Genomic DNA, 288,358 nt, shown 5'->3' on the forward strand with positions numbered 1-288,358 from the left:
AAGTATTGAAACTCTCTATGTTCATTTTTCTCACCTGTAAAATGTAGATAAAAATATCATCTACTTTATAGGATTGTTATGAGAGTTAACACATATAAAGTATCCAGAACAAACGCCAGTTCATTCTCAATAAATGTTACCTGTCATTTAATGATACTGAAGCTATTTCCATTCAAGTCAGTTTTAAAAAATTAATCAGTTAATTCAGAGCCTTTAATCATAGTAATTGTTATATTACTTTCTTAATGATTTGTGTGTCTTACTGGTACAGTTAAGGAGCCTGTAAACAAAGTTTGAGGATGGCCTGGACCAGTTTTATAAATATTAACATTGACATAACACATGATTTTCCAGACAGATTTGCAAGTAGCATCATTAGTCCATATCTATTTTGGTCTACCTCCAAACACTGTCCAGGCTCAAGGTAAAAAATAGGTCATTTCATTCAACTTTGGAAGCCATGTATTTTAATCTATACAGAGTCATAGGTTAAAGGGACCTAAGGAAAATACTTATCTGTGTCACCTACATCTGTCACAACATGTATGTTATGATTAAAATATATATGTTTTGATTATAATACATATTGTTATAACTAGCATATGATAAAATAGACCTAAATATACTTAATAATTACCTTTTTTCAGGTATTTTTTAACTAGAAAAAGTCATCAATGTGTTAGAAATGTTAGAACTATTTATTTGTATTTTTTTTTTTTTTTGAGACGGAGTTTCGCTCTTGTTAACCAGGCTGGAGTGCAATGGCGCAATCTCGGCTCACCGCAACCTCCGCCTCCTGGGTTCAGGCAATTCCCCTGCCTCAGCCTCCTGAGTAGCTGGGATTACAGGCACGTGCCACCATGCCCAGCTAATTTTTTGTATTTTTAGTAGAGACGGGGTTTCACCATGTTGACCAGGATGGTCTCGATCTCTTGACCTTGTGATCCACCCGCCTCGGCCTCCCAAAGTGCTGTCATTACAGGCTTGAGCCACCGCGCCCAGCCTGTATTTTTATCTTTTAAAAATTATAACTTCATACTAAAAGCAAAGAAAAGTATGAATTATGTCTCAATGTTATATGTCTAGAAAAAGTCCAGAAGTCATAATGGGAAAAGAGAAGAGTAAATGGTTCTGATAATTATATATGAATTACAATAAAAAGATGACTTTACAATTTTAGCTGGCCATAGTAGAGCATACCTGTAGTTCCAACTACTCAGGAGGCCAAGGCAGAAGGATCATTTGCGCCCAGGAGTTCAAGGTTGTAGTGCATTATGATCATGCCTGCTAATTGTACTCCAGGTTGGGCAACATAGCAAGACATCATTTCTGAAAAAACAAAAATTGAAGAGGACCTTACAACTTTATAATGTACCATGATACAAAGATTTTTTATATTTTGTAAGCATGGAGCTTAATTATACTTAACAATTGGAAATTTAACCTGTACATACAAATACATGCATAGCTCAATTTTTAAAAATCCCGCTAAGGTAAAAACTGGCAGTTGAAAAGCTATATAAAGTGGTTTTGTTATATAGTGCTTGTAGGAGAGCAAAATAGATAGGGACTAATGATGCTACTTGCAAATCTGTTTGGGACCTGTGTTGTGTCAACGTTGGGCAGCATCTATAAAACGGGTCCAGTTTGTTTCTCCAGGCTTTATTTGAAGACATGGGCAGAGAAGACAATTATTGAGGTTATAGCATGGACATTGCTTGTTTTTAATTATTAGAAATACAATTCTTATAATTATAGAAATTAAGCTTCAAACACCTTCAATATAATAGTCACAGACTATATTGTAAGGAAGTTATATTAACTAACCAATTTTAATTAGTTAAAAATTAAAATTGATGCTACAATAACCATTCAAAATCAACAAGAGCTGAAACAACATTCAGAAGCCCAGATTTTCAAACAATAACACTGCCAGACCAACCTGATTCTTATATCTACATAAAATAAGAAAGACTGATTTTTAGTCTTTAAAATAGTATGGAAGTATTTATAATACATACATGTGCTTGCATTATATTAAATGAAATCAAAGTTACCTGGTCTCGTATTCATTATTGCTAAATGGCCATTACATATAGAGTGCTCATCCTACTTGCCCATTGAAAGAACCTAATCCTTGTCTAATATATCCACATAAAAAGGGAAAAAAAAGTATTTTTAGGGGCAAGATGAATGCTGTTGTGGATCCCTCTACAGATTAAAATGGTTTACTCAGCAGCACGTTCAGTACAACATAGAGCCTAGAAAGGCAACTTGATGACACTCTAGTTTATTAGACTTAGAGCGCTCAGAACAAGTGTTTTATTCACATAAATTTCCTTTAGCTGAAATTAAGTTCACCGTTTTTAGTGCTTGCACGGCACATGCTTTCTATCTCTCCTACAGCATTTGCTACATTTGCCTTATTCTAAGCTTTTTGTGAAAAAAGGTGAAACATCAATATTTACGAATATCTTGATAAAAATTTTTATGTTTTTGTATTTATTTCTCTCCTTCCCATTCACTCTCTCCTCTAAATCAATACTCTAACGCACATGCTTACTACATAGAATGCCAAGTTTAGCTCAATTGGTACCAGTATAAAACAAACCAAAAACATGGAAAATAGAAGAGTGAACTAGGATAAAGGAACAATGCCATATTTTATATATTTTCTTGTCTAGATACTAGGCCATAAAATTGTCAATGTCTTTCTTTCCACCAAAAAAGGTTTGGAGTGTGTACTATATCATAAAAAGCTGAGGTTGATATCCCCTCAATGGCAGTAGAGTGTTATCCTTCCACGGGTAAATTCACTATCAGAAGAAAGTCTTATATTTTTTTGGGTGTCCTAGTACTTAATGACTTACACATAACAACCATTAATCTTTGTTAGATTGCATTAATCAAACCAATAGAGTTTTATATTTGTTCATTCTAGTCTTAAAATCAATAATATTGTATAACAAAATGCAGACTATTCATGGGCCACAACTAACAAAGTAAAGAAAAAGTTTTCCATGGATTTAGCTTTAACTGTTTTCTTTGTGGCCTGGAGAGTTGAGGGAGAGCAGATATATTTGGTCAAGGGGCATACGGTGAAACTGAAAGCTCTAAATTACCTTATAATTCAGACATACAAACAATTCCACAAGTTTAGCCTTTCAAATCACGTGGGAGCCATTATCTTTTAAAATTTTAGATTTGGGGATACATGTGCCTGTTTGTTACAAGGCTATTACATGTATAACAGTGCAGTTTGGGCTTCCAGTGAACCCATCACCCAAATATTGAACATTGCACCCAGTAGGTAATTTTTCAACCTTCATTCCACCTTCTTTGGAGTCCGCAGAGTCTATTTTGTCCATCTTTATGTTCGTGTGTACCATTTGTTTAGCTTCCACTAGTAAGTGAGACCATGTGATATTTTATTTTCTGCCTCTATGTTAGTTCACTTAGGACAATGGCCTCCAGCTCCAACCATGTTGCTGCAGAGGACATGATTTCAATCTTTTTTATGACTGTGTATTATTCCATGGCGTATATACCACATTATCTTTTCCCAAACAACCATTGCTTAACATTGAGGTTGGCTCCATGACTTTACTAATGTAAATAGTGCTGCAATAAATATGTGAGTGCAGGTGTATTTTTTACATGATTTCTTTTCCTTTGCATGGATACCCAGTAGTGGGATTGCTGGGTTGATTGGTGATTCACTTTTTAGTTGTTTGAGATATCTCCATACTGTTTTCCATAGAGGCTGAACTAATTTACATTCCTACAAACAATACGTGAGCATGCTCTTTTCTCTTCATCCATGTCAACATGTCTGCTTTTGCTTTTTAATAAATGCCATTTTGACTAATTTGAGATGATATCTGTGTGGTTTTCATGAGCATTTTTCTGATAGTGATATTGAGCATTTTTTCATGTGTTGGCTGCTTGTATTTCTTCTTTTGAGAAACGTCCATTCATATACGTGGCCCAGTTTTTAATGGAGTTATTTTTTTTTCTTGAGTTGTTTGAATTTCTTGTAGATTTTGGATATTAATATTTTGTTGGGGGCATAATTTGTAAATATTTTCTCCCATCCTGTAGGTTGTCTGTTTATTCTGTTATTTATTTTACCGTGGAGAACCTTTTTAGTTCAATTAGATCCTATTTGTCTATTTTTATTTTTTGTTGTATTTGCTTTTGGGGTCTTTGTCATAAACACTTTGCCTAGGCTGATGTCCAGAAGAGTTTTCTCAAGTTTTCTTCTGGGACTTTTATAGCTCCAGGTCTTACACTTAGGTCTTAATGCATCTTGAGTTAATTTTTGTATACAGTGAAAAACAGGGGTTTACTTTCATTTTTTTGCCTATGGCTAGCCAGTTTTCCCAGTACCATTTATTAAATATGGCGTCTTTTCTCCATTGTTTACTTTTGTCAATTTTATTGAAGTTCAATTGGTTGTAGATATGTGGTGGGAGACATTATTTTGACAAAGGTGCTGAAGCTTTAGGAGTAAGAAGGAAAAGAGTCTTGAAATAAAAACTTATCATCTGTGAAACTTGTCTATCTGTGAGGTGACAGAAAAAAAAAAATCAATGACAGATTTTGGCTTGTTTGGATTTTGCTGCTCATCTATAAGAAGGTGAGACCAGTGTCAGTTATATCATCTACTACGGTAGATTCACAGCCTCTTACGATGTGGGACAAAGTCATAAAGAGTGGTGAATTGGGAAACTAGTGTGACTTCAACAAGACACTTAAAAGTATTTTTAAAGTATAAAACAAGATGTTCTATTGGTTTATGTGACACCAGACAAATTGGTTTGACTGAATGCATACTGATATATTTTCTAAAGTAAACATGTGTTTGGGGTTCTATATACAAAGACACCCTTAAGAGACATGAATAATATGATTAATGAGGGCCTATAATGGTTCTAATGAGTATCATATTTATTTTGTTTTATTCTCTTTTCCTGCCTCCATCCACCCACAAAGGCATTTGGCTATATTATGAGACAAGAGATAGAAAAGAAAAAGAACTAGAAAGAGTGATTGATCTATGAATGTAAGACAGTAAAATAATATGGAACAAAAACCAGGGCAATGGAATATAATATGTAGCAAGAATGAACTAAATGTGCATGGTCTAGCTCTAAAGCTCAATTTTTCCAGGTAATGGCTTAGAATTCAATTTTGAATCAGTCTGGTTCCTTACAGTATTAGGACATTTTCTCTAGGCTCAGTGTCCATGTAGTATATCTGTAGACTTAGTTTCTTTGTCTATGTACAGTTAAGGCCCCTTTATTCCTCAGTTTAATATCTTAAATCACTACTTTTAGCTGCACAACATTTTTTTGAAGGAAAAATTAAATGCAATATAGAAATGTTTTGTACTAAGAGAACTACCAAAGGTGTGACCAAAGAAATAATCTCCCTTATCACTACTGCAGCATCAACTAAATCCATGCAAGGTCTTCAGTTTTGCTCTGTGAACATCGGAAATATGGCTTATTTGTTGCGTTTTACAGAATGTCAATATCTTCCACATCATGGAAGATTAGCCCAGGATCTTTCTCACAAAATGTATAAATTCATAGATACTGTGTGGATATATGAAACTGACCATAAATAGAAAATCTTATTATCAAGCTTCATGACAATTCCTGATTTAAATTTCTAAGGAATCATAGAGTAACCAAGAGACTATATAAAATGTAACTACAATGCAGCAGTTATTTCATTTGCAGTGTTATGCGTAATTAGCTTTAATATCATTCATAATTTGTAAAAACAAGACCTGTAGGCATTTTTTTCAGCTAGGAGTACAAAACTTCAAGAAGGCTGCTATGAAGAATAACAAATAAAAGTTACTATGAAAAAAATTATGATATGAATATCCAGATACTCAATTATAATCAAATATCATTTTTGAATGTGAATAAACTGGTAATTTATTGATAAGTATTTATTTGCAATCAAAGAGTTCAGATGGCTGTAGAACTGCTCTATTGTGATCAGACCTCCCCAGTTATAATGCGTTTAGTTCTGGACATATTTCAGGAAGCAAATGTATAATTTTAGAGAAAATTTAGAAGACGACAAAGACACAATACCCTTGAGACAGAGCTGCAGCGTTTGGAAAGTTTTAATCTGGAGAAAAGAAGAATCAGAAAGATATGTTCTGAACCACATACATATATATCTCTATATATGTACAGAGCTGTCATGTGACGAAGAATTAACTGTTCTGTGTTTTCAAGATAAGGAAACATTGACAGTGGGAAGAAGTTTTTGATTCCATATAATGAGACTACTAGAGTTCACTGTAGATAGAACATGCTACCTCAAGAGGAAATACTTTTCTAGTTGCTAGACATACTAACATACAACTTGGCCTAGCTGTTGTGGAGAAGTTTCATGCACATGGATGACAGTGGTAAAAGAAATCTTCCACTCTTTAGAGCATTTGACAGTTTTATGAATATTAGATGTGACTATAAACACAGATTGGAACCATGAAGTCTCATTTGTGTGTCTTAATAATGGGAACGTTTATTAAGAATAGAAGAAGGTGATGCTGTTGTCCCTTGGAATCCATAGGAAATTGATTTCAGGACCCCCTGAGGATATCAAAATCCACAAATGATCAAGTCCCTGATGTAACATAGTGTAATACTTGTATCTAATCTATTGCACAGCCTCCCATGTATTTTAAATTATCTGTAGATTACTTATAATACCAGGATAGAAAAAAAGTCTGTATATATTCAGTACAGATGAAACCATCTATTTTTAAAAATATTTTTCATCTATGGTTGCTTGAATCCACTAATGTAGAACCCACAGTTACAAGGGCCAACTGTAGTATTCTGTCTCTGTGGCCCTCACTATTGCTATATTTTAGTTGAAAATCCCTCCCATGAATAGCTAGTGAGCTAATGTTTATAATGCTGTCTCCCCTTGCTAAGAATAGTTAACCATAAACAACTCCATTTACATGCATTCTAAGAAAACGGCAGTCATTTGGAGAAGAGTAAGATGATGGCAAAAACAGTGTTTCTCATTGTATCATAACAAGAAACCCAATGGCTACTCAATAACATACATCAACTTCATACATACATACACATATATATCCACGAACACATAGTATTGAATCACCCATCATTCCGTAGATGTTACTGGCTGACTAATCTCTTTAATAAGCTTCTACTCACTCTGAAGTTTTTCTCATCATGGATCTTGGATAGGCCTACTTTGGATGAAATCTGGACAGTTAATCTTCAGTTGAATGCAGTGTGGTAGTTTTGTTTACACAAATAATACAGAGAAAGTCTCCAGGCAAGACGTGGCTGTTAAATTAGCCTTTCTTATCAAACTAATGAGCATATAGCAGATGTGAGCTATATAACATCACCGCTGTTACAGTACAAATTAAGAGGGGGTTAGGGAATGTTCAGAAAAATGAAAAGGCTTTTAGAAATCCTATAGACATTCGCTTTAGCTTAGAAAGAACTCTGGGAAACTAAAATGTGTTCATCATTATAAAAGTCATAACTTTAATTCTGCTGAGATAAAAATCCTTGAGAAAAATCCATCAGGAAATTTCTGTGGTTATATTTAAGAAGACACTAACTAAATTAGGATTTCAAAAGAGCAGTTTTGAATTTCATGCTAGAGAAATAGACTAGAGGTCCTGTTTGTCAGTAATGTAAAGAGCTAGGAGCATTAATTTTAGCCTGGTGAAAAACTCTAAACTAGAAAGATATATCTGTGAAAGTAAGAACAACCTGGAACATGGAGCAAACTAATTGTGTCTATATCCTTATAACTGTGCTCATTGTATACATTTTATTTTCAAGATTCCCTGACAAGGAACATAGGGAGGGCTGTGCGCTTGAACACAGTCTGAGAATGCTATACTTCAATTATAGTGAATAGGAGGGGCAGGACCAGCGAGGAGAAGAAAAGAAAAACTCCCAGAGTGGTTGACTTAGAGAGGTTCTCTCTTCTCCATCTGTCGCAAGATTTCTTTCCCCCAGCCCCCTCGACGTTAATCCTTTCAAAGTGTGACTACTGTCAGCAGAGATATTCCCAGGCCGGTTACTTTGAGAGCCATTTTTCATTTAGCTTTGTTTATTTACAAACACAAAACAGCTACAACTAAAGTTGTTGCTTTCTTTCTTAAGGATAATCTGTGTAAAACTGGAAACTAACAATTGGGTTTTAAACACTGGGAAAGTCTACACAATATGTTTTTCTTCATGTGCCACATGATGCTGTACTATATTAATATTTACAGTATATAAATGTCAGCATTATGACCACTTAATCTTTTAAAATATCAAAAAAATAGAAGGACCTCTAATGTTTGTGATTTCTTTTTTTAAAATCTCAGAAACACAATAGCATACCATCATGCTCTCAAATCCATTGTTTTCTTTCCATACCTTATTATATTGTCCTGGTCTACAATCTTATAGTTTCTTGCTGGAATGATAATCATCTCCCTTAAACTCCAGTCTTATTTCAATTATACTCACTCTATGAGACACATAGACAGATTAATCTTCATATAACTGTAATTGTCACATACCTGCCTTAAAAGCTTCAGTAGCTCAGCATTAACTATGGAATACAAATAGAGAGCTATTGTAGCTTATTAAGCAAGTTTTGATTAACAAGGTGTTTTAGTGGGTTGGTCTTAGGAACAGCATAAAGAGAGGAAGACTATCTACATGGCAGTTTCAATAATGTGGTCAAAATGATGAGAATATGGCAGTAGTACTAATAATTCAGAAAAAGGCACATGCCCAAGAAATATTACAAAATTGCAATGATTTTGATATAGTTTGATTTAAAGAGAACAAGAGAAACTCAGAAAGTTGAGTAATATAAGGTGACTAAGAAGATACTGCTTCTAGTAACTATAATGCAGAAAATTAGAAAAAGAAATTAGTTTGAGGGAGTAACTGATTAATTGGAAATGATTATGGGAATGTAAATAAAAATTTTCATTAGACAGAAATAGGGCAATGACTTTTGTTTAGAGTTAGGGACTAAAGAGAGGAATCCAACAGTAAAGGTGAAAATTTAAACATTAAGGAGATTAAAATTCATGAGATTGCATGAATTCTCAGAGGAAATAGTTTTAAACAGAAAAGAACATAATGTCAAAGGTTGAACTTTAAAGAACACCTACACTCAAGGGGGTAGCATAGAAGGTAGAGTTGATAAACAGTAAACACACATCAGAAGAGATCCAGTAGAGTTCAGCACCACAGAAGTTCAGCAGAAATAAGCTGCTAAAATATCAAAGAGGGGGCTGATGATAAAAGGCCTTTTCATTTGCTGATATGAAAATCTTAACAAATCCAAATGGCATTTGAAGAGTAATCAGAGTGCTGAAAATTGGTGAAAAGTTGTAGGAGGATAAGTAAATGGAAGCAAGGAACCATACATTTATTGCACTTCACATTTTATAATGGGCCCCTTCCACACATTAGAATATTAAGAAGTTGGACAATAACTGTTTGGTTCAAGTAAGATAGTTTTTAAAATCAAGGAGATTTGTCAATGTGTAAAGACAAAAGAGAGTCCGGAGGAAGAGAAAGACTCAAGCTAGAGGGGAGAAAAATAGGAAGCAAAGTCTATCCTACAGCCCACAGGCACGGAATGGGGAGCACAGATGAGGGAAAAGTTGCAAGTTTTACTGGAACCTACTGAGCTAAAGGTAAGAACGAATGAGAGACTTCATGCTGCTTTCATTTTTTTCCCCAGGAAAGTGAGGGTGGGATCATTTTAAATTTTTAAAAATATTTTATGACTGATAAAAATTACATATATTTAGGATATAACTTTGAGTATATACACAACAGAGGAATTACCGGATCTTATGGTAGTTCTATTTTTAATTTTTGGAGGAACCTTCATACTATTTTCTATAACAACCATACTAATTCACCTTCCCACCAACAATGTGCAAGGATTATCTTTGTTCCATATCCTCTCCAACACTCGTTATTTTTTGTCTTGTTAATTAATAGCTCTTTTAACAGGTGTGAGGGAATATTTTATTATGGTTTTAATTTAGATTTCTGAGAATTTGTGATTTTGAGCACTTTTTCATATACCTGTTGATCATGTGTACGTCTTCTTTTGACAAATTGGGCTGTTTCCCTAAATCAGGGCTGTTTCCAACTGAGTTGCTTGTGTTTGTTACATATTTTGGATATTAGCCCCTATGAGATGTATGGTCTGCAAAGAATTTTTCCCCACTCCATAGGTTGTCTCTTCATTCTGTTGATTGTTTTCTTGGCTCTACAGAAGCTTTTTAGTTTGATGTAATTCCATTTGTCTATGTTTGCTTTTGCTGCTTGTGCCTTTGGGTTTATGTCCCCTCCAATCCCAAATTATTAATGTCATCTTTCCAGTTTCCTCCTATTAGTTTTATAGTTTCAGTATTTAAGCATTTAATCCATTTTAGTTGGTTTTTATATGGTGTGAAATGAAGGTCTAATTTCATTTTCCTATATGTGGATATCCAGTTACCCCATCACCATTTATTGAAGAAACTGTCCTTTCCTCATTGTGTGTTCTTGGCACCTTTGTCAAAAATCAGTTGACTAAATACATGGATTTATTTTTTGGGCTATTTTGTTCATTGGTCTATGTCTCTATTTAATGCTAGTAACATGCTGCTTTAATTACTATAACTTTGTAATATAGTTTGAAATCAGGAAGTGTGATGCCTGTGGCATTGTTTTTGCCCGACTGCTTTAGCTCTTCAGTTTTTATTTTGTAGTTTCTTATAAATTTTAGGATTTTTTTTTCTATTTCTGTGAAATGCCCTTGGAATTTTGACAGAGATTGCACTGAGTCTATAGGTTGCTTTGGGCAGTGTGGATATTTTAACACTATTAATCTTTCTAATCTATCAAGTTGGGATATCTTTCCATTTACTTGTGTATTCTACAATTTCATCAATGTTTTATAGTTTTCATTGTACAGATCTTTCATATCATTGGTTTTAGGTATTATATTCTTTTGATGCTATTGTAAATGGAATTGTTTTCTTCATTTCAAATAGTTTGTTGTTTTGTTGCTGCTGTATTAAAATACACTGATTTTTGTATGCTAATATTGTATCCTGCAACTTAACAATCTGTTAGTTCTGAGAGTTTTTCTGGTGGTAACTTTAGGATCTTTCTAAGATCATGTCATCTGTAAACAGAGATAATTTTTCTTCCTTTCCTATTTGAATGCCTTTTTTCATTTTCTTGCCTAAATGTTCTGGCTAGGATTTCCAGTAATATGTTGAATACAAATGGTGAGAATCGGCATTGTTATTTTGTCCCTGATCTTAGAGGAGAAGCTTTCAATTTTTCACCATTAAGCATGATATTAGCTATGGGCTTGCCATATATGGTCTTTATTGTGTTGAGGTGCATTCCTTCAATGCCTAATTTGTTGACAGTTTTTATCAGGAAAGGACATTAAATAACTGTTGAATTCTTTTTCTGCATTTACTAATATGATCATAAGGTTTTTGTCCTATAGTCTGTTAATATGGTATATCACATTTACTGATTTGTGTATGTTAACAATCCTTGTGTTTTAAAAGCCTCAACATATTAAACCATAGATACTCTAAATACAAAAGTTCTCAGTTTTGAAAAAGTTATGAAAAATATTTCCATAAATTTGTACTGCAAAGCTGACCAACTATCCTTTCTTAATGGCGTTTTGGTGTCCTATAGTAACAATATCCTGACTTTTTGGGGTGTTTTACAGTCCATAATAATACTTTTATATGCATTATGTCACTTGATCATCACAAGTCTCAATACTACTTGAGTCAAGACAAACAATTTAGAATATTTGAATTGCTTTCAAATGTGTTTCTGTCAATTATGAGGTTTCCTTTGCCCTGCCATTTATAATAGGGCTTAGGAAAACTTTCCATAGTGTTATGAGAGGAAATAAGCACTCATTTATTATGCATTTTGTGGAGTTTGTTTCTATCTGGTTTTGATTCTTGGCACCCTCTGCTTAGTCATAAAATATTTGGTTGTGCTTGGAGTTCTGGGCCATTTATATGAATAAGATGGACCTATACACTAGTTTACCAAAAGGACTATGTAGCCTACTTTGATAAAATCCTAGGCCAGCTGAAGCAATATAACTAACAATATAACTAAATACATTCAAAGTATTGAAGTTCACTAAAATAATTCAGCAAATTTTCCTAAGCATCTTCTCTTTGCAAATACTGTAATATGTGCTTAAAGTTTACAATATCACAGAGAAATAAGAAATGTTTATGGAAGAGGTATAGGATTTTCATGTGTTTGCAAGCTCAGAATGTGTGAGCAGAGCGATATTACTGTCAAAAAAAAACTAATGTGCTCCTGGGCTGCATTACAAGATGTCTGGCACATACAACAAAGATGGTGTTAGTCCGCTGTGTTTTCTTTTATATTCTTATTATATTTCCACACCTCGTGTATCTATGGACTCAGAAAAATTGGAGCTATCTAGAAGAGAGTGTGCAGAGTGACAAAGGGACTCAAAACAATGGGATATCACAAACGTTTGCAAGAACTAAGAGTATTTAGGCAGATAATTGAATATATATGGATAATAGGAAGGATTATTATTTTGTATTATGAACAAATTAAGGGCTTTGTAGTGCTCTTATAGGAGACATGCTTGGGCTCAAAATGAGGAAGACTTTGGATTTCTTCATGAGGCTTTTAATTTAATATTTATTAGGAGATAATTAACTTCTCATCAAGGGCTTTGCCACTGGATAAGGTATTAGATTAGATATATTTAAGGTCCTAAAATATGAGTCTGATTCATCATGTACATTAATAATTTATAAATCATAACGTGATGTCTGTAAGAGAAGTATAAATAAAGCCTCATAGAAATACAACATAAAGGTTTTTGACAGAGGGAATCATTTCAAGAGAATGTAACATATGAGCTGGGGCTTCAATGACTTATAGGATTTTGATGGTAATAGCAGGCATCTCAAGCTAATGATTAGGTATCAAAAACAGTAGAATTTTCATTTTGTTTTAACTGATTTGGTCATCTTCATGAAATCTCAGTCACTGACAGATTAGGAGAGGGGAAATAATGTATTTTTATTCTAACCCAGACACCTGAATTCATTCAGTATTTTAAGCAGTTCCTTAAAATTCAGGTCCATTAGGTTAAGACCCTCAAAGTCTCTAACATTTCTATGTTTTCCCCTACATCCTATTTTAGGTAGTATCTGGGAATATCAGATAGCCCCAGATACCATTACTTTCAGGCATTGGAACAAAGGGTCATTAGGTTTGAACAGTTCCTTCTGCCTCCTCTGGTCTCTGAGGTGACATTCCTGGTATGTCTAGTTGCTTCTGGTCTTTTACTTGAAGTTGGTAGCTAGAGAAACGCATGGTCTGTCCTTTCTTAGTTTGGTCAGGGCCTAGTGGCCATCTCTGACTAATGTGTCTCATCTCTTTGGTACTTTAGACATCCCTGGTCTAGAAAGTCTACTCCATAGTCTTTGCTAAACTAAAAGGGTACCTTATTCTTTTAACACAAAATTTCAGGTAAGATTGGATAGCTGTCAACTCACCCACCTTCTGAGTACTGCTGGAGCCAAGGGAACACTTCCCCTTAGCCCTCTGAAGGTTAGCTAAAAATCACTGAAACAGGCAGATTAACAGGAGAAAAGGCATACAAATTTCTTTGATCATAGTTTTATGTGAAATTTGAACACCACATTTTCAACATAGGGGAGTCTTCAGAATGAAGACCCAAAGATACAGGGAAAGTTGTCCATTTAATACTTAGGTTCAACAAAGTATGAATAGCCATGAAGAAATATGACTGGACAAAAGAGATATGATCTCATACTAATAGATTGAGTGGGGAAACCCAGAAAGGCCTGCCTGTCTATATTCTTCTTGACCTCTCTGAGCATGCACTTCTTCCTTTTTGCTATGTGTGGCAGGGACCTCTCTGGAATGGGGATCTTATGACCTTCGGTTAAACAAGGTAGGTAAGATAATTTCTTTATGGCCAGTTTTTACACAGAAAAGCAGAAGAAAAGTTAGAGTAATATTTTTGTATTTTCCGGCTGGCTTTGAAGAAAAGGAGTCATGGTTTCTATAACCCACCTTGGGGAATAGGGATTCTAGTTTCTTATAGCTAGCCTCAGGGGAAAATGAGACTGAGAAGCTGGAGGTCAGAAGGTGAGAGGAAAAACTTTTACTTCTGAGGCCTTTTTTGTGAGGAGCGGGTATTGTTTTCTGAATTTCAATAGTACATAGGAACTTAGAGCACTCTGAAAAGTCAACACTTACCCTGTCTCTGCCCTGTTCAAAGTTACTGGAATGTGGTTTCTGCTCAGTCTGACACCTTCCCAGATATCTGAGAACTGGGAAAGTAATTTCTCTGTCCTTGAGTTTTCCCACACCAATCTGGGTATTTCTAAAGCCACAACCTCTTACTCTATATCTTCAGAGTGGGAATGAGTAAAAATGTTTCTGGTTGCCTTTCTTGAGCTCTTCTACCCCTTTCCCATAATTCTCTGAGCCAAAGAGAATAGGATTTTCTTCGACTTGACTTTACTTCATAGCCACCACCTTCCTTCTATCAATCTCTGGCCAAACCCTTTACAGTGGACTAAGATATCTTGTCTTCACTATGGGAGAAACTCTATCATTTGGTCCACCAGGCCTAGCCTTGATATGTTGAACCATAACCAAATTTGCGTTTTACTTCTTGACAATGCCCGGATTTGAAGCCTAACAACTTGATTAAAAAATCCTATATTGAATATTGAAAGTTAAATGGTAAATATTTCTTTTGTATTTTTTTCTACAAGAATCCAAATACTCAAAAGAAAGGTGCTTTGGATTGAATAGGTTGTATACCCAGAAAGTGACATTAATACTTCTCAAAACATTACCCTTTGATTACACAAATATTCTAGCTGACAAATCTGATCATGCTAATTTCCTAAAGTCTTTTAATAATTTCTCATTCCCTGAAGATAAAATCATTTTAGAGGTCTTCCTGACCATTGAGTCTAAGTTATAAACCCTGTGAGTGTTTCTACAAGCTTGCATACTTCCTCTTTCTTAACTCCTATCCTACTTTTACTTTTCAATATCTATCTTTCTTGATAAATTTGAACTCCAAATTTCCAACACAGAGCACAGTGTCCTGGATATAGGTACTTAATAAATATTTGTATGAGTTTTAATTAAATGCATATTTCTTACTTTTAAATCAGTAAATTGTTGTTCTAGTTTACACAGTTTCTTTTTTGATATTTAGAAATTTGAGACTACTCTGAAAGATGAACGCACTGTTGGGCTTACAATATCAATTTCTAGTCCTATATAGAGCCGGACTTTCGAACACAGAAAATTCACAAGCAATGTCTTGTCATATCCCTTGACAGGTAATAATTTACCCTCTCCTTGGGGACACCCTTACCTTTAAACAAGAATTCTTTCAAATTTCAAAAACATCCATCTTCATTAATACCTAAGTTCATAATGAAGACTTTTCACTTTAGGATACCTAATTATCTTTCACCAAATTATGAAACTTCAGTTATGTCAAAATTTTTCACAGCCTTATTTTACTTTAGGCTGGTCCTTTCATTTATTGAAGCCTCAATTAACCAGGCCTCATCATGTTATGGCTAAATGGATGCAACTAGAAAGGTTAGCATACAGCCATGTAAGTGTAAGCTGTTACTTCTTGATTAACATTTATGTTTGAAACTGGAAAATCAATAAAAGGGAACTTACATTAATTTACAAGCACATTGAGAAAAGGGGAACACTATTTTTTGATCCCGAGATAGCAACAAAACTAAAAACTATTCCAAAGAAGCAAATGGGAACAGAGGTCAATAGGCTGTGACCTCTATTTTATTTTTAAAACGTCTGCACATCCACTAAGCGCACTGCAAAATCTTAAATGCACTTAAAAGCAGTGGGGATACAAGTTTAGGGTAACTGAGGAAGCACAAGTCAATCTTCATTATCTATTGTAGCAAAGATTCCTTCCAAATCCATGGGAGTTGGTGCTGTTTATCCTCCCTTCATTAGCGCCCAGAACAATGGCACAGGGTGAGCACTGAATACTTATTTGCTTAAACGCATGAATGAATGAAGCTACAGGGTGAAGGCAGCTACGTAGCTATTGGTCCCGTGGCTGTTGGCCCCGCAGCATGTCTGCCGCCTTTTCAGCAGGCTTGCTGCACCTCCTCATTCCCTCACCTTTCTGGCAGTAAGGAGTTCCCACGTTTGCCCCGCTTCAGGGTCGAGGGACGGCAAAAGGCTGTCTCTAAACCCCTCCACGCCTCAGGTAATCCGCTGATTTCTCCCACAGATGCAGCTGTTTCCGAGTAATGTCTGGCAGAGCCCACAGGGTGCGGGCAGCAAGTATCCCAGGATTATCAGGGGAGAAGGTGGGTCCCACACCCCAATACCATACAAAGAGTCCAAAGAGTCTGGGCCCTTATTTTCCTGTTCTTGAAAAACAACTAACCTGCTCGCCCTCGCCTCCTCTTGCAGGCCCCTCAGGGCCAACTCGGGCTTTGCCAAACACCGAGAACAGACAGAAGACGTTAAGTCGCCACCACCAGGAAAGAGGGCGAGGCAGCCGCGCTGCGTACAGCTCCCGCAGTTCTCACGCGCTCGGTCGCCCGACACGTCACGCGCGAGGTTGCCTCGGCCGTGGCTCGAGGGCAGGTGGGGGCGCGTGCGCGCAGAAGGGCGGGGGAGGGACCGCCGCGCGCCAGCAGGTGGGCGCGTCCTCCCGCGCGCGTGCGCGCGTCGTGCTCTCTTCCTCACGTTCCCCGCGCGCTGCGTCCCCTCCCCGCCGGGAGCGCGCGCCTCCAGTCCTCTCGCCGTTTCCTGCTCGGTCTCTCAGAGCTGCACACTCCTCGGAGCTCCTGCCACAGCCGTCGCCTTTGCGGCGGCTCTCCATACCGGTGCCTCAGCCCCGGCGCTGCATCACCGCGTCCCAGGCCTCCTTCCCTCCCTCTGCCACTCCCCCTCCCTTTCCCGCCCTTCTTGCCCACCGGGCCGGCAAAGAGAGCCTGGATACGAAGCAGGCGGGCTTGAGAAGGGGGTTGGAAAAATGGAGGTACCGCGCCTGGATCATGCCCTCAACAGCCCCACCAGCCCCTGTGAGGAGGTGATCAAAAACCTCAGCCTGGAGGCCATTCAGCTGTGCGACCGGGACGGTAAGAGCGGCCGGGACCGCAAGGGAAGGGACCGAGTCCGCTTCGAGGCGCCGGGGCTACTCTGGCTCCGCAGACGCCACTTGCCAGGGCGAAAGGGTCTTTTGTTGTCCCCTCTGTGCAAATAAATGCAGATGTTGGTTACCCTCCGCCCACCGCCCTCCCTTCACCCGAGAAACAAAAGGACCCCAGGGCTCGCGCCTTGGCGCGGAAAGTAGCTGTCCACAACCGTGGCGCCCTTCCCCCCCCTGGACCGGGCTAGGACGACATTCCCGTCGCGGCTCCTGCCCCGACTAGGCATTTCCGATCTTTGCCGCAGTCCGGATTTCCTGGGTCTCCGGGCACTGAAGGGGAAATGCCCTCGGGATGTTTCTAGCAACCCCCTTCCCCCAACACACACACACACATAAGTTACTATTCTCCTCCAGAAACTTATCATTTTCTTTCTTAAACCTCCCATCGTCAGACTCCCCAAATTAACTAGTCTTTTTAGCCTCTCAGATTGGGATTAGGATGACAGTTTTTCATTGAGGGCGCAGAAAAACTGCATTTCAGCACCAAGGACAGACACAACCTTCGTGGTTTCTGGGCTCTGATTCAGACTGTCGAAAACCTGTTTGACCTAATGTATGTGCTGTGATTCAGACTACGTGGCGAGTATGTACCATTGCGTGTTGATATTGTTATTCTGTTGTTAAAGTTGGCAGGCTCCTGAAGGAGGAAATTGATTGAAAACGGGTCTGAGCGTTGAAGACATAAGCTCTTGCTCTGTGCAGTGTGGTTAAAGTGCTGGGTTAGTTGGACTAGTTAGAATCTGCTATATCAGTAATGTGAAATAAAACTTCATTTGTAAAGATATCTTCTGATTAGTAATTGGTTGGCTGAATAATTGTAAAATTCTACATCTGACAAAGGAAACACAGTGAACGCGTTGCCAAGAGGGCCCCGAATACTTTTTCACTGTAAATGAAATTAACTGTATATGGAGGTAATGACTGCAAAACATTTTTTAACCAAAGTTATGTACAGATACTAATACATTCACAATAAGGTCATAAAATTTATTAGGGTAATCCAAATAGGGAGCAGAGGTCTTGTTTCCAAAATAATTTAAATGGTAATAACGTGGGTAGACATTGCTATTCAGCACGTTTATATCAAGTGAGCACCGAATTTATTTTTATATTTATTAATATAAATTTGTATTTAATAATTCTGAAACCAGAATTCAAACTTTTTGAAACCAGAGCCACTTTAATTTCCGAAACCAGAATTCAAACTTTTTGAAACCAGAGCCACTTTAATTTCTGAAACAGGTGTAGTATGTGAATAAATATACACACTTGCAAAGGCAGCTTGTATTTCCTTTATTCTTAGACTGTTTTAGTCATCATGGTAGTAAGTGCACATATTTGTGGTATCTAAAAAAATTTATCCTTTTGGTATTTCATATATAAGCTTGCATTAGATTATAAAGATTTTTAATAACAGAAAATCATTTGGATTTTAGTTTGTACTTTTATGAAATGGCTTTTTATAATGTAACCATTGTAAAATGTAAATATTTTTATTTTCTTAGATTGATTTGAGAGAAAAACAAGACTAATAAAAGTAGACTTCATTTTTATTTATTGCAATGATATATCAAAAGCTCATTCTTGTCCTAATTGGAGCTAGGCATTAATTGTTGCTCTCAGAACTTGGTAATCTGAATGCTTAAAACTGCATTTACCACGTGTTTCAAAAATATTAGGAAAAATTATAACTTTTTTATGAAGTTCACAGAGTTAATAGAGCGTGAAAATTAATGCTATGTTTACCGTGATCTCCTAGAGGAGTAGCTATTTTATTCTGATAATATTTTTTAGTTGTTTCTTTTCACATTAGGAATCCCACAAAATGAACAAATTATGTAACATTTAATTTTGGGGAGGGTGCTGGCACTAATATCTATGAAAATTTCCATTTGCAGACTTCCAAGTTATTTAACAGACTAATTAAATAGGGTTTTATTTTATAAAACAGAATATACCAACAAATACAAAGAGCTAACTTCTACTAGAAGATGTATAAAATTTGGAAATACTTTTTTTTTTAAGAGATGTTGTTAAATGCTTATTTTGTTTTCCTATCTTACATGTCAATTCCAAAAATATTAACTTGGCTTCATAGGAATAATTTAGGGGAGATAATGCTGTTTGTTTTTGATAGAACAGTGTATACAATGTTGCGTTAAATTTGTTAATCAGACCTTACTTATTCTCATTTTATATTGAGAAATTTTCAGCTAGATGCTTTTTACTCCCTTTGCTTCCCTTCTTTCACTTCCTTTCACTTTCTTTCCTCTCAAGTGTCATTATTTTACTTCTATAAACATGTAACATAGAAAAGGATGTGGCAGAATATGGGACAGATGATCTATTTAAGTACCTAATAAGAGCTATATTTCATAATTTATGATAGACTATATTTGTTTGGTTTGCTCTTTTCTCACTTTATTTTAATCTACTGTTAATTTGGTGATGAAAAAATGAGAAAAACATTAATTCTCTGGAAGTGGAATAAAATAGAGGAAAGTATAGTATGGTTGTTAAATGTACATTTTCTTTTACCTTCTTCACTCAGATATTTTTAATTTTATAATGTTTTCATACTGTATCAACCAAGAGCTATGCCTGCTGCTGAACATAATTGTATATCTCTTATGTTTCCTTGGGTCTTTTTGTTTGTTTTTGTGTGTTACTTGCCTATTTTCCTATGAACTGATGATTACATTATCAGCAGTAATTCATTTTTTTCATAGTTTCTAAAAATAAATAGTTTCTGAGGAATATGGATTAGATTCCACATGGTCATACAATTGGATTTTTAATTAAGCAAGACAGTTATTACACAAACACACCCTCTCTCTCTACCTCATGGATAGTCTTTCCTAGGCATGTGTACTTTGGTTGTCAGTACCTGGTCCTTGCCCAGGTGTTACTCTGAAAATATACTGTAGATCTAGGGGTTTCTATTCCTATTGCAAGTAGAGTATTTCTGTTTCTCCATTTCTGCTGTGTTGAAGTATACTCAAGTTGCATACATGATGTACTTTTATTATGACTTTTCAAAAAAATGGAGAAAAACAATTTGTTTTGAAGCATTAATAATATGGGAGCCCATTTACAGTTCGATAGATACTTCAGACATTCACTGACCTGTGACGAGACAAAGCAGCCCTCACCGCACACACAGAATTTTACATTACTTGTGCTTTTCATGTTTTAATCAGACACACACACATATGTTTTTTCTTCCTTGTTGAACATGAAAGATCTATCTACATGTTGCCTTACATATATCTAAGCTCCCTCCAGCTTTGTTATAGTAAGGAAGAAAATACAAAATCAATTTGTTTTAAAGCATTTAAATATACCCTCAAGTCTTCATAGCTTTAACAAACATTATTTCTATGAGTAGGGCACTTTATGACTGCCCAAATATGGTATAAACCATAGGGTTTATGATGTAGTCAGCAAGGAAACACATTGGAAAGAAATTACACAGAAGCTGATGGATTTCCCTTTGTTTCTAACAATATGTGGAAAAAAATAGGGGAATAAAAGATTTTATATATTTTACATATTTAAAAAGATAAACTCCTTTGAATGTTGAGTTAAATATTTCTTTAAATTATAAATCAATTAAGGTCTTATTTTTGCTATTGACATGTGAATTCAACAAATTTTAACTTTGGAAATATAAAGTGACAGGAATGCTTAGTAGCACAGTGATTTTAGATAATCCTTAATGACGTCTTCTGAAGCAGACATCTAAGAGGAATACCCATCACTGTAACCTTTAATAGACTTTATTACAAGAATGTAAGGTAGTCATTAGTCAATCTCACTGACATGCGATGTAGCATAGTGATATTACCATTTTAGATTAGAACAGCCTTGTTAGAATATTGACTCTTGAAAGCCATGTAACCTTAAACAAATTACCTAACTTGTTTTAGCCTCAAACTTTGTTATGTAAAGTGGGTATAATAATATCAATCCTGTGGGATTGTTGAAATAAGTATTACATAGAATTTATTACCAGTCTTTATATTAATGCAAAATATAGAGTAATAGTTATTATTGTGAATGGAACATTATCCACATAACTTCTTGAGTTGAACCACTGCTTTTTAAAATTTCTTTTTTTGCTAGTGTCTAGGTCGTTGTTATTTTTCATAATTCCAGTTACATGTTATTTAGTTAGGAAATCACTTCAAATTCATGAATCATTAATGGAATCTATAAATTCAGAATTTTAAAGAATAGTAAATTTTGAAATCAGTTATAATACTATTATCTTTTATTTCTCTTTTACCATCCTATCAGTAATATCTTTATCACCTTAGACCTAAAAATTGTTTTAAGTTTCTCGTTCAAATCTGCTGTTTGCTATTTTTCATGTGCTTTGTAACCTTGATGCTTGTTTTGTGTAGGTATTTGCCTTAGAGCCCTTCTTTGTTCTTAATTTACAATGTTTTTCTTTATTAACTTTTTCCAAGGATAGACATGTACTAGGACATGTAGCGTGGGGATTAATTTCTTTGACCCAAATATGACTATAGAGATATTAGTGAATAGGAAACAAAATAAAAATAAAATAAAAACTAAAACAAAAAATTTGAAAACCATCAGATTGTGTTAAATCAATTCACATACTTGTTTGGGTTCTAATTCATTCCCAGGGAAGACCAGGAAGTTACTAGAGTGAAAGTTACATCAAAGGATATGTGACCAGACTCCCTCCAGTGGTAGAATGACTGATGTGTTATAAGTTTAACAGTGGCAACTTACTTTGTTGCCTAGGTAGGCAGGTCAGAAATTCACTCTCTATAGAACACTATTTAGGCAATTTTCAAGTTACTTGGTTTTATCTCCACTGATATTTCTCCTTCATTTAGGCCCAGTCTTGCCTTTTCCTCTAACATATGTGAGTACACTTTCTTGATTGCTTTTATATTTTATCCTGGGCATCGATAATAACAGCAGCTAAGTCACTCATTGCAGCAAGCATAAACCCTTCTACTTTCTGGTTTTCCTTCTCCACCTTCTTTAGTAGCTAATGCAAAACTTAAGTTTTGCCTTGTAGAAGGTACCTCTTTCTTGGATTTATTTTCCATTTGTTAAATTTCTGTATGTGAGTCTTTTTCATTGTTTAAATTCTATTTTTACTATAAAACTTGTACCTCCTTTTTTAACCTTAAAATATTTTATTCTTTTGAGACAGAGTTTCTTTTCATCACGTAGGCCTGAGTGCAGTGGCACGATCTCAGCTCACTGCAACCTCTGCCTTCCTGTTTTAAGCAATTTTCTTGCCTCAGCCATAGCTAGGATTATAGGCACCCGCCACCATGCCTGAGTAATTTTTGTGTTTTTAGTAGAGATGGGGTTTCACCATGTTGACCAGGTTGGTCACAAATTCCTGACCTCATGATTCGCCCGCCTTGGCCTCCCAAAGTTTTGGGACAATAGTTAAACTGTCCTTTGAGCAGACTATATTTTATATAACGACATTTGATAAGTAAAATCAGTGTTTGGAGGAGACTTAAATGTATAGAAGGACAGTCTGAGCAGAAAAAATAAGTAGAAAGCTTCAGTATAGCCTGTGTATGTTAAGGGTAGTGACTGGAAATGGTATATAAGGAACCAAAAAAGAATTATGAGGTATTCATGACTGAATTTTCAAGCAACATGGAAAGTGATCAGGAGTAACTTTGGGTTTTTAAGTTTGGGAAATCAGAAGAATCATTGGAATGATTCTTTCCAGGAAAGGAAAAAGAAAGAAAATAATATTTAAACATCCTGATGACATTAATTTTTTCACATCTCAAATTTTAGGAGTCAGTGAATGTCAAAATATGTCCTAAGCACTTTTCTAGGGGCATATCTCTCTCATATATATTGTATTACCAGAATAATATTATATTACTGCTTTCTCATTATTGTTTCAGTGTGGTTCCCCACAGGATTAGCCACTCATATTCTTTTTAGGCTTTTTTTCTTCCTTTATTCTTGTTCCTCAAAGGCAGTAGGAGCTCCTCCAGGTCTGCTGCTAATACTCTGAAAATCATTACAGTATAAAACCAACCAATTAATAGTTTAGAGAGGATTGTGAAATAGTGATTTTTGAGCCATCTCCAAAAAGATATTGTTGGAATCTTAGGAGACATTTTAGAAAGATTAATGTAAAGCAAAAAAAAAATTTTGAGTTATATTAAGATGTTTCAAATCTAACATTAAGAGAGCCCTTAGAAACTTAATAGAAAAGCACTTTTTGTGTTCTAGGGAATAGAGTTCTAGAATGGGGAGAACTGTTGCTCATGGAAACATATATTCCACCAGGGAGACTGGGAAATTAAGTGAAAAGGGAAAGGTTATGATTTAACTTCAGTTTTAGAGTGACCTTTAATGTGCTTTATATCTCACCCTTTGAGGGAAAGAAGTGATTGCATCCAATTTTAAACTCCAAAGATGAAATTAATCTACAATTCAGGTTTGTTATAAATGCAAATAAGAGCCCTGTATTTTGAAGATGCTCAACAGATGTGAGTTGAACAGACATCATACATGGAATTTTCGTTAGTTTTGTTATATTATGACTATTTGAGCCATGTTGTGGCTCATTTAAAAGGGGCTGCTCTGTGGTGATTTGCATATACTCCATTTGTTGTAGTGGTTGTGGCAACTAGTGTAAATAGACATGTATTTTTGTTTTCTATAGCCTGTGGGAATGTTGCTGTCTAATAATAGTATGAAAGGCTTATAGTTTCCCTAGACATGCCAACAAAGACAAGGCATAAAAGGTTTTTGATTATACTGATTTTCTTGAAAAATAGATGAATCTGAATATTGGTGAATCTCCCAGTCTTTAACATTTTAAAAGCTGATGACAAATGCCAACAAGAATTATATAGCTTTTGATCATCTGCTATGCAGTAGGTCCAATAGGTCCTTAATGGCTGCATTTTAGAGTTATATCTGTGAAGTAGAACAGGGGTGCACATGTTATGGTCCCTGGGAAAAATCCATAAGCCTGCTACCTGTTTTTATAAGTAAAATTTTATTGGAAAACAGCCATACTCATTTGTTTACATACTGCCTATGGCTACTTTGCTACAACAATAGGGTTGAGTAGCTGTAAGAGATCAGATAGCCCACAAACCTTAAGATACTTATTGTCTAGCCCTTTATAGAAAAAGTTTGCCAACACCTAATACAAAAGATTGAGAACATAAGTTAATCTGTCTTGATAGGAATAAAAAATATTATCAGAAGAGTTGAGAAAAAAATGTGTACTCATCTTGCTTTTATATATTTCCAGGATTTTGCGATTGGGCAGTTCAGGCAGAAAGATGTAGAGAGCTAAGTAATGTTATCAAGCAGTAAGGTAGCACTGTATGGAGTCAGTCAAAGATGGGTGGCCCCCTATACCATTGTGTCTGATAGGCAGTGACAGAAACAGGCCCTAGTTTTAACTTGAAATCTAGCCTTCATATAAATAAGTTTAGAAAGAAATGCTATGTATGCACATGTGTTTTCAGGTACACTTATAATTCTATCAAAAGATATGTTTTAAAAAGTGTCAAAGATAGTGTGAACTTTGAGAAATATGTATAGTTATATTGATACATATTACACAAATTTATGTAAATATATTCTTCCTTTGAAACCAAGCTCATTAAAAAAAGATTAAGATCATACTGATCTTTCTGTCTTCCATCTATCTCAACCTGTCTCTAAAGGACCCTCTTATTTTTCTTTTTTAAATTTCCAATGTGTTACAGTTTGAAATTTATTAAGACTATTAAAGAATTTATGGAAAAATGAAATTAAAATGATATAAATGAATTTTACAGAAGTACAATTCACTGTTAAATTCCTTTAAAAGTTTCTAAATGCTTAATCCTAGTTTTTATATTTAGTCTCACAGATTGATAATTTGTAGACTATTGCCCGTGGCTAGATCACATTTTTAAGTAGCACTAGCTAGAGGACAGCTAGTGCCATTCTGTTCTTGTTTAATGATTAATTTATGGAAACTTCCCTTAGCCAGTTAAGATTCTCACTTTTATTTTGTTCTTCTACTTACTATTTTTACTATTTATTTGTACATGCATTCCAACTTTAGGTTTAAAGGATTTAGGAAGACTATTTTGAGAGTCAATATATATAAGTAGATAATTATAATAATTTTTGATAAATATTTTAATAGAGTGTAGAAGAGAAAGTGGTTAATTATATCTTGAGTCTGAGGAGCAACATTTTGTTGAGGGTTAAAAGTAACATAAAAATTTGCCAGAAGTAGAAGAGGGGCATTTCTGGCTGAGATAAAAGGCACAAAATCATATATTCTGGGAATGCATAGCATTTAGTATTGCTGGAGGAGAGAAGTGTGCCTGGTGGAAAATGAAGCTGAAAGCTAGTTACAGCTAGCTGGATTATGCCATGATTAGGATTTTGGATTTATTATTTTAGATTTCAAACTTTCTAATTTGTAGAGAATGTTTGTTTTAAAATATAACATTGTGTAATAAATAAAAGTAACATTATTGTAAAATTATCCTATAGTTTTATACTTACAGCATTTTTCAAATAAAGTCAATCAGTGGTATAGTGGAAATTTAAATTAGTAGCTATGCTTGAAAGTCACTATTTTATATCAGCTTCAGCATTCACTATATTTCTGTATCTTATTTTTATTGCATTATATGAAGAAAATTTTGTTTAATACAAATAAATAGTGGCAAATTATAATTTTTTAAGTCATTTGGCCTTCTCAAGATACTCTTCAAATAAACTGATCTAGACCAAAAAGAGAAATATTAAGTTTTTTTTAAGTTGAATCATGAAAGAATAAATGTTTCATTTGAGGGTGACAGAATAAATTCGTCAGTTCATTTTTTCATTGTTTGATGATAAAATTCTGTATCTTATATCATTCTGAGATATTTGTTGATAACATTTTAAAAACTCATACTTTTCTGATCTCTTAAAATTTCCAAACAGTTGATTTATTTTCCTTGCATGATGAATCTTAACTGTATGAATCAGTTTTATTTCTGAAAATTTATTTGCATTATAAGCTTGGTAATATTGTGACTGTATTGTCAAATTAAATTTCTTCAGCTTCTTAAAAATGAGCTAATCAAATTGGTTTTTCAAAGTTATTTATATTTGAAAGATATTTATCAAAGTTTTTAAAAATTACATTTAGAAAGTATTTGTTTTTTTGAAGAATATTTATATCTTGACTCAGGACACCCAGCTAAATGAAAAACGAATTTTGAAATTTTCTGTTCATAATGTTACAATTAGCCCAGAAAAAATCCCCAACAACTTCAGTCTAAAGGATAGTTTAAATGTGATTATCCAAAACTATTTTTTAAATATCTTAATATCTAATCATTATTAGTATATACTTACTACTTGATGAAATCTGACAACTTTTACAGGAGCTACCACTCCTGTGATTTTTTTTTTAATGTTTTCTATTTTCCTCAATATAGTTGTCTCAACATTTTTGAACAGTTTAGTTAATGGTGTGGTAAAAATTGATTTAGACATTAACATTCTCTTCTCCATTGTGTATTACTGTTTTTGAATTTATCTAGTTAAAAAACTTGTGCAAAAGCAAACGTAGAGATCTGACTTGTATATATTCTTATTGAGTTAAATTGGAAAGATATTAGGTGATCTCAACATTTGAATTAGCTAGGTATATTTTTGTATTATCTACATTTTCAGATATGTACCAATGTTTTCAGTTTGACAACAGCTCACTCATTTAACATTTGTTACAGTATCAATAATGCAAAATTTAAACTGCTTTTCTCCAGTTTTGTATGCTTCTGTTCATAGGTGATAACTTTGTTCCAATTATATTTTAATTGTTAGATTTGCAGTAATTTCAGTCACTATGTTTTACAGCAAAATTATGGAACTTGTCAGAGACCATGTCACTATTTTGCCAAACTTTGTTATAAAAACCCATTGAAAACTTGCCAACTTTTATCACTACAATGTAACAATTACAGATGACTATCATTGTATTTTAGCCATAAGTAACTATTCCTGAGAGCTTCCAGCATATTTATTTCATTTTGAACATAGTTGCCACTGTGGTCAATATATGCTGAAAAACTCAACAGATATCAATTAATAGTAAGACCTAAAATATCTTGAGTCAAATAAGTAACAATATATCCATTTTAAATTTCTCTGTTATTTCCTGTTTTTAGCCAGTTTGATTTCTAGTTTTAGAGATAATTATTTCATTTCCTATACTGGAAAAAGTAAAACTTTATCCCAAACAAGAATAACTTTATCACAAATACAACTAAATAAGAAATATGCAAAATTCATAGTAAATTCTTAATATACGTAAGAGAAGAAAGGCCAAACAGATGAATCAGAGCCTTACCTCCAACTAATTGAACTCTGCATTCAAGTACATAATGTCTTTGTAAAACTTTACTTGAGCATGTACTTGTTGGCTTGAGTTTAAACAAACACACATGAGACAGAGCTACATGTTTTATTAGTACATGGTGCCATTTTGTGCACTGAGGTAGCAGGAAAGTCTTCTTTTGATGTTTATCCAAATAAATGAGAGGACAATTTAATATTTGCTATTTGTATTGAATTTTAATATAGTTTTTAAAAAATTACAAAGAAAGTTAAATGATAATGTTTGATAAGCTTCTCAGCTACCTCTTTATTAAAAAATATTTAAGTCAATGGTCAGTCTCAAAATTTATTACCTAGATGGCTTATTAAAACAGATTGCTGGGACCCATCCCCTGAGTTTCTGATTCCTTAGAAACTGGATGGAATTCCTTAGAATTCCTTAGAAAATGGATGGAGACCAAGAATTGGCATTTTCCAACAAATTTCTAGGGGATGCTGATGTTGGTGATCCAGCATCCAGGCTTGGAGAAACAATCCTTTTGGTAGCATGGCCAAAGAAGTTCTTAGGTGGGGAAGAGATATTAGATATTTACTGTTCAGATACAGTATTCTGGCATCTATTGGACAAATGAACTGGGACGTTGAGCTCAAAGAGTTTAACCATCTACATGGCAATTATAGATAATAAGTAGGATTGTTAAGATAAATAAAAATTAGGAGTGGAATTAAACAACATTTCTGAGATAAAAATCTGTCAACTTTGTGATCAAACTGGAAGTGTGGCATATGAAAAAGTTGTTGTTGAGGTTGGCTAAATTTGCTAGATTGGGAGGTGGGGTACATTTTGACACCAGCAAATAAATTAGGAATTGTTAGTTGGGGAGAATATTAAAGAGTAGGCTTGAAGATAAGCTATTACAGTCCTTTCTGCACAAGTTAGATTTCAATATCTGTGGAATATCTAGATGGAAATTTTCAGAAGGCCATTAGAAATATTCATCTGTGTCTCATAGGGAGAGAGTTTGAGAATAAAGATGAAAATTTGGTAGTACTCTCTAAGCTGTTTTTTCTTGCCACATTTTTGCTTTATCAAGTGTTCCCCCTTCATCTTCTAGTCAGTCTTTGAGACCCGTGTCAGGTTGTTGGACTGCACAAGAGTGAGTAAATTAGTATGCTTCTGCCTTTTGTGTATGTGTGTGGTATCTGAAAGGATCATTTTAAAATTAATTTAGATGTAATTATATTTGGTAGGTTGTGGTTATTTGGGGGAGTTAACATAGAATAAATACAATTAACCTAAGCTCTGTGCTTGATAGATTTCTCCCCCTTATTTTGACTGATAAGAGAACTAAGTGTATTATCTGTGCTTACTGTAGAAATATACTGGATTAATTTTTCCCCCTTAAGCAACATAATATGTGTTGCATAAAATAAATTCAGTGCCTAAAATAAATGAACCGTTGGAACTCAAATTAGCAGAAAAATAATGACAATGAAGCCTAAAGAAAGACTGAAATCTTCACCAAATCTGTGCCTAAGCCTTCCAAATTGAACATAGATGTCCAAGATTTTCTTTTTGACCTTGAACCTACTAATTTTAATGTTTACTAGGGTATTTGTTGAATGCTAGGCTAGATAACAGGTACTTTTTTATAAACTTTTTTAATGCAGTCTTTTGTTTAAGCTTTGATAAACCTTCCATTTTAATAAATATGGTTTTTTAGTTTTTGTATAACACTTTCAAAACAGCCAGCTAGCATCAAAATGGCAGGATCAAATGCACACATAACACTATTAACCCTAAATGTAAATGGGCTAAATGCCCCAATCAAAAGACACAGACTGGCAAATTGGATAAAAAGCCAAAATCCATCAGTGTGCTGTATCCAGGAAACCCATCTCACATGCAAGGATACACAAAGGCTCAAAATAAAGGGATGGAGGAAGATTTACCAAGCAAATGGAGAGAAAAAAAAAAAAAAAAAAGCAGTTGCAATTCTTGTCTCTGATAAAATAGACTTTAAAGCAACAAAGATCAAAAGAGACAAAGAAGGACATTACATAATGGTAAAAGGACCAATGCAACAAGAAGAGCTAACGATCATAAATATATATGCACTCAATACAGGAGCACCCAGATACATAAGGCCAGTTCTTAATGACTTACAAGAGACTTAGACTCCCACACAATAATAGTGGGAGACTTTAACACCTCATTGTCAATATCGGACAGATCAATGAGACAGAAAATTAACAAGGATATCCAGGACTTGAACTCAGACCTGGATCAAGCAAACTTAATAGATATTTACAGAACTCTCCACCCCAAATCCACAGGATATACATTCTTCTCAGCACCACATTTCACCTACTCTAAAATTGACCACATAATTGGAAGTAAATCACTCCTCAGCAAATGCAAAAGAACAGAAATCATAACAAACAGTCTCTCAGACCACAGTGCAATCAAGTTAGAACTCATAATGGAGAAACTAACTCAGAACCGCACAGCTTCATGGAAACTGAACAACTTGCTCTTGAATGTTGACTGGATAAACAATGAAATGAAGGCAGAAATAAAGATGTTCTTCAAAACCAACGAGAACGAAGACACAGCATACCAGAATCTCTGGGACACATTTAAAGCAGTGTCTAGAGGAAAATATATAGCAATAAATGACCACATGAGAAGCAAGGAGAGATCTAAAATTGACACCCTATTGTCAAAATTGAAAGAGCTAGAGGAGCAAGATCAAAAAACTCAAAACCTAGCAGGAGACAAGAAATAACTTTAAGATCAGAGCAGAACTGAAGGAGATAGAGACCCAAAACACCCTTCAAAAAAATCAATAAATCCAGGAGCTGGTTTTTCAAAAAGATCAACAAAATAGACAGACCACTAGCCAGATTAATAAAAAAGAAAAGAGAGAATAACCAAATTGATGCAATAAAAAAAATGGTAAAGGGGATATCACCACAGATTCCACAGAAATTCAAACCATCATCAGAGATTATTTCAAACAACTCTATGCACATAAACTAGTAAACCTGGAAGAAATGGTTAAATTCCTGACACTTGCATCCTTCCAAGCCTAAACCAGGAACAAGGCAAAACCCTGAATAGACCAATAACAAGGTCTGAAGTTGAGGCAGCAATTAAGAGCCTACCACCCAAAAAAAGCCCATGTCCAGATGAGTTCACAAATTCTATCACACATACAAAGAGGAGCTGGTACCATTCCTTCTGAAACTATTCCAAATAATCCAAAAAGAGGGAATCCTTCCCAAATCATTTTATGAGACCAACATCATCCTGATACCAAAACCCGGCAGAGACTCAGCAAGAAAAGAAAACTTCAGGCCAATATCCATGATGAACATAGATGCAAAAATCTTCAATAAAATATTGGCAAGCCAATTGCAACAGCACATCAAAAAGCTTATCCACCATGATCAAGTAGGATTCATCCCGGGGATGCAAGGCTGGTTCAACATACGCAAGTCTATAAACATAATTCACCACATAAGCAGAACCAAAGACAAAACCACATGATTATCTCAATTGATGCAGAGAAGGCCTTTGACAAAATTCAACAGCGCTTTATGCTAAAAACCCTCAATAAACTAGGTATTGATGGAACGTATCTCAAAATAATAAAAGCTATTTACGACAAACTAACAGCCAATATCATACTGAATGGGCAAAAACTGGAAGCATTCCCTTTGAAATCTGGCACCAGACAAGGATGCCCTCTCTCACCACTCCTATAGAAAAACAAAACAAAAAACAAACAAACAAACAAAAAAACATTTTTAAGCTGTGCTTGGGCTGGATATTTGAGCCTATTTTTACATATATTCTTCTGTTATAATTCAGTATATCCAGTATTAATATGTGTGGTGCTTGATAGCTTGATACAGCTTTTTTGGCTGTTATTTTTGGTATTTAAAAAAGGAAGCCCTAATGACTAAAAAAGCAGTGCTCTGGAAATTTCTGCTTATACTACTTGTTTTGCTAAATGCTTTACATATTTAAATTCTACTAAAATTTACAGTATTGAAATTAAACTTAAAATAATGCTAAACATTCCAAATTCCAAATACAATTTAGCTACTTCTGCTGGAACTTTTGTTTACACTATGTATTGTAGAAACATTTCTTTACCTTTTTTTTTTTTTTTGAGACAGAGTCTTGCTCTGTTGCCCAGGCTAGAGTGCAGTGGTACAGTCTCGGCTCACTGCAACCTCTGCCTCCCAGGTTCAAGTGATTCTCCTGTCTCAGCCTCTCCAGTAGCTAGGACTACAGCCACACACTACCATGCCTGGCTAATTTTTTTGTATTTTTAAGATATTTTTATTGTCTAAGAGCTTCATAAGGATCCACCATTGAATATTTTCCTTTGCTACCCTCATTATAGTTTCAAGAATGTTTTCCAATTTGTTTTCCTTTAGTGTTAATACTTTATTATTTTAATTTTCTAACAAACAGTTCTTTCACTATATTTCAATGAAAATTTTAAATTTATTTCCATGAATGCATGCATAGTGCCATTTAGTGCAGACAATGTGTGTATTTACTTATTTTCATTGCACTGTGAAAGCTGATGTGCTATATTTTAAGAAAATTTGAAATGATATCTAAACTTACAAAACACATTAATCAGGGAATAATTCTTTTCTTCTCTATCAGTTCTGCAGCATTCTTCATTGTTTCCTTCAGAAGAATTTGACAGAAAGGCAAAATGGCAGTGAAATGTGATATCAACTAATTTGTCTTAAACAATGGTTTCTTAAGTAATCTGAAATTTTTATGAGAGAAAGTATATACTAGATATTGCAAATTCAAAGATGTAGCATTTTTAGCATCACGTATTTATAGGCCATGTCAAAGGTAGCTAAATTAGACAGTTATTGACAATTTTAATAACACTCTAGATGGCTGAATTTGTGGCATTTGAGTGTAGAAACCTTGTGGCCCAGCATTTCTGTCAACATTTCTTTATATTTCCTTTGAGCACACAAAACTCTTGTGAAATGTCAAAAACATTATTTCTAAGCAAAAAATGACCCCAGAGAAAGAAAAGGGGAATTATGTGAGAAAACAGAAAGGGGAAAAGGAGTTGTTAAAAAGTATTTTACAATAGTTTTTGCATTGACTAAGGTCATCATATTAATTATATAATTTAAGGTATTGTTTATTTTGGTGCTAGAATTTAATTGCTTTTAAAATGACTTATCTCGCATTATCATTAAGAGTCTGTGAATGCCCTGTGTAGGGGATGAAAATGTCTTTCCTTCTCATCTTTGGTTCATGACTAAGGCCACATAACAAAAGAGAAAAGCATAGAAAATTTAATATAAGCTTTATATGACATGGGAGCCTTTATAAGGAAATGAAGACTTAAAAGGATAAACTTTTGTATTTTTTATGTTAGGTTTGATGAGTGGACAGTCACGGAGAAATATAATTGGAAGATAAAAGCATATGATTTCATGGTAATAAACTGGTGGGAACTTCACAAGGTTTGCTTCTTGAGATTCATCTCTGTGTCCTTATGTCTTCAGAGATAAGGATGTTCTTTTTCTCCAGATATAGAGAGGACATCTCTCCAGTGAAGGTCTTATAACCTGCCTCAGGGGAGAAGGGTAGGAAAAGGAGTGACCTTCCTTCTTCTATTGTTTTCTCAAATTCCTTCAGCTTAAAGTATTTTATGGTACCATGTCCTGAAACTCATTGCTTTCTAACATTTTTCTTTTACATTCTATTATTTGGTAAGTTGTATGCTTTAATTGCTTTTACAAATGTAAAGACTTTCAAAAGCATCTTTTGTAAATGCCATGTTTATATTGTAATGATCTTCAAGTGACATTTATGAACTCCAGAGGGTAAATTAGGTAATCAATTGTGCCATGGAATAAAGTAATAGAATTTGTGTTAATGTTTATTTTTATATAACCTAGAATAAAGAAAGGTTTTATTCATGTTAGCTATAGAGATTAATATTTGATATCAAACTATCACATATACTGTATATGCATGAGGTACATTTGTATAATTGCTGTCTGCTTAGTGTTTTATAAGTACAGATAGAGATGTACTTTCCCAGTCTGATGTATCCATTCTTGTTTGATATCTTTTCCAACTGTGATAGCCCTTAAAACAAAGTATCTAAATAAACTGAATTTAGAATTGGTCATTGAGTTGGTCATTTAACATCACAAAATGTTAAACCAAGTTTATCAAAATAAGACTACATATTAATATATTATTAGTAAAATGTGTTTATTCTGAAGTTAATGTAAAATACTTAAAATTATATGTTTTATAATTTTAAATTCCTATTTTGTCCAGTCTGTAATGTTCATATTAGTATATGTGTGTATACTTTATAAAGAAATGGCTGCATTTATGAGTACACTCTCAACGTTTGTTTATATAGGGATATGAGTTGAAAAAAGTTTTAAGAATTGATTTGTATTGTATATATTCTATTTTTGAACATCTTACTTTACATAGCAAGGCATATCTGTAATAAATCCACCACATGTATTCAAAGATGGGTATTATGATTTCATTACACAATTATATACTCTTTATTGTCAAAAAGATTTCTTAAATGTGTTTTTTAACATAATGCTGTATATAGCAATTTAGATGAATTCCCTGGAGTCTAGAGGTAAACAATTTAAGATAATTTTTAGTTATGTGTATGAAATCTCAACCTAGGTGAGATTTAGATGAATTCCCTGGAATTTAGATGAATTCCCTGGAGTCTAGAGGTAAACAATTTAAGATAATTTTTAGTTATGTGTATGAAATCTCAACCTAGGTGCTCATCAAGAAGCCAAAATACCACCACAAATTTAGAAGCATCTTACTATTCACTGCTACCTATGATAGTCCTCTTTTCCAAGAGATGGTTCTTATTATCCTCCCCAATTTCTCAGGCATTGACCTTGGGGGCATTCTTCACATAAAATATTAAGATAAAATTCCCTTGAATTCTGTCTCTTCAGTGGTCTGATCTGATTTTCTCTCTTATAACTTTATAACTGAGTAACAGAATTCCTTTATGATCTGGCCATCACCCATCATCTCCTGTTCCTCCAGTCCCATCTTATTCTTTCTCTGAAAACAACATTTTGACAATAAGTTTTCAGTACCTGTCTTCCTGTTAGGAAATCTTAATTAAAATGCAATAAATATATGGACTTTCATGAACTTTATTTCAGCCTTTCCTCTTTTTAGGGTCATTTGGTTTTGGCGTCTGTCAACCTGTTGTTCACCAACCTCACCTGGTGACTAGTCAGCTGTACTTTTTTTCCCCTACATTTTATGAGTTTTCCTTCCAAAATTTCACTAAGTTTAAAGAGAACTGCTATTCCATGTATAATGCAAGTATTTGTACCTTTGTGCCAGTAAAAGCATTCCCTGCTTTTACTCTTCTTTCACATTTATAATGCTCTTCTTTTATTCTGGCTGTGCTACCATATTTATTGTCTGAGTCAACACTTATTTACTTATGATTGTATATGTTGGCTCCACCAACAATTCCATGGCCTACTTTCTTTTACATTTGGTCTTAAAACAGTTACTACCTGTTTTAATTAACATCTACTCTATCTCCAAACTATTTTATGATCCTCTTACATATTATTTATATTCATTACTTTTTCTTTTAACCTAGGTCAAATAGTAGAGTTTCATTTGTGTGTTTTTATTGCCAGTTACTCAGGATTGTGCTTGGGGCTTGATTTGCATTTATGTCCTCTTGGATATGGAGCACAGAGAAAGAATGGGCATAGGAAGATAAACTTAGATTTCTTTAATATTTGCTTTCTCATTTAGTTAGGTGCTGGCACTTCTTGAACCAATCCTACTGTGGTATAATGATTTTGAGGAATCAAAATGTAGCGAATCCTTCCTATTTCTAGTTTCAGCCATTGACTAATGAAATTTGGAATCAAACTAAAAATCTTACTAATGATTTATCACAACTGGGAATTGAAATATTAAAAGTGAATCTGAGCCTTGATGTTTTTAAAGTTATACATATATTTGAAACCTTACTTGAAGATTTGAGGCGTATCATTTATTTTTAATTCATCTATCAGATAAATATATAGGAAGTTCTCCTAACTGGCTTGTGGGCGGGATAGGGGTCATGAAAGTAAAGCAAAAGAATTTAAAGGATAAATAGAAGTTAGGAAGGAAAAGTAGGAAAAATAGATGAGCTACCAAGAGAAAGTAGTAAACAGTGAGTGAAAGATTACATAGGAAGTAATAGACAAGGTATAAGGAATCACTCCAACAAAGGTTTAGTAGTGACTAGGGTTAGGGTGAGATTGAGAGTCAGATGAGATTAGGTCAGAGAGGAAAATATGTCAGGTCTTTAAGGACTATTTTAAAATATTATCCCAAGGGAGTGGGGGTTGAAAAATTACCCACTGGATACAATGTCTAATATTTCAGTACTAGGGTACACTAGAGGCCCATCCCCCATGTTATGCACGTATTACCAATGTAACAAACACATGTACCCCAGAATCTAAAATAAAAAAAAATTTTAATGCAATTTAAAATTATAAAAAGTTATTCCATGTCAACATTTTTTTTTTACATTATTAGCCAGAGAAAGATTTGAAACATGAGAGTAACATTGTCTTCACAAGAATGGTTAGGAAAAGATTTCAACAATTATTGTTCAGATAATTAAACCTCAAATAACTTTTCCTAAATGACTTGGGTAATTTAGATGTGTGTGTCTGTGATTCCTTGTTCTGAATGATACCACTTTTACACCATTTTGGTGTGCTTATACAGCTCCAAGTGCTTAAATAGTATTACATTTTATAACCAGAATTAAGGAAACAGCTTAGTGGTGACAAACATGGACTTTGGAATCAGACAACCTGGGTGGGAATCCCATCTGCTCTTCTTACCAAGTGCCCTCAAACAACTTAATTTCCCATAATAGTAGCTCCGATTTTATAGGACTTAATGAAGATTAAATGTGTTAAAACATGCAAAACACTTAAAACAGTTCCTTGACATGTAAGTACAATGTAACTGTGACTATTGTTTTTCCTAGGCTAGTCACATTGCGCAGCAGTAGATAATCAGTGTTGTGTTAATCTATCCACTCAACAAAAATACTATCTTTTAGTGAGCAGCTACTATGTTTGAGGCAATGTTCTAGGTACCATTTAAGTACTCTCTGTAATCCTAACAACTATTTTATCAAGATGATATTTATTTATTTGTTTAAAAAAAAAAAAGGCCTAGGAATTGCATTCAAAACTATTTAACTCAAACTTCCTGTTTTTCAATTGTGAACGTAAAGCCTTATTGAGGTTAAATAACCTACTTGCACATAGCTATTAAACAGCAGAGTCATAAGACCTAGCACCGTAAAAACCCTAGAAGAAAACCTAGGCAATACCATTCAGTGCATGGGTACAGGCAAGGACTTCATGACTAAAATGCCAAAAGCAATGGCAACAAAAGCCAAAATAGACAAATGAGATCTACTTAAACTTGAGAATTTCTTTTGCTGTGCAGAAGCTCTTATTAGAGTGAACCAGCAACCAACAGAATGGGAAAAAAATTTTACAATGTACTCACCTGACAAAGGGCTAATGTCCAGAATCTACAAATAACTTAAATTTACAAGAAAAAAAAAAACCATCAAAAAGTGGGTGAAGGATGTGAACACTTTTCAAAAGAAGACATTTATGCAGCCAACAAACATAGGAAGAAAAGCTCATCATCACTGATCATTAGAGAAATACAAATCAAAACCACATTGAGATAACATCTTATACCAATTAGAATGGCGATCATTAAAAATCAGGAGACAACAGATGCTGGAGAGGACATGGAGAAATAGGAGTTTGTTGGTGGGAGTGTAAATTAGTTCAACCATTGTGGAAGGCAGTGTAGTGATTCCTCAAGGATCTAGAACTAGAAATACCATTTTACCCAGCAATCCTACTACTTGGTATACATCCAAAGGATTATAAATCATTCTATTATAAAGACACATGCACACATATGTGTATCGGCACTTTTCACAATAGCAAAGACTTGGAACCAACCCAAATGCCCATCAATGATAGACTGAATAAAGGAAATGTGGCACATATGCACCATGGAATACTATGCCATGGAAAAGGATGGGTTCATGTCCTTTGCTGGGACATGGATGAAGCTGGAAACCATTATTCTCAGCAAACTGACACAAGAACAGAAAACCAAACACCCCATGTTCTCCCTCATAAGCGGATGTTGAACAGTGATGACACACGGACACAGGGAGGGAAATATCACACACCAGTGCCTGGGGGATGGGGGACTAGGGAAGGAATAGCAGGGGGTAGGGGGATTGGGGAGGGATAGCATTAGGAGAAATACTAATGTAGATGACGGGGGGATGGATGCAGCAAACCACCATGGCACGTGTATACCTGTGTAACAAACCTGCACGTTCTGCACAGAAAAGTATAATTTAAAAAATTTAAAATAAACAGTGGAGTCAGGATTTGAACCAGTTTGACTATTTCCAAAGTTCATGCTCTTAATAGCATTCTACAAAATAAAATCAATAAGCACCTTAGACAAGATTTTCAAGTATCTTATTTACATATTTTTATTTAGGGATTAAAACCTACTTTGTAGACATAATAATTTACAAGGTCATAAACTGCAGCACCCATAACTTCTACAGAATATAGTGATTACTATAAAGGATGCACATATAAGGATTATTTTCCACTGACTAGAAAGGGTAAAAGAAGGCTAAATGATTATATATTGTTATGGGAATCTACATCAGATCAAATTCCATGGAAAGTCTTTATGTAGATGTAGAATATAAAGGATTTATAGAATGTATATAGGGTTTAGGCCAATAAACCAAGTTTCTGAAAACTTAATATAAAGAACTATTATAAGTAAAACTAAGCACAAGATACGTTTTCAGGATGTAGAAATACCAAGTTTAAAATGTTCTATCCTGTTAGGAGACTAGACCTTAAATTAACAGTAAAATACGAAAATTGATGACTACTGCCATTTAAATTCTATGTTACTATTAGGTAGATGGTATAATTTAAGGTGACAGTTCATAACCATTCTAAATAGTCTAAGTGGTTACAAGTTAAATAAAGTTACATTTTATCATGTAATAAGTCTATGTACAATGACTTTTAACAGAACCCTTTTTTGTGGGAGCTTTAAATTTCTCCTGTCAGTCAAATTAGAATCATTTTAAAAAGAAGGACAAGGAGAGTTTCAAAGTCCTGGATTAGTGCAAATTTAATTTGGTTTCATTCTCATGTCAACTGGGAGAACTCAAGGACCAAATTCTCAGTTTATGTTGATTTTGTTCCCTTTTGTGTATGTGTCCTTTTTATGTGTGATCTTTTAACATTGGCTTTAATCTGAGATTTTTTTTTTCTTAACATATTACATATTGCCAACATTGGTAGGGAGTGCCATCTCCACAATGCTTTAAGTCATATATTTATATTTTTATGCTTCCATGTTTTAGTTCATTCATGTATTTATCATTCACTCAACAAATATTTATTAGGACCAGATGCTCATTTAGACAGGGTTAGTAGAAAGGAGTCTCAAAGTTTTTTTGTTTCCCCACCCCAACCCCCGAGATAGAACTTCATTCTTGTTGCCCAGTTGGGAGTGCAGTGGCACAATCTTGGCACACTGCAACCTCTGCCTCCCGGGTTCAAGTGATTCTGTCTGCCTCAGCCTTCCAAGTAGCTGTGATTACAGGTACTGACCAGCATGCCTGGCTAATTTTGTATTTTTTACTAGAGATTGGTTTCGCCATGCTGGCCAGGCTGGTCTCAAACTTCTGACCTCAGGTGATCTACCTGCCTCAGCCTCCCAAAGTGCTGGAATTAAAAGTGTGAGCCACCATGCCTGGCCTCAAAGTTTTTAAAAGAATATCAAATTAATATAGTTACACTAAAATAAGATAAAATTATCCCAGTTCCTTGTGGACATTTTATTCATGTTATCCTGATATAACAGCTTTTTCCCATGTAACATTCTAGATCATGAATGTGAGATTATGTGTGGGTTGGCCATGGGACAAAGGGAAGTAGTTGATTCATCTGTTTTCCACAGCATTTTCTCTTAAAAAAAAATTACAACCATGTTTTTATTTCATCAACCATGAGATTTCCTAATTGTTCACATTATTAATAATTGTTTTTATTCTTTAAAGTTCTTAATGTAGTAACCTATTTTGTGAATTCATCATAGAAAGCATATTTTTGAGTCTTCTTCAGTATTTATCTTCACATGTCCTGTTAAAAGAATGATATAGCATGCTACTTACCAATATGCTGGAGTATTACAGAGTTTTATGTGTAACCTATGTCCATAATTCTACTTAAGCTAATATTTTTTCAGGCAGAAAGAGCAGTCATATTTAAAGCTTGACTTCTGGAGTGGCAGAAACAACAACAGGGTTTGAATTAGTATTAAGCTGTAAGTCCTAGACTGATAATTCTTCTAGTTTTCATAACATAAGTTCCTTAATACTACTTGTAAGTTTTGCCTGTCCTCAGTCACTGGGAATAATTCTGCATCTCAGGACAGACTGTAAAAAACTTAAGGTCAGGATTTTATGACCTTAGCACCAAGTAATTCTTGGCATTACTTTGTCCTAGTACATTGATTCTAGAGATTAAGCTCTTATTTTAACTTCTTTGATCAAGCCCCTTCTTATATCTGTTTCTAGCAGCTGAATCCTTGTGTTTTTATCTATAAATTAATCTGTCCTTTATTTTCTTGCCCAAATGCTAGTCACTTCAACCTAAGGTGCTATTTTGAATACCAGGATTTTGCCTTTCATGGTTTCTCATGGGTAGAACTGTACAACTTACTGGTAAGCCTCCTTGATGCAAACAATAACCTTATAGCCTGATCTCCTTTCCATGGCCTTTCATTAGACTATTTACACTCCATGTTATACTTTGTCTATTGAATGGGACTTCTGCCATTTGTAATCTGTTAGATCTCTATCTTGATTATCTCTCCCTTCTTGTTATTTGGAGTTCTTGTGATTGGCATCTCTACTTCAAAGCTCTGTCTAATCTCCGAGTCTCTAAACTGACTCTTAACAGTGTAACCTATTCTTAGTCTGGGTCTCTGTTTTTATAGTAGCCAGTTAGAAATTCTGTATAAAGTTTGCCTAGTTCTGGAGATCCAGCAAACCAAGCAAACTCAGTGAATGCAATTCAAGTTGTGTTTTGGTTTAAAAACATTTAGTAGAAGCATGTTTATTGAATTCAAATGTGTACACTTGTACAAAAGGGAGACAGAAAATTATAAAAGTACATAACTAAAACCTGTTCTGCATTTGTTTTTGTTTTTTTATTTTTAGTAGTTTTTGAAGAACTTAAATCCAAATAGACAAGAAAAGGATAAAAGCACCATTGGTTCATGGCAAGTTAGTACGTTTTAAGTGATTAACTGTAAGTGCAGTTTATCTCTTGTACTAATCATGTTTCTGATTTCTCCAAATTATGGAAAGTGTGACATGCTTCATTAACATAGTATTTAACATGGAGGGCAAACAGAAGCAGGGTGGGGTGTTACTTCATCCAGGAAATGCAAGGGGTTGGGGAACTCCCTCCACTAGCCAAGGGAAGCCGTGAGGGACTGTGTCATGAGAAGTGGTGCACTCTGGCCCATATACTGTGCTTTTCCCATGGTCTTTGCAACCTGCTGACCAGGAGATTCTCTCAGGTGCCTATGCTACCAGAGCCCTGGGTTTCAAGCACAAAACTGGATGGCTGTTTGGGCAGACACCAAGCTACCTGCAGAAGCTTTTTTTTCATGCCCCCGTGGTGCCTGGAATGCCAGCAAGAAAGAACTGTTTACTCCCCTGGAAAGGGAGCTGAAGCCAGGGAACCAAGTGGTCTAGCTCAGTGGATCCCACTCCCACAGAGCCCAGCAAGCTAAGATCTACTGGCTTGAAATTCTCGCTTCTAGCACAGCAGTCTGAAGAAGACCTGGGACTCTTGAGCTTGTAGAGTGTGGGGTGGGGAGGATTCACCATTACTGAGGCTTAAGTAGGAGGTTTTCCACTCACAGTGTAAACAAAGCTGACAGGAAGTTTGAACTGGGTGGAGCCCACCGAAGTGCAGCAAAGCTGCTATAGCCAGATTGCCTCTCTAGATTCCTCCCTTCTGGGTAGGGCATCTCTGAAAGAAAGGCAGCAGCCCCAGGCAGGAGCTTATAGGTAAAACTCCCATCTCCCTGTGACAGAGCACCTCGGAGAAAGGGCAGCTGTGCATGAAGCTTCAGCAGATTTAAATGTCCTTGCCTGCCAGCTCTGAAGAGAGCAGCTGATCTCCCAGCTTTGTGATGAAGCTTTCAGAGGAAGGAACAGGCAGCAAAATCTTTGCTGTTCTGCAGCCTACGCTGGTGGTACCCAGGCAAACAGGGTCTGGAGTGGACCTCCAGCAAACTCCAGCAGAGGGGCCTGTTAGAAGGAAAAGTAACGACAGAAAGGAATACCGGCAACATAAGCAAAAAGGATGTCCACATAGAAACCACGTCTGATGGTCACAAACATCAAAGACCAAAGGTAGATAAATCCACAAAGATGAAGAAAATCCAGTGCAAAATGGCTGAAAATTCCAAAAACCAGAACACTTCTTTTTCTCCAAAGGATCACAACTCCTCGCTAGCAAGGGAACAAAAATGGACAGAGAATGAGTTTGATTAATTGACAGAAGAAGGCCTCTGAACGTGAGTAATAAACTCCTCCAAGCTAAAGGAGCATATTCTAACCCAATACAATGAACCTTGAAATAGGGTTTCAAAGAACCTTGAAATAGGGTTAGAGGAATTGCTAACTAGAATAACCAGTTTGGAGAAGAACATAATTACCCAATGGAGCTGAAAAACATAGCATGAGAACTTCATGAAGCATACACAAGTATCAATAGCTGAGTCTATCAAGCAGAAGAAAGGATATCAGAGATTGTAGATCAATATAATGAAATAAAGCAAGAAGGCAAGATTAGAGAAAAAAATGAAAAGGAACAAACAAAGCCTCCAAAAAATATGAGACTATGTGCAAAGACCAAACTTATGTTTGATCGGTGTACCTGAAAGTGACAGGGAGAATGGAACCAAGCTGGAAAACACTCTTTAGGATATAATCCAAAAGAACTTCCTCAACATAGCAAGACAGGCCAACATTCAAATTCAGGAAATACAGAGACCATCACAAAAATACTCCTTGAGAAGAGGAATTCCAAAACACACAGTCATCAGATTCGCCAAGGTTGAAATGAAGGAAAATATGTTAAGGGCAGCCAGAGAGAAAGGTCAGGTTACCCACAAAGGGGAGCCCATCAGACTAACAGTGGATCTCTCAGCAGAAACCCTACAAGCCAGAAGAGAGTGGAGGCCAATAATCAACATCTTAAAGAATTTTCAACCCAAAATTTCATATCCAGCCAAATTAAGCTTCATAAGCAAAGGAGAAATAAAATCCTTTACAGAAAAGCAAATGCTGAGAGATTTTGTCACCACCAGGCCCGCCTTACAAGAACTCCTGAAGGAAAAACTAAACATATAAAGGAAAAAACAATACCAGCCACTGCAAAAACATACCAAATTGTAAAGTCCATCGACACTGTGAAGAAATTGCATCAACTAACAGCAAAGTAGCCAGCTAGCATCATAATGACAGTATCAAAATTCACACATAATATTAACCTTAAATGTAATTGGGCTAAATGCTCCAAATAAAATACACAGACAGGCAAATTGGTTAGAGAGTCAAGACCCATCAGTGTGCTGTGTTTAGGAGACCCATGTCACATGCAAAGACACACATAAGGTCAAAATAAAGGGACGGAGGAATATTTACCAAACAAATGGAAAGAAAAAAAGAAGGGGTTGGAATCCTAGTCTCTGATAAAACAGACCTTAAACCAACAAAGATGAAAAAACAAGAAAGGCATTACATAATGGTAAAGGGATCAATGCTGCAAGAAGAGCTAACTATCCTAAGTATATATACACCCAATACAAGAGCACCCAGATTCATAAAGCAAATTCTTAGAGACCTACAAAGAGACTTCAACTCCCACACAGTAATAGTGGGAGATGTTAACACACCACTGTCAGTATTAGACATCAAGACAGAAAATTAACAAGCATATTCAGGACTTGAACTCAGCTCTGGACCAAGCAGACCTAATAGACACTACACAACTCTCCACCCCAAATCAACAGAATATACATTCTTCTCAGCACCACATAGCACTTATTCTAAAATTGACCATATAATTGGAAGTAAAACACTCTTTAGCAAATGCAAAAGAATGGAAATCATAACAAGTCTCTCAGACCACAGTGCAGTCCAATCAGAACTCAGGATTAAGAAACTTACTCAAAACCACACAACTACATGGAAACTGAACAACATGCTCCTGAATGACTACTGGAATGAAATTAGGGCAGAAATAAATAAACCAATGAGAACAAAGACACAACATAACAGAATCTTTGAAACTAATGATAACAAAGACACAAAATAACAATCTCTGGGACCCAGCTAAAGCAGTGTTTACAGGGAAATTTATAGCACTAAATGCTCACAGGAGAAAGAAGGAAAGATCTAAAATCGACACACTAACATCACAATTAAAAGAACTAGAGAAGCAAGAGCAAACAAATTCAAAACCGAGCAGAAGACAAGAAATAACTAAGATCAGAGTAGAACTGAAGGGGAGAGAGAGACAGGAAAAACTCTTCAAAAAAAAAAAAATCAATGAATTCAGGAGCTGGTTTTTTGAAAAGATTAACAATATAGATAGACTGCTATCCAGAATAGCAAAGAAGAAAAGAGAAGAATCCAATAGACACAATAAAAAATGTAAAGGGGAGATCACCACTGATCCCACAGAAATACAAACTACCATCAGAGAATACTATAAACCCCTCGACACGAATGAACTAGAAAATCTAGAAGAAATGGATAAATTCCTGTATACATACACCATCCCAATACCAAACCATGAAGAAGTTAAATCCCTGAAGAGACTAATAACAAGTTCTGAAATTGAGGCAGTAATTAATAGACTACCAACAACAACAACAAAAAAAGCCCAGGGCCAGACGGATTCATAGTCCAATTCTACCAGAGGTACAAAGAGGAGCTGGTATCATTCCTTCTGAAACTGCTCCAAACAATAGAAAAAGAGAGACTCCTCCCTAACTCATTTTGAGGCCAATATCATCCTGATACTGAAACCTGGCAGACACACACACACACACACACACACACACACACACACACAAAATTTCAGGCCAATATCCCTGATGAATATCGATGAGAAAATCCTCAATAAAATACTGGAAAACTGAATCCAGCAGCACATGAAAAAGCTTATTGACCATGATCAAGTTGGCTTCATCCCTGAGATGCAAGCCTGGTTCAGCATATGCAAATCAATAAACATAATCCATCACATAAACAGAACCAATGACAAAAACCACATGATTATCTCAACAGATTCAGAAAAGGCCTTTGGCAAAATTCAACACCCACTTCATGCTAAAAACTCTCAGTAAGCTAGGTATTGTTGGAACGTAACTCAGAATAATAAGAGCTACGTATGATAAACCCACAGCCAATACCATACTGAATGGGCAAAAGTTGGAAGGATTCCCTTTGAAAACCAGCACAAGATAAGGATGCCCACTCTCACTAATCCTATTCAACAAAGTATTGGAAGTTCTGGTCAGGGCATTTAGGCAAGAGAAAGAAATAAATAGTATTCAGATAGGAAGAGAAGAAGTCAAATTGTCTCTGCAGATGAAATGATTGTATATTTAAAGAAACCCATCATCTCAGCCCCAAATCTTTTTAAGCTGATAAGCAATTTCAGCAAAGTCTCAGGATACAAAAATCAGTGTGCAAAAATCACAAGCATTCCTGTACACCAATAAATAGACAAAAAGAAAGATGAACTCTCATTCACAATTGCTACAAAGAGAATAAAATACCTGGGAATACAACTTACAAAGAATATGAAGGACCTCTTCAGGGAGAACTACAAACCACTGCCCAAGGAAATAAGAGAGGACACAAACAAATAGAAAAACATTCCATGCTCATGGATGGGAAAAATCAATATTATGGCCATTTTCACATTGCCCCAAGTAATTTATAGATTCAGTGCTATCCCTATCAAACTACCATTGACTTTCTTTACAGAATGAGAAAATTCTACTTTAAATTTCATATGGAACCAAAAAAAGAGTCCATATAGCCAAGACAATCCTAAGCAAAAGGAACAAAGCTGGAGGCATCATGCTAACTGACTTCAAACTATACTACAAGGCTACAGTAACCAAAACAGCATGGTACTGGTACCAAAATAGATATGTAGACCAATGGAACAGAACAGAGGCCTCAGAAATAATGCCACACATCTAAAACCACCTGATCTTTGACAACCTGACAAAAAACAAGCAAGGGGGAAAGGATTCCCTATTTAATAAATGGTTTTTGGGAAAACTGGGTAGCCATATGCAGAAAAAAACTGGACACCTTCCTTACTCCTTATACAAAAATTAACTCAAGGTGGATTAAAGACTTAAACATAAGACCTAAAACCATAAAAACCCTAAAAGAAAACCTAGGCAATACTATTTCAGACGTAGGCATGGGCAAAGAATTCATGACGAAAACACCAAAAACAATGTCAATTAAAGCCAAAATTGACAAGTGGGATCTAATTAAACTAAAGAGCTTCTGCACAGAAAAAAAAAAAAAAAAAAAAACTATCATCAGAGTGAACAGGCAACCTAGAGAATGGGAGAAAAATTTTGTAATCTATCCATCTGACAAAGGGCTAATATTCAGAATCTACAAAGAACTTAAATTTACAGAAAAAAACATCAAAAATTGTCTGAAGGACATGAACACACTTCTCAAAAGAAGACATTTTATGCAGCCAACACACATATGAAATGAAGCTCATCATCACTGGTCATTACAGAAATTCAATTCAAAACCACAATGAGATAACATCTCATACCAGATAGAATGTCAATCATTAAAAAGACAGAAAACAGATACTGGAGAGGATGTGGAGAAATAGGAATGCTTTTACACTGTTGGTGGGAGTGTAAATTAGTTCAACCATTGTGGAAGGCAGTGTGGTGTTTCCTCAAGGATCTAGAACCAGAAATACCATTTGACCCAGCAATCCATTATTGGGCATATATTCAAAGGATTATAAATCATTTTACTATAAAGACACATGCACGTGTATGTTTGTTGCAGCACTCTTCACAATAGCAAAGACTTGGAACCAACCCAAATGTCCATCAATTATAGACTGGATAAAGAAAATGTGGCACATATACACCATGAAATACTATGCAGCATAAAAAAGGATGGGTTCATGTCCCTTGCTGGGACACGGATGAAGCCAGAAACCATTATTCTCAGCAACCCAACACAAGAACAGAAAACCAAACACCCCATGTTCTCGCTCATAAGTGGGTGTTGAACGATGGTAACAGACACAGGGAGGGTAACATCAAACACCGGGGCTTGTTGGCAAGTGGGGGGCTAGAGGAGGAATAACATTAGGAGAAATATCTAATATAGATTATGGGTCGATGGGTGCAGCAAACCACCATGGCATGTGTATACCTATGTGAAAAACCACCTTCTGTACATGTATCCCAGAACTTAAAGTATAATAAAAAATAATACCACAAATAAGGCCTGGTGTGGTGTCTCATGCCTGCTTGTAATCCCTGTGCTTTGGGAGGCAAAGGTGGAAGGATCACTTGAGGCCAGGAATTTGAGACCAGCCTGGGCAGCATAATGAGACTCCTATGTCTAAAAAAAATTATTGTGAATTAGCTGAGCATGATGACATCCACACCTGTAGTTCTAGACTCTCAGGAGATGAGATAGGAGGATCACCTGAGCCCAAGACTTCAAGGCTAGAGTTAGCTATGATCAGGCCATTGTACTCCAACCTGAGTGACAGAACAAAACTCTTAAAAAAAAAAAAAAAAACACTATTACAAATATGTCCTTAAGTTCATTAAACAAAAATTTAACTGCCTTGCAGCACAGCCTCTGAATAAACCAAAGTACTTTTTAGGTCAAATGATTTTGTTTCTAATTTGGCTTCAGTGATAGCTAATGAAAGGAATTTGTTTCTTAAAGTGAAACTCGTATTTCTGATTTTTACATTCCTTCTCAGAGAAGGAATACAATAGTTTGAATGTTTATCCCCTCTAAAACTCATGTTGGAACTTTATCCCCAATGTGGCGGTATTGAGAGGAGGGGCTTTTAAGAGGTGATTAGGTCATGAGAGCTTTGCCGTCATGTATGGATTAATCCATTTGTTGATTAATGGATTAATGGATTATTTTGGGAATGGGACTGTTAGCTTTATAGGAAGACAACTTGAGCTAGCAAGCTTTGTCCCACACCATGTGATGCCTTGCTGTGGTGCAGGGCTTTGCAGAAAGTCCCTACCAGCAAGAAGGTCCTCAGCAGATGCTGTCTTCAACCTTGTTCTTGTTAGCCTCCATAACTGTAAGAAATAAACTTTCTTTCTGTATAATTTACCCTGTGTCAGCTATTCTGTTATAAGCAACAGAAAACAGATGAAGGGCTTATTTTGTTTCTGTTAAGTTTAGCTTAGAATTGCTTTCTTACATATTTTTAAATTTGGCCTAAAGGTTTCTCCATTCATAATGAACTGTAATCTCACTGCCTGTATAAACAGACTATAACCCACTTGTACAACAAGTAGCCAAGTCTCAGCCAATCACCACAGCCATACTTCAACCACTCATAAGTTGCCAAGTATTCAGACTGTGTTCAAATAAGGCAAATGGCCAAGCGTTAATCAATCCAGCTGTCTCTAACTCATTTTTATTTTCTGCATGTCACTTTCCTTTTCCTCTCCATAAATTCTCTTCAACAACTTAGCAGCACCAGAGTTACTCTGAACCTATTCTGATTTGGGAGAGAGAGTGGTGGGAGTCTACCCAATTTGTGAATCGTTCTTAGCTCAGTTATACTCTTAAAGGTAATTTGTCTAAAGTTTTTGATTTATCATTTCCATACAGGTAAAACCAAACTGTAATTGAAGTATATCCCCAGGAAGCTACGGGCCCTCTAATAATTAATGATAGTCACCCCAGTGTAGCACTTAAGATTATATGATATTCCAAATGGTACAGTAATTTTCTAAGTGCAAGATTTTATCAACTTACCAATTTGTAAAACATAGATAATAAATTAATGCTAAAGTATAACTCATTTAATGATTCTATTTTACTTCACTAGAAACCATATTTGCCAATTTATTTTCAACATGGCAGGTTAGTTATATTCATATTGTCTGTCAGCTCATAACTATAAATTTTATAAATTAATTAGCAGGCATACTCTGTATATGGTTCCAAACTATGGCTTTTGGTCAATAATTTGTAAAAGACTGTTTAGAATGTATAAGAAGCCCCTAAATATATTTGGACGAAAGGGTTTTCTTTAAAAAAAAAAAAAAAAGAAACCTCTAATTTCCTCTAGTGCACTTTCTTCAATGATGCCAGAGTGATCTTCTAATGTAGAAATCCAACTATGCCATTTAATGATTATCTCTTATCTGTTATTATTTACTCTCTAACATAAACAAAAATTTGATTTTTGCCCCATCTTATACTCTAGCTTTATTTCCTACCATTTTTCCTACCTTTTCCTAACCATTCTGCTACATTGCCTTAAACACCCTGCTGTCTTTGAAAGCTTGAGAATATTTATAGAAAAATATTTAAAAGATAGCTTTGTATGTTAGGATAACCAACTGTGGGTATATTTAGTCTCTGAAATGAAAAATGTAAAAATGAGGTGATATGAACTCATGTCTAGTGATATGTAATGGGAGTCAGTTACTAGGGACAGTAGCCAAAACTTTGGTAATTGTAATCAGGGACATGAGTTCCAGCCACAGAATGTATAGCAGAGAGCCAAGGGCTGAGATTTTGGGAATGCCCACTACTCAACTGTAGAAGAAAAATCATGTTACGAAAGTTAGAGTTCTTGGCTGAAAATAGCCAAGACTACCTTGATTTAAAACAAAAAAAAAACGCCCACTACAACGTATTGGAAAGATTTCAATTGACAATCAGTGTTAAAGCTTGAGGACCTAGATTGGGCAGAAAACAAGGGATGAAGCATAGCTACAACTCTGCACAGGAATAGTCTACTATGGGTACTACCACTAGTGGTATTGTCAGTGGATACTCAGCCTTTGTCATTGACCTTTCTGCCACTAGAAACTCCTTCTATGCCTCTAGACTCTTATTAAAATGATGGGGTGATATTTCTGATCCATGTAGGGGGAAAGATGGATTATTCAATAAGTGATGTTGGGATTACTGGATAGCCATCTAGATTTAAAAAATTTTAATTGAAATGGATAAATGAATTTCTGTTCCATATTATAAATTCCTTACAGTTTCAAACATTTAGTGAAATCATATAAGCACAAGAAAAACATGAATGAAAATCTAAATATATATGTGCTTAGAATGCAGAAGATACACAGTTATTATACAAAACCCTAAAGTCATAATAAGAAAGATTGGTCACCTCAATTGCAGTAAAATAATTAAAGCACAAAAAGAAAAGATCCCTAAAATTAAAATAAAAACAGTATTATCCATTTGGTTACATTACACAAAAAAGAAGTACTCCAAGCGATTTGAAAACACAGCAATTATACTGTACATCCCTAGTGACATATACCCAACAGAAAAAGAGCTGAAAAAGGAAACTTTGAAAACTGTTTACAGTAATCATTGTTGGGGTTGTTTGGTGATATTTTGAGACTGTTATGCTTGTATTGTGGGATATTTAAAAATAAGCAAATAAATAGTATCCTAATTCTCTCATTCCTGCTCCCCTTGAGAACCAGTCATGGGAGAAAGGAAATATGAATACAAGAAGGTGTTAAATTAAAATCCTATAGTACTGAATTTGAAGTATTAGGGGAACTCATGATGAGTTTTCTCCTTAAAAATAAAACAATAAAATGCTTACCTCTATCAAATGAAATGGCTTAGAGACAAAGATCAACCCAATAGGAATTAGTATCCTTATGGCCCAGATGATGGTCTTGAAATGCTATTTTCCACCAAAAACAACCAGTAATTTCTTAAGAATGGGTTGATTCCAGGTCTAGACAGGGCAGATAACAAGAGTATGTACATAGAATATTCTGGATGGATACAGATAAGCTGATTATGATGAATGTTTGTGGAGAGGAGAATTGAGTGGCTGGGTATTGAGGTAAGTGGTACAGTTTTCACATTATACTCCTTTGCCTTTTTTAATATTATACATTATTTGTCTTCAGAATAAAACAAAATCATTAAAAATTATGTGGAAAGATAAATTCTTGCTCATTGTTATAGTCTGTGCCTGAAAGAGCATGTTACTTGGGGGTGGAGTTGACAGGATTCACCCATATAATATGATGGCAAAACATTATACTGTTATGTGTATTTTTAAAATTATAGTTATTAACTTCTGCATGGAATCTACAGAAAAGATCACTGCCTTCTAACTAGGTTATCACCTGAGTAGTTCAAGAAAAACATGGTAGTTCAGAGTCAATTGACACATTTGGATAATTTATTAGGAGACTGAAGGAATCAAATGAATAATAACTAAAATTCATTTAACCAAATCAAGTGGTAATTTTAGAAGCATAAAAGTAATGTCCTATTTCTAAAGTCAGTGAATAGACTGGTTCCTCTACTTAAGCATTCATTTATTCAGTAAATATTTACTATTTTTGGACACTATGTAAATATTGGTGACAAGATGGCCATGACCCTGTATTAATGTATCTTATGGTGTAGTGGAAAAAAAAAAACAAATTATGGAACTACTGTAAATAAAATAAATAGGGAACTTATGGAGAATTTCAGTACTAATGGGACAAATTTACTAGAATATGTGGATATTCTAGAAGGCTTCTCTGAGTGGTAATAGTTGAGCTGAGGCTAAAGGGTGGAAGTAGCTTTTTAAAAACTAGAGGTAAAGCATTATTAGACAGGCAAGCAGCCTTCATAAAGAAAAAAACAGATTTTTGAAGGATTTTTAAAAGATCAGTTAATCTGTATTAGTTGGTGAAGTCCAGAATTTATGCTTGTAGCATCTGGGCATTACGTTGATGCCATTTACTGAAGCACAGAAATACTAGGCTAGAGGAAAAGTTTGGAAAGGAAAATCAAGAGTACTGTTTTAGATATTTTTAATTTGAAATATCTATGAGACATCCAAGTGGAGGTGAACACATTTCAAATTATGAAATATAAAATTGGAAGCTGTCAGCAAAAAAGTTGATAGATTACTTATAGGGAAGAGAGGAATTTACAATACATTAGCTACAAGGATCATATGGCTATTTAATTAGAATTACATAAAGTTTAAAATTTAGTTCTTCAGTCAGACTACCTATATATCAAGTGCTCAGTAGATTCGTGTGACTAGTGGCACTCATACTGAACGGCACATGTGAAAAACATTGTACAAAGTTCAGTGCTCTTCAGAAAGACAGCCCTGGGCAAGAAAGAGGTTATTAATCTAGATCCTGTTCAGATTCTTTTCTGTAACCCTTGACTTCAGAGATAACAGCATTCTTTTCTTTTGGCTATAGGAAGGACCCCTCTGAAATGAGAGTTTATGACCTATTTCAGAGGAAAATTAGAGAATTCTTTCATTGACTGCTTCAGGAGAGTAAGGTGGGAGATGATCAGTGTGACATTCTTACTTCTGCTATTTCTTCCAGTGTCAAGGTGCCATACTTTAGGTAGCATGTTCTAAACCTCATCAGGTAAAGGCAGAGAACAGCTGGGAAGTATCCATTGGATTTGCTACTATGCACCATATTGGTGACCCGATGAGGACTTTTGATGGAGTGCTGGAGGTAGAAACTAGGTTTAACTAGGTTTACGAGTGAGTAGTAAGTGAAGAAATGGCAATAACATTTGGCAGGTGTTTGGAGAAGCTTGGTTATGAAGGGAAGCAAAGAAATGGATTTTCTAATGGGATATAGAAGTAAGGGTTTTACAAATTCACATATGTATGTATGCATGCATATATATTTTATTAAATTGTAATGTAAGCTTGAAAGCGTAAACTCTAGATTCATTGATTAATCTTTGAATCTTCTTGCACTTAGGCATTCAACAATAATGCCTGTCTGTTGAACGGGTCAGACTTCTAACTATCTGAGAAAATAGTTATTTTACTATTTTTGGAGATTCTAATCCCCCAAACTTAGATTTTCACATGTAGAGATAACTGCTTTTACCTTTTGATAGCCTTGAGATGGTAAGTGTTAGTATATACTAGACTACCTTTTACAAAAACATGTTATTTCCTGTATTTATTTTGCAGCAGAAACACTTTTTAGTCTTCAAAGTGTGATGGGAATTTGAAGTGGAGAAAAATTGTCTAATCTTTATATTTAAGAAGCTAGACTTCAATGTGCTGATCAATTTTTTAAGCAGTGCTATGAATACAAATAGAACCTCAATTTTAGAGAAAGCATATTACTGGCTGGGCGCGGTGGCCCACGTCTGTAATCCCAGCACTTAGGGAGGCCGAGGCGGGTGGATCACGAGGTCAAGAGATCGAGACCATCCTGGTCAACAGGGTGAAACCCCGTCTCTATTAAAAATAAAAAAAATCAGCTGGGCATGGTGGCGTGTGCCTGTAATCCCAGCTACTCAGGAGGCTGAGGCAGGAGAATTGCCTGAACCCAGGAGGCGGAGGTTGCGGTGAGCCGAGATCGTGCCATTGCACTCCAGCCTGGGTAACGAGAGCGAAACTCCTACAAAAAAAAAGAAAAAAAAAAAAAAAGAGAGAAAGCATATTACTATGCAATGGATCCTCTAGTGTTTAAAAGCATGTTTGGTAAAAATGGGTATAAAATAAAATGATGAAGTAATTTGTCAATAACTATTATGTATATATTTTAAGATACAAATTTTTGAATTTCTAGTGCAGAAAAAATATACCTCTTTCTCATTTTTCTCTGTAATATACAATTATAGTATTGTATTTCAAATAAAGATTTGCACTGGAAATGTTTTAGCTGCTTCTCTGTATTCTGATTATCTCATATTCATATATTACCACTGTATATTAAATTTTTATATTTTTACATTAATTTATTGTGTTTCCCGCATGTTCTCACTCATAGGCGGGTGAACAATGAGAACACATGGACACAGGGAGGGGAGCACTACACACTGGGGTCTGTTGGGGGGAAATAGGGGAGGGTCAGTGGGGGATGGGGAGTTGGGGTGAGATTGCATGGGGAGAAATGCCAGATATAGGTGATGGGGAGAAAGGTAGCAAATCACACTGCCACGTGTGTACCTATGCAACAATCTTGCATGTTCTTCACATGTACCCCAAAACCTAAAATGCAATAAATTTTTAAAAATTGATAAAATAATCATAATTTTTGGTGACAATTTAGGTCTGCCAGTTTTGGCTCAAGAAAAGTTGATTTGATTAAAAAGACAAAATAGCAGGAATCTTAATTGGCAAAGTTAGATATGAACAAAAAATAGGCTGGTAGAGTACATATAGAGAAGTTCTTAATGAAGCTTCAGAAACTAGTAACTTCTGAGAAACATACAGGAATATGTATTCTATTCTCTTAGACACTCCTAAAAGACATAACAACTGACTTCTCTTCATGAGAGGCCAATAAAATGATGAAAGGTAATACAGTGTAGTGTTCACATCATGCCCCAGGTTCCTGAGAGTAGTCTAATATTATGAAGGAGGAAAGGGCTGTATGGTATTTGTATCTTGGAGAATGGGTAACCACATATTGTACTGCCTTCTTCTTAAAGGGTCTTTTGTTGTTGTTTTTTAATTGAATATGTTTAGCTAAATTCTGGTTTAATAAGCATGTCCTACTACTCATGAATGTATAATCAATAGCATATATTTTCAATAAAATTATTTCGACAATAAATGCATAAAAAAATTTATTGTGTTTCACAATGAAAGGGCAAATGTAGAGAAAATATCTAAAATGTAGTCCATAAATTATTTTCAATTCTAAAACTAAAATTTGGATAAATTTAATGTGTTTATGATGATTCATAACCAAATGTAAGGAAAACTGAATGTAATCACTTCATACTAAGTAGATGTAATAGTATTCTGTCATTCTTACCTTATTTTTTAAGAAACAGTGCTTTTTAAGAATGCTCACCAGAACACTTTGTCCTTCATATCAAGAGATTCAGGTGTGCTGCCATTGTGCACCTTGAACTAAGTTCAGACTTGTATACTCTATTCATTGCTACTTTTCAGTTGACCATCCAAAGAAAAATGTATAACATTAATATACGTATACTTGACATCAGACCCAAAGGGGCCAGTGGCATTGCTCTGAGTCATCCAAACCCCTGAGCTAAAGATTTGGGGGTTCTAACTAGCTGTTTTTGTTTTTGAACATTTTGGGCCTGGATGATTATATTTTCTTGTTATAGACAGGGTTGGATCCAGGCTTTATGGTACCTGAAGTTTATATAATTTTAGGTGCTATATTTGGGAAAAAGAATACAAACTTATGGAGACAAAAATCAAATACTAGGAACAAGTACAAGTGATGGGCCCTTGAAGCTTTATTATCTTCTGGTAAATTTACTCCTCCTATTGTAGAAGGTATCATTCTCCTCATTTATAAGGTGAATTACTTGAATACAAATAAATTTTACTAATTTAATCTCCTTAGACCATAGAACTCCAAAACTGGCAGAGATATTTGATCGCGAAACCCTGTCAGATTCTAAAGTCTGTACAATGTAGAATAATAGGGTAGAATAGAAGAATCTGTGGCCTACACATGTACTAATAGAGTGCCATAAGAGTTCTAAGAGCGGAGCTATCTGTAGACCCTGTAGTCATCAGGAAAGGCTTTTGGGAGGTGAGACTTGAGATTAAAGAATAGGTTAAAAACAGGGCTGGATTCATATATTCATTTTAAAAACATTTTTTGTGTCATCTTGGTCTGATATAGTTTAAAGGACTCTTTAGAAAAAACAATACATAATTATAAATTAAAAAATTGTGTATGAGGCCCTGAATAAGCTTTATTAATCTTATATCTCTTATTACAATGTAATAGATTTTATGTTCACAATTTATTCATTTTTATTTTTTTGAGACAGTCTCTCGTTCTGTTACCCAGGCTGGGGAGCAGTGGTGTGATTTTGGCTCACTGTAACTTCTGCCTCCTGGGTTTAAGCATACAAAATTTATTCTTTTAGGGGAGATGCGGAATCTGTCCTCAGCATATTATATGTGTGCTTTAAAATTAGCTGTTGTTGGCCACACACAGAAAACAAATATTCTAAGGATTTTGAGAGACTTTTTGATGCCTCATAAGCATATTTGGACTGTCCCGCATATATTCATAAAAATAAGTGCTATTTAATTGATGACAAGTAGGAAGCCAAAGAAGTAGAGTTAGGAATAAATTACTATAGTATTAATAGTTTATTATCTTGTACATGGAAAGTATCCTTTAGTTTGATATTTATATTCTGTAATATGGTAGATAGAAATGAAGTACCCATCAGTAAGGTTTCCTATAATCAAAGTGTCTGTAGTTACTCAGGAATAAAGAAATTAAAATGAGGTTCACTGACTAGCCTCTGTTTTATGAAGCTGGTTTCTTACTCAAAATTGTTTTATCCATAATTGCGTTTGTAAGTCACATTATGCTAATTGGATATATTTGTTGATAAAGAATTTATCTTAATTTTATTATTAATAGTGGTCACATTTTGCAGAAAGAACTTTTAGACTTGATAATTGATATTTCATTATTTTATTTTATGCAAGGACCTTTATATATGTCAATGAAATGAATTTGCTTGTAGATGTATAAATTTTCAAGATTATTCAGTACACTTGGTGAAGCATTAGTATCAGAGAAAGAGGAAACAACTGGTCGGGCACGGTGGCTCACGCCTGTAATCCCAGCACTTTGGGAGGCCGAGGTGGGTGGATCACGAGGTCAAGAGATCGAGACCATCCTGGTCAACATGGTGAAACCCTGTCTCTACTAAAAATACAAAAAAATTAGCCGGGCATGGTGGCGTGCGCCTGTAATCCCAGCTACTCAGGAGGCTGAGGTAGGAGAATTGCTTGAACCCAGGAGGCGGAGGTTGCGGTGAGCCGAGATCGTGCCATTGCACTCCAGCCTGGGTAACAAGAGCGAAACTCTGTTTCCAAAAAAAAGGAAGAGGAAACAACTTTGAGCTGATATCAGTAAGGATAGATACGATTTTCCCTAAGGCAGTTTTAGAATCATGTAGTAATTTCACTTCAAATATGTATCTTCCTCAGAGTTTCTAGTTAACTACATGATATTAAACACAAAATACAGGTCCTCACTGAAGTTACGCAAAAATTAAAAAAGGACAAGTACATGAAAAAGCAGACAAATAGGATTATGCAAACAACTTGTATTTGTTCTATAATAGTAGAGAAAAGGAATAGCAAAAGCAGTTCAGACCCTAAGTTTAATGTAGCTTCTATCTTCTTTCACATAATTTATTGTGCTGAATTGCTAATAACAAAGTGAATAGGTAGGCCTCTTTTTCTATCTTATTATTATTTACTCCTGGGTGTCTTTGTTGATGATTTAATTCTATAAAATGACAAAAAGATAGGCATAAATAGTCAACTATTAAATAACTTAAAGTTCTATTTTTTATCATTTTTTTCAAATCAACAACAAACCACCACCAAAAAGCATGGGAGGTATTGACAAGTTCCCTCGATTTAAAGAGCTCGAAGTTGAGTTAAGGAGAAGCTAAGTGACTCAGGCAAGCCTGTGTAACATGTAAGTGAGACGTGTTGGACCAGAAACTAAGCTTCTCTATTCCTACTCCACTAAACCATGGTGTCTCAATTGTCTTCTTGCAGGGAAAATATTGCCAGAAAGTGGTTTTTGAATGCAAGTATATATGTAATTTAATCATGAGGTGATGGAAATATACTACTAATAATAAATTCAAGAAGTTTAAGAAAATTGCACTTGAGAAAAAAGGTGGTAACCTTAAGTTTTCTTACTTTTGGAATTGAAAGTGACTTTAGGGAAAATCTAATACAGAGCAGTTCTGTTATTTTTTAACTACAGAATAATGAAGATTAGTTAAGTGATTTGCCCCAAACAATACAAATAGTTTTAGAGCAACTATGGTAAGGCAGGTATAGTACAACAGTGGTTAGGGACCTATACTTGAATGCCAGACCTCTTGGAATAAAATCTCATACATCAGTTATTTGACATAGGGCAAGTCATGTAACCTCTTTGTAACTCATTTCCTTATCTATTAAAATGGGGATGATAGTGTTTGATAAGTTTGAGAATTAAAAAATTAATAATTATTGTAAAACACTCAAATTACTGTCTAGCTGGTATAAGTAAGTGCTTAATAAATTTTCCTGTTACTAAAAGGCCTTGATCCAATGCTGTATTTAAATAAATATTGTCTATTTTGGTTAACTGAGAAACATTTTGTGCCTCCATTTGCCCAGACTAGACTAGACTCTGTCTAAATTACCATCTAGTCTTTTTAATCATATAAAATTGTTTGATTTGTTACATATTTGTTTTAGAAAAACTATCTTTTATTGTGTCACCATCTGCCAAAGGCTTTTTAAACTTGATTTGCTGAATACTTTCAATATTATTTGAATAGTGAGGCAAGTAAAAAAACAAATTTACCTCATCTTTAAAACACGTTTAACAAAATGGATGTATTTTGTCATTGCCATTGTTTTGGCTTTTATAAAGAGCAATCACAAAAAATAACATTTACTATTTTTTAGCCCATGTACATGTATTTTGAATAATTTAATTGTATAGTAGATACTCAGTGAGTTTCACTTTTTCATTTGCTACTTGTTTACTAGTGCTTCAGTTCACCTTTAGCAGCAATGATCACATCCATTTCAAATTGATTAAACAATTTAACTTGGAATTTAACATTAGATATGGCTAAGAGAGATAAGCTTTTAAATAGGAGTATGGAGCCTTAATCTTGTGCTGCTTCTTGTATCAGTGGAACCAGAATTTTGTGTTTCTTCTGTGAACTGCGAAAATCTAGTGCTGTATGCGAAGGATTAGCACCACAGAGATAAATGAGTTTTCCTGGCTTCTCATAAAAGCTCAAAACTGTAAAACCCTCGAGAATTGTGAATTCACTGCATTTAGATTCTTTCAAATATTAGCATCTTGGGCTTCAGATTCTGAAGTTCCAGGATGGTCATATTCCCTGCTATTGACCACATAGGTTGTCAGAGAGTTTTCATTAATATTTATTGTCAGATAATTCCATATAGAACTACTTTGCTAATGTTATGACAGTTAAATTTTCATGTGCTCTATTTGTAACTCCTAACCCTTTGAGTACTGAGAAGCCATGAGAAAGGGTTAGTATCAGAAGTTTCAGTAGCCCAGCAGCTGGTTCAATAAAAGTAGTTTCTTCATTGGTAAAGAATAAAATAGTGCCTCATAAAACTTTCTTGAAAAACGAATTGGAATTCCCTTAATAAAGAAGTACTGTTATATGGATTTCAAACAGGCCCAGGAACTACAATCACAGAATAATTCGAGATTTTAAGATACAAAATTGAATTGAAATGCCATTTGAATACTATGGTTATAGGGGAACTGTGCTTTTTTAACCATCATTATTAATGATATGAAAAAACAAAAAAAAATGCAGATAATTAGAAGGTGGTGTAAGTATAAATGTAAGAAATAATTCAGAAAGAGGGGCTTAAGGATTAGATGCATAGAGAACAGGCAATAAAAGTGAAATATTCTATAAAATTAAAATGAGAGACCTGTGGAAATAAATAAAGCACCAAGTACGGTGGCAAGCTATAAGGTTAAAAGAGACTTTAAAGAAAGGAAATTAGATGTGATCTGCAAAGTGATTTGGTTAAAAGAAAAATCAAAACAAAAAGGAGAACATATTAGAGAAACATGAGGTGATCTAGAGATTGTTTATACTCAAATGTCATCACATCAAAATTAGGACATCATAGCCTTTTTCAGTATGTATGGATTTACTCAAAATAATTGAATATAAATGAACACTAATGAATGTCAGAAAAGTGGGGGGATTTCAAAAGAAAAATTTCATTGAAGATTATTAGAGGCACTGATGCTCTGGAGTGAGTTACAAAAGTTACACATTAATTAGACCAAGCAATAGAGTGAATAATTGCATTTCATATTAGTGCATTGTCATATCATATAACATTTATTATCTACTACATGCTAGATGTATTAGATGATTTATATGTTTGCATAACCCCATTTCCTACTCATTTACCTTCTGAGGAAACAGCCTTACAAGATTGTTAACATTTATTCAAAGTCAAACAACTTTATGTAGCAGAGCTAGAATTCCAACCCATGTCTGACTAGTAGGCACACTCTTAGCCACTCTGTAACTAATCATTGTGTGCTTATTTATGTGGGATATAGCTAGCAACATAGGAAATTCCCTGGGATATTAGCGTAATGGAGGTATGTAATTTGTGATCAATGTTGAGAGGTTTCCAAACAAATGCAGCTTACCTTATTGTAAATGAACTTAAAAATTTGCATTGGCCTTTGGCTTAATTCAGAGATCTGCCCATAAGGTTCTATTACTTTGCTCCATTCTTCTTGCGTCAGTCTTGCATTCAGACTTGTCTTTTCCTGAATAATGTTATCTTTTGTCCTCTTTTGAGTGCTACCTCAATGCTGAGCAAGCCTGTTTCTAACTTTCTTGTGCAGGGTAGCATAATCTTTACTTTCCATTATGCCCTAGTCCCACAACTTGTTGACTATTTCAATACCTAAGATATTTATCCTCAGTTCCTAGCTTACTTAAGTTCTGTAAGTTGGATATCCATAATTGTGGTCGTCTTAAATCTGTAAAACACCACACCTTGTTTTGTGTTTATCTCAATACCTAAGATACTTATCCTCAGTTCCTAGCTTTAGTTCTGAAAGTTGGGTATCCATAATTGTAGTCATCTTAAATCTGTAAAATACCTATGGATGGGAAACCACTGAATGTACAGAAATATTAACAATGACAAAATAAAAATAACTGAGTTCAATGATGTCAAAAACATCAGTCAGTTTAATTTACTATTTTTAAGACAGGGTCTCCTTCACTAAGGCTGGAGTTCAGTGGCATGATCATGGCTCACTGTAGCCTTAACCTCCCCAGGCTGAGGTCATCCTCTCACCTCAGCCTCCCAAGTAGCTGAAAATAGGGGTGCATGCCATCACACCCAGCTAATTTTTGGCTTTTTTGTAAAGACAGGGTCTCATTTTGTTGACTAGGCTGGTCTTGAACTCCTGATCTCAGTTGATCCTCCCACATCAGCCTCCCAGTGCTGGGATTACAGGCATGACCCACTACACCCAGCTCAGTTGCCCTTTTTTATAGATAAGTAAACTAGGACTCGGGCTAAATGATGTGACTAAAGGAGTAGGTGATTAAAAGAAACATGCAAGTCTTTATTCTTCCAAGTCCATGGACCTTTCCATTACTATATATCATGCTCTCTCCCAGTTTAGTTTGTTTGGTTTCTAGTTTGACTGTTGTGTTACATGGGTGAGTATTATGTCATATGGATAATACTCAGCATATAATTTCACATGGTACTGGGTCTTAGACTTGTTTAATTCATTAATTTCTGAAGTCTACAATTAAGTTGAATGACCTTCTAAGAAAAATGTATGTTAATCTGCACCTTTGCCGATTTTGATGCCCACAGAGAATAGTCTTACCCAGCCACAAGGGAGGCTGATGTGGGAGAATCACCTGAGCCTGGAGGTTGAGGCTCAGTGAGCCATGATTGTGCCTCTGCACTCCAGCCTGAGCAACAGAGTGAGATCCTGTCTCAAGAAAAAACAGAGGGAAAAAAAAAAAAAAAACCAGAAGAGCAATTGATCAAATGGGTTTAAAGTATCAGTTCTTGGAACTAGTGGCAAGTCAGAGAAGCTTTCATCGGCCTTCTCTTAAGTTAAACAAATACAGAAAATTTAGTGAGTTCTTCATAAAGTTGAATTTATTCACTTTAAAGGAGTGTCTTATCCTGAAATTAAATATTTCTACATTTGATGTTAAAATAAATTACATTGTAGTTATAATAGAATATTGTTTTCTTTTTGCTCTTCACAAAATCAAAACAATTCTTATTTTGTTGAAATGTTGCTAGTCTATTAAATGAAAGATTGAGAAATATTGACTAGACTTCTAAAGTCATACTCAGGAGTATATAAATCTATAATGTATAAATAGTAACTCTGGTATTTATTCTTATCTAATATTATAGTAAGCTGCATAAGAATAATCTGGTGAATGCTGCCAGAAATGTCAAGTTAAAAAAACCAAGAAGCATGAAAAGTTTAAAAGTCTGATAAAAACTTACTGTTCTTAATGTGTTAAAGAATTTCCAAGTAAGATGATACTTTTGGGCATAAGCATCAAAGTACCCCCTTCATAAGACCTGGGCCAAAATGAGTAAGAAATGAAAATAGAGGAAAACTCTTATTAATAAAAATGATGTAAGGGTTCCATCAGCATCTGAGGAATCTGTCACATAATTTATCCATGGAATCCCATTGTGAAAGTTTTTATTCCTCCTCCTCGTCCTCAGAAAACCACACAGTATTGCAGGAAAAATAGTAGAAAAGCTCTTGGAAGATCTGTTTTATCACCCTGTGATTGGGTGGAGTGAAGGATGGACAGCTAGCAACTTCACTTGGAATTTTCCTTGTTGCATTGATCAATAATTATTGAAAGTAGATATGCTAGGGACCTCAGAAAGTGAAACTCTATCTCCTGGTTTGAGGCTGGCTTCTAAAATGGTAATACACTTCTCTGTGAGAATCAGCAATTCATGGGAAGAATTCAGACCTAATTACAAATTGTGACTGGAGGAGAAAGTCAGACCAGGCAGAATACTAGTAGAAAGCCACCCCAATTAGTAGATTAACCAAACCAAGAGAATAAACTAATATGAAGTTTTTTTGCTGGGATTGTCCACATTGCTATTTTTTTTCTCTTCAGACTTTAGTCTCTTAACTAGAAAAATGAAACTTATATAACTACCCCTTCAGATTAAAATCTAAGGAAAATTTTAGTATCATCTCCTAGGAAATTAGGAGATTTAAGCAGGATCCGTCGATCCTGTGCTAGACCTAAAAACAAGAAGTTTCTAGGACTTCCATAGGATAAAAAACCAAAATCAGACCTACCTATGAAAAAACAAAATGAGATCTCTCTATGAAAAGATTCTACAGAGAAATAGGTAGAGGAAAATTTAGTAATAAGAAGCAGAAAAATAACAATTCTGTGATATTTATAGTAAAACTAAATTTTATGGATTCCAATTTGTGTTCTCAATAAAATTCAAGAATTGGTTTAATGAAACAAAGATGAAAGATTAGTTAAGATAAAAAACTAATATATAAAGAGACCTAATTGAGAACAGGAGAGAACATTAGAAAATAATGTTATACTAACTTTAAAATTCCATTAGTAGCAAAGAGTGGAAGCCACACAGGAAAAAAATCAGAGCGGGGGGAACACTTAGAATTTTTCTTTCAGAACGTTAAGGAAAAGATACAGATGAAAATAAATGATGATAGACATGGAGGACAGAAACAGATCTAGTATACAGACACTGGTGGTTCCCATACAACCAAAGTGAATTATCAAGCCTTTATTCATTTATGGGAACAATACAAGCTAGAGGCAAAAAGAAGGCCCCAGTATGTTATTTCCACACAGCTACACCAGGCAAGAGCCAGGTGGATGTAATGAAGATGGTGGTGGTGGTGGTGGTGGTGGAATCATTGCCAAGGAGGAGTTAGAGTGGAGAAAAGTGCCTCAGCCAATCCGCCCTATTCCCCTTTAAGAAAGTGTTGGCGGAGGTGTCCTATAAGAGGTACCTAGGCTAGGGAATGCAGATATGCATATGAACATGGCACCAAGTCTGGTGTGAAGAGAGGGGAGCTAGCACCATGAGGTTGGTCAAGCAAAGCTTTGTAAATGCCTATGATGGGGTATGAAAGATAAATGAAGTTATAAAAAATGGAATGAAAACTTCATAAATAATTATCTCGAGCAGACGCGGACCCAAGTATTCTCTGAACAGATGATTATTAACAAGCAGGTGTTCTGTTTTCTCATGGAACAAAGATAAACTAGGCAGGCAGCTGGTGCCTGCTTACCAATAATCGAAGACAAACTAGAAAGCATTCTGCAGGATGGAGCTCACAAAAAAAAAAAAAAATCAAAATATTGCTCTAAAATATTAAAGGGTGCCATTAGAAAATAAAAGTAAAAATATTTCAGTTTTCTTCATTTTACATACGGAAGGTTTAATAAATATGTTTCACTCTTGGTATTAAAGAAAAATAACTTCTAGTAAAAGATGGGATTTATAACTTCCAAATTATGGTAGAAAAGAGATTTCGAAGAAAATACAGCCCATATAGTGAAAGATAGAAACTAAGGGAAAGCAAGGAATGTAAAATAAGATCTCATAGGCAAAACGAAACAAATGTAGGTCTCAGTCTATTTTCTGTTGATATAACTGAATATCCAACACTGGGTAATTTATAAAGAAAAGAAATTTATATTAAATTATAGTTCAAGACGCTGAAAGTCCAAGATTGAGGGCCTACCTAGCTGGCTTCTGGTGATGGTCCTGTTCTGTTTCACAGCCTGGTAGAGAAGCAGCAAGGCAAGCAGGCATCCAGAGAAACACGCACTAGAGGCTGGGCTTGCTTTACAACAACCCACTTTCTCTGAAACTAGTCTTCTTTCTGTTAGGGTGAGAACTCACTCCCATGAGATGGTACCAGAGACCAACTTGGTTGTGGAGACCCCAACCCAGCAGCGCTGAAGGAATTAAGAAACAAAGATAAAGTGCCAAGTAGGATAGACGGCTAACAGCATTTCCAGCTGAGAGCCTCCAGCAGTCACTGACCCACGTATTTATTTTCTCTGAACAGGTGATTATTATTTACAAGCAGGTGTTCTGTGTTTTCTCATAGAACCAAGATAAACTAGGCAGGCAGCTGGTGCTTGCTTACCACTAATCGAAGACAAACTAGAAAGCGTTCTCCAGGAGGGAGCAATGGGGGCAGAGTCACATATCCCATATTTAAAGAATTGGTTTAACTAGTGTATGATATGCATACATTGCCTACTATTTTAGAATGCCCTGAGCAGTTTTCATCTCAGGGCCAGCTTGGTTTCCCTTACCGTTGTTCTCAGTAACAATAAAATCCATCACACATGTTAGGACTTGCTCTCAGCAAGATGGCATTAATCTATTAATGACAGCAAAGCGCCCATGATTCAAACACTTCCAACTAAGGCCTCACTTCCCAATGCTGCTACCTTGGGGACCAAGCCTCAACCTGAGTTTTGATGGGGACAAACCATATTCAAATCTTAGCAATATATTATACTTACTCAGTATGATAAGCTGGTCATTTTTAATTTAAAAAAAAACTATAATCCCTAATGAAGACAAAACTCTCAAGTACATATATACTTCACACTGTGGCATCAAGATATATAAAGAAAACCTTTTAGACACATAAGGATAAGCTAGCTGAAACACAATGGTAGAAGAAAACCTCAAGAAGGCAAAAACAAAATAAGGGTGGGGAGTATCTGAATAGTTTTCCTTTTGAGGATCATGCTTTTAAGTCTGAGAACTCTTTGCTTAATCCTAGGTCCCAGTGATTTTCTCCTATTTTCCCTCAAACTTTTATTGCTTCATGTTTTAAAGGATTTGATCTATTTTGAGCTAACTTTTGCATAAAATGGGAGTTTTAGGTCAAGATTCAATTTTTGCTTTTTAAGATAAAATAAGATTTTAATTTTTGCCTATATATATAAAATAATAGCAGATAGAATTGGTAAGGGTGCAAAAATAGGCACTCTAAAACTGTAATTGGGAATACAAATAGGTAAAAACCAATATGATTTAACATTTGCACTTCTTGGGATTTCTTCCAAGATAAAAAAATTGATATGCCCCAAAACATACTTAGAATAGTGTTGATTAAAGTCTTATTCCAGAAAAACACTGGAAATAACGTAACTGTTCAGTATTAGGATGACTGAATAATAGAATAGAATACCTAAAGATTAAAATTATGTATAGCCATGTGAAAATGTGCACAATATATTGTTACATAAAAAAGTTACAAAATAATATGTAAATGCTATATAGAGAGATGTTTTTTCCTAAAAGTTCCAATAATGTTCAATGTTACCACTAAGAGTACTTTTATTTTAAAAACTTTATTATAAAGCAGAGAATAGTTTCAGTGTTTTGTTGCAGTTACTATTTTGAGTTTTATTACTATCTTAATTAGTTTCCCTTTCATTGAATTTTAAAGTATTACAGTATTTCAAAGTTGTTTTTAATGAAGAGGAAAGCAGTTTTCCCCAGCATACTGCATCTGTGACTTTGTAATGGAAGTTATTAAAACATATATTTATTTAAACACACATATACATGTAATTACAATTATAAAATAGTTGTATCTATTCTTTGTTAGAGGTTTTTTAAGCACTAAAACTTTAGGAAGGAAATAAAATATGAGAAATTTGCTCTTGACTGCTACTTTTAAGAGAGACTAACCTAACACCTACAATTCGTTTCTTAGAAAGATGGCTCAAGGCTTATTATTTAAACTATCATCATTACCTTTGCAAACACTCTCTTTATTTAAATGGAGTCATTTAGGCCCTCTTAGTTACTGTAACTAAGATTTTAGGTTGGCTTTTATTGTAGCACTTAAAGAAAGATATGTAGAAGAAAAATTATTCATTGTGTTCAAGGCAAAACTGGTGGTGCTAAGGAGCAATGGTGCCCAAAATATGATGAAAACAGGAAGACTTCAATAAATTAGATATGTTCTATTGCAGTATTTGCCAGAGCACATCTAGTTTATTGAAATACTCTTTTAATTATTTCAGATAAAACTCCTTTTTCAGATTAAGCAAATTGAGGTGTTCACGTAATGCAGTAATCTTGAAAACCAAGTAACTTTTTTTCACTGATTTATATTTCTTAGAGGTGTAAATACTTTACAAATCTCAGATTCTAAGGAATTCAGTTAAAATAAGAACTTTCAGAGTTAGTTCGTCTTAGTGTGAAGCTATTCAAAGAGAAATATTGTGTGGTTATATGTGTGCATTGTATATTCACCAGGTTAATGCACATATATACATCTATAAATAACAAGACAAAACTTATTACATTGAATGATTTCCATTGTGTAACATGTCTCTAATATTATTCTATTTTAATTATAATTGGTGGTATGTGTTTAAAATCAACTTTTTAATTCTTAAGACAAAGAAAAAATATGGAAGTTTGAATAATCTCTATTTCTTACAGAATAGGTAATTTATAGAATATATATATTTTTGTTTTTATTATTTATTTCTTTACTTATTATATATATATTTTATTGCATTTTAGGTTCTGGGGTACATGTAAAGAACATGAAGGATTTTTGCATAGGTACATACATGGCAATGTGGTTTGCTGCCTCCATCCCCATCATCTATATCTGGCATTTCTCCCCATGTTATCCCTCCCCAACTCCCTACCCCCAACTGTTCCTCCTCTAGTCCCCCCTCACAGACCTCAGTGTGTGATGCTCCCCTCCCTGTGTCCATGTGTTCTTATTGTTCAACACCCACCTATCAGTGAGAACATGCGGTGCTTGATTCTCTGTTCCTGTGTCAGTTTGCTGAGAATGATGGCTTCCAGGTTCATCCATGTCCCTACAAAGGACATGAATTCATCGTTTCTTATGGCTGTATAGTATTCCATGGTGTATATGTGCCACATTTTCCCTGTCCAATCTATCATCGATGGGCATTTGGGTTGGTTCCAAGTCTTTGCTACTGTAAACAGTGCTGCAATGAACATTTGTGTGCATGTGTCAGAATATATTTTTTAAAGAAAAACTTCAGCCAAATTAAAGTTTTATTGATCAATGAATGATTCATGAATCAGGCAGCCCCTAGAATCACAGCAGATTCAGAGAGTCCCCAGGGGTACTATGTAGTCAGAACAAATTTATAGACAAAAAAAAAATGGTAAGTGACATACAGAAATCAGAAGTGAGGTACAGAAACAACTGGATTGGTTACTGCTCGGCATTTGAACAGTTTGAACATTCAGCAGTGTGTGAATGATTTAAATACAGCTGCTGGGATTGGCCAAGACTCAGTCACTGTTACAGGTACATACTCCTAGTTAGGTTTTCAGTCCTGTCTACCTATTAAGTTAGGTTTCAATTCATTCACAAGAACTCAAATATAGAAGCGTAGAGTTTTTCTCAGGCCATATTTAGTTTGCTTTAATAATATTGACAATAATTTACTGATACATAGAAATTCATAACACCACAACAACACTGGTTTTTTTATGCATAGATTGAGGTATGTGATTTCGAAGGTAGATGTAAAATGGGTCTATCCTTTTGTACACTTAAAATGTTTTAGTGAGTATAGATCCTTTCAAGTTCCTTTTAATACAGAACTTATGCTATATACTCATGTATCTTCCTAAATACATGGATTTATACTGGACACTGACCAATATTTAAAAATTGCTTTTTCTTTTTTTTTTTTGAGACAAGGTCTTACTCTATCCCCCAGGCTTGAATGCAATGGCACAATCACAGCTCACTGTAGCCTTGACCTCCTAGACTCAGGTGATTCTCCCACCTCAGCCTACCAGGTAGCTGGGACTACCAGCATGTGCCACAACACCTAGCTAACTTTTTGCATTTATTGTAGAAACAGTGTTTCCCCATGTTGCTTAGGCTGGTCTTGAACTCCTGGGCTCAAGCAATCAGCCTTCCTCCGTCTCTCAAATTCCTGAGAATTTGGTGTGAGGCACTGAGCCCGGCCAAAAATTGCTTTCTCGAAATGTTTAAAAGTCACATTTGAACTGAGAGTAAGAGGATACATTTTGATGAAATTGTATCTTAAACTTGTACCTGTGAACCCAAAAGGTAAAGATCTTGAAGTCAGAAAGTTTATTTTGCCAAGGTTAAGGATGCCCTGGTGACCTCAGGAGGTCCTGACAACATGTGCCCAAGGTGGTTGGGATACAGCTCGCTTTTATACATTTTACAGATACATAATTTATCAATCAATACCTGTAATATTTACATTGGTTTGATCTGGAAAGGCAGGACAATTCAAAGGGAGGGGGGCTTCCCAGTCCTTCCAAAAAATTTTCTGATTGGCAATTGATTGAAAGAGTTATCAGTAGACGGAAATATCAGGGTTACTAAGGGGTTGTGGAGACCAAAGTTTTATTGTGCAGATGAAACCATCAAGTAACAGGCTTCAGAGAAAAGAGATTATAAATGTTTCTTATCAGGTCTATCTTGATGTTAATGTTGGAAGGGTATAATGAGGCATGTTCCACCCTGTCTTCCATTATGGCCTTAACTAGATTTTCAGGTTAACTCTGGAATGCCCTTGTCTGAGAGGAGGGGTCTATTCAGATGCCTGGCTAGGCCTTAGAATTTTATTTTTGATTTACATAACTATTGAACTCCATCTAAATCAAACACTAGTTTTTTTTCTCTTAAAAATAATTTCTCAAGTTTCTTGATACATTTCTAGTCTTTTTTTTTTAAAGCATTCTCACTTGGTGCTTTCTCCCTATGCAATGTGCCAAATGAGCTAAACTGAAGATGCACTGTTCCTTAATGCTTTTTCTCTTGCCTCCATTTAGAGTGTCATGTCCTCAACTTTCCCACTAGTCTTCACCTGTTGAAATTTTACTTCTCCTACAAGGAAGAATGTCACTTGTTTTCTGAAGTATTTCTTGATTTCCTTAATATTCCTTAATAACCTAGTCTTTCAGTTAGGTTTTGTGATTACTTTTATTATGGCATCTTCTGCATTCTTTACTATTTTATATCCTTGAGGCATGAGCTACTTCATACATGCTTGCACCTCTTCTATTGTCTACTTTTGATATGTAAATAATTGGTACCTAATAAAACTTTTGTAATAATTGATAAAAGTAAATTTGAAAATATACACATAAGCTAATTAGAGTGATAAACATCCTCCACCAGCTTTATAAATCTGAACTGTTTGTCATAGTGTAGGAAGCCACCTATTTCAAACACGTGCTTCAAGTAGCAAACAACAAATCATCCAAGGTAGATATTTTATTTAAAAATCTTCTAAGAAGAGAGAGTGTACATTGTACTTTACTATCCTGGGGAAGGTTTCCTAAATTTAACATATAAATCCCAACAGGTTGTCTTCAGGAAATCTTACTCAAGTCAAAAATACAAAAAAAATGCCTTGCAACAATGATTAAACTTGGCCCAGTGTAAAAACTGTTTTAACAGTGAATGAATTTGATTTCTGAGTACCTGAGGTAATAACAGCCTCCTACATCCAAGCCATGCAACCCATCATCCAGATGTTACAGAGATTAACAAAAACCAGTCACTTAGATTCTATACCTTTAATATAAGACTAAGACTATCAACTTTAAAATTACCTATACGTTAAAAAAGTGTTTTAACTATTTCTTGAACCTCTAACCAAAGTTCATTCCTAGAGCAAATGGAAAGAGAGAGGAGGATCCAGAGAAACTTCAGGGCCAAAAAATATGAGGAGAATGCAAAGTCTAAGAGTGAATTAAAGTCCTCTTCAGAAAAAGAAAATTTACCCAAAGCACTGACTATAAGGAAGAGACTTAAAAGCACACACAGGATTCATTCTTGCTGTGCTTCTGGGCTAAAGAGTGTGAAAAGAAAGGGGGAGATGCAATTTGGAAACTTTGATAATGAGTCAGGGAAGCAAGAGGAGAGAATGTAAGGTTTCTCAAGACAAAAGAAAATTAAAATTGAACACATGATCCCTTTTCTACCTCCTTAAAAAACACCATCCATTGAAAAACAAAAAAAACAAACTATACTACACGGACAGATGAGGGCAATCTTGAACTAGTAATCTCATAAACTACTTTTATGCCAGCAGTCTTTTATGTAAGTGAAGAAGAAAGCAGAAAAAAGTAAACAAGATATTATAATACTCTGAATATCCTTAAACACCTATGAATATGAAAAAACACTGTTATTCAAACTTGGAAAATAAAATCAGAAATTAAAGAGAAAAGGAAGAAATGAAACAAAGATTGATTGAACTCAGGCCGGAAATACAGATGAAAAAATTATATTAGAAATTACAAAGATTCTAAGGAAAAATAGACTTGAATGAAAACATAATAGAGGCATTAAAGAAAAGTGGGAAAACAACCAAGCAAATGAAAATGGGATAATGAAAGAAGTAAAAAAGGCTGGAAAGAAAGTGGTTTAAATGAGAGGCAAATAAGATCCAACATATATTTAATTGTAATCTCTTTTACAAAAAGAAAAATATAAAAGATCACAAATATTTACAACTAATCCAATAAAACTTTACAGAATAATCCACTCCAAGGCATATACATTTAAAATTGTTAGATTTTAATGATAAAGAAAAAAATGATTACAGCTTCCTAACTAAAGGAGCAAAAAAAAAACTTATAAGAGCAAAAGAATTAGATTGATAAAATATTATTCAAAATAAACACGCAAAAGCAAAATAACAAAGGTGAAGCATTTTCAAGAAACTCAAGGAAAGAAAGTATATATTGACCCATTATGTACTTCAAGTATCAAAGCTATAGAGAGACCTAAAGAAATAAGAACTCAAGGAATTCTGCAGCCATGAGCTCCTTTTTTGCAGTCTACCAAGGAGTGAGTTGTATATATTTAATTGAGCACTTAATATTTCTAATTTTAGATACAATACTAAAAAAGGTGGAGATGATGAAGGAGGAAGAATAATATATAAAAGTATATTCTGGCAAAGATGAAATAATATAAGAAATGGGAGAAAAGGGGAAAAAGAGAAAACTGAAATATGCTCATTCATTAATATATAAACAATCGATGGAAGCCAAAGGTTATCATTATCAGCTGAAAAAACAAGCAGTAAAGGGTTAAAAAAGAAAGCAGGAGATTAAGCACATTTAAAAAATATATAAATACAATGGTAAACATTAGAAGAAAAACACATTTTTTTCCTAAATACTAAAAGAAATTAGGAGAAAAATAAACTAAAGAAAGCCCATGTAGAGAAGACACACAAGCATAACGTAATGCATACAGTAATTGAAACATAAAGTAATATGCTACATTTGAGATCAAACATATCAGTAGGTTTAGTAAATGTTAACAGGCCAAATTCACCTGTTATAAGTAGAAAAATTATTTTTAAATTTGGCTCTCAAGGACAAAAATCCAACTATTTGCTCTATAAAAGATACCTAAAATGTAGTGATTCAGAAGGCTAAAAATAAGGGGAGAAGCTATGCAAGAGAAATAGAAATAATAAGAAAGTAGGAGTTGCCATCCTTATAACCAGACAAGAATTCCCGCCAGAAACACAAAGAAGGACACTTTTAAATGATAAAAGCCATAATTCACAGTGGAAGTATAGCACTTAATATTTATGAGCCAAGTTATAAAGCACTCACATTTAAAAGCAGAAGCAGTAAGAGATGGAAGGACACATGATATTAAAGTACCATGGTGATAAAAGATTTAACATACCACTTTCAGCCTGAGACAGATAAAATGGACAAAACTAAGGAAAACATACTAAAGAACATAATTGATAGATCTTATAAATCTATCTACATCTATATCTACATTTATACCTATATCTTTAATCCCTGATAGTAGAGAATGTACCACATATGGAACATTCACAAAAATAAATATTAATTCACAAAGCATCAGTAAATTTCGTAAAGTAGAACAATTACAGACAATACTTTGATAATATGCAATAAGTAAAGCTAGAAATTGATAACAAAATAAAAAAATTAAAATATATTTCCACCTTGGAAAAAGTTAAATTAATAAACTCTTGAGTATAAGAGGAAACAAAACTGAAATTACAGAAATTCTTAAAAAGTTATGAAAACCCTACATATCAGAAGCTAAGTTATGCTTAAAGTACTGGTCAGAGAAAGAGGATAGGTTTAAACATTTATTACCAATGGGGGGCAAAAACAGTAGAAACACATGAAATAAATTTTTATTATAAATCCTAGGGAAAACAACTATATAATTTCCAAAGTAATACACCAGAATGGAAATAATAAAGATCAAAAAAGAAATTAAAGCAGTAGAAAATAGAAAAAAATACTAAACCTAACTACTAACATAACAGATTCTGACAGTCTTTAAAAAAAACAAAAAAAGGAATGGAAACAAACGAAGGCCAGAAACTATGGGATTTGTTACTGGTTATACTGGTTAAACTCTCAGGCTAAAGACAAAAAGAACTGTAAGTAAATGCTGAAATAGTTAATAGGTTTTCCATAGTGGAATGAATCAGCAATTCAGAAACTGCTTCAGTGTATGCTATATTGAGTGAATAAGTAAATATAAATAATGAGAGTCGGTTTCTCACTGTTGAGAGTATCTCTAATTTGAAAATTAAAAATCTGAAATACTCCAAAATCCAAAACTTTCGAATGCTCACATGACACTCAAAGGCAATATTCACTGGAGACTTTCAGGTTTCAGATTTCAGATTAGCATTTCTAAAACTGCAAATTTTCCAAAATCTGAACAAAAATTGAAATTTGTTAACAGTTCTGGTCCCAAGCATTTTGGATAAGGTATACTTAACATGTATGTAGTTATACAGATGGTAAAGGGGAAAACTGGAATGAACACTGTGATGTTGGATTAGAATTGGATGTATCATTATAAACCTGTGGTGTTGTTATATGTAAATGTAGAAATATAGATATAAATATGCACACATATGCATGTATTTCCTATCTCTTATAGCCATTGAGAGGGTCGCTAGAAGCAATGACACTCTTAACAGTAATGAGCACGCCTAGTACTCAGATCTTAGTCTCTAAATGCCATCCTCTGCTAAAATTAGGGCTTAGCTCCTGAGAGAAATGGCTGATTCCAAGGCTGGGATATGAAACTATAAAATAAGCCTTAAACACCTGGTTAATGGAAGAAAGTAAGCAAGTGCTCAAATAAGACAGGGACATGCCAAAAGGAACCAGCTTGAAGGGCTTATATTGGCCAAATGTGAAACAAGTTGAGCAACACAATAAATAATAGTAACAGATTATCTTAGTTCATTTGTGCAGCCATAAAAATATACGTGAAGCTGAATAATTTACAAATAATAGGCATTTATTTCTAAGACTTCCAATCCAGGGTCAAAATGTGAGCAGATTTTTATATGGGGCTGCTCTCTGCTTCAAGATGTCACCTTGCTGGATGGTAGAAGGTGGTCTGGGCAAAAAGGACTAACCTGTGTGTAAAGATCCTTTTATAAAGAACTTAATCCCTTTCACTAAAGAGGAGACCTCATGATCAATCACTACCTAAAGACCCCACTTCTTAATGCTATTGCATTGGGGATTAAGTTTCAACATGAATTTTGGAGGGGACACAAACATTCAAACCCACATTATAACCCATTTAATAATAGAAGACCTGAACCTCTAGTGTTATAAAAAATGGAGAAGTTCTTCCTTATAGGGGACCACAAGTAATAAATCTAGATAGTATGGTAGAATATCACCATTTGGCAAGTTTATAATTGATTCAAGGAAGAATCATCAGTATATACTATAATTAGTGGAGTAAAGTTTGATGTGAAACCGGACATTTACAGTCTCAAAATATCTCCCCACAAAATGCTGATTAATTACAAAGGGAAAAATAGAGGAACCTTGTAGACACTAGCTTAGCCAAGTGATGAACATTAACTTCACCAGTAATGGAACAAACCAGTTAACACATACACAACATTATGTCAATGGTATTTCTGCCAAAAAAAGAAAAATCCCAATGATGAGGTAACATCAGACAAATTCAAATGGAGGAACATTCTACAAAATCATTTTCAAAGACAGAAGACAAACACAGACTGAGGAAACTATTCCAGATCAAACAAGACATGATGGCTAAATTACACCCTGTGACGACAAAGTTTTGGGACTTCGTTTTTGCTGCTATACAGATTTTTTTTTAAAACAAATAGTGAAGTATGAGGTCCATAGATTAAATGATAGGGTGATAGTAATTTTCTGATTTTGATCATTGTACTTTGGTTGTGTAAGAGAATATCTTTCTAATAAAATACACATTTTACTGTTTAATAATAAAGGAACATCCTCTTGGCAGTTTACTCTCAAATGGCTCCGAAGCAAATTGTATATGTGTATGCGTGGAGAGAAAGAAAGAAAGAGGTGGCAGGGGGAGAGACAGAGAAGGTAACAGAAAATTTGATAAAACGTTACCAACTAGAGAAGCTGGGTAAAGGGTATATGGGAGCTCTTAGTACTAGTCTTACAACTTTTTGTAAGTCTGAAATTCTATCACAATAAAATTTATCTAAGAAAAGGAGAATGAATTCAAAACCAGATAGCAAATAAATGAAACAAAAGTGGCAAAGTGATGTTTTTTAAAGTTGGGTGATAGATGGGGATTGATTGTATTATTTTGTCTACTTGATGTATGCTTGTAAACTTCCACAATAGAAAGACATTTAAAAGGGAATTAATCTACAGTGATCTCTTCATTGATAATGTGAATTTGCTTCCTTAAACACTCTTGTTTATTTAGGGCATTTATTTATAGGTTCAACTCAAACCCTAGCAAAATTCCATCTAACTTCTTTGCAGAAACTGACAAGCTGATTCTAAAATTCATATGGAAATTCAAGGGACCCAGAATAGCCAAAATGTTATTTTCTTGAAAAGAAGAACATAGTTCCAGGACTCACCCTTCTTGATTTCAGAACTTACTACAATGGTCCAGTAATCAAGATGGTGCAGTACTGGAATTAGGGATAGAGATCAGTGGAACAGAATTGCAAGTGTAGAAATAAACCATATATTTATGGCCAGTTGACTTTGGCAAGGGTGCCAAAGCAATTAAATAAGAAAAGAATATTATCTTTTCAACAATGCTGAAATAGCAACATAGTCATATGAAAAACAATGAAATTGGACCCCTACCTCACACCATATACAAAAATTAACTCAGAATGGATTAAAAACTTAAATGTAACAATTAAAACTATAAGACTCTTAGAAGAAAATAAATCTTCATGACCTTGGGTTAGGCAGTGTTTTCTTAAAATATAAGCCCAAAAGTATGAGGAACAAAAGAAAAATAGATAAATTGGACTGGTCAAAATAATTTTTTGTGCTTTAAAAAAGCAAAAAAAAACCAAACCACAGAATGAGAGAACATTTTTGCAAAGCATATATCTGATAATAGACTTGTATCTAGATGATAAAAGACCATTACAACTTAGTCATAAAAAGACAACTCAGTTTTTAAAAAGGGGCAATGGATCTGAATAAACATTTCTCCAAAGAAGATATACAAATAGCCAATAAACACATGAAAAGATTTCCAGCACCATTAGCTATCAGAGGAATGCAAATTAAAACCACAATGAGATACCACTACACAACCACTATGATACCTTTTTAATAAAAAATGATAGATAATAGTTCCTAAGTTCAACATAGAAATTATTATATGACACAGCAGTTCCACTCTTAGGTATATACCTAAAAGAAATGGAAATACATGTTGGCACAAAAATTGATTCACAAATGTTCATAGTAGCATTATTTAGAATAGCCCCAAAGTGGACATAACCCAATGTTTATCAGCTGACGAATGGTGTATGCATACAGTGGAATATTGTGGTGTAATAAAAAGAAGTGAAGTACTGGTACAACATGAATAAAGCTTAAAAACATTATGCTATATGAAGAAGCTAGTCACAAAGGGCCACATATTGTATGATATCATTTAATATGAAATGTACAAAATAGACAAATCTATGGAGACAGAAAATAAATTTTTGATTTGTCTAGGACTGAAGGGAGGGGTCAAGTGTGTATGTGGGCAAAGTGGGAGGGATGATGGCTTAGGTGCATGAGGTTTTATTTTGGGGTAAAGAAAATGTTCTTAACTTCTTGTGAGTGTGGATGCGCAAGTTTGAATCCACCAAAAACCATTGAATCGTATACTTTGAATGAGTGAATTATATAGTATATGAATTATATCTCAATAAAGCTGTTTTTTTAACAAAAATTTGATCATTCTTTTGTAAGATAAGTTTAATGAGAAGAGAGCTATATATAAAAAGTATTAGTGTAATTTGGCATTGTTTTCAGCTTGCATTTCAATAGTTGCTGTCATTAGAAACTGCTTTTGAAATGTTTGTTCTCAAAAGCAACTTTCATGTTTTGGATAAACAAAAGTATATGAAACCATTTATTCATTCTGCATTTAATTTAGCCAATCCACAGTGTAACCACAGATGTTAGAATCAATTGGCATGTAGAGAAACATAGCTAGAATTGGCTGTAAGATGAAGTCTTACTAAGGAAAGGAAGCTACTTGTGGAAGTATGCTTGACAGGACTGAGATAGTACTGGCTGGTTACTGATATTATTAGTGTCATGTGGATAACTGTTATTCATCAGTTTTTAGAAACAGAATCATTGTCTTCCATCACTTATCTCAAAATCTCAGTCAGTTAAAAATTGATTCACAGAGAGTGAAGAAAAAGAAAGTTACCTGTGAACTTGTAAGATTTATGTAAATTAAATTTTTACCTGGCCTACCTAGGTAAGAAAGTCACATAGAAGTTAATCTAGTGGTTTGTTAAGAACTAGTTAATCTAGTAGTTTTGTGATGAGTAGCTTGAAAATGAAGATTTTTAATATAACTCATTCTTTTCTAGGCTTGAGCTTTATGTCGTTCTGCATAGGAAAAATATAATTTGAGCAAAGTTTTTCGCTTACAATAAAAGTAACATTTTTTTCTCTCAAATTGTAACAATTGGAAAAAATTTTTAAAAAGGAATTATGTTCTGTGAAATAATAATTTGTGACTTTAAGGTTGAAGAAGATAACAATAGTGGAAGTTTAAATGCAAAAAATATTAATAGTATCTTAGTGTTGCTATATTGAAGTTGTGTTTTTATTAAATTGAATCAAATGCAAAATAGCTTTATTTTTGTCTACATGATCCTAAATAACAATTGTAAATATGTTTTCACTCAGTTGTGAATTTATATGGACATAGTTACAATGCAGATGAGTTCTACAAAACTTTCTACTATTGGAGTTCAGAAAGTTTTTCATTAATATTACTGATGTTTTAAAGACAAGTGGAACAGACTAATGGGTTGAAATGTGAACTTTTCAAAATAGTACAAAATTACTAATTGCTAATGTTTGAGTGTTTTTTGCCTTTTCCTTTCCCAAGGCCATTATAAGGATTTCACTTGATTTCTTCCCTGCTCTTAACATTTGAAAAGCTTTAGGCTAGAAGTAATTTGGGGATTCTATGCAGTGTGATGGGGAGGAAAGTAAAGGTGGAGAAGTAATTTTTCTGAGAGTTTTGTAGAGAGGGAATGTGGAGAAACTGGACTGTGAAGAAAGTACATAGGAGAAGAAAGAAGAATTTTTAAAAGTATTGCTCAAGAAGTACTCAAATAACAAAGAACTCAAGTTATTTTGAAATTAGTTTTCGATTGCCTTTGGGTTCCTCTGGCTATAGCGCAGCTTGAAATGAGACAACATGGGTCAAAGATTTAATGAAGTTGGGAACTGTCAAAAGGTTTATATCAATGACTGTCATGGAAATGTGGGGGAGGAGAGAACAATCTAATCTGGAAATGGAAAGTATTGCCACAAGGTGACATTCTTCGTTGTTTTTTTGTTGATCAACATTTTGTTATTTAAGGAACAAGTTAAGTAATTGATTTATGGCCTACCATTTTTTTCTTACTTGAATAACAATTGTTTTTCTCTTTTGAGGCATTGAACATTATATTGGCCTGGGGAAGGGGAACATATTAAAAAATGGAGTAAAATTTGATTCTAGTATGTCTTTTTTATATATAAAATAAACTTGGCAGATCTTTTTCTTTTTGTCGTATGTTCCATCAAATCCTGCTTGATACTGTTAGCCAAATTGTTAGCATTCTCTCTAAGTAGAATTATAGAGATAATCTTTAAAGTAACCAGGTGTCATATCAATTCTTCAAGATTTTAATATCAATCACTATGGCAATCATCTTTTTTCTTTTAGCCTTATTTGTTGTTTCAGCTCTTAAATTCATCAAGATTCCATAGATAAAAGATTTCTAGAGTTATCCTTGACATAGTAACTTGTAAGTGAATGGTCTTCAGTATTATTTGTATATGTAATATAACCATTACATGCTATTTCTTTATATAATGCTTCTAAAATGCAAGAGGAGGGGTAATTTTTATAGACTGTCACTGCTGGTTATGGACTTTTAAAGAAATGCTTCCTTCATTTGGATGGACCCTTTCATTATCAACATTTCTATGAAATTATCTGGCTTAAAACCGTTGATATTACTTTAGAGAAAAGTTGATTGGTCATGTAGAAAAAATAGGCTCTTGAGGATTTTTAGAGGGAACCTAACTAGTTTAGTGGATCGTGTTTTCGTTTTCACTCTGAAAACAATTGGAAAAGTAAATGGGAAATGTAAAGACGATAAGGACTAAGTCCTCTCTGCTTTTTATTAGTAATATGACCTTATAAACATTCTTTACTACCACTGATACTCAAATTACTTCATGAACAAAATGAAATCTCAGATTCACTAATGATTTCAGAAATAGGTACTCAGCTAACGACCTTGCAAACTGGAAAATCCATTAATTGGAAATTAACTTCCTGTACATTGTTTTCTTGCAGGGAATAAATCACAAGACAGTGGCATTGCAGAGATGGAAGAACTGCCTGTACCACATAACATCAAAATAAGCAATATTACCTGTGATTCATTCAAGATTTCATGGGAAATGGATTCAAAATCAAAGGATCGCATTACACACTATTTCATTGACCTCAATAAGAAAGAGAACAAGAACTCCAATAAATTTAAACACAAGGTAAAATTTAACAAATACTCATGCTCATTTGCATCTTAAAACTTTCTAAGTATGAGGACATTTTAAAAGAATGAATAATATTCTACTAATGGCTTATGTGATGTACTTGACTTTGAAAAAAATAAAAATTATATGTAATTTTAAAACCCCGTCATTCTAAGAAGTTTTGTAAGAAAGGAAATACCATGTTTATTGTTAAAAGATAATTTTCAAAAAAGGTAAAATCATGACTATCATCTAGATATAAATTATTTTACGTTAAAGATTTTATTTAACTCATTAATGAGAAAACTGATGAGGTGTTATAACCAGTTCAAAGAGTAATCCAAAGAAAAGACTTATTTGTAGATCCAGTATAAACCGGTATGAAAGTTCTCATGGGAGGGGTGAAAAAGAGGGCTGTCCTCCACTGAACATAATTTATTTGTGTATATTTAGACAAGAAGAACTGAATTGTTATCAGTTTCTACAAAGTACAGAATTGTAAAATGGCTTCCATAACAGAAACAGATAGCCAAAAGAGGGTGCTACAGGCAGTGCATAGTTTTCCAATGAAGCATACATTTTTTTCTATAACTGCCAAACAAGGAATCTGATGCAGCTTATAAACTTCAGGATATTTTAAAAACACTTTAGAGCTGAAAATTGCTTTAGGTAGTCAGCTGTTTTTTGCTTTCAGGTTTTTGTTTTGATAATGAATTTTTTTGTCTTTTGCTTTTTAGTTTTGAGAATGAAAATTATTAACATTTAGATGTTTTTAGGCATATAATTCTGATACTTATTCACATGCCATATATTTTTTCTGATATATCTCCTTCTCCAGAAGTATCTATAAAGAAGATAAGTTAACTGCTTTAAGCATTCTTTCTTAAGTTGCAGTGTTTTCACTGATGATGAAAATCTCATCTATTTTTTTAATATTGATATCAGATTTTAAATTGGTAGATACTTTGGAACTGTCTTATCTTGCCTAGAAATTTTGTTTTTATTAGATGTGCAATTATACATACTAAAGATAACTGAGGATCATACATACTACAGATAAATGTGAAAGAGAGAACCAGATTAAACAGTTATTATTTTTCCTGAGTTCCTGATTCTGATTGTGCTTTCTAGTGATGGATATTCTGTTTGCTGACATTTGCCTTGTTAATATATCTCCGAAATCTCTTAAATTTTAAACATTAAATGATGAATTTTTCAAGATTTGATACCTTTTTTTCACTCTTCATTTGGAATTCCATATCCTTGGAAATGTAGTGAATATTCAACTAGCAGGTTTAATTTATCACCTTACTAATCATTGTTTAGAAATGCCTAAACTTTTCTGTGACACATAAACTCTATATTTGAATGAAGGTGAAGCAAAAATCCATATTTTTAGTGTTTTCTCCTTTAAGATATAAAATATCAAGTAATGGGACGCATTACTAAAATATTGGGTAGTATAAATTAAGCAAATATTTAATAATATTGAATTATTTATATTTATATTAATAAAATATTTAATTATTGAAATATTTAATACTATTGAAAATTTTTAATACTATTAAATTTTATCTGTTATGTCTCTGTTTTTTAAAGTTTTGTCATTATGAGAATGTTGCATTTTGAGGAGCTTATAGTGTACAGAAAATAACACCATACTAGAAATCAAGAAAACTGGAATCCAAGTACATTTATGTTACTAATAAGCTATATGACCTCAAGCATGTCTCTTAATAAAGTTGGGCCTTAGTTTTTGCATATGGCAAATAAGAGATTTATATATAATGATTGTTAAGTATTTTTAAGCAGAAAAATTATATTTTCAGGAATTTAATAAGCTCTTCTCTATTGTCTACAGTTGATTAAAGTTATACTGCTAAATTAACTTCTTCCTCTCCTCTCCTTCCCTTTTTCCTTCCTTCTCCCTTCCCTCTTTCCTCCCTTCTCCCTTTCCTTCCTTCTTTCCTTTCTTTCTCCCTATCTCCCCTCATTTTTCTCTTTCTCTTCCTTCTTTCCTTCCTAGGATGTTCCCACAAAATTGGTGGCAAAAGCTGTTCCCTTGCCTATGACTGTCCGTGGACACTGGTTTTTAAGCCCAAGAACTGAATATACAGTGGCAGTTCAGACTGCCTCAAAACAAGTCGATGGTGATTATGTTGTGTCTGAATGGAGTGAAATTATAGAATTTTGCACTGCAGGTAAGAGAACTAGGTACAAATATAGAAAAAAACTTTAATTGTTCTGGGGAAGTTAATTACAGAAAAATATTTCTCTTTTGTAATTATAAGGTGACATATATGACATTGATCATTTTTTGTGTTGTCAGTAGCATTGTGTAACAGAATAAACAATGTTGTATTGATTGAAGGAAGCTGAAGTTCTCAGTAGAAAAATCTGAGTAATGGCTTCAAGTCACTTTTTTTTTTCTATATCCATAGTTTGATTTTTTCAAGATTAAAGCTATGCAAATAAAAATGGATGCAGTTTGAACATATACTCAGCATATTTTTTTAGCTTCATTTTGAGAGAGACAGAGCTTTCTTTTTTTTTTATTTTTTGTTTTCACCAATATGAAAAGGCAGAAGCTAAGAAAATCCTTCTCTAATTTAGGTAAATGGAGTAGATCTCAATGACTGTCCCTAGCAGAAATGTTACTAGATTTTTCACTAGCATAATAGAAGATTTTAAGAAAATCTGTATCTAAACTAGGGTCCTGTATGTGTGTGTATGTCTTTGCTTCACTAGAAAATACCTCGAAGCCATTGTTTGGGGAGGTTTTATATGGAACAGAACCTTAATAATCTATCAGATTGGAAATATTACCATTCATCTCGCTAATGTATCTATTGTTTACTTATTCATTAAAGAAATAGTCATTTATTGAGCAGTGTTAATGGGATACAAAGCTATCGCTACCTGAGTACTCCTGTCATCTTTTCCTTTTGTCTTTTAGAAAGGAGCTTTGTTTCCTCCTTTTTCTCTAGATGACTGTTTCCTATGAAAAATAATAGAGGCTAAATCTACAAGGAACTTAAGCTGTTCAAAGTTCTTGTTTATCAGAATAATTTACAGACTGTTTCACATAAGCTTTATCAATAACCCTGACTCTAAATTTTGATGAAGCTATTTTGTATAAGTTGACTTTTAATCTGAACATCTAATTCATTCAACATTAATTAAACCCATGCTGTGAGCTAGGCACTGTACAATGTATTGGAAAGAAAATAAAATAGAATGCCACTGGCTAATCTACTTCTTTTCTAGTCTATGACAGGGATTAAAACCCTGTGCTTATCTCAATCTTAAAATGTTAATACTTACCATAATAAATCATTATTGTCCATATATTTATCTGTTCTTTTAGATTGTCAGTTCTTTGCAAGGAATAATAACATTTTTATCTTTTAACTTGATCATCTAATTTTGCATAGTACCTTGTACATTGTATGTTCTAATCTCAGTAACTGTTTGTTGAGCCAATGAAGCAGTGAGTAAACAAACTATGTAGCCATGAGCAATTTAACTAGGATGCCTCTGTTTGGAAATTCTTACTAATATTTATTGGCCATAATATTTCCCTAGTTTCTGGTATAGGAGTTAGACAGCAATTCTAAAACAACTTTCAAAACAAAAGGTGGTAAACAAAAAAAAAAATCAGATTATTTCACAGAAGCTTTAGAGTTTCAAGCATCTTGTATATCCAAGTCTAATGTACTCACTATTATTTTTGCTAGATTATAAGCTTCTTTTATTCAGTTTATTAATCAGTTGAAGGAAAGCTAGTATGGTGCTAATGGCTATTACTTGGGTTATGAAAAGTTTTTTTTTTTTTTTTTTTGAGACGGAGTTTCGCTCTTGTTACCAAGGCTGGAGTGCGATGGCGCGATCTCGACTCACCACAACCTCCGCCTCCTGGGTTCAGGCAATTCTCCTGCCTCAGCCTCCTGAGTAGCTGGGACTACAGGCACGCGCCACCATGCCCAGCTAATTTTTTGTAGTTTTAGTAGAGACGGGGTTTCACCATATTGACCAGGATGGTCTCGATCTCTTGACCTCGTGATCCACCCGCCTCGGCCTCCCAAAGTGCTGGGATTACAGGCTTGAGCCACCGCGCCCGCCGAAAAGTTATTTAACTTAATTTTTGTTTCAGTATCTCTGATTTCAAAAAATGGAAAAATGCAAGCACTGGTAGTCTAAGAAACAATCAGAAACCATAACAAAAGTATTTTTGTAGAAAGAAAAATGTGCCACACATAGACAATGAATATTTTCTTTTTTAAATGGAATTTCCTATTTACTAAGTTGAATTTCCTAAAGGTGAATTTTAATAATCTTCAATTTATTAAGTATATAGTTGGTACTTTTGGTGCCATATTATTAATAACAGACTTTTTTGGATTTTTTTCAGACTATTCAAAAGTTCATCTAACACAGTTGCTGGAGAAGGCTGAAGTGATTGCAGGACGTATGCTTAAGTTTTCTGTTTTTTATCGTAATCAGCACAAAGAATATTTTGACTATGTTCGGTAAGATTCAAAAATATATAGTGATTTGTTTTACTAAATATAGTTTAAAATTCTAGGCTCAGGTTTCCCTCGACTCTAGTTCTGTCAAATAGCAATTCTAGCTTTTTCAAAATAATTACATGGATTTTTATTTTTCAGAAAAATTAAGTAGAAAAAGATGATGAGATTTTTTTTTCTACTTCACTTAGATTCTTTTCCATAATCATTTCTGATACCACTTCCTGCCCAATTGACTAGAGGATCTTAAACCTATAATATTTAGATTGATGAGCATTTCATTTTCACGCTTGTCCTGCCATCTACATCATACTTACTACTATTTTTTTCCTCTTTTTGTGGGTCTTTTTAAGACATTGAAAATGACAGGATAAAAGAATGACTGTTTCATGAAATATTATGGTGAATCAGGTGGGATTCACAGACTTCTACCTAAATAGAAGTCTTTTCGCTGTTGTATTAGTGTGTTTTTCAGCCTGCTGACAAAGAGATACCGGAGATTGAGCAATTTACAAAAGAAAGAAGTTTATTGGACTTACAGTTCCATATGGCTGGGGAGGCCTCACACTCTTGGCAGAAGGCAAGGAGAAGCAAGTCACATCTTACATTGATGGCAGCAGGCAAAAAGAGAGCTTGTGTAGGGAAGAAATCCCCTTTTTAAAATCATCAGATCTCGTGAGACTCATTCACTATCACGAGAACACCCAGTGCAGGAAAGACACGCCCGCATAATTTAATCAATTCCCACCAGGTTCTTCCCATGATGTGGGAATTGTTGGAGTTACAATTCAAGATGAGATTTCAGTGGGGAAACAGCCAGACCATATCAGCTGTTATCAATTATTATGAGGCTAATCGCTTTTGTTTCCTTTTGAATTCTAGTGATTTTACTAGAATTTCCAAGATAGCCTATGTTTATCCCTGGAAGCAGTTCCCAAGATGTTAAAAAAACTCTATCATGAGGTAGTTTTTATACTTACAGCACTTTCATATTTGTAGAAGAACATTTGAAGAGAATAAATAGCCAGATGTATATTTTGAAGTAAGACTAAGGCTTTTAAAATGGCAAATGCTATATAAGATGTAAAACTTCTACACAGCAATCTCTATAATTTGTCATTTTAAAAGCCTCAATTCAGACTCTAAAGGATCCTTGACAGGACTGTATATGAAAAATATTTAAGAAACTTTTCTGTTCTTTGTGTTTCTTTCATTCTTCTCTAGTTTCTGTTAAATGAAGACCATGGTTCCAGATTTAAATCAGCTTCAAGCTGTGGAAAATGCAATGGGAATCAGAGAAGAACACATGTAGTCATTTGTGTTCTTCAAATTAAGTACTTAGCAAGAGAACATATTTTTATGCATTTTGATGGTGAAAAATATTCCTGCCATTTGTTTGAATATCTTATAAATACAAAGTTTAGTCCTTCATTTTCTCAATTGGTACATACCCTAGAGTCCATATAATTTCTGGTAGATACCTACGTTCACCTAATTTAGAGACTAGAGATTGATAGACACAACATAAATTATTGTGCTTGTCAATTTTGGATTGGCAATGACCATATAGACTCAGCAAGGGAGATGTTTATGCAGATGCTCCTTGACTTCCCAATAAACTCACTGTAAGCTGAAAATACCAAGTTGAAAATGCATTTAATACACCTAATCTATAAAACATCATAGCTTAGCCTAGCCTCCTTAAACATTTTCAGACCACTTATATTAGCCTGCTATTGGACAAAATCATCTAACAGAAAGCCTATTTTATAAAAAAAAGTGTTGAAAAGATCAACATTCAAAGTACAGTTTCTACTGAATATTCATCACTTTCACACCATCATAAAGTCAAACAATTGTAAACCAATCCATCATAAGTCAGGAACTGTCTGTATATGCATACAACTAAAAAAAAAAACTCCCTATTGCTGTTGTCTTTAGTAAGAAATACATCAAAAGAATAAATAATTGCATCTTTTATTCTAGGTTTATATTCCTGGAACATTGCCACTATCTATTTTAGGTGGCCACTGGAGGGCAGTATTTCTTTATGATTTTTCTCTGTCCCTTCGATGGGAACTGGCCTTTGTTTTTAGGTCCTTTAGTAATCTAAAGTTTGGTTCATGTGTTTTCAAAAATGCTTCCAAGAATAAACAAAGATAAAGACAGAGTGCCTAGAAAATGGATAATTATTGTGTATATTGCCTGATTTTACTCCCAGCTATCAGTATGAAAGCTGTGTTTACTCTCTAGAAAAGTTACCTTTGTTAAGTTTTCCATAATGATAGTTATAAAATCCATGTAAACTATGTCTTAATGCAGTACGTATAAATAAATATACTTTCCACAGTGCGGTATAATTTTTGAACATTGCTTTTTAAAGAAGCCTTATTAAAAAGTAGTAGACATTAATTCCATGGATGTTGATTTACTTTTTGTCATTAACTCTAATTAGGACACATTTCCTTGATTGAAATCCATTTTAAATATCATCTTGTTATTCAGAATGCTTGAATAGAAAGGAAACTTTCGATTACTGGATAAACTTTCCAACATTTATAATCCATTTTAAATTATGAAAAACTGGATAAATTCTTAGTTCATAAGGAATGAACTCATTTTGACCTCTTCCTATAAAAATGAATTCCTAAATGGGCATTGCTTTCCCATACTCCAAACAAAAATACTACTTTCTCTCTTACCCCTTGTTCAGATTCACTAGGTAGTCTAATTGTCCTTGAAACTCCTTTTATATCTGAAAGATTTCAGGAATTCACTGAGATTGGTAGACATGTGTAGGAATGTCTCTAATTCTGGTGTCAGATTGTATATTCCCAAAGTGCAGGTTCTAGTACACATTTTCTGTTTATATATTTGTTGCTGTTATTATTTCATGTAATTGCACTAATAGATCCATGTAAGACACATATAATATAGATATTTGTGTTTTGTTAATCAGAATGTAACAAGGGCAAGAAATTTTGAACAGGGACAAGATGGAGTAGACACTCTTTTCCCTATTTCTCCCACTAAATACAACTAAAAGCACTGGACATTATATATAAAATAAATATCAGAAGACTAAGGGGGAAAGAATATGTATCAGTTAGGGACCTTTGGGATTCAACAGCACAGTGGTGAGTTCCTTGGGTTTTCTTTTAACCTCTTATATTCTGGACTAGGTGCTGGAGTAGCTGGCAACACAGACATGCCAGTGGGCACAAACAAAAAAAAAAAAGAACACCAGAAAGTATGTTTGTTTACCCACAGGATCAGGAAAGAAACTGAGATGTCTTCAAATGCAGAAACCTTTTGGACAATAACTGCCATACTCCAGGCAAACACTGTAGGAAAAAACAAACAAACAAACAAACAAAAACCTGTAGTCCCCCATCTACCAGCCAAGGCTAAGCAGGGAACCTAGACCTCTACCCTCTCACATATATAAGGGGACACCCTTCTCCCTCCACCGTCTGCTAGAGTGGTATCAGAGAAGCCTGAATAGGGAGACTGGATTTTCCACCATTGCCTGGAGACAATGAGGGTTGCCTTCATAGTTTGTGAAACCTACATGACAAGTAGTAATGAGACACCCCTTCTCTCTCTGGCCTGTAGTATGTAAGCACAGGCCTAGTGGGAGTCTAAACTCCTACCTTCTCCAAGTAGTAACTGACCCCCCTACCCTGTGTCACTGGAGACTGAGTAAGTAGGAAACCTGGACTTTTATCCCCATCAACATCAATTAAGTGACTACCCTATACTTTCCACCCATTGGTAGATAGCCAAGAAGAGGACTGCTAAAATACTAAATTTAAATAAGATCCAGAATAAAATAACATAATATATCCAGGATACAAATGGAACTCATGCATCACACCAAGACCCAGGAAAATCTTAACCTGAATGAGAAAAGATGATCAAAGATACCAAAACCAAAATAATGCAGATCTTAGAATTATCTGATAAAGATATTTAAGCAGCCACCATAAAAATGGTTCAACAAGCACATACTAAAACATTTGAAAGAGATAAAAATAGAAGCAGCAAAGAAATAGAAGGTATAAAGAACTAAATGAAAAATTTGGAACATAAACACACAGTAAGTGAAGTAAAAAGCTGGATAGAGTCCATGGATTCCACAGCAGATTCAAGAGGACAAAGGAAAAAAAAATCAGTAAACTTCTTGAAGATAGAATAGAAATTACCCAAATTGAACAACAGAGATAAAACTCACTGAAAAAACGTATATCAGTCTTATGGATATGGGAGACTAATAAGGAAAGGAGAAAGAGGGTGGGACTGAAAAAGTATTCATAGAAATAATAGCCAAAATGTTCCCAAATTTGGCAAACAACATAAACATACAGATTCAATTTGAGAAAACACTAAGTAGGATAAACCCAAAGAAATCCATGCCAAGATACATCACAAACTGAAAACTGAAGACAAAAACAAAAAAAACCACCTTGAAAGTGCTGAAAGAAAAGATACCATACGTGTAAGGAAAAATAAAAACAATCTGAAGGACATCATCATCAGAAACTGTCTAGACCAAAAGAAAGTGGTATCATATTTTCAAATGCTGAAAGAGCACTGTCAACTGAGAATCCTATATCCAGTGAAAATATTCTTCAAGAATAAAAGGGAATTAAGATATCCTCAGATAAAGGAAAACTAAGGGGATTTGTCAACAGCATATCTATCTTAAAGGAAGTTTCTGAAACAGGAAGGAAGGAAATAATAAAAGAATGAATACTGGAACATCAGAAGGAAAAAAGAACAGTCCAAGTAAAAGTATGGAGTCACATCCAGAATATCACACTGCATTTATTTGTACATTTCCTTATTCTCTTAACTGTGACAATTTTTTGGTCTTTCCTTGAATTTGCATAAAATAAGCTCCCTAGCTGGTTTTTAGGTGGTAAATTTAAGATCCATTGCTGCTAAATTCAGAGGCAGATCGAGAGCACATCTCAGTGACCCATAAACTCTTTAAGAAGCACGTTGACTCAGGGAACTTTCTCTTGCTTGAGTAATAGCTTGAACTTTGCTTCCCAAGTCATACTGGTTAGGGAGCCAGCAAAAAAAAAAAAAAAAAAAAAAAAAAACACCAAGCCACATTTGAGGGATTCTGGAGAGAATTTAACAAAACTACCTATTATAGAGGTGTAGTCAGGGTTAAGATACCAAATAAGGGATGCTAATGTAACCAAGAACTAGCAGGAATTGAAAAGTTTTACTCTTCTTGGGAATGAAAGGGAGTAGGAATTCATCCAGCAGTAGCAGTAGCAGTAGTCAGGTATACATAGTTATGAAGAACTCAGCCCTGACAGAAACAGAAGGCCCTGAAGCATGGAGGAAGTATAGGAAGACACACCAAAGGCTTTACCTCCTCCAACTCTATATATGTTGGTGCCTTACATTGGTAGAACTGAAATGGAAGAGTCCAAGAGATAAGGAGCTGAATAAGAGTTCCAGGCCACAGTGGAAGACTGGTGGAGAATGAATGGATCTGAGGGTTAGGTAAAGGGTGAATAACCAGCACTGTTCTAAGCAAAATGCCAGAGAAATAATCTGATTAGTAAACTGTCCTTGTGTTAAAAAGCCAAAACAAAACACAACTTTTGTGCCAGTATAATTGGACAGCACTCATTTAAAAAACATTCAGTATATTTAACTAACCAACATCTTTAGTTCAGTTTTCTCTTCAAAAAGCCACTTCTGAAACCTAGTTGGCAGTTAATGTATGTATGATTTTACCTGTAAGGTTTCTAAGTCCAGTTTGAATTTTCTGGTGAGGAAATTTACATAATTATGTTAATTTAATGCAAAGTCTCCAAGGTTTGTAGCAGATCATCCTTACCTTAAGGTCAAGGCTAGAATTCAGCCATCTATAGGCAATATCAAAAGATGTTGTCCCCTTAATCTGATAGGAGAGGTATTCAGGCCTTTAACAGTAGATGTTTGACATTTGGGCCATTCAAATATATAAATCAGTGGGTTTACCACAATTGTATCAAGCAGTGACCACTTGTTTTCTCTTGCAGAGAACATCATGGGAATGCTATGCAGCCGTCTGTCAAGGATAACAGTGGTAGCCATGGCTCTCCTATTAGTGGAAAATTAGAAGGCATCTTCTTCAGCTGCAGCACTGAATTCAATACTGGAAAGCCACCCCAGGATTCACCTTATGGAAGATACAGGTTTGAGATTGCAGCAGAAAAACTTTTTAACCCCAATACTAACTTATACTTTGGGGACTTCTACTGTATGTACACTGCTTATCATTATGTGATTCTTGTTATTGCTCCTGTGGGATCACCAGGAGATGAATTTTGTAAGCAGCGCCTTCCTCAACTAAATTCTAAGGATAATAAATTTTTGACCTGTACAGAAGAAGATGGGGTGCTGGTTTACCACCATGCCCAGGATGTCATTTTAGAAGTCATTTACACTGACCCTGTGGATCTTTCTCTGGGCACCGTGGCAGAAATCACTGGTCATCAGCTCATGAGTTTGTCTACTGCAAATGCAAAGAAAGATCCCAGCTGCAAAACCTGTAATATCAGTGTTGGACGTTAATGCCCACTCTTCTTATTCTTACTCAACCCCTTTTCCTCCCTTAGTAGCATTGGTCCTCTGTTGTCCATTTTCATCACCAGATGTTTTCCACTGAAGCATGCACATGCCACTGTCGCCAAAAACGAACTACCACTTTCCAAATTTCATTCAGAGCCATTTTAGTGTTTTCCTATTCCCTACCCCTCCCACTACTTTCAATGGTGAAATACCCTAATTTCTCCTTCTGACACTTTATTGCCTAGATGCTGCAATGTTTTTATGTTTCCTTTATGCCAAACATAACAAAACAGTTATATAGACCGCTTTAGCAAAGTACAAAATAATGGCTTATAAATGGTGTTTAAATATACGTTCATTTTAATCTACTGAATAAATATTGGAATAACTCCAAACCGCATGAAAGGGTGTAATTGCAGCATGAGTTAAATCTTGAAGCCTAGAATTGTCAGCATTTCCAACTCCTTGTTTGACAGTGTTATTTATGTTATTTATATTAGCTAACAGGAAACAACTACTGTGTTATCAACATAATAAATATAATAGAAAAATATTTTATTTGTATTGTTGTATAAAATATTTACAATCATATAGAATATATAGAGTTACATTTTAATAGCAATTGTATACATGTCATGAAACCATTTCCCTTATCAAAGATGTAATTTGTAAACCTCAAATAGTTGTGTATCTGTCCTGTTACAAGTAGATGACTTCAATTAAACAAATTTATGAAGGACATTATTCTGATTCATAAAGTTATAAAATATTAGGTAAATACAGAGAAAACAATAAGCCTCTGAAATAGTCTGTTTCTGAAATAGTCAATAGTCTTCCCATTCAAACTATAAGAAAATGTGAATTTCTTCAACATCATACTTAAACATTACAGAAAAAAGAAATACAAACAAGGTTGGTACATGAGAGAAAATGTTGCCCTTTTACTTCCTTTTACAAAAATGAAAATAATAAACAGGCCTTAATATAAAATAACACAAAATGATATGCACTAAAATTGATGAAGCAAATAAATATTCTGGCTTCTTTTCCAAGGTGTCAGGGCAAACAGTTTCTAAATCTTTCATTTTGTACAGAAGGAAGAATAACTTCAGCTCATGAGAAATTTTTTGACTTTACAAAGTATATACCTTGCAACATTAAGAAAAATGTATACTCCCAATGAAAAAATAGTTATATATAATCTTATAGTAAACAAAAGAATTAGCAGTAATACTGTGGTCACATTAGATTATATACTGCAGACACATATCTATCCAAAATACCTATTTTAAATTTTTAATACAATATTTTATTTTAATATAAACATCTGTCAGTTATAGACAAAGAAAATAATTCACAAAGTACATGCTATCAGAATGAACTTTGGTAACCAGAAATGTAAAATTTCAAATAACAGATAAAATAATATGTTATTTTTATAGAGAAATAAAAAAAATAGAAGTGACACAATCTAGTTTGTTTTAGGGTACTGAGAGCCTCACAGATTTAAGGGACAAGATAGTAAATGTTTTATCACTCAAAATCCATCAGAAGTTCAAATAAATTACTTTCTTGCTAGCTGTATTCTTTCCTACTTGAGAAGTAGAATTTGTTTTCTTCCTCTTATTGATTTTTTAAAATCATGCTCTTTTCCATACATCATGAACAATCTTTGGATACTAAAACTTCCCCTAACAAGTGTCCCAGCTATGTTATTTAGATTTGATAAACTATTAGAAGTTTTTTAAAATACTTATATTGACTGTGAGTTTTCTGCTTGGCATGGAGGACACTGAATTGTTTCCCAATTATATGGCTACCTATTGTATCCTTCCTTCCATTTAAATCCCTTCTCCTTGTATGTAATTAAACTTGCTATTCCTTCTTAAAAACAGCTAATGCTACCACTAAAGTGCTTCCATTATCATTGTGTCAGAACTACTTAGCAAGGGTGGCAGAGGAAAATAAACTTGACTTTATATCATGGGTGAAAGTGATCATAACATTTCCTGAACCTCAAATAGTTTTGGCCACATCTTGCTTGCTGATGAGGACCTCTAATAGTCTCAGTTTGGCTTTTATGTGCTTATATTCATAATACTCATCTGCCATTGGTATCCTGTCTTCCTTTTGTGGACTTCTGCAAGACAAAAATACGTTTATTACTTCACAATGAATCCAGTCATTAAATATTCTTTTATAATTCATATATGAAAAAGCATACTGTAACAGCTTCTACTTGGTTTTTGCATCATATCTTCTTTTACTTCCCTTTCACCTTCATTCACTCCCTCTTCCATGTGTTACTAAGTTTCTAAATAACAGTAACCTTTGAAAACTTGAATGACATAAGTGTTTTGAAAATCTGTGGTCCGGTGCGTAGACTTACAACAATGGGGTAAGTGAAAAGATCTAAGGAGAAATAAACAAACAAAAACCAGAACTTTCAAGGCATTCTTTGTCCAGTCATTCTCCCATTATCTGCCACAGCCCTACACCTGTACAAAATGTTCAGCCCTAATAGAGTGGTTAAAAATATTAACCTGAAAACACTACATAAATTACATTTTTAAAATAATTTAATAACTTATGGTAACAAGAAAAGCATTCAGGGTCTGTCTTACAAATCTGAAACATTTCCAGACTTTCTTGTAATTATAATACCTGTGTCTGCTAATATATAGTAGAACCACTGAGCGAGCTGTTCCTTAACTGAAGTAATTTATGAGAATCTACATTGCAGTGGTTCTCTTCTGTACACTAATTCTACTAAGGCTAGACATGTAACAATGCATAGATTTTTATACAGTATGCAGTATGCTCTTGCAGTTTACTTGGAAGAATAACTTGGTAACATCAGGAGTTAAAATCATTTGCCTTCCCACAAAAATATGTTGTCAGGATATGTTTTCTAAAGGAAATAATTGCGACAGGGTCTCAAAAGTCTCTGGTTTTCTTGGTAATAAGATAGCTAATTGTTTTGAAAATATTTCCACCCATGACTTTGAAATTTAAGAGGTAGAGGACACGGATATAGTCACTACAGTTACAACTGAATATAACTACAAATACTGTCTAATATTACTGTGGCTGAAACCAGGTAAATAGCTTATATTTAATGTTTTATCTTTACCCCTTTCTATTTTTCCAATAGTGATAGAGATATTTCTATCTCTTACCAAATAAAAAACAAGCTAATCTGTAAAGATTGTCTATGAATGTAGTATCTACTTGTATTTCATAACTATTTATTGCCCTGCAATTTCTAGTACAGAACTCAGAACAGTATACAAATCCACAGAGCGCATTCTTCTTAACTATTGTCTAAATTATATAACATAAATCCTTTGCCTCCATTCTGTGTTCTGAGTCAAACTTACCATAACTGGGTGTCTGAATACCACCTTAATTTCTATAAATAAATCTAAGTAAAGAAATTTCCTAATTATTACAGAGAAACATTAATAATGCATTATGTAATTTTCCCTAGTTTTGCATATTCCATTTTGGTTAATAAGAGTGCTTTGACAAGAATGAAAAGTTTTGCTAAGTCTTTCCTGAAGCAGTTTCCCCATTATATAAAACATACTAATGTGCTTACCACAGTTCCAGGCTCATAATTATTAATAATAATGTAATATCTATATGATTCTCATGCCTCTTGTATGGCAAATATTACCAAGAACATTTACAGTGTCTTAAACATTTTAATTCATTTGCATGGTTATTTTACCTTATGGATAGCTAGGCCTTCCCAATGAAATGTCTTAGATAAAGAAAATTAAGGTCCATAATTCCTAGCCATTCAATGGTTTGATTTTAGTTGTAAAAGATCATCATTTGTGCATTTAGTTGAAATATATCACCAAAAGGGGCATAAACTTCAAAGCCAAATATAGGCTTATCTGACTTGGGTTTAGGACTCATAGTTGCAGTGTTAGTTATGTTCTATACTATGCATAGAACATAACTAACTTCCCTTTATGACCAAAAGCATACCAAGTGACACTGCAGATCCACCAGGCAGGACTAGTAGCACACTGAGAAGTTCTCAAACCCCTTAAGATAGATTCCTGGGTTCAAATTGGTAAAAATATAAATTTATTCAAAGAACTCAAATTTATGAAAATAATGTATACACATCTTAAAGTATCATTTATCATATGTAATGACTGTTTGATTTACAATATTTGATAACATCTCCACAAATATTTCCCTGAATGAAAAATTCCCATAGCATACCATTAATCCAAAAGAGGCAGATATCAGGAACTTTATAGTGCAAGTCACATATTTACCCAGATATAGCAGACAGTCCAGAAAAAATTATTACTCCAAGGAATGTTTTGCAAGGAAAGTTACATGAACATTTTATAAAAGAAAAAAGTATGAAAAAAGAAAATTAGTAACAAATGCTTTATATTCTAAATTTATGAGCCACATACCATTTCTCACTAGATTAGTTAACATCACCAAAAAGGTAAGTTGGATTTGTAGCAATCAACTTCAAGATTACAGATAGAAAATAGGTTGTTAGATCTGTATTTGCTGAATGCAAAAAGCTTTTCACTCAATAGGTCCAGTCCTAAAGAATATCCCTGGTAGGCTAACATGGAAAACCTGCCAGGGACAAAGAGGTGAGTAGACCAATCATGAGAGTTTCAAGGTGCTTTGGAAAATAGTCCCTTTCCATCAGGACAACCCTCAGCCTGCTGAACTGAAAGGTCAAATACAATACCTAAATGGAGAGGAATACAGAGAAGCCAGTGTAGCACTGATAAGTTTATGACTTGAATGATGAGTTTAATGTCATCTCATCTACTTAGTAACTTGTGGCTGTGAGAAAGTTACACTCTAGATTTATTTATTTTTTTAAAGATTGTTATCTCACATGACTGCTGTAGCTTCCCAAAGTATCCCAGGAGTCCAGTCATTTCAGCTTATAAAGTGGGAACTGAGGCTCAAGATAACTAAGCAATTTATCTCTCTTCCAAAAGTGGATCAATAACCCTTATCACTCAATTATGTATGTAATTTTGTTGTTGAGACACCAAAAATTAGAGGAAACTAATAGAGTGTATAATGAGACTTGGGTTGACACAGAAAAGTAGAGGACAGATGATAAAGCTAACCATATATTTAAGGGATGGAAAGAATGACTATGAATTTTTTATCAAGTCTTGAAATAAAATAATTAGGGACAGATCCTGACTTCTAAGGAAGGCATTTAAAGCAAATAAGGAATTATTATTTAATAAAGTAGGGAGTAACTTGCAGAACTGAGAAACCAACAACGAAGCAGTTATGTGGGCTAAAAAAAAATCAAATAGATTCTTTAAAGGTTTAAATAAATCCATTTATTTATGATGAGATTTATTGTCCAAACAGAGATTTTTAGAGTTTATCCTTTATTTTTTACAGATTGACGTCACGCTTGACAGCTAACATGTCCCATAAAACATCACTAATATTGGCACTATTAGAATGTTGGATTGGACAAATCCTGAGTCTAAGCTAGTGTGGAAATTACAGATATTTTGTAAAAAGTCACTGCTGCTGCCAAAAAATTGCAGTTCATTATTAACAATAATTCTCTAGGAAGTTAGCTTTAAAAATCTCTCTGCCCACACATACCTTCCTGTTTGTTTAAAAAACTGTTCTTCAAATTCTCTTAAGGCTTTCCGCAGCCTCTTCTTGTCAGCCCTGGTTTCTCGGAGATGGTCAAGAAGTACAGGCCTGAAGGGGAAATAGAGGCAGCAAACCACTGGGTTATGTATGCAACTATGCAACAACCCTGCATGACTTGCATATGTACCCCAGAACCTAAAGTAAAATTAAAAAAAAAAAAAGGAAAAGAAGAAGTACAGGCCTATAGAAGGTAAAATATTTGCCATTACTGAGCACTGGCATAATTCAGAGATCAACATGAGCAGATTTCTCTGTTGAGCCAAAAAAGCATACTATGATTAAAAGGTGTTCCGATCATAACAGTGTTTTTTAAGTAAATATGACACACATAAAGCATGACCATAGGCAAGCACACAAGCAGGGAAAATTACCTGATGGAAAACATATCATAGGATAGGGGAAAGGACAGACAAGAGGCAAGCACATTGAGTCCACTGAAAGAAGTTGTAAGGGTAACAGCAATATAATTGGATGAGGGAAGGGGTGTTTTGAAGGAAAACTCAGCAGCATTTGGTGATAGACTAGATGTAAGAGATATAGAGGAACAGCTTTTAAAGAAAATTATATCCTTAATCTAGAGAAATAAGTGTGGGAATGTGGGGACCATGGCAAAATCCTTGTGAATGAAAATAAGACCCAGAAGAAAGTTATAGTTACATCCTACCAAGATGAGAGAAAAGTCATACACTCTAGAGCAGGAGTTTGGTATACACAAGCATACAAAATTCATGTTTCAGAGATTCTGTGAACTTGAAATTATATATGGGCATTTTCTTAAAATGATTCTATTGGTTTCAGAAAAGTCCAACACCCCTTGAAAAAGTTAGGAATAACTGCTTTATAACTACCACCAAAAAAAGAAGGATTTTCTGCTTGCTTTCTCTGACAGGTCACATTTCTTTCCATTTAAATCAAATTAAATCTCATAATCAGGGCTGTAAGATACAAACCAAAGAAGGCCAAATTATGAGGAATGCCAGCTTCTGAATAATAATAATGATAATATTAATGAAAATCCAAATGGCTTCTGTCAGAAGGGCCATTTAAGAGACAAAGGGCAAATCATTTGCTTCAGACCAACGGGATTTCTAGTTAAGAAACTATCTCATCTAAATGTAAGAGATTAAGATAAAGGCCCTGAGAACTGTTGACCCACCCCTTTAAGTCCAGCATTTCCAAAGGCCACCTCTGCTTCATACACTGGTATCAGACCAGAAGAGTTAAGAAGAGACTCCACACTTAGGATTCATACTCACATGGTAGCCTCATGTAAATTAGACATGGAGAGAGCTGGTGGTTTTACTTCTTTCTTTTCATCCAGTAGAAGGGCCCTAACAGGCTCAGTCTCATTAGGGTAGATGAGGTGTTCACCAACAGGAAGGTGAGATGCTGGATCCGGCAAAGAAAGTTGTTGGCTTCCCTGTGGATGGTCTTCATCAGAGTCCTCTTCCTCCTGCTTATCACAGACAGAGTTAAAGAAAGAAAGTTACATAATGCCCAGTGCCTCTTGAGGAAACAAAACAGGAAGAGGAACAATAAATCAATGCCATGAAAACCAGTAGGTGACCCATGTGCCTACTGAGAACTGGGATGGAAGCAACCAAAAGGAGCCCTTCCTCAGTTTGATTAAAAACTTGCAGAAGTTAATGAGCAAAAATGCAGCAGCCATTCTGGGCTAAAACACTCACCAAGTTAATCTGTGTCTTCTGGGCCAATGAAGGCACAGACCATTAGGATATGCTCCAGTCCAGACTATACTACCAAGTGGTTCCTCCCTTTCACTAGACCTTCTGGGCTCCAGCTTAATACTTGTGATATGAGTTAATATTAGATGGGCTACAGACAACTTTTATCCTCCAGAAATACCCCAAGTCAGGTCCCGATAGGGACCAACATTCAAATACAGAGGATACTCAGAAAATTAACAAGTTCAGGGGAGAGCTCTTTGAAAGCCAAAGCAAAATGGGGTTGCTCCTCAACCTGTTCTGATAATTTTTATCACAACTAGAAGATTCTTTTGCAAGGAATATAAGAACCCTGCTACATTTTAAATTATGCTTCCATAATGGGAAAAATCCAAAGACTATGAATTATTATTCTCTTAATGTCTTTAAAATACAGAAGTATAAATGTACCAAGTATACTTACATTTATATTTGTTAATATTTACTCCTTTTCATATTGATGTCTTGAACAGGTAACTGTTTTGATATTGATGGAGTAGGATTTGTGATGCTTTTCTAGTTCTGTATTCCCATAAATCATTCTTTATTAAAGGTAGTCTAACTCAATTTCAGTACTCCTATTTTCTATTGAAACAAATCTTCTCATATCTTGTACAATATGGTCAAATAGTACCAAAAACAAATGTTGCAATATATCAAGAATATATTGTGAATTTTCTGATTAAAGGAATAAATTAACCAACACAGAGAACAGAAAGGCTCTGTTTTGTCTAGTTGTGCTACAAATTAGATAATGCCAAACTGAAATCTATCATTTCTTTTCACCCAAGGTAATCAAGGCAAATGTTAAAATTGGCTCTAGACATACAAGTACTATATGCTCTGATTTTACAGTAGTTCTAATATCTGCCACTGTTAAGTATAGTAGCAGGGTTAGAGAAGACCAAATTTTCACTTTTTGAAATGACGACTGGCCTTGTTAGCAGTATATACTGCCATGAAGGGTCTTTTATAACTCTTGTAGTACTATGTGACATCAGGTTAACTACACATCAGTACAAAATACCAGCATGCAAGTATCCTGACTTACAATTGTTGGAATAAGGGAAGGCGTTGACAAGATTTGTTTGATAATTCTGTACCGGTCATAAAGCGGCTTTATGAGGTTCTTGTCTTGCTTAGTTGCCTGAAAAACATGAAATTCATTATTATTCCTCTCTCAGACAAGAATGAAAAGTCAATATTTTTAGCAGACAAAAAGCGTCAAAGTAAAGGATTATAATACTATAATGTAACAGTTATCATAAAAAGAAAAGTCATTTTTATTTTATTTTTTTTTTGAGACAAAGTCTCACTCTGTCACCCAGGATGGAGTCCAATGGCATGATCTCGGCTCACTGCAACCTCCAACTCCCAAGTTCAAGCAATTATCTTCCTGCAGCCTCCCAAGTAGCTGGGACTACAGGCATGTGCCACTGTGCCTGGCTTTTTTTTTTTTTTTTTTTTTTTTGTATTTTTAGTAGTTTCAGGGTTTTACCATGTTGGCTAGACCAGTCTCAAACTCCTGACCTCAAGTTTCAGCCTCCCAAAGTGCCAGGATAACAGGCATGAGCCACAGTGCCCAGCTGGAAAGTCATTTATAAAATACTGCATGTAGCACATGCCAGTTTTTTTCTTGGAAAAGTTTCTTAAAGGATACGTCCAAGTTTAGGAATGTGATTTTTGGAGGAGTCTGCAATGCATAAGTGTTAAGGAACCTCTTCCTTAATTAATTCTTCATTCTTAAAAAAACAATTCAGACATTGATTTTTCTACTGACGCATGTATTTTACCTAGACTTTCCTGATTATATGTAGTCACAAACACCAATCTTGTACAGGTCTTCATCACTACATGCTTGAATTATATCCTAGGTTACTGTCTAGCTGTGATACAAACTAAATTATTTTGGACAAAACATCCAACTTCTCTGAATCCTCAATTTCCTACCTATATAAGAAGGAGGTTGGAGTTACCAGTATCCTTCCATATAAAAAATGTATAACCTCTTGATCCACGAATATATTCTATACCCCTCTACCATAAGCACCCCATCCCTAAGCACTATTTTCAACAGATCACATTGCGCATAAAAATTTAAATAACTTCCTATCTATCAATCTGTCTATCTATGTATCTGCCGATTTATCCAAAGTGACCTAACTCCTCTGCTTATATTTATTTTTCTTCCTGTTTTATTCTGCATTAATTTTCTGCATGTCTAGTACACATAGCCTCCCTTTTACTCTAGTCCAGTGATATATACACTTGACAAGTAGTGGGAGGGGAATAGTAGAAATGACTCATGGAATAATCACCCAGTCATCTTTTATCAAACTACACACATCCAAGCATGCCAGACAGATCTGCCATCCAGATCTGTCTCCCTTGAAAGAAAAGAAAATGTTTCAAACGTGTGTTACACTTCCCAGTTATCCTCATGCTCCCAACTCTCATCCCAGTTGCAAACCATTCTGTCCCATATTGATCTAAACTTTTCTCTGAACTTCTTGTCTCATTATCTGTGCCTTAACTGTTTTCTTTGTTTCAGCTTTGTCTGCCCAAATGAAGGGTTCTTGAGGACAGAGATTATATCACACATTTCTTTAAATTCTCACAGGACCCAACACATTCCCATCCCTACTACCAAGCTATCAACACAGGTTTATGTGCAGAAGGGACTCTAATTTTTAACAATTTTCTTGTAAGTTCCATACACTAAGACTCACCTCCCTCTGTAGAACCCTTTTAAGTATTGTTTAAATAACCTCAAGATCTTTTCATTTGCTAACCCAATCATTTTTTTTTTAAATTTAGGTTCTGGGGTACATGTGCAGGTCATGCAGGGTTGTTGCATAGGTGCATATGCACCTATGGTGGTTTGCTGCCTCTATTCCCCCTTCATCTATATCCGGCATTTCTCCCCATGTTATCCCTCCCCACCCTCTCCTCCTCTGCTGTCCCTCCCCTAGTCCCCCTTCCACTGCCCCCAGTGTGTGATGCTCCTCTCCCTGAGTCCACGTGTTCTCATTGTTCAGCACCCGCCTATAGTGAGAACATGTGGTGTTTGGTTTTCTGTTCTTGTGTCAGTTTGCTGAGAATGATGGTTTTTAGATGCATCCATGTCCCTACAAAGGACATGAACTCATCATTTTTTATGGCTGTGTAGTATTCCATGGAGTATATATGCCACATTTTCTTTGTCCAGTCTATCATTGATGTAACCAAATCATTCTTTAAACACTTTCTTATTCATAACACATCTTTGCATGAAAAAAAATCCAACAAGTTCCTATCAAAATCTGTTCTATGGGATTTTAATAGATGATAGAAGAAAAAATCTCAGTCTAAGTTCAGAAAACATTGAAATAGTGATTTTTATGTAATATCTTACTAGGACTTATAGTCCATAGAAAGTATTTCAGAAAATGATGCATTCAGCTATTATTGGTGTCTTTCCATTGCAATTTGATTTTTGTGATTTTAGCATATTTTCCAGATTCTAGAAAAGCTAAATTTAATCCTAAAAAAAAAGTGAGCAAAACACACATTAGAATGATGAATGCCATTGCAGAAAAGTATCTTCCACAGATGCTAGATTAAAGTTCAGGAACCTGTACAATGTATGCACTCCTTTTTCACTTTGATTTCATTGTCTTACTCTTAAGATCATTATCACACCAATCCCCGAAGAGACGTGAGGGTTCCACACCCTATCACATAGTAAGTACAAAACACTGTGAAACATCTAAGTCTACAAGTGCTCATCCTCAGATAAAGGACAGGAAAGCAGACTGCCTGAGAAGGGATAGTAGTGGGATTGTGTGCCAGGAACTGTTTTCTCCTCACAAAGAAGCAATAGGCCTGCAAAGTGATCTTTATAAAGGAAACTGAATCAAGGTAAGCTCTGCAGGATACCCCACATCTAAGAGGGCAGAAACACATTAGACTGCTGTTATTCTTCAGCCACTTTCTGCTAAGAATCAGATAATTTTCTCTGAATTCAATGGCTCTCTCTTTCTGAATGCATCCTTCTTCCTCCCTAAATCTATAGTTGCTGCTGGCTGTAGTTTGCAAGATATATATATATTTTAAAATTTTGTTATATGAATGAAGAAAACAAGGTTTCCTTTATATTTTTGGTTACATGTTGAATAACCTAAAACAGGCAAAGAGAGCTATGAATCAACTGTCATAATTTAAAGATGAATATGAGGAGCTATCCTTTAAAAGATGATTATTCTTCCAGTTTCTCCATTTTTATAGTAGCAGGAGTAAAACTAAGAGGAGGATGAGCAAGAGAGCATCATGTAGAGGACACAATTTGATATGATTTTTTTTTATAGCTTGGCAACTTTGCCATATGAAAACTCCTAGCTCGCTATCAAATAGGTGATTTGAATCACCAAGGTCTAGAAATAAACTGGCTTTCTGAGAGACATAAATGCTACTGAGGGGTCAGCCCAAATTAGTTTCTTTCTGGGCCCTGGTCAGAAAGTTGTTTGGAAAAAAGCTGCCATAGCTTCAGCACCTTTATCACCTTGTTTTCCTTTCCCCCATGGGACTGGTGCCATGTATTCTTGCACAGTAAGCCACAGAAATTTATAATAAAATTTTGTAAATAAAATCATTCTGATTATCCCCATAAATGAGCTCTCTCTTAAAGAGAACAGTAAAACTGACATTCTCTTTTCTGGACAGTGAGCAGTAGGAAACATGCTTCTTAGCTTTAGTGACTCAAGTCTTGCCAAGCTTTTCCTAAATATCCCAACCCCTTATTTAGGGAGACATTATATGTAAGCAAGTCTAGCCATTTAAACAATCAAACAAGATGGAAAGTCGGTAATGGATATTATCATAGAAAGCAACTGCCAAAGAGAAAGTTTTGGTCAATTTAGATGTCCAACCAGGGAATTGAAGACTAATATTCATCTTAAAACCAGAGGACATGAGTTCAGATAACCAGCTTCAAAATTTATAAACTGTTTTTAACATTACAAATATGTAACATTTGAACCTTAGCTTTCTAATATGCAGAATGAGGACGACTTTTAATAAGTCATATAAATGTTTCTGGATTAATATTAATAATAGGCATACTAAATGTTATTTGAGCTATCAAACTAGTTGACTCGATGTTAATGTCAATGCTATCCATTAATAAAAAAGAATGCCACAGTGCTATTGAATAATAAATTTTTAAAAGTAAAAGAGAATGAATGATAAGATCTCTATGTCTTGATATAAAAAGCTATCCAGAATATATAAAGTAAAAAAAGATGCATAATTGTATAGACTGCTCCCTTTTGTCTAACAGAGGCAAGTTAAGACTATATATTGAGGCTAGGCATCCTGGCTCACTCCTGTAATCCCAGCACTTTGGGAGGCTCAGGTGGGAGCATGACTTAAGGCCAATAATTCTAGACCAGCCTAGGCAAAAGTGAGAGCTCACCTCTACAGAAAATTAAAATAATCAACCAGGCATAGTGGTGCACACCTGTAGTCCCAGCTACTTGAGAGGCTGAGGTAGGAAGATCGCTTGAGCCCAGGAGTTCATGGCTGCAGTGAACTATAATTGTACCACTGCACTCCAGCCTGAATGATAAAGTGAGACCCTGTCTCTAAAAAAATAAAAATAAAAATGAATGTGTATTGATAATTTCTTATATATGCTTTACATAGAAACTCTAAAAGAACACATAAAACATTAATAACAATGGTTATCTGCTTGGGGTGGGAGATCTCAGAGCTGGAAATGGCAGTTGGGGTTGGAAGGAGGTTTTTTAAAATTTATTTTTATTTTTATTTTTTATTTTTGCCATTTTCTTTTATATATTTTCTTTTTAAACTATATGAGGAAGTATTACCTATTCAGCATGTTACTTTTTAGAAGAAGGATAAATAGGAAAGCAGAAAAGTTTGATGGCATCTTTCTTTGCATGCTCTTTATCTCTAAGTCTACTGTCTTTCCAACCAACAACCTGCTAATAAGTTATTAAACTTTTAATGATTTTTTAAGATAAAATGTATACTTTCTAAAAATCTGCTTTCACCCTCAAAGAGGCTACAGTTGACAAGAGGCCAGAAGAAGTAACTGCCATTACTTATCCCCTTGATCATTTGTGCTGTGCACCTGACCCACCCTCAGTTCTTAGAAAGGTCAATATTGATATATGTGCCAGCACCAATTCAGTATTTCCAAAAGAAAATGACATAAAAAACAGAAATAGGCACTACAGTTCAGCTCAGGGGATGATTAATTCATTTCCAGTTCACAGCCATGCCCTGTAACCCAGAAGTGATTTTCTCCAAAAATTATCCAGAGATAAAAGAGGAAGAAAATTACTCATTGGTAGTATCTGAACGAGCAAGGCAAATCTATAGGATTTATCACCCTTAGTATAGGCTCTGACTAAATATCAAATGCAGAAATTATAGAAAGAGTCATAATAAAGTCTCTCTAGAAAAGATGTCATTCTTTATCTTGAAATTTTAATATTTAATGCATTTTCAGCAGTAAGGCAAGGACCCCAGATGAAAGTCATATGTCATTTCGAGTTTAAAGAAATGGGACCTAATGAGATGATCTGAGATGCTACTGAGCTCATTAGGAGTTAGAAATAACACTAGCTGCTATGGGAATACACAGTTTTCTCTTTGGTTATGCTGTGGCCTCTACAAACGGACTGTAGTGGTCGACTAGCTACTACATGGTTTACTACGTTAAGCTTTCTCAGGACTAATACTCAGCTTTATGTATTTACATTTTCTATTACAGATGCTCTCCGTTTAAAGGACCTAATTTTAGTCTCTGAGGAGCTACATTATAAGTATATTTGAGGGGGCTTCGGACACATAATAAACAAATCAATAGATACTTCATTAAAAATAATAGAATTAACTGGCATTTATACAGGGTGACCTCCATGCATAAGGAGATTTTTCTCTGATCTCCCGACTCTCATTTGCATGTGTCTATTTGACTTACGTGCCTCAGTAGAATGACCAACCATCCCAATTTTCTCAGGACTCAGGCATTTCCCAGGCCATGGGATTTTCAGTGCTAAAAGCAAAAATGTCTTGGGCAAACTAAGATGATTGATCACACTATTCCTGAAAGATCTTAAATGTAATATATCCCAAACTGACCTTTTACATTTTCATTTACAACCCCCAGTGTGCTCCTCTAGTTTTCTCTGTGTCAGTAAATGGACCATCGCCATCATGGATTCTTCATTGCCTTCATTTCCTCCCATCTAATGCTTTCACATGTCCTTTTGATTCTACCTTCAAAATATACTTTGAATGTATCACTTCTTTCCCTCTCCAAGGCCACCATGCTAATCCAAGCCACCCATTCCATCTCCCCTTTTCATTCTTTTCCCTTATGATGTATTCTCCACTTAGCAATCAGACAGATCTTTTAAATGTAATCATGTCATGTCACTTTTCTGCTGTCAACCATTCAACAACTTTGCAAATAATTCCCATAGCTTAAAAGGTTCTGTGTGATGGGTTCTAATCTGTCTTTTCTGATTTGATCTCATGCCATCCTGTTCTCCACCCCTCAAACTTGAGAATTCAAAGTGCACAACAAGCCCTTCCTTTCATCAAGGCCTTCATACTGCAATTCCATCTGTCGAGAATGTTCGCTGATGCTCTTTGGCCTGCTGATTCTTTAAATGTCATCTCTTGGCCTTCCTAATCATTTTATCTAAAGTAGAAACTATACCCATTATTTTCTATCATATCACCTGTTAAATATCCTGCATAGTACTGTGGGAAGTAAAAAAGTTTCTTTTTAAAGTTTTCTTTTTTGTTAAAGAATAAGTATGCTAATAACTTTGTTAAGCCCTATTCTATGTAGCTGTTAGACATGCCATGCTTACAGGCATGTAGTACATTCTATGTTCTTTCACTTTAACCAAGATATTTGTGCTAAACATGCTCATAGGCATGTCCCAACACTTTCAATTATTTCTTGCTATTGAGTTATTTCTTGTATTCCCACTCCCAGGACAACATGAACTACATGAGGACATTGACCTCCCCCCCCATGACTTCTCTATCTTTTTTCTTTTTTATATCTACCATCTATTCTACTTCACAACACATAGTTAGCATTCAAAACTTTTTGCAAATGATTGGTGTACACCAGTCAGTAGGCTTCTCTCTTATTGTCATGATAATTATATAAGTAGCTATTGCCCGTATTTTACAGATGAGGAAGTTGAATCTCAGAGAATTAGTTCACTTGCCAAGTGCCAATGGATAGAAAGTGGCTGGTTCAAGTGCTGAGTCCTGTTCTAAGTCTGTTGTATCAATTCCAACTCTCCTCTTACTACCCTTGTTAATTGAGCAGATTTAGACATTGACCAAAGTGCTTTAATAGATATGCTCGAAGTAACTTTAAAATACTGGAAAGACCTTCAGAACCACTGAAGGATGGAAAACCATGGGTGTGCCTGAAAGTTTCTATATATATATGTGCAGAAGTTACCCACTGGCTATCACAGAAGTGTAGAATCTTGGTGGGCTCAAAGATAGGATAGCTGAGTGGAAAAAAACTTTCTCTTCACTCCTTACAACACATATTTGTTGTTGTTGTTTTAAGGCTAAAGGTATTTCATAAAGATGTGGTCACAGGCCCATTTCTACTTGTAGATCACAAATCCTTATGTAAAGGACTAATCCAGGGGTATATGTTGAGCCTTTTGAGATTTGGAATATGTTGCCACTTTATGATTAATACCAGGCAATATACAATAGAACAGGGAAAGGCAGCTTTATCTTCAAGAAGGCTTCATTTGAAAATTAAATATGCTAGTTTGTTCATTCATCTGCTCATTTTTTCATTCATGCAGCAAACATTTATTCAATACCTACTATGTACAGAAAAGGAGGGGTCATGACCTATAAATAGTACTTCCATGCAAGAAATTCAAGGTGTAGTATAAGAAACAGAAGATGGCATACAAGATAGTTAGAGCTATGATAGGGTAGTTACATCTCTTATTCGAGAACTGAAAGTCAATCACACCAGTTTTAGAGGTGAGACAGGGGACTACAGGAAAGCTTCCCTGGCATAATTGAAATGGGAGCATAGATATGCAGGACAAGGAGAGATTAACGAGGTAAATACTAATCAGTCTTTTCTTCTTTGTAAAATATAGTAAATCTTCTCTTTGAGCTTCAGGCTCATATATTCAAATGTCTGAAAACTCTACCTGGATGCTTCACAGAGACTTCAAAACTAAGATACCCAAAGCTGAAAACTTGTGTTTCAACCTAACACTCAAGAAACTCTACCTCTCTATTCTTATTATATAAATACCAAACTATTTTCCTTACTATTTATAGATTATCCCTGCTCTATTATTTTTTAATAAGACATGAGGAAAGGGGCTGTAACTGGAGTCCTTTCTTTTCATACAATATGCTTATTTCCTAGTCTTGGGTTCATTTGCTAATTTGAAGGTGGGGGTAGCTGAGGAGAAAGGGATATGGTGTCCTTGCCATTTGCTTCCTAACAACACCCAAGAATATAACATCCAGAATGGTGGCATAGCCTGGAATCATGTGGCACTACTGCTCATGGCCAGTAACCTATCAAGAATTCATCTGAAATTTTGGACCCAGGCTAATAAAAATGTTTATGTAATGGCAAAGTGCTCTGACAAATTGGATTATCTCACTAGCACTGTGTGGAGTATTGGAGCATGCAATATAAGACATGGTGAGGTACCTTAGAATCTTCTTGGGGAGGAAGCTGCTCTCTTTTCTCCTTCAGGCATGTCAAGGCAGCATCTGGAGTCTCTTCTCCAGAGGAGCTTGGCTCTGGGCCCGCAGCTTCCGGCTTCCCATTTTCTCTGAGGACTGTGGGTTGCTCACAGGACAGGTTTCTACGTGGACCTTTAGGAGCACTCCCCTGTTCTTCTGACAGCTTTAGCTTTAGTTCTAAGAGAAATGCTATAAGTTATCATAAGCAAAGAGAACCCACAAGCCCTAATTAGAACATAGAGCCTTTCAGGAATTCCTTCCCCAATGCCAAATCTGTAGAAATGAACACTAATGATGGCTTTCCAGAGGGCAAGGGCAACCCTTATTACAAGGGCCATTAACATAAGCTCCTAATAAGGTGTGAAACAGCAATCTAGAGGCTAGGATCTCATGGAGGTGGAGGATATGTATGGGAATAACTCAGTAGTTTAGATTTCAGAGGAGGAAGAGTTTGCAGGAAAACCAGTGGTACCTGGCCTTACCTGCAATGTACTCTAGCACCTGAAATTCTGAACCCAAAGATTTGTTTACTTAGATTTTGAAGTTGTGGGTTCATCAAGAGCCCCTGTAGAAACTCAAGTAATTCTGGAAGACATTATACATGTAAACACTCAAGGAACTATAGGAGGGGGTGGGAAAGGGTAGATGGGAGTATCAGCCCCAACTTGACAGATTTTGCTATTTTTGTCTTACGGCAGCTTTTAAGATCCAAGAATTATTGCAATGTGCTTTATATTAAACATAGATAATTAAAAATAAAAAAGCCCCATGAGACTTATCAGGGAATTACATTTTAGAGTATGCAAGGGGACTGGTTGTTTGAATAAGGCATTTATATTGATTTCTCCATTACATAGCTCATTTTCTTTGTTTGATGTTTGTTTGCTAGTTAGACTTTGGCTCGATGTTTAAACACTACATATTTTATAAACCTTCCACATCATTACAGTTTAATACCACTGAATTAATATTCCCTTCTAGTTCTTTTTAGTCACTCTCCTTCCAGAAATTTGGAAAAACTCCCATGTCTCTAAGTATTAGAGTGAGGAAAGAGGAAGAAAATAATTTTTATTGGTAAATAACAATAGTCCATTTTAAGTGGATTTTAGAGTTAATACTCACACCACTGTTTCCAGAAAAGGACAGAAAAAGGAGGACACTAGCCTACATGGTAGGAGAACCACATTCTACACCTGGCCCACCATCTTCCAGCTATGTAACCCTCCCCACTCCATGAGCATAAATGTCCTCATCCATGCACTGAGGTGTGTGGAGTAAATGATTTCCCAGGCCTCTTCTGTTTCTAACATCCAACAATCCAATAACTTAGGGAGGTTAGTGCTCCACATGTTGAAATGTTCCTGGCAGTGAAGTGAATCATTCCACTTGGGAGTCTGGAGGGCCTCAGTTTCTTTGTAAGGAGGTTTATTACATGGGGTCAAACGATGACAGAGATCCAAGATGCTTCATTTCAAAAGAGAGCTACAGTCTAAGCAGGAAACAAGATGCAAGTGGGCACAGGTGGAAATAAATCTAAAATGCTCTGGAGCACATTATCACTACTTTAACTACTTCCTTTCTGAGGAAAAAAAGACCTTTGGTTGGCATTTACCTTTGAGCTGTTTACGACCTTTAGCCAAATCATTCATCCATTTCAGGACTTCAGGATTAGATGTCTTGTCACCATGTGAAGGCTACCAAGGGAGGGAAAAAATGGGGGGGGGGGTGGAGGGAAGGAGAAAGGGAAAGGGAGGCGGATAAAAAAAAGGGAAAACAAAATTTTTAAATAGCTGAGTCACACAAAGGTAGTTTAGGAATATATAAAGCTGGGAGAGAAATTCACATGTGACATTACTGATGGAGTTGCTTCTGATGAAGTTGCTTCTAGAAAACAGAGTAAAATGTTCTTGACTTCCTCTATTCTTTAATCCTTGCCATGGGTATTATTTCTAAACATGCCTGGTCACCTAACACTTTTCACAAAGTCTTAGCCATGCCAGTGCCCCTATAATCAAACTGTCAATCACCTTGCAGGTCGCCCACAGCCCATATATACCCCATTGCCAGGCCATTCTCTGTAGCACTGCAGATGACTGCACTGATACAAAGCAGTGCTTACTGCCTTGCTCGTGGCTTACACACATGGTGTATGTACATAACCTGTGGGAGAATACTAAAAAACTGGAAGATTCAGCTCTTATCACTCATAGCCTCTAAGCTAAAGAAAGGAGATCCCAGAATCTCTAAAACCTGATGATAGTCCTGAGAAGTCAGTCTGTCAGGGGGATTAATACCTTCACTAGTGGCAACCAAACATACTGTCCTTCTACCCCCATAGATCAGTAAAAAACTGTTCCTAAACAAGTCAAGACTCCATTATAACTTACATGCAAGCTCAAGAAAATTAATGGTTACTTTAAGGATGCACAGGAACTATAAAATAAGCCCAAGATGACATGATCATAAACATAATAGCCTGAAATATGTGCCTTGTTAATGACCAAATCTAGAGGTTGTGTCAATTTTTTTAAGTATCCACTAAATTCATGCAACAATGGCAGGTTGTTGGTGAGAGGGAGGCATAGGAAGTTGGGGATTTTTCAAACTCAAAGGAAAAAACTACAGTGTGACAGAATCATCACATGTACATGAGTTTAGGTATACTCATTATAAAACAAGGCATGATTCTGTCAGTTCTAGAGTGATTTTTAAAACATACATTTTTAAATTAAAATAGAAAAGAAGATTGACAATGATTCTTTCCTAGAAGAGCTTGAATAGGAGACTGGTTTCCATGAGGGATGGGAGGGAGTCAGGGGAGGGGTGGGGGGGAAAAATTCTCTCTGTCTCTCTCTCTCTCTCTCCCTCCCGCCCCCTGGTTTCAGGACCATGGACAGTGACATGTGGGCATCAATCCCAGTCCTCTAAAGCAGCATAGCCTAGTCCTATCTATGGTCTGCTAGGATGATGCACTGTATAGTCCAGAACTTCTGCTTTGGGTAGCAGTCTGGTTACATGGAAAGTCAATGTTTTACATTTGGTTTCCCCAAATCCTCAGAGAATTCTCCACTCCAATCTGAGAACACATCTTGTTGAACAATGTTTCACTGAATCTGTTCCACACAGTTAATTCCATCTTTTGAAATATGGCAAAAACAAACATACACAAAAAAAATCCCAAGACCTTAAGCCAGTGACTACAAAAGAAATAAGTTTTTACTACAGTGCATAGAATTTAGGAGAAATTTAAGGCTAAATTTCTGACAAAATAAAGCCTGAAATCAGTTTCTGAAATAAATTTATTTCCCTACCCTTGAACAAGCTTTTAAAAGAGTTAAATCAAGCTCACATGGTTGGAAGCTCTCAAATCACATTGAACATTCTCATATACTAGCTGTAGATCTTCAAGTCTTTTCACTTCTTAAGTGAAATATTCTGATTCAAAAGACTCCAAACGTCATGCACCCAGAAATTATATAGTTTAGGTTTTGTTTAACGAATTAAAATTCAGCTCCCAATTGCCACTGTATGAGATTTGTGATCTGCCAAAGATGATTCAAAAAGACACATTAGAAAGATTACTGAGAGGATTATAAAAAGATCTGAGCTGCTATTCTGGCTAGAACTATTCTTTGCTGTATGATTCTGTGGAATTCACTTCCCCTCTCTGGGCCTCAGTTTCTTCAATTGTCAGTTGAGACAAAAGACTGGCTGATTCTTTCAAATTCTAATATTTTCTGATTCCACTGAAAGTAAATATCTGGTTGACACAGCCTTTTCTTAGCCCAAGAGTCCAATAATCCAATGTAAAATCAGATGTAGAGAATAAGCACAGTTTGGGATAGGTATATAAAATGGTTACTGTAAACAGAGATGGAAAGATACATGTGATACATGGGTATCAGAATAACACAGAGGCCCAGCAGGAGCCCAGATGCAAAAATTCACAGTGGGTGCTATGAATTCCACAGCCAGGCTGCCTGGAAGAGGGGCTTTACACACAGGAACCAATTAAAGCCCACTGACATGTAAAACCTCTAAGCACAGCCTGGCACCCTGACAGGAAGACAAGAGGAGGCCCTGTTTCCTAAGACATGTGAGGTTCTGATTATAACAAAGACTTTTATACACACTGAAGCAGTGGTGACCAGGGAGCCTCCTTCCCCTTCTGCTCCCTGATCTGTCCTTCTGCATGTTTATTTAAGTGTATATGTATGTGTGTGTGTGTGTGTGTGTGTGTGTGTGTACGTGTACATGTGCACATGTGTGCATGTATGTATGGTCTAGCTTCAGAAAACTCTAGACAAAGGCAGGAGGTGCTTCCAGGAGTAATTGTCTTCCAAAATAATCATCCAAGACCTGTGGCTGTGGGTAGAAAAATCCAGTGGAGAATTAATATGTATAGTTTTCCTTTATTTTCTAACAAGGCAGAGACTGCCATTGAGTAGCCTATTTAAATATGTAACTCATAGATTAAAAAGTTAGTGTTATCTAGGACCATTTACTTCCTTTGTGCCAAACACTGTAATAAGCGTTATGTATGTACTTCCTTATTTACCACTTATAAACTTAAGGTCATTGCCTAATACTGACTCCATTTTACAAATGGCCAAACTGAGACTCAGAAAGGTAACAAGTCCAAAATCTGAGTGTTCTTAAATAGCTGTCATGGATTCAAATGCGAAATAGTCTGATTCAAGAACTGCCAGATAAGAAGTGTTAGCAAGCACTGGGAATGGAGCCCCTGGTTGTTACTCTATATTTTCCAATATGAGGACATCATAGATCCAACAGCAGTCCAGCAGAAAACAGGTGAAAGCAACTTCTCCCAGGATATCTGGAGCTTTTAAAATGTTGACACTTAAAAATTTTACTTCTATTCTATTGCAAAATGTACTCATCCGTAATCCATTGCCCCAAGTTGTGACCCAATAGAACACAAGCACCTTAGGCAATTTATGTCCACCAGGCACCAGTTTCATTATCTGTAAAATAAAATCCTGGACTATTAATGTGTTGAGCTCCCTTCTGCTCTATAAAAGACAATAAATAGCTGTGACTGCCTGACTCTGGGGAGGACAATTTTCAACATCCTGACTACAAGCACCTTGAAGGTAAATCTGATTTTCCCCTATTTTTGCAAAGCTAAAATCTGCTCCTTAAAACTACTCTTTCAGTGAATTTGAGGGCACTATGGGAAACATAGGACAGGAAGAATTGAAGAGTGGAATATTACCCACTCTCACCTCTCTCCCCAGAACTTACTCTGTACTCAGAACAACTTTCCGATTGCCTCTGTACCAAGTGCTTAGTGAACCATTAAATATTTCAAGATGTATGAGAGATTATTCCCTGTTCTCTTTTATCCTAATAACAAGCTGTTCTGTGCTCTCTGCCGAAGACCCAATGTTTTTGTCTAATTATTTGTGGATATGGTTTTTCTCTATGCCATGGGCACCACTGGAGAAAATAAAAGCAACACTGATCATCACGACACTTACTTGTGACTCTATTTTTTCTTACATAAGAAGAAGGATGGCTCATGTTTGCTGCACTGCAGTGCTAGCATGAAGACTAGTGTCTCTCTGATAGAAAGGATGGATTAGGGTTGGTTCTTATGAACGTCCTGAAAAGATGTCACTTGAGGAGTCCTCATTCACCAACCAGGAAATACTTTAATGTCAAAGAAACATCTCTCATTCTGCTCCACAATTGGAGATTCTTCCCTTGGGTCCTTAATAAGTTCTTATCAAAATGCAATTGGGAAAAAGTAAAAAAGAAGAAAAGACCAGAATTCAAAAGCTTTCCAAAATTTTTCTAAAATAGAAAATATTTTTCCAAAATAGAAAAACTATTGATAATAGCCTTCCTCAGAAAAAACAAAGGGAGATCAATAATCAAATAAGTTTGGAAATGATGGTTGTAATCCATTACTAGAAAATATGCTAGCAGAAATTAACTGACAGCAGATGAGAACAAGACAGATAGAAGATGAAGACTCTGTGATAGATCCCCGTTAGCCCATGGGAAGAGAGCTGTCCCCTGGCAAAGAAGTGTACCCAGAAAGGATGGATAGAGGCTGAGGAGAATCCATAAACCTCTGACCAATCTGCTCCAATGACAAATCCTAGGGTCCTTACCCGATATTTCTTTTCTTGTTCAAATTTTTCTTCAAATTTCCGAATTTTCCGCTTGAGGCTCTGGATGTGCTTGGTGAGCTGGGTGATGGTCTGTGGCTCCTTGCCATCTCCACAGCTGCAGCGTGAAGAACTCCGAGGCCTGCATTGATTACAGGGAGAAAGGTGTATCAAAACAGTGCTCTTTCAGTAAAGAGTTCTGTTGATCTACAAACCAAAATTACTGGATTGTCAGAGAAGTTCAGAGGGAAGTTCACTATTTGATGAGGCTACCATAGTAGCAGTTGCTCATTAATGGAGACTCCTGATCACAAAACTCTGTTATGGGTGGATGTTTTCTAGGACTTTAGTGTAAAATATCAAAATATTAGTCCAAGAAATGCATTTTGTAAAGCTTAGAGGAGGCCAATTTAAGTTTAAAAAGAGACAGCCCTGTTGAGACCCTTTCCTCAGTAGGGTGTACAAGCCACATCTACCAACATTTTCAAGAAAGATTTAGATGAGTGATTAACTTTTCTTGACATAACAGGACTTTTTTCTTTAATATGATGAAAGGATGGACTCCTTCTCCCAGAATTGCATACACTCTCTCACATGACACACACTTGCAATAGCAATAATTCACTAACTCTTTCAGGTCCATCAATAGATAGTCCATGGGCCCAGGATTAGATAAATTCAAGAAAAAATAACATGAATTCTGAGGGAGAAGTCAGGGATTTCCTGGGCATATTTTTAGCCAAGAGAGTCTTAATCTTAACTATACATCAAAATTATTTGTGGAACTTAAACATAAACAACACGTAGTTCCTCAATCCCAAAAGCAAATTCCAAATGGAATGGGTAAGGGGCAAGCATCTGATTACACACACACACACACACACACACACACACACACACACACACAGTTTGGACGAGGGTCACTATTGTAAGCTACCACTTTTCTAGAATCTAAAAAGAAACGTAGATGGACAGCTCCCAAGTGTTCCCACAACTCATCCATCAACGTCACCACTGGACATGGAAAGAATATTGAGCTCATCAAAAATGATGTCTGATGTCTGATATGTGCATGTATATATGTTCAAACATGTGAGCCCCTGGGCTATCCTGTCTCTCATGACCATTTCCTTTTGAGATATCAAGGTCTGCAATAGCATCCCAACTGGCAAGTACACTAATTTTTGTCATTTATTGTTCCAGTCTTGCAGTTGCGTTAGGCAGGCATATCTGTGCTATTTCAGAAACATTTCATTGTAGTTTATAAATGTGGTATCTGAAAAACTGTGAAAGGAAGACAATAACAAAACAGTTTTCTTACATCATAAACTGCTGAGTGCTGGGTGGAGATGGGGCTGACTCGGGATCTAAATTGAATCTCTGGCTTTGGCTGAAGATGGAGCATCGTGGTGACAGCAGTGGGTTGTCACCATCAGTGATGTGATAGAGCAGCCTGCTGGTCCCCACAGACTGGAGGTCTTCTGGTGCATTGTCGGCCTCATTCTGCCCATCTTTATGGACTGGTGAGGGGTCTGGGCAAATAAGACAAATCATCAAGATTTAGAAGTGACAGAGGGCTTGAGATTGTCATGTTCCTAAATAAAGATCATAAACATTCATTATAATGCCTTGCCTCTTTGCCATTTCTTCCTTCTTGGGATATGAAAAGCTTTCAAAGTATTGTCATGTTTATTCTCACAGAACCTGGACAGAAAATATTACAAAGCTGCTAACAAAAAAGGAAACAAATGAGTTTGGTATAAGTCACACAGTCTGCACAACTCCCAACTACAAAAAAAAATCCCCTTTTTATGTCACATTATTTGCATAAGTCAGAGGGTATATTACAAAGTGTTAAAGCGAATAAAAAGAAAACAATAAAATGGAGCTGGAGCAAAAGATTATAGATTATGAGGAAGAAAGGGGAAAACAATAGCCAGTGAGGGAAGGGGGAGAAGGGAATAGGAAAAAGAGAGAGGAAAAACACTAAGAGGAAGAAAGGAGAGAGGAGTCCCCAGAAAGAAAATTATTCAGAAATCATCAAAAATGATGGAGAACTCTGCTTATCAACAAGGAATGATACTTAGAATATGCTAAATGGAAACCACAAATTTCAAAACAAAACAGATTCCATTTTATGTAAACACACAAATGTATGTGTACAAACAGATGCACTAAAATATCAGAGAAGTTATGTAGCAACTACAAAGTATGGTAGAATCAGGAATCATTCTATGTTTTTTCTCCAAAACTTTAGGTACCATTTTATTTCAGACAAAACAAAAATAAACCTGCTCCAAACCCTCTCCCCAGCTAGCAATCTCTGCCCCTGAATTCTCACTAGAACCAGCCCCCTTTTAAGTTAGCTTCCCACCTCACAATCAGTCCAGAAGGTAGGTACCCCTCAGCTATGGAAGTAAGGGCAGTGGACTAAGGCACAGCAGCAGGGGATCAGGTCATTAGGAAACTGAGTCAGGGGGCCAGAGATGGGGCTCTGCACTCTCGGCTCTGTACAGAGTTATTCAAGAAACAGCCCATTCTCCTTAAGTTTGCTCAGCAGACAAGTCAGGACCAGCCAAGGTTTTCTCTTTCTTACTACTTCTTCTCTAAAGAAAGTGGAAAACAAAAGATTTTCTGGATGAATAAGCAGAATCAGAAAATACTGCTGATGGATCTGCTTGTCCAAAATAAATACTTATCACAATTTGGTACCGGATGAATCTTAATCAGATTTAGAGTGGCTCCTTGTTCTCTAGAACTTGAAATGCAATTTGCTTTGTGTAACATCAAAGGTCTGATTAGGTTCTCCTGTGCTTTCAGTTAGCTTCTCCCTGGTGGGTTGTAGACTGGAGGGTAGATAACGCCTCCTATTTTGCCTTTGAAGCTCACTGACAGCACAGTCACTGGCTGAGGCTGGTCTGAAATGGATGCGACGACAGAAGAGTTGGAGGAAGGCAAATGGCAGTGACTCCAGCCCAAGGCAAGGTGTAGTGGCGTGACACACATCACCACAGGCAAAACCCTTGCCATGAATAATTTACCCAGAAAACTCTGCAGTTTGGAAGGAGCCCTCAGAGTAACAGGAATGAGTTATTAACCAATAACTCACAGCATATAATATCACCTTCAAAATATACCAGCAGGTGTATGGGTTCCTCATCAAATCCTTTTCTTAAACCACTAGGCTCTAAGAAGAAATGTGTTTTATTTATGTTACCAGTTTCTTGGAAATATCTTCCAGAAATAATAATGGGGAAGAAAATTATCTTTAGCAGGCACCTGGGACAACTACATTTTTACTGAAATGGGAAAGGTCGGAGACCTTCAACCCTCAGCTCAGCTGTGGCCCTGGGGTGAAAACTAACACAGTCTCTTGTTGGCTGCTGCTTTATGATGCCAAAATGGAAATACTTGGGATCCTAGCCACATGACTGTGAAGCTGCGCCAGGAAAAGATCTGTTTCTGGAACCCATGGAGTCCTAAAATATAACTTTGTAGAATCACAGATCACTACAAATGGCTTTTTAAAAAACTGCATTGCAACAGTAATTCTAAACCTCCATTTACATGGCATCTGTTTTCCCTCGGGCATTTGCATAATTTACCATGTGGCCCAATTAACATCCTAACCTCCTTGCCTCCAATTCACTACTGAAGGAAGCTGTGAGCCAGAAAGATCCCAAAGCAACAACTGAAAAACAACACAGTCAAAAGCTGGTAATTTCGTAGAGCCTCAGTTCTTTGTCGAAACTCCCCATTTGAGCTGAGAAGGGGCTTAATTAAATCAGCTGACACATGCATATGTGTGCGTATTTGTGTAGACAGAATTATTGAGCTCTTTGCTCAGAAGAGACCAGTGTAGATTCAGAGCCAATGCTCCTGCTGTCCTGGGAAGAGTCCAGGCCACTGCTTCCAGACTCTACTTCCCAGTAAGGAGAAGCTGAAGGCAATATTAAACTAGGGTGAAACCTTTGTTCCCTGGGGACACATTACTTTTTATTCCAAAGGAAGGTGCAGCTTGCCAGGGCTCATCCTGTGATGCAGTATGTTTTAGAGGAAAGGGTCTGGGAGCCTGGAGTCTGGTAAGCCTAAACTTTCTGTGGGGCTCCAACCAGTTTCCCTACCTCTCTTAGTTTTCTTGTTTGGCCCGTATTCCTCACAGGACTGTGATAAGAAAAACAAAAGGAGACATTCTGTACAACACTGTTTCTACACAGTAATCACACTTATCGACAGCGGGTGTGTTCCAAGACTCCCGGTGGATGCCTAAAACCACAGAGCAGATCAAACCCTACATATACTATGTTTTTTCCTATATAGAGAGAGAGCTTTGATAAAGTGTAATTCATAAATTAGGCACAGTAAGAGATTAACAACAACTAATAGTAATAATAAAATAGGGCAATTATAACAAGATACTGTAATAAAAGTTATGTAAATGTGATCTCTCCGAAAATATTTATTGTACCGCACTGTGGGCACCTGAAATTGCAGAAAGGGAAACCAGGATATGGGGAGACTGCTGTGGTCACAATGCTGTTACTTAGGCTTAAAATTTTGTTAAAAGGCCAGATCCCATGTTAAGTGTTTCTACCTAATTAAAAAAAAAAAAAATTTACTTTGTATTTTCTAAAAATTTCTGTAACAAATAGAGATTAATTTTATTTAAAAAAAAAAAAAAAGGAAAACACAAGTTAATATTAAAATGTGGGGGGAAAAGTAAACTTTCCTGAGAAGGGAAGTGATAAAGCATGCTGGTGGCAGATAACAGAGGGCACAGGTTGTTAGTTTGGATCCCAGGCCTACCACTGGTTAAAGAGAGTTTGGAAATGTTGAACCTTTTTAAACCTCCATTTCTTCATCTGTTAAATGGAGGGAATAATGGTGCCTGCCTCACAAGATAAAATTATACCCCTATAAAAGTATTTTTTACCAATATAGTTTTAAAAAGTTTTTCAACATGCAGTATTTTTTTTTTATTTAAGCTTCATCCTAAGTGATAGCCAAGAAGTCATAAATCTGTACTAGTAAAAATGTACTAGTTACATTTTTTAAAACTAATACACATTAAAATAAATTCATCTTAAAAGTAACAATGTTTACCCATGCATCCTTTATATAGGGTATTTGGTGAAATGTCAGGATAAAGCATAGAGCTACTGAACACAGTAGCTATGAGAACAATTATTTTCAACAAATATTATTATTAAAATAAGGAAGTTGAATATTGCCTTCTCTTACTGAACACCAACCTCATTTGGAATCCCTACAGGGTTAATATGTGAAATAAGAACCAATATACCCCTCAACATGTTGTCACTAGTCTGAGTCCCTACTTATAAAAACATAACAATAATCATCATGTCTAACATTTATGAAGTGACTTACTATGTCCTCAATCTTATTCTGAGATTTTTTGCATGTATTTAATCTTCATAACAACCACATGAGGCTAGTAGTAATATGTTCTCCATGTTAAATTCAGTAGGAAAGGTTGCATCACTAGGCTATCTCCATTCATGGAGAGTTTGACCAATGCTTGAAACAGAAGACTCTACATCTCTGACACTGGAAGCTGGAGTGTTTCTGGTGGCTCGCTCAGTCAGCAGAAGGGAACATAGAGCAGAAAAGGAGTTATCATCAGTGTGTGATAACCACTGAGATCACTTCTGCTCAGGCTGCAATCCCAAGCAGAAGCAAATGCTACTTTACAGAGGTTAAATGAGTTAGTCAGACTTAAGAATATCTTTCTAATGTGAATTTTAAAGCTATTCCAAACCTAAGTAAATCTCTATCTGCAAAAACTTGAGATGAGCTGCTGATTTGTAAAGCTGCACTCTTCGGTTTGCCTATCATGGTGGGCTCATAAATAGCATTCAGGGACATTCCAAAATGCCAAACATCAGCCTTTGTTGGTTTCAAATGCTAAATAAACCAAAAGCATGTCCATGATTCTAATGAGGTTCAAGCCTCACCGTTCTCAACCAGCCTCTCTCAGGACAGACCACAGGGAGGATAATAGCATCTCACACACAAAGAGGGCCACAAAAACAAAGATGGAAAAAAACAACAAGAAAATATCTGATTGATATGTGATGGGTTCAGTTTTAGGTATGTTACATTTGAGTTACTGAGGCACTAAAGGGTTAGCTATGGCGGTAGGGGAGAGAGAGTATGGGTAAACCTGAAGTCATCCCAATAACCAAGGCTGTGAAAATAGATGAGCGTCCTTGGTTAGAGAGCACTAGAGAGGAGAAGCAGTATCATCACCTCAGGAGGGAATGAGGGCAGATACAAAGGGACTCTGGACTGGGGAGACTGACTGAGCAGTGAGGAGGTCAGCACTCCAAGCAGTCCTGTGTGCCAGCTTCTGTGGATGGCCATTAGATGTGTTAGGGAGCTGGAAGGGTGGGAAATTTGTCACCCTGAAAACAGGTCTGGGCTTCATAACAGTCACCATTCAGACCCAAGAGGCAGTTTGCCATGATGGATAAAAACATGAGCCACAGGCTCAGGAAGACCCAGATTCTTGTCCCAGTTTTGTCACTGGTGTGACCTGGGAGGCATTATTTAACCTTTCTTGATCTCATTGAATTTGAGCAATACCAAGGGAAATGGCCAATGGACAGCTTCTGAGTTCTGAGAACTCTCCCTATGCCACCAAAATGGAGTCAACTGCTCAGATAACAACCAGGTTGAACAATGTCCTGCCCAGGTCCAGGGTTCTGCCTGAGCTGTGGTGCTAAGGAAAGAAAAATCATCATCTATCATAGTGCAGAAGATTCAGAGTGCCCTCTAGGAATACAGAGAAAGCTGGATGCTGGATGCTCATCATTTTTCAGCCCACTTGACTCTCCAAATCTTCTAGTTGATTCTTGAATAGTTGATTACCTTTGTGGTACTGCTGATTTAAAAAAAAACTGCTATTAAGATAAGAAGAGCTATTTTCAAACAGGAGTATTCATTTATGAGCAGAAGCCCTTTGGGAGAATATTTAGGGAACATTGAATATACAAAGCAAACAGAGAGACCACTGAAGGAAATTCCAACCTTCAATGTGGGTAGTACCTTTATTAGGCTCATCCCAAGTCAATTAGAAAGTATAGTCAAGAATTATTTATCTCAAGTGTCATAAGTTAGGCTGAATCAGCCAATTCAGTCAAGGAAGCTGGACCAGCCGCTCCAGATACAGCCACAGGAATGCATGATTCTCAAGGAACTAGAAGAGACAAGAGAGGCTGTCTACCTGGCCCTAGACCTGGGAGTCATCCAGAGTAATGTCAGACACCAAGCTTCCAGGCATGCCATCTGGTCACTTCCAGGCAGTCTTTCTATGCATGGCAAGCTGATACTAAAATAACCCAATGAAAGGTATTTTTTAAATGACTAAAATATATAGGAAACCTGTGTGCTAGGGGAAAGTGCTGAGAACTCTCTGTATGTTCAATTTTTTTGTAAACCTAAAACTGTTTTGAAAAATAAACTCTATTAACATTTTTTTGTAATGACTATAAGGCTACTGGTTAAAAGCCTAGGCTCTGAAGTTAGAGGCTTGGGCTTGGTCTGTGATACCACTTGTTGGCAGTTGTTATATCCTTGGCCTGCGAGTCTCTTCAAATTCAGAATTCTCATTTGTAAACAGCTAAAGTCAAATACAGTCAAGTATAATAGCACAGTACTTGGTCTAATGTAAAAAGTTAATTTAAAAAAATTAAATAACTACCTGGCATTTTGGGCTGTAGGACTGATATTTTCGTTCCTATAATGCAGTTGGAGAAGTGACCTCAGAGAATTACACCGTCACCTATACTGTACATTTTGAAAGCAATTTTTAAAAATGCTTTCCTTGGAAAACAAGGGGTTAATGTGAAGCTCCCTTCTTCATAGATTATGAAGATGGTTATTAAAGCATCACAGAAAAATTAGTAATAGTAGGTAACTTTTCTGGCCAAGTTATGTCATCGGTTTAGCACAGGACAGATTTTATTGTTACAAATGTAGTTCCAAATACAACAGGTGGTATTTATTCAGCCATCGGCTCTAAAGATTATTGCTGTTATAAATACATTTTGCTTAGGGGAATAAGTGTAATGTCAATCATATGCAAGATTCTAGACGGGACCTGGGGAATGAACAATACAAAATGTCACTTCCACTCCCTGGAAGTAGTTAGAAATTATGATAGAATATATATTCAAAGACAAATGTAAGCATTATCAACTGGAGGAAAGGAAACATGGCTCTGAATACAGAGAGAATGCCCAGCTTTTAACATAAAGACAGCTGACATTTATGGAGCATTTACCACAGGAGATGAGCTAAGACCTTCATATGTATTATCCCATGCCATTCTCACAACAATCCTAGGAATTAGATAATATGCTTTCTCCCATTTTAAAGAAAAGGAAACTGAGGAGGATGAGAGAGTAAAAAATCTGTCCAAAATCACCTAAGTAGCATATGAAATTCTGTAAGGAATTATCTTTAAGAGCAAGGCAAAGCCTTCTGTAAAGTACAGAGCTGAATTAATATCTTAAGAAATTAATTCAGTTCCAATCCTTGCAAGTGCATCCTGGATTAATCGTGTTTTATATTTTAGAAATGGCATGGAAGAGGAAATTTTTAAACAAGCTTTGTATGAAAATATATCTGGGTTTTCACGAAGTCTATGCAAGATTTTCATACCAAAGATTGTTTTAAAACAAAACTGAATGATGACTGGGCCATGTTTTGCAATGGATACAAAGTTCACTTAATATGTAGCTAAGGGCAGAGATTAATTCCTGTCTTTATGATGGACATGTCAGTACCAATCTTTGCAAATGGGTCCTGGATTAATCTTATTTTACATTTCAGAAATGGCATGGAAAAGGAATTGCAGAATGATAAATCTGAGTTTGCAGATGATGTTAACATTTTTCAGAGTAAAATGCTAAGCAACCACAGAACAAACTCATGAACCATGAAGCAGAGGTTCAATAGTGGCAGATGACTTGCACTGTGGGCCAGTAAGTGATGCTGTTAAAGGAAACAAAGCCAGCTACTCCTAACAAATAACAAGCACTAAAAGCTATTAGTTTAATCAGGTAAGGGATTTGGGGAGCTCTGATAGAATATACTGATATGACAAAATAAAAAAGCCAGGAAAATACCGTACGTCTCTAGTAAGGGTTTAGAAAACAATCCCACAGGCATAATTATTTCATATTTATTTTATAAAATGCCCCCATTCCCATTTTCAGGTATTAATTCATTTCTTTTTAAGTTGAAATCATTGTAGATTCACATGCTGCTGTAAGAAATAATAGAGGTCCCTTGTATACTTGCCCAGTTTCTTCCAGTGGTGATTTTCTACAAAACTATAGTACCTCTGCTGATATTTACAAATAAAATTATAGTATTTGACTCCATGTGGAATACATCATGCAGTTATCAAGTGAGGCACAGGGACCTAGAGATGGATTAGATCAGAGGAGACAAAATTACAGAAACAGAGGGGCTGTAGCAAATAAACCAGATACAAATCTAGTTCTCCTCAGTCTGACGAGACAGTCAGGGATGGATTTTTAAAATGACTTTCAAGACACATTAATTATACAGAGGGCATTTAGACCAGCTATCTACTTCATTCCAAATTCTAGAATATTAGAACTTTGGGGACTTACCATTTAAGATGGATGGTAAATAGCATAGGGATGAAGAGTTTAGCCTGTGGAGTCAAAGTGGGGAAAGCCCTACTACCACTTCCCCACTTTCCACCCAACCTCCCTCTACTCAGCAGCTTTGCGCCCTTCAGCCCGTCTATTAGTCTGTTTTCATGCTGCTGATAAAGACATACCCATATAAAGACTGGGCAATTTATAAAAGAAAGAGGTTTATTGGACTCACAGTTCCACATGGTTGGGGAAGCCTCACAATAATGACAGAAGGTGAAAAGCTTGTCTCACATGGTGGCAGACAAGAGAAGAGAGCTTGTGCAGGGAAACCTTTTTAAACCCATCAGACCTCATAAGACTTATTCACTATCACGACAACAGGATGGGAAAGACCTGCACCCATGATTCAATTACCTCCAACAGGGTCCCTACCATAACATATGGGAATTCAAGATGAGATTCGGGTGGGGACCGTATCACCGGTTACATCTCCAAGTTTATTTCCTCATCTTTAATCTGATGGTGATAATGAAAACTATATCATGGAGTTCTTGTGAAGAATAAGAAAATTCATCAACTAATGCCTGATGCAGATACAGAGATCATTGTTAGCTAATGTTGACGTTATTCACTTAAAAGCTTTTAAAGCAAAGGTTTCTGAACTTCAGCACTATTACTATTCAGCACTATTGGACCAGATAATTATTTGATGAGGGAGAGAGGTGGTCCTGTGCATTTCAGGATGTTTGACAGAATTCCTGGCCTCTACTCACTAGATGCCTGGCCTCTACTCACTAGATGCCACCCCCTCATTGTAACCAGTTGTGTCTCTAGATACTGCCAAATATCCTGTGGTGGGGGGGCAAAAAATAGACCCCAATTGAAAACCTCTATTTTAAAAGAACCAACTTAGGACAAATAAGTGAAGTATTACTTTCCATAATGGTAGCCATTTTTCAACTGGTACATCCTAAATATATATAAAGGCTCTAGAAGGTTTTACAAGTCTCTGTCTCTGTCCCTCTCTCTGTCTCTTTCTGTCTCTCTGTCTCTCTCTCTCTCTCTCTCTCTCTCTCACACACACACACACACACACACACACACACACACACACACACACCATAATGAATTAAGTTTCTAATTGGAAATTCTGTGCCCTTCTGAGGTTGAATGAAGATTTCCTCTTACTGACTTTCAAAGACTATCTGGGGTTGCCCCCACATAGGCTGAAATATCAAGTTATATGGATAATCAGATGCTCCTAGAAGGATACCTGAAAATGCTTTCCTGTTCTAGAAATCTATTTGTAAACTGCACCTGTAACAGGAACATATTTCATGTCCTCCCTGCAGTGGTACCATGTTCTATAAAGTATTACTGAACCTCCTTGCATTTCAGAATCACCCAGGGAGCTTTTCCAATGCGGGGATTCTCAAACCTCATTTTTATGTTTTAATTTTTCATTTTAAGGTAGGGATTTCAGACATCTGTAAGTTTAGTAAGCATTTTCAACTAGTTGAAAGTTTCTGGTCAGGTGGACAATGTCTGGAAATATGAGCAAAAAGGTCAGGTTCTGGTTGACTCTGACCTATGTCAACTTCAACTTTGGAAGAGACCTACAGAGTATGCAGAATCTGCATGAGAATAGTTGTAGACTCTAAATAGACATACTACATTAGTGTCTTACCCAAATTGAAAGTTACTTGAAAATCAAGATTTTAGAAAAATATCATAAAGTACTGCTATGGAATTATTATTTCTAGTAACAGGTATTCAGTTATCTATGGTTACAGTTTTTGCTAAAACTGCAAACCATCATATATCCCTGGTCAGACAGAACAAAGGTTACTATGCTGAGTCCTGTGGAACATGAACAGTCCTTCTGCACACTTTAAAATGACAAGCAGTTGAAAAGACAATCCTCATTCCATTTTCCATTCAACCATATCAGATTAGGTGTTTACCAATTCCATGCTGGAAATATTTGCTTCAGCTATAAGAAGATATTGACAGAGTTACAGGTATTTTGAGCCTATTCTGTGGGTTTCTGCCTTAGTCGTTTCTGGCTGCTATAACAAATTACCATAGACTGAGTGGCTTATAAACAACAGAAATTTATCTCTCACAGTTCTGCAGGCTGGAAATCCAAGATCAGGTGTCAGCCTGGTTGACTTCTGATGAGAGCTCTCTTCCAGTTGACTTCTGCAGGGGGCTGACTTCGTATAGCCTCACATGGAAGAAAGGGCAAGCTAGCTCTCTGTACTCTTATGAGGGCCTAATCCCATGGCCTAATCACCTACCCAAGGTCCCAACTCCAAATATCATCACATTGGAAATTATATGTCAACATACATTTTAATAAATTGTTGGGAAAACACAAAGATTCAGACTCACAGGTTGTGGTTTGCAATCTATAAGTAGGAACAACTGTCCTAGAATACCTGGAAGTGAATATTTCCTAGCATGTGGGACATTTAGTGCTAAAAATAGGACAATTCTGTGCAAAACGAGCCAGCTCGTTACCCTTTGTACTTCCCCAAGCTGCCTTGCAGCTGATTTCTTCTCCGTGATTTTTCTCTAAGGGCCTTGATACCTCAAATCTGTCTATATCCCCATCCTACTCACTCCCAACCTGTGGGCTTTCTCCTCTTGAAATAAGTAGATGGAGCCAACTGGTCACAGACCCTGAGTTATAAGTCCCATGTGACCTGTGAGCATTTTCCTGTTGGCAAAATTGAGGTAGAGCAGAGTCAGAGAGACCTTGACATTCTGTATCAATTCAAGACACTGTCCACTTGACCAGTGTGGTTCCATTACTCGGGAGTATTTATGAAATACACAGATCTTCTCCAGAGAATCTCCATGTTGGAAAAGCTTCCTGGTAATTATGATCTGTAAGAAGGTTCTGGAACAGTATCTAGAATACAGTGTCCCCAGGGGTGCCATAAAATGTTCTTGTGGCATATGCAGTTTACAACTGGATGTTTAGGACAGGGGAGTATGTCAAGTATCTTACTAGGTGGAACTGATCTTAGTAACCCATAAACTCAATTCAAAGCCAATCAAGTCTATAGTGAATTTGAAACCTACTAGGTCACATGAATTTATACTTAAGAATGTTTGCTATTTATGGTTAAGTGGCAGGATAATATTATATTTGGGTATTCTTATAAAAATCACCTGTTGGATATTGTCCATGTTATTGACATCAACAATTACTAATTGAATTTTTATAACAATTATCATTTGAATATTTATATACATGTAAGGTTAGGGATAATGCTAGATATTAAGAAAGAGAAGACTATTTTTTTTTTTTTTTTTGAGACGGAGTTTCACTCATGTTACCCAGGCTGGAGTGCAATGGCGTGATCTCGGCTCACCGTAACCTCCACCTCCTGGGTTCAGGCAATTCTCCTGCCTCAGCCTCCTGAGTAGCTGGGATTACAGGCACGCACCACCATGTCCAGCTAATTTTTTGTACTTTTAGTAGAGACGGGGTTTCACCATGTTGACCAGGATGGTCTCAATCTCTTGACCTCGTGATCCACCCGCCTCGGCCTCCCAAAGTGCTGGGATTACAGGCTTGAGCCACCACGCCCGGCCAGAGAAGACTAGTTTTAAGTTACTATAATCTTTTATAAACTTTTAGCCATCTGTGTTCATCTAATACAATCATCTTCTCATCAGAACTAACATGAAAAAACCCAGTTTTAAGGTGTCCAAAGATCACTCTAGAAATCTATCCCTGAGTTAAGAACCATAGATCTAAGAATAAATTTCTTCCCTGAGTGACGCATGGATTAGAAAATGCATGGCCTTCCTATAACAGTGCATCTTAGAAGCCAATGAGACCAAACCATCCCATAATTTAAGTCACAAAGGCATCTTAAAAATGCCTGTCACTTTGTAGTGACAAATGAAGAGACTCCGTAGGTCCCCGAAAACATCAGTTTTCTAGATGTCTCTACAGTCTAGTTTTCTAGACTGTCTGGGGAGGGCTCTGAGACATTTCAGATTCCTCCACATTTTGGAAAGTCCAGCATGTAACCCACAAGCCTCCTCTCTAAAGCACCTTCTGCATATCTTTGCCATTTGATATTTAACATGGAATGTATTACTAGCTCCTCTGTGTGAGCAATCCCTACATAAATCCTGTATTTATTTTCATTTTATAATGAGTAATAATAAGCTTATACAAAATATTGCCCATGCCAAATGAGAAAATCTAAAACTATTTTTAATTTTTGGGAAGACACATAAAAGTCATGATGAAAAGAAGAAAAAATATATCCATATCCAACATGCAACAAATATTTTACTGCCACTTTGTCAGACACTTGTATAGTTAATCCAAATAACTCAACAGTTAACTTCTAATTGGCTTGACACTTCTTTACGTGTTTTGTATTAAATATGTTGTTTGTTTGCAGAGAGTGGAATATGGTGTTGAGGGAAGAAAAGGGATGTTGTCTAAATAATCCAACTTAAATCACTAATTGGCCTAACATTGGCTCCTGCTCAATTTTATTTACCACTCACTCAAACATAATGGCCAACAGAGCAGGAGAGATCACTGAGCAACAAAGACAGCCAACTAACCACCTACATTCACAGGGAAACAATGTACCACTCACCAGCAATGCTATGCTAGGCTCCAGTGCGTTACGATGAATAGCAGTACTTCACAGGTCAGTTTAAGGATATAATATAATGCACAAAAAGTGCTTAGAACAGTGCCAGGATCATAGAAAGCTTTGAATAATCATAGCAGCTACTACTAGTAGCTATTATATGCCACCATTATTAATACACATTCCAACACTGGAGAGTACTAATTTGCCTGCTTAGACTATGTGGGTTTGCTTTCTTTCTTATTTTTTTTTCCTTCTCTTAAAAATTTTTTAAATTGTTTATTTTTAATTTGTGTGGGCACACAGTAGGTGTATATATTCATGGGGTCGGCTTTCAACAGGAGTATCTAAAATGTACTACATTATTGCTAATGGTACTGAAACAGATTACCTTTGTAAATCTTTTCCTTCAACTCCTAGAGACTAAGGACCTCTCATGAAGAAAGTTTGCCTAAGCCTATTTCTATAATTCATCTGGAAACCAGTCTGCAAGCCTTCTAACATGACCTCTTCATGTTAGAAAACATAATTTTTGCTCTCACTTAAAAAATTAGTGTTTCTTTCCTCTCCAAATATTCCTGGGAAGATTAATTTGTCCGCTGTTGGCTAGCCAATCTACCATCCCAGAATTAAAGCCAAAGAGACTAACAAAAAATTGAGACCCAATTTGGGACTTTTTGACAAGGAAATTAATGAAAAAAACAATGGAGATATAACAAGGCAATACAGGATCAGAATGAGGTATTGGTGGAGCACTCATCCCCATTTTTCCTGCATGCATGCATCATCTTACAAGCAGTTAACAGAGGAAAGGAAGTAGCAGTGTGGAAACTTCTGCATCCTCAACACATCAAAGAGTCTCAAGACAGCACAGATTATCTAGGTCCAGTAATATAAAATAAGCATAGCATTCATTTGTCCCGGGAGACCAAATGGGAAAATGAAGACTAGAAGTTGTGATGGGTACTTGCACCTGACACCCATTTGTGTTAAGTGTGTCTCTTGGTCCCAGCTCCAAGGCTCTATGTTACAGCAAATCCCAATTCTTCTTACTCCCCCTCAGCTCCTCTGGGACAATTGAGAAGCACGTCTAGGGCTTTCATGTTGTCCCAGGCACCATTTTCCCTCAGGGGCTCAGGCTGAGTGTGAAGCAGCAAGAGACTGAACTACCTTTAAGAGTACAATCTGGGACAACCCCCAGCCCTGCTCTTACCTGCAGAATCCACCCCATCAGCAGGCACACTCTGGGTCGATGCTGGGGCTGGGTCCTTGACTCCATGCACCTGAGCAGCTTCTTCCTGGTTTGTTAAAAATGCAGAGCACAGATCAGATTCGAGGGCTTGGAGCTTCAGCAAGGAATTCTGCCAGCAAAAGCAGAACATGAGGCCAGCTAAGTAGATGCCTAACACACAATGGTGTGTCCGCAGCTCCCGCAAGAACCTTCCTCCACTGCCTGGCAGGAAGGGGTGGTGACAACAGCTGCTTTAGGGAAAGAACTGGTTGTGCCAGAATCATATGCGCATCATTCCACCTGCAGGCTCAGTTTCTGCCTTGTTTAAATCCTAACGTATATGGCTTATCTGTGACACATGGGACTCGTGATTTCGTCAGCAAGAGACGCTGCATCTGAAGAACCAATCTGAAAAGATATCTGCTTCCCGGGTGCTTGAGGCTTTACGCCTTGCAAGTGTTTCATTCACTGTGCTGACATCAGGAAGCAGAGAACATTAGGTCCCTCCCAGGCTACCATTCATAAAAGCCACGGTCCCTCCAAAGCAAAGACTGCAGCAAACCGCAGTGCACAGAGTTACTGCTGCAGAGGCTGCCTAGCATCTGGGAGGGGCTTTGAGGCTCCTTAATCCACATCTGCGTGTGTGTGTGTGTGTGTGTGTGTGTGTGTGTGTGTCTTCTAAAGTTACTTCTCTCACATGAGAATAGGGTGAGAGAAGAGGGTAGAGGGAGATGACCTTGATCATTTAGCATAACCCAGCCACTGAGGGAGAAGCAATTTATCTTTCATAGCCCTCAGCATAACCTCCCACCCACTCTCTTTATTTCTCATTTTAAATTTCTCCCATGATTCTTAATAAGAACAAAGTCATACAGACTGACGCATGCATCCTGCCATGATGCAGATGCCAGCAAATTAATTTCCCCGACCAGGTGAAAGTGAGTCAGCCTGAATCCCTGGCCAGGCTCTCTCCCTCTCCACAAGAAGGTTCTGCAGGTCGCAGCTGCTCTTTTACCCTCCCATCTCCAGCAGGGATGGGCACCAGGAGCAAAGCCACTGGTCCTTTCCCTGGTAGGACCTTCCAACACACACAGGCACACACACACCTACTTACACCCTACCCTCTGCATATCCCTTTCCCTACACAGCAGCATGCCCACTCCACAGCCTCACCCCTGCCACATACACACCCTCATCCTCTACTACACACACACACACACACACACACACACACACACACACACTCAGTCCCTAGTGCTCACCTCCATCCTACATGCACTCTCATATCTACCCCTCACCTCCTACTCCACACAGACCCTCAAACCATCATACCAAACCCCCATACTTTCATTCCTACTCCCCATGCCTACAAACACCCCACCTTCCACATACACACACCCTTACCCCACACACACCTCAGACCCTCACATCCAGCCCCGGAAACCTCCCAGCCTACTCCACACATACCCATGCACACCCACCCCCCACACACCCACATCCAACCCCCATGCCTCACATGCTATTACACACAAACCCCTGCTCCATGCACACCTTCACACCTTTCCTCACATAAGCATCCACCAACATCTCCCACACCCCAATTCCTCCCTTCCATGCAGGACCACGTCCTACGCACACCCCTGATCCATTCTGTTGATGTGAGTATGAACCTACAGTAGTGTTTTAAAAGCTGCTCGCCGAGGGATGTCCAAAATCTATTGTCTCATCACCATTCTGAAAGCAGCAGGTCCTAGGCAAGCTCAGGATCTGCCATGCCCAGAGATAGGGCGGGATCCAGCACAAACCTCCTAAAAGCTCAGGGTCCTTAGCCTGAGAGTCCATAGCTCACATGAAGCACCTGTGTGAGACCGGGGTGTTTTTTTGGCTTCCTCCTCTGCTCTGTGATGTTTTCCTAGTTGCTGAGTGTGGAAGTGATAACTGAGGTTGTTGACAGGAACTGCAGAAGGAGCAGGGACACCAAGTTTCTGGGAGGATTTAGTATTTAGTAAACAAGCCACTGGGAGACAAACAGAAAGATTCCAGGGAAGTTTCCTACTACAGGACATTGGAAATCAGTGGGCTTTCAAAAAGAGCAAAACTACTCTGAAGATTAACAAATAATGCCATGTGAATGTAAACGGTGCTGCCACTATGCAAAACAGCCCGATGGGCTCACAAAATATTAAAAATAGAATTACCATATAATCCAGCAATTTCATTGCTGAGTATCTAGCCAAAACAATTGGAAGCAGGTACTTGAAAAGATATTCAAGTACCCATACTCATGGCAGCATTAGTCACAATAACTAAGAGATGTGTTTGGGGTGAAATTGTGTCTCTCCAAAATTTATATGTCAAAGCCCTAACCCCCAATGATACTGTATTTGAAGGTAGCCCCTTTAAAGAGGTAATTAGGGTTAGATGAGGAACAGACACCAGGGAGACAGAAAGAAGGACATGTGAAGATGCAATGAGAAGACAACTGTCTGCAAGCCAAGGAGAGAGGCTCAGGAGAAATCAACCCTGCTGGCACCTTGATCGTGGACTTCCAGTCTCTAGAACTGTGAAAAAAAAAATACATTTCTGTAGTTTAAGCTTCCAAGTCTGTGGTATTTGTCATGGAAGACCTAACAGACTAACACAAGGTGGATGCAGCCCAAGTGTCCATGAGCAGTTGAATGGATAAATAAAATGTGGTTATGGACATACAATGGAACGTTGTCCAGCATTCAAAAGGAAGGCATTCTGACACAGGCCACATGCTACACAACATGTATAAACTTTGAGGACATTATGCTAAGAGAAATAAGCCAGTCACAAAAGGACAAATACTGTATACTCCCACCTGCATGGTATTTAGAGTAGTAAAATTCATCATAGCTGGGAGTGGTGGCTTAAGCCTGTAAATCCCAGCACTTTGGGAGGCTGAGGCAGGCGGATCACTTGAGTCCAGGAGGTTGAGACCAGCCTGGCCAACATGGAGAAACCTCATCTGTACTAAAAATATAAAAATTAGCTGGGAGTGGTGGAACATGCCTGTAATTTCAGCTGCTTGAGACGCTCGCTGAAGCACAAGAATCACTTGAACCTGGGAGGTGGAGGTTGTAGTGTGCCAAGATTGTACCCCTGCACTCCGGCCTGGGCAACAGAGCAGCAAGACTTCATCTCAAAAAACATATATATATATATATATATATATATACACACATATATATATATATATTTTTTTTTTTCATCAAGACAGAAAGTCGAATGGTGGTTATCAAGGGCTGTTGCTGGCGGATGGGACACAGCGGGGAGATGGGAGCTATTGTTAAATGGGTATAGAGTTTTATTGGAAAGATGAAAAAGTTCTGGGGTGCATGGTAGTGATGGTTGCACAACAGTGTGACTGTACCTAATGCCACTGAACTACACACTTAGAAATGGTCAAATGGTGGCTGGGTGTGGTGGCTCACATTTGTAATCCCAGAACTTTGGGAGGCCAAGGCAGGTGGATCACCTGAGGTCAGGAGTTTGAGACCAGCCTGACCAACATGGTGAAACCTGTCTCTATGAAAAATATAAAAATTAGCCAGGCATAGTGGTGCACACCTGTAATTCCAGCTACTCAGGAGGCTGAGGCACGAGAATCACTTGAACACAGGAGGCGGAGATTGCAGTGAGCCAAGATCACACCATTGTACTCCAGCCTGGGCAATACAGCAAGACTCTATCCAAAAAAAAAAAAAAAAAAAGTTAAACACAATGCAGTGGCTCATGACCGTAGTCCCAGCTTTGAGAGTCCTAGGTGGGTGAATCACCTGAGGTCAGGAGTTTGATACCAGCCTGACCAACATGGTGAAACCCCGTCTCTACTAAAAATACAAATATTAGCCAGGCATGGTGGCAGGTGCCTGTAGTCTCAGTTGCTCAAGGAGGATGAGACAGGAGAGTTGCTTGAACCCGGGAGGCAGAGGTTGCTGTGATTCGAGATGGCGCCATTGCACTCTAGCCTGGGTGACAGAGTGAGGCTCCATCTCAAAACAAATAAACAAAGTTAAATGGTAAATTTTAGATTAGATATATTTTAACAATTTTTTAAAAATGAATGAAAGGTAAAAAGAAAGGCTGGCATTCTTTCTTTAAGTTTACATTTCATTCTTTTTTTTAAATTGTAGAACCAGCTGCCTGTCTCAGATTTGTAAGTGCTCTTGTATATTATGCAAAACAGAAGAGGGCATAGCCTTCAGGTTCCCATAGAACCAGAGGGAATGTCAGCTTTGCTACATACTATATGTCTGACTTTGGCCAAGCATCCTGGTTATTCTGGGTCTTAAAGCTCTCTGTAAAAAGAGGCAGTGGTAACAGCGACAATGGTACCTGCTCTAAGGGATGCTCTCAGAATTAAACAAGGGAAATCATGGAAAGCTGGAAAGCACTTCGCAGCACACCAGCATGTGGCAAACACTCAAGGACTGGATTCTGTGGTTAGTATCACTATCTCCAAACCCCAAAGGCTGCCAGACAGAGCTCTGGCCATGTGCAAGGCCATGCTCCACAGTGGCACTGAGCCCTTGACTCATCACTTTACCTCCCAGGATCTTATTGCTGCACCTGCCTATCAAGGCCCTCAGGCTACATGACTTCTAAGTCCCCTTAAAACTCTAAAGGGAAGAAAAGCAAACAGGCAAATGGACTGGAGATGGATGCACAGATCTGGCATAGAGTGGGTGCTTAGACTGTGTGTGTGGAACGGAACCAAATGTTGAGACAACACAAATAGGTTTCAAAGAATGTCACTGCATAGGAGTTCACATTCAGAGATCCCTGGACTCCCATAGGGAGAGACGTATAATGCCATGACCCAGTTATGGCTAAAAGTATCCATCAGCTGCTGGGCACAGTGGCTCACGCCTGTAATCCCAGCACTTTGGGAGGCCGAGGTACATGGATGATTTGAGGTCAGGAGTTCGAGACCAGCCTAGGCAACATGGTGAATCCCTGTCTCTACTAAAAATACAAAACCTTAACCAGGTATGGTGGCACACACCTGTAATCCCAGCTACTTGGGTGGCTGGGGCATGAAAATTGCTTGAACCCAGGAGGTAGCAGCTGCAGTGAGCCAAGATCATGCCATTGCATTCCAGACTGGGCAACAGGGCAAGACCCTGTCAAAAGAAAAACAAAAAGAAAAAGAAGCATCCAAGGTTGTTCTCATCCATCTTCCTCTACCATTTTCTCCCTTACTTGTACTCACACTAAGCAAGACTCTGAGTGCCAAAGGAGATCTACTTGATTCCTTATTGAGCTGTTAGATAGGACTAAGCTTAGAGTAATGGGGAAGAAATTAAGTAGCAAATGACAAAAGATGAAGGTCTGGAGAAACAAGATCTCCAGGTAGAAGGGAAAACAAACTGTTGTAAATGGAAGACAAGAAGGCAAAGTGGAAGCAACTCTGCAGACCAGCTGTTCTCAGTAATATCCCTTCCCACCCCACAGCCACCCATTACCTAAGGACAGCCTGCCTTTCATCACCATGGGCGACTAGTAAGTCCTCCTGAACAGAGGGTGGGGACTTGGACACGCTGTGTGGGATGGGTCCATGAAGAGACACCTGTCCTGAGGATCAAGGAACCCAGGACAAGGGAGCAGGGAGACTTGTCTATGAGTAATACACTAGCAGTCCCCAGCCTTTTGGGCACCAGGGACTGGTTTTGCGGAAGACAATTTTTCCACAGACTGTGGGGGTGGGGGATTGTTTTGGGATGAAACTGTTCCGCCTCAGATCATGAGGCATTAGATTCTCATAAGGAGTGCACAACATATATGCCTCGCATGTGCAGTTCACAACAGGGTCCACGCTCCTGAGAATCTAATGCTGCCTCTAATCTAACAGGAGGCGAAGCTCAGGCGGTAATGCTCGCTGCCCACTGCTTATCTCCGGCTGTGCAGCCCAGTTTCTGACAGGCTATGGGCCAGTACTGGTCTGTGGCCCCAGGGTTGGAGACCCCTGATCTACACCACCACCACATATATGTCCTTCAGTGGATGGATGACCTGTCCTACTAGGTCTGAGCCCCGCAGAGCCACCCCAAGAAGGCTTAGGGACAGCTTGCAGTGCACGTGCAGAGTTTGTGTCCACCTTGCAGACATAAGGCCACATATGCAGCTTCACATGGAAATCCAGGCAGCTTTCCATGCAAAAGAGCTGCACTAGGCTCTGCAGTATGAGGCTATCAGCTATTATGGGGCTTCCAGTCTAGTGGGGAGATTACTAATAAGCAAGCAAACAAATCAAACAGTCATGACAATTATTATTGTCATGGGCTATGGAGGAAAGAAACAGCAAGCCCAGGGAAAGAGTGACTAACCACCCGTTACACTTCCATCATGCCCACCTTAGTGACGTTTAATGCAGAAACATGCTTTTCCCTCTGCAGAAAGATGAAGAATCCTTCATTCCAGGTCCTAGTAAAGCACCACCTCGACCCAGCCCTCTCTGACAGGACCTCCACCCCTGCCAGGCCACCTCCCCGAGCCCATCACTCAGGACCGGCCTGCTTGTGCTTTTCCTGGTTTATATCCAAAGTCTCCTCAAACAAATGTCTAGAATCTGCAGGAAAATTGAGGAAGGGTTAACAGACCCTGTAAAGAACAATGACCACCTCTGCTGCTCCAACTAACCCATCTGGTTAAAAAAGAAACCAGAGAGAAGTCTGTGAAACGTAGGTGTCGTTTTCTTTAAAAAGCTAACTTTTTCCTTTTACATAATGGAGAATATGCTACTTGTTTTAGAAAATACTCTACTCATTTTCTCTCCTCTACAATTACTCAGGTCCCACTTTAGTTGGGTTGAAATAGAGAACACCCACACAGGCTGGATGGTTAAATACTATTTTAGGGTACCTTGTCTGCAATTCACCAGTTGCTGTTGAGCAGGCACAGCTTACATTTAGTTCGTACGAAGGAGTTTAGTCCTCCTCTCCCATCCTTTTATCTATCCAAGAATTGCATATAGATTCCCTATGATGATAGGAAGCAAATCAAGTTGGAAATCTGCTCAAAATTGGGGACAAGACTAGGTCTCCAAACATCTCCCTTTCTACATACTGTTCTTCTTCCCTGAATTTCCATGTTTCCCAAATATATTCCCACCCACGTACATACCACACCCTTCTTTTCCATCTGCTGATTCACCTGCTCTCTGCCCCCTCCTCCCAGGCCCTTCTCAGCTCTAGTTATTTCACGGTCAAAATCCCATCAAATTATTGAGCCAGTTCTGATTATCTTTTCTCAGCAGGGGGCCCCTAGTGTCTCTTTTAGCATCTTGTTTATTTCCTTCCCAAGGCTCACCACAATATGTGATTTTGTCTACTTGTTTATTGGCTCTTTTCAACACGGTGCCTCCATTGTTTACTGCTGCATCCTAGCACAATGTGTAGAAAAGAGCCAATCAATAAAAAGCCTCAATTGTATCTGAGTTTTGTTTATCTGCATCCTTTAGCCAGTATTTGCAGGGGTGGGAAGCAAGGGTCTCTGAGTATCCAATACTGAGCCCTCCTGCTGCCCTGGTTTAGAAATCTTAAAGTGCTTAAAAATCACAGGAAAGTTACAAAAGATGTGTGCTCCCAGGAAGTGCCCACTCCAGAGATTCTGATTCAGTAGGTCTGAGGCAGGGTCTTCCAACACAGGAAGTCCAAGGTCCCTATTCCCTGGGGCTTTGACACACTATAAATGTCTCAGTTGCCCACTTAGCTCTACTTGCCCGAGGGCCAAAAGCTTTCCTCTGAGCCCCAGCTCTCTGACTCCCTCATTGCCTTCTTATCCTTCCCTTCCCTTGAGAGCTGCCCCCACCCTCACCAGGAAGTATAGAGTGTGAAGTGCTCAGAACCAAGAAGGTGTTGCTTTCTGAACTTCTGGATGCTCTTGCCAACAAAGAGGAACTTCTCTCAATGTTGATCATTACAAGGAAAAGCCAAATTGATCTCTCCCTTAAAGTAAAGACATTGGACTTTCAGCGAATCCCCTGGGGGACAGTGTCATTTGTGTCTGAGCATGGTTTGCAGCACAGCGCACCTCAGCTCAGCCTGCCTCAGCTTCCCTCTGTTTAGGAACTCAGCCCTCACTCCCCTGCACCTCCCAAAGGAGAAATTCAATGTAAGAGAACAAGCTATTCACTTTACGGAGCCTTCTGCTGACAAGAAGATCCAGATCTTATTCGGGTCCTATCATCAATTTTTTTTAAACAAGGACAACCCAGCCGCAATACACAATAACAAAACCCACATTTCCTTTAAGTTAAATGACTTCAACCTGGGAAAGGGGAATCCTATACTTGATTTCAACTCATTGTGATATCCTTGTTATATTCACTTTATTAAATAAACAATAAGAGTGAGATATTTGGGAGAGAATAATACTGTTTCATAAACTCATATTTTAAAGCAGAATTCCGAGCTTTTCTAGATAAGACTGATTTTTCTGAAAATACAATGTGTCTCATTTACAACTCATGCAATGAACTTCAGTAGTTTCTCAATGGAGTTGCTAGTACTTAAACTATCCAAAAGCACGGGTCTTATGATGAATAGGCCCCTAACTAGTCATTTTTCCCCCAGAACATTAATTAAATCCCAAAGGCTGAAGTCCAAAGCTAGTCTGGGTTGTAGCCCATGTAGTTGCTTCTTTATGGCTTTGTTTCAATTTCTTTTAGCCCTGAAAAATATTCGCCTTCAAAACTAAACTTAGTAAGATGGGAGCAGAGGAGATGGCCCACTGGGTTCTTCATCTGGCTCATTCTATGTCACTGGGTGAACCACCCAATGATGCTGGCCCATAAGCCCTCTACTTTTCTGATGATACTACCTTAACTCCTTCAATTTCTAAAATTCAATGAATATTAGAAATCAGTACGTGTCCACTGAAAATCATAAAATTACATGCCATATGAAATAACATATATCTATGCCTTTAAAGATGGCAGGTCACATTGGAAAGCATTAGCCATTTCCTCAAATACTAATTTTTAAGATACATATTTAAATTTAGAATTGACTGATAATAATCATACATATTTATGGGGTACATGGTGAGTTTTCATACATACAATATATAGTGATCAAATCACAATTATGAGGTTATTCACCACCTCAGATATTTATCATTTGCTGTGTTAGGAATATTCAAAATCTTCTCTCCTAGCTATTTGAAAATCCATAATAAATTATTGTTGATGAGAGTCACACTACAGTGCTGTAGAATACTAGAACTTATTCCTCTTATCTAGCTATGATTTTACATCTTTAACCAATCCCTCCCTATCTCTCTCTCCCTCTTACACTTCCCCGCATCTAGTAACCACTATTCTACTCCCTACTGCTATGAGATCAACTTTTTTAGCATTCAGACATGAGTGAGAACATGCAGTGTTTATCTTTCTGTGTCTGGCTTTTTCTACTTAGTTTTCTCTAGGCTCATCCATGTAGTTGTGAATAACAAGATTTCATTATTTATGACTGGATAATATTCCATTGCATATAAGCACCATATTTTCTTTATCCATTTGTCTGTTGATAGATACTTAGGTTGTCAAATACTAATATTTTGTTAAAAAAATAGAAAATTCAGCTTTTATCTTTCTACAAACCTGAGCTTTGTAACCTTTAGAAGGCCAAAAATGTCCTAAAAAGGACAATAGGTGCCAATGCTAGGAAGGCCAGATGTACAGACTTGATGCATGTCCCTATAAACCTCTGGAAAGTGAGGACAACAAAGTCTATTCTTGTACTGCAGCTCTTGCACCTCACCCTTGTACCAGACCCAAAGCTAGGTTCACATTTGCTTCTCAATAAACCCTGTTGAAAGAAAGAATTACCCCTTAGAAGAAAACATCTCACAGGTCACAGCTCTCAGGAAAAATCTGGTCTTCGCATCAGCAGTAATATTTAAGTTAGCAGGGGTAGGGGGAGAAGAATATATTTACGAAAGCTGTCGACTTTATATTTCATCAAGTGAGAGCACTGGAAAGAAATCAAATAAATCTCCTCCCCTTCATTTCCTTACAAAATGAAAATTTGAAGAACAATTTCTAAGTGAAAGAGTTGTTCATAGACTCTATTAAAAAAAAAACTCACTACATTCATTGCTCTTATATTTATATTTTTGCCAAAAAGCAATAAAAGCTACAGCACAGGCTGGCCCCTGGGAACCACCGAACTGGATACAGTCCCTTCCAGCCTTCCATGAGTGAGTAGGAAATTAGTAGCATGAAGAGGAATACATGAAAGAGTGAGCAACAGGAAAAAGGATCGAGATGCCATGCCAGAGAAAAGAGGAGGAGCAAATGGGACAAAGCTGCAGGGAGCTGGGGAGATGGGTAGGCTGGCAGGCAAAAGTCAGCACAGGCAAGTCAACTAGGCACACCCTGCCTCAATGCCTCTGCTCAGCCCAACACCTCTGATGCTTCTCCAAGGCAATTCCCAGACAAGGAAAAATGGAGGCAGCTGCTGGCATCGCTTCCACTTTTTCTGCCAATACCACACGAAGGATTCCCCTGAGGATGAAGCCAGGCCCACATACCTGGTTTCCCTGGAAACAAGAAGGAAGGCTGGATAGTTGCATCTGAACAATGGGGCAGAATAAACAAGGCCTGGCAGCAGTTCAGAGCTTTTTCACCATGCAGTTCATTCAACTGGGCATGAGAACCAGGATTCACACCATGACCATGTTGGCTACAAGATGTCTTCACTGACACTGATAACAAAAGTTGCATAAAATTAAATGAATCACAGGATAGAGCTCCAGCTGAGGAACAAACCTTAGTAGGGGAGTAAGGTGACTCTACCTCAACTCAGCAAAATGCCAAGTGGCATCCTGCAGGGGTCCAACAGAGAGGAAAATTACCTTGGAGATCATGCTTCCAGAGACCAACATTATGTAGCCCAGCATCTAATTACTCATCTTCTGAGAACAGCACTCCTAGACCCTAAGTGGGAAATATTGCCCAAGGCTAACAAATCAGCTTATTCCAAACACCAACATCACAGTGACTGGTTCAGAAATGGGCACATACCCCAAGCCAGATAAATGAGACTCAAGTATGGGACTTTTTAGAGCTAGGAAGGAGAAACTATTATTTCACTATGTGGCAGGCAGATTCCTAAAGGTGGCCTCCAAGATTCTTATACCCTGATCACACAATCAAACACTAATCTAGATACTTCTATCAAGGGACTTGCAAATGTAATTCAAGTTTTAACTCAGCTGACCAAAGATACAGATTACTTGGTTGAGCCTGGACCAATCAGGGAAGCCCTTTAACATGCACAGTTTCTTCCAGTTGAAACATCAGACAACATCAGAGAAATTAAAAAACACAAGAAGGATTTGCCACATTGTTTCTGGCTCCAAGATAAAGGGTGAGGAGGGGGAATGTGACAGCTTCTAGAAGCTGAGAGCCGCCTCCAACTGACACCCAGCAAGGAAGCAGGACACACAGTTGCACAACTATAGGGAACTAAATTCAGGCAGCAACCTGAAGGAGCTGGAATGTGGACTCTTCTCCAGAACCTCCAGATAGGAAACCACCCCAGCCAGTGCCTAGATTTCAATTTCATGAAACCCTAAGCAGAAAACCCAGTTGAGTCCACCCAGATTTCTGACCTGCATAACTGTGAGCTAATAAATAAATGTTTGAAGCCACTAAGCTCTTGGTGATTTATTACCCATTAATAGAAAACTAATATACACTAGAATTACTGACCAAATAATTTGTCCGTAGAGAAGGGCTGACCTAAAGATGAAGCCAATATAGAAAAAGAAGAACCAAGAGAGAGAAATAGATGAGTTTTCAATCCCTGGACCTAGCCATGCATAGGGTGTATCCTGATCCTAAATTTTCAGCTATATGTCAGTAAGATCCTGTTCTTATTAAAACCAGACTGAATTGACTTTCAGTTATATGGAAAGAATCCAAATACTTTTTTAAAAAATTCCTCAATCAATCCTGAGCTAAGGCCTAATCCTACAGACTGGGTTTGCAGTTGAATAGAAAAATACAGATGCCTATTCCTACAGAGATAATATCATTTCATCACCTCAGGAATGTTAAAGGCAGAAGAAGCCTCTTTCTAGACCATTTTCGTAAAATTAACATAATTTTGAGGAAGAAACACATCTTGAACACAACAATAAGTACCATCTTGAGGCCTGATATGGCTTTGCCAAAATATCTATGTGATAAACTGTGGATGCCGATAAAAACACTCTCGTCCTCCACATGGAGATACACAAAGTCACAGACACAGGCATATCGACTCATAGAGGAGCACTGCACAAGTGCAAATTGTCCTACTTTTAACAAAATTAACATATTCAAGGATTCTTCATAGATATATTTGACATTGAGGCTAAAGTTGAGTTATTATGACCAGCATAATTGAACAGATAAGAGTTAACAGTAGTATGTGACGAAAGATTAATTTTTCATATTGATTTCAGGTTAACAAATCATCTCTTTCATACCGAGCTAAATAAAAATAGGTGTCTCCTTTGTAGAATAAGACTGCAATTACAGATCCAAGGTTAAGTTTCTTCTTTTTTTTTTTGAGATGGAGTCTGGCAGTATTGCCTGCAGTGGTGTGATCTCAGCTCACTGTGACCTCCACCACCCAGATTCAAAAGATTCTCCTGCCTCAGCCTCCCATGTAGCTGGGGTTACAGCCCACCACCACGCCCGCTAATTTTTTGTGTTTTTAGTAGAGACAGGGTTTCACTATGTTGGCCAGCCTGGTCTCAAACCCCTGACCTTGAGATCTACCTGCCTCCCAAACTGCTGGTATTACAGGTGCGAGCCACTGCGCCTGGCCCAAGGTTAAACTTCTTAATGTTGATATTAGGTCATTATTGAACATCTGTTGCATGCTAGTAATTTATTACATTTGCTAGTAATTTATTACAAGATAGTCTTTTCCTCTAGATTCTAATGGCATTCTTGAGAAATTTGTCCTCTTATGGCAGAACAACAGTCGGAATATAGCACAGCACAAGTCTGAATCCATGCTCATTTTAAGCATCTTCTCTTCCTCCGGTTCCTCAATAACCAATGAGAGTAATGATACCACATACAAACCTGGAAATCTCCCAGCTATTTTTTTTTTATCAAGTCAATACTAAATTAAAGCAGCAACAGAGGCAGAGCACACCTTTAGAATGCCCTGTAGGGTCAATTAACAGCAAAAATATCCCTACACTATTCTATAAATACAAAGAGCACTCATAATGGAGTCTTCAGAATAGAGTTATATTAATATTCCTTCCATTAAAGAGACACTATTATCCTCTCACTCTAACCCATTTATGCCTAGTGTTCCATTATTGGAATGCTAAGCATGTGGGAGTTATTTATATCCTGCTCAAGGTCATCACCAAGGTCTGATTGCAAAAATTCAAAAAATTGTAACCTCAGGTATAAATGGGCTAAGCACTCATAAAGGGAGTACAATGCAGTATCAGAGAACTTGTGCTTGCCTCTTTCAGATGTTTTATGTTTTACTAGTTACCAGGTGAAATGGCTTAGCCAGTGTGACAGTGTTAACATTCCTCATGAAGTAACCATGTGACTGAAATTTCCCCACCTTCAAAAATCATTTCTCTTTCCTACTCTCTACCTCACAGAGTTAGAAATGGTGAAGCAAGTTGGGAAGATTAGATTATCATCCTTTTTTGACCCTCACTGTTGAATCTATCAATTTCTTCTCCCTTACAAAAGACAATGCCATCCTTTCTCATTCCATAACCTGAATATTACAGGACACCATGACTTATATCTGGGTTGATTTCTTCCTCTCCATCAGTGGCCCCTGACATATTCAGTTACTTCAATGTCCAGGCTGACAATCATGCTAATGCCTGGCTTCATAATTCCTCAGCCCCCTCAATTCCAGTGTTCCTTCCCCTTAACTATGCCTGGCTGTCTCAGCAAGTTGCCATAAACTTCAGAATCTCAAACCCTCTAAACATAGTCCCCATCCCCTCTCTTTGAGCTGATATACAATATATTTTTATAACTATAGTCACCCTGTGGTACAATAAAACACCAAAACTAATTTATCCTAACTGAAACTTTATACTGTTCACTAATGTCTCCCCTTTCCCCATCCACCTCCTCTCCACTGGCCTCTGGTAACCCTATTTTACTCTCTTCTATAAGTTTGACTTTTTCTAGATTCCACTTATAAGTGAGATCATATAGTATTAAGGCCGTTCAATTTTAACATTCATTGATTCTACCCTTTTCTTTTACCCCCTGCAACTGAACTTATTCTGTCCTCCTAATTCTATTAAGGTTTTAGATTTTTCTATGTTCCTACAATGAGTCATCCCACTTAGACTCCTTACCATGGGAGAAACATACATGGGGGAGACAGACAGCTGTCTCTATGGTTTGATTCTGGGGACAAAAAAAAAAGTCAGTATACCCACCTAGAAGTCTTAGCTACCTTGAAATCCTCACCATTGGAGATATAGCATTTATTGGTGTGCAAAAGACTGACGCAACATTTATCCATTTTGCCATTCCAGGATTTAGCATCTGCATCTTTGTGCCCAACACGTCTCTCTTGGTAAACCCATTAACCCGTGGCAAAATTGTTTTATTTTTTTCAGATTTATAAGCTGCCTTCTTAGGCCTGTAGAGGATAAACAATAGAGATGGTCAATGCCGGCACAAGACAGTTTCATGGCCAATAAGCCTCAAAGACAAAGGAAATAAGGAATCCATGTAAGGTCAGCAAAGCTTCTCCTTCAAGGTCAATTGGCTTGTGGCTGACCTTACCTATATTACCTTGAGATTCCAGGTAAGAAGTAAAATGAAAACAAACTCATATTCACTCAACTGACATTGTTTTATCCAAAAGGTAAATGCAGAATACCTTCAAAGTATCTATCAGATAAGAAAATAAAGTGTTTTTCCTGAGCACAGATGCCATGAACAGTTTTTGAGGTGACCACTTCCTTCTGCAGGATGATGACACAGGAGTTGGGTTGGTTGAGTATAATAAAGAAGAAGGTCCATGGTGACCCAGAGCTTCAGCCTGCTCCTTAAGATGGCTGTACCACTTTGGATCCCCAGTTGACCACAATCCTCCACTTATAATAATGTGGCCTCTCTCTCATGTGAAGCTGATAAATAACTATGCTAAGCACACATATCACTTCCATATATCTTACTTGCACTACTTGCTATTTACTCCCCAAACTAGGCTTCAGATGGTAGGTTGACCAGGAGGAGGCCTTAACCATGAATTACTTGGTTTTCCTTATTCCATCCCTGATGGGAAGCTATGGCTACATTCTGAAAGCACTGGGAAAATGGGAAAAGGGTAGAATCAATGAATGTTAAAATGGAAAGGCCTCAATACTATATGATCTCACTTATAAGCGGAATCTAAAAAAGTCAAACTTTTAGTAGAGAGTAAAACAGGGTTACCAGAGGCTGGTGGGGAGAAGGCGGACAGGGAAAGGGGAGACATTAGTGAACGCGTATAAAGTTTCACTTAAACAGGATAAACCAGTTTTGGTGTTTTGTTGAACCACAGGGTGACTATAGTTAATAATAATAATAATATATTGTATATTAGCTGAAAGAGAGGATTTTAAATGTTGTCATCACAAAAAACTGATACATATTCAAGGTGATGAATATGCAAATTACTCTGATTTGTTCATTCTATAATGTATACATGTATCAAAACATCACATTGTATCCCGTAAATAATACAAATGTACAATTATTGTTTGTCAATTAAAAATCTAATTAAACTTAAAAATATATCTGAAAGGACACCTAGAGTTAACCCAGTTCAAAACTCCCTGCCTTATTTTACAAACAAAAACTAAAAGAAATTGATGTAGTGCTCTTTTATACATAGTCTGGCAGTTGGAAACTGCCAGACTATGTATAAGGACCCAATATGGCATTTTTTTTTCAGGGAAGGGGAGATTCATTAGTTTTCTTTATAAATATGTTATCTTTCTTAATTGGATTCAAAGCAAGGAATGTGATCTACAAGCATGCAGAGAGTAAAAACAATCATTTTTCCTCATTTTATCTTTCAAGTACCTTTCTGATCTATTGAATGCTTATGAATTATACTGACTGGCAGACTAAGACCAAGGATTAAAGTAGATGAGACGCTGACAGGTCTCAACTCCAGGAATATTTTCCAGTCAGGATTCAAAGGATCCTAACCCCCATAATCTGATGTCTTACAGAGGCAGAATCATACAGCTCAGGTGATGGCAGTAGGGAGATTTAATCAGTTTTTTTTTCTGGAAAAAATTCCTATACCATAGTCCCAGAGACATCAAAAACGTGGAGTAAAAAATGCAATTCCTACCAAGAGACTCAAAGTCAAAAACTGGGAGTTCTAGACTGGCAGAAAAAAATGAGATGGGCAGATGTCAAATCTATACTCATACCAAGTGGAAATCAGAAGTTAGTGAGTGCTTCAGCCCACTAGGAAAGTATAAGAAACACACACAGAGACAACATATGCAGATATGTTAGACCATGCACCATGCATCCCTGTGCCAGGAGGAGAGGACCTCGGGTCAACTGCCAGCTCTGGAATCAAGCTGAGTCCTACCTGCTGGTCACGGAGCAAGTGGACAAACAAGCACAAATAGAAGTGAAATACTAGATGTAAAAATGCAGGAATGTATAAAGCATGTATGTAGCATCTTGTAATTACTACTTACGTACAACATATGGAAACATATCTGCATATGGAAACATCTTGAAAACACTTTTGGACCATGATTTTCATGAGGTTCAAGAAACTCTTTTCTGATTTTTAGACTTGCAAGTTGGTACAGAAGAGAGTGCCGTTATGGAACTGGTAGGTTCTTTCTAAGGGTGTGTGGAGAGGTGGTGAATAAACAAAAGAAACGAGCAAAATGCAATGAAGAGTGCTAATATAACAGAAAATTCTACCTTACATGTTAGAGATGAGAGGCATACTCCTGTAAAAAGCCAGCTCTACGAAGAGGCCAGAACAGCTCATAATAATAAAAATATGTACAATAGATAACAACAGCTCTAATAGTCAACAACCAGAAACAAGTATACAATAGGTTGCAGCAAGGCAAATGAAAACTACGACTATCTACCAAACATGAATGACCCTCATGAATATAATATGGAGCAGATGAAGCCAGACACAAAAGAGGGTATGTAATCCATGAATCAAACACTAAAAAATACTAGTTATCTTCATAGGGGAATAGCGACTGGAAGGAAGTGCAGACAGGCATCTGAGATGCTGGTCATATTGTTTCTTGATTTATGTGCTGTTTATATACTTTCTAAGAATTCATTCAGCTGTACACTTATGATCTGTGTACTGTTCTGCATGTATTTTCTATTCTCATTAAAAATATTATAGCAATTTCCCATTAGTGTTTCATAGGGACTCTGTCGCCTATAGGAATGTTATTAGGTGGTTCTTCCATAAAAGAGCTTGGTATTCAATAAGTTGAGAACTGCTGGGAATGACGTAGTTAAATAGATTCCCACTCTGCAGGACATTTCAATCCATGAGTGTGACCACACCCACCCTCCTGGATGGCCTCTGTCCCATTCACACTGCACCTCCTTCAAGTTTCCACAAGGTCTTTTCTCATATCACACATTTTGGCCATGTCAGAAACTGCATGAAAGAATGTGGGTCGGTCTATATAGCTCATTCTCTGACTGGAAGAAAACCACTGTCAGCACATACTGTATTCAACCAGTCTGGATTAGCAGCGCCACCTCTGTATGGAAGTGTGCATGTTTAAAATATGGCGCTGCCTGCTGTTTCAGATGGACCTCTCCATCCAGCACTCTTATGCTCAGGCAACCAGTGCAGCGAGCTGGCACATTTCATGTCATTTGCAAATACAATGTAGTGAAGGAATACAGAAAAGCAGATTTTCAAATGTAGCTTTTCACAGCTGCAATTTGGGAATGCTCAAGTGATCTCAGCATTCTCATGGGTTTGCAGCTCAAAAAACAGTTTCTCCCAAATACTTGAAAGTTATTGTGAGTTGACTCTTACAATCACTTCATTTTTCTAGTCACTTATGTCAAAACAAACCTTTGCTCCTTTACAACTGGCATTTTGCTTGTTCACAGTGGGGAAGACAGCTGCGTTCACTGATTCAGGCTCTTGCCTTTTTCTCGTAAACTCTTTTTTACTCATTACCATGAGGAAGATTGTAGAATTTGGAACCAGTCTGTGTGCACACACACAAAAATAGCAATTCTGTGTTCTTACCTTTAGGACATTTTTTACAACTTTAGCTATTTACCTTGGCTTAACCAAGAAGCTGGTTTACCTCTAGCTATTTGTTTCTATCAAGTTCTACTAAAAAGAAAGAAAAGAAAAAGAAAATCACCTAAATTTAGTTAAATACCCCTTTGTGGTGTGGGAGAGGAAGAGGAGGGAGGGCTGCATCTTCAAAATGTCAAATAAGCAATTTGCCTAAAGCCCATCATTTCTCTTTTTGGCATCTGATCATCAGCTGTTTTCATCCTTTTCACTATGGCCCTAATCAGACATATCACATATCACCCACTAGTAATTTACAATGATGACAAGAAGAGCCAGACAGAGTATTCTGAACCACTGTCTTAAGCAAAGGCATTCATAATAACATATATCATAATTATATTATATTAATTTCATACAGGAGAATTCAATTACATATTCCAAAGAAAGTCCAGAACAATCTAATTAACATCATGATGTCCGGTTTGGTGGGAAATCATTTAGATTGGAAAATATAGCTTCATGTCTCAAAGTCTACTAAGAAAACCATATTGCAAACACCAAACTATATCATTCTCAGTGGATAAACAGTAAATATGATTATGTTACTGAAACACTGCAGAAGCTGTTAGGAAAAACAGACAGAGAGAGAGAGACATAGAATAAAATTAAGAGAAAATTTTACAAATGTTAACTGTCACAGCCATGGTTACACAATCCTGAAGCAAAGCTGAAAAGAGTGTAACAAAATGACTGCTGGACTTGGGTTAGGGCCAAGACATCGTGAGCCTCCTCATAAACAATATTTTAAATATGTTTGCTCTGGAGCAAGGAAAAACATTACCAAATGAACAAAGAACTATAAGTATTACAAGTTCACTTAAAAGCAAAAATACTAAGTTTTCATCAGAATGAATTCCTAGTACTGTGAAAAAGAATAGGAAATCTCATGATTGGCTTATTTATGTTCATATAGCCAGTAATAATAATTGCACCTACCTCGTTTAAGTCCTGCTGAGTTTCAAAAGCCTCCTTTGGCCAAATGGCAGTCCTCTGGTCTATTCTGTAAGATACAAAGAAAAATTATTTCCATTTAAAAGAAACTTTTCAATGATATGCATTTGAAGCTGGTGGCTACAAATCTGGCTGTATCCCTGATAAAAACCCTTGGTGGTGTCCCACTGCCTGCAGAATAAAATATAGACTCTTTACAATGGCCTGCAGCACATTATAGCACTTGCACCCTGCCAGCCTTCCTGGCCCCCTCTCCTACCACTCTCACTCTTGTTCACGACACTTCAGCCACCCTGGCCTTCTCTCTGTTCCTTGAACATGTAGTGCTTGCTCACTGTTCAAACTTTCACACTTGCAGTCCCTGCTCTCCCCTGGGATCTGCATACAATTCACTCTTATCCCCAGGTACGCATCAGCTCAGCTCACATGGCACCTCCCTAAGGAGGAGGCCTCCCTGACCAGAAGCAACCCTCACTCTCACTCTCTACCACACTGTCCTGCATGTTTTCTTCTTAGCACGTCTTACTATTGAAATTCTACACTTATTTGCATGTCCACAATAAAGTATAAGCTCCAAGAAGGTATTGATTATGTTTATTTTCGATGCTGCTAAAACCTCATCTAGTAAATATTCAATGTCTTTTTTATTGAATGAATGTCATCTGATACAGTTGTTACAGAATGATACTATTTATCTACTGAAGACAGCTTTTGGAAATTTCATCCTATCTCTTAACTTACACAATAAATGTTATAATAATCGCTGGGTACCACGGTACAATCGTTTGGATGTGGTTTGTTGCCACCAATACTCATGTTGAAATTTGATTCCCAGTGTAGCAATACTGGGAGCTGGGGCCTAGTGGGAGGGTTTAAGTCATGGGACCTGTGGCAGGGGAGAGATGTGAAAGTGAGTTTTCACTCGTAAATAAATTAGTTCCAATTGTGGTTTTGATTTGCATTTCTGTAATGATCAGTGATGTTAGCTTTTTTTCATTTGTCAGCCCCATGTATGTTGTCTTTTGAATATGTCTATTCATGTCCTTTCCCTACTTTTTTATGACATTGCTTGTTTTTTTCTTGTAAATTTGTTTAAGTTCCTTACAGATGCTGGATATTAGACCTTTGTCGGATCCATAGTTTGCAAAAATTTTCTGCTATTCTGCAGTTGTCTGTTTACTCTATTGATAGGTTCTTTTGCTGTGCAGAAGCTCTTTCATTTAATTAGATCCTATTTGTCAATTTTTGCTTTTGTTGCAACTGCTTTTCGCATCATTGTCATGAAATCTTTGCCTATGCATATGTCCTAAATGGTATTTCCTAGGTTGCCTTCCAGGGTTTTTACAGTTTTGGGTGGAGCTAAATGACGAGAACACATGGACACACAGAGGGGAACCATACACTGGGGCCTTTCAGAGGGTGGAGGGTGGGAGAAGGGAGAGGATGAGGAAAAAATAACTAATGGGTACTAGGTTTAACACCTGGGTGATGAAATAATCTGTACAACAAACCCCCATGACACAATTGTACCTATGTAACAAACCTGCACTTGTACCCCTGAACTTAAAATAAATAAGAAGAAGGAAGGGAGGGAGAGAGGGGAGAGGAGGGGGAAGAAAGACATTAGTTCCCTAGAGAGCAGCTTTTTGAAGAGTCTGGCTTCCCTGGTTTCACTCTTGCTTCCTCTCTCAACATATGATCTCTGATCAAGCCAACTCCCCTCTGCTTTCTGCCATGGGTGGGAGCAGCCTGAGGGCCATACCACGTGCAGCTGCCCAATCTTGGGCTTTTCAGTGACCATTATTGTGAGCCAAATAAATTGCTTTTCCTTATAAGTTACGTGGGCTCAGGTATTCTGTAATAGCAACATTAAATAGACTAAGCTGGGTTTTGCCACTACATAGCTGACAACAGAAGAAAACTGAACTTAAGTTCTAAGTCAACTTTCTTCAGCTTACAAACAAAAACAAAATACCCAAAACTCCGCTATTGGAAGATACTTAGGTCCAAATAATGATTTGTCAAATTCCATGGTCCAATGCCATTTGTTAAATAGCATTCAAGTTTTTCTGCAACAGTCTGAATATTATTATGTAATAAACATATTAACTTATAGTTATTATCCTTATAAAAAGTCCAGTTATCTTAATGAATAAGAGATTTAGTCAGTGTTAAGTCATTTATAAAAAGATTTCTTGGGAACCTAATTATTTACAGTTAGTATTCTGCTCCAATTTTAATCCTGAAGAAAGTATATATGTGTCCTCTAAGAGGACAACAAGGTTGATATCTCAATGTCAAAATGTACATTTAGAAATGCCAGAAGCCTAAATGCCAGAAGCTGACTTCTTTAAAGTATTCTTAATTATGCAAAAATTTTTTTACTCTACAAGCTTTGCTTACTGTGCAAACAATTAATTTCTAATGAGAAAAGTTAAGGAGGTGGTGATAGAAGAAAATTGTGAAGGTCAGACTAATGTCCTCCACGCCTAAACAAACCAGCATTTTCCTCCTAGGTGGGAGAGAGACTAAGGCTCCCAGCCACAAGCTTAGGCATAGACAGCTCAAGGGGAAAAAAGGTGAGGAGGAAGACTGCTGGCTCATGCATCTTATATCCGTCAATCCCCTGAGCCATAAACAGAGATTTCAGTGCATCAGAAAACACAAAATAGCTCTTTCCTATTAAATAGGCAAAAGCAGTCTTCGAGACAGGTGTAAACCTACCCTACTCAGTAACATCTAACACTTTGAATGTCTTATGGTTTCTTTGTAACTCTCAGTAGTTCTCAAACTATATTTCTATAGAGTAGCACCAGAAATATGGAAGAGTGGTATTCTCTAACAGAACAAATATTTACTGGTTTATACAATTCAAATACAAATTTCTCTAGGGCTTTGGTGCCAGCTTCCTGTTTATTAGTGATAGCAGGTGGTAAAACAAATACATAGCAAACATTCATGGAAGGAAGCAGAAATATACTTTGTTAAAAATATATGGTATATGTTAGTGAAATATAGAGAAGAGCCTACATGGAATATACTCCCATGATCTTCCAGGGAAACTACTCTTAACCATTAGATAAACCTCCAGAACAAGTTTGAGAACTGTAGTCTACAGCAGCAAAGGTACTTTAATTTACTAACCACCTGAATGTCTTCTATGTGCCTGCACCAGTGTTGGGGAAGCAATAATAGACAATCAGAGGCACTGTGCCTTCAGGAGACTTACAATCTAGCGAAACCTTAAATGATGATAAAACGATTGAACACTGAGCCTTGAAGCCACTTCAGCAAATCAAGGATCAGGGCACAGCAGTTGACATTAGAATGGTGGTGAGAAACTGAAGAGGTAGAGACAGATTAAAGACTTTTTTTCAAGGATAAAAGCAATCGATAAGTCTTAGGTGTGGCTTCGAAGTATGAAGTGAAAGAGATGGGATAATCAAAATTATTACAAACTTTTGAGCCTGTGTCACAAAGAAAATGGCAGGTGTTTTTTTTTTTTAATGAAGCCAGAAAAAAACATGTAATGTGGGAGACAACAGGCATAAAGAGAGGCAACTCATGAGTTCAGATTTAGATATTTGAAGTCATTGAGGAGAGGCTGAAATAGAGAAGTAAAAATGTCTGGCCAGGGTCCCCCTAGAACTGGGTGAGCACTCTGTGTTCAGCAGAGCATGAGTAATCATTACAATGGTGTGCAGTGGTCACCGGTAAGGTCATGTGGGCAGATTCTGCATCAGTTTTTGCTTCATTATGTGCTAAGACATTCACTAGGCAAAGTACCTAGCACCTTCTCAATATATATCTTTTCAATAGATGGATAAATGAGATAGAAAGAACTAGACCCAAGAATGACTTTAATTCACCAGCCCTTGCTACCCCAGGCTGGGTCTTCCAGGAGTTTACTTAAATTATTTTATTTAATCATCAAGGTCACCATATGAGACTAACATTATTATATCTATTTGACCTAACAGGAGAAAGGGTAGTTAAATAACTTCATCTATTCAGTCAACAAATATTTTTTAAACACCAACTATGTGCTAGGTATTGTTGCAGGTGTTGGGAATAAAGCAGTGGCTATCCTACCCTTGTGTAGCTTATATTCTCATGGAAGGAGGAGAACAAAAAGAAATAATCCAGTGATTATTTATGGTGCACCAGATGCCAAGTATTATGGAGAAACAAAAGCAAGGCAAGAAGAACAGGACATGCCGGAGAATTATCCAGGCTCACACTGCTACAAAGTGTCAAAGTCACCTAGAAGTAATGAGAAACAGAGGGGGAAAAAAGAAAACCCACTGGATTGAAAAAGATAAAGGTCATAGTAGAAGAGAAAAAATAAATGAAGCTTTTCACTGGAGAAGTTTAGCAATGAATGGAGGAGAACTGGAACAGTAGCCAGCCATCTCAAACTCCCGTCTTTTAAGATCTTATACTGCTTGAATCATTTACATTCCTAGCTGGAAGCTGGCCTACACACAAAAACTGGATCACATTGAATACTCCCTCCAATTCTCTTGCCCCCTGCACCCAAAACAACAATAGGAAAGTAATTAAGCAAATATAAAAGCATGCTTCTAAAGGTGACCAAAATGAGTCAGCCAGTCAGAGTACTCTGCTAACTTCAATGTAACCTTGTCCTCTAGCCCAGGTCCAGGCAATGAGAAATGCAGCCTGCACTCCTCAGAGCCTAATTATGGTCCTCAGCAGTGATGAGCATGTGATACATCCAACCACCACCACTACCACCATGACTATCACCACCATTCAACAACATCATCACCTAACACCACCACCATTAACACCACCATCACCACCACCATCACCACCAACACCAAACCACCACAACCACTGCCAACAACACCTCCACAATCACCATCACCACCATCACCAAACCACGACAACCACTGCCATCACCTCCACAATCAGCATCACCACCATTGCCACCATCACCACCACCACTGCCACTACCATTGCCACTACCACCGCCACCACTCACCAGCCTCACAATCACGACCACCAGCACCATCATTGCCACTGCTGCCACCACTATATAATTCAATGTAAAAACTACTTCTCAACAGAGAAATGCAAAACTTAATTGTGTGCTGATATGAAAAGAACTTTTCCCTGGATTCAAACTGCAAACTTGTGGATAGCCTATGACTACAAACTTGTGGACAGCCCACTGAAATACAACTTTTCAAAAACGTGTTTGGTGTTCCCACTTTGCTGGAACCCTAAAGCCTGTGCTGAGTCAGCCTGTAAGGTCATCTTGCAGTGGCCTTCTCTCAGGAGGTGTACTGGAATTCAAAACAACAAAACCAACTAAGCATTAATATATTTTTCTTGGCCTAAGGAGAGTGTCAAACTGCAGGATGTGATAATTTGTGAAAACGCCACATTTTAGCTCAAGATTGTATATTTATACGAATGTTTTAACTATCTATAATTAAATTAGCAGAGGAAACTGTTTCGTATTTCAGTGCAAAGCTTCCCCATCTTGCCAATGGGCTTATGGAAGACAACGGACAGTTATCTAACACTTGTCTTTCCTTAAGCCCAATAACCAACTTATTAACAAGCCTCTCAATTTCTTATCCCAAATAATGCTTGTGTCTGTCCCCTCCCCTCTATCTCTACCACTACCACCTGGGGCCAAGCCACCAGCGCCTCTCATCTCAACTACCTGGATGGCAGTACTTTCCTCCCTGGTCTCCCTACTTCCCCTCTACCATCCCCAGACTACCATCCACACAAGATTTTTCACTACCCTTCTGCACACTGCACTTAAAAACCCAAATTCTGAGAGTATCCTATGACTCCCTGAAGGATTAAGCATCTGCCCACTCTTCAGCCTTCGCTTGCACCATGCTCCCCCTCTGAACTCCAGCTACACTGGCATTCTTTCAGTGTTGTGGATGCACCATGCTCCTTTCCAGAGTAGGCCTTCACATGTGCCTGCAATGCTGTTCCCTCTCCACTTTCTCTCCTAAGTAACTCATTCATACTTCAGATGCTAGATAGCTCCCAATTGGGTCTCCCTTTCATATGTATGTTCTCACTGTATTCTGATCTTCTGCTTCTGCTAAGCAGCAGGTCTCAGTTCCTAGTCATGTATTTGTATAATTATTTGATTTTTTTTTCTCTCAATGGTGAGCACTGGGGAGCAAGGACCGTAGGAGCCTTGCTTAACATTTTATCTCTAAGGCCGAGCCTGGCATATGGCACACAGTAGGCACCCACATGTTTGTAAATAAAGTATTCATCCCAGGGTTATGGGCAGCTGCCAATTCTTATATATTCCGGAGTGTGTGTGTGTAAAGTAATTATAATATAACTGATGCTCCTTCCTCCACCTATAGCATGCTAGCAGAGCCTGGAAGATAAAGTGACTCTCATTTTCATAACAAATACATTTCTTCCCAGAAGAGATCTACTAAAAATTAACGAGTAGCTTTTGAACCTATGACCTAAAAAACCTGGGCAGAAAGAGTAAATGGAGAGCATCCAACACGCTTTTCAGAATACTTCATACAGAATCAGAGCCTTAAAACTGAACAGTACTGACTGACATCACATCTTCAGAATTCAGGATATTCCACTGCATAAAAAATTTAGCCTCTCTATTAGAAAGCAAAACTTGGAATACACTAATGTATACCCGGATGACTGTTGGCTGGCTGTATGACTGCTGTTTCCTGAAACTCTTTTGAAAACAAAAGGTATATCCCAAGAGGACAACCCTCTGAGCAAAACATGCTTTATATACAAACAATAGCTCTATATGCAGACACAGACAATATGTCAATAAATTCCAGTAATATTGTTAGAAACAATAACAGCTCTTAATACCAATAAATAGAAAGCTCCTTTCTCTAGAGAGTTGAAGCCACACTGAAGACATTAATGGTTCTTACCAAATGCCTGCTAAAGGACTGAGGTCAAATATTAAACAGCCAACTTCAAAGATAAAGAAGCCAAGCCATGGCATTTAAAATTATTCCCTGAGAGACTAATGAAAGAAAACAAAACTAGAAGTTCATGGCTGTTCATAAACTGACTTCCCAATCCATGTGTCCACTTGTCCAAGTCATGAACTCCCAAGTATGCTGCAGCTAGAAAAGCACACTGATCCCCAACAGTATACCCTCCCAGAAGCCAACTGCCCCCCTCTACCTCTTACTTCTCTGAAGATTAGAATCAGCCAGTATTATTAAAAACAGAGATTCCTGGGCCCCAATCCAACCAAACCTACTAAATCAGAATATCCAGAAAAGTAGGATGATGACATACACTTAACAAGCACTCTAGAGGATTCCTAATTGGGGAACAATATCCTAAAGGTCCAAGTGCAATAGCCTGGGAGGACACCAATGGCTAAAGGACACAGGTGAGGAACTTCTTTGAGTATAGGAATGACATGGTGTTTCTGGCCTGGTCCTCCAGGGAACACAATTCCAAAGAGAGAGACTGTGCCCCTCAAAACACCATGAAAAACTTCAAATACAGGGCAGTCCAGCTGTCCTGAAGAAGGTATCACTTCTCACTTCAGTGAGCTGGAACAGAGATCAGAAGCAGCCAGGACCACAGTAATGCCCAGGAATGGGTGAGCAGTGAGTCAGGTGCACAGGGCCGGCTTCAGAATCGGCAGAGTGTAGATAAAGTAGACTTGGGAGTGGTTTAAAAGACCCTGTGAGCCAAAAAGAACACATTTTAGATGGAATATTGAGGACACAGGATCCAGCAGGTTTTCTCCTGGGGGCTGAGTGAGAACAGAGGCCCTAATAAGACATTATAAGGAATAATAATGATAGCAGCACCTGGTTTGCTGAGAAAGCTACAAGGCACTTTGCTTGTATTCCTCATTCATTCCATACACTTAGTAAATAATGATCAGATACTGGCTCTATGTGCCAGGCAGTGCTCAGCCAGGAGACAGAGTAGTTGTAACCAATACTTCAGCTCCAAGGACATTTCTGCCTGCTCCCCTCATCCCAATTCAAGCATCTGCCAAGTGTCTTCATTCTTCTGCCTCAAGATTTTTGCCAGGCAGGGCTCATTCCCTTAGCCTGCCTGCGTGGCAGGGTTAACTCCCCTGAGGGCAGCCCACAGCCAGAAGAGAAGGGAGTGTGTGAATAAATGCTACAGCTGCCCCCTCAACTTTCAGAGGGATGAATCTGAGATACTGTTTATACTGTTCCTCAGAGACTCCAATTGCTCAGAGTGGCAACCTACCAAGTTACACACCATTGTGGGCTCTTCCTCCTTCCCTGGTTCCTGCTTCCTGGGACACCTTCCTGTACCCAGGTCCTCCTATCTATCAGAATCCACCTTCAAGAGGAACCGCAAGTAAGAAAGTGGTGACTAAATAGACACAATCTCTGCCTTTTGGAGCTTACAGTTGGGGGAAAGCAAAACCTAATCATACAAATGAAGATTTAGATCAGAGACAGATGCAGTGAAGGGCACAGAGTATTACTAGTGATGGGGGCAGATTTAAATGACGGATGAATAGTTGACAAATATTTGTAACTACGTAACACATTGGCTCCTGTGATATTACAACTGACACTTGGATTTGCACTACTTGAACTTTTAAAGTATCAATCAAGTTAGCTCTTGGCACAGAAGAATATTTCTTAAGACACAGGAGATTTGAGTAAGGCATTAATATAAATCAAGCCTAAATGGTGACTGTTCCCTATTCAAGATTTTCTTTCTCTCCCAAAAGGAAAGAGTCATGAGTCTCTATCCTTCACCTGTCATCTTCCCTCCATCTTCCCTGTCACCAGCACCTCCCACAGGGAGGATACATTAGCTTCCAAGATGTACTCCTGAGTATAACACACCATACAGTATATAACACACAGCACCCAGAGTGGTCTTTTTAAGTAAATCTGAGTCTGTCACTCCTGTTTATAACCTCTTGTTCTGATATCAACCTCCCTTTCCCTTGGGAAAGTAGCTCTCCACAATTCCACATGCAAGGGTAAACATGTGGCCTGAACTAGGCCAGTTAGTTCCTTCTCCCTGAAGTTGAAACTTGAGCAGGAATGAAAAGCTGTTGTATTAGCACAGGATCATCCAATAATAACACCTCAGAGAAACATGTCCCTGTCATTGTGATTCCAGAAATCCATGGACCAGGCCTGTTTCTTGCCCTTCCCAAAACCTATTTGCCCTTAGTTCAATTTTTTTAAGCTAATCAATAGCCTTCCATTAGATCCCTTTCCTTGCCTGAATCAAACACAGTTAGTTTCCGTTGTTTGCAGAGAATACCAACCACATTACCAAGAAACAACCACTTGTCATGCTATAGCCTGGGTCTCCTTTGTTACACGTGAGCAAGATCAGCAAGGTTGGCAGTAACTATACATTGAAAAGGACCACTTTCTTGATTCCCACTTTTTCAACCAAGGCTATTCATGGCCATCTAGGACCACGTTGCCATGTACAACTCCTTTAAAACCCTTTTTGAAATTGTCTTAATCACATGTCCAAGTTGAACAAGAGAGTCCAAATCACTGGAATCTCAACTGGCAATTCTGGGAAACCAACTGGTCCAAGGTATGCATAGTTTTTCGTTCAACTAGAGAGAAGTTAAGGCCTAGCTTAAAGATGTGCAGAAAAGCAGATCTCTGAAGGTAACCTGGGTTCTGTGAAGGATGGATATGGAAGCACAGGAAGTGCAGCTAGCGTACACAAAAACAAACTAGAGCTTGTAAAGGGCCAGGTATATAAAGGACCATAACTAAATATGGCCAAGAGAGGCATGAGGTTATGGAGAGCAAGCCAGAATTCCATGGGATTGCCTACCTAAGAATCAATAAGCAGAAACTTTACTAAACTGCTGAACCTATGAGTTGAGCAATGTGCTGAAAACTGAGCATTCAAAAGAATTATAGAAAATAGGCATATATCCTATTTGAAGAGATAAACCAAACTCTTTGAACACTAGTACCAAGTGTCTAGTTCCATTGAACATGTTCTAACTACAGAGATCAACATGAGTTATTGGGAAAGGAGAAAGTGCATGAAAAGCTGGGAGTGAGTTGGGCTCTGAGGTGAGATTAAAATTTAGATAAATGGAGGAGAGAAGAGAGAACATGCAGGAAGAGGGATTTGTGGGCAAGCCATAGATCAGTACTGTGGAACTAAGCCAAAACATCCATGGAGGAAGGATCTCCTCTCTTGTGCAACAATATTAATCTTCTGAGCCCCTGCTGTGGGCCAGACCCTGAATGAAGCTGAACATGCAGTGTCTCATTTAATCCCGGCAACAGAAGCTCTGGTAAGTAGACATCTTCACTTCCATCACACATCTGAAGAAATCAAAGCCCAGAGACATTAGGAAATCTATCCAAGGAAGCAGCAAAGCTGGAACTAGCATCCAGGTCTGCTTACTGCCAAAGCCCTTTCTCTTTACACTACAGTATCTTGGATATTTCGTAGGCCCTTCCCAGGGGCTCTATTATGTATTTTTGGATGTATTCAATAGGCTAGGTTTGGCCAAAACTGTTTTCTTGTGTTGGTGCTAAACTTAAGGCACTAAGAAGACTCCAACAGCTGGCTTATTTCTGCATCTACCCCTTCTCAACCTTTCTCCCCTGGACTCCACCCCACTTAAATGGGTCTTGATATTTCCCTTGTCCCTGCATCTGTAGGGTCATCTGAGTGCTCTTGGGAAGAATTCTGTGCTACTGGACTCCTGAGAGGCTTGGCATGCTGCTCAAGAGCATAAGACGAGACTTTCTTCTGCTTTTACCCACAGAGGCAAACGCTCAAGAAAAGAGGCACCTAGGACACAAATTCTGGTTTTAAACATTATCTGAACCTATAAAATCATCTGTAGTGTTTGGTTTCTGATCCCAAGTGACCTAAACCACAAAGACCACAGGTCATTGATAATTTATTTCAAGTTGTCCCAGTTAACAAAAATGAAAAATAAATCTGTTCTCTCCTAATAGTCTCCTAATATTCATGTCTGTCCCAAAGTAAGATTCAATCACTGCTAAGTAAATAAAGCCGGAGAAACAGTAGGTAGTATTATTTGTTTTGCAAATAATATAAACATCGCTTTTTGCCAATTACAAGATTAATAGGGGATTGCTAGGGGGAAGCTTAGAAAGTAAAAGCACAAAAAATATTGTTTTAATCACCTGTAATTCATCTCCTCCCAAAATTACCAGCACCAAAACATAGATTTATGTCTTGCTAGTATGTGTCTATAAATAATTATATATTAAGCAAAAATAGGAACACCTTGTGATACTGTTATGTAATTGCTTTTTTCCACTTATAAATAGATCATGTCCCAATGTTAATAAAGACTCACATAAAACATGGTTTTAGATAAGGTATCTCTCATGAAATTTGTGGGGTTTTTTGTTTTTGTGCTTTTACAGGGTGATGGTTTGTCCCCTAGGGGCCATGTAGAAAATTTTGGGGCTATTTGTGATTATTACAGAAGCTGGAGTTGTCTACTGGCATTCTGTGGGCTAGAGCCAAAAGTGCCAGAGTCCCTGACATGAATGAGGCATCCCACACAACAAAGAATTGTTCCATCCCCTGCATGACTTTCAAATGTCCTCTGGAAGTGTTAGAGCCAGAAGCACTTTTCCCTTAGCATACTGTGAACTGGAACACCATGAAGGCTAGTGGATGAAACAGAAATATCTAGTGAATACTCAAGGAAGGGGGAAGAGATTAAATTGGATTGTCTCCAGCATTCAACCCAGAGCCATAATCCTGATTGTGACACATACAGAAATACAGCCACATGACTTTTATCTAATTCTCTCAAAGTAACTAGTTGTCTACTATATTCCTATCTTCTTCCATGATTAGATAACTGAAAATTGTATATCTTTTTTTTTTTTTTGAGACAAAGTCTTGCTCTGTTGTCTAGGCTACAGTGCGGTGGGGGTGATCTTGGCTCACTGCAACCGCTGCCTCCCAGGTTCAAGCGATTCTCATGCCTCAGCCTTCCAAATGGCTGGAATTACAGGTGTGTGCCACGATGCCGGCTAATTTTCATATTTTATTTGTAGTATAGATGGGGTTTTACCAGGTTGGCCAGGCTGGTCTCCAACTCCTGACCTCAAGTGATCCACCGCCTCAGCCTCCCAAAGTTCTGGGATTACAAGCATGAGCCATCGTGCTTGGCTAAAAATATATATCTTAAGTCTCATTTCAGTTTGCTACTCCAAATCCTCTGCCTAGACAACTTTGACTTTTAAGCACAAACCAAGAAAACTATAACGGATAAAGAAACTGTTTTTAAGATGTTTACTACAGCAGTGATTACAAATACAAATCCTTTAAGTAACTGTCATAGCAAATACTTTGGATTTCATTAAATGAAGGATGGTATTCAAATGATGGTATTGATGGATATCAAAGGAAATATAGTGATGTATCCCTTAGTGATGGGGATATATTTTGAGAAATGTATCCTTAGGCTATTTCAATATTGTACAAACATCACAGAATATACCTACAGAAACCTAGATGGTATAACTCTCTATACACAAAGGCTATGTGGTATAGCCTAATGTTTCTAGGATGCAAACCTGCAAAGTATGTTACTGTACTGAATACTGTAGGCAACTGTAATACAATGGTATTTGCATATCTAAACATACAAAAGGTACAGTAAAAATATGGTATTTTAATCTTATGGGACCACCATCGTATGTGTCCACTGTTAACTGAAATGTTATTATGTGATACATGACTGTATTTTACAGCCATTCAATATGATATAGTATATTTTATGATATGGAAAAATATAATATTAAGCAGGACATACAAGTTACATAGTAATGTAATATAATTATATATAACACAATGTAGTATATAGTAAGTTATAATGTAACATAAAGGAGTATAATTATACATAATATATTCTTAGAGACAAATTTCTATATATACGTGTATGTATATATGTATATATATGTATCTATCTATCTAATCCCAAAATGTTTTAACCTAGCATTAGTTAAGAATAAAAGAAAAAATACATATGGACGGTTGAGTGGGAGCTCTGAGTGTATGTGTATGTCACTATACATAACGTGTGTGTGTGTGTGTGTGTGTGTGTGTAGTATTTAATGTAAATCTTGAAAAGGAATAACTTCATTGACAAATAACTATAGCAGAAATATGGGAGTAGCTATTGCTTCATTGGGAAGATGAAGAGTAAGTTAAAGATTAGCCCCATTCTAGTGGGCTCAGGCGCACTGAATACTTAACCAGCTGGTCAAAGTTCTAAATTACATTTAAGTTTATACATTCTCTGTCTCATATAATCATTATTGAAATTTCTCTTAAATCTATTTTATGTTAAGCCAAGAAACTTTCCAAGAGATTCAGATGTTATGGACAAGGTTTCCTGTTTGGTCTCCAAGAAATATCATTTCTAGCAAAGCGCTATAATGATGCCAATGCTTGTAAAACATGTTTCTTACAGAAATTGTATATTAAAATATTTGTTATGGAAAATTAAATTTGTTCACTTTAGCCATAAATGAACTCACCAACCTCGTGATAATTAACCTAACCACTCTATTACTCATAGTACTGGTCTTAGGTAGAAAAGCACACCACTATACATGATTATTGTATAATCATAATGCACTCTTGTCTAGCTGTCTACTCTAGGGCCTGCTTGAAGTAAATAGTACTTCTAGCAGATTTAAAGCCCAATGCATCCAAAAGCCCCATTTCATACACAATTTCTCTTTATGACAACATTAAAACAATAGCAACAGCATAAGAAGGTACACTACAATGGTAATAGTGGTTATATCTGGGAGGTAAGATAAGTCATTTTTACATGCTTGAGATTTTCTATATTTTCCAGTGTTTCACTTATTTCATTATCAGTAGTAGTGGTAGTAGCAGCATTTTGAATGAGAGAATGTCTCTAAGTTTCCCTTTTATCCTTATGCCAAATTATTAGTGAAAGTGCTAACAATTTATCAAACGACCAAGGGCAGACTTCTTTAAAAAACAAAAAAAAGAGGAGGATTACATTTCCCAAATAATCAAGTGTGGGCTCTTTTTTTCAGAAATTTAAGGACTGGATGTGGGATTTTTGTGCTCCATGGCAGGGGAAGGGGAATTATTTTTATCTGCATCATCAGGAGCTTGTATTCTTAAGCTAAAGTCTTTCCCTGTCTAATCTTTTAAACGTCTAGAGTGTTTAGAATTTTCAATGTAAGAGCCAGAAGGAGCCCTAGAAATCATTTGACCTAAACTATTTATGTTAGAGGAGGCGGCCCAGGAATTTGAGTGACATGACTACGGTCACCTGATCGATGTGAGATAAGACCCTGGATGTCTTCCTTTGAATGTTTGTTTCCTTCTACCAGATTGTTTCTGTGTCCACGGAGGGAGACAGTAGGAGTGGGCAGTGAAAGAGAGTCCTCCTATCTGGCTCCCTTTCTATGTGGGATATTCAACATGAGCTAGGCCAATACCCACTCATAATCCAACCATATACCAGGGAGTCTCAAAGCACTGTGAAGACAAGCTATTTTTTATCTCTACCTCATCCCTGCTCCCCTTATAAAACAAAACAAAACAAAACAAAACAAAACTCTAGGAGCACACTAATGAGGAAAGAGAAGAACATGCTGGAAATATGCAGAGGTACAGTCCAAGAAGGGAGATATATCTTTTGTATTATTAATATTAAAAATCTCAGTGCTCATTCTCTTATTCATTCTTTCCGTTTAGCAGAACTCATTAAGACTCTGCTTACTTCTATGAAAAACATTTAATAAGACACAATTAGCTACACACACACACAGTCTATCTCAAAAACAAAAGATGAAAGGATTTATCCCCCATAGAAAAGTTGCTGCCAACAAAACTTCCTCTTTCTATAAAGCAACAAATCCCCCAGCTTTCTCTTTCATCTGAAATGTCAAAAAATAGTGGAGGCCATCCAAGGCCATTATCCTTGCTAAGGATCTTCAGCCTCCTCTAACATGGGAATCCAGATGAAGGGGCCAATGAACTGGAACTCACAATGTAACCACCAACCTAATTAACAGTAAGAAAATGCTGTAGAATAGCTCCTGTTTATACAGACAGGGTCATTAACAACATTAAAGATTTAATGCTGTCATAAATTTTAATACAATATTTTAAATATAAGTGAGTTAATCATTCTCAAAAGCAAATTTACTTAGTAAGAAATCCCCAACTGCTCTAATATTTGCTTACATTCATAAATTTCCCTTTGTCATATCTGAGGGTTTACAGGATTGGCACTGGCTTTGGCTCTAAAAATCAGTCAAACTAATGCATATTCATTAAGTGGCAACTCAGTACAGATTGATGGTACTTATCTTGGTTCTATTACCAAGGGGAGGGAGAACTTGAGCAAATCACAGCCTCACTGGATGTCAAAGGAGAAAATGAGAGTTGTATTAAATGATTATTAAGGTTTCTTCCAGCTCTAACTAACTGCAGTTGTTTAATTTTACATGGTTTGAAAATGCCAGGTATTGAGGAATATGCCACAGTAGCATAATAACACAGCCCTCTGAAACTGATAAGCAAGTTCAGCAAAGTCTCAGGATACAAAATAAATGAGCAAAAATCACATGCATTCCTATACACCAATAACAGACTTAAAGAGAGCCAAATCAAGAACAAACTTCCATTCACAATTGCCACAAAGAGAATAAAATACCTAGGAATACAACTAACAAGGAATGTAGAGGACCTCTTCAAGGAGAACTACAAGCCACTGCTCAATGAAATAAGAGAGGATACAAACAGATGGAGAAACATTCCATGTTCATGGTTAGGAAGAATCAATATCATGAAAATGGCCATACTGCCCAAAGTAATTTACAGATTCAACGCTATCCCCATCAAGCTACCAATGACCTTCTTCACAGAACTGGAAAAAAATCACCTTAAACTTCATATGGAACCAAAAGAGAGCCCGCATAGCCAAGTCAATTCTAAGCAAAAAGAACAAAGCGGGAGGCATCACACTACCGGACTTCAAACTATACTAAAAGGCTACAGTAATCAAAACAGCATGGTACTGGTACCAAAACAGAAATATAGACCAATGGAACAGAACAGAGGTTTCGGAGGCAACACAACATATCTACAACCATCTGATCTTTGACAAACCAGACAAAAACAAGCAATGGGGAAAGGATTCCTTGTTCAATAAATGGTGTTGGGAAAACTGGCTAGCCATGTGCAGAAAGGAGAAACTGGACCCCTTCCTGACACCTTACACTAAAATTAACTCCAGATGGATTAAAGACTTAAACATAAGACCTAACACCATAAAAACCCTAGAAGAAAATCTAGGCAAAACCATTCAGGACATAGGTGTAGGCAAGGACTTCATGACCAAAACACCAAAAGCATTGACAACAAAAGCCAAAATAGACAAATGGACCTCATCAAACTCCACAGCTTCTGCACAGCAAAAGAAACAGCCATTAGAGTGAATTGGCAACCAACAGAATGGGAAAAAATTTTTGCAGTTTACCTATCTGACAAAGGGCTGATATCCAGAATTTATAAAGAACTAAAACAGATTTACAAGAAAAAAACTAACAAGCCCATTCAAAAGTGGGCAAAGGATATGAACAGACCCTTTACAAAAGAAGACATACATGAGGCCAACAAACATATGAAAAAATGCTCAACATCACTGGTCATCAGAGAAATGCAAATCAAAACAACATTGAGATACCATCTCACGCCAGTTAGAATGGCGATCATTAAAAAATCTGGAGACAACAGATGCTGGAGAGGATGTGGAGAAATAGGAACACTTTTGCACTGTTGGTGGGAGTGTAAATTAGTTCAACCATTGTGGAAGATAGTGTGGCGATTCCTCAAGGACCTAGAAATAGAAATTCCATTTGGCCCAGCAATCCCATTACTGGGTGTATATCCAAAGGATTACAAATCATTCTACTATAAGGACATGTGCACACGAATGTTCATTGCAGCACTGTTTACAATAGCAAAAACCTGGAACCAACCCAAATGCCCATCGATGATAGACTGGACAGGGAAAATGTGGCACATATACACCATGGAATATTATGCAGCCATCAAAAACGATGAGTTTGAGTCCTTTGTAGGGACATGGATGAACCTGGAAACCATTATTCTCAGCAAACTGACAGAAGAGCAGATCAAACACCACATGTTCTCACTCATAGGCGGGTGTTGAACAATGAGAACACATGGACACAGGGAGGGGAGCACTACACACTGGGGTCAGTTGGGGGGAAATAGGGGAGGGAGTTGGGGAGAGATAGCAAGGGGAGAAATGCCAGATGTAGGTGATGGGGAAGAAGGCAGCAAATCACACTGCCACGTGTGTACCTATGCAACAATTTTGCATGTTCTTCACATGTACCCCAAAACGTAAAATGCAATAAAATAAATAAATGCGATAAATAAATAAATAAATAACACAGCACTTCCACTCATACATTGAAAGTCCATGATAAAATGCAAACGTGTCATCTGGAAAGAGGTGGCATTAAGACAGTATCAGCCATCACCATATGATAAGCCATTTTCATCCAGGAGGACTTACCTTCAGGGAGCTACAGAGTCCCCAGGAGCAGCATTTGCCAGGAAGAAAAGGACTGAAGCAGGCATTATAAATCAAATGCCTATGGAAGCTCAGCAAAGAGCATAAATAAATGAGGAGAACTGAGTGGGAATTGTGAAAAAATTAAAAGCTACTCATCCGCTCCTGCTAGTTGTTGCCTTTGAGGAATGTAGACCCTGCGTTATCCTACCTTTAGATTTTTTCCAAAGAAACCCAAAAATCTGTAAAAACTCTTGATTTTAAAATGTTGATTCAAAATCGTTTAACTTTGTACAAGCCAAATATGCCTCCACATCAGAGACATCTGTAGGACACCAAATTTGAGACCTCTAATGTGTGGCACTGTGAGGCCAAGGAATAAAATATAGGGAAGAGTGGCACATGGCAAATGGGAGGAACGGTGCAGTGAAAGAGGATGGAAGTGGCTCAAACTGTATCTGAGGTTGGCTCTATTGAGGGAAATCAGAAAAGCAAGCAAGCTTGGAAGTAGAAAGACATTAGAACAAGAGTTCTATTAAAAGAAAAACTTTAGCTGAATTAAATTTAAAAGGGTGTAATTGAGCAAGGAACAATTCACGAAGCGGGCAGCCTTCCCAGACAGAGTAGGCTCGGAGACTCCAGCGCAGCCACGTGGTGTAAGAAGAGTTATGGACAGAAAAAGGAAAGTGACATACAGAAAACAGAAGTGAGATGCAGAAACAGCTGGATTGGTTACAGCTCAGCGTTTGCCTTATTTGAACATGATTTGAACAGCTGTCCACCTTGGCCACAACTTGGTGATTGGCACAAGAGTAAGCTGCAGTCTGTATAAAACTCCATTTAGGTTATAGTTCACGATGAACAGAGAAACCTTTAGGCTGAACTTAAAATATGTAATAAGGCAGCTTTAGGCTAACCTTGGTTTAACAATTCTAAATCTTCTCTGGGGTCACGTGTTTTCAAACTTGGATGCAGAAAGACATTAGGACAGGGGTTCTAAATATTTTCTGGGGTTATGTGTGCCATATGAGAGTCTGATAAACATTTTAGAGATTTTCACTAGAAAAATAAACATACATGTAGTGGACAGAAAAATGGCTTCCCAAAGATGTCCATGTCTTCATCCTGTCCCTCCTCTGCCACCTTACGTTATGTGGCAAAAGGGACTGTGAAGATATAATTAATGACCTTGAGGTAGGGAAATTATCTGAGTGAGCCCAATCTATTCACATGAAACCTTAAATCAAAAATGTTTCCCAGCCATGATCAGAGACAGATGTGATTACGGAAGAATGATCAGAGAGATGCAATGTTGGTGGCTTGGAAACGGAGGAAGGGACCATGAGCCATGGAATGTGGGCAGCCTCTGGAAACTGGAAAAGGCATGGAAATGGACAGATCCTTCCCTAGAGCCTCTAGAAAGGGAAGCAACCCTGCCAACACCCTTTTTTTTGGAGGGGGTGCGACCCAGGGAGACACATGTTGGACTTCTATCCTACAGAACTATGAGATAATAAATTTCTGTTGTTTAAAGCCACAAGTTTGTGGTCAGTTATTACAGTAGCAGTAATAGAGTATATATACACAGAAACTTGGGCAAAAACTTACACAGACCTTCCTGAACCTCATCCTCAGAAATACATAAAAGCTCCTTGTGCTCAAAAGAACTCAATATACAACATGACAGCTCTGAGAGCTGTAGGTATGAAACTAGTTGGCATTCCTGGAAAGATCAATGCCCACCTCATGACCTCAATCCACTCCAAAATCTCACTTCTACTAAGATAGATTTATTTTCTGGAGAATAACTACTCCTTCCAGCCTCACCCAAATGATGTGTGACCCCAAGGAGCAAGGTGGCTCCTTGCTACAGAGAGATCTTTCTTCCTTTTCTTACAGTGTTCTTTATGTTAATAGCATTCTCCCCCAACCCACTATCCCAACAAAAGTGGCATTTTACACCTGCTGAGACTTAGCTTGGCTTATTCCTTTATTCTGAACCAGACCTATGTCTGGAGTGTCCCATTACAGCATCATGTCTCTATCAAGATCCTATTCAGCATGATATGCCCAAACCTGGCCAGACGCTAGCTTAAAACAGAAGAGAAATGTTATCAGGAATGTGAGCTACCTGATTCAAAGATGTTTTTAGCCTCAGATATCATTTCACCAGTTCATCAAATTTCACAATCCCTGTAATATTTTGAGATGGATTTTTTTTAAGTTCCATTAAAATGTCCCTTGGTGATGTCACCATGGTTCTGATAAATAACTGTAGTTTAAAGGTTACTTAACGAACAGTGCTAGACATAACTGCCCTCACAGCACTCCTGATATGTAACTTAGCACCAGATCCTGCGATTGCTGACAGCGGTGCACAGAACAGTCTGGAATGTTGCTAGGTCAGAAAGTTCAATTCTGCGAAAATGGGACATGAATGATGGGAGATGGGGAGAAGAAAAAGACAACAAAGTATTTACAATCCTATGAAGGTTTGCTAAGGAGCAGAGGAAGAGAGATACAAAACGGGACACACAATCGTTTTAAGTTTACTGAACATCAAGCATCTAAATGCAAATACCATTTTCCCCTATTGGCCTCTGTTAAATATCCACCCCAACAGGACCACCAAATATTCTTTTTTTTTTTTCTTTTTTTTTTTTTTTTGAGACGGAGTTTCACTCTTGTTACCCAGGCTGGAGTGCAATGGCGGAATCTCGGCTCGTCACAATCTCGGCTCACCGCAACCTCCGCATCCTGGGTTCAGGCAATTCTCCTGCCTCAGCCTCCTGAGTAGCTGGGATTACAGGCATGTGCCACCATGTCCTAAGCATGAATGACTTTGTTCTGGCTTTTATTTGTTTTGTTTGCTTTTATACTTTTTTGAAATTTGCATGAGGATATAGTTGACTTTATTCTTGCTGAGAGAGATAGTCATCAGGCTGGTGGGTGACTGACTAAATTGATTCTAGTAGCAAATAATAGCTTTCTTACAATAATACCTCAAATAGAAGGGAGAATGTCCTGATTAGTGGAGAAATTGTAAGGCTGAATCCAACAGGTATTACCTGAGGTCAGGTAAGATTAACACATAAAAGAAGTCAGCTCTTGAAGAGGGTTATAAAAGGTGCCCATGAATCCACCAGGATAGTGAAGCACCCTACCTTTGAGGTCCCCTTCAACCCTTTGAAGTTCTATTATTCTAAATTTAGTATATTGGATATTTAAAAGTACAACTGCACAGCACAGCCAATCTTCTCTATAGTTGTTGATTTAGACTGTGCTGCCTTAGAAAAACAATTCTAAAGGTCAGGCTCAGAAGCATAGCCCTCCCTTTCCACTGAGTGAGGGCTATGATTACACTGTACACCAGATCCCACAAAGACAGCTGACACAACTAGCGATTGAATTCTTTCTTCTGTTTATTTCCAGAAGAGACTTTCCATAGACAGCTGCAATGCCAGGCTCCCCAACAGAATGTCATGCCAACCTTTCTGCAGGCTGCTTTCCACCCACATCCTTGCCCTGGATCCAGGGCTGTCTCCAGCAGGTCTAGCAGGCTAGAGAGACCATCCCTGGGGCTATGTCAGGGCTAAGGTACTGGAAGACACTTGGGTCAGCACAGAATCTGCACCTGCCGTGCTGCAATCAGATATTTGTGGGTTCAAATTCTGGCTCAGTCTTTTTCACTTGTGTGACATCAGGCAAGTGCTTTAATATCTTTCAGACTATGAGTACACAGCTTGATGAGAAAGTGGAGGCCAAATGAGAGACTATGTAAAAATCAGCTGGTATGGTGCCTACCTGGTCAATACCAATTTATCACTATCACAAAGGAAAATCAAATTCCCTCTACCATAGAATAAAGAATAAGAATGGATGAAATCAGAATTTCTCTCCAAGGGCAGGACCTGTCTCCACTTCCCCCTGAGCCTTAAGGTAGATTACCTTCAAATGCAAGACAGAGAAAGTAGGTCATTTACTTTTCTCTTAAACTCACTCAGCGATTCTCCTTCTAGGCCCCTTTAAGCAGTTTTTCTCACTGTAAGGAATGCCAACAAAAGTCAGAAAGCCTTGCTTCTTGTGTGGGGGTGGCAAGCACACAGTTGGCATTTCGGAGAAAGGAACCACAGGCACAGCATGGCTTCTGACAATGAAGGGCCCACCTTGGTTGAAGTCGCACTGCTTCTTGGCACCTGAAGGCATTGTTTTGTGGACTCTCATGAGCTGGCGTTCCTGCTCTCCCCTGACACTCTGACTGACTGGATACCACATGCTCTGTCTCCTGCAAGAAGAAAGAGCAAAAGTAGATGAGCTGTCAACAGCAATCAGTTCCATATCATTATTAAGCTGGAAGTGGGTCTCAGGGCAGGGAAGCAGAAATGCATAACACATTCTGCTGATTGTAATATGGAAGGGAGCCAATTCAGAGGTCCACATTTTTAAAAGCTTCTATCAATCAGCTGCTGCAACATTACAGAATAAAGAAAAAATAATAATAATGAATCTAATGTCCAAAAGATATGGCATAGCCATACAATAAGAATTTTATAGACATTAAAAATGATCCCATAGAAGAATATTGAATGAATAGATACATCTGAAAAGATAATTCATAGAACAATATTTATAGAAGAGGCTTGTTTATACAAAAATAAACATATGTATGAATGTTCGTACAGACACATAACCCCCCACACACACGAGATTGGAATAAGTTGAATCAAAATCTTAACTGTGACTAACTCTGAGATGTCATGTTTATTTATTTTTGGAGCCCATATATATTTTTTAAGTTTTCTACAATAAGCAAACATTATTTCCATAGTAAGAGAAAAATTTAAGTTAATCTGAAAACTAAAGAACAAATAATTTTTATAAATTCCAGATCCCAAGAGTCCTTGATATCTCTCCCTCATCCTGCCCCCACCAACAGCACACACACACTATTGCCATTGGCTACACTGCAGCTAAAGAAACCACACTGTGGTTTAACCATGATACAATTGCTCATTAACTTAAAAAAAATTCCAGAGTGCTAAACACTCTACAGTATATCATAAACACACCAAAACTAAAACTAATCTGGATTCAATACAAAGAAATGCATACATACCAAAAGTGAAAGATTTATATATCTTCAACAGTTCCACTACTATCATCCTCAAGCTACGTCAAACCTCTAACTAAAAAATTTTCTTTAGAGTAAAATAAACCTTCTTTAACCTAGTAAAAGAGATGCTAGAACAAAAATCTGTGAAAATTCAGTAACTCCAGATGGGTACCATCATACAGGAAAATTATTCAAGTAATACAATGAATTTAGGTCTTCTAGTGCAATATATTATGGTCACAATAGAGACCCAGCTCCTCTATTAGGGTGTGGGTTGAAGTCATTACAAGTGTCAGTGTGTCAGGTGTCTTAGGAATCATGTCTCCAGCACACTAGAACAACATAGTGAGGCAATTTGCTAAGAAGTCATCACAAGCCTCTAAAACAAAATCATATGAATGCCATCATAGGAAAGGGGTAAAATGGGTCCAGCTGGGCAGAGCTACAGGAAAGGAAAGAATTAGCCCTACCAAGATCCTCCCTTAAATTCTTCAAAGCCTCCAGCTTCAGATAAGAAGACACACAACATGAAAAGGTTTCCATTAGCATGCACTAATTCCCTAGACTTAGTAGTTGCTGGAGAAAAATTCTGTAGCTACCCAAATATTGGTCAAACTCCCCCACACAATGGTTTTCATGTGAGACAGAGTTCTGCTACTTGTTCAGTGTATGATCTTGGCCAAATTATATAAATGATGTGGTCTCAGTTTCCTTTTCTGTAAAATGAGGATAACACCATCAGTTCCACAAGTGTCTGTCAACTGGAAGCATACAGCAGATACCAACTACTCCTGATAACAATACTGCTTTTATAAAAATTTTCTTAAAGCTCAATATTCTGAACCCAGTGCTCAGGTAATCCTTGGAGAATTCACCCAAATGAGTTCAGCAAAAGAAAATCCATTTGTGTGGTGGAATGCTTATTTCACGTTTTTATACTAATAGCAATATTATTTTAAACGCTATATTTAGAAGCCTCAATAGATGTGGGCCTTCAGAAATGGCCCTTCTGAACTCTAAAAAGTTTAAACCAAAAATGTCCATTTTATTACACTTTATCTTTTTAGGAAAGAGTAGTGCTTGTTTGTTTTTTTTTCAAAGACAGTATTTTATCTAACTCTTTGAACCCTCAAGGGGTTGAGAAGGGTGAGAAAGGCCAAATACTGCTGGATTACCTTGGATCTAGGATGTATCTTAGAGATGAATAACAACTTTAGAGAAAGTGCCTCCTTAATATGCTTAGATCAGAGATCTCAAAGGACTACGAGAGAAGAACTCTTCTCTAGAATGGGAAGATAAGGAGTATTTGGACACAGCTGACTATCAAGTCCCTGATTCAAATGGGGAAAAGACTGGCACTGTCACCTATGTTTCTTTTCCCCACCAAGAATTTCAAACCTCAAATAGTAGGGAGAATTGAGGAAGACTATGTAAGAAGTCTGATACAAATTATCCTAACGCTGATGAATGGAACAGGCTCTGATGTGATTGTCATGACAGGCTCCCCTTCCCAATGCCAAAAGTTAGATCGTGTTTCAAAGTTCTGATCTCCAAGCCCGCCTCAGATCAGAAACCCAAGCACAGCCTTTCTTAGAAAATACTGAATTTATTCTTCCATCCAAAGACCCTTATGATCTTGGAAAATATTTCACTCATAAGAAAAGGAATAAAGATTTTTTAGTTTAGTTCCTTTCACTCCATTATCTCCTCATGGAATGACCACCTGTGGGCCAATAGCTCCAGCAAAGCTTACATGGGAATCAGTGAGCCTTCAGATGCTTCTAATTTCTAGGCTTTAAGTCTTCTAGCTGATGCCCTAAACAGCCTGAAGCAGACATAGGCCTTCCTACTGTGCCCTAAGTAAGTTTCTGACCCACAGAAACCATGAAAGGTAATATATGATTATTGCTATTTTAAGTTTTGTGGTTATTTGTTATGCAACAATAGATAACTAAAACACATTACCTTTCCTCTATTCTAAGATACCATCAATTATAAGCCATCACTGGTTGGATTACATAACAGTCTTTTAGGAAAAAAAAAATAATGCCACATAAAATGCATCCATCAATTTTAAGAAACATTCAGAATGAGAAATGTGAAAGTCTGAACATATGTGTGCATTGACATTAAGGAACTACACAGCATGTCCAGGACAGCCTGACATGTGACAACCCAAGAAATCTCAACATAAGAACTTACAGGGAACAGGGGAGGAGAACCCAAGGCTTAGCTGTCTCAACTTTAAAAAATGATTTCATGCTTTCTGCTAAAGAAAGAAGACACTAGAAATGGGGATATCATCTGCTGAATTAATAAAACAGTAGCTTTCAAAGGTCTTGTGCTGCCAGCTGCCATTTATTCATAAAGATATAAAGGAATGACCAGGCGCAGTGGCTCACGCCTGTAATCCCAGCACTTTGGGAGGCCGAGGCGGGTGGATCATGAGGTCAAGAGATCGAGACCATCCTGTTCGACATGGTGAAACCCCGTCTCTACTAAAAATACAAAAATTCAGCTGGGCATGGTGGCGTGTGCCTGTAATCCCAGCTACTCAGGAGGCTGAGGCAGGAGAATTGCCTGAGCCCAGGAGGCGGAGGTTGCAGTGAGCCGAGATCGCGCCATTGCACTCCAGCCTGGGTAACAAGAGCGAAACTTCGTCTCAAAAAAAAAAAAAAAGAAAAAAAAAATATATATATATAAAGGAATAAGTACAAAATAAGAATAGTAGTGCTCAATCAAATTTATCTGCCTCTATAAGAGATTTATTTAGCCAGACGCATGAGAGGCCAAGGCTTACTTCCTTGGTAAGCCCTTTTCTCTGTTCCAACTGGACTCCACCACCTGGTCAAAGTTAACTAAGACTGCCAAAGAAAGTCCTTAGAGTAAATAATGTATTTGTAAAAGATTGAGAGTTAACATTTTGTCTCCACCCCCCCCCCCCAAAAAAAGGTGACAACATCAAGAAAGGAAATAAAGAACACATTTGATCACCTTTGCGCATTTACACTTCATCACTCTGTTCAGAATTGGCCGTAGCATTGAGCTAAAAAGTTCTAGAACATTAAAGTAGGGTATGTATTCTAAAATAACTGAGATATATTTTTACCTAAAAACAATCAGTACTGTATATAAAGCATTTTGATATTTGAGAGGGTTATAGAGAAGTAAATAAGACAGTCTTGTCCCCGAAGAACTTTAAAATCTACTGTTTTCATAGGCTAAAGGGTAAGAGAGCAGATTCTAACTTTCTACTTCTATGTCAATGTGTTTGTCAAATGGTCAGATCCAAGCTGACCAAGGGGAATGAGGGAAAAAGCCAAGATCCTCTGCTCCATGCTTTGTCTTCCTACTGCCTGGCTAACTGTAGCCTGGATGGACACCTGGAAAAAAGGGCATCGCACATCTTTTCCTGTTCCCTGCCATTTGCCTCTTCCTCTACCCTCCACCTCACCCCTAGTATGTCCCAAGTCTGCCTCAGTGGGGTGATTTGTTGGTTCTCTGCCAAATGCAGGGACCATCAGGTTGACTATGTTCTGAGATAGTTCATAAGAAAGCTGTCCATGAAACAAACATCATTTAGGCTATCTATCTGATCCAGGTACAGAGGCTAGGACAGTGTACATGATAACAAAAGGAAAGCTATTACCTCAAGAGGCTCAAAACCCAAACTTGGTTAAGGAAAAATTAGCTGCCCCTTAACCAGAATGGTGAAATACGATATTTGGTTCTTATTGGGATTTTAGTGAGTTCAACTGACTCTTGTAGGACTTGGGATAATCTAGTTTTGATCAAATGGCATGGCTGTTGCTTCAGGCCCTTCCAAGTTCTTGCATTCGTACAAATCCATGGCCATAAAGAAAAAAATGAAAACAATTCTCCATTCTAATCCCTGTTCTTGCCCAATTGCTCTGTCTGAAAGTCAGAAAGGTACCTTTGGCCCTCAAGTATGTACACCCTGTAAATCTTCCTTCGAAGATGTGATCAATCAAAACACCACATACTTCATCTTCTCATACTTGAGGTTTTCTCTGTGTCCATTCTATCGCAAAATTGATAAAATCTTATTTTCTTCAACCGCTAGATTAAATTTTAAATTAAATTGTTCTGTAGCTTAATCACTCTATTGTTAATAACAATGCCTTGCATTTATGAGAGCAAGTACTTCCCAAAAGCTCTAATTAAGACATAATTAATATATCTGATAGCATATAGTTTGGAAAATCTTATATTTTCAGTTCTTAAGGTGAACAAGAGAAAGTGTTGTAAATCTACCATGTCCTACATCACCCAAATGTCTCTCTTTTCTTAACCTGCACATATCTGTGAAAGTGATTTGATGTGCTTCTGAATAATTGGGGAATTTTATAGGTGTTTATATCCTGATAAAAGAAACTATTGGACTATTACATTTATATCATAACTGGGTTAAAGGGGGTCCTGTAAGAGCTGATTTAAATTTCCTTTCAAAAATATGTGTCTATTATTTCAAATTTTCTGGCCCTTTAAGAAATAGGGATCTAAGAGAACAGTTTCTTCAGACCTATTTTTAAAACTTATTTCTGGCCATCTTACTCATTATTTCAACAAAGAAATAAAATAAGTCATGGAAAAAAGCAGGCATAGGCTCAAAATCCACACATATCCATGAAGTAGGATGTCCTCTGATTCTATTTTTTTTTTTTTTTTTTTGAGACTAAGTCTTGCTCTGTTGCTCAGGTTGGAGTGTATTGGTGCGATCTTGGCTCAGTGTAACCTTCACCTCCCGAATTCAAGTGATCCTCCTCTCTCCAGAGTAGCTGGGATTACAGGTGTGTGCCACCATGCCCAGATAATTTTTGTATTTTTAGTACAGACGGGGTTTCACCAGGTTGGCCAGGGTGGTCTCAAACTCCTGACCTCAGATGATCCATCCACTTTGGCTTCCTAAAGTGCTGGGATTATAGGCGTGAGCCACAAAGCCCAGCCTGATTCTATTTCTTTTCTTTTCTTTTCTTTTGAGATGGAGTCTTGTTCTGTCACCCAGGCTGGAGTGCAGTGGTGTGATCTTGGCTCACTTCAACCTCCGCCTCCTGGGACTATAGGTATGCGCCACCACGCCCTCCTAATTTTTGTATTTTTAATAGAGGCAGGGTTTCACCGTGTTAGCCAGGACAGTCTGATCTCCTGACCTTGTGGTCCACCCACCTTGGCCTCCAAAATTGCTGGGATTACAGGCATGAGCCACCATGCCAGCCCTAATTCTATTTTTTTAAATCTGTGATATATATTACCCAGGTTACTGCTTTGTTGTAAGAATTTCTATTAGAAAATGGACATGCAATTATGCTGTCTATCATATGTATTTTCTGAATCTATTAATATTCACTGAGTGCTTGCTGTGTACCAGGTGCTAAACTAAGCACCTTCTATGTATATTTTCTCATTTACTGGGAGGTAGGTTTTAGTCCCCCAGTTTCCCCAGTGAAAAAAAATGAAGAAAAGGCAGATGACTTACCTAGGCCAAAAAGATTGCCTTTTGTACAGGAGGTGCCTTTTTGAAGATCTTGCAAAGTTTGACTGACTTTATGTATTTTAAGACTATTCTTATTATAGCAGATATTGGGTATTTCCATTCACCAGGTAATGTGAAAAGATTTCGATAAAATCAACACAGTTTATAATTCAATAGGCCCAAACAGCTTTGAAATTATGCAGCTCTTGATCGATTTGAGAGGAACTGCATTAATTCAAGTTGTTTGCCTTAAAAGTGATTTAATACTTTATATTCAATACTTAATTCAAAATTGTATAAAATGGACCAAACCAGATCACATGACTGAGCTAGAGCACCAGTTCCTAACCCCGATATCCTAAACCCAAATCCAGAGTTATTTCCATTATATGTTCTAACCACCCATATTTACTATAGAACTGAGAAGTATCCCATGCCAGTCAGTGTGAATACAGTCACAGTTAAACTGTAACAGCTGGGGTGGGTGGTATTCAAGTGTAGAATCAATGGAGTACACAAAAGGGTAGAAAAGAATTGTGAGACATGCGTGTTTTTCAGTAGTATTTGTTTTTTCTCCTCTTTAGCATGTGGGTTAAAGGACACAGGGTCTCTGAAGTGAGGGCGATTCATAAAAACCTAGTCTTCTCTCTAATGGGCTTGAGACTGGGGGCAGAGAAGCAGGATTTACCAGCTGTGAGATGTAAGATAGCTGCCTTAAGTATTCTGACAATCAACTACCCAAAATCTAGCTACCTCTCTCTAGGAATCCTTGCATTTCTGCTCCTGCCCCACTGAGGAGTTAGGCCTTGAACAGGTCTCCAACTCACCAATTACATCACCTTGCTGAGACTACAGAAGGCTCCAAACAGCATAAAGCCTGAAGGAAAGCAAAAGGCAAACAGTTTCTCAGTATGATCACATTGTTTCACTCCCTCATAGCACTAGTAGTGATAACTACCGCGGCCAAGCCCTGAAATACGCTTACCCTGACCTTAGAACCAGCCTGATTCCTCACAGCTAATGAGATGTCCTAGACTTGACTACTGTAACTCCTAGGATTCAGAAACTGGTCATCTTTGCAGCTTTATGGGATTCTTGGTTTTCTGACGACATTCATTCATCACTCAAATATTTAGTCCCTATCAGGGGCTATATTCTGTGCTCTTCCTAGTTCCTGCCCTCAGGGAGCTCACAGTCAATTTAGCAGTGGCAATGGTAGTAGGGGACAGAAGAGGTGGCAGGATACAAGCTATAAACAGGCAATTGCAGTATAGTACGATCAATGCTACAACAGGATAAAGACCAAGTGTGAGACACTTTGAGAACATATAGGAATGGCACCAAGCCTAGCTCTTGGAAAAAGTATCACTGAAGTGGCCTAAAGGATAAATGAACATCAACTGGAAGAAACAGCATGATGGAGAGGAAGAACGTATCAAGGCAAACGTGTACGTGAGAGTATGGAATGTTCAAGGAACTCTGGATGGGTGGCGATGTTTAGAGTGAGAGTCAAAGGTAGGGATGGTGAACAATGAGGCAGGCAAGGCACAGGCAGAAGCCAGATCATGGGAAACCTGTACATATGAAGACCTGCCAGTCTTAAAGAGTTTGGGCTTTATTCCACTGGCAATGGCAAGCCACCGAATATTAGAAGTAAGGCATGTTTAGATTTGCACTGGAGGAAGATCATCTTGTGTGGATCAGCTTGTGAGGATTAGAAGGTGAAGAGGAGGAGTCAAAGAAAGAAGGATAGTTAGATAATTAGAGCATCCCAAGCAAGAGATTACTGTCACTTGGATGACAGAGGTGGTAAGTAGTATGGAGAATAAGAAATTAGGTAAAAAAAATATTAAAGAGATGGAAAAAATAGGTCTGGTGATTGACAGAATGTGGTTGAATGAAAAAGAAGGACCAATGGTGATGCTAAATCTCTAAGTGGGAACATGGGGCAAATGCTATTGCTGCTCCCTAAGACGGACACAGGAAGAGAAACAGTGTTCAGGGAGAGTTGCGTATGAGGGACCAATGCAGCATCTAAGTAGGCAATGATAAATAGAGGGGCTGGATTCTTAGAGACAGACCAGGGTTGGCAATATATATTTGAGGATGATCAGGAGGGTGACCAAAACCACAAGTCAGATAACACCATTCAGAATAGGCAGCGAGGGAAGATGAAACTTGGGAGAAAACCCTGTGGAATGCCAATATTTATAGCACTGATGTTATATTGTTAAATCCAAACTCAAGCTACAAAATAATGTATATATAGTAAGAACCCACAGGGAGAGGTGGAGGGGGTAGATCAATATGTTTGTGTATATATATATATGTGTGTGTGTGTGTGTGTGTGTGTGTGTGTGTTTGTGTGTGTGTGTATTATTACTCTGCACTTATGGTTTTTTATGTGTGGTATGTTAATTTATAAGTTACTTAATTGCTTGAATTGTTTAATGAGTGTGTGTTGCTTTTATAATTTAAAATAAGAATATTTAATTTTAAAACATTTAAGAGACAGACAGATGGAAATGATACTGCAGAGAAGACCAAGAAGGAGAAATAGAAATAAAATGCAGAGCGGGTTATCATGAAATCTTCAAGAAGGAAGCTCATTGCCTGACCCATTTGTTTCATATTGCAATGAAATGCTAAAGAATTTTAACTCCATAAGGAAAACAGGGTAAGAAAATAAAAGAAACATTAAACATTAGTAAAACACACTCAATAGTATGACTTCTGTCTTAAGATGTGATAAATAATGTTCTTTAAAATAGATGCCACTGTTCCTTATGTTCTACTTGTGTTAAACTTTAATAAAGCATACAATTTTCAAAAGCAAGGAATCAATAATCATGGTTAAATGGAACACCTGGAGCAGTGAGTCAGCACCTATAAATACAGTAACACAAGCCTAAGCCTTTCTACTAGAACTTAGTCCTATGCATAGAACAGAGGTATGATAAGAAGGCCCCTTTGTCAAGTCTGTCCTCACTCCTCAGCCATATGCCTCTCAGGTCTAGTACAGAAGCCAGTGAATTATTTTGAGTTCAAAAGGTTACTATGATTTTAAATATAGGAAATGCTAATTTTGGGGAGTTTTTTGTTGTTTTTTTTTTCCTTTTTTTTTTTTTAAGAGACAAGGTCTTGCTATGTTGCTCAGGCTGGACTCTCCAACTTCTGGGCTCAAGTAATCCTCCCACCTTGGCCTCCAAAATAGCTGGGACTACAGGCACATATAACCATGCCAAGCTTTAAATTCTGTGATTTTAATATAAATTAAGTACATATGTATATTTTAAATTATCTCCTTCTGAGCTGAGGTTTAAGATCCCTTAAGTACCTCTTACTTGCCCTTTGGGAGGCCGAGGCGGGTGGCCTGAGGTCAAGAGTTTGAGACTAAGCTGGCCAACATGGTAAAACCCCGTATCTACTAAAAATACAAAAAATTAGCTGGGTGTGGGGGCACACGCCTGTAGTCCCAGCTACTCGGGAGGCTGAGGCAGGGGAATCGCTTGAACCTGGAAGAGGGAGGTTTCAGTGAGCCAAGATCGTGCCACTGCACTCCAGCCTGGGTGACAGAGCAAGAGTCCATCTCAAGAAATAAAAATAAAAATAAATAAATAAAAAATACCTCTTACTTAAAATAGAGCATTACCTTCCTGGGAAAAGCCCCCCTTTTATTTTATTCCCCCCTTTTTTTTTCTTTGGTTTCAAATATCCCTCAATGTTTCACTTCGTAAGCTCCCTTGTTTGTTTTATTTAGCTTAGCAAGAATCAAATTATTCTTCTATTTCCAAAGCAGTCGTGAGAAAAATCCAAAATTACCATCACAAAGATTACTCCAGCCACTAAAGCTGCTGCATTATAGTCACAGCTTTCAATACTAGGCCCTCCTTATATTCTTGTATCAACAAGGGACATCTCTGCCTTCCCTTCTGCTGAACCAGTCATTGAGGGTTTTAGGGCAAGGCCAACTGTTCTCACAAAATGTGAAACAGTTAACAAAGGAGGATCATGTCATTCTAACATTCCCCTTATAAAGACATTGTGGAAGCATCAGAGCTCTCCCATCTTACAATGAATGCACGGTTCTGTATTTTGTTTTTTTCTTTTGAGAAAGATAAGAGGTGGCAAGGGAATGAGGAAGGAAAATATTATCTCAGAAACCAGAAATGTGACATGGATTTCACTTTCATGGAAACCAATTTAAGAAACTTTTGAAAACTGGGATAAAATTAAGGAGGAAATGAAGTATTATGTACAATGCTATCTCAAACTAAAAACAAATTAACAAAAATAATAAATCAAATCTGGACAATAAAATTATTCTAAGATATCTTAAGAGAATAGACATTTTGAAAATAGTGGTATCTTATGAATGCCTAGCATTCACTTGCATTTTAATGGTAATTTAAAGATGTCAAAACTTTCATGTTAGGTAAACAGTAATGCTCCAGTATACACTCAGTAATACCCAAGGTGCTAGATTTGGGAAATGAGGTTCTAAAAAGGTGCAAAATATTAAAAGGTCTCCAGCTACAATGTTAGCCTAAAGCAGGACCAACTCTACAGTGGCCTTTTATTTTATTTTATCAAAGGCTTTCATTTTATCAAAGGCTGCTCAAATAGCCTCTATGTCTAATATCCCAACTAACAGTCATTAGGGCTGTTTATCTCTAAATCTTTTATCAGACTCTTCAGCCACAAGTAGAATATATTCCCCAAGAGGTGATCCCTTTAGGAAGCATGCTTCCTTCTACGCAATCAGAGCAGATAATACATTCGGATTGTGCTCCCAAGGTGCTAGTATTACACATGTGAGCCACCACGCCAGCCAAGTCTATCGCTTTTTGTGGCCTGCATTGTGCTTCTTAACCTGGGGTCAAGTCCACTGGGGATAGGAATGGCAGGAATGCTCTGCAGGGGGTTGCAAGCCCACCAGATACACAATGCAATGAAAGCTCCATGAAGGCCACTCTCACATCACATTCATTCTCCATAATCTCACATAGACATTATGTGATAAATATTTTTGAATGAGTTATTAGCATAACGCATTAACATGGCACAGTATCCTGGGATAACAAATTTAAGTGATGATTTAGAGAGACACTGACCCTAAGATCACTGTTTTTTATTTTTTAAGAAAAAAGTAAATAATGCTGCTTATCAGCTTCTATAAAACATTTATTATAAGGAGCATACTGACTTCAGTGATACTGAAGTGTTAGAAATATGTGAATCTTAGGATTGATGAAAAGAGGTCAATTCTGCAGCGTGCAATGTTCGCACCATGCACTCAACAACGGGCACCACCACTATGACCACCACTCACAGCTCAGATCTCATTTCTTGCTGCATTCACTCCCACTTCTAGAGCTGACTTCTTGGCTTCTCATCTCAAACCAAGATTAGGGAGTGTACTTCTGACTGGTATCATCCTAGTTGTGCCCATGTCCTAGCTGAAAGGGAGGCTGAAAAAGCAAATAGTGGCCTATTCAGTTTCTATAGTGAATAAAACATTCTTCTTTTCTCCCTCCAATGGGAAATTCTCCAAGCACAAGGACAGAGTTCAGATGCTTGGCAGCCAAAATAGAATGACAAATATCTCGTATAGGGAGATTTCAAAGAAACTCCCACCTATGGTAAAAGTTCATTCTCCTCAGCTGTTAGAACTTAGAAAATGTTTGCAAAGCACTGGAATAAGAAAACTCATTAGGATGGAATCCAAGGCTCTTACAATCCAGCCCCTACAAACTTCCTGTCTAGCTTCCATCACCCCATCCTTTCCACATCCTACAGTCCACAGATGACAAATTAGGTGGCAGCTCTTGAATTCCACTGTCACTCATGTCTTCACTCACAGTGTGTTCCCTCAGCTTAGAAAACCTCCCTCCTCCTGGAATTTTCTCTACTTAAATAACTTCTATTTTACAAGTTAGGCCAAAAATCACCACTTGCGTGAACTTTTCCATACAGCCTTATTTTTGTGATCTTTTAGCGTTTTATTCATAATTCTATCATTTGAAGGAAGAGGTCCCTACCCAATATCAACAAAAAACTGAATTCATTGCTTGCTAAAGCAAGGAAAACTGCACTCTCAGAGGCATTCTCCTCGAGCAAAGCAAAGAGAGCTGATCTTCCTCAGGGCTTGGAGACCCTTAGAGTTCAAGCACTGGCAGACTACCAGAAGCTGGAATGTTTAGGCATTAGTTGACCTTTAGCTGCAGAAGTAAAGCTGGAGTGAGAATGTTGCTGACTGGCTGACTAGCCTGGAATGTGCACTAGAGTTTAGCTGTTGCCAATTGTCTGGCTTTACAACTGTGTGTGTTGTTGGCTAGCTTTCAGAAGCAAGCTGACTGGCTAGCTTACAGAAGCACAAATGATTGCCAAAGCAAGTTATTATTGACTCAGCTAAACAGGTACAAAACACAGTTCCGATGGTTACTGGTCACCGTGGCCACAGAAGAATAGGTCTTTTCCAGAGAGGATAGGAGCTTTTTTATTTTCTTGTGTGTGTGTGTGTGTGTGTGTGTGTCGGAGTTTCGCTCTTGTCACCCAAGCTGGAGTGCAATGGCATGATCTCGGCTCACTGCAACCTCTGCCTCCCTGGTCCAAGCCATTCTCCTGCCTTGGCTTCCTTAGTGGCTGGGATTACAGACACCTGCCACCACACCTGGCTAATTTTTATATTTTTAGTAGAGATGAGGTTTCACCAGGGGGGCCAGGCTGATCTCAAGTTCCTGACTTCAGGTGATCCACCCACGTCCCAAGGTGGGCCAGGGAGCCACCGTGCCTGGACCAAACTTTTCATTTTTATTCTCACTATTGTCACAATGTATTAGGATAAAATAACCATACTAATAGCTAACATTCTAACATTTATTGAGCTTTTACTATGTACTATATATTACAGTAAATAATTTAAAAGTATTATTTCATTTAATCCTTCAAACAAACCTTGCAGTTGGGTCGTATTATCCCTCATTTTCAGACTGTTAATCTTAGATACTTCACTGGGATTCAAAGACAAATAGAACGACAGCAGAGGCAGTGCCAGTGCGTGCTAAGGACTCTGCCTCCTGTTCCTATCACTGTTACCCCAGGGCAGGTAACATGCCTGTCCAAAGCACAAACACCAGGGCTCATCTCTCTTTGCATCCACAACTACAGTGGCCCATGGCCCTCCAATGTCAGCTGTTAAAGGAGTGAAGAAAGGGTCCTGAATCATTCTGTTAGTTCAAAACCTGGACTGACAGGCAATAAGATTTGTATCTTGCCATCTACTTGTGACAAAGTTAATAATAAAACTAACATCCTACACAAACTCTCAACTACATTTATGATTTTGAGAAAGCCAGGCCATAAGATCATATGTTCTACCTGGTTACCAGCCACGTTGTAGCTAATTCTCCATCTTCGATACAACTACTAAACCTAAATGACTAGTCATAAACCTGCCTCAGCTTCTTCAAGGTAGAAGTCCCCACTCCACACCATTGTGTAGTCACTGGATCCCAGTCATAATGCCCGATGCCCATATATCTCCACCCTGTCAGCCTACTCATGATCCCAGCCTACTATGATCCCAGTCATAGTGCCCTATGCCCATATATCTCCACCCTGTCAATGCCCCACATCCTCCTGGAACAGAACCCCATCAGTTCCTGCCAGTACCTCTGGAGCACCAAGGAGCCAGCCCACTCCAGCTTCAGGAAGCCCCTTCTTGTATTAGTTTCCTAGGGTTTGGTGATGAATTACTACAATTCGTTGGCTTTAAAACAGCAGAACTTTATTCTGTCACAGTTGTGGAGGCCAGAAGTCCAAAATCAAGGTTTCAGAAGGGCCAAGCTCTCTTCAAAGGCTCTAGGAAAAAATCCTTCCTTGCCTTTCCAGCTCCAGGTGGCTCCAGGCACTCCTTGGCTTGTGGCAGCATCACTTCAGCCTCCGCCCCCATCCTCACATGGCCTTATTCCCTGCACGTCTCTCTGTGTCTGCTCCTCTTCTTATAAGGACACCAGGGGTTGGCTTTAGGGCTCACCCTAAATATTCAAGATGATCTCATCTGAATTCTTACATGAATTATATCTGCAAAGGCCCTATTTCCAAATAAGGTTCCATTCTGAGGCTCTAAGTAGACACGAATTTAAGGGAGACACTATTCAGCCCATTCCACTCAATGTACAAGAGGGAAAATATCCCCTATAGGGAGATTTCAAAGAAACTCCCTCTTATGGTAAAAGTCCAGTCTCCTCAGCTGTTAGAAATTAGAAATAGAAAAATGTTTGCAAAGTATCAGAATAAGAAAACTCATTAGGATAGAATCCGAGGCCTTTACAATCCAGCCCTTATAATCTTTCTGTCTAGCTTCCATCCCCCCATCCTTTCCACATCCTATGGTACAAGGATAACAAATTAGGTGGCAGTTCCACTATCACTCATATCTTTACTCCCCACAACTTACAAGACTACAAGACAGAAAACAAATGCCCCCTTAGGCACACTCAACCCAGCATTACTGATGAAACACCATGTTCCCGAGCCTAATTTGGCAAATCGAGCAAAACTGACTGATGGTTTTGCCCAAAAAGGGACTGCTAGTGCAATTGTTAGTTTGAGAAGTGAAAGGAAAGGCCAGCTCAGTGTGCGTAGGGCAGACCATTTTCAAAACGTAACAGAGGTCCCAACGTAGCTAAAGCTAAAAAAGGTGACTGATTAAAATCATCCACTCTGAAATAAGGGGGCAGAGGATTATTTTATGTGTGTGTGTTGAAGACACACTTTTTAGTCTTGTTTGCAATGGAAACATTTCCTTCTAAAGAACACAACACTAAAAGGCTCTGAGATAACTCACATTTAGCAATTAGTTCACAGCTAAGAAAGAGGAAGCCAAAATAAACCAACTTCGAAAGTATCTTAGTCAACAACAAAATGTGTTCAGAGGTATGGCCTTGCAATCAGATACTGTAATAAACCGTAGGTGTGTCAATTCTGAAATTTTAACACAATTATAAAGATTTCAATGGCAGAAAAATAAAATAACACTCAAGAATTTTTGCAGTTACTGCATTTTCTAATTTAAAAGACTTAAAAAAAATAGTCTGTGAAGACTTTTATTATGTTGAGTTAGAATATTATCTCCATTATCCAGAGATTAGAATCCTGTCTCCTTTAGTGCCAGCTCTCTGCTTCCCCCTCATCCTGATGCCTACCTTGAGCCCAACCGCACCTCAGCATAGAGTTGATTACCTCTTGGTAAACTGCCTGGGCTCCTCACTCACCCCCAAACCCTGGAGACTGCAAGGCTGCTGGGCTAGAGTACAGCTTACCAGATTCCTGCCCGGACCTTGGCTCAAGGATGGCCCTAACATACAGACCCTTGTTCCTCCAGACTCCTGATTACATCAAGAACCAACTGCTGAGTTCTGACTCTGTTTTTTTAGCATGAGGTGGGAGTGGAGCACTCAGAGCTATATGATAGGGTTTTGCGCTTATTTTCTCTATTTCCATCTTGATGCTTGACATCAAGTAGAAAAGGTCACAGCTGTCAAAGTCTTTATAGGTAACCAGTGGAAAAAAATAAACAAAATGTAAAAGGAAAAAGCCTTAAACCATTAGTATTGCCCTGTTTTATATTAGATTGGTGCAAAAGTAATCGTGGTTTTTGCCATTGAAATGTAATGGCAAAAACCACAATTACTTTTGCACCAATCTAATATTTAGAGTCAAACTAGTTCAGGCTTTTGTTCCATCCTTTTGTCTTTCAGAGGGAGCAATAACTGAGTCTTCAGAGGACCATCCTCTCTGGGTTCCTAAATGAAATGTCAGTTTCAATACAGCTGAGAAGACAGTAAGCAATAGGCAGGAAAAACCTGACAGAGGGAAGAGGTGGGAGTGTGTAATGCCCTCCTGTGGATCCACGAGCACAACATTCAGATTTTCTCCTGGTGAATTTTAAATCTGGTGGTAGGTCATGCCTTTAGTAAGGTCAGTGTTTCATGGATTTAAACACACTAAAAGCCAACTGCTACCACTGCCATGCTGGCAAATTGACTTACCTTTAAACCTTCAGTCTCCCTTTGGTTATTTCAAGTTAGCTACAGCTGAAAAGCCTAAAAATCTAACATCAGAATGAGCTTTCCTATTGGAAATTTCCCTGGCACGCAGCAACATTACCAAGCCAAGCAATCATAATATTGTAGCTCAGCATGTTAAAGAACAAAAGAGGCAGTGCTGAACATCTTTGTTCCTGTAAGAAATCCCCTAATTGTGGCTACAACTTATTAGGCAGTAAAGGTAGAGAGAGTTCAGTTGAAATAAAAAAAGATTCATAACAAAACATGATGAGCTTTGTTGGGTGGGAAGGCAAAGTTCTTTCATAATTTAAGCATATCAGTTACCCGTGCCTGGAGGCATCTACATAATAAAATGATGCTTAAAATAGTTAACTTATCCTCACCTTTGACACTAGCCTCAGCATAGAGCACCAGTTTTCAAAGCCACAACGTTCTGGCTGGCTGCTTATCTCCAACAGGATTAATGCTCAAAACATGGCTCCATTGTTCTGTCTGCTTGTGCCAGGAGCGATATCACTGTTGATCATTTTAACACAGAAGCTGGCTTATAAAAGTCGGCCTTCCTATTGACTTGATGACAGCCTCTGCTCATGGCAGTATCCTATGGGAAGGTGGTGTGCAGACTTTGAGGGCAGATTTTCAAACTTGTTGAGAGCATCTATGCAATTTTCAAGGCTTTATTATCCCAAGAGAGTGAGCAGCTCTTCCCAGGATGTTTCATGCTGTTTGAACACTCAAGATAAAATAAATAGTGCAAAAAACCTCCTAGATTTAGTCTGCTAACTTCCTTTCCTATGCTGTCTTTAACTACCCTTTAAGGTTTGAACTAAAAAAAAAAAAAAAAAAAAAAGAAAAAAAGAAAAAAAATCCTGGCAGCTCTCAGATCACATGGGTACAGCTGGTTATTTCTGCCTTGGGAGGAGAAGGTGCATTTGATTAAATGTTCATGCCATTCATTCTTGATAGGGTCACCCATAGTTAGTAGATAAAAACACAGGATGCCCAGTTAAATTTGAATTTTAGATAATAAATTTGCATTTAGTAAGTAATTTACGTAGGTATATCCCATGCAATATTCGGGACATACTTACTCTAAAAATATTCTTCATTGTTTATTCAAAATTCAAATTTAACTGGGCATCCCATATTTTATGTGGCAACTACATCTCTGGAAAACTATGGGGCCCAAAATTGTAGGCTTGAGATTAATATGTTATGTCTCAGTTCCCGAGTGCTATGTAACCATGTTTAATAAAGTTAAGATAAGCAATTCTTAGTTATCCAAAATGTCAGTTCATTTGTTTCTGCTATCCAGACTTTCCAAACAGCTTTACTTCTAAGCTCCAAAACAGGCTAAGTCCTTGATAAGCTGTTTTCTTTGCCTAAAGAACACCCTGCTCTTGGATAAATATCACAAAGAACATGAGGATGTGCATTTGCATATGTATGTGTGTGCAGAAACCCAGCTCCCATATCTGACAATATCCAGATTGTTAAATCCCCTTTCTTTAGAAAGTATTTTTGAATCAAATTTTAAAATGTCTCTAAATCATGGCACCACAGGTTCAGCTGGCATAAGTCACTCCAATCTTCAAACGAGAGCAAGACCACCCAAAGTCACTCCAATCTTCTAATGAGAGCAAGACCACCATTATTCCTAAATAAAACAGCAGAATTAATGAGCTTGAAGTTTCATTTGGCAGTAAGAAAGAAATCAATGCTAGACCTACTTCTTTGTTCCCTATAATAATGAAGCAGGTGTTTCACTGAAGGGATGCTTGCACAAAAGTTTAGTTCCTATTCAAAACAATAATATAATAGCACATATATCCTTTGGTGGTACTTAATTAACTAATGAATATTCTTTTTCTTCTTTTAGTCCTTGACATTAATAACATTACTACTTCAGTGGTGTGAAGAGCTAGAAAAGAAAAAAGACCAATTAACTTCATCTTGCTTTGGGTTATGCGCTTTTTTGAGTAGGGGATGTGGAAGTCATTAGTGCTATTGTCCAGTATTACATTCTCCCTCTTAGGACATATTGTAGAATTGTACTTCCTGGTCCATTGAGTTATGGGGTTGTGGTTATGGCGAAGCACATGACCATCTCTGGCCAATTAGTAGAGAATGGAAATGCTATGTGTTACTTCAGGCTGGATCTTGTAATAGTTGGTGCAGGACCCTCAAGATATCTTGCTCTCTCACTTGGAAACCAGCAACATGTAAGACTGCAACTGTTTCATTAGCTTGAGTCTTTAGTTGACTAATGTGAACAGACACCTACTGGTGACCAGTGATGGCTATGTACCATGTATGAGAAATGCACTTCTATTGGTTTGAATCACTAAGGATTTAAGTTATTTGTTATTGCAGCAGAGTTCAGCCTAGGCCAACTCATGAAACATGCAATTAAGGAGGCTTTTGTGTTTATGCAAGCCAAATGAATCTATAAAACACTTTAAAAACTACTTCTAATCCCCTAAAATTTGAATGTTTAAGTTCATATCATTTTCATGATATAAATATTATCATTAACTTTAATGCTCAACAACCTCTTAAGACAGATATAATTTGTTATCTCCAGTTTAAAGATAGGGAAAATGACACAAAGAGCTGGTAAGTGATACTTAAAGTCACACAGAAAGAAAGTAGCAGAAGGAATTTGAACCCATATCCAACTGAAGCTATGGACCATGTGTTTTACCACATCACCAAATTGCTACCCAACTATTTATCTCTTGGGTTCATTAAAGGAAACAGCTCCATAGTAGAGGCAGCAGGTCTTGGAACCCAATGGAGGGTCAACAGATACCAATACGGACAAAGGTGCCTCATGAATGCTTCTCTTCTCTCCATGTGTCAGTAGATCTTGATTGGACTGAATTTATATGGCTATATAATAGTAGAAACTCTCTTTGGAACTATATAGGAAAAACCATAAATTCTTTAAATCAGAATTTATTTAAGTATGAAAAAGATGCATAGAAGTGACAAATGGACGTCATCCTGTATGGCAGCCATCTGCACCTCTGTTTAATATTCCAAGTAGCACGTAAGTAGGAATCAGTCCTTACCATCCTCCATTGCTACACTCAACCAACACCATCAATACCTTCATGTCTTATTATTTTAAGGAGGGTTCTTCCGTAACTTCCATCACAGATGGAATATCAGTTATATAATGTGGCCCTGAGTGCTACAATACCAAATTACCAAATTCTCCATTGATTAACTTAAAAGTCTCAAATAAATTACATTGTTTTGAATGCAAACTCTGTCTGAATGCTAGGGTTTTACATTTCTGAGATGTATTGCGCAGGCAGACTAAGTACATCACTTCATTTAAGATTCCTTCATGTGAGTATTTAAGCTGAATATATTTGTATATTTCCAAAAAAAAAGTGATAAAGTGATTTTACAGACATCCCAGGTTCCCTCCTAAAAATACCATTTTTTGTCAGCTTAATCGTTAAGCTTTAACAACAGGCTTAATTCAAAGAGGAGGATCAGAATCTGACAGACCACAAGAAACCAGTAAATCCAAACATTTCACTCAGCTGATCTCACTTTCAGGACCCTACATTTCTCAGAGCCCCGTCACCCTGAAACTTCACCATTTTATCTTGAGACAGTGAAGGAAAACTTGGAACACAAACCCAGAGGATCACTTTTCTTCCTGACCAGTAACAGATCTTCCAACAAATCCATACCTAATCAGAAACTGATGTAAAAAATATAAACTGGAGCTGCTTAATCATGCATGAGAAATAATACAACACAAACTAATGTGTCAAAACAATTGTCTAACTAAGACCAATTGTTAGGATCTCAGTGAATTCAAGCTCTCAACACACTGCAAGAAGCAAGCCCTCAAAGGCATATTCAGAACCTAACAGTCTTCCTCTCACTGAAAAGCGAGTGGAATTTCTATTTGAGGTTTATTTTAGCTTTTCAGTGCTCTCAGAATCAATCAGCTGTTCTGGTTTTCTTGCTTTTACAGTTTGAAGTTGCTCAGTGGATCAGTAATACATCAAGAAAAAATGCACATAAAGTACATCTGTAATTGAAAATACAATCTTAGTTCTTTTGGGGGGTAGAAGAGAAATGGCCCAGAATTAACTATTGTCCTTATCTTAATTTAGGGTCTAATACAGTAAGAATAAGAACTATGCTCTCTGATACCAGAAATATAGTAAATATTTTATAGTTAGGTTATTTTGCCTGAAAGTGTCTAGGGAGCTTTTTGTCTCTAGAAAGATAAAAATGAAAATTTCACAATCAGACCTAGATCTCTCTTCAGTCTCTTAACACATCTACAGGGACAAGTGGAAGAAACCTGATGCTGATATACACCAGACCAAACAGCTGGTCTCCCCGAGGAGGTGGATTAGCAGTATGATCACAGTGTACAGCTCACTGCAGAAAAGCTCTATATAGCCTCCTACTTTTTGTCTTCTGCTAAAATAGCCACCAGAGGGGAGAGCAACAGGACAGTGAATAGCATGATGCCAGATGGCAGGGAGTGGGGATGACAAGACTGTATCTACCATTGCTAAAAATAAGTGCCCTCCGGACAGTTATGAGGTCCATTACAGGAAGTTGGTTCTGTTAGTTAAGTCTAATCCTCCCCAAATTGAGTTGTCAAGGATTAATTTTATGACTTACAGGGTGATCAATACAGGATCATTGTTAAGTTTTCATGAAACATTATAACATATAATCCATATCTTAAATTGGTTCTCCTTCTTGAAAAGGGTGTTGCTATCTAATTAGATATTACGTAAGAGTAAACTGTCACTGGATTCCACTTTGATCAGGAGTTTATGCTTATCAACAACCAACTCAACATCTCATTCTAACTTCAAGTTCATCATCTCAAGGAACTCTGGCAATAGTATCCCTAAAACTTGTCCTTCCAGGAGACAGATCATTAAATGGTCCTTATCCAAGGCATTATTTTGCAAAGCCTATTGTCTAAGGAAGAAAGAGATAAACAAGCAGAAAGGAAAACTGACTCCAATTCAAATAAATATTCTCCTTATTCTAAACACCTTAACTTATTCGAGGGCATTCTTGCATTGCCTTCCAGTTTTTGGTCTTCTGTTATATCAGCAAATATAACTAAATCTCTCCCATTTTCATTTTTTCATTCAAAGCGGGTGCAAAACTGGAATCAGTCATTCATGAATGCACACAAAATCTCAGATTCCGCCACCCTACCCATGGTTCATTCTCATATAAGTGGTCAGTGCCAACATTAAAGAAAAGTTGCTCAAACTAAAATTTGAATCTGATCCTCCAGAAGTAGAACTTCTGATTCTGACTTTGGGGATCAGAATAAAGGTAAGAAAAGCGGAACATTAAGCCAAACTTTCAACAGTTACCATCTGGCTCCTTTTATCTGTTTCACACCTTTGTTTTTAACCTAGTTAGGATCAGCCTGAAGAGTCACTCAGGTCCTACCTGCAAACTTTGTGAAAAAAAGAACCCAGAAATGCCAGTAGCGCAACATCTGTGATGGTGCTCTTCAGTTTCAAAGAGGGTTGGTTTTAAATTTATGAAGGTTGTGCCCATAAGGCCTTCATAAGTGATTGTGGGGAATGATGATCCTATAGCACAACCATTAGAACTCAGTATCTTGATGATACCAACAAGCATCAGGTAGGATTTGTAGCTGCAACATAAGCTCAAGTTCCCCCAAATAAATGCAGCTTTATAAACAGATCCACTCTCTCAACCATACTACATGGTAAACCCAATTAACGTGACATTTTCCCTACAATGAAAACTCTTATGAAATAGTTTTATCAAATTCTCCCATATTGGTCCAAGTCCTGGTGGAGCTTTGCTTGATATTAGAGAATGATACCGATCCGTGATAAGTGTAGTTATTATTTAGAATGTTGACTTATCCACAGCCTTATTTCTTTCATTTGAATCCAGCAATATCTAGGTCACTGGTTTTCACTCAGGGATGCACATGAGACTGTCTGTTGAGTTTAATGACCTACTCCAGACTTCATGAATCTTTTAAAAGTGTTATATCTTGAGAGTTTTCTTTGTAAAAAACTATATTCATTCATTTTTATAAAATCAGAAATAACATTCCCTGACTTCTTTGAAAATCGGCTTACTCATTAACCTCAAGACATTCTAATTTTGCAGGAATAATTTTACTGTCTTCGTTTGCATGTCACATTATGTGCTATGCTTATTATAAACTCTCATCAGACCTTTCGCATTTTCAAATTATTGGTAGTAAACTAACCACAGCCATTTCTATTTCTGTCATCTATAGATGGTTTCATTTCCTCCAATGCTTGCCTAAGGTTTTATTCAGCATTAGGCTACAGTTTGTGTCTTTGGTAAAGATAAATCTCAACAGCCTCATAGTAAAGGACCAGACACTTTAAACAATTGACATTTCAAATGACAGTCTCTTGGATACAGGCATATGATGACACCAGTGGACTGAGTCAGGATTTGCAGAACTTTAGTGGAGAAGCAGACAGTGTCATGATACCACTAACCCGAGATCAAGAGGAACAAGAATTAATTATACAAGACTGACTGAGGCTGGGTGTAGTGGCTCACGCCTGTAATCCCAGCACTTTGGGAGGCTGAGGAGGGCAGATCACTTGAGATCAGCCTGGCCAACATGGTAAAACCCTGTCTCTACTAAAAATAAAAATAAATTAGCCGGGCATTGTGGTGCGTGGCTGTAGTCCCCATTACTTGGGAGGTTGAGGCAAGAGGATCCCTTGAGCCTGGGAAGTGGAGGTTGCAGTAAGCCATGATCATACCACTGCACTCCAGTCTGAGTGGCAGAGAGAGACCTTGTCTCAAATAATAATAAGAGGAAGATTGAATGGTCTAATAAAGAAAAATTTATTTTAGTTATTTATTTAGTATATCATTGTTTTATTGTTCTATTTTTGAATATATAACAAGTTCTCTCTGTGATTCAATTATCTGCAACTCACAACAATTTAGTAGATACTGCTAATGTAAACTGAAATAAAGCATTTAAAAATGGTATCTGAGTCTCACTGATCCCCAGAGTTCAGAAACTCATACCAAGTGTCCTTACATTCTTATGGCACTAGGATAATTTATATGCATTCAATAATAATCTGTCTTCTTTTAACCCAGATATAATTGGAAAATTCCATTATTCAACAAATGTCTTGCTTGGAATGGAAGGCATTTGAGAATGCAGCTCATTGTATCAGACAGAACAGGCCACTTAAATTCCAGTGGGAATTTTACCTGTAGTCCAGGATTCCAATGCTGTATTATGAGCAAAGACTATACAAACATGTTTCTCCCCTGAAATCTACCTGTGTATGAGCAACAGGTTGGGAATTACATGCCCCATTAGCACCTTATTACAAGTGACAACTCTGCAATTTCTGTGAGGCCAGACTACAGGATGACAAGAAAGAAGGCACTCTGAGGAGAGATGGCTGGTCACCTTGAAGCTTACTATCACCGGTGGTAGGAGATTCAAGGTCAGAGCATCCCTGGGATCAGTCAGTCTCTGGGGGCAGCCCTTGGGGAAACTGTGCCCTCCCCAGCATGACTCTCCTAATTAGTTAGGTGCTAGAGTACCTTCAGTAATAATCTCAAGCTAATCATAACTCAAATGGTATTTCACATTCACATCTCTGCAACAACAGTTACACTTGGTTTAAGATAATTGCAACACAGCTTCATTAATGCAGAGGGTATTTTCATTTCACTATGAAATTAACTGACTAAATAAGAGGTTGCAATGCCAAGGAAGAAGAAAGATAAAAATCACAAGGCAAATAACAAATGCAAGGTTAAAAAACCTTCCCAGCCAAAGTTATTATAACAGGAAGATCTCCTGATATACATTTGCTAAATAGGACTGGGCTTAAATGTTACTACAAAATTAACCTATTATACTTACAGCTTCCCACATAATTTTAAAGTTAACATTTAATGTTAACAAAAAAGCAAAGTGAATGCTTATGGAACATGGCCCCAAAACTATGTTAGGTGCATGACAAGTAAAATCTCAATGTTGGAAATATTAACCTCTTTTTAAAGGTAAAGTAGATTATATTAACTCAATCTATTTTAAAATCATCATAAAGGCCAGGCATGGTGGCTCACTCTTGTAACCCCAGCACTTTGGGAGGCTGAGGCAGGTGGATCACAAGGTCAGGACTTGCCTAGTTGACATGCTGAAACCCCGTCTCTAAAAGAAAATACAAAAATTAGCTGGGCGTGGCAGCTTGTGCCTGTAGTCCCATCTAATAGGGGAGACTGAAGTGGGAGGATCGCTGGAACCTGGTGGTGGAGGTAGCAGTGACCTGAGATTGCACTACTGCACTCCAGCCTGGGTGACACAGTGAGACCTTGTCTCAGAAACAAAAAAAAAAAGCATCATAAATTTCATAAATTATATGAGGGAATTTTAGGATAAAAAATCAGTCTTTGCTACATTCTTACATAAAATTTTTTAAAATTAATCAAATACCCATTTATTATCAACATGTATTAGAAAGATGTTTCCTTTATTCATTCAAATATTTATTGACCTCAGAAAACCAGATACTACACACACACATATACTTGTATGTTTATTCCAACCTGCTAAACTTCAGCCTAAAAGAATAGCTCTGGATGAAACTGAGTATTTTGGTTTTGCTGAGCAGAGACCCTACCTCTGAGGCATGAAAACAACCCGGCTGAATGAAAACAGAGAGATCCTCTTTCATATTCCCCCCTCAAAAGAATGCAGCTGCTCCTTTAAATCAAAGTCCAATAGCTGGGCACTGTGGCTCATGCCTGTTCCCAACACTTTGGGAGGCTGAGGCGGGTGGATCACTTGAGGTCTGAAGTTCGAGACTGCCCTGGCCAACATGGCGAAACCCTGTCTCTATTAAAACTACACACAAAAAAAAAAATTAGTTAGGCATGATGGCAGGTGCCTGTAATCCTAGCTACTTAGGAGGCTGAGGCAGGAGAATTGCTTGAACCTAGGAGGTGGAGGTTGCAGTGAGCTGAGATCAGACCACTGCACTCCAGTCTGGGGGATAGAACAAGACTCTGTGTCCAAATAAATAAATAATCAAAGTCCAATATTTAAGAACATGTTTTAAAGGGCAACAAATTATTAGCCAGCTCAGAGCACCCAACTTTTAACCTGCAAGAGCTTCTACCTGTCTCAGGCCAGCAGAGCACACAATGACAAGTCATGCCAATCCCTTCCCGCAAAACAGTGCACTCAAATTGTCTGCCAGAAACGTCTGCCCTAACCTAAGAATCACCCGTCTTGGCAAAGGCCTAAGGAAAGAGAGAGAGCGAGAGCTGCTACCTGACTTTCTCCGTGGCTCTTCCCACTCTCTGCTTTGAAGATGGACTTGGGCTTCCGGGACTTGAAGTTGCCCATGCTGGGTCGCAATACGCCGTCCACCAGCACGGTCTGCTCTACATGCTGCTGCTGCAGCTCCCAAGAGGGCTGTGCGTGCTCCTCTACCAGAGCCCCTGCGTCGGGGTAGTTCTCTTTATTGTTTTCATCTCTAAAACAGGAAAGACCCAATTTAGAAAGCACTTAAAAAAAGATGAATAAACTGCTGCAGGAAAGAAGGCTGGAGATATTCATTGCTGCTGTATTTATAGGATAGACACCTAACAAAATTTTTAGCATACACTCAGACAATTTTGCAAGAATAAGAAATGTGAATTTCACTCTGTATCACTTCCCCTTCCCTTCTTATCTTTGTTAATGGATACAAACTTTGTGTAGTTGTAACTATGTACATATCATTATTATTTATTTTAAAATTTTCACTTTAAGAAACTTTCGCATATATCACATTTCCCTCTCACAATAATAATGTGATATATTCAGGTGAGATATCATCATCCCTACTTTATAGATGAAGACTCTAAGAGATTAAATCACATTCCTAATGGAAGAACTAATCCACACAGACCCAGAGGCTTAAGGTAGGTCTCCAGACTCACACCTGTGTTCTTGGTTCAAGGCACCATGCTTCCTCTTCATTGGCAATGTCAGTTTATAATCATCCCTACAACTTTCAGAGGTACTTAAAAATTTAACAGGATCTATTTTGATAAGCTACATGTTGCCTGGGTAAAATATAAGGCATGGGCCAAATTTTACCTACCCAGGCCCTCTGAACAATGTCCTGAATGCAAAGTCAAACATCACAGTGTCCAGGCTCTGATTCTGAAGAATATGGAAGAGGGTGGTGTTATCCCTGAATATCATATATTCAGGGCTGGGATGGCCCTTGTGTTCTTCACTCAACAGTCAAATTCTGTACAATGTCCTTACCCACCTCCAGTTTCAATTTTCTCAAAAATACTGACATAAAAACACTCTTATTTGAAGCCATTTTTCTACCTAAATCTAGATGCATTTTATTTTTCATTCTGCCAAGTATTCAGCAAACCACACAGACATAACTAGAAGGGGCCTTCTCTATGTAATCCATATCATTAACCTTAATCCACCAGCAATCACTGTCACTGGAACATGAAATGCATGAGGAGTGGCTGCTTCCCACAGATGTTGTTTTTCCCTCATGCTCCCTTACCAACAGCACCCATAAAACAGCGTTTGCAAAGTCACTTGGAAAGCAATTCCTGGCTGCTCAAGGACACATAAAGCCAGTGGCAAGACCAGCAAAGGAGGAATGCCCACCATTCAAAACAACTTTTAACGAATAAAAAGCAGATTAAATTCACTGAGCTGGCATCAGGGAGGATAAGTTCCAGGTAGTCTCTGGGAAAAGAGCAAAGCAAATATCAACATACGTGGTCTGGAACATGACCAGGGTGCAGTTGGACAAGGTATAAAAATAAAACTGTGTGAAATAGTTAAACCTGAATCCAGGACAAATGTAGTAGTGCTATCTGATAAAGGAGAACCCAACAATTAAAATAATTATTCAATGTTAAAAACTGAAAAACAAATCAATGCCAATGGCACTGGTTAATAGTCTTGCTGTGAGGTCACTTACAATTTTAAAAGTATTCTAAGTCTTTAATAGATCTGGAAATTAACATCAAACTATGAATTGGAAACTACACTAGTTCATTTGAAGTACATTTTTCTCACAGGAAACCCATCCACTCCATGAGCCTGCATGAGAAACAAAAGAAAAAATAGCTGCCTTTACAGTTACCTAAATGCTCTCATTCGAGTAGGATTATGGAATACTCGAGAATAAAAAAAAGAGATTTTCAAATCCAAAATTATTTTTTTGATTTACTCATTCCCAAAATAATACCTGAACTTTATTTTTATATCATTTATATCACATTTTCAAGTCTTCCAAAACTTATAAATATGATTTTGCTTACTTCCTTGACTTGGGAAGCCAGGAAAGGGGAGAGGGGGCAAAAAGCATCTTTCTCCCATTACACAAATGTAAAACCTGGTTACAAAAGTCCTATTTAGAAATATAGTTTCTCACATATTATTGGTTCTTCAGGATCTCCAAAACAGAAAAGCACAGCTTATGTAATTTATGCCACTACTTATTTGAATAAATCATGACTGAGAATAAGCTTGGTGTCCTGAAAAGAGCCAGACTCTGAGAGATCCCCCCATTTATTAGTCATATGGCCTGGGCAACATCACTTCACCTGTATAATCCTCATTCATAAAATAGATGTAATATCTGCTTAACAGAGATCATACAGTCTCTGTGAAATGCCCACCACAGAAAACTGACCCAAGGCTGCAACGTAATAAATGAAAGCTATTGCTACTCTCGGGCAGGGCCATAGCCATATGGTTATTTGCAAAGGGGAAAAAAAGAGAGTTCCTTTAAATTTCTCCAATACCTCCAAGATAATTTTGAACTCCTTAGCAAGGAACACAAACTCTAGGAAATCTGTTCTTTGTTTACCTCTAAAGCTTCACTTCTTATCTTACCTTTTACCTCCTCACTCCACCGGGTTCCCAGGGTTCCTACCATCCTGAACCATCTGCTGTTCCTGCAACTCAAACAATTCTCTCTACCGTTTATTGGCTTTCCAGTAATATACTCACTGTGCTTGGTGACATCCTCTTTTTCTTGGCCTTGGCCCTCACCGCCCCCCCCCCCAAAAAAAAAGGGAGAAATAGCCTTGCAAAGTTTTCTTCAGGAATCAATCCAAGAAAGCTCTCTGGGCTGTTTGGTTCTTCTAAGTGAATCCACTATATACCTTAAGTATATTAGCACTTAAGGCACTGTAGCATCCACATCTATATTCTTGCCCATGTCCTCCAGCAAACTGAATGCTTAGGAGCAGCATTGGTTTGTCTTTCTCCATCCCAAATTATGACTGGCTCCTGGCACAGAAAATTGGCCTTCAACAGACACTTGTTATCCAGTAAGTGGACTTTAAAGTCAGAGAGACCTGGGCCTAAATTCTGTCTCATAGTGCTATGCTATCTCAGATGAGTTATCATTCCTGAGTGTCTGTTTCTCCATCTATAGGATGAGAAGGGAAATATCAGATTCCTTTCAGTTTATATCAAATAATAAGATACAGATAAAAGTGCCTGGAACAAAGTAAATGTAGAAGAAACGATTAACAGTGAAGGTTTTGCCAACAGTACCATAAGCCTTTAATGACCAGGATCATACCACAGACACTTAACATGTTTGGTGAATAACCCAGAGCCTCTTCCTTTAGGGTGTGTGATGAGAATATTGAAATAGGCTAATCAATATTCAGTTCAATAGGCATTTATCAAGTGTTCCCACATGTTAGGTATTGCCCTGGGTGCTAAGGGGGTGGTATCCAAAAGTTGAAAAGACAAAAATTTTGTCAAGAGGTAAAAATCTAGGAGAAGAGATGAGGCATGAGAACAAAGAATTAGAATTCAAAGAAGAGACTAGAATTCAAAGGAGAGCCACCAGAGACCTAGGTGGTTTCTGTCTCTCACAAATATGGACCAAGCAATGGTGGCTTATACCTGAGACTGGAGCAATCAGTCTGGTCTTCATGTAGAGAGACTGGATCTTCGTCACACCTGGAGTGAGAGAAGAAAAATCACATCAGATCCAACTGTCTGCTATAGCCGTAGAAACAATAATCTAGAATTGTCTCAAGATTAACATGGAAAAGTAAAAGTTGAAACACTCCTCAGCATTCTCTCCCAAACAAGTTCCAGTTCCTATGTCTACCAGTTTATGATACCAATGTTGTCATATCATGTAAGCTTAAAAGCTCAGAGCCAGACGTGACTCCTTTTTGCCTCCAGTGTCCTGTGTCACCTAAACTAACAGGATCTTAGCAAGGACCTAAGTGTTCACAGCACTTGAGGGGACATTGGACACCAAGACTGGTAGCCTGTCACTGGCTCAAAAGAGATTCCACTATATGTCTCTTTGCATTTTTTCTGCTTGAGGCAGTCCCAAACCATATCAGCCTCCGTTTGGCTTACTCAGTTGGCCTCAGACTTTCTTGATCTTGTGAAAAGGAAAGGGTTCCTTTTCATAAAACTTCTGGATTAACCTTATGAAAAATTATTGGCTCTTCTATATTGAAAAATCTCCAGTGCTCCACCCTGCCTAGGGGAATCTACAGCAGGACCCCTCTCGCTGTAGTGTAGGACAAAGCCTTTGCTCCTGTTCCCAACCATTCCCACCCAGCGCCACGCGAGCCTAGAATACATTTTCTGTCTTCAACACCTGCTCATCCTTCACTGCTCAAGTCAGGCTTCCCCAGCTCTGCACCTTCCCAGCCAAGCTCACCCAAGTGCCATGTTCTCACTAATGTACTGTGTTGGGTTAATATTGAGTATCAACTTGATTGGATTGAAGGATACAAAGTATTGTTCCTGGATGTGTCTGTGAGGGTGTTGCCAAAGGAGAAGATTAACATTTGAGTCGGTGGACTGGGAGAGGCTGACACACCCTCAATCTAGGTGGGCACCATCTAATCAGCTGCCAGTGCTGCTAGAATAAAGCAGGCAGAAGAAGCTGGAAAGAATAGACTGCCTGAGTCTTCTGGCCTACATCTTCCTCTTGTGCTGGATGCTTCCTGCCCTAGAACATCAGACTCTAAGTTCTTCAGCTTTTGGACTCTTGGACTTACACCAGTGATTTGCTAGGTGCTCTCAGGCCTTCTGCCACAGACTGAAGGTTGAACTGTTGGCTTCCCTACTTTTGAGATTTTGGGACTCAAAGTAGCTTCCTTGATCCTCAGCTTGCAGATGGCCTATTGTGGGACTTCACCTTGTGATCATGTGAGTCAATTCTCCTAATAAACTCTCCTTCATATCTACATATATCCTCTTAATTCTGTCCCTTTAGAGAAGCCTGACTAATACATGTGCCAAGTTCCTACTTTAATCCATAAACATTTACTCTTCATTGTGAGGTTTTGACAAACAACTATGTCTCACCTCACATCCCTTTGTAATCTTTTGCACCCCTGAGATCTTTTTGATCAGTTATTAATTCCATGAGTAGAAATCGCCATAATTTCTTTTCCTAGATATATTATATTGCCACCGTGCCAGAGTACTCCAGAGACACTAAAAAATACTCGAATTGAAATATTAACTTTGTTCCCTAAGAGATCTGATCTCTGAAATAATTTGATGAGCATTTATTGAGTATTTACTGAATTCAGGTACTACATTAGACCTTGGAGCTATGCTTCTCAAACTCTCAGGTTTCGGACAGACCAGTTTGTTTTTTTATTTCCACACCACTGTAGACAAACACTTTGGTAAAAATGTCACAGCCATGTCAAATTCCTATTAAAGTTATTAGATATCTACTCCCTATTTCTGCTTTTATCTTATCTCAGACAAGTTATAAACAACTTGGAGACTCACATTTTGTGTAGCACTGCTTCTAAAGGTCACAAAATTTGAAAAAAGATCTGAACATTGCCTTAAGAAATCCACAATGTAATGAGTAGACAAAAATAAAGCAAATAAATACCTACATACATAATATAGTATTTATACCATGAGATAATTTAACAATTTAAAATACTATTTACCGACAATGGTGTATAATTAACCCACAGAGTGAATCCATTAAAGCTCCAGCCCTCTTCCCTTAAAATCTTTTTTTAAAATTTATAGTTTTGTAGTGAGTTAAGCAAAGGGCACCCACAGACTCTAACCTTCTCTACCTACTGAAACATTTTGTTACCTCAGGCAATTTAAAAAATTGGTTGGCCTAGTGCAGTGTCTCATGTGTGTAATCTGAGCACTCTGGGAGGTCAAGGTGGGCCTGAGTTGGAAGTTCGAGACCAGCCTGACCAACATGGTGAAACTTGTCTCCACTAAAAATTAGCCAGATGTGGTGGCACACACCTGTAATCTCAGCTACTCAGAAGTCTGAGACATGAGAATCACTTGAACTTCGGAAGTGGAGGCTGTAGTGAGCTAGATCGCACCACTGCACTCCAGCCTGGGGAACAGAGTAAGACTCTGACTTAAAAAAAAATAAAGTTAACAAAATGCTGCTTTTAATAGAATAAACCAACCTTCCTTGCTTTCTTGCCAATAGTCATCTCTGTCCATCTCATAGAAACAAATTTACAAGTATTGCTTTGTTCTCCTTTATTAGCAGTATTCAGCTAATAGATCACCTGGGCTTTGTAATGTGGATAAAAATGTTTTTCAATTGCAAAGTAGGAAAATAAATGAAAAACAAAAATGTAGAATTGTTGCTTCCAAAGATCTAGGGCTTAAGCAAAGCCTTTTGGAGTGTCAATCCTGGAGCTCAACAATACCTATTGTTTGGGGATTTGGCAAGAACCTATTTTTCCCCCTCATTTGATTTATTAATCTTTCTCCTCAAAGTACAATCAGTTAAAAATGGAAACTTGGCACCAGAACATACAAAGTTGGAGAAGCTTCTGAAGTACGAAGCTGGACCTGATTAGTTGATCTAATATTAATGCCTACTAAACAACTCCAGGTGCCACCCAAGGAACACAATTCCAAGCTCACAGATGAGTAATTGAAATACAGCTACCTCCTGGCTTACACAGCACACTTTTACAACCTCTTTTAGTTCATTTGAATTTTCATTTACTTTGGTAAAGACCATCAACTTCTATTCAGTTAACAAATCCTTTCTGTCCTTTCCCTGAAGCCCCTTATTTCTTTGTGAAATGCTCAGGGTTGCTACTTTTTTTTTTTTTTCATATTTGGAGTTTTGCTCCCTCAATCAGCCACAAACAAGAAAAAGTTGTGTGGTACTTCACAGCTCACCTGCTCTTTCATATAAAAAGAAAGAGCGCCTCTCTCAATTCAGCCTGAGAAAGGTATTTACCTTTGCACTTGGGCTAAGTTGTAAGTCAAGATCCCAAGGCCTCAAGCAGTGAAGCCTGGATTGTTTCTGCTCCACTACATTGAGCCCAAAAAGCAGGAACCAAATGATCTGTTCAGTCCATACGCCAGAGGCTCACAAGAGACAGGGCATGCCATTTCTTAGAGGAATGATGGTGAAAGAAGTGCCCACAATAAGTTCCCTTTGCTGCCTAAACAGAAGAGAGGACTCAGACTGACTGTGAGATAAAATGTACCTGTGCTATAAAGAGATTCACACTTGCCCTGTAGTACCACATTCCCTGAAGGCGGAGTTGCAGAGGTACAGCTTCCTGTGGGTTTCTCAAAATGTGGCCCCAGAACCACTTGCATTAGCACTACCTGAAGTGCCTGGTCAACATAGAAGACTCCAGCCCCACTACATCAACTCTCTGAGGGCAGAGCCCAGGAATGTGGATTTTTAAAACACACTGCCTACCCATAGAACCTCTCTGCTTCTAAATATTTAACACTGACCTAAAGGTTTCCAAATCCCAAACAGCACTGTCCTGACACCAATAAAATCACCCATTCTGGGTTCCCACTTTGAGAAAAAGCCTGGGAGACTGAATTTTTCCCAAGCTCCAATCTCATTTTCCATTGCTATTGATGATCAGTTAGCTTTGAGAACCACTGCTTTGAATGATAACTAATCAGAATTATTCCAGGCTTTATTCAAAATAGCAAGTTAGCCATGGCAACGTCACAAATGACCATGCAAAAATACTAGATGAAAAGGTGCCACAGATAGAGAAGAAAAGGCCAAGGCCATTGTGACGAAAACATCGGGGTGGAAAAAAAATTGAATTTGTCCAGAGCTGCATAGATAGTTCCAGGCCTGGGAAAAACCAAGAAGAAGATAAAATCCGTCCTTGAGTACCTCCCAATTTCCCTTTCCCCTTGACTCTTCTAAGACTCCCTGCTGGTGAAGCACAACCATAGCCATAACAGGTTAGAAAATAGGTTAGGTAAAATAATTCATATTAAAGTATTCGTGACAACCTGAATGCACTTCCCAAGGGCACAAACTTTTTAATTTCCATTTTAATAAGGGTCACTACAAGAGACCTTAATCCAAAAGAAATCATCTCTAGGTGAAATTTCAGGCATTGAAGAAAATAAGTCGGTGTGAGTAGAAGGAAGTAGGAATGGCGTGGGGACAGGAGGCAGAAGAGCTTTTCTTGTATCCAAAACATAGAAGGGAGAAAAGTCCCTCCTCTGTGTAGGCCAAGGCCACACCCAAACATTTCCTGAGTACCTGCTCTGTCTGTGTCTCAGGCTATAGCACCTTGGTCCTGAGGGTTATGGGGTCATGCCCAGAGAAGCACGGAATATGGTTCATATTACGGAGGGGAGGGAAAAATGTTATTGTGGACAATGACTAGTTTTAAACAATCCTAGTCAAAGATGTGTTACACCTATGAAGCTTTTGGTATGTTTCCAATAGGCTCTTTAGATTTTTATATTAGCCAGATGGCACACCAATTATCTCTCAATGCCTTTTAAAATAAATCACTGTCACTCCTCTGAAAGTAAAAACATGATCTTATGCAATCAGAACTCCTTGGGGAGTGTCCAAAGACAAGGCACCAGACTCTCCCCAGCATTTAACCATGAAACCTCTACAGAAAAAAAAATGTCTATCTGAAATCTGGAGCTAAATGTCTCCATTTTGAACCTGCCGTGCCTGCAACTGACTGAGGATTCGGCCACACCAGGCTCCTGAGAATCGGGGCCAGAAAGCACTTGGTGCTTGTAAGCACAGCCAAGGGAGGAGAGCAGTACCTGTGCACCTGGAGCAGGAAGCCCAGGCCTTGTCTTCGGCCTGCAGATGTACACTTTAGCACACCTCTCTCCCCTTCTCTCAGGCTTTTAGAAAAGCAAAATTGCAGCACAGGTTACCAAGCAATCTCATAAACAGAATGTGGGTCCAAATGAGTATTTTACAGTCAACCTGTTTTTTTTGTTGTTTGTTTGTTTTAAGTGACTCCACTTAAGTCTGCTCAAAACTGGACACTAAAGGAGCAGCACATCGAAAGAGAGAAACAAAAGAATGTGGAAAACAAGAGGGCCTGGGAAGCACTGGAAATCTTACCCCTCTCTCACCAAGTCATTGTGACAGTGATAGGACTTAGAAGTCAAAAGATACCTATATCTACATTTATTTGCTTTTTAGGGAATTTTAGCAAACAGCTCCCCAGTTAGTGAGGCCTTCTATATCAAACTCATAACATTTTTTAAATGTAGTTTGGGATACAACTTTGCACATGCCCTTTTCCTGAAAAGCTGTTTAGAGTGCTTTCTACAAAGGTCCCAGAAGCAAACATCATGAATTATCCTAGAGAAAGAATGCTAAATGAAGTGCATATTCATACGTATACGCATATATAAATTACATACAGCATTAGCAAAATATACTACCTGTTAATTTTTAACAAATACAGTACAATATTAGGAAAACAAGGAAGGGATGACAAAAATTAAAACTATAACCTATAAATATCTAAAAAAAAAAAAATACTGTGCTCTCTGGCACACTTCATTCCATGTTTGAGGGGTGTTAGTTGCCCAAATCAACAGCTTTACCCATAGGACCAGGTGACTCATTCCTCCTATACCTACATCTCTGAAGTCAGAAGACAAAAATGACAAAGGGCATGCAAGAAAAGTTTACCCTGATATGTCTTAAAAATCTGTAGACAAGAGAGGGCCAAGATAAGTTTAGCCTGTTTACCACATGCTGGAATTCAACTCATTTCACATCTATCTCCTATTGCTGTAAATGTATATAGTGTGCACTCCATGAAAACTGACACCAATGTTGGCAAAATACAACAAAGCTTCCCTTCTAACACGTCAAATAGATTTTTTTTAAAAAAAATCTGAGCTCCAAGAACACATATCTTGGAGCACTGAGCTCCTGCAAGCAATCAGCTGGTTTTAATATCTCTCCCGCAGCTGCTAAAATGCTGGTTTCAACCTGTAAAGATTTCTGGGCCCCATCAGTCAGCAAGTCTCACGGTCTTCACAGCCCCAGATTCGAGTAGACAATGCATCTCAAACGAACAGCGGCTGGGAACGGTGGAGGATACCTTCACGATAGTTGCTTCCAGAGAAAGGCATGCAAGTCTAATTTTAAGGGTAAGAATCACTTACTCTGTTACAGCGGTGCTGCTGAAGGAATTATCCTGAAGGCTGAAACAGAAACAAGAAAACATCAGCCAAGTCTGGCTGGGGAGCTGTCTCCCTGATTGCTCTCCGGGAGTTAGAGCACATACACAAACATGGCATTGCAAGGCAAGTCTCCGGGCTCGCCCGGCACGCTCGCTCTACCTTGGGCTGCTGTCTGCACATGCTCGTAACGACACCCCCAGCAGGGGCCCAGCTGCACCGGCGAACCACAAAGCCCGGCAGCCCGTGAGGCTGCGGGGACAGAGCTGGGCGGGGCGCGGCTGCGGGGCCGGGACCCTGGGATCCGGCGAGGAGCACCTGGAGAGTTACCGCGCGACCCCAACCTCGCCAGCCCAGGCGCCGCGTTTAATCTTGGGCTCTTTGTGCCAGCCACCCCCGAGGCTGCCAATGAGAATGCCCCCGTGTTTCTGCCGAAGTGCCGAAATACCCGGGAGACTTGCTTTCTTCCACACGTCTCCTACCAATTTTACAGAGCTCACCCCAACCCCCACACTCCCACCCCACCCCCAGGGTGGAGGCCCGCAGAGAGTCGTCCATCGTTCAGAAAAAGTCAGGAGAGAACGAGAAGGGGGAGGGGGGCATTGCTGCTGTTTGGCGTTTTATTTTGCGTGTGTGTGTGTGTGTGGTTTTTTGTTATTGTTGTTGTTGTCTAGGAAAAAGAATAGGCTCTGAAGCAGGGCTGGCTGCTTCACACCTGATCTGTCTAGAGAGCTCTTATTTCAGTCCCAGAGAGAAAGCGCCCAGCCCCGGACTACAGAGCTGTGAATGAGCCCACGTAGGGCGAGTGGAGAATTTATTCCAGGGGTTAGCTGGTGATTAGGACACTGTGCAGGGGTGGGGCTTGCTACGCCCAGAGCAGCCCGCCTGAGCTCGGCTCCCTAGCTAGCACCTTTACAAAGGATGCAGAGACGGAATCCACAAACGCTATGTCTTTGAATAAAGGCAGCCCTGTTGGAAGAAGGTAGGACTGTTAGTCCCCCCACTGGCTTCATTCACTTGGGGATATTTGTCCTGCGCTCTTTGCATTGTTCATTTCGCCTGCCATGTTGACCTGGATATGGGATGTAGCATCTATTAAATATTCTTATTTGAATTTGAATTATTTTATTTGAATTTTGAAATAAGATCCCCATCCCCCTTTTTAATCTTTCTACTCCCAGAAGCAGCTGGGATAGTGGTTTTTAGTCCAAACCTATATAAGTTAGTGAGTTAACAACAACAAAAAAAAACTCATAATTTTTCTAATTGGGTAATCAGAAAATTTACCAAAACTTGGAAATAAGGGAGAAGAGTGTGACCTTTCATTGTCAAACTGAGACATTGGTTAACAGGTCCACCCAGGGGCTAGTTAATTCTGCAGTTTCGTTTGGCTTCGCTCTTCACTATTGATTAGATCTCAGCCACAGTGAAGCTACATGGTAACTTGCACATTTTATTCAGTCTATCCAGAGAAAAAGATTACTGCAGTGTTTATGATTTTATTGCACTATAGGAAGTTAACCAATTTTGCATCTAACGAAACAATCATTTTGCATCTAACCAAACTTTCTTTCTAAATGCCTGTAAATACACAGATCCCCAAAATGCTCTTGGAAACAGCTTCATTTTACAGTTTTCCCTATTAATAAGTGAATAGATCTCTGCTGCCTACCTAAGTTTGTACGAGAGTTGTAGTTCAACTTTTTAAAGTTATACCTTGAAAAATAAAAATGAGTTTTCAAAGAAAAAACAGGTTTCATTAAGGTTCTTTTCAATTTTGCTTTCCTGTCCCCAAATATTTTTTAAATCAGCTGAATAAAAACTTAATATGGTCTTAGGCTGAATTCTATGGACTAAAATAAGTTCAGAAATATTAATCCTTTGTATGTATAACTATATAGTACATATATGTTCCTAAGCCACCTACTATTTCATTTGAGCTAAATTCAGGAGTAAGAGACATCCCTGCTTCACTGTATTCATTATATAGCAATTTCAAAGTGAGATGTGTTCCTTGTTTATTCAGACTGATGAAGGTAAGTCTATATTCAGCCTTCTTGGTTTCATAGATTACTTGGTTGTTAATTTCCAGAAACCCCTTGTACTCATTGACTATGGGGCTTATTCCAAATGTTCCAGTGTAGAGAAAGATCACACTTTTCTCCTGTAAATATTCCCAGGGACTCATTTGTAATGGAAATGCTCAATGCTTTTAATCTGAAATAGGGCTTGGACATTTAATTAAGGATAACCTTAATTAAAATGGTTAATTTTCTTATATACTGCCAAATACCATTTTTTCATTCTATGAAATGAAGCAGGCCCTTTGAAAATAAAATGAAATAACAAATGTACCCAATAAATGCAAGTATTCAATAATGTCCAAGGAAAAGAAATAAGAGTTCTCGGCAACTTGTGAATAGAAAGAACCAAAATTAGGTTTTAGGCAGTACTGACATACAATGAAAACAACTGGTTGATACAGTTGATTATGGATAAAAACCAAAACATCCCTAAAAAAAAAAAAAACATGATTTGGCAGTATATAAGAAAATCAGCCATTTTAATTTTTACTTCTCAACTAATTCTTATGACATTTGTTTTCCTCTTAAATCAGGTTTAGAAATTGTCTTTGTAAGTGGCTTTTTAACTAGCTTTTTATGATGTTTGTACTGTTCAACTTGAAATAGGGCAATACTAATGATATCATACAACATATGATTATTTTGGAGACCCTCAGCTTTACTAAAGAGCAATTCAAGGAGAGTTCGAAAAGGGGAGTAGAAAAATTAATATTGAGTTTATGGAGAAGTAAGTTCTATGCCAGTTTTTCACAAATGGCAGTGAAATTCTACTATCCAGATAATCCAAGAAAATGTTTTAAAAGTTACATGGTCAAACATAAGTTTAGGAAAACATACATATTCTAAATTCACAACGTACTTTAGGCAGCAAAGAAAAGTTTTTTCATCTGTTTTTAACTAGTGTTCCTCAAATTCGTTGAACACCAAAATAATTTTTTATTAAATATATCATCAATTAACATGATGTATGGCTAGGAATTTTGAGAAAAGAACTCCTGAGTATATCAGGAAAAAAATGGAAAGGGAATTAACTGCTATATTTATTGAACAAATGAATGAATGAACAAATGATTCTACATGCTTATTACTATCCCATAGTTTTGAATAAGCCAGACACAGGCCCTGGCATCATAACACTTTTAATAGAAATATATATTGCATATTTATGTATATAAAATACATAATGTATATTATATGCACAATTTTATTTTATACAATATAAGTAAAGGGAAAATGAAAATGTTAGATTTGAATATGGTTAATTCACTTACATGTTAAAATGCTCAACATTTTTCTTAAAACCAATATCTGAATATCAGATCTAATACAAATAGTTAATTGTAAAATTGTCAATTCTAATGTATTGACTTGACTATATGCAAAATATAAAGCAACAGCGTAGTGGTCAAGAAAGAAACTTTGGCTGGGCTGGGAGGCCGAGGTGGGCAGATCACGAGGTCAGAGTTCCTGGCCAATATGGCGAAACCCTGTCTCTACTAAAAATACAAAAATTAGCCTGGCGTGGTGGTGCACACCTGTAGTCGCAGCTATTTGGGAGGCTAAGGCAGGAGAATCACTCGAACCTGGGAGGCGGAGGTTGCAGTGAGCCAAGATCACAGCACTGCACTCCAGCCTGGGTGACAGAGCAAGACTCCGTCTCAAAGAAAAAAAAAAGAAAGAAACTCCTAGATTTGTCAAGGCTCAAGACCCACCACTTACTAATAGTGTAAACATGAACAACATCTTTTGCCTCAATTTTCTCATCTGTAAAATAGAGATGATAATGACCTATTTTGTGGGTTCTTATGAAAACTAAATTAAATGGCATGCCTGAAAAATTTTAAAAATAGTAAATAAATGCTGGCTATTATTATTTTCATTAGTATTATGTCCCAAGTTTGGGACAAGATGAACAATACCACTGTGGTTGAGTAGTAGGCTTACAGATGATATTTTCTTTCTACTTCCTATGGCGCACAGTGTTTACATAGCTTTTTTTTTTTTTTTAAAGAACAATAACATTTAAAACTTAACTAAATGTGGACGGGCTGCTCCCGATGAAATTGGCTTCATCCAGACTGTCTTTGTGCTCAGTTTACAATTCTTCAATTTAAAATACTTTAACATCCCTGGAGGAACAGACAATTCTGAGAAGTCACTTTCTGCAAGATGCAGGGGCAAGAAGCCAGAATCTTTACAATGCCAGGAAATCAACAGAGGCCTGCTCTACTGGCCTGGACAGAGTGACTCGTAGCTTCCTGTCCATACCCTTGGGAACGGCCAGGCTTCCTTGTGAAAGAGAGGACTCTTGCATGAGAAGATAATTTTTTTCCATTAAAAAAAAAGAAAGAAAAAACCTCCTCCTGATTTTCTGTCTCCTAACCTAATCTATTTCTTCACCAGCTCCACTGAGGACAGCATAACAAGAGTCCTCATTATCTGAGTGTTCAGTAACTGAGCTCCTGAAGATTCAAAGGTGCCCAGGGAAGCAAAGTTGTGATACCAAAATTATGTACTAGTGACAGACTCTTTATTATATTGATCTTCATCCAAACATCCCTCCCCAGTTAATGCTGGTGTACATCAAGTCCATCTTTTGCAATTTCTCTCTCTGATTTATCTGACAATAAAATGCAGATGAAATATAAATTGATTGATAAGTGAAACTTCAATTTTTACAAAAGAGGCAGGATTTCATGAAGCTGGTGGAAGTGATATTGCAGAACAGCTTGAATCACATTCAAAACCAGTGTGAAGTGAGGTTTTGGCAGTAACAACCAACGAATAAAAAATTGTCAAGGATGCTGACATGGCAATTCCAAAGGGAATGAGTCACCTATCAAAGGATTAAGAGTGGTCCTGGGAAAAATTTATGAAGCCCTTAATTAATTTTGTAATTTCCCTTTTTATAATAATGTAGCGAGTATCAAATGTGATACAGAGATTATCACTTTGAGCTGTTACTTCTTTTTCAGAAAAATATGTATAATCCTTCCAATGGGTAAGATTTATTCTTTACAATTTCTAAGAATTGGCTATTTCAATTATCCCCAGAATATAAGATAAGAATATTTTTACAATTTCTTTACCATTTTACCATGGTCTCTCAGGCCCTATGTGCTCTGGCCCTGGAGACAGTTGAACTTATCTCCAAAACACTGGCCTCTCTCCTGTTATGATAACAGGTGCAATTGATCCTGCCCTATGACCTTTGCACCTGCTGTTCTTTTTGCTGGGAATACCACCTGCAATATGCACAAATGTCTTCCCTTAGGGAGAACCTCCCTGACCACCCTCCCTAAATTAGTTTCTCCTATCACTCTATTCTGCTTTATTTTCTTCATAGGATCTGTCCCTACCATAGAGTTAATAGCTATTTCTCTATTTGTTGTATACCTTCCCCCTCCACTACAGTGTAAGCCAAGTTTGTGCATCCTGGGCCCCAGGACTACTCTGAATGCAGCCCAACACAAATTGGTAGACTTTCTTAAAACATTGAGGTTTTTGGGGGGATTTTTTAAGCTCATTAGCTATCATTAGTGTTAGTGTATTTTATTTCTGGCCCAACACAATTCTTCTTCCAATGTGACCCAGGGAAGCCAAGATTGGACAACCCTGGGTAAGCTCTTTGAGTACAAAGACTTTTGGGTCTTATTCACTACTATATCTGCATGGCCAACAATAGTGTCTACCAAGGTAGCTATGCAATAACTGTTTGTGGAATAAAATTAATGAGTAAATATTTAGGTTTTTTTGAGATAATGTTTCATTCACCTTTTTTTTCTATTAACTAGAAATATTAGCTCCTGATTAAGGGACTCATTTTAAGTGAGGTTTTTTCCAAGACAAGTTACCATCAGCTAATGCACTCCTCTATCAGACATTCCTTCCTTTCCTTGACAGGGATAACAAATAGATCTCCCGCTGTTATGCCAACCTGATTGATGATACTGGCTGCACCAAATATGGTTAGTTTCTGAGGTGTGGTCCCAGTCCGGCCAGAAAGGGTACTGGGACTGACCGATCGGCAGTGTTTGCAGTGGAAACAGAATGTGGGCATGTTGGTGGAATTGTCAACCTAGAACACCCTATTAAAAGAAAAACATTTCTTGGAAAAAGCACAATTGGCTATCAACACCTTAGTTTGAATTAATTTTCAGATAACCTAATACATCCTTGCTACTGATGTGATTCTTTAGAACCTTGAGAGTTATCTAGTTTAATTATTTTTTGAATATCTAAACTTCCAGGATAATCTCCAACTGCTGCTTGAGACCTTCAGAGGCCAAAAATTCACACTTCCCAAGCTCTTTTGTTGGATCTTCCGTATCTTTAAAAAAAAATCCACTCGAGCCTTCCCCTGCCTCTTGTTACTTTCACCTGTGGCTTGAATGCCCCTCAGAAATAATCTACCCCACCTTCTCATATCTCAGCCAAAGAGATCCAATTCCTTCCATAGAATCCAATATGACATTACTTAGAAACTCTTCAGCATCTTGTGTAGCATTGGGTAAAGTGTGACAATGTCCTCTTAAAGGGCAGCCCTACACTGGACATATTACTCCAGGTAGTGGTCTATTCAGTGAAGAGTAAAACAGAATTTGTGCCTTCCTCTTAACATTATGCTTTTGCATGTGACGCAAGATCATTGTGAGTGGTTTGGGCAGTTTTGTCATAAGGCAGACCCCCATTATCAGAGTCCTCTGACACTCCAGAGCCACACCTGTGCCTTCCAGAAGGCAAGCAGTTTGTTGAGCCTAACTGCCAGCTTTGTATATATTCCTTTGACATTCTATATTGTTTGATCTGACATTTCATACTATTAAATACAACTTTTCAGATCTTTTAGAATATACGTCTTAGCCAAAATTATGTTGGCTAGCCCTTACTGTTTCATGGAATCAGTATTATATGAAAATAGTCCTTCAAAAGTTCAGGCATATAATAAATACACTTTTATTCAATTCATAATGTTTTCTTGCTTATATCAATTGGAAAACAAATAATTATTCACTATATTAAAATTCAGAAAGTTTAAAATTATTTTACTTTAGGGGTAGTAGGTAGGAAAAGCAGCAAGGAAAAAGGGGGCTTTAAATCCAATAGCTGAGGTGCTGCTCAGGTGAGAGAGTAAAATTGGAGCCGCAGGGTTACAGGTGACATCACGAAGGCACACAATGACTCAAGGTGGGAGTGGCATTTCTATCTTCTTTATCACACTCTTTTTCCCAGCAAAGTTGTAACAGCTGAAACTCTAGTCTAATAAAGATAACAATTTAACAAGTCATGCAGTTGAAAGAGAGTCTCACACCTGCTTGGGTATAAGTCAGGACACATCCTAGATGTTTGTGCCCCATTCAGCAAAACATTCCCTAATCTAAGAAAAAGAAAGGCTAATTTACCCCCAAGATTCCTCCTATACCTTCAAAGAGAAGTTTCTAAATTTTCTTTCTCGTTCCACAATTACATGCAATTACTCTGTTTTCTGTTTGTTTGTTTGTTCATTTTTGAGACAGAGTCTCGCTCTGTCACCTAGGCTGGAGTGCAGAGGCACAGTCTTGGCTCACTGCAACCTCTGCCTCCCAGGTTCAAGTGATTCTCCTGCCTCAGCTTCCCAAGCAGCTGTTTTTAAGTCTTGATAGCATCATCTTTCTTTACGCATCCTGTCTGAGCTTTGGCCTAAGTAAATGTGCCTATGTTTTCGCTGGTAATCTCCTTAAATAAATGCCTGTGCTTACAATATGATAATCTGCATCTCTTTAAAATGCTCGACCTCTGAACATTATTCTAGTTATATAATGCATTAATGACTTAAGACAACCATTTTATTTTGTTCATGATTGTGAGGGTCAGGAATTACAAGAGAGTTCAACCAGACACCTCATCTCTGATCCATGTGGTGTCATCTGGGACAAATGGAACCAGAGGATCACCTTCCAAGAGGGCTTCTCCACTCACAGAGCCAATCACTCAATGTTCCCTGACCTCTCTTTCCACATGGTATCTCATCCTTCAGGGCCTCTCCTTGTGCCTTGAACTTCTCACAGCATAATGGTTTTAAGGCAATCTGCCTTTTAAAATAGTAGCTGATGTGCAAGAGACCAAGGCAGAAGCTGCCATTCTACTTAAAGCCTTGACCTAAAACTGCTGTAACATTACTTCTGCCATACTCCACTGGGCAAAGCAGATAAAAGTCAGCTCATATTCAATGGCAAGATAATAGGCCCCATTTCTTGATGAGAAGAAGGTTAAAGAATTTGTGACCATCTTTAATCTGCTACAGACCTCTACAGTGATGCATCTAGGAATGGTTATTGTTGATTTCCTTATCCTTAGGTTGATGACAGCAGTCATAGCTACACCTTATTTCAGTGGACTGTTAATCTACACTTTGTGGGCACCCCTATACCAACATGCATTACTTAACAATGGGGATATAGTCTGAGAAATACATTGTTAGACAATTTTGTCATTGTGTGAATTAATATCATAGAGGGTTTCCATACAAACTTAGATGCTATAGTCTACTATATTCACACCTAGGCTATGTGATATAACCCGTTTCTCCTAGGCTACGAACCTCTACTGTGTGAAACTATTCCAAATACTATATGCAACTAGAACACAATGATGAGTGTTTCTTATCTAAACACAGAAAAAATACAGTAAAAATACAGTATGAAAGACTTTTTAAAATGGTATACTTGTATAGGGCACTTACCATGATTGGAGCTTGCAGAGGTAGAAGTTTCTGAGTTAGTCATGAGTGAATGGTGAGTGAATGTGAAGGGCTAGGACATTCCTGGACACAACTGTAGACTTTATAAACAGCGTACACTTAGGCTACATTAAATTTATTAAAAATAATTTTCTTTCTTTCATAAACAACCTTAGCATAATGTAACTTTTTAACTTTAAAAGTTTTGACCTTTGGACTCTACTATAATAACACTTAGCTTAAAACACAAATATATTATACAACTGTATACAAATATCTTTCTTTTTATATAGTTATTCCATAAGCTTTTTTCTATTTAAAATTTGAGTGCTTTTTGTTTTTAAACAGTTTTGTTAACACGTTGTGTCTGGAACATCAGTATTACTGTCTTCCACCTCCACATCTTGTCCTACTGGAGAGTTTTCAGGCGCAAGAATGTGTATGGTGTTTGTATGTTCTTATGACAACAATTCCTTCATCTGGAATGCCTCCTGAAGGACCTGCCTGAAGCTTTTTAAGTTACCTTTTTTTTTTTTAGTTAAGTAGAAGGAGTATACTCTAAAATAATGATCAAAAGAATAGTAAATAAACCAGTAAGGTAGTTATTTGCTATTATTATCAAGTATTATGTACTGAACATAACAATATGTGCTATACTTTCATATGACAACACAGTAGGCTTGTTTACACCAACATCACCACAAACACATGAGTAACATGTTGTAATATGATGTCACTAGGCAATAGAAAATGTTCAGCTCCATTATAATCTTATGGAACCACCATTATTTACGGGGTCTGACATTGATCAAAACATCATTATGTGGCCCATGACTGTACATGTATGGAAGTATGTACAGATGGATGAGTGGATGGAAGAAATTGTTATTAAGAAGAGAGGCAAATTTCTGGTATCCCAAAGAATTTAAAAGTCTGACTACTTAATTTGGCTAATCCAAGCAACAGTATTCAATGGTGTTATTTCAGTACCTGGCATCATCATTAGCTCAAAGGTGTATGACAGCTTGTAAGTCCTTTGTCAAATATTTGCATTTGTGAATAGTTCCATATCTAAATAATAAATTAGAGCAGATCCATGTTTTTCTCTATAAGAGCATCACTCTCCCTCACATGCATTCCTAACCACGTTTTTCAGTGGATATTAAGGGGTGGAGTTGGGAACTGCTCATAACTCTGGCATACCAATGGGAAAGTTTCATACCCAGCCATCATCCATCTTGTATGACTTGGAGAAGAAAAAAAGAAAAGATTAAAAACTCCCAGCTTAGAGAATATTACCAAAGAAGCCAGTATTAGTAAGCTAGATAAAAGCTAAATAAAATCTAAATATGAGACAATTTTGAAGTTTGTTTTGCTCAGTAGCAATAGAAAAAAAAAATTTACGGGTTTGTCCCCCCTTCTGTCTTCTGCCATTCTCACTTTCCCCAAGCTTTTTCTTTAGTGGCTTCACAGATTTGGGTTAACAAAATGTAGTGAAGTATACCAGCTACCAATCATACTGGAAAAATAACTCAAAGTCATACTTTGCTAAAATTGGATCAGGAATACTGTTTCCTAATACTGAAAGCAGTAGACGTATTTATGTTTCCAAAAGCATAATGTCTCACTCCATAACTATTTCTAATGACTAAGCACATATTGCTGTAAAATAAAATTTGCCCTTATCACCTTCTTGAGATAATGAATTGGCTCTCTCTCATGGCTTTGTGAGCTGCTTTTCACTTGTAGGTGTTTTACACACATCCAGGGAAAGCAGCATTCCCTTGGGCCCTGGAGCAGTTGGGGCTGCTGCATTTCTATATTTGGCATCAATCCCTCAGCGCAGGACTTAACTCAGATCACTGCTGGGCCTGTTGTCACTGGGCTTGACTTTGCACAGAAATCAAATAATGTCTTAATGATCCTCAAAAATCATTAAAAATCCATGTGTGAGGAACAGAAAACCAAATACCGCATGTTCTCACTCATAGGCGGGTGTTAAACAATGAGAACACATGAACACAGGAAGGGGAGCATCACACACTGGGGTCTGTTGTGGAGGCTAAGGGAGAGACAGTGGGGGGTGGGGAGGTTGGGGAGGGATAACATGGGGAGAAATGCCAGATATAGGTGATGGGGGGATAGAGGCAGCAAACCACATTGCCTTGTATGTACCTATGCAACAATCTTGCATGATCTGCACATGTACCCCAGAACCTAAAGTACAATTTTAAAAAATCTATGTGTGATATTGTGACTGGCAATCAAATAGTAAATATCAGGTACTAGAAGCAGTAGGACATAAATAACTGCAACAAAATTGATTAGAAATGGTCAATCTCCTAGGCAAAAACAGAATATTCAGAATCAACCTATTAAGAAATATAAATTATTATAAGATATGCAAAATCTGTTAGAGATAGTTTTCATCTAACAAATAAAATGCTGAAATCTTAAAATCCTAGAAAGAAGCATAATATAAGGAGAAATACACAAGACAGAGAGTTCTGGGCCTAGAAGCTGCTTCAGCTGTGTGTGTCAAGTGTGTACCTGGTCTAGTGGGTACCATTAACACACTTGACCTTGCATAGTGAGATGCTAATCTTTTCTGCACCTCAGTGTCCTAAAATATTAGACAGCTAAACTGGATCATCTTTAATGACTTAACCAGCTTTAAAATTCTGTAAGTGGTGGCAGGAGTGAGGGGTTGTAAAGATGAACTCACATGGCCTATGTTGGAAAGGAAAAAAGGAAGAAAAGAAATGAAGGAAGGAAGGAGGGAGGGAGGGAGGCAGGCAGGGAGGGAGGGAGGGAAGGGAGGGAGAAAAGGGAAGGAGGAGGGAGGAAAAGAGGGAGGGAGGGGAGGGAGGGGAGGGGGGGGAGGGGGGGGGGGGGGAGGGGAGGGAAGGGGGAGGAGGAGGAGAGGAGAGGAGAGGAGAAAAGGAAAAGCTGCTTATGCATATGGAGAAAAAACTTTAAAGTTAAAACTCTAGATAATGACAACATCAACATAATAAATAACTCAGTGAAAGTGTTGAACTCGCTATTGAGTTGATGGTCTTACAATACTACTAAAATTCATTGGCTCATATAGAATGTTGGCTTGTGAGTTCTATTTATGAACTTCTAGGAAGCATCAGTAATTCAATCAAAAATTGTATTCTATTTTTGCAAATAACATGGGACTATTTCAGTACTATTTGTTTCAGTTTTCCACTGAGGGACTTGAATTTCTGCAACATTATGGATAAATTGGCTTCCGTGGGCTTGCGTATGTGTGACTGCACATCCACAACTTATTTCTATGGGAGGGAGCTAAAGGGACTAAGATGGCATCTCCCTTCCATTATAATCACTGAAGGTCTGTAAGTAGAAGTGGAGGAGCAGAAGAGTTTGAAGCCTACTGAGATTAGGGAGAAGGTCCAGAAGAAGAAAACTAAAGCTGAGAGGTATCAAGAAATATGAAGAAGAAAATAATGGACAAATTATGTGTGAAGGTTAAAAGGCAATGGGGGCTCAATGGAATCATTGTATAAAAAGTAATAAATAACCTTTTTGGCTCTCTGAGCAGCACCATGGCAGTTGGCAAGAACAAGCGCCTTATGAAAGGCGGCGAAAAGGGAGCCAAGGAGAAAGTGGCTGATCCATTTTCTAAGAAAGATTGGTATGATGTGAAGGCACCTGCTATGTTCAGTATAAGAAATATTGGAGAGACCCTAGTCACCAGGACCCAAGGAGCCATAATTGCATCTGATTGCCTCAAGTGTTGAGTGTTTGAAGTTAGTCTTGCTGATTTGCAGAATGATGAAGTTGCATTTAGGGAATTCAAGCTGATTAATGAAGATGTTCAGGGCAAAAACTGCCTAACTTCCACGGCATGGACCTTACCTGTGACAAAATGTGTTCCATGGTCAAAAAATGGCAGATAATGATTGAAGCTCATGTTGATGTCAAGACTACCGATGGTTACTAGCGTCATCTGTTCTGTGTTGGTTTTACTGAAAAATGCAGCAATCAGATACAGAAGACCTCTTATGCTCAGCACCAACAGGTCTGCCAAATCCAAAACAAGATGATGGAAATCATGATCCGAGAGGTGCAGACAAATGACTTGAAAGAAGTGGTCAATAAATTGATTCCAGATAGCATTAGAAAAGACATAGAAAAGCCTTGCCAATCTATCTTCTCCATGATGTCTTTGTTAGAAAAGTAAAATGCTGAAGAAGCCCAAGTTTGAATTGGGAAAACTCATGGAGCTTCACAGTTAAGGCAGTAGTTCTGGAAAAGCTACAAGGCATGAGACAAGTGCTAAAGTTGAACGAGCTGATGGATATGAACCACCAGTCCAAGAATCTGTTTAAAGTTCAGACTTAAATAGCGGCAAATAAAGTCTTATTTGTGAAAAAAAGTAATAAATAATAAAATAAGAGGCAACAGAGGTATCTGGATATCTGGGTTTCCAGTCAGGCCCTGGGATTCTCCAAACTGCTTGGCTCCTATGCTGTTTCATATAGTAAAGATCCCCTGGTCTTACCTATTTGTTATCCACCTTCTTCCTACCATCATGAGAAATAACACCACAGAAAAGAATTCACTTTATATGGTCCAGACTTGAAATGAACACTGTCCACTGACTGATATCATGTCCTCCTAAGAATGGTGTTGTAGACTGGGACTTGCCTTGCACCATTCATGAGTGGGCAGGGAGACTTTGTTCTGCTGTATTTTGTCAAAATTTGGGCTGGGGGTTTCATGTTCATATTCCTTATGTTGAAGGAGACCGTGTCATGCGCCTTAGGAAGCTGATGCCAGGCCTACATCTTCCAGTCCACTTATCACATTGTCTGAGCTCTCATCACTCACTCAGCAGCTCCTTTCCTTGGCCTCCAGCCCAGCTAAGTTTTAAATCAAAGACTTTTAGTTTTTTTTTTTTGTTTTTTTTAATAAAAACTTTTCCACCATACACAAATATAGAGACTAATTTGATAAACCCCCATATGTCTATCACCTAGCTTCAACAATTATCAGCGTTTAGCCATTCTTTTGTCAACTGTGGGATGCCCTAAAATATCATCAAAGCCAACTGATAGGACAAAACTGAGTTTATTCCTGTCTGATAAAGAATGATAATGTCTTGCCAGAGTTTTAACACCCTCTTGAAGTGAGGATGGCAAACTTGGCAAATATATGAGGTTTTGGAGTGATTTAAGGTGGATCTTTCAATGAAAGGGGAGCATGATTAGGATTAAGTAAGGATCAAGATAAAAATAATTTATGACCTGCGAACACAACACAACGAGAATTTTCGAGGTGAGAATTTTGAGGTAAGTGACTCAAAAAGTCCTGGGGCATAAACAGTGGCTTGGTGCTATTTGTTGGAGAGTTTAATGTTCAGTTAAAAGGGTTTTATGGGAAGTTCCTGAAACAAACAATATGTTTATTTACATTTATCTTCCTGGGCAAGAGTACCCTGGAATAGTAAAATCAGACTGATAAAGGCAGTGAAACAATAAAGTCATATTAGTGTAGCAGCTAAATAGTAAAGTTGTGTTAATGTATGCATTAAGTTTTGTGGGTGTATGTGCTTTAGGTTCTCAGTGTCATCTAGCCACACATATTTATTGTTCTTATTTCCTAAAATAATTTAATTTGTTGTTTATTTTTAAAAGTTGCCAGTGGTATCCAGTTTATAGACACACTCTGTAACTAGGTAAAATCTCCAACAACCAGAAATCTCATATACATTCTATTTTGTCTTATATTTTCAGTTGTTCTCTTCTTAGCTTTACAGGAAAGCCAAGGAAATAACTCTCATGCTAAAAATTCCCTGTCACGCTCTGGAATAAAAAAAAATGCTGAGGACTATTCAGAATCTCAAAGAGCTCTAAACAGAAATCATTGCCTTATTAGGCAAGCAGCCAGTCTAAGCCATGATAACAGGAGCGGAGAGAATCAGCAAGTTCAAGTTCAATGTGGGCTTTGTGGGGAGGGTGCTGGGTAAAGTCAGCTCCTCTTTAGTAAATTAAGCCATTCTTCTGACGGAAAAAAATACTTTAAAGAAAATGTGTCATGGCTTTTGACATCCACCCCTTCAGGATTGATAAAAATATAAATGTATTCAGGCCACAAACATTAATCGAGTATGCTTTAAATGCAGGGCAAAGAGGGATTGTACAGAGGGAAAAGTCAATGTTTCTGAGAAAAGCCTGTCTTGGTGGAAAAATCACTTTTGAAATGATACCTGAATGAGAATCTTGAAGAAATTACTTAGCATCTAATTTTTTAATGTCTAAATTTCAAAAATTAGTATACACAAACTTGCAAGCCTTTAAAGCCAGGAAGAAGAAATGCACGTGTGGAGTCTGGCATCTAGAATGCCTTATCGTTCAACTGCAATCTCTACCCTTGAGGAGACTTTGCAAAAGGTGGAGAATAGTAGGGCAGAACAGCGGGTTGTAATGGAGTCCAATCATCTAGGATCCACAATGCTATGTTTGATGTATTTTGTGCATTGGTGAATATTTCTGAGTGGGATTCTAGACTGATAAAGAACCATTCTCCAGGAGTAGGACTTTGACAGCCAGTGTCACCTATGGGCTCCCAAAAGAGGCTCTGTGCTGGGCCCCAGTCTTCAAAGGACCATTAGCAAACACACAGTAGGGCTGTCTTTCAGAACCTGGTCTCAGCACTGGTTGTGACTCACAACTCTTGTGTCTAACACTGCCTCTGTCTCAGAGAGACATTTGTACTCATTGTTGCCTTATATACTTGAAGAGAAAGGTGACTGTGTCCAAATCCCCTGGTGGTTTGTGTGACATTGCTCCAGAGAGCTGGAAGAATCTGAATGACAGAACAGCTTGGGTAAGAGAAAAGACAAATTAGTTAACTTGTCAATCCTTCCTCTCAGAGAGCTGAATGCACTAAATTCTTGCATAACGAAGTATTTCCCAGGAGGGCTGAATATCCATTTTGCCTCCCTTCTTTCCTATTCACAGTTCTAGAAGCACTCACGAATTAGTAAGGTATTTGCAGCTGAGGAATATTTTACAATATGAAACAATTCATACAACTCTAGAATGTGTATTAGATTGAACCATTTAAAACTATTGCCTTTTTTTGTAGGTCAACCTGCATGGTTCAAACACACACACACTTACACACACAATCTTTAATCAAAAGACATAACATGCATGAAGCATGATAACAATTTTTTATATTCCTGTATAGGTCCAAAATTGCTTTAAGATATGGTAAAATTGAGGCATATGTGTTATGGATATATATAATGAAGTTAAAGTATTTTGTAATATTTTCTGTAATCATGTTTTACCATATACAATTCTATTACAATATTAAACATGATATGTACATTCATGACTTTGAAATGATACACAAAATTCATGATTACTTCCAAATCAAAATATTGCTTTAAGAATTTTTTTGACAATCCCAGTTGCTATTGTTTTAGGAGAATGAGGTTTCGGTTTCTCTAAAATGAAATTAATAAAAAAACTATCTCAAAACTATAATGATTCACAAAAATTGGGATTGCTGAGAAAAGACTACAAATCATTTAAAAATCTTGATTGTAACAATACAATTATTTATTTGGCTAGTAAAAGGAAAGCATGAAAATTTTTTGAGATAAATATAAAATAATTTATGCTTTGCTACTAGTACAAACATCACTAGCCTGTTCAAAGAACAACCATATAAATGCAAAAGTAAATTCAGTCATCTTTGACATTTTGCCATATTTCATTCTATTAAAAGATATTCTCGATTTGTTGTAATAAAGATATGTTTGCCACACTAGGAGGATAGAACAGATTTTTATTTAGCAGTTTGTTAACTTGCTTTATAACATTTAAATATCTGTACTTTCGCTCCAGGCCTCTCACATGCTATATGCTGTTTCCAGCAATATCTTCATACATTAATTGCAATTACTCATTGGCACTCATGACGTGACAAGTAAATTGGAGCAAATAAATATTTAAAGGTGATTAGGCCATAGAAGAGGCTTCTGTAATAGTTTTTTACTCAAGCCAAAGAGACCAAGAAGGTTTCATAATCAAGTGAAGCCAGTGAGGAGGAAGATATTAGGGAGTGGTGGTGACTATGATGAACAGGGTAGAGTTCGTGCTGCATCTAATAGGGACGCCTATTGCTAGGCTCAGCCCCTTATTGCCACCTGGGAAGGTGGGGTGAGGCTTGCCAAAGCTTATGCTTTAAAAACAAAACTCTAGAAATATGGATATTTTTGTATAAAATCTCTCAGTTTGAAATAAAAATTTAAAACTATGTAGAATGAACTAAATGTGTCTGTAGGCTAGATTTAACCAATAAACTACCACTTTGCAATCTCTACTCTGGATTAAGGTAACAAGGAAGTGAACTAACACTTGCCTTTTACTCTTTTTCCATTTCTCATTTGTTCTCCTATTTGTTATTGTGCTCTGCCCTTCTCTTCCTCCTTCTTCCTTCCCCTCCTCCACCACCCTTCTCTGATTCTGTTTCCTCTTCTTTTCTCCTCTTCTCTCTCCTTCCCCAACTTGGCTTTCTCTGTTCATTGTGAAATATGGAAGCTACATACATTGTCATTTCAGTACCAATTAGAAACTAGCTAAGGAAAGACAAGTCTTCATGTGCCAGTGTATGAACAAGAAGAGGCATTGCTAGATAATGTGGTTTGGGCACCAAAGGTTTCTGCCACAGGATGGTGGCCAGTTGAATGATCTAAGATTAAATTGCCTGAAGAAGGTATATTTGGGAAAAAAAAAAAGCAAAGAAACTTGTATCCAAATGACCAAATACATTCTATTTCTCAAGTTTACGATTTCACACACAAAGTTACCAAACTTCTCAACCTCACACACGCTGCTCATATTGGAATAACAAAAGCCAACTTAGAATATTAACAATTATTTTTATTCATATGTGTATATACTACAAAGTGTAATCTAATTATAATTGGAGCATACTCTCAAAGCTTATGATAATTATCTGAGAAGATTTATTTTATTTTTATTTCTTGAGACAGGGTCACGCTCTGTCATGCAGACCGGAGTGCACTGGAGTGGCACCGTCATAGCTCACTGCAGCCTCCTAGGCTCAAGCCTGTGCAAGTGATCCCCACGTTTCAACTTCATGAGTAGCTAGCACTGTAAGTATATGCCACCATGTCCAGCTACTTTTACATTTTTTTGTAGAGACAGGATCTTGCTGGTCTCAATTTGGCCTCCATCCTCTCACCTAGGCTTCCCAAAGTGTTAGGATTACAGGCGTGAACCATTGCAGCCAGACAGAGAAGATTTATGCTATATGCTTGTGCCTGGCAGAGTTGAATACATTTAGAGTTAGAATCTCTGAATTAGCACATCTACTCCCACACAAAGGCAATGGAATAGAAAGCAACTGGGGCAAGAAGAAAAAGGTGCTAAGAAAATCGTCACACAAAACCCAGCAAGAGAATTAGTAAACTAAATACCATTGGTCCTACAGTGTGGCCACAAAAAACTAAATAGGATGAGCATATTGCATTTTGCTTGATGTCCCGACAATAGACCTTTTCAAATCTATCTCCCCAATTCCTTCTCTGAAATCTTCATTTTCATTGTTTGTAGTAGCTTTATTTCTCTTCCCTAAGCAGCTTTTCACAGATTAGATATTTAAAATGTCAAACAATATTTAAAACAGCAAACATTTAAACATAAAAAATACAATTTATAGAATTACATCAGGAATTACAGTGTCTTGAATCATAATCCCAGAATGACTGGCCTGCTTTAAGCAAAAAGTATATGGAATCAGAAAGTAGAGGTATCATAGTCTCCCTAATCTTACCCAGTTAACCATCTTACAGTCTCTCCCTCATTCCCTTCAGTAAATCAGATTTTTCCATGTCTGTCTTGCATAAAGCTATCTTGCTATAAATTTATATCAATTTCTTGTATTCAGTTTTAATTGTAGGTCGACTATGGCTTCTCATCATTTTATAACACATTTTTGGTAGGTGAATGCTATGAACTAACTACTCAGTGAATTTTAGAGCTGTAAAATCCTTAGCAAATCCTCCACATTTTGTAGATGAGGAGTCTAAGGCCCAAATGTATCAATTGATTTACCTAGGATCAAAAAGCTAGTAACTGGCAGAGACTGGGCTTAGATTCAGACCTTTTTAGCTTTAATACCTTCCTACCATTTCATACTAATTTTTTTTGAGGGGGGTTTCATAGGTTTTTTTGTTTTTAATTGAATTTTAGGTTTTGGGTACATGTGAAGAACATGCAAGATTGTTGCATAGGTACACACATGGCAGTGTGACTTGCCGCCTTTCTCCCCATCACCTATATCTGGCATTTCTCCCCATGCTATCTCTCCCCAACTCCCCACCCCCTGCTATCCCAACCCTATTTCCCCCTGACAGACCCCAGTGCGTGATGCTCCCCTCCCTGTGTCCATGTGCTCTCATTGTTCAACACCCGCCTATGAGTGAGAACATGCAGTGTTTGATTTTCTGTTCTTATATCAGTTTGCTGAGAATGATGGTTTCCAGGTTCATCCATGTCACTACAAAGGACACGAACTCATCATTTTTGATGGCTGCATAGTATTCCATGGTGTATATGTGCCACATTTTCCCGGTCCAGTCTATCATCGATGGGCATTTGGGTTGGTTCCAGGTCTTTTCTATCGTAAACAGTTCTTCAGTGAATATTCATGTGCATGTGTCCTTATAGTAGAACGATTTATAATCCTTTGGATATATACCCAGTAACAGGATTGCTGGGTCAAATGGAATTTCTATTTCTAGGTCCTTGAGGAATCACCACACTGTCTTCCACAATGGCTGAACTAATTTACACTCCCACCAACAGTGTAAAAGTGTTCCTATTTCTCCACATCCTCTCCAGCATCTGTTGTCTCCAGATTTTTTAATGATCACCATTCTAACTGGCATGAGGTGGTATCTCAATGTAGTTTTGATTTGCATTTCTCTAATGACCAGTGATGATGAGCATTTTTTCATAAGTTTGTTGGCCTCATAAATGTCTTCTTTTGTAAAGTGTCTGTTCATATCCTTTGCCCACTTTTGAAGGGCTTTTGTTTGCTTTTTTCTTGTATATCTGTTTTAGTTCTTTGTAGATTCTGGATATCAGCCCTTTGTCAGATGGGTAGATTGCAAAACCTTTTTCCCATTCTGTTGGTTGCCAATTCACTCTAATGACTGTTTCTTTTGCTGTGTAGAAGGTGTGGAGTTTGATTAGGTCCCATTTGTCTATTTTGGCTTTTGTTGCCAATGCTTTTGGTGTTTTGGTCATGAAGTCCTTGCCTATGCCTATGTCCTGAATGGTTTTGCCTAGATTTTCTTCTAGGGTTTTTATGGTGTTAGGTCTTACGTTTAAGTCTTTAATCCATCTGGAGTTAATTTTAGTGTAAAGTGTCAGGAAGGGGTCCATTTTCTGCTTTCTGCACATGGCTAGCCAGTTTTCCCAACACCATTCATTAAACAGGAACTCCTTTTCCCATTGCTTGTTTTTGTCAGATTTGTCAAATATCAGATGGTTGTAGATGTGTTGTGTTGCCTCCAAGGCCTCTGTTCTGTTCCATTGGTCTATATCTCTGTTTTGGCACCAGTACTGTTTTGATTACTGTAGCCTTGTACTATAATTTGAAGTCTGGTAGTGTGATGCCTCCAGCCTTGTTCTTTTTGCTTAGAATTGACTTGGCTATGCGGGCTCTCTTTTAGTTCCATATGAAGTTTAAGGTGGTTATTTCCAGTTCGGTGAAGAAGGTCATTGGTAGCTTGATGGGGATAGCATTGAATATTTAAATTACTTTGGGCAGTATGGCCATTTTCACGATATTGATTCTTCCTAACCATGAGCATGGAATGTTTCTCCATTTGTTTGTGTCTTCTCTTATTTCGTTGAGCAGTGGTTTGTAGTTCTCCTTGAAAAGGTCCTTTACATTCTTTGTTAGTTATATTCCTAGGTATTTTATTCTCTTTGTGGCAATTGTGAATGGCAGTTTGTTCTTGATTTGGCCACACTAATTTTTTAAGCAAGATGGATAAACCTTTGTGATGCTTGACTTTATGTGTCAACTTGATCAGGCTACTGGATACCCAAACATTTTGTCACACATCATTCTGGATGACTTCATGAAGAAGTTTTTGGAAAAGATTAATATTTATATTGATAGATTTTAACATTAGTCTAGATGAACATTTTAATCTGTAGAGTAAGCAGATTACGATTATATAATGTGGTTGGCCTCATTCAGTTGAAGGCTTGAATATAACAAAAATTTGGATCCTCCCCCAAGTAAGAAAGGATTTCCCCACAGATTGCCCTCAGACAACTGCAAACATCAGCTCTTTTTGCCTGATGGCCCTCAAACTGGAATATTAGTTATCTGTGTGTATCCCATACCAATCGCCCACTCTACAGATGTCGAACTTAATAGCCTTCATGATTGTGTGCACCAATAACTTATCATTAATCTGATTACATGTGTGTATGTGTCTGTGTTGTTTTTCTGGAGAACCCTAACTGATATAATCCTCTTCCCCCAACTGTTTCAGAATGGATATACTTCCTTACACACTACTCAACTTCATGCCTCTTTTATCTTTTTACATTTTCTAAATTTCTCGTGTTACAAAGTTTCAAATTGGGCAAAGTATCTTGTTTCAGACTGAACCTTGTATGCAAACTTAGATTGGCTTGACTGCCCCTGCTTTCAGTGGCAACAAATGCCTTCCAGACCACACCATTGCTGCTGCTATTACTAAGGTCTTTGAGACAAAAGGTGTCAGTTAAATTCTTGGGCCTCCATGGCCCTCATCTTCCTCATGCCAAATTATCCCTGTGCCTCAGGACTCAAATGCCAAAGTGGATTCCTGAGCTGTCAAGGGGTCCGATGGCATAATGCAAAGTGTGAGGGAGTTCGATCCCTGTGGAGTGAAACTCAACCAGTGCAAAGCAGGGAACAGGAGCAAGCTAGATGGATACCTCTGCCCTCCTTTCCCATTTCCATGGGCTACATTTAGGTGCATGTCCTCCAAGCCCTTCTGGAGAAATCCTTCACACTAAGTGAGCCTGCCTGCTGAATGACCAGTCATTTCTTTTCATGGCTCATTGGGACACGTAGCCAGCATGAAAATATCATATCACATAGCTTCACATCTTTCTATGACTTACTTTCTTCCTCCTCACCCTGGCATCCCAGGCTTATACCTCCTAAATAAAGTTTTAGCACTTTAACTGTCTCTGCTTTCTAATGGATCAAGAAAGATACTTTTCCTAAGTTAGATTGATGATTCTTCAATAACAGATTGGTTTGGGAGACAAAGAATAGCTAAATTTATCTAACAATTGGCTATTTAAAAAATCAAAATAGAAGTTGTATATTTTATAATAGCCAGATGATGTCTTGCTAGAACACTAAGGGAATGGAGCATACCAATTACATAGAATTCCTGACTTGCCTATAATTGAATTTTTTTATGCCAAAACAAATTGAAAACCTTTTAAATTTATGAGTCCAGGTTTATGAATTTACAGAATTCAATATACAGAAAAAATACTGCATATTAACTCTTTAGTATATGAAAATTTTTCAGTGTTTTGAGCAACATTTCTAACATTAATCACGATAGCGTAATACCAAACAAAAAGATATTATGGGGTGTTGAGTGGATGATCATTGTGGGACTGCTTGAGATTCCTTTAACCAAACAAATCTCTGATCTGTTTTCTCCCTTAAAGTGAAAAGTTGAGGATTATAGTCTGATAAGCCCATGCTAACTAAGGTTTTCCTGACTGTTATGGACCGAATGATTGTTTATGTCCCTCCAAAATGTATATATTAAATCCCTAATCACCAATGTGATGGAATTTGGAGGCAGAACCTTTGTAAGTAATTAGTTTTAGATGAAGGCTTGAGGATGAGACCTCATTATAAAAATAGTGGTCCTATAAGAAGAGACCAGAATGCTTTCTACCACGTGAGCACAAAGCAAAAAATCAGCTACTTGCAAGCTGGGAAAAGGGCCTTTAGCAGAAACCAATCAACCGGTATCTTTATCTTGGACTTCACAGCATCTAGAACTGTGAGAAATAAATGTCTGTGTTTAAGTCACCCAGTGTATGATATTTTCTTATAGCAACTCCCCAGACTAGCATATTAATATTCATAACTTACCTAGATGAAACCCTGATGTTTGTTCCCCATTAAACCAGTCTTTGCAAAACAGTCCTAGTTAGTGGACAGAGTGGGAATGAGAAAGGCAGATGATTGATGAAGAGTTCAGAGTAAAGTTGAAATGCAATAATTCTGTCTGAAATCTTCTCTAAATACAAACCACTAAAGAAATAAACTTTCTCTAACACTCAGAATTGCTGATGTTGACCTTAGCCTCTCCAAATACCTTAGGACGTCAGAGCTGAACACTCTGGACTGAATCCCATGGAAACAGCATTTAATAGCTTCATCCAAAGTCACAGTTAGGGCATACTCTGGTCAGCAAAAGGAACAAAAATACCATCTGCAGTTTCTTAATAATATTTGCCACAAGAGTTAATTTAAATTTGTTTAGTTTATTATGCAAAGGGAAAAAACATTATCAAAAAATCCCAGCTTTTCATAAAGCCAGGGATCAAAGAAGTCAAACCACAGATTCAGCCACTTACATCACCAGCAATAGAGATTCTATAATTAGAGATTAGCCAGCTGCAATCATTTCTGCTGCTTTAGACAGCTGGATCAAGCTGATTTCACTGAGTTGTGTCAAGCTAAAATGTCCCCTTTTTTCCTTTTTTGAAAGAAATCAGCAAAATAGTGTGACTCAGATATCCAGAGAACCTCTTTCTCCCACCCAACTTCTAACAAAATATTTTTTGTACCTATACATTTATTTCTAGTCTCATATCTTTCTCAGCTAAAACACTTTCATTGCTGTGTCACTGCTGGTGAGATGCCTAGAAAATCTTTTATGTTAACTTCAAATTGATGACATTAGGAATGGTTTATCTGAACTAAGTCCTATGTTCAATCCTGCACAAAAAAAGAACCATTCCATTTATTTTCTCACCCAACAGATGGTTGAGAAACCTTAAGATTAATAACTATGGCAAGAGTGGTAACAATAATGACATAAATACTTTTATTATTAATGGAAAAGTAAGCATTCTGGGCCAGATTTTCTTTCCTCTTAATTGTAGTTCATTGCAAATTCCCATGTAGCCTGAACTCTGTACCTCAAAATCCTTTCTTCCATTAACAACTGGAGCTGTTGGTGCCATGTTAGCCATCGTTCTCACCATTGTTCTGTCCTTGTTGTGATATGGGAAGCTGGCTTTACATTTTAAATTGGATGACAAGGCTAAGAAAGTAGCAATAAATTATTACTCAATACTGTTTTTTTTTTTTTCTAAGATGCCATTAAAACACTATAAAGCTGACACAGTTTGGCAATTTCCCTATTTCAAAAGTATTAGAACCAAGGTTTATAGGAACAGCCAACTCCACTCTAAGGAAATCCAAGATATTTGCTAGAAATATATTCTTTCATTTCATATTACACTGTTAAAAATTATTAACCAGCTCTACCAAAACTTAAGCAAAAGGTAGAGAAATATACTTTGACACCAGAGATATCATAAGGAAAAATTGTTCTAACCAAATTTATTTAAATAGTTAACAACAAAAATAAATATGTGACCTTTGAAAACCACACAGTTGCCATGTGTTGCCCTATTTTTCTTTTATGACTCCTTCGTACAAGAGCAAAAGTTCTAATTTTCTAGTCAGTGAGACATTATGCTTCTTCCTCCGCAAATTAAATATCTCACTTTGGCTGCCAAGATTGCATATATTTCCTAATTTATATGATACTGAATTGAATATTAAAGTTGGAGTCATGTTGATCATCATATAGGTTAATGCTTCTTAAACTTTGTCGGAGCCAGGAGTTCCTTTAATTAATTTTCCCCATGACCTTTTCATTTTGCAAGATTTTGTCAATCCAACAAGATATTTTTATTAAATGATTTACTCTCTCAATTTTTAAGTAATGAAATACCCATCTATTGGCATTCAAGGCAGGAGAAAGAGTTAGCTCTCTTTAAATAATGTGAACTAAAAATGGGAGACAGAGAATTTTCCAAGTTGCTGGGCTGACGAATACACATCCACGACAAATCCCAGACTAAATTTCCTCATTTCTTACAAAACCTCTTTTTTTTTGCCCTGTTCTAGCTTCACGCATTACTCCTTCTTTCTTCTCTAAGCATGCTTTCTCTGTTTTCTGAGAAAACATGCCTTTGCATATGTTGTCCTTCTAGTTAAGAAGAAATGTTCCTCATTTTTTGCAAATACAAGTTATTCAAGTGCCACTGTGTGTGTATGAGCTCTTCCATGACTCCCACATCCACCACCACCACCAGTCAGAATTAACTTCTTTCTTATCTTTACTCCCTCTGTAAGTTGTTTGTACTATGGTCATAAGATTGTGCTTACACATCTGTTTCCCATATCAGACTGTGTGTTCCTTGAAATCAATTTCTATGTCTTACTTACATTTTATGCCTAGGGCTTTGCACAGTACCTAACACACAAGAGAATACTCACTAATATTTTACTTAATGAGTAAATGAATGAATGAGTGAAAGTATAACTATGTAAATCTAGTGTCGTTACTTACAAATATAAATTTTTCACAAGATTCTAAGCCAGTAAGGGTTTGGCAAGATGTAAAAGATGAGCAAAGTACTATAACATGTAAAATCTTTCCTGAAATCAAACAGATATTGGATTTGAGGCTCCTGCGGTTTAAGAGTGCACTGATATTTGTTTTCCATACTCTACTCACCAGTTTTTGCACTTAACAAAATCTTTTGCTTCTTAGTCAACAATGGTAATAGGTCACATTTTGCTTTTCATGTACATTATTCCATTTGATACTGAGACTGACCAAAGCAGGTATTATTATCAATTTCCCTTTGTAGGTCTAGAAACTAAGGCTCATAGAGGTTAACTTTTCACAAGATCACAAAGTTAGAAGATGTAGGTATGGAGTTGGACCTCACATCTTCTTTCTCCATGGACCACAACACATACTCCATGCATCATCTCCTTCATTATTATTACTGTAAGATCATAGGACTGGGTAAAGTGAAAGGACATGGTGTAAGAGCTGGACCACAGTAACTCATACACTCAGATGTGAAATAAATGCCACCAGGCTTGATTTTCATAGGATGACTTCCACAAACAAACAAAATGCAAAAATAGTACAAGTTTAATTATGTGGGGGAAAATACAAATACACACTGAGATTAAAATATACAAAAAGCTTAAATATAGTACAGCAATAGATTATGTTAGTCAACTTTCTTTTTATAATTGTACATATTTTCTATATTTTTATAATAAATATGTCTATATATTCAGTATAGTATGCTATTTGAATAAAAAATAAGATATAAAACTGGATAAATGGTTACTTCTATGCAACAGTTGAAAAGCAAACTCAGTGTCTAAAAATTTAGCACCCACACTCACCTGCTTATGAACTTTCAATTTAGAAACCTAGATAAACAAAAAGAATTCTTATCTTTGCCTACCACCAACAGATGGTAATACCCTTGCTGGTCCCTTTGGACTTAAGAACAAATGGACTTACACACTATCTTCAGGACGAATCTGTTTGTAAGCAGAGATGTCTCTGCACATAGTAAAAGAAGTGCTCCAAATAAATGGGAAGTTCTTTTTAAAGAGTACTGATTTTTATGAACAAAAATATTAATCACAGTGCTAAGAGTAATGGCAAAAACCGAAATTACTGTTACACCAACCTAACAGCAAAAATTTGTAATTCACCAAAAAATAAGGTAATAACGAAAACGAAATTGATATTATGTCTACTCCATATATTATGAATTATTTTATAGCCATTATTATATTTTCAAAGAATTATAATAACTTTGGGAAATTATCTAGCTGTCACATTATTTTGAAAGTCTAGGATGCAGAACCTTGTATGTATGCATAACCTCAACTACATAAATGTATTTACAAAAGAAACTCATCGCTAACAGGATATCTGTATGGTGAGTTATGGAGCAAATTTTAATTTATGTCACTACTTCTTTTATATTCTATAACTTTTTCTTTTTTATGTTTTAAATCATTATTATTATTATTATTATTTTTAATTTATTTTACTTTTGGTGCATACTATATCTGGCATTTCTCCCCATGTTATCCCTCCCTACCCCCCATTGTCTCTCCCCTACTCCCACCAACTGTCCCCTGTGTGTGATGCTCCTCTCCCTGGGTCCACGTGTTCTCATTACTTTTTCAATGAGTATTTATTAGAAGGAAAAATAAAAATCTTTCTCCTTCTCTCTGTCACCCTCAACCCCACACGTACACATACAATTCTAAAGAGAGAAATCTAATCAAAACAGACAACATAAAAATGGACCACATGCTTATGATCAATCAACCCTAGGGTGGGTCAAATTAAATGATTCTGCTATAAACATTCAAAACCTAACCTTGGTATACACCTGCACAAAGGACTCAGAGCCCAGAGCTTGGGGCTAGATGGCAGATAAAAGTTCAACATCACCCCAGGCCAACAGAATTGCTTACTCATCTCACACATATTCTTGTCTTTTATTTTTCTCACAAGCAATTGCTCTTATGAAGGCACAGACTTCTCTAAACAGCAATATTCAGAGCTCTTGCGTGGCAAGAAAAAAAAAAGACAGTTGAAAAGTTATCTTGACATTCATGGTAAAATTAGGATTAGAACTAATGAATCACAATTATTTATGGTTTCTACTTTACCAAGCACTTTGTACATACATTGGCTGACAACAACAATGTGAGATATGTAAAACACACACATTATTTACTTTTACTTCACAAATGCCCTTACTTTTTCCAAGCACTCACACTACTTCCAAGTGGCAGGGTCTGACTTGAAATCTAGCATCTGAATCCAGTCCTATGCTCCATTCACTAAAGGATGTTATTCCTCAAAAATAGTCTTAGAGCCTCCAACTAGAAATATATTTATTTTATTCATCTTTAAAAACAAAAAGTTGTATATCCTGTGCAACATCTCCAAGAGTCTTAAAAAATTATAACAGTATTATGGGGTTGCTTCTAATACTAAGCACCAACGTGGAACGCTGTTACTATGCTGAAGCACAATTTTGGGAAAGCAGATATATAGGAGAGTGAATGGGCTGCATATCCATTAGGCAATTTGCTTTTTACTAAATGCCTCTGAGTCTTGAGTTACATTAAGCTCAGAAGTCATGCTTCCTGCATTAAGGAACACTTTAAGTTGTAAATAACAGAGACCCAATTTAAGCTAGCTTAGGCTAAAAGGAATTAATAGGCGCATTATCAAATTACTGAAGGAGAGACGTGCAGTTGGGCCTCAGAAACAACTAGAACCAAGGCCCTGACCACAACCAGGAATCTCTCCTTTTCTTTCCATGTTCTTTCTACTTCTCTTGGAATTTTAGCTTCATTCTGTCAGAATGGCTTCTTTTGCCCTGCTTGAAAACTGACCACTGGCAACTCTTAAAATCTTCAACTTCCCTTGTGCCCTCTTCCTTTTTGTCTCAATTTGAAAAAATCTTCAAAAGAGACTGTGATTGGCTCAGTTTGAGTCAGGGCCACACTTTGGTCAGAGGAAGAGGGCATTTTACAATGAAATACCCACAAGAAAAACTTGGCTGGAGTAAGGGATGTGTATTAGTCAGCTCAGGCTGGCATAAAATACCACAGACTGGGTGGTTTAAACAGAAATCTGTGTTCTCACGTTCCAAAGGCTAGCAGTTCCCAGTTCAGTGTCTGGGGAGGGTTTTCCCCGACCTGCAGATGGTCACTTCCTTGCTGTGTCCTCACATGGCCTTTCGTTGGTGTCTGTGTGCAGAGAGAGAGTGAGCAAAATCTCTTGTATCTCTTCTTAGGAGGACACTAATCTTATTAGATCAGGAGTGACCTTTATGACCTCATCTAACCTTAATTATTTCCTTAGAGCCCTCATCTCTGAATACAGCTACATTGGGGATAAAGGCTTCAACATATGAATTTAGTGGCTGGGGGCACAAACATTCAGTCCATAACAGGGTGGGTCAACGATTTTCTAAGGAAGACAATTGCTGCTACCTGAAAAGGGGAGCAGGGCTTGAATAATTAAGCAATAAATGGCCTAAATATTTGCTGTCAAGACCTGGACTATATAGTTACTATAAATTTCTTGTTAGATGTGGAAATACAGATTTTAACAACCTACAGAGATGCAGTGGGGCTAATATTCTGTTATGAAAGACATGGAGACTGACAAGATGCATCACTCTTGCCTCTGAGCTGAAAGAAGACCTTTGCACCTGCAGGTGGCTCCTCAAAACATTGTTTGGGTTCTTACTTAGCACACACTTGAAAAAGTAAGTTTAGCCTCTGCTCCATACCACCAATTATAGCCAAAACAGTTTGATACTAGAAAGCCTGTAAAGCATCAGATGCCCACCAGTGCCACAGAAAATATAACTGTCAGAAAAGCCAGAGAATATTTAAGCTGTGCACTCTGATCTACCCTCCAATCTTGATTCGTTGCAAAATATGATACAACATAATTGGTAAGTTAAAACTTGCCATATGGAACTATTGGCTACAACACAGTTAAATGTTAGGGCAAATCTCATTCTTCCAGAATAGTATATTTGATACTGAAATGTGTGTGTGTGTGTGTGTGTGTGTGTGTGTGTGTGTGCGCGTGCGCGTGGGTGTGGGTGTGTGACAGGGTCTTGCTCTGTCTTCCAGCCTGGAAGGCAGTGGCATAATCATAGCTCACTGTAAGCTCAAACTCCTGGGCCTAAGAGATCCACCTGCCTCAGCCTCCCAAGTAGTTAGGACTACAGGCATGGGCCACCACACCCAGCTAATTTTTAATTACTTTTGTAGAGACTGGATCTCAGTATGTTGCCCAGGCTGGTCTCAAATCCTGGCCTCAAGCAATCCTCCCACCTCAGCCTCCCAACGCCCTGCTGTTATAGTGTGAGCCACTGTGCCTAGCCTTGATATTAAAATATTTGATCTGAATATCTTCTTTTTTGGCAGTAATTACAGGCTTGGTTTGATTATCCATCAAGGGCACTGCTGATTCATGATAATAAAATAATGACATCTCCATATAAAAAATGTTTGTTCCTCTATATGCTATGGAAAGGGGGTGCATCTCTCTTTCATCCAAAATAGCTTCAAATCAGGGATCCTTGAACTAAAAGGAAAATGAACAGAACACACTCCTGGGATGAAAATTGCTGCTATGTGATTAATCAAAGGAACATAACAATCAACTCTCACACTTGCAATCATTTTAAGTCTGTACATGTATCAGAAACAAAGAGTTTATTTTAAGCTCATCAACTGAGCCCACAACTGATATCTGCCTAGAATCAAAGGCTGAGGAAAAGTGGATAAAAGCACGGAGCTTGCTTCAGTTAATCCTGAAGGCATTCTCCTCCAGGTGATGATGAGTAAAACAGCATTTATTGACTCCTTAATTTGGCTCCCAGCCCCCAAAGCCTGGAGTTGCAATCAAGAAAGAAGCATATATTTTACATAAATAACATAAAATAAATGTGTACTAATATAATACATTTATATTAAAGTAACAGATCTTTCATATTTATAGAATAAAGGATGTCCTTTCAAGCCATGACACGTTTTTAGTTTACGGCTTGAGTAATATATATGCTCTTTATAAAGAAAAAAATGTACAGCGGGCTCTCTTGGGTGTGAGATATATACAAACCCACTCTGCATCCACGTTTTAATACTAAGCTGTGTAAGCTACTACAGCCTTCCTGTACTTAATCCCTCAAGATGTTCATAGTGATGGAAGAAGCACTTCTATCTTGTGTGTTTGTGTGTGTGTGTATGCTCATGTGCACATGTGTGCATGTGCATATTACATAGAACAGCTTACTCCAAATAGAGTCTGAAAATATTTCCGCTGAATCTCCATTCTTTCTATTCTTTACTATCCCCCATCTGGATGAAGAATCCAAAAGCCATAACCAATTCTCAAATATTTTCTTTGAAAACCTGCATCCTGGCGGTTGGTTCCCCATTTTGGTTTCATCTGACTCTACTATTTCTTGATATTTCAGTATAAATTCCAAATTTAATATCCTGCCACAAGGACATTAACACAATTGCCAGTATAGGCACTGAGTCCTCCTGGAAATGCATGATTTTCAGGATGCCATTCAGATAATCCAGACAGTGCTTATATTGAAGTTTTAATTTTATTTTTTAAAAATTTTAATTGGAATCAATACAAAGTACTCAAAATTCTCACAGAAAATACATGGACTTTATAAATTATGTTTCTGGACAGAGTTTGAAAAACTCTAAAATAACCACATTCTGAGTCTAGCCAAATGGGATTCTGCCATTACTTTGATAAAGGTAAATTCATTGGAAACAAATCTTCCTAAGAGGTTTTATCTGGATTGTAGGATTTTCTGATTGTTTATTTGTTTGTTTAGCTAGCTGTGCAATGAAAGAGTGGATTAGCATCTTTAGATACTCATTGTTTGGAGTGTTGTGTTTGATCTCTAAAACTAAAAAGCCTGAACTTCTCCTGCTAGGAAGCCATCAAGATCTTAGCTTCACACATCTGATACCTGCTTCTCGTAGGCTGCCCTTGTGGCCAAATATTTTATCCAAATTCAGTTCTTCCTATATCAATTTATTAAACCTGAGTTTTTTTTTTTAAGGTGATAAGGAATGTATAATGATATTTGAATTTGACTTAAACAAAAGGTTTGGATGGTCTTTTCATGTTCTCATTTTTCTCTCTAAACTGGCCAAGGTTTATTTTGAAGAAGGCACTTGGATGAGTACCACATTTGCATGACACATGAAGATGGACCTATTTTAAGCTCAAATCATTGACAGAAAAGGAAGGGATAAACTTTCCATTGAGGCATCAGGAGCAAAGTTTTAAACAGGCTTTTGCTAGTAATAGGTCACGAGAGAGTTTTAAAGCTTTGGTTCACCCGACTTCTCTGAGCTCCCTAAGCTCCTGGTCTGGGTATGGGTAATGGACTATGGGCCAGTATGGCTACATATTAAAATGTTGTGTTTATTTTTCCATGGGGAAAAAAATCATACTGAGGATAATGATTAGTAGAGAGGCTAACTTGATGTAAAATTGATGCTGACACCAAAATTAGACATGTAGGTCTCTAGAGTTGTATAAATCCAGGAGGCTTTATTTAAATTGTATATCAGCTATGTGGATGACATAGCCTGGAAGCTTCTGCAATGTAGTCATCCAGGTAGTAATATAATTTGGAATATTTTCCTGAGAAACCATATACACCACTATCATCTCAGTTCATAGTTGCCTTTTGTGAGAAATTTTTTATTTAAAGAATGTTTTATGACTAATCAATATTTTCTTCTTCCCTTTGATTCTGGGTAGGACTTATTGGACCATTGCTATGTCCCAGATTCAGGTCCCCAGAGATCTGAATACTCCACTGTAATAAATGCATAATCAATAAATGTTAAATATTCTTATGAAATAAGAAGAAAGAAATTGACAGTACAGTAGAATGATAGGCAATGATATTTCTAAGGGGGGCTCTTTGAAGACAGGATGGACCAAGAGGAAAGGAAAGCATCCTCTTATCCTTTTTTGTAGCACAGGTCCCCTCTGTAGCTACCACATCTATAATCACACTTCTTGTCAGTCATGACACAAAATTAATTAAGGAAAAATATGTGATTGATTTTTAATAATTAAGGAAGAATAGGAGATTAGAAATAAAGTAACATTAAAACACTGAGAATAAAGGGGAAAGAAAGCGTAAAGTACAAACTGAAATGGGAGAATAAATATCCCAAAGAAGACAAGAGATTAACAGTTGAAAATAATAAAAGAAAATACATGATGTTTAGAATAAAGTATAAAAGGCCAGTGGTCAATGAGATTAAAGACTAAAATCCTGAGAGCAAAAGAGATAAAGGATGAAAACCCATGAAATAAAATTTTAAACAAAAATCCATAGAAATATGAGAGATTAAGGATTAAAAATAGGAATTAGGGCATACAAAGGTAAAAGTAGAAAATACAATATATGAAAAAGAGTATTAAGGAAAATTATGTTTAAAGGCCTAAATATGAAAAGTCAAACTTCAGAAAAATCATTGACTAGAAATGTCAGGGCATGAGGGTGGACCCTAATGGAAGGTGATGTGGCATAGTCAATAGCTCTTGGGCTGAGCCTCTTGCCCTTCATAAGGGGCTTCCTTTTAAGTGGGGTGGTCTTTACAGGTGTGGCACCAAGGATATGGAGACAATCTTACAAACATGTTCCTTGAGTCTCCCTAAAAAATAAAACAGAAAAACCTGTAGTTGACTGGCCTCACAATATTTCCAAGACAAGCCCCACAGAAAAGTTAGGATTCTGTTTTTGAAAACTCAAAGGAAAAGGGAGAAGTGATTAAATCCTATAAAATCAGAAGCCAAAGAGAAGGGATGAATATGGATTATTTTTTAATCCAAATCTCTTTATACCATCCATGAGAAAGAGTCAAACTTAAGACAACTGATAAGAAGGCATTGCTACATGGAGGTTAACACCCATGGAACTCCTAGCTCAAAGAATTACTATAGATAATACTTAAATAGTTGTCAAAAGGATTTGGAATACATGTAAATTTAGCAGAATGCAGAGGAAAAGTACTGGAAGACATGACTGTAATCTAATCCCAGCTCTGCCACTAGCTGACTGTGTGACCTTAGGTAAAGCATTTTATGTTCTTGCATCTTACTTTACTGTGCATCTGTAAGATAAATAAAAAATTTTGGTTTGATATTCTCTAAAACTAACATTTGAAGTCGAGATTAAGAATAATGAACATTGTCTGCAAGTAGGAATTGAAATATAATACTTTTAAGGGCTGGAAGGTTGAGTGAGAGAAATAACCAGATATAAGACAATAAGGGCTGATAGGGCTATGAACATCTGGAAATATATGTCTCTTCTAAAGGGCATGGTGCTTCTTTGCTATGCCTGATATTGTTATGTTGAAACGTAAGCAGCCAAATCTTTACATTTTTTTTGTAAAGAAGCCAGAAATCTTTTACAATGTGATATCTCCATATTATCATCAACTTATTTAAAAATTTTTTAAATTACTAGATGAGCCAGCTGAATAACATCTGACAGCTCAGTTTGGACTGTGGGTCACTGTTTACAAACTCACTGATCTGTAATGTCCCAATCCTTATATCTACGTCAAAAGTTCAGGTCAGGTCCTTACCTAAGCACTGATGGCCCAAGGCAGGAGTGAATTTATGGAAGCTTTATTTCTGCAGTCACTAGATTTATTCCTGTAAGTTCAGAAGTAATGCTTTCTCTCTCATTTCTTATTAGAGTGATTTGCATATTATTCTCTTTTTTTTTGTTCAATCTAGCTAAAATTTTGTCAATTTTGTTGATCTTTTCAAAGAACCAAATTTTAATTTTATGTATTCTTTCTATTGTTTTTCTCCTCTTTATTTTACTTATTTATGTTCATCTTTATTTTCTAACTGCTTGTTGTTCTTTTTCTAGTTTTTTTTTTTTAAGATCCAAGGTTAGGTTATTGATTTGAAATCTATCTTTTTTCATAATATAGGTATTTATAGCTATAAATTTTCCTCTAAGAACTGCTTTAGTGGTATTTACAAGGTTTTACATGTTGTGTTTTCATTTTCATTCATCTAGGTGTATTTTCTCACTTGTGATTTTTTTCTGACCATTAATTATTTAGGAGTGTGTTAGTTAGTTTCCACATATTTTTGAATTTTCTAAGTTTCTTTCTGTTATACATTTCTAACTTCTTTCTATTATGGACATAACACATAATTTGTATAATTTCAATCCTTTAAAATTTACTTAGTTTTTTAATAGTCTAACATATCATCTATCCTGAAGAATGTTATATATGCATTGAGAATAATGTATATTCTGATATTGTTGGATTGTATAGATATCTGTTAGGTGTAGTTGGTTTATAGTGTTTTCAAGTTTTCTGTTTCCTTAAGGTCTTCAGCCTGGTTGTTCCATCTGTTGTTGAAAGTAGGGTATCAAAATCTTCAACCCTTATTGTTACATTGTCTATTGCTCTCTTCAACTCTGTCAGTTTTTGCTTTAAATATTTGGGGCCTCTGTTGTTAGGTACTTTTATATTTATAATTGTTATGTCATCTTGACAGATTGGCCCATTTACCATTATAAAATGTTCTTGTCTCTAGTAACAATTTTTGTTTTAAAGTCTATTTTGAATCATTCCACATTCTATATCCATGTGTAAACATTTTTTAGCACCCACTTATGAGTAAGAACATGTGATAGTTGTCTTTCTCTGTCTGGTTTGTTTCACTTATAATGAACTCCAGTTCCATCCATGTTGCTGCAAAAGATACAACTTTATTCATTTTTTATGGATGAATAGTATTTCATTGTGTACATATGTTACATTTTATTTATTCAGTCTTCTGTTCAAGGACAGTTAGGTTGATTCCATATCTTTGCTATTGTGAATAGTGCTGTAATAAACATGAGTGCAAATATCTTTTTGATATATTGATTTCTTTTCCTTTGGGTAGACACCAAGTAGTAGAATTGCTGTATCAGATGATAATTCTATTTTTAGTTCTCTGAGAAATTTCCATACTGTATTTCATAGAGGCTGTGCTAATTTACATACCAACAGTGTACAAGAGTTCCCTTTTCTCTACATACTTACTAACAACTGTTATTTTTTGACTTTTTAAATAATAGCAATTCTGATTAACATAAGATGATATCTAATTTTGGTTTTAATTTGCATTTCTCTGATAATTAGTGATGTTGAGCATTATTTCATATATCTGCTGGCCATTTGTATGCTTTCTTTTGAATGTCTGTTCATGTCTTTTGCCCTCTTTTAATTTTTTTTATTCCGTTTTTTTTTTCCAACTTTTATTTTAGGTTCAAGGGTTACATATGCATGTTTGTTACATGAATAAGCTTGCATTATGGGGATTTGATGTACAGATAATTTCTTCACCCAAATAATCAGCATAATATCCCAATGAGTAGTTTTTCAATCCATATCCTCCTTCCTTCCTCCACCCTCAAGTAGTTCCTGGTGTCTGTTGTTTGATGTTTTGAGTCCATGTGTATTCAATGTTTAGCTCCCACTTGTAAGTGAAAACATACAGCATTTGGTTTTCTGTTCCTGGATTAACTTGCTTAGGATAATGGACACCAACGCCATCCGTGTTGCTACAAAGGATATGATTTTGTTCTCTTTATGGCTATGAAGTATTCTGTGGTGTATATGTCCCACATTTTATTTATCTAGTCCACTACTGATGGGCATCTAGGTTGATTCCATGCCTTTGCTGTTGTGAGTAGTGCTGCAATGAACACATGTATGCATGTGTCTGTATGGTAGGATGATATACCTTCTTTTGGTTATATGCAAAATAGGGATTGCTAGGTCAAATGGTAGTTCATTTTAAGTTCTTTAAGAACTCTCCAGGCTGCTTTCCACAGTGGTGGAACTAATTTACATTCCAACCATCAATGTATAAGAATTCCCTCTTCTCTACAATCTTGCCAGCATGCATTATTTTTTTGTTTCTTAATCATAGCCATTCTGATTGGTGTGAGATGATATCTCATTGTGGCATTGATTTGCGTCCCCCTAAAGATTGGTAATATTGAGCATTTTTTTCCATACACTTGTTGGCCATTTTTATGTCTTCTTTTGAGAAATGTCTGTTCATGTCTTTTGCCAATTTTTTGATGAGATTGTTTGGTTTTTGCTTGTTGATTTGCTTAAGTTCCTTAGAGATTCTGGATATTAGACCTTTGTCAGAGGTATATCTTGAAAATATTTTCTCCCATTCTATAGGTTATATGTATATTCTGTTGATAGTTTCTTTTGGTGGGTAGAAGCTCTTTAGTTCAATTAGGTCCCATTTGCCAATTTTTTTATTGTTGCAATTGTTTTTGGAATTTTTGTAATGAAGTATTTGCTAGAGCCAGTGTCCAGAATGGTATTTCCTAGGTTTTCTTCTAAGGTTTTTATAGTTTTAGGTTTTACATTTAAGTCTTTGATACATCTTCAGTTGATTTTTTAATATGGTGAAAGGTAGGAGTTCTGTTTTAATCTTTTTCATATGGCTAGCCAGTTATCCCTGCACCATTTATTGAATAGTAAATCCTTTTCCCATTGCTTGTGAATGTTGACTGTGTCAAAAATTAGATAGTTGTAGGTGTGCAGATTATTTCTGGGTTCTCTAATCTGTTCCATCAGTCTGTGTGTCTCTTTTTGTATCAGTATCATGCTGTTTTAGTTACTGTAGTCTTGTACTGTACTTTGAAGTCACTTTGTCCACTTTTTAATGGGATTATTTGTTTTTTGTTGTTGATTTCTTAGAGCTACTTGTAAATTCTGATATTAGATGAATAGTTTGCAAATATTTTCTCTCATTCTTCAGGTGTCTCTTCACTCTGTTATTTCTTTTGCTGTGCATAAGCTTTTTAGCTTTACCAAGTGTGATTTGTCTATTTTTGGTTTTTGCTTGTGCTTTTAAGGTCTTAGTCATAGATTCTTTTTCTAGACTAAAGTTCAGAAGAGTTTTCCCTATGATTTCATCTAGTATTTTTATAGTTTTGTGTCTTACATTTAAGTCTTGAATCATTTGGGGTTTATTTTTGTATGCAGTGAGAGAAAGAGGTCCAGTTTTATTCTTCAGCATATGGCAATTCAATTTTCACAGTATCATTTATTTAAATGGATATTCTTTCCCCATTGTGTGTCCTTGTTGGCTTTATTAAATATCAGTTAGCTATAAATATATGGGTTTATTTCTAAGTTCTCTATTTTGTTCCATTGATCTATGTACCTACTTTCATAACAGCACCATGCTGTTTTGGTTACTATAGCCTTGTAATATAATTTGAAGTAGGGTAATGTGATACCTCCAGCTTTGTTCTTCTTGCCTAGGATTCCTTTAGCTATTCAGGCTGTTTCTTTGGTTCCATATGAATTTTAGGATTGTTTTTTTCTAAACCTGTGAAAAATGATGTTGGTATATTTTGGAATTACTTTGAATCTGTAGATTGCTTTAAGCAGTATGGTTATTTAAACATATTAATTGTGATTTATAAGAATGGGGTAATTTTCCATTTGTTTTTGTATCATTTGTATCATCTATAAATTGTGACTATAACTGACTCTTTCTTTTTTGTTGCTCTTATTTATAGCTGAATTTTTATTGTATAAAACCATCACCACTAAATATTGAGGAACATTTTCATTATACCAAAAAGAAACTCTGTACCTATTAGTCATGACTCTCTGTAATTTTCTGGCCCTGTTCTGGAAATCTAATTCCATCTCTATATAATTGCCTATTCTGGACATTTCATATAAATAGAAACTTACTAAACGTAGCCTTTTCTCTGACTTTTTAACTTATCCTAATATTTTCCAAAGTTCATCCATGTTGTAGCATGTATCAGCACATTATTCATTTTTTTTATTATAGTTTAAGTTCTGGGGCACATGTACAGAACATGCAGGCTTGTTATATAGGTATACACATGCCATGGTGGCTTGCTGCCTCCATCAACTTATCATCTACATTAGGTATTTCTTCGAATGCTATCTCTCCCCTACCCCCAACCCCAACAGGCCCCACTGTGTGATGTTCCCCTCCTTGTGTCCATGTGTTCTCATTGTTCAACTTCCACTTATGAGCGAGAACATGCAGTGTTTGGTTTTCTGTTCTTGTGTTACTTTGCTGAGAATGATGGCTTCCAGCTTCATCCATGACCCTGCAAAGGACATAAACTCATCCTTTTTTTATGGCTGCATAGTATTCCATGGTGTATATGTCCCACATTTTCTTTATTCAGTCTATCATTGATGGGCATTTGGATTGGCTCCAAGTCTTTGCTATTGTGAACAGTGCCACAATAAACATACATATGCATGTGTCTTTGTAGTAGAATGATTTTTAATCTCTTGGATATATACCCAGTAATGGGATTGTGGGGTCAAATGGTGTTTCTAGTACTAGATCTTTGAAGAATCATCACACTGTCTTCCACAATGGTTGTACTAATTTACACTCCCACAAACAGTGTAAAACCATTCCTATTGCTCCACATTTTTTCCAGCATCTGTTGTTTCCTGACTTTTTAATGATCACCACTAACTGGTGTGAGATGGTGTCTCACTGTGAGTTTGATTTGGATTTTTCTAATGATCAGTGGTGATGAGCTTTTACTCATATGTTTGTTGGCTGCATAAATGTCTACTTTTGAGAAGTGTCTGTTAATATACTTCACCCACTTTTTGATGGGGTTGTTTTTTTCTTGTAAATTTGTTTAAGTTCTTTGTAGATTCTGGATATTAGCTCTTTGTCAGATGGATAGATTGCAAAATTTTTCTCCCATTCTGAAGGTTGCCTATTCACTCTGATGTTAGTTTCTTTTGCTGTGCACAAGCTCTTTAGTTTAATTAGATTCCATTTGTTTACTTTGGCTTTTGTTGCCATTGCTTTTGGCATTTTGGTCATGAAGTCTTTGCCCATGCCTATGTTCGGAATGGTATTGCCTAGGTTTTCTTCTAGGGTTTTTGTTTGTTTTTTTTTTTTTTTTTGGTTTTACATTGTACGTTTAAGCCTTTAATCCATCCTGACTTAATTTTTGTATACAAGGAAGGGATCCAGTTTCAGCTTTCTGCATATGGCTAGCCAGTTTTCCCAAAACAGTTTATTAAATAGGGAATCCTTTCCCCATTTCTTGTTTTTGTCAGGTTTCTCAAATATCAGATGGTTGTAGATTTGTGGTGTTATTCCTGAAGAGTCTGTTCTGTTCCATTGGTCTATATATCTGTTTTGGTACCAATACCATGCTGTTTTTGTTACTGTAGCCTTGTAGTATAGTTTGAAGCCAGGTTGTGTGATGCCTCCAGCTTTGTTCTTTTTGCATAGGATTGTCTTGGCTATGTGGGCTCTTTTTTGGTTCCATATGAAATTAAAATTTTTTTTTTCCAATTCTGTGATGAAAATCAATGGTAGCTTGATGGGGATAGCACTGAATCTATAAATTATTTTGGGCAGTATGGCCATTTTCACAATATTGATTCTTCCTATCCATAAGCACGGAATATTTTTCCATCTGTTTGTGTCCTCTCTTATTTCCTTTTGCAGTGGTTTGTAGTCCTTCTTGAAGAGGTCCTTCACATCACTTGCAAGTTGTATCCCTAGGTATTTAATTCCTTTTGTAGCAATTGTGAATGAGAGTTCACTCATTATTTGGCTCTCTGTTTGTTATTGATGTATAAGAATGCCTGTGATTTTTGCACATTGATTTTTTATCCTGAGACTTTGCTGAAGTTGCTTATCAGCTTAAAGAGATTTGGGGCTGAGACAATGGGATTTTTAAAATATACCATCATGTCATCTGCAAAGAGAGATAATTTGACTTCCTCTCTTCCTATTTGAATATGATTTATTTCTTTCTCTTGCCTGAATGCCCTGGCCAGAACTTCCAATACTATGTTGAATAGGAGTGGTGAGAGAGGGCATCTTTGTCTTGTGCTGGTTTTCAAAGGGAATGCTTCCAGCTTTTGCCCATTTAGTATCATATTGGCTGTGGGTTTGTCATAAATAGTTGTTATTTTGAGATACGTTCCATCAACACCTAGTTTATTGAGAGTTTTTAGCATGAAGGCTGTTGAATTAGGTTGAAGGCCTTTTCTGCATCTATTGAGATAATCATGTGGTTTTTGTTGTTGGTTCTGTTTATGTGATGGATTACATTTATTGATTTGCATATGTTGAACCATCCTTGCATCCCAGGGATGAGGACAACTTGATCGTGGTGGATAGCTTTTTGATGTACTACTGGATTTGGTTTGCCAGTATTTTATTGAGTATTTTTGCATTGATGTTCATCATGGATATTGGCCTGAAATTTTCTTTTTCAGTTGTGTCTCTGCCAGGTTTTGGTATCAGGATGATGCTGGCCTCATAAAATGAATTAGGGAGGATTTTCTCTTTTTCTATTGTTTGGAGTAGTTTCAGAAGGAACGATACCAGCTCCTCTTTGTACCTCTGGTAGAAATCAGCTGTGAATCTTTCTGGTCCTGGACATTTTTTTGTTTTGCAGGCTGTTAATTACCGCCTCAATTTCAAAACTTGTTATTGGTCTATTTAAGGATTTGAATTCTTGCTGGTTTAGTCTTGGGAGGGTATATGTGTCCAGGAATTTATCCATTTCTTCTAGATTTTCTAATTTATTTGTATAGAGGTGTTTATAGTATTCTCTGATGGTAGTTCATATTTCTGTGGGATTGGTAGTGGTATCCCCTTTATCATTTTTTATTACATCAATTTGATTCTTCTCCTTTTCTTCTTTATGAGTATGGCTAGAGGTCCATCTATTTTGTTGATATTTTCAAAAAACCAGCTCCTGGATTCATTGATTTTTTGAAGGGTTTTTCATGTTTTTCTCTCCTTTAGTTCTGCTCTGATCTTAGTTATTTCTTGTCTTGCTTGCTTTTGAATTCGTTTGCTCTTGCTTCTCTAATTCTTTTAATTGTGTAAATTTTAGATCTTTCCTGCTATCTCTGGTGGGAATTTGTTGCTATAAATTTCCCTGTACACACTGCTTTAAATTTGTCCCAGGGATTCTGGTATGTTGTGTCTTTGTTCTCATTGGTTTCAAAGAACATCTTTATTTCTGCCTTAATTTTGTTATTTACCCAGTAGTCATTCAGGAGCAAGTTTTTCAGTTTCCATGTAGTTGTGCAGTTTTGAGTGAGTTTCTTAATCCTGAGCTCTAACTTGATTGCACTGTGGTCTGAGAGACTGTTTGTTATAATTTCTATCTTTTGCCTTTGCTGAGGAGTGTTTTACTTCCAATTATGTGGTCAATTTTAGAATAAGTGCAATATGGTGCTGAGAAGAATGCATTTTCTGTTGATTTGGGGTGGAGAGTTCTGCAGATGTCTATTCAGTCTGCTTGGTCCAGAGTTGAGTTCATGTCCTAGATATCCTTCTTAATTTTCTGTCTCGTTAATCTGTCTAATATTGATGGTGGGGCGTTAAAGTCTTCCACTATTATTATGTGGGAGTCTAAGTCTCTTTGTAGTCTCTAAGAACTTGCTTTATGAATCTGGGTGATTCTGTATTGGGTGCATATATATTTAGAATAGTTAGCTCTTCTTGTCGCATTGATCCCTTTACCATTATGTTATGCCCTTCTTTGTATCTTTTGATCTTTGTTGGTTTATAGTCTGTTTTATCAGAGACAAGGATTGCAACCCCTGCTTTTTTTTTCCTTTCCATTTGCTTGGTAAATATTCCTTCAACACTTTATTTTGAGCCTGTGTCTGTCTTTGCACATGAGATGAGTTTACTGAATATAGCACACCGATGAGTCTTGACTCTTTATCTAATTTGCCAGTCTATGTCTTTTAATTGGGGCATTTAGCCCATTTACATTTAAGGTTAATATTGTTATATGTGAATTTTATCTTGTCATTATGATGCTAGCTGGTTATTTTGCCCATTAGTTTATGCAGTTTCTTCATAGTGTTGATGAAGAAATTTTACAATTTATTATGTTTTTGCAGTGGTTGGTACTGGTTGTTCCTTTCTGTGTTTGGTGTTTCCTTCAGGAGCTCTTGTAAGGCAGGCCTGGTGGTGACAAAATCTCTCAGCATTTGCTTGTCTGTAAAGGATTTTATATCTCCTTCGCTTACGAAGCTTAGTTTGGCTAGATATGAAATTCTGGGTTGAAAATTCTTTTCTCTAAGAATGTTAAAAATTGGCCCTCACCCTCTTCTGGTTTGTAGAGTTTCTGCCAAGAGATCCACTATTACTTTGATGGGCTTCCCTTTGTGGGTAACCCTATCTTTCTCTCTGGCTGCCCTTAAAATTTTTTCCTTCATTTCAACCTTAGCGAATCTGATGATTATGTGTCTTGGGGTTGCTCTTCACAAGGAGTATCTTTGTGGTATCCTCTGTATTTCCCGAATTTGAATGTTGGCCTGTCTTGCTATGTTGGGGAAGTTCTCTTGGATAATATCCTGAAGTGTGTTTTTCAGCTTGGTTCTGTTCTCCACGTCACTTTCAGTTACACCAATCAAATATAGATTTGGTCTTTTCACATAGTCTCATATTTCTTGAAGGCTTTGTTTATTTCTTTTCACACTTTTTTCCCTCTGATCTTGTCTTCTTGCTTTATTTCATTATGTTGATCTTCAATCTCTGATATCCTTTCTTCTGCTTGATCGATTCAGCTATTTATAGTTGCCTATGCTTCACAAAGTTCTTGTGATGTGTTTTTCAGCTCCATCAGGTCATTTATGTTCTTCTCTAAACTGGTTATCCTGGTTACCAATTCACTTAACCTTTTTTCAAGGTTCTTCACTTCCTTGAAGTGGGTTAGAACATGCTCCTTTAGCTCAGAAGAGTTTGTTATTACTCACCTTCTGAAGCCTATTTCTGTCAATTCATCAGACTCATTCTCCATCCAGTTTTGGGGACGTCATTTTTGTTGATGTTGAGGCTATTCCTTTCTGTCTGTTTTTTTTCCTTCTATTAGTCAGGACCCTCTGCGCTGGAGTTTGCTGGAGCTCCACTCCAGATCTGTTTGCCTGGGTATCACCAGTGAAGGCTGCAGAAAAGCAAAGATTGCTGCCTGTTTCTTTCTCTGGAAGCTTTGTCCCAGAGGGGCACCCACCAGATGCCAACCAGAGCTCTCCTGTATGAGGTGTTTGTCAGCCCCTACTGGGGAGGTGTCACCCAGTCAGAATACATGGGGGTCAGGGACCCACTTGAGGAGGCAGTCTTTCCCTTATCAGAGCTTGAAGGCTGTGCTGGAAGATCTGCTGCTCTCTTCAGAGCTGTCAGGCAGGAACATTTAAGTCTGCTGAAGCTGCATCCACAGCTGCCCCTTCCCCCAGGTGCTCTATCCCAGGGAGATGGGAGTTTTATCCATAAGTCCCTGACTGGGGCTGCTACATTTTATTCAGCAATGCCTTGCCCAGAGAGCAGGAATCTAGAGAAGCATTCTGGCTGCAGTGGCCTTGCTGATCTGTGGTGGGCTCCACCCATTTCGAACTTCCAGGTGGCTTTGTTTACACTGTGAGGGTAAAACTGCCTACTCAAGCCTCAGCAATGGCAGATGCCCCTCCCCTCACCAAGCTCGAGCTTCCCAGGTCGACCTCAGACTGCTGTGCTGGCAGTGAGAATTTCAAGCCCGTGGAGCTTAGCTTCCTGGGTTCTGTGGGCGTGGGGCCCACCGATCCAGACCACTTGGCTCCCTGGCTTCAGCCCCCTTTCCAGGGAAGTGAACAGTTCTGTCTCACTGGCATTCCAGGCACCAGTGGGATATGAAAAAACAAAGATAAAAAAATAAATAAAAACTCCTAGCTTGGTGTCTGCCCAAAAGACCGCCCAGTTCTGTGCTTGAAACCCAGGACCCTGGTCGCATAGGCATCAGAGGGAATCTCCTGGTCTGCTGGTTGCAAAGACCGTGGGAAAAGTGTAGTAACTGGGCTGAAGTTCACTGTTCCTCCCAGTACAGTCTCTCACAGCTTCCCCTGACCCCTTGTGCTTCCTATGTGAGGCAACACCCCCTGCTTCAGCTTACCTTCTGTGGGCTGCACCCACTGTCCAACCAGTCCCAATGAAATGAACTGGCTACCTCAGTTGGAAGTGCAGAAATCACCTGCCTTCTGCGTCAGTCTCACTGGGAGCTGCAGACTGGAGCTGTTTGGCTATCTTGCCAGCAAAAAATACTTTATTCATTTTTACAACTTATTTCACTATATGTATATTTCACGTTTTATTTTTTCACTCACCTAGTAATAGATGTTTAGATTATTCCTACTTTTTGGCTATTATTAATAATGTTGCTATGAAATTCATGTACAATTTTTGTGTGAAGACATATGTTTCCATTTGATATTGAAAACATGATATTAAATATTTTCTTATGTGCCTTTTGGACATTCGTTAATTGTCTTTGGATAAATATATATTCAAATCCTTTAGCCACTTTAATTTGTCTTTTAATTGCTGAGTTGTAAAAGTTCTTTGGAGGTTTAGATTCAATGGGGTTCCAGGCCATGCTGTGCTATGGAGCAGGCCAATGAGCTGAAAGAGAAGGGCAACAAGACCCCAAGCATGAGCAACATTGACAATGCCTTATAGTGCTACTTAGAAGCCATTAAGCAGGATCCCCACAACCACGTGCTCTACAGAAACTGTTCTATCACCTATGCCAAGAAAGGAGACTACCAGAAGGCCTACAAGGATGTCTGCAAGACCATCAACCTGACTGGAGCAAGGGCTATTCACGAAAAGCAGTAGCTCTTGAGTTCTTAAACCGATTTGAAGAAGCCAAGCAAACCTATGAGGAGGGCTTAAAGCACAAAGCAAATAACTCTCATATGAAAGAGGGTTTACAGAATATGGAGGCCAGATTGGCAGAGAGAAAATCCATGAACGCTTTCAACATGCCCAATCTATATCAGAAGTTGGAGAGTGATCCCAGGACAAGGACACTGCTCAGTGATCCTACCTACCTGGAGCTGATAGAGCAGCTGAGAAACGAGCCTTCTGATCTGGGCACAAAAACTACCAGATCCCTGGATCATGACCACTCTCAGTGTCCTCCGTAGGGTCAATCTTGGCAGTATAAGTGAGGAAAAGGTTGCAACACCTCCATCACCACCCTCTCCCAAAAAGAAGGCCAACTCAGAGCCAATGGGAGAAGATCTTCCAGAGAATAAGAAGCAGGTACTGAAATAAAAAGAGCTGGGGAAAAATGCCTACAAGAAAAAAGACTTTGACACAGCCTTGAAGCATTTTGACAAAGCCAAGGAGCTACACCCCACCAACATGACTTACATTACCAATCAAGCAGCAGTATACTTTGAAAAGGGTGACTATAATAAGTGCTGGGAGCTTTGTAAAAAAGGCATTGAAGTGGGGAGAGATAACCAAGAAGACTGTGGACAGATTGCCAAACCTTATGCTCAAATTGGCAACTCCCACTTCAAAGAAGAAAAGTACAAGGATGCCATCCATTTCTACAACAAGTATCTGGCAGAGCACCTGATCCTAGATGTGCTCAAGAAATGGCAGTAGGCAGAGAAAATCCTGAAGAAGCAAGAGCGGCTGGCCTATATAAACCCTGACCTGGCTTTGGAGGAGAAGGACAAAGGCAATGAGTATTTTCAGAAAGGAGATTATCCCCAGGCCATGAAGCATTATACAGAAGCCATCAAAAGGAACCCAAAAGATGCTAAATTATACAGCAATCAAAGCTGCCTGCTACACCAGACTCCAGAGTTCCAGATGACATTCAAGGACTGTGAAGAATGTATCCAGCTGGAGCTGACCTTCATCAAGGGTTACACATGGAAAGCAGCTGCCCTGGAAGTGTTGAAGGACTACACCAAAGCCATGGTTGTGTACCAGAAGGCACTAGACCTAGACTCCAGCTGTAAGGAGGCGGCAGCTGGCTACCAGTGCTGTATGATGGCACAGTACAACCGGCACGACAGTCTGGAAGATGTAAAGTGAGGAGCCATGACCAACCCAGAGGTGCAGCAGATCATGAGTGACCCAGCCATGCACCTTATCCTGGAACAGATGCAGAAGCATCCCCAGACACTCAGCGAACACTTAAAGAATCCTGTAGTAGCACAGAAGATCCAGAAGCTGATGGATGTGGGTCTGATTGCAATTCAGTGATGACTTGTTCATCCCTGCTTCCCTTCACCCTCATGTGGAAAGAGGAGCTGGGACCCAGCAAGCAGCATGGAGAAAAAGGGAAAGCAGGGAGAGAGAAGGCCTTATCTCTCTATATTTATACATAACCCCAGGGAAGACAAAGAGACTTGTACTTGGTGCTGTTCGTGCCACTGTGCCCCTGAGCCCTCCCAGCACACTCATGGTCTCTTCACCGTTGCCCTCAAGTTCTGTGTCTCCTTCCCCTGCCCCTAGTCACTGTCTTGGCTGCTCTCCCATAGTTGGTTATTTTTTTATTTGGGGCAGTAGGCATGTATGGGGAAGGGAGGGGGTTTCACCAGCCTCAGGTCCCAGCTGTCTCATGTTGTTTATTCCACGTCCCCTTCTGCAATAAAACAAGCCAGTTGGGCATGGAAAAAAAATTCTTCAGATTTTTCTGAATACTATACATTTATCAGGTACATGATTTACAAATATTTTTTTCCCATTCTGTGGTTTCTCTTTTCACGTTCTGGATGATGTTCTTTGAAACACAAAAGTAAGTGTGTGATTTGAATTTTGATGTATTTATTTTTATTGCTTGTATTTTTGGTGTCATATCTAAGAAACCACCACTTAATACAAACTCACAAAGATTTACAACTGTGTTTCCTTCTAAGAGTTTTACAGTTTTAGTTCTAACATTTAAGTCTCAAATCCATTTTGAGTTTTATTTTTTAATAAAATGTGGACAAAGTATTTTCCTTTCAGTCTGGATATGCAGTTGTCCTAGCATGATTGTTGGAAAGGCTGTTCCTTCCCTTATTGAATAGCAATTAACCTAAATGCGAAGATTTATTTTTGAACTCTCAATTTTATTTCACTCACCTATATGTCTGTTTTTATACTAATGCATAAATACAAACCAAATATAAAAGCATTTATCAAAAATCCCTGAAAATATAACCAAAGTAGTTTGATTACAAAGGGAATTCATAACTTGAAGAAGTGAGAGCAAAGGGTTGAAGTTTCTTTTTTCATTCTCCCCCTCTTTCATAATGTTTAACTTAAGGGTGGGATCTGATACCTGAGTGGCAAAGTGGCACAAGTGATGAACTCTTATAGAAACTCAGTCTTTGTGGTCAGAGTAACCAGGAAAAGAAGCCCCTCAAGGTAAGTGCATGAAGAATTTAAATGAGGAGAGAATCTTAATCAATGTGGCTTTCTACTAAGTTTTGAAATCAACAAGTGTGAGTCCTCCAACATTGCTTTCTTTTATCAAGATTTTTTTGGTTATTCTGTGTTCTTTCCCTTTCCATATGAATTTAAAGATCAACATGTCAATTTATGCAAAAAAAGCCAGCAGAGATTTTGGTATAGATTACATTGGATCTGTATATCAATATGGAAGTGTTGCCATCTTAATGATTGTAAGTCTTCCAATCCATGAACATGGAATGTCTATTTATTTATGTCCTTTTTAATTTTTAATGATGTTTTGTAGTTCTCAGTGTAAAACATTGCATTTTTTTTGTTAAATTTATTCCTAAGTATTTTATTCATTATGATGTCATTGATAAAGAATATTGTTTTCTGGGTTTTGTTTTGTAGATTGTTCACTATTAGTACATAGATATACAGTTGATTTTGTATATTAATCATTTCCTGCAATATTTTTGAACTCATTCATTTGTCTTCAAATGATTTTAAACATGATATTTTGATTTTTCATTCTTAGTTGAACACATTAAATGTACTTTTAAAACTGCAAAGAAATGTTAATCCACTTTTAGTAATATATTTTCACTAATAATAATGTATGCACATTGTAAAACAAACCAAATAAATAAATATTAAATCTAATCACAGGCTGGTTGCAGTAACTCATGCCTATAATTTCAGCACTTTGGGAGGCTGAGGTAGGTAGATCACTTGAGGTCAGGAGTTTGGGACCAGCCTGGCCAACATGGTGAAACCCCATCTCTACTGAAAAATATGAAAATTAACTGGGCATGGTGGCACATGCCTGCATCCCAGCTACTCAGGAGGAGCTACTGAGGCAGGAGAATTGCTTGAACCCAGAAGACAGAGGTTGCAGTGAGCCGAGATTGTGCCATTGCACTCAAGCCTGGGCAACAGAATGAGACACTGTCTCAAATAATAAAATAAATAAATCTAATTACAAATTGGTATTTTGATGTAGGACAAAAACATATAAATATTGAAATGAAATTCAGTTAAAATTTTGTAATCCAAACCTAAAGTTGAAAATATAAACTCACAGTTTACAGCCACTCAGTAACAGTTTCCTAGCTCTAATTACTGGAAGTACCTGAAAGCAATAGCCTGTGTAGTTTGTACAAGTATCCCTAATACATATATATTATTTTCTAATAATATATTTCTTTAAAGAAACCAGAGCTTCTTGAATCCAAATCAGGAGGGGGAAAATTATAAGTTAAACTTGACACATCTTGGTATACTAGAATACAAGAAAGCTATCAAAAATTACTGGAGTTATAAAAGAAAAGGACATCAAATCAATTCTGAATTTAATAAAAATGATCAATATAGAAGTTCTACTTCCAGCATGATTCCAGTCTGATTCTACTTCTCAGTAATTACACACATACGAAAACTGAACTAAGTACAAAAGAATTTATCAAGACATCTCTGAAAATTGAACAAAAGCAGGTTGATTACAGAGAGGGAATTCACAACTTGAAGAAGTAACAGCACAGGATTGAAGTTTCTTTTTACGTTCTCTCTCTCTTTTGTGACATTTACCTTAAGGGTGGGGCCTGATACCTGAGTGGCAAAGTAGCACAAGTGATATGTTCTGATAGAAACCCAGTCTCTGTGGTTAGATAAATTAGGATAAGAACCTCCTCATGGTAGGTGGATGGAGAATTCAAATCAGGAGAGAACAAGAGAAGGGGATCTTCTAATACTATTCATGGACTTATGCAAATCTTAGGTTCTCTCTTGAGTTTTGAAACACGTTGAACAGACTTGGACCAGTACAGCAAAGTCTGGGAGCTGAACTAAAATTTGAGCCACTGTTCACAGAAGGCAAGGCAGAACTTATGGTCTGAACTTAAGTATGATGATTGCCTGGTAAGTCAAAAACATCACTATTCTCCAAAGGATTACAGGACCCAAGGGCCATACAGTATAATATTAATGATGCTCAGGATTAAATCCAAATCAATCAAAATTCAAAGAACTAGAGAAATGTAACCAGTTTGCAAAGGAAATTACCATAAACAGAAGCTAGCTTTGGGATGACACACTTGCTATAATGATCATATAAATAATTTACAGAAGCTAGTATAAATATGCTGCATATAACAAAGGAAAATATACTTGAATAAATGAAAAGATAAGATTACCAAGAAAGAAATAAAAAGTATTTAAAAGAACCAAATGAAAATTTTAGAACTAAACAAATAAAATATTTAAAGTTTTAAAAATTCACTAGATGAACTCAGTAACAGAATGATTCACACAAGAATGAGTCAGCGAATGTGGTAAGGATGAATCAATAGAAATCAGTACAAGCTATAAAATCTGAAGAATAACTTTCTTAGAAAGAGAAAACCAGAAAGAGAAGGAAATTGGGGCAGAAAATATTTCAAAAAAAAAAAATAGCTAACAACTTTGCAAATTTGTTTAAACACATAGTTTACAAATTCAACAAGGTCTATGAAACCCAAACACAATACATTCAACAAAAACTATGCCTACACACAATACAGGAAGATACTGGAAACCAAAGATTAAAAAAAAAACCTGAAATTATATAAAAGATAATACACATTACATTGTAAGAAATAATTACTTCAATATCACAGATTTCTCATAATCTACGGAGGCTAGAACACAGTGAAACAACATTTTTAAAGTAGATTAAAAAAGAAGAACTGCCAACACAGAACCCTATATTCAGCAAAATTTTCTTCAGGGATGATGACAAAATAAATGCTTTCTCACAGGAAGGAATACTAACAAATCAGGTCACAGGTGCTTAAAGCAGGTTCTTCTGGCTAAAGAGAAAAATATTACAGGAAATTTGAACCTACTGGGATGAAGAGAGAAAAATGGGAATGATAAATATATAGTTAAATATAAAAGACTATTTTTTTTCTTTTCCAAGTTTTTAAATGTACATGAAGCTTTTGAAAATAAAAATTTTAACTACATGTGAAAGGCTTTACAGTGCAGGCAGATGTAACATGTAACACAATAGCATAAATTAGTGGAGGAGGGTAGTTAAAGGGACCTATATACTTGCAAAGTTTCTACATTTTACTTAAGTGGTATGATAACAACTCTAAGCAGGTATTAGCTACTATAGTAACTCTATTAATTACTACTATTTATTACTATATTAACTCTTTGCTAGTATATTATCTCTATTAACTACTACATAAACTGTAATATTGGTATAAATACTACAATCCTGACAGGATCCACTAGAAAAATACATGATTATAGCTTAGAAGCCAATAGATAAAATGGAATATTAAAAATATTCTAATCTTTCAAATTAAAGCAAAAAAGAATACAGAGAGAAGCTAAACATTGAGGAGAAAAACAGAAAAAATGGTAGACTTACATCTACCATAATACTATCAATAATTAATTAAATGTTATTGTAGACAGACAAGCAAGACCTTACTTTACATTGCCATCAAGACACATGTTTCTAATATAAAGCCACAGATAGGGTAAAAGTAAATGTGGTCGGCTGGTCACAGTGGCTCATGCCTATAATAACAGCACTGTGGAAGGCTGAGACAGGTAGATTACTTGAGGTCAGGAGTTCAAGACCAGCCTGGTCAACATGGTGAAACCCCGTCTCTACTAAAAATAAAAATTAAAAAAAAAATTAGCTGGGCTATGGTGGCAGGTGTCTGTAATCCCAGCTCCTTGGGAGGCTGAGACAGGAGAATTGTTTGAACCTGGGAGGTGGAGGTTGCAGTGAGCTAAGATCACACCACTGCACTTCAGCATGGGTGACAGAGTGAGACCTCATCTCAAAAAAAAAAAAAGTAAATGGGTGACAAAATACACAGACCAAATATTTATGCAAAATAACAAAACTGTTATTCAAGTAATCATATAAAACAGAGTTCACAATAAAAAGTTAAAAAGAAACAATTTATAATGATAAAAGGAATATTAGGAAGCTATATCAAATATAAATGTAACCTTTAAAAGACTACAAAAAAAGAAATTAACTTTTAAATTTCTATTAAATTCAAATCCTTTAATACAGAGAAAACATATGTCATGACCAAGAAGGATTTACCCTAGAAATGTGAGACTGATTTATCATGCCAAAATAAATCAGTATAATTCATCATATTAACAGAATAAAGAGAAAACTCCTATGCTGTTTTCAATCAATCCAGAAAAAGTAACTGAAAAAACACATGCATTCAAAATTAAAACTCACCAAAAAACTGAATGAAAATAACGGTAAAGCTAGCATTCTCTACTGAGTGAAAATATCTATTAGAGATGAAAGCAAAACACTTTTTAAAAAAATTATTGTTTATTTATGTTTAACAGCCATATTAAGGTATAACTGACTTACAAAACTCTGTACTTATTTAAAATCTATAATTTGTTATTATTTATGTGCATACCCCAAATCCATGATTACCATCAAGATAATAAAAATATCCATCAAACCCAAGAGTTTCCATGGGCCCCTATGAAATCCATGTCTCTCTCTCTCTCTCTACATTCCTGCTCCTTCCTCACACCCAGGAAATAACAGATCTGCTTTTTGTCAATATAATAAGTTTTGCATTTTCTAGAATTTTATATAAGTGAAATCATTGACTATTTACACATTTTTTACTGACTTCTGTTAAAATTTTTGTTTTTAATTGACACATAATTGTGCATACTTATGGGGTACAGTGTGATGTTTGATATATGTGTATACTGTATAAAAAGCAAATCAAAGTATTTTGTTCATTCACAACCTCATACATTTATTCCTTCTTTGTGGGGAGAACATTCAAAATCCTTTATTCTAGCAGTTTTGAATTATGCAATACAATATTTTGAATTATACAATACAATATTGTTAACCATAGTCACCCTACTGTACAATGGAACAGCAGAGCTTATTTTTCCTATTTAACTGTAACTTTGTATGCATTGACCAATCTCCTAATCTCCCCACTACCCCTCAGCCTCTGGTAACAACTATTCTACTCTCTACTTCTAGGAAATCAACTTAGAGTGAGATCAGGTGGTATTTTTCTTTCTATCCCTGGTTTATTTTATATAATGTCCTGTAGGTTTACCCATATTTCTACAAATGACAAGATGTCATCCTTTTTATGGTGGAATAGTATTCCCTTGTGTATATATACAATATTTTCTTCATTCATCCATTGATGGACATTTAGGCTGATTTTATATCCCCGCTATTGTGACCAGTACTGCAAGAAACTTGAGTTGCAGATATTTATTTGATATACTGATATTATTTCCTTTGGATATATAGCCAGTAGTGGGATTGGTAAATCATATGGTAGTTCTATTTTTAATTTTTTAAGGAACTTCCATTCTCTTTGTAATAATGACTATAGTAATTTCCATTCCCTCTGGTAGTGTATAAGAGTTTTTCTTACTCCACATACATGTCAGCATTCATTATTTTTTGTCTTTTTGATAATAGCCATTCTAATTGGGGTGAAATAATATTTCATTGTGGTTTTTATTTGCATTTCCTTGATGGTTAGTAATGCCGAGCATTATTTTCATAAACCTGTTGGCCACTTGTATGTTTTCTTTTGAGAAATGTCTATTGAGGTCTTTTGCCCAAGGAAAGAGAACAAAAGTCTCTTCCTGGTAATCCAGATAATTATTCTGAATCTTGTCCAAGGTCATCCAGGTAATACCACTATAAGTCTGCAAGAACCAGTGCTGTTGGCCTTTGTGTGCCTCTCTAAAGCAGATGCACCTTAAAGCACAATGCTCAAGTCCTTTCAAATACCTAGAAAGCCTTCCCAGGAAAGACATGTACAAACAAACACAAAATGTGAAGGCTATAATAAATATATAACTCTTCAATGCCCAGACACAGATGAACATCTGCAAGTATCAAGACAATCCAGTAAAAGCATGACCCCACCAAATGAACTAAATAAAGTACCAGGGACCAAACCTGGAGAAACAAAGCTATGTGACCTTTTAGATACAGAATTCAAAATAGCCATTTTGAGAAAACTCAAAGAAATTGAAGATAACACAGAGAATAAATACAAAATTCTATTAGATTAACACAGAGATTCAAATAACTAAAGAGACTCAAACAGAAATTCTGGAGTTGAAAAATGCAATTGGTATATTGAAGGATGCATCAGAGCCTTTTAATAGCAAAACCGATTAAGCAGAAAAATGAAATTAGTGAGCATAAAGACAGGCTATTTGAAAATATACAGATAGAGGAGAAAAAAGAATTAAAAACAATGAAGCACACCTACGAGATCTATAAAATAGCCTAAAAGGGCAAATCTAAGACTTACTAGCCTTAAAGAAAAGGTAGAGAAAGAGATAAGGGCAGAAAGTTTATCTAAAGGGGTAATAACAGAGAATACCCCAAACCTAGACAACAATGTCAATATTGAAGTACAAGAAGGTTATAGAACACCAAGCAGATTTAACCCATGTTCTTCACAAGTGCACAGAGAACACTGTCCAGGCAGATCATATATTAGGCCACAAAGCAAGTCTTAATAGATTTAAAATGGTAGAACTCATACAATGTATCTTTTCCAACCACCATGAAATGAAACAATAGCAAGAAGAAAAACTGGAAAATCCACAAATATGTGAAAATTAAATAACATACTCTTAAACAACCAATGAATCAAAGAAGCAATCATAAAGGAAATTAGAAATATCTTGAGACAAATGATCATAGAAATAACATATCAGCACTCAGATAATCCATGAAAGCAGTACTGAAAAGAAAGTTTATAGCAGTAAATGCTTATATTACAAAAGAAGAAAATATGAAATACAAAATCTAACTTTATACTTCAAGGAACCAAAAGAGGAAGAACAAATGAAACCTAAAGTTAGCAGAAAAATATTATAATAAAGATTAGAGCAAAAATAAATGAAATAGAGATAGAAAAAATACTAGAAAACATGAAAGAAACTAAGACTTAGTTCTTTGAAAACAAAATGGACAAACAGCTAAACTAAGAAAAAAGAGAGAAGACTCAAATAAATAAAATCAGAAATAAAAGGAAAGACATTACAATTGATGCCACAGAAATAAAAATGACTGTAAGAGACTACTATGAACAATCATATGTCAACATACAACATAGCAAGACTAAGTTATGAAGAAATCAAAACATCAAAATAGATCTATAGTAAGGAGTTATAAATCAGTAATTAAAAATCTACAAGTGAAAAACAAACCTCAGAACCAGGTAACTTCACTGGAAAGATCTACCAAACATTTAAAGAATTAATTCTAATCTTTCTCAAACTCTTCCAAAACACTGGAGAAGAGAGAACACTTCTAAATTTATTTTATGAGGCCAACATTACTCAGATACTGAAGTCAGGTAAAGACACTAAAAAAAAAAAAAAAAAGAAAAAGAAAAGAAAAAAGAAAACTACAGAGCGATGTCTCTGATGACTATTGAAGCCAAAATTTCTAATAAATTACTAAAAAATTAAATTCAACAGGACCATAAATGAATTATACACTCTGACCAAATGGCATTTACTTCCAATGAAAGGATGGCTTAACATAAAAAATTTGAACAATATAATACATCACAGTGACACAAGGAAGAACAAAAACTGCATAATCATCTCAGCTGATGCAGAAAAATCACGTGACAAAATTCAACACTCTTTCATGATAAAAACACCCAAAAAACTATAAATAGCAGAAAACTACCTCACATAGTAAAGACCATATACAAAAAGTCTGCAACTAATATCATAGTCAATGATGAAAGAAATTGGAAGTCTCATGCAGAATTACTGGGAATGTAAAATGGTACAACCACTATGGAAAACAGTATGGAAGATCCTAAAAAAATGAGAAATATAATTACCATAGATCCAGCAATTGCACTTCTGGATATATATCCAAAAAAGTTGACAGCAGGATCAGTAAGAGCTATTTGCACAGCAATGTTCACTGTAGCATTATTCACAATAGCCAAGAGGTAGAAGCAACCCAGATGTTCATATATGGATCAATGATTAAATAAAATGTGGTATATAAATACATACAATAGCATATTATTCAGTCTTAAAAACTTGTCATATGCTATACACGTGCTATATGAATGAAACTTGAGGACATTATACTAAGTGAAATGAGGCAGTCACAAAAAGACAAATACTGTATGATCTCACTTTAATGAATTGTCTAAACTAGTCAATCTCACAGAAACAGAAAGTAAAATGGTGTTTTCCAGGGATCAGAGAGAGGGAGAAATGGGACGTTGTTATTCAATGTGTATAGAGTTTCAGATTTGCAAAATGAAAAGTTCTAGAGATTTTGTAAAAGAATGTGAATGTAGTTAATGCTATTGAACTGTATACTTAAACATGATTCAGATGATGAATTTCTTTCTGAGTTTTTACCACAATTTTTTAAAAGACTTCTATGATGTTATTGTTGCGTGAAGAGTATTAAGTTTTATTTTCTTTTGTTTTGTGTTTTCTGGCAAGTAGTTATTTTACTAGTTATCTAACTGATCCTCTTGAGGCTTGGTTTTAGGCTTTGAAGAACATGTATAGAGCAACTTTTGCTCTAGGGCAAGAATAGACCTACCCCTTAGATAATGGCTTTTTGACATCTCATCTACATGTCCAGTGTTCAATGTATTCAGCAAGGTCCCTCTACTCAGACTCATTGAACCTCCAACATCCCTCAGCACTATTCAACCTGTAATATCTCTATTCATCAAACAGCTCTCAAGTAGTTTTCCTCCTCTGGGTTTCGGCAAATCTTGCACTACAAATGCCTAATGTTAAGCCAGTGGTTCAAGGGCACCTTGGAAGAGATTTCTGAATCTTCATCTCTAAACAGCTACCTCCCTTCTACTAACCTGCTTTACAAATTCCAGCCACAACGCTAATAATTTCTGCCTTAGACACAATCGATTTGTCTTTGGGTTCTATTTCACTGTGTTCCTAATCAGAAAGCCAGGGTAAATATGTTGCTCATCTCTAGCAGTTCTTTCTTTTCAAAGATAGCAGTGTTCTAAAGTCTGTTGTTAGATGTCTAAAGAGAGTTGCTGCTTATATATTTTTTGAGTGTTATATTTGTTTGTGGCTGAACCATAAACAAATGTAACATAATAGTTATAACCCTGTCATTATTCAGATGAGGAATTTGTCCTTTTAAGTTTCTTTTTTAAATTCTATACCCAACACCCACCATTCTACAATATTTTGTGTGTGTTTGTGGGATTTCTCTTTGCCTCTACGATAACATAACTTCCATGAGAAGAGTGACTCTGTTAGTCTTTTTCAATTCAGATCTCTAGTGCTCAGAACAGTGCCTGATACTCATGACTAAACATCAAATATTTAATAAAATGAAATAAAATGAATGAGTAAATTATTGAATAATTATGCATTGATAACATTTGCTTCAGAACATATTAAACATTTTACAATAGAAATATAAAAGAATAGATGCATAGATGTTGAAAAAATTTATGCAAAACCTATGATATTGAAGATAAAAATAAGGGGCAGAAAAATAAGTGAAGGAATAAAAATGAATGTAGAGGAAATAAGACAGTAAAAGAGGAAACTGGGAAAAAGAGAAAGTTTGTAGAATTGCAGAGAAAAGAGACAAAAAGACAAGGGAAGAAATGAGGACATTTTTGTAAAAAAAGAAAGGAAGAAAAAGGAAAGAGACAAGTATTATTCTAATTCTCTAACACAGCAAACATACTGTGTCTTGCCTTTGTATTTCAAGGCAAAATTCTAGGACTGCAATAATGAAAACAGTTGGATTACTCTCTCCAAACACCTTTTCCCCCAAATATCTTTGCCCTGATGTGTAAGAAACACACACAAAAATATAACCCAACTTAGATTATAATGAGTGCTGTAAGAAAGAGCTGTGAGAACAGTGGTATCAAAACCTTATATGGGGCTCTGGGTAGGCTTCTTAGAGAAAGTGACTAAGTTTGAAGGATGCATAGAAATTCAACAGATGTTATGGGAGGAAACAGTTTGACACAAAGATTTGGAAGAAGGAAAAGAAAGAGCATGGAACAGAAATTGTTAAAAGTTCCTTATTGGCTTTCCTAATAATGTCTGAACGACACTGTTGGGAATGTATGTTGGGAAGGAAAGTTTAAGTCTCTCCTGGAGAGTCTCGAATATTGTGCTAGGAGTTTGAACTTTAAGTGCTCTTTAGCTTTTGGAAACATCCAGATTTTTTTCAATAAGAAATTAATAATCTCAGAGCAGTGATTTTAGAACGTAAAATATATTTTTAAAAAGCAGAGAAATAAATAGAAAAGAGAAGGCAACATTGAGCAAATCTTTTTTCTTAAAAAAGCATTTTTGGCACTTAGTTCTAGAAATGATAGAAAAACAGATGGAAAAAATGTTGGTACTGGAAATTATTTTATCAGTCTATATTTATCCTGCTTGCTAAGAAAGGGCATGACTTTTTTATTATGCATCTAAGAATCTCTTTTACTTTAAGTCATTTTTACTTGGACACATTACAGTCAAGTGCTGATATTACTGATGTGTTCCCTCCCCTAAATCCTTTGTCCAACAGGAATTAAGTCTTGTAGGCCTAAGTGTCTGAAAACTGTTCCTCTAATGCAAAAAATCAAATTAAAACAAAATGAAACCACCAGTTCTCAGGAATCAGCCTTTCTCTGCAACAAAATAAAATAGAGGATCATGTTCACCCACTCTATTTATGGGAATTAAATTGGATTTGATGTACAGCATATCTCTATCTCAATAAAATTCAAGTACTACACAGAAGATAAAGGGAATTTACTTTTAAGTGGAATTGCTTTTCATTTTGGCATCAGGATATTTGGACATTCAGGTACTTTTGCACCTCTCATTTCTCACAGGTCTTTTAGAGATGTATTTCAGCTAAGGAGCTCACCTCTGTGAACGGAGGACTGGAGGCCTTAGGATTAGCTCTTAAAGGTTACTGCTAAGTCATTTCAAGCATGCTGAATATTTTTCAATTATGTTTATTCAGACTGGTTTGATCATCATGGGCAATATTATTCTGAAGTAACACTTCATAAGTATTAAAAATATTACTGTCCCCTATTTGAACTATTTAAAAAGAAAGTTAATGGAATATAGAGTTACCTAATTTATTCAGACCTTCACAAATCTGAATACTTTCTAGATGTCTTCATATATTTATTTCTCCTTGTACTAAGTCCCTGAGCAACATTTAGCTGGAGTTACTTAATTTACTAACTCAAAAAGGTGTCCATAGAATTTCTTATTGCTATCTTCCTTCTATATAAATTTCCAGAGAAATAGATACCTATATTTAGATAGACAGATAGATGTCTTAGCTATATGCTAGGAGCTATTTACCTAAGTACCTAGCACATAGCTAGGACATCTATCTATATCTATCTATGTATCTATCATCTGTCTATCTATTGTTATCTATCTATATTTATAGTTATATCTACACACAAATATACATAGATTATGATAGACATCAGTAAATAACTTGCCTAGAATATAAGTAAAAAGAGTGCCTAGCTCTTTACTAGCCAAGCATACAAGAAGGGAGTGTTAATAATAATATAAGGAACACTTTACATTGGTACATCTAAGACTTAAGGAAACTTTGGAGTTCCCTCTACTATATTTGGCCTATCTTTTCTCACCACTGTCTACTATTCAGATCTTAGTCATAAGTCATTGCAGTCATTTCTCCCTATGGATAAATTATCTTTAATGTATTCTCTAATAGGTAAACTTTTTTATTTATCATATTGATCAATTCTCTAACTTCTGGATTTCTTCAATTAACCATCTGAGTAGATTACATAATTTAAAAGTCCTCTTAGGAAAAAATATGACTGAATATATTTAAAAACCTAATGGTTGAACCATTTAATATTTAAATCAAGTTCAGTATGTGACCAGTTCTATTAACTGGGCACACATTGTCTAAGAACAGCCCAGAAAAAAGATAGAGTTACTAAAAAATGATTGATTTCGTGATTGTACACGTAACTCTAAGTGTTCTTTATTAATTAAACCTTTAATCTCCAGAAAGGCGGTTGCTAGGATTCTTGCAGTCCACTATCCCTTTACAGTAAGAATGAGCAAGCCATTCTTATTTTTGTAGAGTGGTTTTTACATTTTTAAATAGTTGAAAATCTCAAAAGAATAATAATATTTGAAGGCATAAGAAAATTATATGAAAATCAAATTTCAGTGTCCATAAATAAAGTTTTTTTGGAGCACAGCCACACAAAATCTATATATTGTCTATGACTGCTTTCTTACTACAGTGGTCAAGGTGTGTAGTTGTGACAGAACCTATCGCCCATAAATATGGAAATACTTACTACTGGCCCTCCATAGAGAAAGTCTGCCAAATCCTCTAGTATAAGAAAAGCCATCATTCATGGAATTATTTTTACTGCTGTTTCAAGTTGTATTAGTTGGAACTCTCTTGTCCATAAGTGACAGAAACTAAACTCAAATATATATAATTTAAACAAAAGAAGCTTTATTGGATCATGTAGCTTAAAAGTAAATCTAGTAGCAAGCACAATCACATTCAAGGATGGACTCTTGACTCAGTCAGGACCAAAGTGATCTTTTCTGACTGATAGGCAAATTCGACCAGAAAGATGCTGACTAGACTCTTCTGTTGGTGGTATTAATCCAGTATGTCTTAGGCCTTGAGTTCCCCCAAGTGGTGGCAAAGATGGCCTCTGGCCACTTTAAGTTACCCCAGTAGAAAGATCCCATTCTTTTCAAGTTGTTGCAGCAAAGATCTCAAGGCTAACTCTTACTTTCCCAGATTAAGTGAGGCTCGAGATGCCACCAAGCATAATACATGGATTGAGTGTTGGCGGGGATGTTTATGCAGAGGAAAATTGAGAAGGAAAAGAAATGGCTGCCAAACTGGCAAATCCAGCTGTTGGCCGTTGTAGTAAGAAGACAAGGTATTCGTTTTTCACTTTTGATAGGTATGAATTCCTAACATCAAAAAAAGTTAAAATATTTATTTAAAATTACCTAGATGGAGAACACAAGCTGTATAATTCTACCACATCATGTTGGCTTTCCAAATAGTAGTTATTGAGGTCCCCAAGTATATATTTATCAGCCTGATGGAAAGTTTTAAATGTTCCACAAATTAGGTTTCTCTGATGTCATGTAAATACTCTTGTTAACTACACTGCCCAATACTCAAATCCATCTTTCTCAAAACAACCTCAGCCATTTAGCAAGGCCCAAGTAAAGGAAACTTAGAGAATAGTTTTGTGCGGAGGAAGGGAGCAAGAGAGTGGAGCAAAGTTTTTGAGCAGAAAGTGTCACTCAGTGAGAGAGCCAATGAGTCCATAGCACCCAATATATGAGAGAGTGTGTGTGTGTGTATGTTTGTGTGTGTGCATGAGAGAGAGAGAGACAAAGGAAGGAAGGAAGCAGGATGAGGAGAAGAGGAGAGAAGATGCTTGGCTTCTGAGAGGTAGGGGTAAATGTACACTAGAAGGGGGCTTGAGAAGAGCTGCTGGAAGACAATTTCTGCCTATTTCACAATTTCGCCCCAGCAGGATCCTGGAATACTTCCCAGGAGTAGATTGGTTTCTATCCAGAGTATAAACTGGGAGTAGAATCAATATGCTAGGCATTTCTATTTCCATTAGGCAAACAATAAGATGATTTCTTAATAGATTTCTGAGAATAATGAAAGTGCACAGCTCAGCAAAGATGAGACACTTGGTGAGTCGGTTGTTTAATGCTGTCTCTTTATAAGTCATCACTCAAATCAAATTTCAGGTTATGCTAGCAATTGGGGCCTCATCTCAGCTCAGCTCAGGGAGAATTATCAGTTCAACCCACTGGCCACTTGCCAAGTTTATCCTTTACTTTGGGAGAAGGTACTTGGCATCTGTATGCATAGAACATGACAATCTTGGGAGCTAACACCAAAAGAAATTTAAAAATTGTCTTCTTTGTGGTTTTATATTCAGTTTCCAGATAAGCAAAATGCCTTAGAGCCTTCACTATGAATTCAATCCAATTCCCAAACATTTAAAACAGTAGGGATAGCCGGGCACGGTGGCTCAAGCCTGTAATCCCAGCACTTTGGGAGACCGAGGCGGGTGGATCACGAGGTCAAGAGATCGAGACCATTCTGGTCAACATGGTGAAACCCTGTCTCTACTAAAAATACAAAACATTAGCTGGGCATGGTGGCGTGTACCTGTAATCCCAGCTACTCAGGAGGTTGAGGCAGGAGAATTGCCTGAACCCAGGAGGCGGAGGTTGTGGTGAGCCGAGATCGCACCATTGCACTCCAGCCTGGGTAACAAGAGTGAAACTCCGTCTCAAAAAAAAAAACAGTAGGGATATAAAAAAGCAGACATTTAGCTAAAACTAGTTTGATTATGGTTTGCACAGACAACATGAACTAGATGTTAAATAAATGCCAATATTTATCAATGTGTTTTCAATTTTCAGACCCCAGAATTTCAACTCCCCATAAATTCCTTAGGAATAAAAGTATAACCATAAGCAGAGCTTCTATTAATATTAATTTAGCTCTTGAATATTTGAATTTTGACATTTTTTGAAAGAATATAATTCTTTTGAATCTGAGCAAAACATTCAGGATCTATTAGACAAAGGTAAGTCTGGCACATGAAAATTGTAAACAGAGGTAAATCACGCTACAATTCCATATAGAATTCTTTAGCCATTCATGGCCTCTTAAACTTGTGTTAGTAGCTGCAGATTGATGGAGGAATTAGACTCTTTGAAAAAAGGAAACATAATCAACATAGAATACTGTAATATGTTGGGGAGAAATGACGTTTTTTTTTCTCATTATTCTCTGCTTGTCATTTCCTCTCAAACTTAATAGTGGTGCACCCCCAGGCAGGTTAAAGAAAATGATTTCTTTGTCAATTGTCAGCTGTGATGAAACCAGCAAGGGGCCAGCAAAAAAGAGGGAATATGAGCTCAAGGCTTAATTAAGATGGAAACTGAGCAGAGGCTGCTGAGAGGAGGAGAAAGAGGACCGCCAGGATTTATTTTGCCATTCAGGAGCAATGTCATAAGAAAGAAGAGTTTGCACTGGGTACCAGGGGAGTATTTGGGAATTCAAAAAATGTATATGCAATAAGGATAAATTGTGTTTGCCTGCTCATCTCTTCTCCCAGTAGCAGAAAACATGGCTCTCCTCATCTTCTTTCAGTTCATGTGAATTATGTAGAGTTGACCTCACCTCATTGTGCCACTCACTACAAATCATAGTAGTCACATGGCCCTCCAGATCATTAACATAATCTATTCCCTTAGCTTCAGTGAATCATCAGGGTTGGGTGTCAACCCAAGTCATTCCAGTGGAATGACCAGTGCTTCTTTGGATTTATTGAAAAAGATCTTGGAAAAGATCCAACAGAGTTTTTCCTGTTTTCCCTAAGATTCCTAGTAGGTTGGAAGTTGGGTGCAATAAACTTTCTCGTTTTCATTAAAGAACCTACCTCAGAATGAGACCAATATGGGAAAGCTAGACTTGAGTGACAGGCATCCACACGCATACAAAGATCCTAGCATTCTTTGTGCATCTGAACCAAACAATGCCTTGTTTTACTTGACCATACAGTTATATAAGCCAATAAATCTTCTTTCATTTTAATCTAGTCTGAGCCGAATTTTTGTTGATTTTTGTAATACTTGCAAGTGATATGACTTACACAAGTTATCTATTTTTATTTTCATCATGGATTATAATAGAAAGCATACAAAGGAAAAAGAAATATGAAAAAGATAAGGAAAGAATCTCTATTTATATTTGGTGTCAAATACCAGATACCCTGAAATAATCTCCTATTTGGGAAACCAAAAAGAATAGGTTTTTTTTATAGCAAAATGTTTTTATCTCCCTTGAAGCTGTTGGGGGAGGATTAGAGGATTAACATCTCAAGAAAATTTTCCCTTGCACACTTTATTACTCATCCCATCATCTAGTGCATTTTCAGTTTGAATTCTGATACTTTAAGATGCCCACTCCAATTTGTGTTATGACAATCTAATCTTCAAAATATACTGTAAGTTCTGAATGACACCTGATTTAAGACTGAATCATACCTACAGAAAAGCTTATGAATAATTACTGTTAGAGTATACCTCTAATCACTGTTACAGTACACCTCTAATTCTTATTTTAAAGCCTCTCACCCATAACTATTCTTTACAGAAATAACTATTATGAAATTTCTCATATGTATGAACACAGCAAAGAAATTCTGTTATCATACAATGTAGGTAATGAAGACTTACATATTGATTATTCTTAAGCCTTCTATCTGGATATAGTATTTTTGCAGTTATTGTTATTATTTTGAAAAGAAAAAAGGTGAAAATGGGTAAAATAATTGACCAGTTTTGAAGAAAAACCAACATTTCCTTGGAATCTGGTTATTTTCCAAGAGCTATGAGTCATGAACAAATAAGATTATGAATCACTATCCCGAACACAGAACAAATTTATAATAAAGTTATCTTTGGTTGCATTTTTTTATATTAAAAATATTTTCTCAGAACAATTCAAAACTTTAACATAACCTCTCTACTACACTGGATAATTTATCAAGTTGGAAGAATAAAAGGCTAGTTAACAACGAGAATCTAGAGACACAGGTTTATCTCCTAGTTCTGAATAAACTGCTGAATGTAACTGGACATATTTCCTCTGTGAATGTGATGTACAACCAAATTGTACTTTGCACTTTGATTGTGTCCATGACAAAATGATATAGTTAATGAATATGTTTTGCCTGATTTTGTGGTTAAGGTAATGGTATTTAAGTATCATTTTTTGAAGAGCTGCAAAGACAAGACAGTAACATACCTGTGAAATCTATAGACTGTCTCCATAACACTAAGCATCTTATTTAAAAATGAAAAAAAATCAGTTAATCCAATTTTCTTTTACACAACTCTCATTCAATGAAGTGATTTAAAATTTCCTACAATGCAATGAATTTAATTGTAGTAACAATGTTAAGGAGATTTTTCTCCGGTGAGGGTGACCCTCCCCAATATCAACCTCAATGTCTGCTCAGGCATGGAGTCACAATCTCAGGGCTTTTCAGCCTCCTGCTGACTTTACTGAATGATGGACAAGTTTTGCACACCCCTTATCTTCTGATACTAATCTTAATGTCTCAGATGCTCTAGCCAGCCTCTTCCCATATGTTTTCCTTGTCCATCATGTGAATTCCTTTTCCTTGGCATTTTTCAGTAAATGCTGTTTCGTTAGCAGGAATATTTGTTTTTCTATAGATAAAAGATCTGTTTAACTGAACTTTTAATTTGCTCAGACATCTGAGCAAAGGGAGAAGCTCAGTCAACTAGAGAACTTGCAATAAGCTTTGCTTGCCTGAGGTTATTACCAGCTGGATTTTCAAGAATCACAGGCTAGATAAGTAGTGGAGCTATATTCTTGCCAAAGAACACCTGTAAAGGCCAGAAAAGAAGGATGTCTCCTCAAATTCACAGACAACACGAAGAAACAAGGATTATGAAGAATTAGGGAATTATGATATCTCAAAAAAGAAACTAATAAAGCTTCATTTTTGAAACCCAAATAAATGGAGATCTAATAAATGATTGACAAGGAATTCAGAATAATATTTATAAAGAAGTTTAATGAAGTATAAGAATATACAGATAGAAAATTTAATAAACTTTGGAAAACAATGCAGAAAATGGTGAGAAGTTTGACAAGGAAATAGAAATAATTTTAAAAACAGACAGAAATCCTAAAGATGAAGAATGCTATGACTGAAATTAAAAATTCAGTAGAAAACTTCAACAGCAGATTCAGTCAATCAGAAGAAAAACTCAGTTAACTGAAAAATAGAATATTTGAAATTATTTACTCAGAGGAGCAAAATACAAAACAGTATGAAGAAAGAAAGCCTATAGGGATTATGTGACACCATCAAAAGATCAAACCTATGCATAATAAGTGTTTCAGGAAGGAAAGAGGCCCAGAAAGCATATTTAAAGAAATAATGAATCTTCCAAAATCTGCTTCCCAGATTTGGTGGTAGCTGCCAACAGCCAGGTACAGGCAATGCAGAGCTCCAATGAAATGCAGCTCAAACACAACATATAATTATCAAAGTATTAAAAGTCAAAGACAAAGAAAACATTTTGAAAGGAGCAAGAGATTAAAAAAGAGAATCATATATCCCAAGGAGTGCCAATAAACAATCAGCAGATTTCGCAGCAGAAACCCTGTAGGCCAAAAGAAAGTGAGATAATATATTCAAAATAGGATAATATACTCAAAATACTAGAAAAATAAACCCCAACAACCAAAAACATTTTATGCAGCAAAGCTAATGTTTCAGAAATCAAAGAAAAATAGAAACTTTTTCAGGCAAACACAAGCTAAAGGATATCATACTACTGGACCTGCCTTACAGGAATTGCTTTAAAAAGTTCTTTGGAACTAAAAGCCACTAATTAATAACATGAAAACACAAAACTCAATGATGTAAGTAAAATAGGGACATATTCAGAATATTTGAGAGCTACAATGATAGTGTATAAGGCAATTTTATCTCAAGTAACTGGTTAAAAGACAACACTATTAACAATAACTATAAATAAAATAAATGTTCAAGAGATACACACTTAAAAATAATGTAAATTTTAACAGTTCAAGCAGAAATGTAGGGGAGAGCAAAAGTATAGAGGTATTGTATGTAGTCAAACTAAGTATCAGCTTGAAGTGGGCTGGTATAGCATAAGATGTTTTATGTGAGGCTCTTGGTGACCATAAAGGAAAATTCTTTAGTAGAATCACAAAACAAAAATACAAAGGATTTAAAGTATACTGCTATAGAAAACCATCAAACCACAAAATAATGGTAATAGAGAAAGAAACAAAATATATACAAAACAACAAGAAAAAAACTAATGAAATGGTAGTAGTATGTCTTTACATATCAATAATTACTTTAAATGTAAATTGATTACAATCTCCAATAAAAAGACATAGAGTGACTGAACAGATAAAACAAAAACAAAACCTACCTATATATACTGGCCTACAAGTCATTCACTTCACTTTGAAGGATGTACACACAGACTAAAAGTGAAAGGATGGAGAAAAATATTCCACACAAATAGAAACAATGTAGCAGAGGTAGCTATATTTATATCAGACACAATAGACTTTAAGTCAAAACCTGAAAAAAGAGAAAAAGAAAGACATTATATAATAACAAAGGTGTCAAATCACCAACAGAATATCACAATTTTAAGTATATATGCACAAACATTGGAGCACCTAATATATAAAACAAATATTTAAGAACCTGAAAAGAGAGAGAGATAGAGATTGCAATACAATAGTAGTAGGGGACTTCAATACCCAACTTTCAACCATGAACAGATACTACAGAGAGAAAATTAATAAGGAAACACTGGAATTGAACAACGCTTTAGACCAAATGGAACTTAAAGACGTACGGAACATTCTGTCCAACAGCAACAGAATATACACTCTTCTCAAGGGGACATGAAGATGCTACAGGATAGATTACACATTAGGGCACAAAACAAATCTCAGAGAATTTAGGTAAATGAAAATTATGTCAAGTATTTTGTCTAACCAAAATGGTATGAAACTACAAACCAATACCAGGAGGAATTTTAGTAAATTTAAAAATGGAAATTAAACAACATGCTCCTGAAAAATCAATGGGACAGGGAAGAAATTAAACTGGAAATTCAAAAACACCTTGAGATGAATGAAAATAGAAACATGACATGCCAAAATATATAAGAAACAGCAAAAGCAGTTCTAAGAAGAAAGTATATAGCCATAAATACCGACATCAAAAAGTAGAAATATTTTAAATAAAAAGCCTAACAATGCAACACAAGAAACTTAAAAGGCAAGAACAAACCAAGCCCAAAATTAGTAGAAGGAAAAAACTAATAAAGATCTGAGTAGAACAAAACAAAACAAAACAGAAACTTTTTTAAAAATGCAAAGGGTCAACAAAATGAAAAGCTGATTTTTTAAAAAGGTAGAAAAAATTGATAAACCATAGCTAGACTAAGAAAAAAGGAGAAAGATGCAAAAATAAAATAAAATCAGAAATAAGAAAGGAGACATTGCAACTGATAACATAGGAATACAAAAGATCATTAGAGACTATCATGAACAATTATACACTAATGAAATGGAAAACCTAGAGGAAATTAATAAATTCCTGGAAACACACAACCTGACAAGATTGAACCAGGAAAAAATACAAAACCTGACAGACCAATAGTGAGTAATGAGGTTGAATGAGTAAGAAAAAGTCCCCAAGAGAAACGCCCAAGACAGAATGGTTTTACTGCTAAATTCTACAAAATCTATAAGGAAGAATTGACATAAATTCTACTCATACCATTCCAGAAAAATGAAGAGAAGAAAACTCTTTATAACTCTATGATGCCAGCATTGCTCTGATACCAAAGCTAGAAAGGAAACAACAACAACAACCAACACTACAGGCCAATATTTCTTATAAACATTGATGCAGAAATCTTCAACAAAATGCTAGCAAACAAAATATGACAACACATCAAAAGCATAATACATCATAATCAAGTGCAATTAATTTCAAAATGCAGGGATGGTGCAATATACACAAATCGATAAATGTGATGTACCACATCACAGAAAGACAAAAACCATGTGGTCATTTCAATAACTCCACAAAACCGTTTGATAAAATTTAACATTACTTCATGATTTTTTTTTAATTTTATTGCATTTTAGGTTTGGGTGTACATGTGAAGAACATGCAAGATTGTTGCATAGGCACACACATGGCAGTGTGATCTGCTGCCTTCCTCCCCATCACCCACATCTAGCACTTCTCCCCATTGTATCTCTCCCCAACTCCCCTCCCCCTGCTGTCCCTCACCTATTTCCCCCCAACAGACCCCAATGTGTAGTGCTCCCCTCCCTGTGTCCTTGTGTTCTCATTGTTCAACACCCGCCTATGAGTGAGAACATGCGGTGTTTGATTTTTCTGCTCTTGTGTCAGTTTGCTGAGAATGATGGTTTCCAGGTTCATCCATGTCCCTACAAAGGATACAAACTCATCGTTTTCTATGGCTGCATAGTATTCCATGGTGTATATGTGCCACATTTTCCCTATCCAGTCTATCATCGATGGGCATTTGGGTTGTTTCCAGGTGTTTGCTATTGTAAACAGTGCTGCAAAGAACATTCGTGTGCACGTGTCCTTATTACTTCATGATTTTTTTTAAAAAGTATCAACAAATTAGGCATAGAAGAAACATGCCCCAACATAGTAAAGGCTGCATATGGCAAACTCACAGCTAACATCTTACTGAATGGAAAAAAGCTGAAAGCTTTCTTTCTGAGATCTGGAACAAGACAAAGATGCTCATTTTCACCACTCTTATTCAGAATAGTACTGGAAGTCCTCTCTAGAGCAATCAGGCAAAAGAGAGAAATAGAATGCATCCAAATTGGAAAAGAGGAAGTCAAAGTATCCCTATTTCCAGATGACTATACATATTAAAGACTCCACCGAAATTTAGAACTAAAAACAAATTCAGTAAGTACAGTTGCAGGATACAAACTCAACATATAAAAATTAGTAGCGTTTATATACACCAGTAACAAACTAACTGAAATAGAAATCAATAAAGCAATTTCATTTATAATAGCTACAAATAAATTCCCTAGAAATAAATTTAACCAAGGAGGTGAAAGATCGCTACAATAAAAACTACAAAAAAGCTGACAAAAGAAATTTAAGAGAACCCAAATAAAAAGACATTCCATGCATATGGATTGAAAAAAATAAATATTATTAAAATGACCACAGCATCAAAATCTATCAACATGTTCAATGCAAGTTCTTTAACAATACCAATGCTATTCTTCACAGAAATAGAGGAAAGCAATCCTAAAATTTATATTGAGCTACAAAGATCTTGACTAGCAAAAACAGCCCTGAGAAAAAGGAACAAAGCTAAAGGCATCACTCTGCTTGACTTTAATATACACTACAAAACTATAGTAAAGTGGCATGAAACCCTGCAGAATTCACCAAGAATCTGTTACAAATAATAAACACAAAAACAGGCACATAGACCTATGGAACAGAATAGAAAATTCAAAAATAAATATACATATTTATAGCCAAAGTGATTTTCAACAAACTTGCCAAGAATATACCTCAGGTAAAAGACAACATTTCAATATATACTGCTGAAAAAAATTGGCTGTTTGCTTGCAGAAGAACAAAACTAAATCTCTATCTCTCACCATATACAAAAATCAGCTCAAAGTGGATTAAAGACTTAAATGTAAAACTAGAAGCTAACTACTAGGAGAAAACAGGAGAAATACTTCAAGACATTGATCTAGGCAAATATTATATGGCTAAGACTCTAAAAGCATAGGCAACAAAAAAAAAAAAGTAGACAAGTGAGACTGTATTAAACTAAAAACTTTCTTCACAGAAAAGGAAACAACAGACTGAAGAGTCAACCTGTAGAATGGGAGAAAATATTTGCAAACTATTCATCTAACAAGGGACTGATACAGAGAATATACAAAGAACTCAAACCCTCTACAGAAAACAAAAAATATGCAAACAATCTCATTAAAAAGGAAAGAGTCTATGTAGATGAAATCTAAATATAAAAGAAAGAGATAAAATTGTTCCTGTTTGCCAATAACATGATCTTACACAGAAACCCTACAGACTTCACAAAACACGTTAAAGCTAATAAACAAATACAGTAAAATTGCAAGACACAAAATCAACAAATAAATTATCTGTAGCTCTTCTATACATAAACAAGTTATGCAAAAACTCAAGAGAAAAATCTCCTTTACAATAGTTACAAAAAAGTACATAAAGTTTAAACAAGCAGGTAAAAATCTATATATTGAAAACTACAAAATGTTGATGAAAGAAACTGAAGACAAATGAATGGAAAGATATCCTATGTTCATGGATTGAAGGAATTAATATTGTTAAAATGACCATACCATCCTAAGCTGTCTACAGATTCAGTGCAATTCCTATCAAAATTCCAATGTAATTTATATAAAACAGAAAACACAATCCTAATATTCATCTGGAACGGTGAAAAAGAGCCAACAAATAGCCAGAGCAATCATAAGCAAAAAGCAAGAGGTATTACACTATTTACAAATTATACTACAAAACTTTGGTAATTAAAACAGCATGGTTTGGAGGGGAAAAGAAAATAGCTACATCAAAAAAAAAAATGGAGCAGATTAAAAAGCCCCAAAATAAACTCACTCATATATGGTCAATTGATTTTCAACAAAGGGGCCAAAAATACAAAATGGGAAGACATATTCTTTATAATCAATATTTTAGGGAAAACTGGATATATGCATGCAGAAGAATGACACTGGATCCTCCTTATCTCACAACATATAAAAAATTAACTCAAAGACTTACATGTAAGGCAAAAAACTATAAAAAGTGCTAGGATAAAGCAGGGAGAAAACTGCACAACATTGATCTGTGCAATAACTTTTTGCATTTGACCTCAAAATCATGTGCAACAAAAGCAAAAATAGACAAATGAGATTACATGAAACCAAAAACCTTCTTCACAGCAAAGGAAAAAATTAACAGTGTGCAGAGATTGAGAGAAAGTATTTTCAAGCTATATATTGATAAAGTGTCAATATCCAAAATATTTAAAGAGATCAAAGAGCTCAGTGGCCAGAAAATTAAAAAAAAAATTTTGATGGGCAAAGGACTTATATAGATGTTTCTCAAAAGAAGATATACAAATGGTCAGTGTATATATGAAAAAATTCAACATCACTAATCTTTGAGGAAATGTATATTAAAACTACAACATATTATCTCACACTTATCAGAATGGCTACTATTAAAAAAAGACGAAAACAAATGTTAGTGGGAATGTGGGGAAAAGGGAATCTTTGTAGACTGTTGGTAGAAATGTAGAGCCATTATAGAAGACTGTTTGAAGGTTCCCCATAAAGCTAAAAACAGAATTTGCTGTGTGATCTAGCCATCCCATTTATGAGTTTTGGGGTTTTTATTTTGAGACAGAGTCTCACTCTGACACCCAGGCTGGAGTGCAATGGCACAATCATGGCTCACTGCAGCCTTGACCTCCTGGCCTCAAGCAATCATCTCACCTCAGCCCCCCAAGTAGCTGGAACTATAGATGCATGCCGCCATGTCTGGCTAATTAAAAAGAAATTTTTTTGTAGAGATGAGCTCCCATTATGTTGCCCAGGCTGGTCTCAAATTCCTGGGCTCAAGCAATCCTCACACCTCAGCCTTCCAAAGTGCTGGAACGACAGGAATGAATCACCATGTCCGGCCCCCATTTATGGGTATTTCCCCCAAAGATTTGAAAATAGTCAGAGATGTCTGCACTTCCTTGTTCACTGCAGCACTGTTCTCAATAGCTAAACTATGGAATCAACCTAAGTGCCCATCAACAGATGGATAAAGAAATATTTATCTAATATACATACATAATGGAATATTATTCATTCTTTACAAATAGGAAAATTCTGTCATTTTTGACAATGAAGATGGAAATGGAGACCATTACACTAAGTAATATAAGCCAGGCACCAAAAGACAAATACCTCATGTTCTCATTTATATGTGGAATCTAAAACAATCAAGCTCATAGAAGTGGAGAGTAGAAGAGTGGGTATGGAAGTTAAGGGTGTGGGGGAATGGGGAGATGATGATCCGGGTACAAAATCTGAGAAGGAATACGATTTTTTTTAGATCTATTGCACAGTGTGGTGAATATAGGTAATTATATAGAGTACTGTACATTTAAAATTGCTAAGAGAGTAAATTTCAAATGTTCTCATCATAAAAAAAAATTGAATATTTTAGGTAATGGATATGGTAACTAGCCTGACTTTATTATTCCAGATTATATTTATAAATTGTAAGAGCACTTTGTACCCCATAAATGTATACAATTATAAATTGTCAGCTCACAATTTTAAAAACAAGCCTTATTTGAACATCCTGTTACATATATTATCATTAAATTTTAATAAAGTTTGTGCTTATATTACATATAGGGATTGTGCTAGGTAAAGAATAAGACCCCATTTCTGCCCTAGAAAACTTTCTGTCTAGTATAAGACAGATAGATAGATACATTATTACAGTATCAGAGGCAAGGTACAATTGTAAAGTTTTACAAAACACAAAATTATACAAAGAAATTATTGATTAGTTCTATCACAGGCAGGGAAAGCAAGATATAAAATGAGTTACTAGAACTTTGTCAGGCACAAGGGAGGAAAGCCTGTGCAGACACACAAAGAAGCATGAAAAGCATAAAATATTTAGAGAACCAGGATGCATTAGGGACGCTCCTGGAGTGTCCAGGTTGTGGGTGAGCCTAAAAAGAGATTAAGCTTAAAAAGCAGATAGGAAAGGAATCAAAGTCTTTCCAAGGAGTTTAGACTTAGTCCTGCAAGTTTTGAGGCATTTATGAAGGATTTTAAGTAGGATATATTGGCATGTAAAGATTTAGAGTTTAGAATAATCACTTCAACTGCTGTATGCCAAAGGGGTTGGAAGAAATCAATGTTAGGGACAGGGAGGCTAATTAGGAATCCAGGGGAGCCAACTGGTACCATGGATTTGAATAATACAATGGCTATGAAGGGGGAGAACAAACAGCAAACTACAAACACTTGAGGCCAGGGACTTTATTTTATTCACTTCTATACCCCAAATACTAAGAAGAATGTCTGTCACAGTGTAGGCTATCAGTAGAATTTGTTAAATGAATTAGCGATTGAGTGATTTGTTGCTTGACTACATGGCCTAGATGAAAAATTAGAAATCTATATTGAATTACTGTATATAGGTGAAGTCATAGTTGAAGCTCAAGATTGGGGTGAGGAACACAGATATATACAGTATCCCCCCCTTATGCTTAGTTTTGCTTTCACAGTGTCAGTCACCCATGGTCAACTATGGCCCCAAAATACATGTGTACAGTACAATCAGATACTTTGAGACAGAAAAAGAGAGTGTGTGTGTATATTCACATAACTTTTGTTTCATATATTGTTACAATTGTGCTATTTCATTATTGTTGTTATTAATCTTTTACAGCGCCTAATTTATAAATTAAACTTTATCATAGGTATGTATGTATAGGGAAAAAACAGTGTTTGCAGTTTGGTACAATGTAAGGAATAAACCTGGGGTTTTTTGGCAGTTGTTTCGAGAAAATCTGCTTGTGGGTAAAGAAAATGGAGCTCAGGTGCAGTGCAGAGGGAACCAGAAAGTAGAGTTGGTAAGAGCATGTTCTGGCAACGTCAGGGCTGAGGGTCTTTTGCTCTGGAGCCCAGCTGAATCCTGCTCTTTCCTCTTCCTGATTGTTCTACCATTCTATTGGCAAATTCTACTTTTGCTTAAGGTAGTTCAAGATGCATTATCAAATGAATTCATAATTAATATGCATTTGTTCCTTGTGCACCCAGACCAGGAAATGAACTCAATGTTTATCTAGATTATAAAACTAATTTTATAAGTAATAATTAAAATAATAATAATAGTTATTTACTGGGAACCTCCTATGTGTCACATGTTGATAAGTATTCTATATACATGATTTGTAATCTTTGTAACAGGCATCCAATGTACATATTCTTATCTCCAGTTTATAGGTAAGGAATTCAAAGCCCAGAGAGGTTTAGTGACTATATACTAGTCGTACTGGGAATTCAGAAGTCCCAATAATTTCCATGGATTCTTTTTCTCTGCTGGATTGTATTAAATATTGAAAATCTATGATGAAGTCTGGAAAGGCCAAGTGTGTTAATTCATAAGAGCCCATGAAGTTACATAAACATGATAGTGATTGAAAATAGATGATACAAATAATAGGCAAGTTACATTTAAAAAATTATTAACTCTACACCAAGCTATAATTCTATAACTACTAAATTTCAAAACAGAACAAAATACTGCACAAACACCGTGTTATGGTGAAATGAAACCCTCATATATTGCTCGTAGCTGTAGAAAGTGATAAAAGCTTTTTTGGAGAGCAATTTGGAAAAACATTTCAATAGCCATTAAATGTTCACATCCTTTGACTCATGGAATTTTACTCCTGGAAAAAACCACCTTAGGAAATAATCCAAAACAATATTCATCAAGATGTTTACTAAAGCTATATTTATAACAAGACAAATTGGACACCTTCAAAATGTACAAAACTTAAGATCTGTCTAAGCATGAATTTGTGGGTTAATTCATTTGATCAACAAAAATACCTACCATGTGGCAGACACTATGCTAGACACAGAGGTTTACAAAGGTAAACAAGGCCAACACACAATTCTGTCCAGTGTAAATGTTGTATGTCTATGTAAATTAGGAAAACCTGAACATAAAAAATAATTTTTATACTTTTTTATAGCCATTTTATTACACAAGAAATATGAAGAGGCTTACAACATCATAAAGTAGAATAAACAAATGCATGACCAGAAAGAATGCACATTTTGAAAAAAAATCAATTTCAGGTAGAAAGAGTACAGCTCTACAAAATCCCTTTTGGTTAATAAGAGCTCAAATTTGGTTCTGAGCTTCCAAGCAAGTAAAAGAAAGAAGAAACATTATTAGTGACTGATTTATCTTACTAATGAAGAGATAACACAGAAGTTCCTCAGGAGAAAGAAGTGATTCCTTATATTTTGTTCTAAAAGATACCTCTCTTTTTGTAAATGGCCAATAGGTGATACTACTGGCATCTCTTAAGGGTTTTAGAAGATGTTTAGAAACAAAATAGTTCAGGCACATGAAAATGTATACAGAATTATGTAATGAGTGTATATAGAATTATGCAATGAGTATATATCTGTGTATGTCCCACATGTGGCCTAAAAATAAAAAACATTATAATTAATTCCCTTTTGTACCTTTGCACGATTTTATTTCTTGGTATCTCTACCCAGAATTAATCACTTTTCTAAGCTTGGTGTCTCTCATTTTTATTCAACTTCATTCATTTGTATACATTCATTCAAACAGATAGCACTGTTTTCATGAAATACATAGCATTTCTATAAATGAAGAGTGTAGGGCTTCTAGCTCATTTACTTTGTATTGCTGAATAACATTTTATTTTACAAATATGCACAATTTGTTTGTTTTCCTGTTGATGGACATTTAGATTATTTTCATGATTTTGCTATTACCAAGCTGCAACAAACTTTCTCATGAATAACTTCTAGTGATACATGAGAACGCTTTTCTAGCCCTTTGTCTAGAGTGAAGTTGCTGGCTAGAGGGCATGTGCATGTTCATCTCGGTTTGATATTGCCACATGACTCTCTGAACTGATCATACCAATTTACAGCAAGGAAAACCAAATTTAAAGATACCCCATGGTCATACAGCCAGGGATGCAACAATGGCCTGCTGACCACTCCCTCCTTCTACAAGTTTCTACTTGTAAAAATTTCTATTGTAGGAACTTGTAGGGACAAGAGTAAGATTTATACTTAAAACTTACCCTTGGAGCAAGCATCTGATGACATCTGAGGTAGAGGAAGAGAAACACAATTGGAGCCAAAGTGTGGGTCTTCTATTGACTCCTGAGTCTCAATCCTGAAATCTCTCAGACACATGGGTAGAGAGAGCTAGTTTGAAGGATAGGGCCTGAACCCAGGGCCTGGAAGAGAAGTTCAGGCCTTAAAAGCAAAACCTCTCAACTCACCTACCCTATATGCACATGTAGCAGACGGAAGAATAAGAGAGACCATGCAAGGGAGCCACCTCTGGCCTATGTGGCCCAACTGATGATCAGAAGAGAAGAAACTTCTCCTCTCTGAAGACAGCTAGCACATGGGATGTTGGGGAGAATATTGGAAAACTAGAAAAAGCAGGGCTCCTATGTGACAATAGTTAATTTTGCTACCCCACTGATATTTCAACAATCAACATTTTTTTAAAGTTTTCTTTAAAGCATGGTAGTGGTGGACATGTTAACGTCTTTCTCCTTCATGAAATTATAAAAACCATCATGGTGGAAAGGACTGCTTGGGAAGTTCAGCAGGGGTGCATGCCATGCACAGAAAGCTGACGTTTCCACTCTAGGAAACTGCCTTTGTAAAGTTACGGTGAAGACTGGAATTAATGTGTAGTATAGCCCTACTGATAATCTTGGAATACCTTGAAGTTCATTTCATGTTATTTTTCAAACTGCAAATGACTTGGCTAACGTTAGGATTATTGGTTTATGTCCCCCTTTCTTTGGTAATTGCCAATATTCAAACAATCTCTCCTTATCCATGAATTTATTAGTTCACCCTATCTACAATGTCATTTCTTATTACTTTTAAAGTAATAAGAACTTTAAAAGGTTTTCAGACAGCTGCATGTAATTATAAAGGAAGAACATTTGTATAAAGGGGCTTTTTACTTTGCTTCCTGCCCATTTCTGACCACTAGAGATGACCTAACAGGCTCTCTTTGTTCTTTCTTTCTTCTTAAGATATTAGAGAGAAAGAAGATATGGTAATTGCCCAAAATCATTATATTAATAAACACTAAACAGCCATTACAAAATACATTTCCTATTCCTCACATTTTCCAGCTCCAGTGGCAGATACAATCAATAGACAATGAGGGATTTAAAGTGGCCTGAGGCTGAGAGGGCTATGTTGGTCCTTGCCTGATACGCCCTCTCTCAAGGTCTTACAAAGGATGATGAACACCTAGCCAAGTATTACTTACTGTTCAGAACCCTTGAAAATTCCTTTAAAAAAAATATTCTGCTAGTCCCTTCCTTTTTGAAAGGGAAACATTGCTTAATTTATATTCATACCTTCTGCTTCTTTATTTCAAAAAGATTAATCTGACTCCCAGCAGACTGATAGTCCCATCTGGATTTTGCTGAAGATCATAGGAAGAGTCACTGTATGTAAATTCATAACCACCTACCTTTAGTTTCCATGTTACGGGAGAGAATAAACAACTTTCGTTCAATCGTATTGAAATTTCTATTCCTTGTAAAACAAACACAAATCAACCTCCAAGTATACACCCTCTTATAGTGACTCAGTGATTAAGTGCTGGCAATTCTTTCTTCCCACTGTTTCAGGCTTCTGCCCTCTTTTTTTTAATGACCACTATAACTAAAGCTCAAGCTCGATCACTTCATGACTTGCTTGCTGATGTAGCTGCCAAGGGTATTCACCAGATTACTCTTTTATCAAAACCCCCTTTAATCATTTCTTTCCCATAATCAAAAGTCTTTATTACTTTCTCACTAGTCCAAGTCTAAAAACACAGTCTATTTAGGGCATTCAGCAGTGTGGCCAAAATACCTTTCCACTCCATTTTCTGCCATCCTTACTGGTGTAGTCCTTCAGCTCACACCTAACAATCTCGTCAGGGTTTCCAGGACACATATTGCTCATTTCCACCTTTGTACATTTCCTCATATCCTCTCCCTAATTTGGAAGACATCAATTGACCAGGGGCCTAGGTATAGTTCTAAGTACTGAGAAGACAAAGATGAATAGATTAAAGTTCCTGCCTCCTCCTCTATATCCATCTGTAGGCTCAGTAATGGCCCCCAAAGATATCCTTGTCTGAATCCCCAGAATTTATGAAAGTGTTACTTTATATGGCAAAGGGAAATTGCAGATGTGATGAAGTTAAGCATCTTGATTTGGGGAGATTATTCTGAATTATTTGAGTGGGCCCAAGTAACTACATTTATATAAGCACAAGGTTCCTTATAAAAGGGAGGCAGAAGGGCCAATGTAGGAGAAGGCAACCATGGGGCAATGGAAACAGAAATTAGAGTAATGCAGCTAGGAGCCTGTTTTTTCAACATTATCCCTAATTTTTAGCAAAAACTCTTGAGTAATAAGGATTGCTTAAAAATCTTTCATGTGTTTTATTAAATCTTTTTATTTTTTGTTCCCAAGTGCTTGGTTTCCAGGGATTTTTTTTTTTCATGTGAGCATTAATACTTACACCACCACTACCATGCAATGAACACTTAGATAACTTTGTTACAGAAAAATATTTTAGATTATTTTAATGGAGAGTGTTAAAATAATAGCTCAATAATCATCAAAATCGTGTGTGCATAAACAGTAGTAAGCAATTCTAAGAAAGAACATTGGGTATTTCTACATACCAGCTAAAGTGATACCAACATTTCCTCTCAATGGAAACACAATTTATAGTTTACCCAGACAGCCAATTGTGAAATTTGTAATTTTTTTTAATTTGGAGGGCAAAATATAAGTATTAATCATTTTGAATTGCTCAATTCCAAATTAATATACGATGTGACCATGTTTATTGCCTTTACCATGCATTTGACCCCTGTAATTCAAGGCCTTGATTATTTTAGCTGCCCAATCTCCTTAGCTATACTAGAGGCTTCCTTAAATCTTGTATCTTTCCTCCCTCCACAGTTGCTTCTTCCCTCCCCACTTCCAGCATAATAGAATGCTCTGTTTAGGCATTTTCTTCAGAAACTATTATATTTATTGAAGACTACCTGTTTGAAGTTCTATAAATAATCACTTACCCTAAACAAATGATAATTTATGTTACAGTAAAATTAACTTTCCTTATTTCACTCTTGTACTTTCAAGAGTGAAAAGAGGGAACAACAGATCAATGCCAACTCACAAGCATCTCAATTTATATGACTCTGGTCCTCCAATTTGGAAGAAGAGCTTCCAGAATTAGCTAATAACCAGTATTAGCTCCCAGAATTCTTACCTTTTTTGACCTGAAAAATCAAGTTTTTACAAATCTGAAACTCCTCGTCTTTTAATACCAATATTAAACTGATTCTATTTCTTCTGGGACACAGCATGGAATTACTTTTTGTTAATGGAAATATAAAATTTTCTTATGTTAAAATTTCCCTCAAAGACTTTGCTTAATAGGTCTCAAAAGAAAAAGAAAAATGAAAGAAGCAGCAAGTTTACATGTTGCAAAATGGAATAATGACATTTTAATTCATATATGTGGTTCTCCAAAGATAATGAATTTATCTAGGAATGATTTGCAGGTGGAACTTCAAAATACTAGTGCAAAGGAGAAGAGGATAGTTGTCATTAGTTTTCTAAATTCTACCCCAATGAAGCATTTCAAGGTAGCATGTCCTTCTTACAGCAGAATATTTCTGATTAATAAAACTGGTACAAATAAGATTACAAAAATATTTAGGGATTAAACTTTGGCCTTTGGTATTCAGTCTGGAGTTTGACTCCAAAGGTCAAATTGTTATGTACCTTCAATTGATTTTTATCTGAGTCTATTAATTAGGTGACATACAGTGAACATGGGCAAAGGAATCCAGTTACTGAGTTGCTTGGACATCTTGATTTTTAAAACTATTATTAGTCCATCTAATTTAAAACAAGACCAGAAGAGGTTACCTTTGGGATGCTATAGTTCTCAGATACAAAGTTGTTTGTTTGTTTGTTTGTTTATTTGCTTGTTTCTAACCATGCAGCCAAAGAACAAATTGTTCTTCTTTGAACACCTTTTAGAAGATGGGATTCTTAAATTATGAATTATGAGAAGTTAAATGAGTAAATCTTCATTTCCTTAATCCTAATGGCTAAAATAGCTTCAAAGATTATGGAGGGAAAAATACTAACCTTTGAATGAGGCCATTATGATAATTTTTTAAGTAATAATATTTAACTTTTATTTGGCTTTTATAACATTTTAAGCACTTTTATACATATCACCTCATTAAACTCAAACAATAACCGATGAAATACATAATACTGTTATTATCCCCCTTTTGGCTACATGGAAACAATAGCAGAGAGATTAAAAAACTTTAACAGCATCACATAGCTGAGAATGAAAGTGCCAAGATGTGAACCTTGGCTTTCTGCTTCCAGAGCTGGAGCACATAATCCCAGTAACACAGTTGTGTGAGGATCAAGAGGACACAACTAGAACTGCTTGTCCAGTGATCCTATGTCATCATCCTTTTAGATTTTGAGTTTTCTGTCGATGTTCCCGTAAAGACCTTATTTCTTCCAAAACAGTTACAGTTCTATTGTCATTGTGAATTGTGCTGTTTATAAACTCATCTTCTCTATCTCATTAAATGCTTTTATCCTCATATTAATCATGTCATGCCTGCTTTCCTTTGTCTGTACAGCTGTCAGATTTTTCTTTGACTATTCTTTAATAATCAATCTTTCTGAGTCACGTTATTTACATGTATGGAAGGAAAATTGACACATTGCTGCAGCGATTACACAGGATCAAATAAAAGGATAGATGGATTCCTCAGGCTCTACTGATAAAAGGCTTTGATGAAGGTAAAGGGTAACCATA

The 288,358-nt window shown here is 36.9% G+C and overlaps 2 protein-coding genes and 1 pseudogene across 8 annotated transcripts; 2 read left to right on the top strand and 1 right to left on the bottom strand.

Moving 5' to 3' along the window:
- Window positions 1-16,842: 16,842 nt before the first annotated feature.
- On the top strand, window positions 16,843-93,501 carry PHYHIPL (phytanoyl-CoA 2-hydroxylase interacting protein like). The gene is made up of 5 exons (XM_032252542.1): window positions 16,843-17,269; window positions 79,775-79,971; window positions 81,983-82,157; window positions 84,368-84,485; window positions 90,530-93,501. Exons 1-5 carry the CDS (start codon window positions 17,164-17,166, stop codon window positions 91,062-91,064), a joined length of 1,131 nt encoding a protein of 376 aa, XP_032108433.1. The 5' UTR covers window positions 16,843-17,163; the 3' UTR covers window positions 91,065-93,501.
- FAM13C (family with sequence similarity 13 member C) lies at window positions 91,596-207,494 on the bottom strand. 7 transcript variants are annotated; one of them, XM_032252539.1, is made up of 16 exons: window positions 207,173-207,472; window positions 206,996-207,034; window positions 200,477-200,533; window positions 199,565-199,601; window positions 196,853-197,057; window positions 170,990-171,108; window positions 149,204-149,267; window positions 129,894-129,978; window positions 115,712-115,922; window positions 114,394-114,532; window positions 109,866-109,947; window positions 108,219-108,430; window positions 99,525-99,620; window positions 98,006-98,205; window positions 96,696-96,797; window positions 91,600-93,201 (listed from the first exon to the last, which is right to left on the bottom strand). In XM_032252539.1, the coding sequence occupies exons 3-16, from the start codon at window positions 200,505-200,507 to the stop codon at window positions 93,078-93,080; spliced, it is 1,707 nt and encodes a 568-aa protein (XP_032108430.1). In that variant the 5' UTR covers window positions 200,508-200,533; window positions 206,996-207,034; window positions 207,173-207,472; the 3' UTR covers window positions 91,600-93,077. The 7 variants fall into 7 exon arrangements, with proteins under 7 accessions (XP_032108432.1, XP_032108430.1, XP_032108429.1 ...); XM_032252541.1 differs by lacking the exon at window positions 199,565-199,601 and having other exon boundaries at window positions 91,596-93,201; window positions 207,173-207,494; XM_032252538.1 differs by lacking the exon at window positions 207,173-207,472 and having other exon boundaries at window positions 206,996-207,159.
- A 44,574-nt stretch (window positions 207,495-252,068) lies between these two features.
- LOC116533049 lies at window positions 252,069-253,947 on the top strand (annotated as a pseudogene).
- The last annotated feature ends 34,411 nt before the right edge of the window (window positions 253,948-288,358 follow it).

Source organism: Sapajus apella, unplaced genomic scaffold (assembly GCF_009761245.1).
Source record: "Sapajus apella isolate SASKATOON/1434 unplaced genomic scaffold, GSC_monkey_1.0 scaffold78, whole genome shotgun sequence".
Lineage (NCBI taxonomy): Eukaryota > Metazoa > Chordata > Mammalia > Primates > Cebidae > Sapajus > Sapajus apella.

Coding starts and splice junctions, on each gene's coding strand:
- FAM13C (XM_032252534.1), bottom strand. CDS start 207,057: ATGTTTTCTTGTTTCTGTTTCAGCCTTCAGGATAATTCCTTCAGCAGC. Junction 109,948..114,393: donor AACAAGAAAAGAAATATCGG/GTAAGGACCCTA, acceptor CTCCCTTGGTAG/CCTTCACATGGTGACAAGAC. Junction 108,431..109,865: donor AGGTCGTAAACAGCTCAAAG/GTAAATGCCAAC, acceptor CATTTCTCTTAG/AACTAAAGCTAAAGCTGTCA.
- PHYHIPL (XM_032252542.1), top strand. CDS start 17,164: ATGGAGGTACCGCGCCTGGATCATGCCCTCAACAGCCCCACCAGCCCC. Junction 17,270..79,774: donor TCAGCTGTGCGACCGGGACG/GTAAGAGCGGCC, acceptor GTTTTCTTGCAG/GGAATAAATCACAAGACAGT. Junction 82,158..84,367: donor TATAGAATTTTGCACTGCAG/GTAAGAGAACTA, acceptor GATTTTTTTCAG/ACTATTCAAAAGTTCATCTA.